We start from the raw sequence: 288,358 nt of genomic DNA on the forward strand, positions 1-288,358 counted from the left end.
TGTAAATATTTTCACAAAATTGAAAATGTTTACTGCCACACATGATGTAATGAATAAATAGTTGATTTACTGATGGTGAAATATTTTCAAATAGAAGAAAGCAATAATTTTATAATGTTATTTGCTCTGAGAGAAAACTGTAGAAGACTCAGCGTCAAGGTTTATTGAGCTTTGCCGCTTCTGGTGAATGAAAGGAGAGCAGCTGCCGCTCTCTTGTTTCTGATCTCCTAGCAGATCGAGGCCAAGGTGTCTCTGCTGTGTTTATTTTTAGATCGACAACAAGGGGAACCATCTCCTGGTGTCTGAAGAAGCCTCAATCAACGTCCCCGCCATCGCCGCCGCCCACGTCACCAAACGCTACACCGCCCAGGCCACAGACGAGCTGACCTTTGAGGTGACCCGTGAAGCCGTTATATAAACAATATAAAAATATACAGACCCCTTACATCAATCACTCCGCTGGGTTTTTTTTTTTTTTTTTGCTGCATGAGCAGATTTTATTTGACCGGAGGGGTTTTCACTTTTTTTTTCTCCAGAGCTCAGCTGTGCTCGGCCTTCATTCTCCTCATGACTCCTTTTATGATTCAGGTGGGAGACATCGTCTCCGTCATCGACATGCCACCCAAAGAAGACACGGGCTGGTGGAGGGGCAAACATGGCTTCCAGGTAAACACCTGCTGCGCAATGCTACTGCTACCTCCAAATGTTCTCAGTATGTATTCCTCCAGATTTTTGAAAAGGAAACTGATGGAACCAAACATGGATCCTTACAACTGAATATTTGAGTGAAAATTCATTTGATGAATGAGGCAAATACTTTTTTGGTATATTTATCTATTTCCAGTAGAAATACTTAGACACTTTTCAAGCTGTATTTCTATACCTGCTGGATTCAGAGCTAAACAATGAGACGATTCTTTCAGAACCTTGCAGGAAGTGAGGAGGAGGAACGAGGAAGGAAAACTTTGAAATTATATTTTTTTGAGATCAGGAGATGACAGAACCACAAGCCAGGACCGGGGATGAACACTTGAGAAAGTCCTTTTTCATGTTATGGACCTTTTAAGTTCAACACGTGTGACAGTTTCATTGTGTATTTAAAGACTTGTACATGCGATTTATCCTCCCTTGAACCCAACGCAGCCCTAAATTCAATCATTCCTATCTGATTTATTGGGCTGAGGGTTGCGTGAAGCTGGAGCTTATCCAAGATGACAGTTGGCCGAAAGATTATACTGTGACAGTTTCACCAGTCGCACACAGAAAGACCGACAATACCGCACAATTATGGTTCACGATCACTAATTAACCTCATCATACCTTAAGATTGTGAAAGGAGGCAGAGGGAACATGCAAACTCCTCACAGAAGGAACATTAGTAATTGACAAACAACTACTTACAAACGGAGTGAAGAACTCCCGATAAAACAGCTTCAAACAGAGAGACGGCGGGACAAAGAGCAGACGCTCGCCCAGCCTGGCGCACAAGCACCAACTAAGCATGTGCTCAGACTGGTGTGTTTTCTCCGTCTCCTCGGGCCTTTTGTCCTCCCACTGCTGTTAAAGCCACTCAATATAACCGACCATCATGGAAAACAAGTGGGAGAAGCCACACAGAAGACACAACAGCCGTGACAATCCTTTTGCATGGTCTGCTGGTGTAGGAGCATTAAATGCATGATAAAAAAAATAAATCAAGCAGAAGGGGGGTGGGGGTGCGCATAAACCAAGAGGGAGCAAAATCCTCCACAGCCCCACTGGCTAAACACACACTGGCTGTTATGTTGTTTACCGAGGTGGGCTGGAAATAGGTTATTCCCTTATTGCCTGTGTCTAATGAAGGGGGTCCTGAAGTGTGGGAGGATGAGCCCCCTCCCCTCCTCCACATTCTCTCGTACAGCACAGTTAGTCTGATGTCAATGCTATGCTCCAATTCTTAATATTCTGAATTATAAGCTGTTAGGATACATATCCAGGCATTAAAAGCGTTAATTAGAAATCTTAGTATATTTATAAATAATCTGCAACCGTTGCACTTGTGGTTTGTTTTCAAGCGCATTTCATATGTTTTATTAGTCTCTGTTATACTGACACTGAAACTCGTATTAAAAAGAAATGCTTTATTGAACTAATAGTTTAAACCAGGGGTGTCAAGCATAAGGCCAACGGGCCACAACCGAGAGGTTCCAATCCGGACAAACCAACAAGGAAATTGTGAAAAAATCTCCAAGAAAACATAGATTTTTTAAAACATATTTCTTAGAAATAGCACACACAACACAACAATGAGACCTGGTAATGCTGCCATGAAAGTACACAAGTTAGTGTCAAAGCCACACTGTTAGGATGAGTGTGTAAAAACCAGAAGATTTCATCAAAATTGGCTTTATGTTGAGATTTTTGCTATTTTTGGTTGTAATATTTGGAAAATGTTTTGACATTTTCATCAGATATACTCATGTAAAAATGAATATTAAGAAAAACCCTCAAATAAAAAGTCACCCGCATGACCCTGAATCATTCCACGGTTCTGATAAAACATAATTCATATAAATGACGTCCTCCAGCTGAACCTTGTTTTGTTTTTGAAGCCAATTTAAAGCTATTTCACTATCGTTGCTGCATGACAGCGATAATGTTTTCACACAGTATTGCAGACGGGCGGGTATTAGCCTGAGGCTCCGCGTACCCCGACGCCTCCTGACCTACTTCTGCACCTCCTCTTCGACAACGCTCTGCCGGAGCATTAAACGGCCCCGTGGGTCTTTTGGACTTTCAAGTGTATCGTCATGTGTGTCTCCACTCCTCAGTCTGCTCTATCTCCCCCCCCCCCCCTCCCAACAGGTTGGGTTCTTCCCCTACGACTGTGTAGAGCTGATAAATGACAAGATTCCCCCCAGTGTTCAAAGCTCGGTGCCGAAACCAGGTACTCCTCAGCGCCTGTGATGACTTATTTAACACTGGCTCCCAGGGTATGAGTCAAATTGATTTAAAGTGGCTGTTATCCATGTGTGCGGCGTCTCTTATCAGTGTGCAAGAAGCACGGGAAGCTGGTGACGTTCCTGAGGTCTTTCATGAAGTCCCGGCCGCCGCCGCAGAAGCTCCGGCAGCGCGGCATCCTCCGGGAGCGAGTGTTCGGCTGCGACCTCGGGGAACATCTTCACAACTCAGGACATGAAGGTAAGAACACTCCGACAATGGATTTCTGTCTTTTTTTTTTCTTTTTTTCTTCCAATGGTGTCCCTGCTAGCAGCTCCTACTGCTCGCGAGGGGGAATTAATTCCTAAAAGAGGGAATAACAGACACAATCTGCAAGCTTTTCTTCACCGATCCCTTTATACTTTTCAGCCATATCCCGTGCCGCTTAATCCAATTTAGCAATTGTGAAGCCGATCCCAGCTGTCTTTAGGTGAAAAGGCAGGTTTTACACCCTGGAGAGGTTCAGTCCAGCGCAGGGACCGACACTCTTCTCTCTATGCTGCATAGAAATAGCTTCTTTATTTCTCACCACACGTGTTTGCATTGTTTATCTACTGCCCATGATTATCATGTTATAAAATGAATGGAATAAATTAATCCCGTCTCTCAGGGGATTTCTCACAACAAAAACAACTGCATTTTACAGGAACCTCCAGGATTTTACACTTTGACCTGAAATCGAAAACGAAATTCAATTCAACACTTCAAGTCAAAAATATCATCGATTACAAGTTTGAATTATCAAGGCAAAGGGAACAGAAGCACTAACTAAGCATATATTTACCATTTTTTAATGCAAAATTGTCAGAAAACTCTCCTTTATCCATCTTTTATTATTTCCTAACAATGTTCAGTGTATGCGTTATATAAATCTTAACCATAATATGACTTTGGTCTCTGCTGGTCGGGGAAGCAGAGATGTGAGATGGTGATTCTTGTGTGGGTCTTGCAGAAATACCTTTGGCTCTGTAGGCAGAGGAAGCTCATCTACGTTTGATTATGTAATCTGCAGATTATTGGATTATGTCACATGGCTTCTCCTCAAAGTATGAGAAGATCCTCAACCTTTTTTGACATCATGTAATGAAATAAATCCCATTTGTGAGCTTATATAAATATGTATCTACTTAATATTTAAGACGTGTATTAATATGGTTGAATCCAATTATCCAAAAGATATTTTAAACCAATGACGGACTCCTTGCTGATCCTCTTTGTCTTTCTGTAGTCCCGCAGGTGGTTAAGAGTTGCGCTGAGTTCATCGAGAAGCACGGCGTGGTGGACGGTATCTACAGGCTCTCAGGGATCTCCTCCAACATCCAGAAACTGAGGTTAGTGCAGTTTCTTCCTGATTTTAACTGGAGCAGCGTCGCTCCTGCTCCGGACCTGGCCTCTGCTCTCTCAACGTTTAGAAACCTTGTCTGAGCCGCAGGGCGCGCTGCACACTGTCAATAATTCATCTCTGGTCTTCAGCTTTAAGCTCTGGGGGGGGGGGGGGGGGGGGCAGCGATGGTTCGGGTAGCAGTTACATGGAAATGTAGTGAAAATGTGGATATGATAGTTGCACGTCTGCTACGAACCGCTGCGGTGAGTTAGATCTTGAAATCCATCCATCCAGAAGCTGTAATGGGAGCTCGTCTGTTTCGTGCTTTGCTGGAGGAAACTGACTCTCACTTTGCTGTGAACTGCCCGTCTCTTCTCTCTTTCCTTTTTTATTGCCAGTAAATGCGTCACTCAGGTCTCAGTTTATCAGCCTTGTGTAAAATATGAAGGCACTGCTCATGCACCTTGAACTGTTTTTCCTCTGGCCTCGTCTATAATTTTACACTGAACACGTGAAACTGGCGTCTCTTTTACTTTGTATGATGTGAGTCGTGCCTCTGTTGTATGTTCGGTGGCGCCGTTGAGTCATGTTGGTCCATCTTTCATCTGGATTGAATGTGTTCTGACTCTTTGGCTGCTCTTTTTCTTTGGTAGAAACAGTGGCCCAGATTTGGTCCGGTGGGTTTGTACCTAATTATCTCATGAGCTCCACAACTGGCCAAGATCTTCAGTCATTGTTGGGCTGCTTATTCCTCCTTCGTCTTCTACTAGAGACTCACTACACCATCTTGTGGTGCAGTCTTGCATTGCACCTTTGAACCGTTACATTGCAAAACTTTGTGCTGACAGCCACATTGGTGTTTTTTCATGTGAAATAAAATTTAATAATTGATGCAAACCTCCATAGATGCAGAACTTTAGACAGGAATAAACTGATTGTTTTGACCATAATCCCCCTGTCAATGGTGCTTCCTGCATTAAAAATCCATTATTTCTGTCTCTGCATGTTTTAAAAAGAAATTAAAGCTGTTTTGCCCTTTTTAAAGTCACTTGATGATCCAGCCTCATCAAGTGAACAGCAAGAACTGCTCAAGCCAATCGGACAAGAGCCAAAACTTCTACTAAGACATATAACCATGTCAACCATGCAAACACCAGTTCTGGTGTTATGTGCTGCTGTTTTACTTACCGAAGTTCACAAGAACTCTAACAAGTCTGAACTACAGACTCACTGAAAGAAGCTGCAGGAGGATGGGTTAATATAACAACGTGTGAAACTTTGGAAAAACTATGGAAGTCAGGATATAGACAGATTGGCATTAAAGTTACTCAATAGCACCACCTATTGTACCAAAGGCATGATCTGAATTTTCTATTCTGTAATTTTCAAAATACAGATTGTAGAATGAAAATTAGATTCTGGTATGGACTGTTGTTGAATAAAATAATATTTAAAAATGTTGAAATTGTGGATTCACACCCTGAAAGTAGACGTGGTTTTGAAAGATCTGTGTAATTGTTCCATTTCGTGGGGACAGATGGGCTGTAGGATGACTCCCACGCTGTTCTTTCTGTCTCTCCTTCTCCGTCCAGGCACGAGTTTGACTCTGAACAGATCCCGGACCTCAGCAGAGACGTCTTCCGGCAGGACATCCACTCGGTCGGCTCCCTCTGCAAGCTGTACTTCAGGGAACTGCCCAACCCTCTTCTCACCTACCAACTCTACGACAGATTCTCAGTAAGGAGCTGAGCCGTATCGGTGACTTAAGATGTGGTGGGAGCAGACATAGCATGTCGGTCGGGGTTTGAGAGGAGGGGGGAAAAGCTGCAGGCGGCTCTGCGATAAGAAGAGAACAGTAGAAATGATTTCAGCCTCTTTTTGAAGTGCTGCTCGTAATGAGGTCATTGCATAGAACTGGGTTTTCTAAGAACAGCAGAGATTGTGCATGTCTAAACGGAATAGCAGATTAAGCCAGCCCAAACAGGGGGTTGGTGTCAACTCCCTCTGCCGTCACTATCAGCTTCGCAGTGAAGTGTGCGTTGTCTTCTCTGTTTCCTCACAGGAGGCCGTGTCTGCTGCCACAGATGAGGAAAGGCTTGTCAAAATCCACAATGTCATCCAGCAGCTGCCTCCTCCACATTACAGGTCAGCCTCGAAGCTCACTGCTGCCTCCTGGTGGCTGGAAGTGTGACTGCGATAACTGCAAACAGGAGCTCAAACAGTCTGTTGTTGTTGCCAGTTGGTTTGGTCGAAGTTAATAAATTGATTACGCGTTATTTTTTCCCCTACAAATAACAGTGTCTTCATGATGTACATTTTATCTGTGTGTTAGAAAATAGACCCAAGTTCACCAGCTGTGACTCCATCTGGTGAAAATACTTTGTATGACAGTTTTATGAGCCTCATTGACAAATTGGGTCTCTGAAGGTAAGATTGAAACATGTATTAAAACCAGAAGATCAAATTGAAGGTGTTTTTGTGTTCTTCTTCAGGACTCTAGAGTTCCTCATGAGACACCTCTCCTGCCTCGCCACCTTCAGCTCCACCACCAGCATGCACACAAAGAACCTGGCCATCGTCTGGGCTCCGAACCTCCTCAGGTGAGTGAGGCCGTCAAAGCCTCGTCTCCTTCCCTTCTGTGACAGGGAACTGGAGCACGTCTCAGCGGTGCGGAGCTGTGAATTAGGCTGCTCCGTGACTGTGTGACAGGTCCAGACAGATCGAGTCGGCCTGCTTCAGCGGCACAGCGGCTTTCATGGAGGTGCGCATCCAGTCAGTGGTGGTGGAGTTTATCCTGAACAACACAGAGACGCTCTTCAGCTCGAAACTCAATGCCATCATCAGGGAGAGCGCTGGTGCGTTACCTTCACTCAAGGAGCAAACTGTTGGAAGAAAAAAAACCAACCCAAATAGGAACAGCGCATATGTGCTTATCTCCAAATTTTGAATTTAGGGAACAACACGTTAGCCAGACCCAAGTCCCTGATGGTCTGCTCGCCATCCACCAAGCTGCTCTCTTTGGAGGAGGCCCAGGCTCGCACTCAGGCCCAGCTGAACTCCCCGGTCACCACGCCCTGCCTCACCCAGAGCGACTACATCGAGGTCGGTGAGGGACCAGAAGCTCTCCTCGGGAAGTTTCATACCGTCATCGAGCTTCCGATGGAGAGGTATGCTTATAAACAGCCAGAGCTGCTCTTATATGAAGTCCTCTGAGTTGTTTTATTTTTTTTATTAATAACAAGATGCAAGTGGAACGAGGTCACGTACAGATATGGCTTTCTTTAAGCAGCACAATATTAAAAGCAGATTACTGATGCATAGAAGTCTTCCAGAAAATGTTTATACAACATAAACTAAATGTAAACAGGTCAACAGAAAAGCCTGTGAAGGAAATACACATAATATCGCTGCTATACAACAGAGCAGGTTAAATCAAGGATGAGGTTCAGCCCTTTTGGTTGGAACTTTCTTATTAATTCAGATTCTGCTGTAATTACCAGTAGGGTGATTATGTACTATTTCCACAAAGAAAATAATTTAAAAAGCTTTGGAGCTAATTATTAAATCTTGATATGAGACACAATATGTTGCAGTTGTCTCTTCTGAAGACTGAAATGATTTCATGTTTAAGTGAGTTTGGCAGATGCTTTTCAGAATGAAGAATTGTCATTGTCGTTCTCGTTCCGCCTTCTTTGTTCAGTTTTTGCAAGAACTCCAGTTTTATCCCACCATAGTTTTGCTGGCCGACTTTAAAGTTGTCCAAAGTTTTGGGAGGGTTTGTCTGATTGTGTCTCCCTCTGGAAACCGTGTGACAACAGGGTCTTTCGCTGACTGTCACCAGTATGGACGAAGTGGGTACAGATATATGAGCTCGTATAGAAACGCAACTGTAGTTGCAGCCCTAACCGGTTGTATTATTTCTCACCGTGTCTCATAACTTCTACTTCAGTTCGACGGAACAAGTGTTGGAAATGATTAGTGTCTATGTTGCAGCGGCAAGCGACCAACTGCCAAGGCGAAGAAGTCTCCTGTGGGGAACTGGCTCTCATTTTTCCACCTGGGCAAGTCGCACTCTATGTCCAAACGTAAACTGAAGCGACACCCCAGCGAGCCTAATGAGATAAAGAGCATCGCACTGCCAGGTCAGCTCACTGCTCCTGTTGCATAACACCGAAACCTGCAGTTCTCAAAGCTTTCAAATTGTTCTACACATTTTTCACAGCGGGACGTGTTGCTGCTTTTGAAATGGTGATTTAAATATTGTGAAAAACAAATCTGTTCAAACACATGCAGGCGGGAGAGGAGACAGCGGGACATTGCGCTCCACCAAAAGTGAAGAATCTCTTACCTCTTTACACAATTTTGAAGGTAAATTTGTTTTGTTGTTGTTTTTTTTTTTTACTTTCTTCAGCGACTTGAGACTCAAGACTCATGATAAATGTATAAATATTATTTGCACTTGTTATTTTCCATCCTAGGGGAACCTCCAAGTTACCGTCCCCTCAGACCTCGTTCAACAAGCGAGGCCATTTCTAGCGTCAGCCGCGACGACCTGCACGGCACCAGAACTAAGGATGGCCGCAGGACGCCACTAATTGAGCGTCAGAACGGCGGGGATCGTTTCCGTACGGCGGCGTGCGTTTCGCCGCCACACCAGGAGGACGAGCTAGACCTGTCACCGCCGGCCGCAGGCATCGCCACGTTAGACTTTGACCCCATGTCATATCAGTGCAGCCCGACCTCGGCGACCCCGGGGCCGCAGCGGAGCAAAGATGAAAGTAAATGGAGGAAGAGTGCGGGATGCTCCAGCGAGTCGGACCCCATCTCGTCGCCGAACAACAACATCAGCTGCTCGCAGTCTCCAGACATCAGCCCGGTTCTTGGTAAAGGTGGGAAGAAGGTTCCCTCCAAGCAAGTCTCTCCTAAACTCAGGAAGAAATCTTTTAAGACACAAGTAGACATGCAGTCTTCTTCTCTCCTGGCGGACAACTGCGAAGGCCCGGCGACAAGACAGTCCTATCCACACTGCAGCCTGATCAGCACAGCGAGCCAGGCGTCAGCCATCACAGACCTCAGTCCGTCTGCACAGAATCTGCCTGATCCAGGTCAGTGACACTCCTTCCTCACCTACAAATATTGACTGTATGTATAGTTAGTTTCTTTATTTGTAATATTAATGCACTCTGTAGTTTCTTATGAAAGCCTTTTGTGTCTTGTCCCATCATGTCTTACCATAGCTTTGTTTGTCCTGTCATACTGTAGCGTTGTTTGTCTTATCCCTCCCCAGGAACAGATAGACTTATGAGTTCAGTGTCTGTTCTCCCTCCTCACCCTCCCCTGACGAGCGCCGCACGCAAGTTGGCCCTGGCTCTGGCGGAATCTGCCCAGCAGGCCAGCGGCGGCTCCCACAGAAGAGGCAACGTCCCGCCGCACCCTCTTCAGAGACAGGAGACGCCTCACAGCCAGGACAGATTACCACGGCCCTCCGTTCTCGACCTCGATATGTATCCTCAGTACTGTCGCCCTCATGGCTCCTCGGCCTCGCAGTTTCCGACATCAGGCCACAGCCCCGCGGAGACCCGCCGCTGCCCCCCTCCCGCTCGCTTTCTACCTTCACGCCTCTGCTCGGACGCGCCACAGGTTACTGACGGACAGGAAAGCCTTAGTAATTTCACTCCTAATGTCAGCCCGCTCGGATCGGGCAGCTTGGATGACGACAGCGCGGAGAGGCGGGAGCGCAGAGAGGAACGGGAGCTCAGAGACGACGCCCGGGCAGAGCACACCTATCAGAGTGTCGGAGTTTCGACACCCACGGAGCCCGTCTGCTCGGCCGACAGCCCGTCCACTTCTCCCGTATACGTCAACACGGACTCCATCAATGTTTTTAATTTCCGTGCCGTTCTGGCAGAGGCCTCCATGCCTGCCTCCATCGAGGAGGTCTTTCCCCGTCCGTTACCGTCTTCCACCGCACACCATTACAGCCCAGAGGAGGAGAGACCCATGGGCATGTTTGACAACTTCTACACCAATCATCATCACCACCATCATCATCATCACCGGCCTTTTCAGGCGGTACGAACGCCTGCACCTCACTGCCCTCGGCCCGACGCCCTGCCGCTTCACCTCTCACCGAGGGGCCTGTACCGGCAGTCCTCTGAAGGCCGCTACAGCTCCTTAGGTTTGAGGCAGCCTCTGTCGCCTCAGTACAGACGCTACCGAAGAGACGACCACCTCGTGAGTGGTTCACACAGACAACACGGCCAGTGGCCGCGGGCGGAAGAGCACCGTGGGGTCGTGCACCCTGCGATCCGAAGGGCTCGCTCTTTTCACGCCCCTCACATCAGCCGCTACGAGTTGACGGAGACAGAGGTCCTGCCTCCTGACACAATGTTTTATGTCGAGCAGACAGCAGGCCAGGAAGCAGCCCCCTATCAGAGGTTGATCCAGACCGGTCTACATCCCGTACGGGCGCAGTTTGAGAACACACAGGTTGACTATCGCTACAACCCTTATTCAGATGTGAATCCAGGAGAGGGCGCACGCTATTATGTCGACCCGAGCTGCCAAGGGGGAATCCGACACAGCCAGTCTTACACTGTACGTTCCCCGAGAGGTGGCGGCGGCGGCCAGTCAGATTACTACAACTACTCTCCACGTCACGTGCGTCCTGTGAACAGAGAGCTCTACATAGAAAGCAGGGACACTGTTGTTTACAAGGCCAGAGATGCTGAGGTGTTTGAGAGACTGGTGTATCAGCCAGTCAAGCATGAAGTCAAGTCCAGACATAAAAACACGTATCCTGTGACATCTCCCTGTGACAGTCCTGCCTCGCCACCTGACGGTAGGAACAGGGACATCATGCACACCAGAAGCAGGTCAGACCCCGGAAACGCCAACCTCCTTTCCACGGACAACATGGAAAGCCAACACGTTGTCGTCACGTCTCCAATCTCGCCAAAGTCCCAGCATGCCGACGTTGGGGTCACTAGGCATGAGTTTGGTCATCGCTCAAGCGCAGACCCGAGGTCGTCCAGGCGGACTCAGACGAAAGAGAGCTCACCGCAGCAGCCGCCGCTTCGCAAGGTCCCGTCTCTCCCGGAAAGGGGCTGCCCCAACCTCAAGAACAGCGAGCACAACGACAGAAGCCATACACGAGGTCACGACCAGCATCGATCGCAGATGACCAACGCTGTCAACAGCTTCTCCGGCGCTGTGAAGCCCAGCATCCTCAGGAGACCCGGGCGGTCACAGAGCACCAGAGAAAACCGCCACTACTATCATTATCACTCCAAATCCCCTTTAGATCCCGAACATCTGGGATCCTTTTCCACTCAGCCCAACAGAAGGGCTCAGAGCACTAAAGTCAGGCCCACACAGTATGACCACATGGAGGGGTATTATGCAGCACACAAACCTAAAGCCACAAGAGCCGGCAAAGCCGGGGCAGGATATTTGCCTAGCCAGGGCTGCATGTCCCCCCGCGGGCACATACTGCTGTCCAAGGCTCTGGGTCAGGAGGCTTTTTACCACGCCGCACTGAGATCAGAGGCCGGAGTCTACGAGTGATTCTGACCACTGCTTTTTATCTGATTCCACTTTGGGGCCAAAGGAGAACTGCACTTTATCCTCAGCCAGACCAACAGACTGTTTTAACCTTCAGGAGGCGCTGCCGCCGGGGGGGGTCGCACGGGCAGCGTTTAACGGTAGTCTCATTAGTCGCAGTGGCTTCTAGGAGGGAGCTGAAAAGGGAAACGCGTGAATCGTATGCAGATATTGTCTTAAGTGTAAATATCTGGAAGTAACTGTAAGAAGCATGTTTGAGAAAAATACTGTTTAAATATTTTTGTTTAACATCGAAACAACATGACAAGGTAAATTAACTGGTTTTAATAATATGATTTTAAAGTTTAGGAATGTGCATAAAATGACATTCATTTCAAATGTATTATATTTGTATTGATAACACAGCTAAAATGTGGCCAATGTACTGTATATTTTGTTTTCTATTCTAGTCTGATCAGACTTCAACAAGCACTTTTGAGGATAACTGTGTGTGAAACACATTGTCTTAACGTGGTGTACATGAAGCCTCTTGATATACAGCCTATATATTTTTTTTCTGTAAGAAGCAGCTTGCTTTGGATCATTGTTTAATGCTAAATTAGCACTTTGGGGGAGGAAACGGACGATGACCTCATGGGTTCTAACATTTTGCAGTGTTCTTGATCACTTAATTGTATAATGCAATCTTAAGATTAAAAAAACGAGTGCTCTGATTTCTGTTAAGATCGAAGCTACCATCATGGCATGGCATAAATGCAAATGAGCTAATTGAGTAAAGTGGTGAAATGTATTTTGTATGGCATTGTGGTTTTTGTCACAAAGATAACTTTTCCTTTCCTCTTTATAAGGAACTTTTAACAATGTGGTGTTTTACCTAAAAAAAAAATGTTTGTTGTTTTAACCATTGAACATTCTATTTCAAATTTAAACCTGTAGATGACAATATTCTGTTAAGACTTGTTAAATGCGTTATTTTAGTGATCAAAAAATAAAGCTATATTATCAATGATTGCAGTTTGTCACATTCTTGTGTAATCGCTGAACTCTAGAGGCAATGCTTTTGTATTTTGCAAAAAGAAATAATAATGCTGCGAATGTATTGCTAACGAACCTGTTTCAATTACATCAACAAAGAAACCCAACCGAACGAAATTTTAATTTCTTTTAAACTTAAATTTGCAGTGGGTCACTGGTTCAGTAGTGTTACTGAGTGCTACTGTCAGCTAATGAAGCCTCTTATTAGATGAGGACCAGATCTGTAGAAAACATGACTAAGTGAAGAACATGAATCTCATTGATAAGCTCAAGTTTTCTTCTATTCAATTAATGATATTTATATAGGGTGGAGGATTTCCAGATCTCTCTCTGGCTCTGCTACACTTCAGATCCAGGTTCGTATACATGAGAGTTTCCATTCAATTTGGGGAAAATTGCAGATGTGTGCAGATGTGTTCCACAATATGTAATCTGTGGCTTCCAGTATCTGAGTTCAGCTGCTTCACACAATGACCAAAATGTGACCGGGTCAACAGCCTTATATTTTAATGAAATATATTTATTTACTCAATCATATATGATCCAAGTACAAATACAACACTTTAGAACAGAGTTTTTGTTATAGATGCAACTTGCGCATCAATCTGTTGATCGATGTGAGAAAATGGTTTCAACAAAATGCTTTTGCGTGCTTCTCATCTGATCCGTTGCCTTATCGGCAAAACGCCAACAAGCTCCTTCTTCACTACATATGAACAACTTGTGAGGTATTTCTCCTCCGTTTGCAACATCAGCACAGTCCGTAGAATCCTTCATGAAATTATGGATTTTATGTATACACTTAAACAGGCTGGCTAGTTTGACTGCTTTTCTTAAATCCTGTGACTTCGACTTGTTCTCAACCCCTGAAACGATTAAAAAAATATCATAAAGGTCATAAAAGTACAATACAGCTTTCTCGCCACCCGACGCTGTTCTGCTAAATTCAATCACGTATTTTTCAACGTGTCACAAAAGTGGACAGTAAATTGGATGTGGATGAAAACATGAACTTGGATCAGGCTTTGGTGAAAGTTGTAATCTTTTGTCTTTGTGGTTTGTAAATACTGACACCTGACATGCTGATGTGTTTAATGACAAACCCCTTGTGCATGAATGGCCAACGCGACAACCTCGTGAAATACTACAATTATGAATATTTCCAGAAAGGTCATTAGTGAGTGAAGCGTTGTCGCTCTGCGGCGCCGAGCTTCTCACCAGATGGCACTGTTGCACTACAGAGAGCTCCAAAGCTTCTTGCTGCATTTATGGGAGATCACAGACTTTGATTCGCTTCGCGGTCATCTCAAATCTGTTCAGAAGCACCGCAGAGGATCCTGACTATTTCATTGTTTGTGTTGCCGTTTGGATTTCTGCCGAGGTTAATATATATAAAAAAATAAAAATAAAATGCTTGCGTTTGTTGTAGAGATGTGTTAAGAGCTCATTTGTTGGTGGTGATCGACCCCCTCCAGTCGGCTTTGACCTCAGCCGTAGACGACACGCTCTTAAAGACAGCGTGAGCCAATTTTTCTCACATACCATAAGCTTGTAGCTATGAAAAAAAAAATAATAATAAAAAAGCCCTTTCAATCATGGTTAAAAGATAGTTGAGTGGCTGGAGGATAATCAGAGGGAATCAGTCAAGGTTGTCCGAAACGCCTTGGGAATTGTTGCTTTGTTAAAAATTATTAAAGTGCCCCCCCACCCACCCCCCCTACCCCCCAGATCAAAACAGCCTCCCATTCACAGCCCAGTGAAAGGCCTGGTCTGTGGCACAGACCATTAAGAGAGCCTGCGGACTCAAAGCAATGTCTCCTGGCAGCTCTGCATTGCTCCTGGAGCAGTGAGCCATTGTTTATTCATCGCCGCATTGGCATTCAAAGTGCATCCTCACTGTTCTCTCTCATAACCAACAAGTTGCAATTTTTATGCATGTGAAGGCTGAAGGCAAATTATTTATGGGAGACTGGACCTGAGGAAAGAGAACGGCCTGTAGCAAAATGGTTTACGTTGAGAGCAATCCTGTTCTATAGGCTATTGAATTCGCTGGATCACAGCAAGATATGCATGTATTATTCAGCTTTTTTTTTTTTTTTTTTTGAATTGCTGCCCTGCGAGACGGCCGTCCGCTTTCTGGACATTGTGATGCATTTGAGACATGCTACCTTTCCAGATCAGGTTAAAGTCTTATTCTTCAGCAGGGGGCAAATGAAAAGAGTGGTGGTGGTGGTGGGTGGGGGGCGGGGGGGGGGGGCTTCCTGGTGTCCCTCCATCTGGGTTTTACCCCTCACCCTCACTGCTGTGAAGGTTTTTAAAAGCAAGGATTTTCTGAGGAGGTATTATGTGCACATGTCTCCGTGTGTCTGAATTGAGACAGGGGGTGGAAAAATGCAGAGGGAGTCAAGGTTCAGCTATGAAGGAAAGGAACTTTCACCTGTGTGGAAAAAAATATTCAGGAACATCTGCTGTGGTCCAGATGCAGAGTCGGGGAAGTGCGAGGCGTGCTGTGCCAAACGCCAGCAGGTGCAAGGTGAAAGGGCCGCCACCCCTCCGGGGGCAGGTGATCTGCAGGATAATAGTTTGCCGTGCGCACTGGTGGAGACGACGCCTCAGACTCCAGCAACAATCGTCACGTAATAGACCCTTTAGAATTTGGTGAGACACTTTCAGACGCGTGATGGTGGTGGTTGTGACGGCAGTGCACAGATCTATTAGTAATATAGCACATGGCAGTAGATGCGTTTCTCTGCTTCATGGCACTTTAGTGGCTCCATAAAGAAGCCTTTTTGGGTTGTTCATTACAGTGTAATGTTCCATCACGAAACATTATTGGAACTTTACGAATGTACACTTCCTCATTGTTTCCTTGATGGATCTTGACTGTGAAGTGCAGCGTGTATTTAAATAGTAAAAATCCCGCAGTAAAGGTTCCTTTGAAAAGAACTGAACAGTGCCGGGGTTCAGTTTTGAATTCAGTCTAAATGTTGGTTGAGTATTTAGCTTTTTCTGCCCCCTGTGAATATGTATAAAGAAGTGTGAAGGCAGTGTGCCTCAGAATAGATGTTTCAGTGAGCCCACGAAGCAGCACCTCGGCTTATTACCAGCCCAAACATCCAATTCTGGTGTTTTCTCTTGTCGAAGTCTGATCCGCACTCTTGCCACGCCGGCTCCGTGCCACATCGTTCCTCGCTGGTGACAATCCTGAGATGAGCTTCACAAGGAGACGGCGCTTTCTACTTTTAGGCACGTTCCTGTTATCTTTTCAACATCTCGCTGATTATAGAGTTGGGCGACGCCGCGGCTTCCTCCGCGCCGCAATCATCGGCGAGTTTCACGTTCGCGTGTTTGTTGGTGGGTGCGCGGTGTCGCACCACAGATACGAGAAAACTTCTCCGAGATCATCTGTGTCTCACTTAATTACCTAGTTAACATGACAATAGATTCCCATTTAATTAAAGCAACCAAGAGAACCTTGTTAGTGCTTCAGATAACCAATTAGGCCTCGGCTATGGGCAGAAATAAATATTTTATTCAAGTGTATCCATGGTTTTTGGGAAATGAAAATCAGCTGCTTTTTCAAAGGAGCAGTTGGCGGCAGGGTGGAGGAGAACAGGGACACAATGCTTAGTGATTGAATAAGTGATTAGACCTCAGGTTTACACAAAGGCTTCTCACTTGCAGTAATGGCTGCTTATTAGGGCTCCGTTCTCCAATGTGACATTCACGTGCATATCACAGTGCCGAAGCAACTCGAAGACGGTGTGCCGGTCCACAACAATGCAAGGCTTGGTTTGTGTTGCAAATAATCCTCTTGACCTTTAGGTGATGAATAGTAGCCTGAGAAACAGATTGTAGTTATCCAAGGCATTACAGTTGGTTCAGAAGGTAACCCACCAGTTGACTAAGTTTTAGCCACGCGAAGCCATTTGGGGTTTTTTACTCGGAAATGGTACATCTGTTATTTTTGCAGATAAACACAGTCGTGCATTTCTGACATTTCAGAAAATTTAGAAACCATAAGGCATCACTAATGAGGGGATGGGAACAAAAGGCGACAACTGAAAGTGTGTTTTATCCACCAATAAGAGAGGAAGACTGTTTATTGTGGGCCCCCATCTGGATCACCGAGTGTAACCATCAGATAAACAGGCCAAAGAAATACGCTCAGCGCTATGGTTATCAATGTTGGCATAACATGATACGTCGCACCAAAATTAGATGTCGAACAAAAAAAAAAAAGCTATAACTTTGCAGAAAAGTAATTATATTCATGCAGTCATTTAGCACATCAGTATGAAGAGCTTTTCTCGCTTCAGGCTCCACCTTCTGTAATTTCACAAGTATTTAATTTATGCATTTAAGACCTGAATTTAATTTCTACATTAAGAAACAAAGCATGCTCAGATATAATTTATCTTTCTGACATGGCCTTTAAAAAAAAAAAAAAAAAAAAAGAGTTGGACTAAATCAAATATGCTTGAGGGTGCAGGCAAAATGTTTTCAGGAGGAAAAAGACCATTTTTGTCAGGTCTTGGCAGCCAGTAAACTACTTACCAAGAACATGCAATGTAAAACTAATGACTTTAAGTGACCCCCCCCCCTTTGCTGTTTATGTTTCCTCGTAATTTGTGTCATTTTAAATAGTTTTGCGGATGAATTCTCTGACAGAGGTCAGCACACAGTTGATCAAGAAAAGCTCCTTTGCTGTTAATTAGATGCGAATGTGGCTGAACTTTGTCACAAAAATTCAGCAAAGAAGCTCGACGCAGCAAGACATGACAAACTATTCAGAATGGAGGTTAAGGACTTAATGATGTGTTTACAGGTGATTTTAAATTTTTGATGTAACTGAAGAGTGCCATTAAAATCGGCGTTTGCCATCGTTACTCAGTTTCCAAACCTCATATTTTTTTTCCTCCTAATTACTTACTGAGTACTGCCTCTACTCCTCAAAATACTAATTAACTGCACTAGAAAAAGAAGTGTGTTCCATCTTGTTTCCATTAACTTGTCGCTTTTGTTCTTTTCTGTACGCATTTTTTCTTCTTTTTTTTTTGTTTCACTTGCTCTGCTCTCTTTGTTCACATCACAATGACTTGGTTAAGAGAGCACTAACACTGGGTACTTATGCATCTCCAGCCCGGGCTTTCCCGTCTTTAACGGTGATGGCAGAAGAATTACGCTTTGGATGGCGGCTTTCCTCTCGTCGCGGTACTTTGTCACGCCGCATGTGTGCCGTCTCCACTGTCTGTAGACGCGTAGCGATGACCAACGCTGGCGAACTGGATAAACAGCTCTTCTCAGCAGTGTGTCGTCAACCACAAACCCAATCCTTTGCACAGCTGAGCAAAGAAAGTGAATACCAAACATCTCTCTGTATTTGTCTGTAAAATCTCCAGATCCAGACTTTTAATCTGTACAGCCAAGCCAAATAACTACTGTTGTTGCCATCTTACCTCACTAGGAAAAAAATGAAGATACTTAAGAGATGCGTCTTCTTTTTTGTTTAGTTTTTTTTTTAATCCGGCATGGAAAAGCGCGAGAATCGCAGAGAGAGACTGGAAACCAGCCAGTTGGATAGATGAACTCGCTTGAGAAAAGAATCTGGATCAATACAAGATCAGTTTAAATAAAGAGTTTTCCTGGTAGCTAACTTAAAGATTACGTAATATTATTTGGAAGTATATTCCTTCAGCAGGATCAGAGCGTCTCTGGGTCGACGATATCAAATTGGATTGAGTGTGGCTACGGCGACGCTCGCAGACGTTACGTTCAGGATATATTATAGAAATTGGGTCGATGATGATTATTTTTGTTTTCATGTGTGGTTTCGTAAGAAGACAATCGTCCGATTTCCGACTTCACTGCTTTTAAAACTGTCCAACGGCTCTGCAGCTCCGACTAGTGGTGGAAAGCTGCATGACAGTTAATCAGCCATATGTATAAATGAAGCACTATCGGGCTCAGTGGCTAATGTTTCTGCTACACACTAAGGATGGGGGTGGGGGGTGGGGGCGGGGGCCGCAAAAGTAGAGGACGCAACATGACATTTCTTTAGTTGACAAATTTTCCCTTCACATAGAAGAAATGAGCGATACTTTCCTGATATACATTTTTTAATTATTATCACAAACATAATTTCTTTTTATTCTGATGTGCTGAATTGTACACTAGAATAATGGACTATTGAGATATTTGCCTCAGACCTATAGAAGGATTTATATAAGTTACTTGGCTTTTAAATTACATGTCAATGAATTTCTGTAATCCCCTGAGTTCAGGGGCCACATTTAGCCCAGTTTCATCTTGAGTGTGCAGGACTGTTAAAAGTATTTCATAATCACCTTTGTATTGAAACTTTAAAGTTTTCCTTTATTGTGGCACAGAGTATGCATGACGAAAATATCTACAGTATAAAAACAAAAAAACAAACAAAAAACAATTACACTTTTGACATGAAGCCAATTTTAATTATAGGTTCTGGTGCAAAATACAGAGAATTGTTTTAAAAGTTATCTTATAGCTGAAACGTTCTGTGTGTTTTTACAAAGTCACCCTGACAAATTGGCACTAATTAGACTAACTAGTTTGCTCATTGTAGGATCTGTATTGCGTTGTTTCTGCTTTACTCTTTAAAAATCTATGTTTTCTTTGGAAGGTTTACAATCTGCTTGTTTGTTTTTGGACCAGAATGGAGCCCCTGCCTCAGAATATTCAAGATCATTCTATTAGGAAGTGACCTTGTTTACAAACAACAGACAAAACAAGGAATGTTGTACGACATATTTATCCGTTGCAGTGAATCAATCTTGGGAAATATGCTCAGAGTTTTGGACAAAAGCATTCTTTGATGTCTCAGTGTGTTTGTCTGGGTTTTCTGGCCTCTTCCCACACACCCAGCGGACATGCTTATAAGGTTAATTGGTGATTTTCAAATGGAAGTCTATTGTCTTCCTGTGCTGTGATGGGCTGGCATCCTGTCCAGGATACACCCTGCAACTCTCCCAGCGTGACCTGGCTCACGCTCCGAGCACGGCGGCCAAAATATAAAGCAGCTATAAGAGAAGGAATTCATGGGCGGAATTTGTTTTTACACTAACTCACATTTTAGTACGAATATCTTCGGAAAACTCATAGAGCAAATGCAACCCAGTGAATTTAATCGTTTTTCACATTCCCAGTTTTGTGAGCCTTCGGCCAAACCACAGGCACCGCCACCAACTCTAAATCCTCCTTTTCATGTTCACATAGCTGCAGTCAATGGACTCTGCGCTCTTCCAAAACACTCCAAAGCACTTTACCTGGACGCCTCCTGTTTAGACACACACACACTCACACACACACAGAATATCTCGCTCCGCTAAATGTGCGACCGTTTCTGCGCTAACGGCACAAGATAACAGTGGCTTTCAGCAAAGCAGTTGTTTATTTTACTCAGATCCTGTGGAGAAACACCGCAAACTCACGCAGCAAACTTCAAAATCAGCCGTTTGTTTGTGGGAGAATAAATTATTGTTGGGCATAACTGTCGATTCAGGTTTTAATGAAGAGATGTATAACCACTTTGTGTGGTTTCATTTCCCACTCTTTCATGATGTCAAACCATGTAAAAGCACAAAGTACAAGTGAATGATCTACCGCTTCACCGATCCAACGTATGTCCGTTTAACGATGATTCAACTGGACAGTCGAGCTGAAAGAATCATGAATACAAACTGTGCCTGTTGTGTTTTCCTGTGTCTCTCAGAAGACCACACAGAGTGAGAAACGTTGGCGTTCTGAAGTTTTATGTAAGAGCCTCCAAACTTTTGCCTCCCTTATTTATTTTTTTCTTTTTTTTTTTTTTTTTTTGTCTCTGAACTTCAATCCACCGCTGCCTGCCTTTGTAAGACAATGCAATGCGTTGCTATCTCCCGCTGCTGTTCATAAAGGGAGAGGCTGAAATGGTTACGGAGCATGAAACAGATAAGTTTTTAACTTATCCACATCTCCCCAAATGGGATTGAATTTAAATTCAAGCTCATTGAAGTTGATCAACTTCATCCCGAGATGCCTTTCTTTCCAGGTGGAGGCCTTGTGTTAGAATTCAATGCCAATTTAATTAAAACATGTAACTTTTAATTACCTAACTAATTAATTTAATAAGTGAAAATAGACTGAGAGTGATAAATTATTGAGGTGGCAATGTTCCTGCAGCAACTCACCAGCTCGCTAAGGCTCCATGTGACTGACTTCAAGGCTTTGTACAGACGTTTTTTTTTTTTTTGTTTGTTTTTTCCCAGACTGTAACAGGCTGTCCCACAAAAATAGAACACTTTCATATGCTGACAGGAGAAATACACACACAAAACATAAGTGAAGGAGGGGAAAGAAAAAAAAAGCCCATAGAGGAGCTGCAGTGTTTCACAAAGAAGCTGGATGACTAAATAAACTTGTAGTGCAACAATAGCGGGTTTTTTTTTTGGGGGGGGGGGGGGTTTCCAAGCTGCCTCAGAAAGATAATCACACATGACTATCTTAGTGTTTCATATTAGGAATGTTGCTTTAAATGAAAATTAATTATGCATTGACAATACTAAATATGATAGAAAGATTACGCGCAGACGCAGCTGAATAAAAGATAAGCGGAGAAGATTGGAAAATGTTTGCCTTTGCTTACTGTGGCCGGGCGGCGGCTATGAAGCGGAACATCAATGTAAATTTGGCGAAATAAAACTTCTCCTTGCCTCCGCCGAGAGGAGTCACCTTGAGATTTGGTTGAGGGAACTTCAGAGGATGCAGCTTGAAGCTTCTGCTCAGCAGATAATTACAGATTTCCTGTCTGAAACACTTAACCTTTTTGTGGGAGTGAAGGGTAAAGAAGACTTTTTTTATTCTTTTTTTTTTTTTTTTCAATATTTATTATTCCACATTAATAACACCTAAAAATTCCACATCAACATCCTGCACATTTCCTCCCTCTGGTAAACATCAATGTCTGATTAAGTATCAGAGTATTAAACATCAAGCGGCAGCATCGCTGACACGGGGGCCCATAGTGCTGTTCGCAGCATCTTTCAGGTTGGGAGTTTAATCGCCTCACAAACACAAGTCTCTTCTCCCTGACACTCTCATGCGGGATTAACAGGCGGGTTGTGTGTGCTGTAATTAATGCAGATTTCTCTGGGTCATACTGTAGCAGTAGCAGATAATTGTGTTGTGGTTATCGCAGGCTCCAGGTGCTTGTCCTTCATCATTGTTTGAAACGACCAGCTCATCGCTTTTATGAAACATGACTTGGCATTTTCACCCCAATATTAAAAAAAAACCAAACGGTGTAAGTGATACTTCTGTTTAAAAAAAGAAATAAAAAATCCTCAACATAAATTAGGTTTGTTACTATTCAGTCAATTGTTTTTTCCCCCTGAATTTTGGAAACACACATCTCTTTTAGCACAAGTACAAAACACGTGGACATCATGAGATAGTGTTTACATTTTGTCATTTGCATTATGATGTCAAGTGATTACATTATTGAATATTAGAAATCACACATGATAGTATTAAAATCATGCAGGATGCAATTATATAAAATTGTTTATTTTTGTAGCACCTATAATTAATCACATTTCAAGAGTCTTGTAAATAAAAGAACAAGTCATAATATGACACATCACTTGACGGATACTGAGACGGTCTGATACCACTGATTGTCTCTCACCTCCAATATTATATTAGATTAAACAATGATACTATAATAGTCAATAACATAATGCCTACCAATGTCATTATTTTGACTTTTTTTTCCTATGTAATGAAGCCCATAACATCATGACTGGCCAATAGTGTATAAACATATTTGATCCTTATCGTAATAGCATGTTGTCAATAATGTAATAAGTTATTTACATGAGTGATGCCGCATTAAAAAGGCCTTTAAAAATTGAATAACTGAAGTCAACACTGCAATAAAACATAAATAAGACTGCATTTCATGGAGATAAAATCTTTTTTTCCCCCAGTTCATTTGCAGTTTGCTTATCAATAGGTGGATGGGAAGTCGGTACATTTACATTACATTTATCAGTCATCACGGTACAGAAAAAAAGCATTTTATCACATTATCGGCTAAGTTATAATGTTATTGGCCAACATTAGTGTCTTTGGTTGTTACAGGAGGTTAAAAATAGTGTATTTCAAATAATGTTTAAGATTTGCTGACTCAAGCTGTTCTTTCTTATATTTTCCTTACATTTTTAACAAACAGAGCAGCTGATGGTGTTTGAGATCCACCATCATTGTTATAAATCTCAGAATCTGACTTCATTTCAGCGTGTCTCTGTGGATTATTTGTGCAGCTGCAGTTCATAGAAGAACTTTTCCCTGTATTAACCCAACTCGGTAACGCAGTCCCGTGTCCTGTTTTTCATGGGCTGTAAGGGAAGGGAGTAAACTCTGGCCCTGGAGAGAAGCTTGGTCTCCCCGGCGTCTCCCCACCTCAGTCTGGAGACCAGAGCAGGAAAAGTTATCACCTACCTGCTCACCAGGGTTGTTTAACAAACATGATCACCTAAAAGTACCACATCTTCATTTTTTATATTTTATATTGCATTTGACCACTTTTAACACCAAAAAGTAACTTGCTCTGACTCGCACTATTTACTTGGAGGTTGCTCGTCTTCCAATTTGTCACTTTTTTTTCTGTCCGACCCCAGTGTAGGCAGCCATATTTTTACTGTGCAAAAGACTCAAAGCAGCAGCTATTGGTGCACCGTCTGAAAACACTTTCACTAAACTATCTAGCCGTTTTGTTTAATCATGATTGTTTTTAATTAAATGCAGCAACGATAAAAGAACAATTGAGAAACAGTCAATCACTGTGACGTTCGAATTTATGTACTTACTCTAGTTATTTTTATGTTATACAACATCAACTGCTGTACTTTACTTGAAACTGAGCTATTTTATTTTTCAGGTAAAATCTTTTTTCTTCCTACACGATATAGACAGTATATAAGAAGATGGACTAAATCGTCTGAAGAAAAACGTAGCGGTACAAAAAGCCTCGAAGCTGTTCTCTGTGCAGAATGAACATGTATTTTAAAAAAGAGGGACTCTATAGGGAATTGTCCTCTTGTCAATAACTGCGTGAAACAATAGCAAAAAATACATATAGGTCTGTGAATACTTGTGCAAAACAGCAGCGATGTGCAGGGAGATAAGCGTGCAGACAGAGCCTGTTTTGTTTGCCTTTGTTCACCCACTATTTAATCCCACATCATTTAATTATACCTCAGCCAAGCCAAGTGCTACATGCCATCAATCTCAATCAATCAATTAGGCAACTAAACAAGCCATGCTCAGACATTCGTTCACTCTCAATTTCCCCATTGTGCTAATTACACTTAAACATGTCATTCCAAATTAAAATTGAACATTTAAATGGGATTAAGTAGCATCTAACTGAAACATCAGCCTCCTCCGTTCACGTCTTGGCGAGGCACTGATGTACAGTCTGCACGGTCAGATGGCGAAAGCGCGTGGCTCCTTTTAATTAAGGCGTTTCAACTTCAGGGAAAAATCTCCGTGCATTCGGACAAATCGGGCATATTGGAGAGAAAAATCAATGAATGGCTATTTAATGCTCTGGGAGAGATGCATTATATTCCAGTGATTGCATGCGTAAGGGAGCAACGTGGCTGGTTTCTAAGGTTAAACTATTCCCATTAAAGTTTGAATAATGTTATTGACCTTTACCTGGAATGGATCACTTAAAGTAATGGGGAATGGTGGCAGTGACAGAATTATGATGACAGAATAGCTTATGGTTATGAATTAGGTCTTGTTCCTCAAAATGCCTATCAATTTGTCAAACCACTGCCATCCACTTGTTGCCCCCCCCCCGAGCCTGGCAGTGTCAGTCACATGCTGGCGGCGCCGGCGTCAGGCACTGACGGGCCCACAGACTGCTGCTGCTCACGCACACATCCAAGCTTCCCGGGTTACCTCGGCTCAAGATAAGGCTCTTCTTGGGGGAAGTTTGACGAGCAGCTCGGCATGAAGTGAGCAGGTTCAAGCCAGATAACGTATTCAACAAGCGGGGAGAATAATAGATTCAGAACAGAACAGGACGGGACAACAACGTGTGAAAAACAAAACAAAAAACAAAGAAGTTTTTTGAGGAAGTCACAGCAGCACACCACTTTAAACATTGAGATCTTTTTATTAAGACAAGTACTCTTCTGATTTTTTTTTTTCTTTTCTTTTGTAAAAATGTTGGTGTGAACCAATACAAAATATGCATGGTCATATGAGAAACATCCTCTTCACTACACAAAAGAAAGAAGAAAAAAAAAAAGTCACCTGGGAACGGAATTTTTAAGATTCAACAACAACAAAAAAACCAAACAAAACAAAAGCGATCATCTTGGGTTTATAAAACAACTACGACCCCCGCCCCACCCCAACGCCGCCCTCCTCCCTCCCCCAAGGCTTGAAACATTAGTTTCATCCAAATATTCAGGACATTACAGATCATTCATAAAACTTCATGTCACAGTAAATACACCGTCTTCATCTAGGAAACGTTATGCTTGAATGCAAAACAGATGCTTGATTGATTGACTGTCTGGTCACATCCTATAATTACTAAATAACCAATACTGCATGAGCAAAGTGTTACAGTGGAAGAAGAACAAGAAGAAGAAGAAGAAGAAGTTTCATGAACATTATTGTGATTTTGTCGACACTGACTGTACATCGTTTGCGTCTGCTTAACAAATCTAGTTTTTCTTTCTTTGTGAACTACGTCTATGCAAAATAATATTTAACGTTTACCGTAACAGTGCACCATATTAAGAACACATAAACATGTACAACTGAGAAAAAAAACATGTACATCTTGTGGTTTTTTTTTTTTAGTTACGTCTTGAATAGCTGTGGTACTACAGTATATACTTGGGGCCTTTAAAACTTTGCATTCTACCTGAGATGCAAAAGAAAAACACAACTATTAACACTCATGAACCTGAGAGAGTGAAAACAAACATACTAAATATCAAATATTTAAAACAACAAAAAAAAAACAAATCAGAAAGCTGGATTAGAACAATGCGTCCAACGACCTCTCAATGTACCTAGATTAAAAGTCGCAGCCACCATCAAAGATAAATATCAAACCCCAGAATAAAATGTCATGCACATAACTGTTCCCATGACACAGAAAACTCTACGATCCAGAAAATAGTTACTTGTATTGTAGCTTACTATAACTTTTAGTACTGTATTCCTCTCTGATAATACTAGTGAGCCTTGTCCTTGAAAATATCCACACAAATAACAAATGAAGAGAAGCTGAGAAAATAATTACGACCGGATTACCTCATCCTGGCACACGACATTCTAGTCAGTGGAGGCTGCCACACCACCGCGATAAACGAACACTTTTTATTCAGCACGTCATGAGTCCCGGCGTTATTCTACCGCGGGCCGTAACAGTGATGCGGGTGTATGGCGCATGAGCACAGACGTGGATGAGCATTGGCCCTGTCAGTCAGGAAGGACAGAAATATACAAGATATGATGTGTGAGGATACCGAACGATACTAACCAGATGCCTCAATATCAGCAGAAGGCACTAAATGAAGTCCTTCAGTCTTTTCCATTATAACGATAAGTATCAAGAGGTGGGTTTAAGGCAGTGGTTATCCTTTTTTTTTTCTTCTTCTTTTTTTTTCTTTCCATAATACATTTTACAGATTTCTTTTCAGGCAATGCAATGGAATCACTGGCTAATTACCAGGCAGGTTTTTATTCTTCTAGCTGTGATGGAGGCGTGAAGCATGGATAGTGTGCACACTGATGATTTGTGTTAATGAACAGTAAAAAAAAAAAAAAAAGAAAGAAAAGCGAGGGATTTGTATCGGTAGATGGCTCCTGTGTGAAGGTTTCAGGCTGCAGGATGACAGTGAGAAAAATGATCTTTCCCAGACCAAGTCTAAAGCTGTACGCAAATCTTTTGATAACTTGTGAGGCCGAGAGCCTTCACAAGTTATCAAAGGCAGCCCAAAGGTAAAATGTCTTTACAGGCAGCAAGGAAGTACAACCGATTCATGTTTGCTGTGATTGAACGTCTTTTTACTGGTGTGTGGGTACGGGCAGGAAAGTATGCCATATGCAAGTATTTCTAAGCCAGGGGGGGAAAAAAAAGCAGTTTTTTTTTTCTTTTCTTCTTTTGTCTTTTTTTTTTTTTTTACTTGGTTTTCACACAGACATACTTTGATACTGTATACACATAACTGAAAGGTAACACTGAGAGCCTGACATTCGTTCCTTTCTTCACACAGGACAATCAAAACAAAAGATAAAATCCTGCAAAAAAATGTATTAATCAAAGTCCTTCTGGGTGAAATCACTGTTTCGTGGTCAATAGATAAAAGGCCAATTTTATAGAGAGGAGAACTCTGTGTCACGTGGGCCACACACGCACGCACACTCGATAAATTCTTAGATTTGGTTCAGGGTTGACCATGTGTGGTATGCAAATGTGAAAAACCTCATGTTTAAAGCAAAAGCACACATAGCGGGCCGTACCAATAACTAACAAATAATACATTTTAATACGTTTTTATGATCAATGCAGCAGGGCCAGTTTTTTTCTTCTTCTTCTTATTTTTTTTAACATTTTTTTTTCTTGGTGTAAGTGGGAAAGTTCCAGCCGACACGCCGCAAACTCTGCTGGGCTTGTTGTCATTATTAGATGAGGGTTGGATGCAACTAGTTCGATTTTGCCCAAAAAGAAACAACAAACAAGCACGAGGAAAGCTCAGGCCAGTCGAGACGCCCTGCTTCTAGGCTAAAGCTAACAAACTGCCGCCGCTTCATGTTTATCACACAGACATGGCAGTGGTGATCCGAGCACAAAAATCAAAACAGAAAAAAAAAAAAAATTTCCCCCACACTGTCAAACTACTTTCTTCTATCGTCCAATCCTGATACAGACATTTCATATTATCTCCATGGGCATTTCACTTGTATTTCAGAGGAATCTCCAACCGAGCCCACCCACACACACACACGCACACACACACACGCACGCATGCACACACACACACACACACACACACGCACTCCAAACTCACTTCATATCTACTAATTATCAGATCTTGTAACCACCGAGGAGTCCTGGCGGTTTTGGCGTGAAACGATGTGTGACGGCACTCCTACTTTATCCCCATAAACAAAATACATTCTATGATGAGCATAATCACCCAGAAAGTGACGGAGACGGCGAGCCTGACCTCCCAACGAATGTGTTTAATCTGAATGTGTTGAATCGAGTCAGAAACCTGCACACGCCCGTGGAAGGTGAGATGAAATTTGCGGGCACTGTTGGATTTGACCCGGCGGGGAGCAACGTGTTGACACTGTGCTCCAATTTTGGAGGATAACTCAAAAAAAAAAAAGACTAGAAAATGCAGATGAGCCGTCTCCTCAGATGTCCGTACACGAGCTAAAAGCTAGCGGCAGCACACACAGACAAACACCAGAATCATTTAATCTCCTCCAAAAGCCAAACGCAACGAAGGATCAGGTGGACTATATGTGGGGGTGGAGGGGGCGGGGGCAATCCAACAAGCATGTGAAGGGAAAACAACAAAACAAATAAAAGCAATAGAACAAGGCACAAAATTGTCTGTAAAATAATTAAACTGTACAGAATCGGCCCCGGCAGTCCAGGGAGGGTCGGACAGGAGCATCAGCCTCGTCTCACCACATGGCCATGCCAGTCCTACTTTCCACTTTTTTTCCTTCTTCTCTTCCACTTTAAATCCCGCCCTCTCAGCCCCCCCCCCCCCCCCCCCCGACACAATGCTCCCACACCACCACCACCAGCACCCCCACCCGTCTCTCCTGGCCTGTCCAGTTTAGATGTAATACTCCTTCTTCTCGTCTGTGTTGTTGTGTCCGCCCTCGGCGTTGATGATGGCCGTGTCCGCGTCGGCCGCATCGTCCGCCCCTTTGGCTTCGTGTGTGAAGTAAGTTCCTGTGAAGAAAAAAAAGACGAATTAGCCACACGGCGACCCCCCCCCCCCCCTCCCCCCAGCCCTGCACCTCCTCACACTCTTCTATCCTATTACACTTGAGTCACAGCAACACACACATACAAAAAAAAACAACACACACTTGAACTCTGGAGATGTGTTCATGATCAAGTATGATTGCACTGCCGGTGCTTTACCTTTGTGTCTGGCAAAGTATCGACCAAGAACAATGAGTGCACAGAGGATGGCAAACATCACCACGGCAACCACTCCTCCGATGACAGCATGGTCAATTTTCTGTGGTGCCCCCTCGCCGGCTCTGGAGTCTAAAAACAGGACAATAACCGTAAATAATTTTCATGATCAGCAAGCCCTCTCAGCGAGGAACAAGACTAATACCTTCACACGGAGGTGGACCGCACCGGAGGCTCTGCCCATTAAATCATTAGGCTGCCAAAATAAGCTAAATCAGTTTGTTTTGTCTCAAAGCATTTGAAGCATGACCTAACCGCCCAGTGGAAACACTTGAGAAGGGCTGCTGAGGAGAATGTCGGCTTACATTGTTAACCAATAGAGAAAAGGAGATGATATCACAGCACAGGGTTTCTAAATGCTGCACGAAGTGTAACTAAACATCTCTCAATAGAGCTTTGGACTATTGAGCTCATACTGATTGACAAACCCTGAGAAATGCTGCCAGCGATCCTGATCCGAATAACCCCAAATTAGGCGTAAGTTTAATTCTTCCTCATTGATTTCCCTTCTCCTTGTAGCATGATCGTCTCATTGCTCATGAAATCCGTTCGACATCACCCAGTATATTCAAATATCACATTGAACGGGAAAGTCGAAAGGGTTGGATTCCCTTTGAAGGAGAAAACTTATACTATTTCAAAACATACAGATTCAGCGTGCGGCGTGTTCGCAGCACCGCTCAGATTAACATCAAAGTCTTCGCCAGGTTTACAGTGACAAAAGCTCAGATTGTCCATGTGAATGTGTTAACGGGCATTTTTGAGCCGCTGGGATTGTTTGTCTTGAGATCAGGTGCGTTGGTGGCAATATTGGAGCGGATCAGAAAGCATTTTACTCTTGCAGTCCAAGCAGCGTTTGCTTTTGTATTTTAATGGCAGAGACTACATGCATTATTTAATAAATCTGCTCCTACAATAGCCACGACCAAGCCGGCTTTTAAACCTGAATGGGGGGGGGGGGGGGGGGGGGGGGTATAAATCAGTTTATCCGCAGTTAAAATAGAGAAAGTGGACATGGAGACACACTGAGCAAATTCAAAATGCCAAACCAGCCCCAGAATTTTGGTTGGATAAGCTGCTGTCACAGGTTTTTTTTTTTTTTTTAAAGTGGACTGTGTCTTTAGGTTATGGAGTCTACATTCGTGGTGTCACACTGCTGAACCTGCCTCATTATATGAAAGTTTGTAGTACTCCCGTCGCTGAGATGGCTGCCCGAACCACTTGAGTGAGCAATGTTGAAAAATGTTTTAAGACAGTTATTTCACCATGAAACAGTAGACACCGTCTGCAATTTCAGCGAGAGTTCACACACTGTAAAATGCACTGTGATTTAAGAGGCCATTTCTGGAAGTTATAGAGCTCAATCATCAGAAATAGACACAAGTCTGGAGATAAATTGGCGCCCGGTGTCCCCATGCAGAGAAATACGCGGCAGCCTCAGGTGTCAGGGAGTATCACTGTCTAGCACTTAGCCAGATTTATCCGTGCGCCGCAGAAGAACAAGGCAAAATCTGAAGCCTTTAAATTTCCAGTCTCAGAATAGTTCAGAGGCATTTATCAATAGTCTATATCTGTGCACATTTGGACTGATGGAGGAGTGGCGGGTGAGGGAATGGCTGCACTGTTCTTTGCTGCATGAGAGAGCAGCTCAATTTTCCATCAATCTCACTAGTCATGCTCTGAACTTGAATGATTTTGATAAAAGACGAGTGGAGGGTGCAGAATTTCTCAGCACTTTGAGGGCATTGCCAAGTGGAGCCGAGACGAAGGGGTCCAATGATGAGCAGCATAAATCGCACATTGCCTTAACCACCCCCCCCCCCCCCCCCCCCCCCAAAAAAAAAAAAACAGCACCATTATTCCATGTTCACATCTTGGAGGTGGACATCTTGGAAGAGGAGCTTCGGCGAAGCTAATTAATGAGAAAAGTTTGGTTTCAGTTGAGTGCGCTCCTTAAAATGGACTTTTCTTCACGGGGCAAAGTGGCTGCCGTGCGTTTGTTTACTGTATCGGGGATGTCAGATAGCACAGCTCATTCCCGGAGGATCGGGGGCGGCCCATGCTCCATGCTAATGAACATGCTCCCACTAAATGGCCTGTGTGGCATCCTGTCCTCCCTCCCCTCCCTCCCTCCCCTCACCCCACACCTTCCTGCCCTCACCTTGCTCCCCGCTGTCGTTCGTTTGACACATCCACGAGGAAACATGCGGGGTCTCGGCCGCCTCTACACACCGAGGGAGAGTTTTATTTAACAGGTAGAAGAAAAAAAAATTTGCCCGGAGTAAGAGCCTGAGACTCCATCACCAAAAAATGTCAGGTAGGAACTAAGAATCCCATAACACCCACAGTATCAACTGTTATGGTTGGTTGCATTCCATGTTGCCTGCATTAAGTACACTACTGAACACTGGTTTTCTGTTTATCAGTTCTGTTTTTACTACACGAGCAGAGCTGTAAAAATACATGGCCTCGCATTCAATATACATGCAATAAATATTGCTGTCGTGCTCATTTCCATCCAAACGTATTGTAAAAGAGCTTCAGAGGCATATAATGCAATCCAAAACAGGGCTAAAGTTTATTGTACGAAGGTTTCAAACATAAAGGTCAGTGTTAGTGAGGAGAAGCACGTACACCTGTGCAAACATATTCAGCATTTCACAAATTAATATTACCTCAAGCAGGGAGGAAACAGATTCGACTTGTTGTATTATTAGGAATGAAAGCAGCAGCATTTAGGGAGCCTGACTCATGCGGGAGGACTAAAATACACACAACAGCAGTATTTTGTGAGCGGAGATTCACACCTAGCTTACATAACAATTATTAGGTCTTTTGCGGGTTCGTCCAGTTAAATTTAGGACTTTTGTTTTACATTTATACGGACCTATTCTTCTACCTGAGTCCAAATTTCGTATCATTCTTTGATATGACAATAAAGAATCCTTGAATCCTTGAATCCTTGAATCCTACATAACAATTTAATCCAAGTTCATTAGACTTTGATAATACTTAAGCGGTGATCGGTTGAATCAAAATAATTGAACATTTTATTCCCTTGATATGTGATATTTGCATTTTTTGTTTCCTCCTGTACCCATAATTCCCTCTTATAACATTACAGCTTTGTCTGGATACTGATCAGTTTCCTGCAGACTTCTTTTGTGTAAAGAGTTTTCAACTTAATAGTTGCAGGTCGTTTCTAAATCAAGAAAAAAGGAAGCTGCACCAAGGTGCCGAATGCTTGCCAAAACATCGGAAACTTGATGAAATGTGACTCAAAAGGCACTATTTTAGAGAAAATGAAGTGAAGCGAGCGTATCCAGAGTTTTGTTCACCCAATCAAGCACCCGTGTCAAACTATTAAAGTTGTTTTGGCTTCAATGTTTTGCTGAAAGACACAGGAACAAGCAGCACAGCCTCGATATGATTGGACAACTTTACCTGCAAAACCTGTCACGTCTGGATGTCCCAGCTGTGCAGACACGCAGTCGTACGTCTGCATGAGCTGTCGTCCTGGACATGTTTTTCTTCGCTCACCTCATTTGGTTAACAGATTTAAAATGGAGATTTAATCTGTATCGGCGCCGATCTGTCTGACCGAGATCTCTGTGTGTTTTCTTGCTGGGTTAGATTTTCATCACCATCGTTCTCCCGACGTGGATTACTTTGTCATTCAGCACCGTACCACACCCGAGATCTGCTCGGTGGCCCTACATGTATTTGCAAAAGCAGAAGGTGTTGTAGTCGGAGGAAAAAAAAAAAAAAAAAAAAAAAAAGGCTCCCAATGACAGACAGTATTATTACAGCAGCCTTTGCGGCCTCTCACTTGAATTAAGTAGAATTTGATTATGTCTGTAATGTGGCTGGTGTCCATTTCGCCGGTGCGGCGCAGCTCTGCTCGTCTCACGGCTCGATCGGGGGAGTGCTGACATACCCACGCCGCCGTCCTGACAGCATGTCCACAGGCGTGGGGATTTATGGGGGAATAAAGAGGATTTGCAACTGATGCCCGTGTCTGCGCAGCGGTGAAAACTGGTCCACTGAACTCCTCGGTACCTTGTGCTTTACAGTTGCGCCTTCGCCATTCTCTACCGGAATGACAAATTGCGGCTCCGGTCAGTAACAGAGCATCCTATCAGGCTGCCGCTGTCGCCGTGACTTCAGAGCTCGTCACCAGCCTCGACTCAAACTCATATTTTTCACTCTTTTTTTTTTTTTCCCCCTCAGCCAAATCACCCACACACGCAACATCCCAAATACATGAACACATGACAATTTATAGCTGTAATTACACAGGTATAATTGAAACAATGATTTTCCCGCATGGATCCAGAAAAACCTCTGCTTGCTGTGAACAGACTCCCACTGACTCTGCAAGGCTTTGCTGCAAAATACACTTAAGGACTGTCAATAGCTGTTCAGCAACATTGAACTGCTAACATCCAGGGCTTCTGCATTTGTTACTTTTCGAAAGGGGAAATGAATGTAATAATATGAGCATACGTGGGCAATCTCCACCAAATCATATTTTGTATTGCTGTTGTCGCAGACCATCAACAGAGAAAAACATTGTCCTCAGCTGAATTCCAATGCCACTGCCTGCTCGCTAAATAGATTCCCCGAGTCCTTTGTAATAACCCAAACAATGATTTGGAAGATGTACAAACACGACACTGACATTTAGCGGCGGAGCCGGGATGCAAGTGAAGGTCTGACTACAGCTAATAAAATGGCAACTGAATGGAAAGTGTGAGGGTGAACTTGAACTCCTCAATGACAGTTCCTTGTATGTTTTGAGATTGGCAAAAACTCCCCGCACAAAAGAGAGGAGCACCCATCGACACTTCATCTTTCCCTTCAGCCCGCCCTCACCCCGGTGGAGATCAAGGCGCGGGAAAAGGTTGACGAAATAATGGAAATCATTGCGCTCTTGCTAAAGTTGCGCGCGGTGTGCCGCGGAGACAGATTGTACGGAGCGATGCTTTATCAGCTGGAAATGAGGAGTTCATTGGCACATTCCATTCAATCTTCAAACCCTAATGTGCTAAGAAGAGCTCTCATAACCATTTACAACATTTCCATGAAAAAAACAAAAAAAACCAACAATATTACGGCAGTGAAATACTCTTCTTAACTTGGGGGTGGGCCAGCATTACCAACCTGCTCCCTGGAGACCAATTAAAATGGACCATTACAATATTTACTTTCTTTAATAACTATTTAAAGAGAGAAAAAAAATATTGCAGGTCAGGGAGGAAAAATAAATCAAGTATTCAGTCAGGGAATCAGAGTAAACAAATGCGAGCTGAAAAAAAAATTAGCATATCCAAATGATTCTTTAATTTTTCCAATGAAATACTTCAAAGAGAAATGATACAAGTGAGGGTTAAAGCGGCATTGGTAAATGTTTAATGACTAATTACGTCGCATACTTAAATGCACTCGTAACACTCTTTGTTGCAGTCAATGGTGCGCACGGAGTTAAGACTTGAATTCCAACACTAAACAGCAGTGGAGACCTGCCAACACCTAGAAAGCACTGGCGTTGGGGGGGAGGAAACGGCAAACAAAACATGTCTGCCAACCTGCCAGAAATGGATTCCTAAAATACCAGCTGGCACCAGATCGCAAGAGTTTCTCACAAGGGAGAAAGAAAGAAATCCCACGTGCTCTGTCAAAACAAACAAACAAACAGACAAAAAGAAACCCCACCACAATACCTCCGAGTCATGTATGTATCCTTTGCACCGCATGCTAGAAAGTCATAAAGATTTACAAATCCCAGACAGCTTAGCCAAGCAAGCAATAAAAAGTGTATTAGTGCGAGTAGCGTTAGCAAAATCTAAAGGGAGACGCGCGGAGGCCATATCCGGGTTGATGTGGAGCGTAATGTTTGCTTTCAAAGCTCTTATTGGCTGTTAACTCACAGGTTCGTTCTGTCCGCAAAACAAATGAGTGCAAACCGTCGACATTTGCCTTCAGCTTATCATGTTTAGCTAATGAATTATGCAGAGATGCAAGTAATTTTGTCAACTCAAATCTGAGGAGCATTTCTAATTTAAATTTTTTTTTTTTTGAAAAGTGTGTGAGAGACACCGAGCCCTTCCGTACGCCCGGCCCGTCGTTTGCCTTTCAATTAATCAGCAAAGGTCTTTTTAAAGCATGCTAAACAACAACTTACCCTGGCAGGCAGATCTGTGAAAACATAGGGCGATTTCAATCAAGTCTACAACATAATTCCTCATTCCCTGTCTTTCCGCTGGCTCCTCTCGACAAGCAGGGGGAGAGGGGGGGGTTTACCGGAGGCTTAGTCAGGATATGATGTCCCTGCCTTGGATCATCTCTGAGCATCTGACGAGCTGGAGCATTATCGCCACAGACTCCCTTTATTCCCTCTGAGCTGAAGATTCTGGATAAATTCCCCCCTCTGTCCAGAAGTACACCCACCGGCAGTGATTTACTGGGGGGGGGTACTGCATTATTTATTTATTTATCTAATGTGTATTTTAAACGCTCAGACTCTCTATCCTGAGGACAATATTCTGCCTCTCTCATAATAAAATGTATGATTTGTTTAATAAAAAAAACAAAAACAACAACAACAACAAAAAAAACAGCTGCACACTGCAGCGCTCGGAGCGATATGTCTGGATCAAGTGTTTAGATCAATGAGAGTGAAGGTCACAGATATCTGCTGCAACTTTTCCCCATACAAGACGGCAACTAAAAGCTTTTAGTCTTAGTGTAAATATTCAATGAGAAACACGCAGAGAGAAACAAGGTCTGAAAACTTTCAAACACATGAAAGAAATATTCTTATGAAACGGTGACTTATCGCTCCCCAGTGGTCCACGCACACGCACACACACACACACACACACACGCACACACACACACGCACACACGCACACACACGCACACACACGCACACACGCACACACACACACACACACGCTCCGTGCATCTTTGAAGACACCGAGAGACCTGACAATATGAACTCCTGTGAAAGTTTCTCAACATGAAACAGCACAGAACACAAACAACTGCGAGTTTCTGTGCTTCGCCGTGGCATTTGCTCCCCTACTGCTCTGAACAGCATTTAGGCTCCGGAGTTCTGAGGCTAGATGGGAAAACAAGAAATAATCATATTAAAAAAACAAAAAAACGGCGCGTAAAGCCACAACATTTCTTTTTCAACATACCCATTATTTTGCACCAATTGTCCTCCACAAAGCACATTCCATGTTTTCCTTTACATTTGGGGAGGAGACTTCGATGGATATTCTATTTCTCTGGATGTATGAGTGACAACAAAGCTAAATGTATTTGTTCATTGACACACTGTTGAAGTAAGATCTCAGTAAAACCCTGTGATCCAGCGCCGTTAACACAAAAGCTATGTGTCTTAAGGCAGTGTGTGAAATGAGAGGATTGATCAATGTGAGCAAAGTAATATTAATCTATCTTAAATGAGCCCAAACTTAAAGCCGATTTTTGAGAGAATATGATTATCTATACCAGGGGTGTCAAACATAAAGGGGCCAGAAAGAGGCTCCAATCGGCCTGCCACACTGTATTCACTGTATTTTTACATTTCATTCAAATGGCCTTATTGTGGCACTATTTTACAATTCCGGCTCAAATCTATTTGACACCCCTGATTGACACAACATGACCTGTGCACCTGTGTACATTCTCCTCTTCTCGTCTGTTTTTTTAGCAAATATCAAGAGTGTAATTCAAACATAAGGCCCATGGGCCAAACCCAACCCACCAACTGGTCAACCCTGCATTGTAAGGTGCACAAATGACTAAAACAGTAATCTACAATTCAATTTATGTAACTTTTCACTGTCCCCTTGTGCATACATGGCTTGATAATGAGATTGAGTGATGCCGTAGTGAATCAAATTATCACCAGTAGTTAATGGAAACCACACTGTGGAGGTGAATTTGTGAAACAATGGCTGCTGAATGCTGCAAAATGAAGGACGTGGCCTTTCAGCATTTTAATGTATTTTACACCAGGATCAATAAAATACATTAATTAAAGTGCTGTGATGTTGCATCAGAAGTTACCTGAATAAATGTTAACGTTTTGCTCACGTATACCTATTTGCACTGAAACACTGGCAACGTCTACAGTTGTCAAAATGTAGACAAGATGATGCTAGCATTTTACCAACGAGGCCAAATTGTGCTGCTGGACTAAAATGACCGTATCACTTGTTGCATCTATACACAAAAACTGAGTATAGAAGAGGTTACCGTTTACAGGATCACTCGTTCATGTCGATACGAGTATTGCGGTGAACAGACTTCCTTCTGCTGCTTCGTTGATGTATGAAAGCACTGCTAAAGTGTGAAAGATGTCTAGGGAGCAACAGGTTGCTGCTGAATGCTGTTTGCAGTGCAACAATATTGATTAATTGGGTCTATGGAGGATTGGTAGCTGTGTATTGAAGAAGTGTTTTGGCTCCTTCCCCTCAAGCCTTCAAGACCACGAGCTCCTCGAGAAAACTGTGGCAGAAGTAGACTAATACACGCGAGCGATGAGGAGGCTTCTAAAAGGTTTCTCTGGAATGTTTTGGGATGATTTGTATTTTCAGTAAGTTCGGTAACTTGGTAAATTGTGGAGACTAATGCCCTGCTTTAATTTTGTTAAACTCTGTCGTTGGAAAATACAATTGGTAAATTGACTTCCAGTCATTCTTGCGTACGCCAATCACTTCACTGTGTTTCCTAAAAACACTCTGACAGGTAGACAGAGCGACACCGGGGCTCGAACCACCAAGGTTTGGAATGGAAGACGACTCACTACCAACTGAGTGACAGTAGTAAGACGTGGCAACACAGATAGGAAGATTGATTTGGGATTTGTGAAAGTCTTACAATTTGATTCATATGTGACAACTTAAATGAACGCCTTGAGAAATGGACAGATTTTACCTTCAGGTTGAGGATCAGATGCTTCGATGACCCCTGACCTCGTTAGCAGATCAGGGATGCTGTTGACAGTTGTTATCGCAACTAACACTGTGCTTATTTTGTGCGAGTGAGACATTTCGCCATATACTTTCCCATTGGCGAGAGAAAAATGCTGTACTGTGGTGGTATGCTGATTAAGGTAGTGCGAAGCAATCTACCGCAAGCCAGCTTAGCATTGCCCCTGTGACAGGGTATTTAGAAGAGTAGTGAACTGCAAGAAAGCTCAATTACATCCTCCCAGCATGTACTGCATAAATCACGTTAAATCCTCTTTCAAGCCTGTCCTTCGGAAATTACTGGAATGCTACGGCGGAAAACACAGACACGGCCGCATCGGGGGAAGAGAAAACTGCAGAGCAATGCACAGCTCTGCAAAGCAAACTTCCTGTTTTGGCTTACGCCACGCCCAGAGAGAGCCAGAGAGCTGAAATGAGGCTGTGAGCATGCAGCACAGTCACTGACAAACAGTACTGCAGATACTCCGGCCCCAGCAGAAGAAATGTTGGTTCGGTGGAGAAATTCCAGGCAACAAGGAAGGGATTTCAGACATGCAACGGAGTTGAGTCGAGTCATTGTGAATTGAGATTTCTCGAGCAGCATTCATAAATATGACCCTGGTTTTAATACTTGAATTAGTGCGGCACATAAATATGACTGAAAGGCAAGTTTTTTCATGGAATTAATGTAAAAATGAGCGCTGAGAGCTGTCACACTGCACGCACTCTCAGTTTGGGTTTCAAACTTATTGTTGGTGCTGTATATTACCACTCCAGATATTTAAGCTGAGTGGTTGTGACAAAAGAGCAAAAATTGCCATATCTCTAAAGCAGCTATTGATAAACTGATCTATTCTTTAAGGATAGTTTTTTTTTTTTGTATTGAAATGTCACATTCTGGCATATCCAAATGTCAACTCCCAAGGTTGCCTCCCCAGCTGTCTAGCCTTGACGGTGCTTTTGAAATAATAGCAGTGGGTTTTTTTTCCTTCTTTAATGGCCAATATTGAAATGAATTTTTATAACAGAAGGGAATCAAAGTATAAAATAGGGTGTACACGAGGTGCCAAAAGGTTGCACTGTCAGAAAACGTGGCAAAATGAACCGCATTTCATTGAGTTCATATGTCTTTGAGAAAATAGTTATTGATGTTTTTCGGCCCGGCAATGACAAAATGTGACTGGCATTTGTAGAGGAGATGTAAAGGGCATTATAATATGATGGATGGGCCGGGTGAGATATAGCTGCAGATGCTGATAAGATAGCAGGGCAGCAAAGCAGAGTCTCTAAATTTTCTCACATCAAACATGTGACTGGAAAAAGGCTGTGACAGGTGTCTCTGACAGGCCTGCACCGCCTGTCCTCATTGTCACCTATCAGCAGCACTATCTGATTAAAACTGGCCATCCACAGTCTCTTTTTGCTGTAGTTACAAGCCCCCCTCCCACCCCCACCCCCCAAACACCTTATCAGACGTGCATGCAAGCTCACACACACACACACACACACACACACACACACACACACACACACACACACACACACACACACACACACACACACACACACACACAGTTGGGGGGCATACAGTACCTTGCGTGTTGACTGGGTTGGTGGTGGGTGTGGGGAGAGTAGTGGGAGCATCTAGATGAAAAGAGTAAAAAATAAATAAATAAAAAAATAAAGAACATGTATAAGAAATAAAGACAAGAGTAAAGAAAGCGACAAAAGTCATAGAAGATGAGAAGCTGCACTACAGAAATCATAACATGCACATGTTTCAGCGACTGTGTGAGCCCATGCTAAAAAAGCTATGGAGCTGAACTTGGAGGGCAGGTTTGCATTTCTAAAAGAAAAAGTCATGGGAGTGTTGAAACAGCGCGTGTTAGGTACGACTCACTATTGTTGCTTTGCAGTGCGTGACACTCAGTGCTGTGACACAATTCTCAGACAAAAAGAAGTGGCTCTGATTGACTCTAACCACTTAACGAAAACTGGAAGATGTTTCTGTGCTACGTCAAGACTGTTAATCTGAAGGAGCAACTCGAGAATAGACGGCATGGCTTCAACAAGCAGACGGTTCAGTTTGGTTTTGTTTTCCTAATGATCAGCTATTCATTGAAATCTGCATGCAAGCACGCTTAACAATGCTAAAATGCTTTTATTCTCCAAATAGTCCACCTTTGACAGTAGTAAGGTCACGTTCTTCTCCAGGGTTTTTATGCACCCCTGTGCGTCGTACAGGTCGTACTGCTGATGTAAGTAGATTTCCTGACAGGGTTTCCATATAAACTGCAGTTTGCGTTGGATGACAGGTCGGTTTCCACTTTTCCCGCTGGAGAAAATGAAGCCAAAGTGTCCTGCTCAGGAAGGCGGCCATTGTGACATCATTTGCAAGACACAACCGGCACAAACCTCAGCCTCTGACAGACGCACAGTACCTACCTGGGCCAGTTGTGAGTCAGTTCTTCTCTGAGAGCAAATGCAATCGGTGCCGTTTCGATAAATGAGTAAATCCTAGTTCATGAGGAAAAAACAAGTGATCAGCATGTATGTCTCGAGGGGAAAGTAAGACTTTCTGGCTTGGGTCATACTGGAGTTTCTAACCGGCAAAGGGCTATCAAGATATTTTGTTTTGTCCATTAATCTGCTTTCAGGGTTATCACAGCTGATCATCTTCGTGCCCTAAGTCTCTTGTATCACCTGCAAGTAAACCTCTTCACTGGCCTTCCTCTCCTCGCCATCCTTTTCTCTACAAATCGATCATTTCCCCTGCATATATAGAATAGAATAGAAAAACTTTATCAAACCCAGAGGGACAGCCTTGTCATATATGACCAAATGATCACCAACCTCATTTTTCATTCCTTATCCAGTCCATTGTGATGATTTCCAGCTGAAACCTCAACAACTTCATTACCGTCCTGTAGCCTGGGCCTTCTATCACAGGCCACTAATGACACTCGTCTCCATCTCCACCTTGCCAATAAGCAATAAGCTCACAATATCAGGATGCCACTTGCCAGGCTCATTTCAATCCATCCAGTAAATGTTAAAGTCTGTAGCTAAGTATCAGAGAATCAGCGACGATATTGCTATGAATCCACAGGGAACCATGAATGGATACATCAGATTATTTCCGTGGAACAGAAAACACCAATCTCATGGTGGCGATTTCAAAACCCCGGAAAAAAAACCAAAAACGTTATAAGATTTCACATTCGTTATTTGGATATCATTAAAGTGCAATAATACCCATGTCAGGGTTGTGTTGTGTTGAGATATTTCATTATCAACCTCAAGTGGCAAAGCAGCCATCCACAGAGTCGTGCCACTCTCACGGCGCAAAGAAAAGCCACATTTTTTCACTTTACTGGGGTTGTATAATATTACATTACGGCAAGTTATTGTATTTCTTTTTCAGATTAATTTTCTAATTATGTATGAATAATAATGTCTGGCAATCACGGAAAGGTATTGCCATTTTCCACAGTCTGGATAATTAAGTCAAACTGCAAATTAAACCACTCCGGTGGTCTCCTGCTGCCGTGCGGCGGAGCCCCGAGCAGCATCCTCTGCCCCGCGCCGCACTGATTAGGCCTGTCACTAACCCCCAAACAAAATAATCAGAAAAACAAAATGGAGGGCAATTCAGGTCCGCAACAGTACTAAGGAGGACTGAAAGCTTCCTCATCAGGGGAATATATGCTGGGCTGTGGCGCCGGGGAAAGATAGCTCGACCCCTTGCTGTGGGAGAGTCACAGCAGGGGAAATTGGCTGGCTGTCTCCATGCCTTTACTGTCTGCACTCCATCAAAAGACAGCAGTAGGGGACCACACACTCCCAAACTAATGATAAAACATCAAGGACAGCATAATGTTGCCGCCGGGGATGGAGTGTATGGCAGAGGTGGTGTTGATGGTGGTAGGGGGGTATCAGGGTATCTGGAAGAGATTCTCCTCTGACAGCATTTGAAGAGTCGGGGTTGGGGGTGGGGGGGGGGGGGGGGGGATTTCTTTCCCTGTGACTGAAGGCAGTATGATAGCTGAAATGTCAGAGTCTGGAAGAGAGAGGGAAATTGGCCATTCAGGGATGAGGGTCTTCACAAAGGCCGGGATAGGATGTGGCACATATAATATCCAGACGAACAAGAATTCTCCACGGGCAATTTCCAGGCTGGATGACTCTGGGCTCCGCATTATAAGGGCTGAAATACGAGTGTATTTTGAAGGGGCCATATTTTCAGGGAGCATTTGTATCAGTGAGGAATTTGATATGAGAAAATTTAACCATAAAGTGAAACAATGTAGGAGAAATTGTTTATCTATGCTTGCTTAAACCTGCCTGCCAACATGACAGCAGGGAAGATATTTTGCTTGTTCTGTTTTTGTCTATTTGTCTCTTGCACAAGAGTTTCTTTTACATGAGGCTTTACAGTTGCATTGCCGTGGCACGGCGTCTCCGCGACGAGTCTAAGAGGAGTCTACGCAGAGGAGGTCATTACAGTTTATCTAATGAATCCCTATTGTGAAAAGTAGTCCACAAGCAGAAGTGTTGAAAATCACTCCACACTGTGTTGAACGCTCGATAGAATCAGTGTGATTCACAAGGACACAGCTTCCTGACAGCCTCTCAAAAGAATAGGGAGCCCCGTGAGTCCTGTCTGCTCGTGTTATGTCAAAACACTGATAAACCCCAAATTTCCAGTGGCTTGTGAATCTTTGGCTCTTTGTCCGAGAAAGATTTATAGGTCGAAAAGTCAACTGCAGGCTGAATGGCTGTGGTGAGGAGGAGCGCAGTTGTCCTGCCAACAGGCAGAATGTGTGAGTTATAGCACCAGGTCACCTCCCAGAAAAGCCTCCGTCTCTCTCTCTCTATTCGTCTCTCTCTCTCGCTCTCTCTCTCTCTCTCTCTCTCTCTCTCTCTGGCCGGCTCCCTCTCACACTACAAGCCAGCCGGGGGGCACAATTCACAGCCCGTTTGCAGGCACACCCTCGTGGCGAGCAGCATGACAAGCCTCTCTCTCAGCCTTTTCGACTGGACACACATAATACAGGCGCCACAATAGAACTTGATTTGACGTGGATTTACATCGGCCTCACACCTGTCTGGGCTGTCGCGCTGTGAAAGGTCATTAGTCTTTTTGAAATAGAAAGAGCCCGAAGGACTAGCGCCAGCAGAGGGTGGCAGCAGGATGAAAAGAGAATTGATGGACAATTCAGCCTTGTTCTATCAATATTTCCCACAAGCAAATATTTACAGAGAACAAAACAGCTCATTAAATAAAACTATTTGTTGCATGCCCTTAGTCTAACAAAAGGCTTCCTCTGACAGCTTTGTGATGGCTTTAACTGGAGCTCACAAATTGCAAAACAAAACAGTTGAAAACGTCAGATAAGAGAACAAAATAGTGATCTCGTTGAAAAATAGGAGTCCAAAGCATGTCGCGTGGATAAGAGGGATGCACTGGTGAGCAGCGAAGGCTGTGTGTTGCTGCTGCAAAGGCTACACCAAAATAGCACAAGGTTATCATGCTTAGACCAATCTATGTTGCAGAAAGCCACTAATTAAGCTTCTGCAGCAAGCATGATTAGTCTGGGACAACAAACCCTCACGTGGACCGCAACATGATTTTGCCAGGCATTAAATCCTCCAGAAAAAGAGGAGTGGGAGTCGCAGATATAATTATATGCAGCTTGAGCACCTTTTTACCAATCTCTCGTGTCTCATTACGGAGAGGTGCAGTCATGGAGCTTCCAACGCTCGCGCACAAGAGAAAAAGCGTCTAATAGAAATTGGTAAAATATGTGGATAGGAAGTTACTAATTGAAAAAAAAAAAAAGTTGTTGCAGGAATTCGCAAACGCTAATAACATGGATAGTGCTGGAGTCTCCTCCCGGCTTTCAGTCAGTCATGCAAGTGCAGCATGAATCAAACGATACATGAATTTAACAGCAGCGGCAGACACACATCGTGCACAAGTTCTTAAAATGGCTTCGGGCCATTCAGTAACAACTTCTGAACCATCAGAATATTACATTAGTACTTTAAAGATCTGTGCAGGAGAATAATAAAACATGCTTTCCCTACTTACTGGGAATGGGAGAGGATTTACTCAAAGTGAGGCTACTTTAAATCTTTCAGAAGAATCCTTATACTGCAATTAGAATTTGTGGTTGTGATAGCTTGACTAAGTCTGCCTTGAGTGAGCTATTTGCCAGCAAATGCTGTCCTTTTGTTTGGGGGTAATCATTATGGGCCCATTGGGAAAAAGCAGATGTCATCATGTGCCTGGCAGAGCACGATGATGAATAACCATGGGGCGGCAGAGTTACGAGAGTCACAGGAAACCTATGTCACAGTGACAAAGTCGCACGTGTCAGCTGTTGAAATAAATACGTAATCGCTCCAAACATCAACCAGCCTATGGAACGGCTGAATGGCAGACATGTGATGATGGGGAAAAAAATAATATATATAAAAAAACTGCACACGTCCCATTAACAGCGTGTTGGGAGGTTTTTTAGTTTGGTTTTTTTCCCCAAGCAACTGAAGATATTTCAGTGAAGACAAACGGGAAGGCCAGTCTTAGCTTTTTTTTTTTTTTTTTGCAGGCTTTGTAGTGCACAGATCTGGATTAGTGATGTCCTGCTGTGTTTTGAGACCCAGTTTATAAGACATTTCTAAATCCCCACATGGTGGTGATTCTCCCCGTGAATTCAAATCACCAATAAATGCAATTCGGGAGGAAGCAATTCCACAAGATTCAAAGTTTCCAGGTGTAGAAATCCAGTCGCAGGTTACTCAAAAAAAAAAAAAAAGACTGCATTAGCTGTCTCACTAAGCGCTCACAGCCTTCCTTGGTGTGAGTTTTTTTTTCCTTTTTTCTTAATTCCTCCTCACTGACAGGTTTTCTCCCGCCTCTGACCAAGACCTTGTCCCTCCATTAAAATCCTCCTCACTGCTTGTTCCACAATTGGTGAAATTGTGTTGCCCTGAAAACCATGACGAATGCGTTTATTTTCACAAATGCACATCTTCATCTTCAAGTGTTTGCTCATCAGCCGGACCAGAAGAAATAAACACCACAATTGCTGATTTTGTTTGACGCAGTTGCCAACATGACCTGGCCAATCAGACCCGAGTAATAATCAAAACAGTGTGAAAACCCCCCGCAAAAGGATGTCACAATAAACAGCCGTTCCTGGTGCAACACTCAGCTGCTCTCATTTTCCGTGTGATCCGGAAGGTTCAATTTCAGCCTGGGTTTCAGACAATAGATAAAGCTTAGGATGAGCGGGATGCAGTGACATTCTTCCTGCCATCGGGGAGCAGGCGTCACATGGTTTCAACAGAACTGTGCAGTGTGTCTTGGGAGATGGAACAATTCATTTAAATAGCATGTAGATGTTTTTTTTTTTGTTGTCGTCGTTTTTTTTCCCTGCCAGCTGAAAGACACAACATTCGGACATTTTAAGAAACCTGAAGAGTAGAAAAACTTTACTATTATTCTAGTTTGGGGCATTTGACACATAGAAGGGCAATCCCTTTATTTACCACTTACAACAATGTTTATACATTAAAAAAAAATCTGTGAACTAAAAAGGAATTAGTAATGAAGGTGTGAATTAAGGCAAGGGGGTTCAGTCTTCCTTAATAATAACTCTACATCAAAAAATGTCCTGTTGTCATGGAAACATGATGCAACAACATGTCAGTTCTCTCAGTGTTGACTTTAATATATGTATTATTTAATATACCTTTTCAGTGTTATTTATTTGGTAAAATATAATTATTTTCTTGAAAATTAATCTCTTTTATTGATATATATTGACATCATTGAATACTGTGACTGTAAATCACCAACATTTCTAAGATCAACTTGTTTGAAATAATTCTTATCTTTTCATTTTTTTTTTTTTTTTTTTACTATAGCTGTAAGAAATGTAGAATCTACAGGAAAAGTGTAAAATGCAATATAATTAAGGTAGACAGACAAAGTCGAGTTCAATCGCAATCGGAAAATCCTTCAGAAAAATTGTTTGTTTTCTTCAATCACCCAGGCCTAAAGTTTGTGTTGACAGTCCATTTTTGTGCAGCTTTGGTTCCAATCAGAGTCAGGTCTTTGTATTTTCTCTTTTGTAGTAATATAAAGTACACTTCCTGCTCTCAACACACATTTGGACATAAAAATGATTCGTGGTTGACATGCTTTGTGTTAAACTAATCCGCAATCCACTGAAATGCAAATAATGTTAATTTAAAAGGCTCAGTCATATTCCACAACACCTCCTTCTTCAGCACAGTCTGTTTTCAAAGTGGCTTCACATCACACTTGTGTTGAATATAACTCTTTTCCTGTCAATGTCACAGAATCCTTCCTGTATGTAGATGCCTGGATTTCATGTGAAACTCTTCATCGTCTGCACACGAATGTGAAAACAGCTTTCTATTGTCAGACTCTGCATGTGGAACGTTTTGCATGGTGGAGCTCAAACGTCTGCCTGAAATGACATTGAACAAAACACACCTCTGACTGAGGTTTGTTTGTTCGTTCATGCAATAGACTCACCATAAGAACCTAACGACACATACGTCTACATGCAGAGATAAGCGAAGTCTAAGGACAACTGGAAACATCCGATTAAGTTTACATACAAACTCAACAGTGTGGCGGATTTTAGGTTAAAATATAGATGCAGGAAGCGATTTCTGTACACGTATTACTGACAAACCTAAACACTAAAATCAACTCTATTGCTGAGTTCGGATATGGTCGCTGTCAGACAATGTTTCTGGCACACAGGCAGAAACAAATTGAAACTTGGGAGTGAAATCCAAAATGCTTCACGAAACAGCGGGGAGCAAACGCTCCGAGGAGAGAAAGCTAAACTCGCCAACAATAGCTGCACCTGCTGAAAGTTTTTTTTATTTCCCCTCATCCCCATCACCCCCGCCAGCCAGCAAAAATGGGAAATTAAGGTCCGAGGTGTGTGTACTTCACCGACTTCACGTTACAAGATGTCTAAATGATGAAGTCCTTGGTGCTTTAAAAACTTCAAACAGTTGCCTCCTGCTGCTTCCCCTTGGGGATCCAAGTGCAAAGATGTCTGGCGTCTTTAAACAGGCGAGTTGTTGGGGAAAGAATAAAAAAAGTTTTCTTCAGATTATGTGCAACTGCATCCAAGTAAATTCACTGGCGGCAGCAATAGTCTTTGTATCTAGACTCTCAGCTTATGTGTTTTGGCTTTTCGTTGTTTTGTTGATAGTGATGTGTGGAAGGGGAGAAAAAAAACCAGAAGGTGCAATTAGTGTGAAATTGCTGACAGTCATGTTAAGGAGAAATGAAAATGAGGCCTCAGTGAGTAGAGGTCAACCAAGAGAGGCAAACTGTCTGTGGCATTTAAAGTCAGGTCCTTGGAGAGTTGGTCCCTCTGTTGCCCTTTCGCTGGTTGGCTGCAGAACATATTGAAATTCCTCCCACTTCAATGTAAGTCAACAGCACCAAGGCCAGTCTTGATCATAAAAAGATGATGTCAACGTAACTGAAAATACAGTCCATCGTTTTCTAATGATTAATGGCCATTTTTGCTTTTTACGATAAGATGATATGTGGTTGACTCAATGTCACCGTGCGGGTCTCGTGCAGAGACTCAGCACGGAGCTGTGTGCTGAGCCAAACTGACTTAAAGTGGACGCAATTGCAGCCTAAATGTCCCATATTATGCACAATCCACTTTATAATAGTTTCTAACAGTAATACGTGTCCCTACAGCCTGTGTACGAGGTCCCAGAAGTGAATAAACTTACTTGCTACACCCTTTCGTGAACGTGCACTCACACGAGCGATACAGAGATTTTCTCTTCATGACATCACCTGGGGGGGAAACAACCCCCTCCCTCCTGGTAGTGGATACTCATTTTGCCCCTCACGCAGGTAGATACAAACTTACATAGATTACTGACATACTTAATAAATTGAGTGTATTGTGAAAAACTGTGAGTCTTCTTCCCCAGAGGAGCGTTCAGTAGGCGTGGACACACACAGGAACAGCCTGTTCTCAGTAGAGGTCAGTGGAGGAGTTAGACTGAAATTCAGGACCAAGTCTAGATTTGGAGAAACGCACATTAAATACAATGTTGTTGGTCCTCTGACCCCGATGTGATATTATTGGAACACTGTATCATATGGCACCTTAAAATGTAAAAAAAAAAAAAAAAAAAAAGAGGAAAAAAAAGTGATGTAATCCTAAAATAAAAGATAAAGGGTGATGTCGTGATACAGATGTATATTCCTGAAAGAAACATGGTGTATTTCAACGATTATAACTGATCTACTGGTGGGACTAAATTGAAATCAGTTGATTTGGATGCCTGTTGTCTATTTAATCAATCACAACTCAATTTTTTATATGAAACAAAAAATGCTGTTTTTGACAAAAACAGATTAGTTGATGACCGGTGTCAGCAGTTGTGCGTTGTTTCAATAAAAGCTCAGCGTGAGCATGGCCATATGTGCTCTTGGCTACATGCTTGGCATTGAGTTGATGCCAAAGATTTTAAGTTCTTTGTTGTGTATTTTGGACACAGCTCTGCTCTCATCCACACTTCAATCCCTAAGTTTTTTATTTTTTTTAAACTATAACTTTCCATCCTCCAGGCCAAGAAACACACTCTCATCCATATCATGCATCACGTCCAGGAGAATGATACTTTTCTTGGCCACTTTCCACCAAACCATTATTCATGGGCCTTATTGTTGCGCTGCTAACTGAAAGGAATTTTCTCAGATGCAACGAGAAACAGTATTTGTTTTTGTTTAAAATGTTTTTAAATCAGAAATGTTGCATGTAATCCCACCTATACATCAAACACTTCGGCGACATTGAACCAGGACATTCTGTGCATTCAATACCAAAATGTAGATTATTTTTTCATTTCAAATGCATGTCTAAACCGCTGCTCATACAAGACCAATACTGTGTGAGATATAGCGAGTGTGTAACGCTCAATCGGTGCTACAGCCTCCTATATGTGGCTACTGAAGGGAAAGGCTGCACAATGAATGGAAGAAGTAGGAGGAAAGGTCAGTGGGGAGGTCAAGTGGGATCATTGAAGTGCTGAGTTTTTTTTCCTCCAGAATGTGTGTTGTGTCAGCGTACAAGTATCCAGGCTCCGAGCTTCATCTGCCTGCTCTCTACGGCTACGCAGCGCGATGCTCACCAGCCCCGGTTTTTGTTTCATATTCCCCTCCTCCTCTGCATGAATATAAACCCATCAAGATAAATCTCTTCTCTCTCCGTTTTCTTACATGCCAGTTCAAAGTTGACAGCCTACTTTCCACCCCGCATGCGTCAGACTCATCGTGCATTAATTGTACAGCGACAGCTCAAATCTTCAACGGTAATAAGAAGCTCGGTGGATTTGTCAACTGCAGCCACCTTCTGTGATTTTAAACCGCCTCATTCTTCCTGATAGAAAAGTGATCGTGTTTGTTGCATGAAAACGATGCAGTAAATCCTTATCGTCCCGCTGCAATTACTTACCTATCAAAGCTCCTGTCGGCCGTTAAGTCTATAAACCTTCAATGCAGACTTTGTTCTGATGTAAGAGACAGATGGGGAGCATGGAGTGCTCCGCAGAGCAATACCCACCATATACATATAGCATGTAGTCGTCGTAGGCGTCTCCCACGGTGTTGGACGCCACGCAGCGATAGGTGCCGTTGTAGGACTTGTTGAGGTTCTCAATGTAAAGATCAGAGCCGGTGACCACGGCGTGGGGCGGCATATCTTCATCTACTCTCAGCCAGTTGATCTGATGGGGACTGGAGAGCACAAATACCACACACATCACTCAAGCGCTGTCTATCCACATCAGAAATCTGAACTAAAGGTCAAATCTGAGATTGTCTGAGGAGGGCCATTGGCAGGCCCTGTCTAATGATGTACTTTATACAGCATGTTAACAACTGCTAACATTTAAATGGTATAATGAAATGTAAAGGTTATAGGGGGCGTTTGGACTGGGGGAAAAAAACGGGAAGGCACTGCGGAGAACCCGCGGAGAATATGAAACTGAATGGCGTGTTTATCCGTGTGAATACTCACTGTGGTTTTCCTTCAGCGATACATGTCAAATCTAGATTGTCACCCTCTCTGGTTAGACCTTCAGGATATGGCACCACAATCTTCACTTCAGGTTTATCTGAAAATAAAGGAGACGGGTGTTTACAATACCGAGGTGTCAAGAAGCTACAGCAAGACGGCCTCTTTTCTCACACCCGCAGCCAAAGTTGAACGATTATTGGATTCTGAAGTAAAGCACCGAGAGAATCAGACCTCTGAAATGAAAGAAAAACAGCCAGGAGTGAAACAGGGGGATAAAATGATTATCATATGTGCTCAGTAGACGTCCGGTAAGTCTGCACTACCTCACAGCAAAACAGATTTTTTTTTTCTTCTTTTCTTTCGTCTCTCTTATCAGGGCTCACCAAAGATTGCCAAAATGTCAAGCGGTTCCAGTCAAGCTTTCTCTTCTTCATTGAAAGGTCAGACAAAACAGTTATCTCTCTGGAAAAAAAAAAATTAATATTCCACCTTCGACCACAGAAAAAAAGGGTAGCCACACCAGTGTTTTTGATGTTCCACGGTGTAAGGTATTATGTCCTCAATCAGCGCAAAGAGCAGCCGGGCATCATTTGACCCCCGAGAAAAACATATTTTATTCCTTCATGGCGCCTGCTTCCTATGGGGTGAGGCAGCAGTGCACCTTCAGATGTAAAGGTCACCTGCATGATCCATGAATACGGTGGAAAAGAAGCCGGGTGATATGATGGTCAGAGGATGAACACGCTCTTCCTATACCGTCGCTTTAAACAGCAACTGCACGCAGTTAATAATCCTGCTGACCGATAGTACTAATACGCCTCTCACAGCCAGCTATAACTACAGTATCTGATCTCGCTTGTGCAGTTATCTTGAGTAGATTTTTCATTTGTCAACATTTCCCTCGTGGTGGGGCTGTCCGCTGGTGTCAAGGTGAGTCATGGTTTGCATAATCTTCCTCTGCGTTTACTACGACAGTCCAAAAACATGTGTTTTGAGGCGAAATGATAACGCTACTCATGCAACTCAATTCATTTGATCTATTTGTTTATTTGGACGCGACAGTGCATGTTAAAGGAACAAATCATCTCTTCATGAAGCCACCGTAAATATGCCGGATTTAGCATCAAAGCTGATAAAAGATGATAAAATGATTCTTTCTAAAAACCCACCATAAAGTTCAACTATTAAAGTCATTAATCTGACAAAGAGCCTGTGTATTTATTGATTTATTTCTATATATATAATAAAGTGCATGATTGTCCTAATGCTCACGTTTGGTTGTTGTCAGTCATATCTTGTACTGTCTTTTTTTTTGTTTTTGTTTTCTTTTAAACCAACAAAGGTGGAGTTTCCTCGGCTAACTGGAGACGTAGCATTCCAGTTTGTGACACCTTTAACAGATAAGGCATTCTGGGAAAAAAAGAGGACTTTCTCATTTTAAATTCACAAACCCCCCTGGTGGTTGACCTGGTCCTCATAAGTGTGGATGTGAGCGTTTGTCATTTCCTTTGTGCAACCTGCCTTCACCCATAATCAACTGAGATCAGCTGCAGCTCTCCAGGACCCTCGATATATCATGAACGAATATGAACAAAAATGGACGAGATTACACAATGAGAATGAATGACAGACAAGATGCAATTCCATCAATGCACAATAAAACAATGGCTCAACACGCAGCATGCATGGTGGCTGTAAATGAGTACATTTCTCAACCTGTAGGGTTTTTAAATTCTACCCGACTATAATAAAGTGCGTTCTCCTCCTTGTATATGTACTTCTGCGTACGTACGTGGTGTTGACCTCTGGTGTTGAGGACTCAGGTTAGAATTCCAGGCGCAGCCTTGTAAAGAGAAAAACTAAGTGGACACTACATTTGTACTTCTACTTAAGTGATAGATCTGTTTAGTTCTGCGACCTCCGCGGTGAGGAAACGGTTTCAATGTTGTCTCTTTAGAAAGCAAAGCCCAGGATATGATAGGCTGTATGTTTCAGACAAATGTGTCTATTGTGAGTCCACAGTTTACTCTAAGTATCTGTTGCAGTGTTGGAGAAAAGTGGAAGTCCATCCGTTTGCTTTTCTCTGTAATAGCTGGATCCTGTTGCTTTTATCTGTGTACTTTCAGTCCAACTTGTTGAAAAGGTGCAGAATTCATGAACAGAAATTCATGGCATCAAAAACTTTTAAAACAAGGTAGAAAAACCCCTCAATGGAAATCCTTGTCATCCTTATTTGTTGTTTTTTTTCTTTGTGTATTTAAAAATGTCTATATTCTTGAGATGCAGCCCGCCACTTGTTCTAGAAGGTTGCAGAGCGTGGCATATTAAACGGAGGATTGCTTTGCCATTTGTCACATTTCATTCCTGGGGCATTAAAATTTGGTCGACCTGCCATCGAGAGCGTTTGGAACGCACTCGGCAACATTACAGTTTACTGATTCATTGTTGTGACGCTTTTATTTTGGTGTTTAATTCACGGTTTTGATTTGGCATAAGTGAAAATGTCAATTATTTCAGCTGGAGTTGTTCAAGGTCCGGGGATGAGGATAAGGAGACTCATTGTGTTTCAACGTTCTCTCGAGTGTCGCTCATCCAAAGAGCCCAAGGTTGTTTATTTTGGCCTGCTGTTTGTGGAGCTGTGAATGAAATTGGGGATGTATTTGAACGGTGGAACATTGAACAAAAAAAACTAAAAAAAATTAATAAAAAATTGCCTTGGGCCCAAAGGGTTAACTTGGTGATTTATTTTATTCAACCTCATGAACAGTGCACAGAGAAGCCCTTCACATTCGCCAGCCTCGCTTGTGAGGGTTTCCTTGGATTTGAATGATCAACTAAATCAAATCGTGTGACCGTAACAAAAAACTCAGACTCCTCAGACTATTTTCACTCTCTTAGAGCGGCGTGAAGGTGCTCCGAGTCACGGTCAACAGCTTCTCTGTGGCGTCTTGTTGATTATTTGGCTGCATACTTTTTTTTCCCTTTTCATTTTCATGTGCCTTCTTTTCAATTATCATTATTGGATGCTCCATTGAAGAAGGAAAAAAAAAAAAAAAAACTAAAGTAAAGTTGCTCGTCTTTTTCTAATACAGCAACTTGAACAAAGTCAATTAGGTTTCAGGGCTTGACGACCTTCGGGGACCAAGATGGGGGGGAAAAGGAAAAACCCAAAACAAATTGGCAGTTTAATTCCCAAGCCGAGGCGCCGTTGGTCGATTTGAAGTTAACTTAAAGCTTGAGAGCAACTCACACAGCACTTCCAAGTGTCTTTGAGCCAGGAGGTCCTTTACAGCTGGGTGGTCAATCATGCAGTCCACTGGCATCCCGTCATCCTCTTTGGTGACAGAAAATCTCACTCGGCTGGTGACAGTAAACATCCTGTCATACATCTCCTCAACTGTTGTTTCACCTGGAAGAAAGAAAGAAAGAAAGGGAGGGGGAAAAAAAGCATCACAAGCGTGAGAGTGGGGGCAATAATGCTCAAAAAACAAGTCTGAAGTCCAGCACCAGCTGCACAAGCTTTAATGAGCAAATAGCCAGAGCTATTATGAGCACATTACCTGTCAACGTAGAGGACTTTCAGGTGGCATTTACATTTAATTTATGATTGGCGTGGGGGTCGGGACGAGACTTTGGAGGATTGAGACGGGCCCCGAGGCCTTCGATTCTGACGAAAACAGCAAAGGGTCATATCAAACCTGATAATGAATGCTTCTTGCAGCTCGAGGCTGGAGCATTGTTGGGGCTAACCCTGCAGTAATCTGCTGCCCACTAGGCCCCAGGCTGTCAGTGGGGCATTCATTTAGAGAGCATTACAATGCCACAGGGGCATCGCATTAGCCGCGGTGCTGAGTGTGATGGTTTACTCGCACTTAATGAAGTGAGGAAATAATTACAGCCCCACACTGACCTGCAGCACACTTTCATTTCAGCCTTGTCACAGGGGAGCCCGGCCGGACTCAGGGAGGGCAAAACACCAGTGTTCCACAGTTGATGATCACCAACACACACACATACACACACACACGTGGCCCTCTTGACGGATATTAACCCCATGTAACACACACCCACACACCCACACACCCAAGACCTGCCTACATAAAATTTAGAGTAGTGGGATCAGTGAGTGGTCAGCGCACTTGAGGCCATTAAAATAGAGCCTGTCTGCCAACTGCGGTGAGAAAACAGGCAGTTTGAAAAACACACTGTCCATTCAGAAGGGTAAGTATCTAATAACACAAATTGTAATAATAACAATAACAGCGGGAATGGAAAATGCAACCGGGTGAAAAAAAAAAAAAAAAAAAAAAGCATTAAAAAAAAATTGCTTTCATTGCAGAAATGTTTTATTATTCAAATGTTTTACTCGGCATGAATTGAGAATACTGTAGTGTGCTTACAAATACAAATATTTACATGAAATATCTTAGAAAGTCTTAACTAAAGAAAAACAGTTTAATGGCAATGCCTCAATAACAGGAAAAAAAAAAAAGAAGAAAAAAGCAAAGTGCTGTGATCAGTGGTAGATTGCAACCCCCCCTCGGCCAAGTGACCACAGAAAATTTGCATTAAAAGCCGGGTTGTACGCGTTCAACGGCAGGACCAGTAGCGCGGCGTGCTAGGTGAGATCTGTGAGGTCAACGAGGGCGTTTTCAAGTTCACCTGCCAGAAGCGGCGGAGAGTTGGGTGAAGTGGAGTGTGAATTGGAGAGATGTGGTGCTCAGTCATTATTCTGCAGCCAGTCACACTAATTACCTCACAACAATCGCTGCATTTACACTGTACACTGTGTGTGTGTGTGTGTGGCTGCTTGGTCACGCTGTGTATGTGTCGAATGAAATCCCAGTTTGCAATCGCACTTTACAATGTCGATTCGAGGGACGCCACATTATGCAGTGAGCTCTGGGTGAAACGTGGCACTTGGGTGTAAATGGAGAGACGCACTGAGGAGAGCAACAAACGCACTTTGGCTGCAGGCTAGAACGACAGGGAAGGTTGTTGTGTTCGAATGATGGCGGTGAAGTTGTGAAAACGGGACCTTGGCAATGGGTCAAAAACAGAAGATCTAAACTGAGTACATGTTAAAGGGATTTCTTCTCCTTGTTCTTTTCACCTCTCATAACATCCACCTTAAATCAAGAACCTATTGACAGAGCATGGCCTTGATAGTTTGAAGTGGTTTTCCAGAACCTGGAGGTTAGAGTGAGTAGTGTCGTTGTGGCGTCTGCCTCGTGTTGACCAGGACGATGTCTGGTATGTTTGTGGGGATGTGGATTGTTTTCTCATCTTGAAATGACGCAGTTTGATGCTCCTAGCAAACATTGAGATTGGTGTAGATTGCTCTCTCGCTGCTGCCTTATAGGAAAGAAATGGCATTTTCTGTGAAGTCTTGGAAAATGTTGGTTTTCTTTGCGGGCTTCTCCAGTATTATAGTACATACTTCTAAATTCAACATAAAATAAACATGCAAGAATGAATAAATTCAACTCACTGATAATGATGATCTCAATCAATAAATTGGTGAATGGGGAAAATAATAGAAAATGAAGAATGTGATTTTTTTTTAATCTTGTTTCGTGGAGTAAATTTGGTGTTTAATTTTAAAGGCTGTAATCAAATTGGCAGAATCCAATCAAAATGAAAGGAACAAAACGATGATATTTATTTAGTTGTACGTCTGGCATGCTATCACCACACTTCCAATTACAAGTTTTTTGTCTCCTGGAAACAGAACCGAGCTGCTTCCATGCCATGTCAAAGAGACGCTCTCTGCCAAATTAGCAGCATCCTGCCTTGTAAACGTCTCATGATGGCGCAGCTGGAGTTTGACCTCTACGTCATACAAGTACCAAACGGATGGGGAAAAAAAAAAAAAAAAAAAAGACAATCCAAGGTCAGGATAAACAACACTTGCTCGCTCTCATCATAGTGCTGCCACAAAAAAAAAAAAAAAAAAAAAAAATCTTCAATTTGATGTCCATTATCAGTTTTCGCTAATGTTTTATACGAGCGGTGATTGGAAAAAACTTCTCAAAGTTCTGAGTCACGTTTTGAAGATCAGACTCGTAAAGGCGGAGCCATCACTGATGTACAGGCCAGTCGACGCTTGTCAATTATCAGTGTCATCCGAGCCCAGATGAGGAAAACAACTGTGGAACGGGTCGCAGAAGGACTCCGATCTGAATGCAGAGGAGATTTGGGAGTAGCAGCAGAGATGTCAAATCAAACGCTCTTGTGAGCATCGAGCACTGATCAATCCCGGCGCAATCAAGCGGAGCCTCTTCTCAGGGTGACATTTTCTTTCAGTCAGTTTCTAACCTCCAGTCTTCTGCCTGCCAACACACCAGTGATCAAGCACTTTCAACATGGCTCAGACAGTAAACTGCTCCGGCGCTGCTGCTGCTGCTGCTGCTGCTGCCATTAGCAAAGCAGGCTGAAATGAGAATAATGTTGGTTTTTGAACTTGCCCCAACCGCTCCATCTTGACGAGATGATACTCGCCCAATCAGCGTGGAGGTTTTAAACTGTGCGACGCGAGCCGTGTGAAGCTGTGGAGGAGCCCAGAAGGCAGCATGAAAGAGCGCGTTTGCTGGCGTGGATTTGGCCAGCGACTCGGGGCTCCTCACCAGCGTGGCCGGAGCGGGCGGGGCCGCTCACGGAGGCTGCCCGAGTGCTTTAAGCTTGTCTCGTCTTCAAATGCCGCAGTTCGCCTAAATTGCTTCTCCTTCTCCGAGATGTGACACATATTTGCAGTGCGACTTGCGCTTTCCAAGGATATCATTTTCTCCAACGTCATTGTGAGTAAACGGCCACAGATCAGCTCAGGAATCACGGAGAAAAAGAGACAATTCATTACTGCAGAAGTCGCCTGCCAATAGACAGGTCTGCTGAAGTTCCTTCAATATTTAAAGAATCTGCAGACGCTTCCCTGTATCGGATGCACAACTGCTTATTTTCTTGTACATTTTAAAGGGAGATAAAAAAAAAAACTTGAACATGTTTAAATGTTCAGGTAAACCAGATGAGCTCAGAGCCAATGAAAATGCAAGTTTTTGGCAACAAGGTGAAACTTTCTGAAAAAGCAATCCTTCTGAAATGCTGCCTCTCCACAGCCATAGTATAAATAGTTCTTCTGCACATGCTCAGTAGATGGATAATAAGAACAATGTTTTCCTCCAGAATGTTGTGACTCCCAGTCCATATTCCCCTGAGACTTTTATTTTGACAGTCACCGTAATAACAATCCTTCTTGGTTGAATGTCCGTGTTCTCCCGTTGTTAATGCTTAAAGCGTATTGTTATCCTCGCCCATGTTTTTGTGGCTTCATTACAAAAACAAACAACAGCGCTCGCATCGTTTTCATGATTTCTGCTGTTTTTGGTGTAAACATGCATGTTTTTCCAAACGTTGGACTGTAAATGCAAAACATTACTGGAACTGAGACGCAAAAACGCAAAGTTTTCACTTGAAACATTGTCGTGTTGTCCGGGCATTAGTTAAAAGGTGATGGAAGGGTAGACTTGTTAACTTATTGAATGGAAATAATAACGTAAAAAGCAATATGCAAGACGATTTAGCAGCCCTGTAACTTGACCAGTATATACGAATCAAATACTAAACCCCTAAAAACATTCATTTACTGACATTTTCTGACTATGATTGTGAATAAATAGCTTTCAAATGAAAATCAACTTGTGCTACTTTGCCACAGTTTTTTTTTTTTAAACTCTGTAGTGTGGCCTTTCTCACAGAATGGGAGATGTTTTGGATGCTGCATTCAGCAAACAGGGAGGAGGAATACGATCGAAAACCCAGAGTAAACCTTGAGTTTGAAAATATTCATTCACAAATATGATTCCCCAAGGTTGAGCGCGAAACTTTACTGGAGCTCTTCAGATGAAAAATAAAAGCAAAGTGTTATTTGATCAGTGGAGCGATTCCAAAATGATTATTTTATTGAATATTGATTGTTGCCATGATTCAACATCTTTCCCATTTAAATAGCGGCTTTAATGACTGTGAGCATTTTTTAACAATTTTTATTTCAATCCCAAAGTCCATTGTAAAATTAAAAAGTAGTAAATAAAATAAAATAAAATAAAGAAAAATAGAACGTGCATAAAGTTTTCAAATTTAAACTTTTCCTCACACGTAGAGATCCGAATGGTAAAAACGGATAATAAATGCAGCTGTTGGATGGAGCAAATCTCTTGCTATACTCTGGCAACAGCAGCAGCTGAGCACCGGGCTTCACTACATTTAAATAATATTGCAGCTGTCATTTATGCTAACAAGCATTTTGCCACCTTGCGAGCCGAGTCTCTCGCAGGCCGCCGCCCGTCAGTCCCGGACCTGCCAGCATGATAAATGGCCGCAAAACCAATTCGGCCAATTTGAAGGCAAAAAAAAAAACAAAAAAGAAAAGAAAAGAAAAAGGGTGCTTAAGTCAGGCGGGGAGTTTCTCCCTCTGTCTTTACGACTTCTCCCGCCTGCAGCCAGACACAGTGGGACCGACACAGTCGCAGAGATCCTATAAAACCAGTGGGATGTGAGCCTCTGAAACTCAACACATGCAGGAGCTAATGAATTGTTTAGCGCGTCCATAATGAGAAGTGATTTGTGTTTCCTGGGGTACAGGAGGACGTGACTTTCTGCCTCTCTTTATGTATCCACTGCCACTATGGATTAGCCCCTCGCTCAGCATGTCGGTGGCATTTCGCTGATCTAACCATCCTGTTGTCTCTCCCTCCCCTACACAACACTCGACAACTCATAAACAGAAATTGACTTCGACTCCTGTAGGGAACACTGGAGGCACAGATGGCATTTAGCTTCAGATTCACTCTTGTCTAAATATTTCATCTCTCAACAAGCCAAATGAATCCTCTCCATTCTAATACATATATAATTTGACAACAAGCTCTGAGACATCCACTCCATGTAAATACGATATGACTGAAATGAATATCCCCCTTGCTGTACAATAAATATATAATGAATAATTGATGACCCCTAATCATAACTGAGAGGCAATAAGGACTTTCCACACATTATGTAGCCCTTCCTGCTGCAGCCTGCAGCTGGCCCAAGGCACTCAAATGAAGATGAAATGTGCAAATATGAGTTCATAACTATGTTTACTATTTATGGGTGGTTTAAAGTAAAAAGAAAAGATTTAGAGTTTACTGGAGTCATAAGAACAGATTCCATCAGATGTAACTGACTTTTGACAGTGATTTATTTTTTTATTTTTTAATTATTATTCAAACATAGATCTTTAAAATGAAAATTACAGCATGCGTGTGCCTGTGAGGCCGATGTTTTCCGAAACAAAATACGAGACGAATGTCCTGATAATTGCACACTGTGGCCGAGCAAGCAGCCCGGGTCTGCTCCAGCACGGGGTCATGTACAGGAAATGCAGACGGGAAAAGAATGCGCCCCCTCCAGCTGGATATGCCAGAAAGGATAATCTTCCCACACGCGTGTCAGTCAACATAATCAGTACAACACACATTAATGTTTTAGAGAAGAAGTACATTCTGTTCAGGGAGGAAAGAGCCTCCACAGAGCAGAGCTCGTAGGGACGTGGACAGGCCCGGAGCGTGTGAAGCAAACTGGGAGAGGCTGTTATTCTACCGACCTGTCAGTTCTTCCTCCCCTTTCATCCATCTGATGGAGGCGGCTGGCTTGCTGCCCATCGCGGTGCAGGTGAGCTCCGTCTCGTTCCCCTCGCTGACCACATCCTCACGGCTCTCGATGATTGGGCTGCCTGGCGGGACTGACCCCGCGGATGTGTTTGGAGAGACGCGGAGAAAAAGAAAATACAAAGAAATTTACAAATAACCACCGGAGCAGAAGTCCCACGACTTTGCGTGAATTGGCAACGTGACGTTTGTTTTCATGTTTGAGATATTAAAAAAAACATATAGTTCCAACGCGTGACTTGAAAAGGTTTTTTTGGGGGGGGGGAAAGAATGAGTTTCTTATGTAGTTTTTTTTGTTTGTGGGTTAGGACGAATAAAAATAGCGAGTAAAGCTTAGTTCTTGGCTGAAGCTTGTCTGAAACACATAATCCTAATTTGACACTGACACACGGAATCCCTCTCGGGAGTTTGCAGCTTTGGTTGGAGTTGCAGCCTTCTAATTGTCCTGGTTTTACCTCGGCGCCTCTCATTCAGATCAGGCAGCAGCCCGGTCGCCAGGCTGATGATGGACGGCTGGCAAGTGTTTGGCACGTTGCATGAAGGGAAGCCGGCTCCTCGCTTAAAGAACAGGCACGCTAACAAGGCTGAGAGTTTGGACATCCTGCCAGCCAGTTGGCAGGTTGGCGATCCGCGCTTGGATCGTTTTCTTACGTGTGCACGACTTTCTTAATTCGATAAGTTGTAGGTGTGTGCTTGTAGCGGAAGGTGTCCAACATGTTCGTTTGCTTCACTTGACGCGCTGCGGAAAAACCGACCTGATCATTAACGGCCTCTCTTCTGACTGAACAACGAGTTTGAGGTGTTGCCCGCTGGAGAACATGGCCGACGAACAGGAAATACTTAAAAGTCAAGCCAAACAGTGAGATTGTAATCTGACAGATGAGGTTTTTCTGTCTGATGCTGCAGTTGACTAATGCAACATACAGTCTGTATTCACAAGCTGTGCAGTTGTTGTTTTTTTCCCTTCAAACAAGTCCTGTTTCATCAGTCGCTCTGTTGTTTTTGACATGACTGTTTCAGTGTTTCATTTTGTGGTTTATGGCAGAAAACAACTTTTGTATATATACATTTTTTACATTCTTATTTATCCATCGACAACACGTCTACGCTGAAACTCGCTTTTGCCTCTGACTTGCACAAACCCTTCAGGTAAACGTGCAAATTGCCTGTTCCTCACCATTAAGAATTTATATGGCGCCAGATGATGTAGTGACAGAGATCTCTCGTGAATGGTGCCGTCCATCAGCTTTTCCTTAGTCAAAGCTCTGCCGGTTCATATTGTCGGAAGGCGAGAGCAGGAAGTCAGTATCGCACTAATGGCTCGGCACCTGAGACCGACACAAATCAGCAGGATAACTCCAGGAATGGCGGCGGTGCTACGTGGGACATAACAAGGAGGCCTGCAGCCCTGCTGTTAGCTCTAACACTTTTGTATTTTCCACTTGCCATTTGTCAGCTGTTACCTGCTGGATGTTGTCGGGAGCCAGATTGCTTGTGGTTGGAAGAAATGCTTGTAAATGCGATACCACGATAACACAAACTGCTGGCTCATCCACCAACGTCGAGATGCTTGCGTCTCGCGTCGAGTTTGATAAAAACACAACAGCGAAGAGCCGGTACTTTACTACTTTAAGAGACCAATTAAAGGCCTACATTTATCTGTATCTGGATTCCAGCGTGATAGAATCTGTGAAATCAACAGCTGCCGTTGAGACAAACAATGTTGTAGCTCCTTTGTCAAACGCTAATGTTAAGAAATTAAATTTACTTTTGTTTTTTTTTTCCTACTCCACAAACTCATATGTAACCTGTAGGATTTCTACACCTCCTGCTCTGGGTTGCAGGATTGCAGTATCTGGTCATGCTGTCCACTCTGCAGACAGATGTGTGTGCAGGTTGAGTGGGAGGGCGAACATGATGTTGCCTCGTGGGATAGGTCAGAGATATTTTATTTTCTATTCCACATTTTCTGGGAGGCTTGCACAGAATAACAACATGTTCTCTGAAAGTACATAAAATGAAATTCTGCCTTTATTTTTTTCTCCACTGAATTCGAGCAGAATCCATAGATAATGAATGACATTTTACAAATATACAAGTAAAGTAGAAATTTTGAGGAAAAGGGATTCACCTTTTCACCTAAATTCAAATTTAGGTGAAAATGTTCATGTTAACGTTCACATTTTTACATTTCCACTTTGATGTCACACTGCAAAATCACAGATTATTAGTCGATTTACCTCATTTTGCCAGTGAAGTGTCTTCACAGTGAACAAACAACTTTGCCTTCTCCTCAATAAACTGCAGTTTTTATTTCCTCAATGAAGCTTGTTGGCTTTCTAGATAGTGATAGAATAACACACTTCCCTGTGCCAGCTGTCTGATGGCAAGATAAAAGTGTGAAAAGTATTCTAAATATAGAGTACACTTAAACTAATATTGATTTTTTTTTCTTTAATTCAGTGGCTGAAATATGTTCAGTTGCTATCTGCAGCAGCGTGTCGCTGATCTGAGCATCTGTTGCAGCTGCAGCTTCACCAACCGAAGACCCAACAAGCCGCATGTCGGCCACAATGACTCTATAAAACTATCCCAACGTCTCAATCAATCAAAGATGTCTCTTTAGGTCAGGGGTTCCCAGTCTGGGACCGCGGAGGGGTTGAGGATTCATCTGGCCTTACTATATTTTCAAAAGTCAAACCACAAGAAGGGTTCATGGGAGTTCGCCCCCAACCTGTCCACATGTGTTTTGTGGATCTGGAGATCCACAAATCAGGATTCATGACGTCCTGTGGGGGGCGCTCCGGGAGTATGGAGTCTGGTCTCTGTACGCCCTGAGCAGGAGTTTGGTTCGTATTGCAGGCAGTAAGTCCCCAGTGCAAGTTGGCCTCCAGCAGGGCTGTCCTTTTGTCACCGGTTCTGTTCATTACTGACATGGACAGAATTTAAGTCTTAATTGTCTTGTGCCTTCTTATCTTACGAATTTACTTTTATCTTTTATAAATTTTTGTTATTAACCTATTTAGCACTTTGTGCTGCATTTTATTGTTGGAAAAGTTTTTGATAATTAAAGTCTGATTCGCTTTGATTTGAAAGTCCTGTCGAGTTGATTTTAGTTGTTCTTTATCTAATTGTTATACTTGTGGAACAAACTTCCCAAACACCTGAAGTCTGCTTAAACTGTCGGCTTATTCAAATCATTGCAGGATTCATTGATACATTACTCCTCATAGTTACTATTCTAAAAGCATTTTTATTAACTCCTTTTTAAATTCTTAACTCTCTATTCTCCTGTTTTATTTGCATGTTGTCTTTTAAATTAGCTTTTTTTTCTTAATATCTTGCTTTATTTCTATGATTTTAATGTGATTATATATATTTCTTTGTCTTTATGACGCACTTTGAATTGACTTGTGCATGAATGGTGCTATACAAATAAACATTGTCTTTATTCAACATTTGTTGCCCAAACCGTGACCGTAGCAGAAAGAAAGAGCGACGGTATGTTTTCTCTCCTTCCTTGTGTTACTCATCTTAACAAACTTGCTGAACTCCAGTTTACTTGAATGCAAGAGCAAAAAAAACAGAAGAAGAAGAGAGAGAGAGAAGTCAGCGGGATGCTTATTTCAAGGACTCTTGAATGCAACCCTTGGTTCAGAAATACTGCAGCTAGGTTTCAATTGTACAACTAGAGTAATTACTTTAAAGTGCTTTTAATTCCTTTCAATCCCCCAGGATGTCTGCATGTATAATAAAGCTTAACTAGAGTAATTTCACTCCAAAGCATCAAAGTGTGGCACAGCTGACTCTCAATAGGGAATCGTTTGGAGCAGCCAAGTCAACATTCACCGGGATTCACAGAGTCAACACAGCTGCCAAAACCAGCGCGGTCTGAGCCATCAGTTTCAGCATCTGCTCCTTTTCGTTATGCTGTTGAGCACCGCGAGAGCCTAATTGGCTGACATTTTGTTTCAGTAGCTAAAGATAACAGGATCAAAGATTACTATTATTTCATATTCGCTATCTATGATGGGGGGGCGAGATGACACAATGGAAAGGCGTGTGTGTGTGGGAGGGTGGGAGTGTGAGACTGTGTGAGGTTCGCCCGTCCTCACACCTACCCAGGACAGAGATGTCTGCGTAGGCTTCCTGAGGAGGATCTGTGTAGAGCTGGCACACATAGCGTCCCTCATCGGAGAGTGACACATTGGACAGAGACACCCGCAGTTCGTTGTCAGAGAAATTCACCAGCTGGAACCGGCTGTCCTTGAGAGCTGTGGGGGAAACATGCGAGACAGAGACAGTCAGGATATGGGGAACAGGGACACAAACACAAGAATCGGGGTGAGAAGGAACATGGGGGGTGGGGAGGTGGGGAGTGGTGAGAATGAAATGGAGGATGGAGGAAGACGAAGGACACTCCAGGAGAAAATGAGAGAGAGAGAGAGAGAGAGAGAGAGAGAGAGAGCGAGAGAGAGAGAGAGAGAGAGAGCCCTGTATTAGTGCTGCCCTTTTGTGGGCTTTCTCCTTAATTGAGTAAAAGAAAAGTGAGTTTCAAAATGATTCATACAAGTTGATTTATAAAGTAGCTTTACAGTCCACAGAGCACTCGCAGAGACAGGGAAGTGTGAAGAGTGCTCATGAGGACTCCTAACAAGCTAGGAACTCTTAGAATGGGCTGCGGCTGGTCATGGATGGATGCATCAAACTCACATATTCCAGAAAAAGGAGAGGCATTCAAACATGCATCATGAATTAAATCACAGTGTGGATGTGGGCAGGCCCGGGTGCCTGAGCCTCCAAATCAAAAGTAGGCAGGAATCTGTGCACTCTATGGATTGGCTGGATTTCCTTATCACGCCATTGAACTAGTTTAGCCGTTGCCCTCTTGAGTTTTCACTCAGTGCTTTTCATGTGGGTCAGCCCTCATCCCTGAGCGCTCTTTTACATAAACAGCTTGGGCTGATTTGATTGGGGTCCTTTTGATGTTTTGACCTGCCTTCTTTATTAAGTCCTCTTTGCATCTGTCGGGCTAACAAACTTCATCGAGCCCTTGTTTGGAGCGCGGGGAGTTTATTATTCCCCTCAGGCGTTACACTTAGCATCATGATCATTACCGAAGGTCTCGGGGCAGTGTCAACATGAACTCTCATCCCCAATATAATTCGAGAGCTCTTTGGAAGTCTCTCCTCAAAGGGGAACAATGACACTGATGCTTGGCGAGAGTCGCAGCACCTGCGAGGGAGGGAAACCCTTCACTCCTCACATGCTGACTACAGTGTGTGTGTGTGTGTGTGTGTGTGTGTGTGTGTGTGTGTGTGTGTGTGTGTGTGTGTGTGTGTGTGTGTGTGGTTGCTTCACAGCCGGCTGACTGCGAACATGAAAGCACGCAGGGTGCACAATGTCTAGTTTTCATTAAAGTGTGCGTATTTTTTACTAAGATACTTCTCATGATTATGTTTTATAAGTTAATCCGTTCATCCCTAAAGCGTCAGAAAAGTCAGCATTCATGATTCCCCAGGAATGAAGAAAACACATTGAAGTATAAAATAGAATAGTTTACAAAAGAGGAAGGGCTTCCAATTCCAACGCAAGTGAGTCTTGGTCTATAAAACCACAACACAATCAGCAAGCGGTCGATTTAATCAGCTACTACTTTCACTTCCTCGTAATTTGGTTTCATTTATACCGCTCACATGAACGATGAGGAATTAAAGAGCATCTGACTCAACTGAAGCCAACAGTTTTCCATCAGCGGACTGTGCATTGTTAACATTATGACCACGTGAAGTTAACAAAAGTGATCCACTCTTCATAGTGGCACCTGTCAGAGGGTGGGATGTATTAGTCAGCAGGTGAATATACTGTTCCCACAGTTTCATGCGTTAGAGGAGTTAATGGATGAGGGTAAAAGTTTGACAAGGGCATAATTGTGATGGCTGGAGGGCCGAGTCAGAGTGTCTCCAAACCGCTGTTGTTGTTTTCACTCTGTAGTGGTCAGTATCGATCTCAAGTGTTCCAGGAAGAGAAGAGCAATGAGTCGGTGACAGGTCATGGGTGGCTCAGGTAACGAGCTCCTATGGAGTCTCTACTGGAGTCCATCATGAGTCAGTGCTGCTTTCTTATTATAGAATGGACATGCACACTACACGTCAACTGGTCCTAATGTAATGGCTGATCGGTTTGTTATGGAACATGGAAGATCGATTTGTTTGTTCATCTTTGAGGGATCCAACCCTTGCCAAGTAAAGGACCTTAATTGTTTTAGTGGTCTTTTATTTGTTCAAAACTTACAATTCAAATGTTTGTTTTAATTATCTCTCCTCAGTGTTTCTACTTGAAAACGATTGCATGCTGTGTCTGAAGACACTGTGAGAGCAGTAAGAGGGAAACGAATGATAAAGTTGTCGCCCGGCGGCTAAACGATGTCTCTGCGAAGCTCCGTAGGGTTAAAGTGGCTCTGCAGATCATGCGAGTCATTTTCTGTGCGTTCACCATTTTTTTTTTCCCTTCTCAGGTGTAATTACTGTCGGTTGATACAAAAATAATGACTTCAGCTGCAATTGAAGCCGACTTGTCAGCCTTTTGGCCGGATATCACTTTATACATGAACCCTTTGTAGCACAAACTCAAGGCAACGTCCACAGGAAAGATGCAGTGAATAAATAATGGCGGTCTGTTGCCACAGCGGCCACAGAGGTCCACCCTCGCTGATAAAGACTCATTTTTTTTTCCACCGGCGCAAATGACACCGCTGCCAAATTGCATGTCATTTCGTGTATATCCGGCAAAAATAAATGTCTCGTTCTAACAAGACGAGCTTCGCTTCTACCTTCGACATAATTCATCTTTATTTGCTGCGAAGGAAATGTGTTTATGTGGCCTCCGCCGGTACCGTGAAGCTGTTATCATTTGTGTGCGTATCTGTTGCCGTGGCTGCTGCCTCCTTCGCTTGTAGCTGCTGTTCTTGCAGCTCCTGGCGTGTCTCTGTGTCACTGCTGTTTACTTCCTTGTATACAAAGATCTGCCACTGTGTCGTGCGGCCCCGTTGACAGGTAACAATGCCACTGGCTGAGGGGGGTCCCAGCAGAACCAGCAGTCCTTCAGGAACAGAGCTGAGAATAGCGCTGCCGTGGGGTTCACTGGACCCCCATTACCAGACACACATACACGCAGCAGCAGACCAATAACACTTTAGCTGCCTGTCAAAAAAAAAAGGCATGTTCCCATCTAATTGTAGACAAACAAAACTATTTGTGGGTTGTATTTTTTTTTTTGTCAGTGACAATAGCGCTGCATTGACTTAGGCGGAGAAAATGACATGTTTACAGGCCCACATGGAGCAGCTCAATAAAGACTGAAGAGGGAAAGGTTGTCTTAACCTCGTGGAGAGATTTCCTTAACTGCGCAGAGCCAATATTGATCGTCCCTCGGATGTAAGACCTAATTATTCATTGTTGCTTTTCTATCTGCTCCTCGGTGTCAGAATAAATATTTTTAAGGTGTCGAACGCGACGTGATCCCTGCTTAGTTCATTCTTCTCTGCCATATTGTCAAGCAGCCCGGGGTATTTTGTACAAATATGACGAAGATGTGTACTCAAACTCCCCTGATGCTCTTCGCAAGTGAGAAAATGGAACACACGTCTCACTACCTAGACTTGTGAAATAACAGCTGGGATGCAATATAGACTGAAATGAAGGGTGTTTCTCGTTCACCTTGAATCTTGGCTCAGATCCCAGATATAAACAAGAAAAAAAAGCAAAGACAAAAAAACTCAGTTCAAAGTAGAAGTGGCCCATATGCTCATGCATAATCATAATGTTCAATATCCTAATCTAAGAGATTATCGTAAAATCGAACAGCGACAAGGACACAAAAGTATTCCCATTATGGTAGCACAGTGAATTATCTCATATTAATCTTGGAGCATTCTGAGCTTAACGACTTGTGTGAAACAGCCCAAAAGTCAAGGACAGATGGAGGCGTGCTTCCACGGGAAATCTCACATAAATCTGTAGACCCAACTTGTAGCACTCGCCGAAACCTACACTGCGAGGCAAAAAGAAGTGCAAACCTCTCCATGTGCAGGATGTGCTGGCAGTTGGGAGCGGCTCCGCTTCTGCAAAACAATTTCAAAGAAGGTGGCGGAAGAAGCACAAAAGTGTGACGTGTGAAGGACATGGCCGTGGGGCAAAATGCAGACCTTCACTCGGCTCCGCGACCGAAAAGTTAAGCCCGAAACTGTTCGTTAATTTACTACCTATCATGGCTATTGTGTGCCGTCACTGCTGACTAATTGTTTGATGAAAAAAAACAAAACCTCAGAAACCAGTGAGATAACCCATGTTTGATTTTAATTTAAAACTAACAAGATGAGCTGTAGATTCACCTTCTTCAGCCGTACTTGAAAATAACATGTTTGAAGAAATGTAGAAAGAAAGAAATGTAGTTTTTTTTTATTTTGATCATGGTTACATTTCTCCCGTTGTGCCCTGTGTATTCATCCTCTTACTGAATTATTTCTTCCACTCGAAAAGACAACATTTATCACATTCCACTAAAATCTACGTAAAGCAGCTGCCTGGACTCACACAGAGAATTGATCTCATACAATCTAAAACTCTTAAAACCTTCACGCCACATATGGGAACTAGTAATCTTAGGTTCCTAATGTTTTAACCATAAAAAAAAAAAAAAAAGATTTTGCTGGACATTTTTCACATTTTTATTGTTTTTCATTCAAATTTTTTTTTAAGCTGAACGTGTATTGATGACGCTCATCATCAATTTGTTTCACAAAATTTGCCTTTTAGTACTAAAATCACATGTATTCATAAAGATAATTTAGTTTTTCTCTTTCAACTTTCGAATTAACAAACATTGCACGCATGCAAAAAAAAAAACGAGCTTATTCCTACAATGTAAGTGATTGTATAATCTATTACTCTTGTGGGATCATGTCTTTACAGGCGACACTTTATATTAGCATTGTGGAGGATAGTTGGCATCATACATTTAGCAGTGATTCCGTGCTTCTTCTTACATCAGGCATGTTAAACTCATTCCAGTTGAAGTGTGTAAAAATAAAAATAAATTGAATCACTTTTAAACACCAATTAAAGCTGTTGTGTAAAGACAATCTTTTACACAACAAGCAGAAACTTGGACAGATAATACTAAAGTATACTCATTCTAATGTGAAATACATCGGAACATCCAAAATCCCTGTCCTCCATTTTTGATTTGAATATTTTGTGGCATTTTAAAAACACTAAAAGCAAAACATGACTTGACAAATGTTCATCTGTGCTCGATGCTATGATATAAGTTAGATAACAGTAGTTCCCTGTGGTGTGTTTCCTCAAAGCTGCTATTAATACAATGTGCTGAACCCAAGCCAGGCAATTATAACAGCAGTTGTTCTAACAGAAAAGTTAATCGTTGTTTTTATTGTGTGCGTGTGTGTGTGTGTGTGTGTGTGTGTGTGTGTGTGTGTGTGTGTGTGTGTGTGTGTGTGTGTGTGTGTGTGTGTGTGTAATATTAACACTATGTAAGGTTATCCTAAAGGTCAGACTGGACCCACGATCCAGCTGACTTTGGCCCATCGTCCACATATTCATCATCTATAGTATATATCTATAGTTCTATAGTTTCAACTACTCTTCTGTAAGAGCAACCTGTAGTTGTTGTACACTGTGATTTATAAGTGTAAGAGTGAGAGGAAACTGTAATGTGAGGTTTTGTCGGAGTCAGATTCCTCTGAAATAACTAGTATTAGAAGAGGCAGGGTTATGTTACCAACACCAAAAACTATGAATGCAAGAACACATTTGTAATGACTAGTTCAAGAATCCTCGGAATTCAGATCCAAGCAGCCTGTCAGAGCCGAACCAACCTGGAAATCACTGTTTCCCCTCTATTTGCTGTGAAAACCTACATTTGCCTCAGCTGCTGCACAGGGATCTATCATTTGCACGTCAAGGACTTTGTACTTAAACTTTCAGGGGATCCGCTTCTAATGTTCGGTGTGCTGGATTCGGGAACTCACGTCGGACATCTTTGAAGTAGATGGTCTGTCTGTTGGGGTTAAGCAGCTGGATAACGGAGTCGTCGTTGTTCTTCACCCTGCAGCTGATGGTGGCCGTCTCCCCCTCGATCACCGACACGTTGTCGGTCGCCAGGTTCTGACCTTCAACTTGACGGGGCAGAAAACACAGGAGAAGGCAGTGAAGATTCAGGTGAGAACGCGGAGTTCCCGTCTGGATCACAGCCTATTAAATATTCATATTTCTTCCGGCAGGCGTGCCATGTCGACACGTGCACAGTGCAAAGATACGCGAATGGGCCGTGTAGATTGTCTGTTTGCAGCCATGTCTGATCCTTTTAATATAAGAGCCATGTGCAGTGTTTGTCACTATTGATCTCCCCCAGCTCAGAGTGGGCCCTGTGAGTCAGTGCCAGATGGGCTGTAAGCTCTGCTGCCCACGAAGGTGGAGAGAAAGAGGAGAGGGTAGGAAGAAAGAAAAAAAGAAGAGAGACAAAGAACGAGTGTAAGAAAGTGCCAAGTAGTAGACATGGGTGGAGGAGGTGAGGAAGATAGGGTGAGTTAAACCGAGCGGGAGAGAACAGAGAGAGAGAGAGAGAGAGAGAGAGCAGAGATAGATGAGGCGTGCTGTTTATGGCTAAGCTTTATCAGAGCCCTCCATCTGAGGTTCCATGTGACCAATGTGTGCTCAGTGTGTTCGGCGGTTCTGTTCTGTATCTCCAGGAATGAAAGTGCTGTAAGTATCTGAGTCACTCTCTTTACACTGGCATTGTTGCCACTGGCAGACCCCGGACCTTGTCGTCGTAACTTACACCTCGCACTAGAACCCCCCCCCCCCCCAACGCACCGTCGTCTTCAAGAGAGGAAGAGGGAGAGAATCAAAAGTCACCTTGTGCTATATTTATCTGGCAGGAGCCAAAAAAGCATAAGGAGAATGGAGAATACGATTTTAATGCCTCAGATTCCCACCAGCGGAGGAACAACACTTTCAGCCACAGCCCCAACAAAACATCAAAAGCACATTTGCATGCCCGGGTTGTCAGACACCTCTATTGCATTCTGACATTTACAAAGTGGTGGTGGTGGTGGGGGGCGTCTGCATTTTCAGATAGTGATAATGGGAATAGACAGCCAAACTAACATGATTCAAAATGAACTCTGCGAATGTGGAAAGCAATAAGAAATTAACCTCCTGTGGAGAAAAGCTCCTCAGACCTGTCTGATGCAATGAACCACCCATTTCATTCCACTCTGTTGCCGGGGCTCAGGTTGAGGACAAAGAGGAGGTAACAACAGACACGCATTACCGTCGAAATGTTTCCGCAATCAAATGTTTAGAGTCAATCTTTAAGCTTATGTGCCACTCGTGATACTGCTAAATCACAACATGATGAAAGGATGTTGAATTGTGCAGAAACAGACGCCGCGTTGGAAGCGACGGATTCTGCTCATGCCTCGCCGCCGCCGCCAGAGGCAGGTACGGCGACATGAAGCAAGCATGTAAATGAGAGGGTTTGTAAGTGAATGCCACAGCTTCCAGGTTCACAACGACAGCCAGGGAAGAGGGTTGATGTTTGAATTTTAACAATATCACACTTTCAGTTTTATTTTTTTGACTTCCTATGAGATCACGGTCTCACACCTCTCGAATGTTGTCGTTTTCAGCCACAAGAGAAACACTGAACATAAAGATTCTTGACTTCAATTCTTCCCTTACAAGCATGCTAATGCTGAACGAATTCAGCGAGGTGCTGGAGCCGATCCAAGCTGACCATGTGGGAAAATTCAGATTAATTGTGGACAGGTGACCACTACATCACAGGGCAAACACAGAGCCACGCAAGCAGTCTCTCACACACACACACACACACACACACGCACACACGCACACACGCACACACGCACACACGCACACAAGTGCAAGACTTACTTGTAGCTTAATTTTCACATAATACTGTAGCATCTGAGGTGCAAATGAATCCTATGTAAATTCAATTTAAAAGTGGTTTGATAATGTAGCTTTCATTGAAGATTGTCAAGGTTGTCAAGGGCAGGTGTTAATGCTGGGGTAATAATAGCTCGTCGTTATCGCTGGAAAGATGATGATCTGCTGCTTGAACGTTGGCAACAACTTTGAGTGACGCGCTCGGTAATAGCTGACGCGAGTTCAGCTGGATAGATTGGATTGCGTGCGAAATCGAAAAAAGAAAAAAAAAGAATAATCTTGCACATTGACTCAATATAATCTTCATGTGGAGAGATGAAATGTGTAACGGGTGTAATAATATCAAGAGGAGCTCCTCTGTACATGCGCTAAGCGACGGCAGAAGATGAGGCAGAAGCAATGTGAAGTGTTTTGATGTCTATTTTATTTCATTGCTGTAAAAGTAATATATTTGGCAGTCAAAACAGCAACATAGAGCAGCCTCAAAGCAAGGTTATTCTGCTCCCAATCTGTTGGACTGAGAGAAAGGGAATGCAAAAGATAAATTCTCCATAAGGTTTAGCAGCCCCAAGCAAGGTTGGTTCCCCTCCAATATCCCAGCCTAGGCTCATCTCCAATTCAAAACACACATAAATAACGTCGCTGTGATTAGCAATCCCATCAAAGTGAAAACAGGCCACTTTGTGGAACATGGAGGGTTTTTGCAATTGAAGTAAACATTTTCAATTGCCTCGGCATCCTGGTCATGATTGGGTGCAAATGAGGAGAGGCAGTCATTAATTCTGGGTGGTGGGTGGGGATGGAGGGGGGAGTGGGCAGTGGCATGGCACAGATGACTGGCTGATAAATTCACACTCATTCCAGCAGCTGTCTGAGAGAGTAAAGTGCCTGTATCTCTACACATGGCTGCCCTCCTGTTCCCGCATCACAACATACTGAATGAAACAGTCAAGAGAGAAATACAGACCTTCAAAAGTCTGCGTGCTCCCTCCGAGGGGACGTACAATCTGGCTTGAAGTGCCCGGCATGGACGCTCGGCTCATCAGCCATACTCAAAATGCAAAACGGCAGCGACTCCGACCAATTTGAGCAAAAGTTGACGAAATCAGAAAACATTAGTGGACCGGCTCCTCCATCAGAAGTTCGGAGACAGGCACCTTTTGAATCAAGCTGGCTCTTTCTTTGAACTCGGCTCTCTTGTTTTCACATCAAAAGACATGAAAGGGGCAGCAAAAAGCAGGACAGCCAGCCCCCCCAATTCCTCTCTCTCCCCCTCTCTCTCTCTCCTGAGTCACTGCTGTCTGCAGCAGTCGCGTCCTTTCAAGGAACAACCAGGACTATACACGGTCATTAACAATAAAAGTTTCTCCCTCTTTCTCTCTCTGATGCTGCCTCTTCACTCTTTATCCCTCTCAGTCATTAAATCCCGATCCTCATGATGAAATACTGTTTTAAGGGTGTTCACAAGTACGAAGGTTTGTGTCTCAGGGTATAATTAGCACCGTGCTATTTCTCCTAGACCCTTTGCATGGGAAGTTTTCTAAAAATTTCATACCCACTAATTCGAGCATCTTTTTTTTTTTTCTTTTAAAGATAAGCTCTCTTAGAAGTTTGGTGTATTCGTGTGTGTAATGATGCTGCAACACAACCAGAAAATAAGGACGTTTCAGCCCGAGGAAACATCTTTCACCCTCCGAAATATTAAAAGGTGATGCGTTTCTGATGTAAATGAATCAATGCTAGTTCATAGGAGTTTATAAATCACAACTCACAAACTTTATTAAGGGCTTCATAGATCCTCTTCGAGAAACAACGTTGTTGTAAAGCGCTATATTAACAATGTTGAAAAAGAACTAATTAATATGGTTAAATAAGATTCCCAACCATCTATAAATAACCTTTTAAATGATGTCCCCTTTTTATTAACAACTAATTAAGCATTTGTCAACATATTCTGCAATTTTTATACGAAGTTTAAACCATAATTACCTTCTGCATTTTACTCATTGTTTTAAATTGCTTCATCAGGGAAATAACAAATTACGAGTCAGAATTCATCAGTAAAAAAAAAAATCACAAGCAATATTACAGGAGTAAGGAGACAACAGGATATTGCTGATATGTAACTTTATATTTAACTTTATAACACTAGTCCTTTTAATGGTCCGTATTGTGTACTTCCAAATTATAAAGTTCCCCAGAGGATGTATTGGATTGGGTAATTATTTCAAGAGAGATCCATTGTTTTTTAAATTAGTCTAATTAAAATGATTGCTTAGTCAACGGAGAAATTAAATGCCAAAAGGTAATTAAGTTTCATATACTTCATACTGTATATTTTCCTAAAAAGAAATGTTTGGCAGGAACTGTTCTGTTTTTTTTTTTTGTTTGTTTTGTTTTTTTAATGAAGTGAATTGTTGACCTGAAATATTTAACAGTAAACATATTTTAAAAGCATATTTCACACAGATTAGAATAAGGTATTGATAATTGTCTGGACTTTTTGACAGAAAAATGTGGCTAAGTTCTTTGGATTATGACTTCCAGTCATCCACAGTGAGTCACATGCTGCTGTTACAGGGACAATGAAGTATCTGACACTTGACACTCTTGTTTGTGACCTGTTGTGTCCTGTGAGGTCAGACAGTACAAGAGTCTGAAAGTTCAGGAAGAAAGCTGACGGTTGTTTGGAGCCGAGGAAACGTCGTATTATTTACTGCCAGAGATGGTTTGAGTCGATGTGAAAGTTTAATCAACTCGGTCCAGATATAAGTGCAATGTTCAAGCCTTATGCAAGAAGCTCATCCATTTGTTTTGGCGGCTTTTTCACCGTTACTGATCAACAATAAACAGCCTATAAGCAAGCAGATTTGTACATTTAAAGAATAATAGGTGGGAAATGATTTCATGAGGATTACTCATTTTATTTGTTAGAAGCGGAGTTGCTCTTAACAGATTTAACATTTCAAGTCAAGGTGTGACTATTAAATTATTATATTAATTATTATTAGGCTCCATTGCAATTAAAAAGTCTGTTGTGAATTTTTGTGTCCTTGAGGTTTATTATTTTAACTTGTAAATCTGCAATATGAATCAATTGCCACATTGTCTTGTCTTGTGGACTAAGCTTTGTGAGTTCTAAGCCTGTTCTTGATGTGATTTGTGGGTCTCAGTACTCAGTTTAGTGGTTGTGCATTGCTATCGTTAAAGGAATCGAATCAAAACTTTTGACACAGCTGAAGTGTTGGACAGATTCAACTAACTGCTGCTCTGCGCCTGTTTTCTCACTGAAAAACCATGTGAGCACTTATTGATGAAACGTCCAGAACAGAACAGAAAGATCCTCATACAGCATGTCTTCAATTCACAATCCTACATCCTGTGTAGAGTCTTCTTCTTCTTCTGAGGTTGACAGCAGTTTGCATTCATAAACTTGCATTAGCGCCATCTGCTGGTTCTATCTATCTCCATCGCTTCCCACTGCTCTTGACGTCCCTGATGACTGTTTCCTTCTCTCTCTTATCAGTAGCCGATTCGTCCCTGATGAAGCGGTCATCTTGTACATTTGTTTCATAAGATCCAATCAAATCCGGACCAACTTTTATCATAAATCACATTTAAAGATGCTACAGTGGACCAAAGTGCTGTACAAAGAATATATATATGGTGTAAAAGTGCACATTCAATAGATAAAAGATACCGATAATAAAATAAAACTAATTAAAAAGGATGAAAACATGGGTGATATAAAAGACATTGAGTGAAAATTGTATAGTCAAGGGCCAAAGAGAACAGGTGGGTTTTTTTAGAAACAGAGAGGGAAGGGGCCCGTCCGACTGATGGGCAAGACAATCCACATGTTAGAGGCAATAACTGCAAACACGCAGTTTCTCCTGAGCTGACGCTTAGTTTTCGGAACTTTCAAGATGATCAGCTGACCAAAGAGAGCAAGTGGGGGTGTTAGCTCAGGTAGCTAAAAGATTTAAAAGCAAATTAAATTATTTTGAAATGGGTCGACACCATGTTAGGTTTTTTTGGTTGATTCTAACCAATTTCCAAAACTTTGTAAAGAGTCTATTTCATATCAGACAACACAGTAAGAGTAAACGGTGCATTTCAAGGTCGCACTCGAGATCGCCGCGTGAGCAAGCGTTCTAAACCCATTCACGACTATAACAGACAAGTTTAAGAATCATTTTTAGCAAATTATCAGAAATATGGATTTGTACAATTGATCTTGACCTTTTGTTGTTTAGATGTTCTGCAGTATCGTATTATTATTATTATTATGGTTTTCTCTTGACTTTGCAAATGCAATTTTGGCACCCTAAGAGCAGGCATAGATGGCCCCTCCTAAAGGACCCTGGACCCCAGATTGGGAACTACTGTTTTTGTTTATTCAGTACTCTCTTGCTTTGGTGTGTCTGCTTTTATGAAAATGCCAGAAAGAAGGAGGACATTAGGAAACTGTCAACTCTTAGGAGTATAAATGTGTCAAAAACTTTAGACAAATTGAAATAGGAATGAAATGGCTCGAGCAAATTTCGAAATCTGCCGTTACATGTGGTGAAATGTTGATTTGTGAATCACAAATAAAAACAGCGGATCAGCGCTGTGGGCGCAAGGCTATCTCCTCCTTCCTGAAAAGAAATACCAACATAACCAGCCATTCATGTAAATATGCACAGATGAACAGACCGCGATGGACAGCCAATCAACAGACACAGACAGAAGCAAGCGCTTCCAAATGAACAGCAGGTAGCAAAAAGAAAGAGTACCTGTCACGGTTTCAGCAGCTCCTGTTGCAGCGCAGGCGAGGACGAGAGCAGAGGAAGAGAAAGAGAAAAAAAAAAAACAGACAGGTTGTGAGCAGACAGGAAGCAAGCAAAGAGCCATATTCCACTGGTTACAAAAAACGTATTCATAATTTCTAAATAGGCGTGTTAGAATTCATTAAATTCAAGCTCCATATGCTATTTGTTTTCCACCAATTAAGACAAATACAAAAGCCATCATAATGAGTCATTTTTTCAATCCAGTCATTTGATTCTTCCACAGGTGTGTGCCATCCGGACATAATGAGCCATTTTTCTCCCTTCGTCATTTTCTGAGCGTGACATTAATACGGAGGAACAGGGGGGAATGTGCAGACTTTGTTTTCTTGCCCCTCGTGTCCCTGATTGAGATTCCAGCCAGCCCTGCCGTGGCGCAGCCACTGCCTGGAGACGCTCCCCCGGGACCCGCAGTGTATCCTGGAGAAGAGAGCACCCATTCGGAACGGTGCCCACCCAAACTGGCATCTCACAGGGCATGGGAGACTGGCGTGTTCCCAAGTCCCTGCAGCATTGCTCAGGGCCTGTACCCTCGGGAGAGCTTCCATCATTCATTGTCTGCTATTCATAAACAACCCCTCCCCCCCCCCCACAACCCCACCCCATCCCCCCCGTTCACTCACACCTCCTCCCCTGCCCTCTGCCGTTCAGCTCCATCTACATTTTTATATTTCACACACCATCTTTTATTGTATTGACATTTCACACAGACTTTGGGGTTTTCTTTACCCTGGCTGTGAGCAATGGGAGCTTCAGTGCCAAGCGTGCACTGTGTTGAAGTGACTGCCTGTCTCACTTGTCATTGCCGGTGTAATAAGGGTGTAAGGTGTGACACATGTCCTTGTTATGCTCCTTTGTGCATTTTCGACGTGTCAGCAATTCCGCCGGGACATAAAAAAAAAAAAAAAAAGTGTGAGTGACAAATCACACACGATGGGAAACAAATTTTAAACATTGTCCAGGCGCCCGCTTCGATATCTCTCCGGCTGCAAGGTGGCGGTGGCGGTGGTGGCGGCGCTTCTTTTTTAAAAAAAACCACGGTGTGCCAGTCAAGACTTGATCTGTTATTATGTGATAATTCAACATAATGAGGCGTCCGGGTGATTTGAACCAACAGAAACCAGGAGTGATCGAGGTTGCTAGTCAGACTCGAGCTTGAGTGAGCACACCGTATGTGTCCCAGTCCGACCAGCCCTCAGGACAGCCCATAATGAGGCTTTTGAGCTACTTTAATTGCCAGGTAATTATAATGTTGTAGCAACATTATGTAAATGACTCATTATCATCTTGTATGTGTAGTATATCTGCCCTGGTTTTTATGTTACTCTGTCAGCAGTGTAACCCAGAAAAATGTATCACCCGGATACTGGGGCATTTCAGTGTTTAATCTTGTCAACAGGCACCTATATCCAAACACCAAGACTTGTGATATAGTGCAGTGACACCTTTCCTAACCCTTCACTATGATCCACTTCCTGCTGGTGGCCTCTGAAGAGGCTATAAATAGTGTGGTGGAGGCACCGGATGGCGTCTCTCCGTGCTCCCCTTTCTCTCCTCTGTACCTGCAGCACATTAGGTAGAAGTTATGAGGTGCCAGCTCGCCTGTGATTAGATGTCATGGCTGTCGCTCTGCTTAGACAGCGCTGATAGACAGATTTCTGGGGGAAATGCATGTGATGGCATTCGCGCGAGTGGACCCATTGCACCAATCTGTCAATCACTCAGGATAAGAGCAGGCAGGCCGCCCGTCCTCCAAATAATGTCTGTCCTTGTCTCCTCACCTCCCTTTTTTCCTTTTCATCCAAATCTCATTCTATTCTATGGCACAATGTGCGGCATTGTGTTTGCAAGGTGAAAAGTGGAATGTTTCTCGATCTCCACCTGCAGTGGAACTACATTTCCTTCTTCGCAACTGGCTCATCCAGAGCATTTGAAAAGGGAATATTACGTTTGCTATACGAAGTGAAGCTCTGGCATTCAGAGATCAGTGTTGAGCCCTTTTTCACACCAATGAATCTATAATAGCGTGCACTGTTTTTTTAGTCAGTGAGGTAAACTCGGATCTCTGGAGACAAGATGTCTGAATGGTAAGAGTGGCACACAGCCTCTCTCGCTTCCTCTCTGCCGCTCAGTAAAAGCAGTGGGGTAACACTAATGAGGCAACATTTCGTCTCAGTACTAGTATGATGCCTTTGAATTAATGTTCCTCCTTTCAGGTAAAACATTCCCTTGCTTATTTATGCTCATGATCTGCGGCGTGTTGCATGTCATCCTCGTGTGTGATCGCACTGCATAAGAGCACACAACAGAGTCGGATGCTGGAGCTCTGTGTAGTTCCCCATAGAGACACCCACATTGGTTACCTTCGTGGCTCTGTGTGAGCGCGAGTCTTTGTGTCGGTGTGTGTGTGTGTGTGTGTGTGTGTGTGTGTGTGTGTGTGTGTTTGAGAACTGTGGGTAGCCCACTGTGTTTTCATTTAATTAGAAGGATCAGAGGTGGGCTTCAAACTTTTTCTCTTCAAGGAAATCGGATGGAGAAGCGAGCTCCTGCGGAGAGGACCCAATAAACACAAGACGACTTTTGAGGTCAGGATTTTTCACAAAAGAAACCGATCAAAGAGTTCCAGCTCCTCTCAAAAAGAGGAGAGAAAAAAACCGTGTCCGACAATTCACGCTTTCTGTCTTTGTTGTCAGGCATAATTATTGCCAAATCCACATTAAAGAATAGACATATATTTCCAATACAAATACTATCTAAATGGGCTTTGCGGTGTCTCAAACCACAGTCACGGTTCGCCAAACAGCATTTCACGAAGCTTTCAGGCACAGTTTTTGCAGTAAAGGTTGTTTTGTGGAATACATTGCCTTACTGGCTGACCAATCAGTGGAAAATGTGAAGCAAATTTGTTTTATTATTTAATGTCTTTCAAGTTCCTGATTCGATTCAGTGATGTGGAAGCGTCTCATAACATCAGCTATCAAAAGAAGCTAAAAATAAAGGCAAAAATATTCGGTAACTTCACAAGTTCCAAGGGCATTTTCGTACTCGACAGGGTGGTGCAGATAAAATAAACCCGGCCCAATTGCGTCGCTGAAGCGGTTCATTGCGGAAATGTGAACACCACCATCTGAATACACGAAGGAGGCAGACAGAGGTGTATTCCATTTCCAAAAGAACTGTGGTGCACTTTGATTGCTCTGTAAACACAGCACAGGCCGATGTGTGATAAACAGACCAATGTGACAGACATCCAAACTGCCATGTCTGCTCCACACACCAGTCACTGTGTGAGTTTTCAAGTAAGTGAAAATATCCCCGCAATAATACCACAAATGCATTCAGCTCAGAAGCAATCGCTGGACTGGAAGTTAGGGAGTTATAAAAGTGTCCCCATCATCCCAACAAAACTCTACAATGAAGCCAAACTCCTACAGACACACAAAGTCTCACTCAAACTCAGTTTCCTAACAGTGAGTCAAACGGAAGCAGTTTGAGCGATGTATTCACGTGGATAAATTGAGTCACAGCAAACAGCAGCGAAGATTGCATAATACGTCTGTAAGCTCTGGAAAAAACTAGTGGGTGGACCTTTTTTTTTTTTCCCTGTAAACAACTTTTGAAGTTGTCATGCCCTCATTACCCCCCCCAAAAAAACAAATCATTGTATTCTGCCATTTAAAAAAAAAGAAATAAAGTTAATTGAGGAGTATTTTATTCACACACTAAACCGCGATTATCAGCCGTCTGATACAGCGTAATCCAGCCCATCCATCCCTCTATACGTCCATCCAGCCAGTGAGATATCAGGAAAATGCTTGCCTCCAAACCCAACTGGGAATATTCAGATTACCTCTCCCCAGGGTGAACTCAGACATGATAATCAGGTGGGCTTACAGGAGATGCAAACCATGTTTCTGCTTGATACACTGCAACAAAAAGGAGGTTTTGCAAATATTCCTGCAGAGGTGAGTAATTGCTCAGTGTTAATGGGATCTGCTTTATACAGGTCTGCTGAATGGTGTGAATGTGAGTGCGAGCCACGGAGACATGTAGCTGAGGAGAGCTTTTCACGTTGGGAGATTACAGGGTAATCCTTTGGAAATGCTGGCAGATTAAAAGCAGATATATTGAATTTGGTGACCTGTCTCCTTTCAGTAAAGTGCTTCGGAGCATCCAGTACTGCACGTAAATGACAAAAGACGGGTGTTTGTGTGAATGAAAGGCTAAAATTAAGACGTGTTGGGCTCTAAATTACCTTTGAAAACAAATAAAAGGAGGCATGCAATCGCATTGGTGTACCTGACTGCCTCCTGTCATTCATAATACTCATAAAAAATGTTTCTGCAGCTGGAAATAAAAAGAAGAAGAAAAAAGAGAGAAAAGCAAACGGCAACCAGCCGCTTTAATGACAACTTTGCACCGCTCAGGTAGTGTTTGTCTCTCGCAGTTGTGTCAAGGGAAAAAAAAGCGAGCGTTAACACATTTGTGACGACTGTAGATGCCAGGCGGCTGCTCAACACACAGCTTCTCATGATAGGCAGCAGACTTTCCCACTTACACAAATAAAACAGCCCAAATAAAAGTGAAATAAAAGGAAAAGACGGCGGCTGTTTAAGATTATGGTGACACGTCTATCAAATGGTAATTTGACAAGAAAACAACACCGTTCTACAAGGCAGGACTTCTCAAATCAACATAATATGAGGCAGGAAGAGTGTTATAGCAACACACTATTAAGTCATGCTGATTGTGACAAATGCTTTAACTATAAAGGTCTATAAATCACAAGGCAAACCGCTTTCGCTGGGAGGTACAATGACTTTGCTTTCCCTAGCAGGCACAATGATCCACTCTGTTATGTTAACAAGACGGGTTGACTGAGCATGGACTTAAGTGCAAGCAGCATCAGCAGCAGTGTGCTCTGCACCCAGAACCAGGCAGCGGCAGCAGCAGCAGCAGCAGCAGCAGAGGAGGAGATTCCCGCTTAAAGCAGAGAAGGCTTAACCTCTGGCGATGTGACACATCACATCTCATTCAGATTGTCTACTTCGGGTGATGCTGCAACTTCTCTCTCCTCTGAGACAGCAGGCGCTGTGAAAACCTCTTTCCAGCCCGGTCTCCAGTTTTTCTTTTGGTGTTTTTTTTTGTTTTGTTTCATTTTTTATTTTTTTGAAAGGAAAGTTGCGACGGGAGTTCCGTGTTTGTTACCACAGGAGAGAAGCCGGCGCTCTGATTCAACCCAGATCAAACAGCACACACAATGTTATGAACCAAAGCCCTCCAAAAAGTCTTCAGGGAGGAATTTTCTCTTGCTTTTCTGGTGACACTATGGTGCCTCACCTATAGTGTGGTCTCTTGCCAGAAGAATTCACAAGAGGAGTGTTCATAGATGCCCCCCCCCCAGCCTTTCTGCCAGCCTATCAGCTTACTCAGTAGGGATGGGTGTACACTTTTATCAGTATGTCTTTATGTATATGTGTGAGGGGTAATTAGGACATTAGGAGAAGCCTCTGACAGGCTTGTCATGGCCACAGCCTGCCCAGTGGAAAGGAGGTGGTCAGAGGGGGTAAGTGGGGGTCCGGCAGGGTCAAGAGACAGCTGCTACACCACCACTCACTGTCTGCAAGCTCTCAGAGAATATTAAAACCACCGGGGCCTCGGCCAAGAAGCTCCCTCATTTGTGAAAAACATAAAGCCTTCCCATGAGGAGGTCGCGGCTAATTTATCCCACCGGAATAAAAAATTGCTATGGTTTTTTTGTTTTTTTTCCCTTTAAAGACCAAAAAAAATGACAATGGCATCAAGGTAATTGAGGTTATTTTGTAAATCAGGGAAGTTGGAACGTGATGACAGTTTTTACACTCGTACTCATTTTTTTTCTTCCCCATGATGATGAATCTATGTGATCTCACACCTCCTGCGTATCTGTCTCCAGCAGCGAGAAGCCCTATTATCACAATATGAGACATATTAAATACATCCCCTAAGGCTGATGACCTTGGCGATGGCATGCCATTAATTGTATAGATGGATTATTATCATCACAACAATAACATGCCTGCTTTCCTGCTCCACTCTCCCAAACACCTGTGCCCATCCGCTGGCTGCCTGTGCTCATACGCTCATAATCACTTCTATCAGACCAAAACGCTAACTGCATCCGGGGACGCTAAACACGTCCATTTGTTTGCAGTTGTAATGTCTTTTGTGAGCCTCAATCAGGCACCTGTCAGACACACACCTGCTGCCATGGAGGTAAGAGAAAAGGCAGAGGGAAGGCCCTTTGTTTCCTCACAGAGTTTATAATCAGCACGTTGTTTCCAATCTTCTTGCACCATTTTTCAATTTCCCATTTCCCTTTTCGCAGTCAAATCACTGCTATCAATCAGGTACGTGTTTGAGAGCGGGAGAGAGAGAGAGAGAGAGCGAGAGAGAGAGAGAGACAGAGAGAGAGAGAGAGAGGAGAGAGAGAGAGAGAGAAGCGAGGGGGAAGTTCCTTGATGGAACCATCTCCAGCCCCAGGCCTCATTAGTCAGACACTGCAGGAAGAAATGTGTGGTGACTGTGAGCAGTGTGTGTGTGTGTGTGTGGGTATGATAAAAATGAATACTGCTGGAGTGTGTCTGTCAATATGAGGCCATTTAGCATTTTCTATTCCATCCAAATGATGCACCGTGGACATTATGCTCTCTATTGGAGTTCCTCTAAATGGATACTCAAACCCAGTAAGTTATATTATATTTTTGCCCTTTTTCCTCCTCTGTGCTCACTGATATCATGGCAGAAAGATGACCTATAACGTCTCAAAACAATTTCTGTGCAACCATGACAACATCTTCTTGGTATCAGAGCAGCGGCGTGCGGCGAAAAACATCTCAGAAATGAATGCCGCTGAGTGATGTGGCAGTCGATACGAGTCAAACCATAACAGCTGCATAGGCACAAGCTGTATTGATCCCGCGCGACGAGTGGAGCTCGAAGTGCATCGACATCCTTGAAGAGAGTCAACTTAGTTGCTTTGATTACACTGAATACACTGACTGTTATAACAGAAAACAGCACAAAGGCCCCTGTTAACATTCATGAGGCACAAATTAGGCAACAAAACAAACAGTAAATAAAGGATGAGCAAACACAACCAGCCTGGTTTTTTTCTCTTCTTTTTGCCAACATGGCAATATGTTCGATGTTTCACTGAGTGTATTGATTATAAACGAGATCTATTTGAAGTGGCCGAGACAAAATGGCAACTACAGTAAATTCACAATGGCAGCGTAATATACGGCTTCGCTGCTTTCATTTATTCACAGCTTGACATTTCCTCCCTTCCGCAGAGTGTGCTCTAACTGTGTGCCAATGGCCACATCATTTAGACTGGACCCGCATGAATATTTAACATTAGTGCCTGGCTCGTAGCTCGCAGAAAATGAATTATTTTTAGTGGGCTTTGCAGAGGCACCGTGAAAAACCCTCACTCTGGTGATGAATCGCCGGAGAGTTTATGTTGTATTAAGCAGGCAAAACAAATGGCTATCAATCATTCGACGCTTTCCAAGCTTGCCAGCTACGGGTCTTCTGCTATACTCCCCTCCTATTGCTCTCTTCAGAGGATCGGCTACCAGCCTTCGGAGTGCAGGAAAGGGTCAACATCCAGTTCAATAGGGTTTGTCGTCAAGGAAGAGCGAGGCGGACTTAATTCAATTTAAATACAGTATTGGATCCATGAAGCGAGCTTTAACAAAAACTCACTTTGCATTATTTCGATGTCTCTTTTACTTTCATTCCCAGGTCTTATTTTAAGCTTTTTCAATCCTTATATATATATATATATATATATTATTTTTTTTTTACTTTACATTATTCTAGAGCTCAATTCATTGACAATCCATGGACAAAAAATACCTTCAAAATGACACATATAATATCCATTTCACTGTGTGACATATAATGAACTGGAATGGCTCTCACTGCACGGTATGCCGGAGACCTTTCGCGATAACAGCTGTGATAATGAAGCGTTTTCAGGCAACAGCGGAAAAACTGAGGTCAAATACTCACTGAGAGTAATTAGTCTTGCACAGACTCCAGTGCATTCTGCAAGCGCAGTTATTCTCCATTATGATTGTTTAAAGTCTGGAAAATATCGACTGGAAGATGGAGGAAGATCAACCGGATTTTTGTCTCGCCGACGATCAAACCACGTTTGAAGTGTGAACTTTCTAACCTCCCAAATCCCACCGTCCGACTGTTGGAACGGCGAGTAAAAGCTACTTCAGCAAAACACAGACGATGTGGGGATTCCAACATTTCTGAAGATACTCTACCAGATATGCACATTCAGAATGCAGATTTTTTTTTACATTTACATTTTTTTTTTAAACAAAATATATCCCCTCGTGCACCGCGGGGGCATCGCGTTACACTAATTATAGAGTTTTGCAGCTCTTTGCAGGCTGATGGTTCAATTTTTATACAATTGATTTATCACTGTGACTACACTCCGTTTGAATCTCTCTTTATCTTTACTTTTTGTTTCTCAAAATGTTCACTTTGTATTTGTGGTATGACGACAATAAAATGCAGATTTGTTCATGAATGACATTGATGAAGTTTTATCTAATCTGATTTTATTAACAGGAAATATGGAGAAACCATGCAAACAAGTCCAAATATGGAGAAAATAACGTGATTATTCTTGTAGTTTTGTAGAATCAACATGATTTAAACCAACAAAAATTCCGTACATGTTCGTCTTCAAGGTCTCTGAAGAGAGCCTCAGGGTACAACAGAAGGAAATACTGACTTCTGAGGGTCAGGGGATTTTAAAATGAAGTGATAATAAAAAGAAATAAGTTGGAGATTAAATATTTATAATACTGAATAGACTCAAAACAGATTTTCACAGCAGAACTATTTCACAAATGAAAAAGATTAAATAAGCTTCAGCACAAAGCTACAATGTATAATGAGACTATATCTGAAGATTTGCCTGATATTTCAAAATAAAAGCGTCTAACTGGCACAAGAAGAGCTCAAGTTCTCATTTTTTAATCATCTATGTATTTAAAGATCCAGTAACTCTATCTAATATTGTGGAAAACGTTAGGAAGTGTGTCATTAATCCAGTGAGTCACGAGTTGGTCGATGTTTTCTGAGGTGGTCTGACCTTGTCACGTTTAGAAAAGCCCTGAGATATACTGCTAAACATGATGAAATAACAGCATGTTTATAACTACCCAGATGAGATTTCAAAGAAATGTTAAAGTTGCTCCAGCAGGTGTGAATGTTATCTGATGACAGAATCTGAACAAGCATGATTTAGCAGCTGCGTGACCAATTTTGTTTTTAATCTCAAGTGTATCTGATGAAGAATTTGGTTCAGCTTTTAGTTGGAATTTGTTTACAGAGAAGCTGCACTTGTTTTTGGAATAGAGAGTGAGGGTGCGGCTGCTGTTTAAGTGAACCATCATTTGTCCAAGTGATTTAAAATTATGTCTGTATCAAGGAAAAGCTTACTGAGTCCCGTCTGAGCACAACCAAGGTCGCTTGTACAATACTGGAAATAAATAAAAATCCCTTGTACAAATAAAACCAGGGGAGAAATAAAAGGAGGGGAAAAAAACAACCTCTTGCAAGATTAGGAGGGCGAGGAGATCAAACCTGAGAGCGTATAAAAGAGCAGTTCTTATAGATGATTAAATCAGCTCTTCATGCCTCCCCTACCTGCTTTGAGTTCTATTTGATTGGCTACGCAATTACCCTAACATTGGTTAATTGCTAGTTAATTCACCTCTCACAGCAATCACATCACCCTCTAGTCTGCCAATCAGTAATGTAAAAATTCATGTGCAAAAAGAACCAGTCCGCACAAGCGAGCCCCCAACCCCTCCCCCCCCAAAAAAAACAAAAAAAACCCAACCCACCAGCATGACACTCTGGGTTTACAGATTCTCAGATTACTTGACAGTTTCATTAAGACAGATTACCCTGACCCTGAAGTTTTAATCTCCCAGATAAAGTGAAGCTGTTTTTACACCCCCTCCTCAAGGATGCACTTCATTTCCAACATCCAGTCCGAGATGAGATTTGGCCTCCTTCAAATACAATCTGAATTGCTTCAATTGATTAAACAGAATCTGGCAGGCTGAGCGGAGCGGAGCCGAGTACAAAACCCGTCCACGCAGCCACTGGCAACTGTGGACACAAGATTGAGGGTAAGATATCCGTGAGCGGCCTGGCACCTGAGTCAGAGAGATAGTCCTGGGGGGGGGGGGGGGGTCAGACTACAGACCACAGACTGGGTGGCTTTGCCTGTGTTTCTCCCCCATCAGGTTCATATTTTATGGATGTGCGATACAGTTCAGAAGACAGTCTGAGATGACTAACAGTTGGCGTGCAGGCGGCAAGAGTTCAGCGATTTATCAAAAGGGAAGGGAGTGTGGCAAGTGGAGAGTGAGACTCAATGTGAGGAATGTGTTGTAGTGGCTGTTAATTCGAGGACTTCTCAAAACGGCTTTGGGCTCCGATGTGCATGCGTGACTATCGAGAGATGAGTTGTTGTTTTTTTTTTTACCCATTAACAAAAGAAAAAAGAAAAAGAAAAAGACAGGAAGGAGACATCGGCAGTACAGATGTGTCTCTCAAAGAGCCCAACATGAAACGCAGGAAACGGCCCCTTTGATCATTACCTACCTGTCAGTCTGCCCTCCACAGGGACCGCCTGTTACGGCTGCTGATGCTTCTCACTGACACACAGAAACACACACGCAAACTGAAACGCCTTGAAAGAAAAAAAAAAAAAATACACAAACGAAAGACAGAATCAGAGCCGCTATGAGTTTGACTGGTGTTGGCGTTCAGACTCGTCCCCAAGGATGTATAACCATGGCGACCAGCATTGTGGGCAAAACGCAGGTTGATTATTCTATATTTGGATCCCAATTAGCCTCGCTGCTCGGGTCCAAATTCGTACATTCGTACAATTCAGGCTCCAGTCCCCGTGATTGTTGCATTAGTCGACTGTGGGAGGGGAAAAAGACGCAGCGGGCGATCAAAGGGAGAGCGAGTCGATAGAAAACAAACTCGTCTAAGTTCGTTTGTTTGACTTACTGTCTCTACGACGTTGCGACCTGCTGAGAATATCTGTAGACAAAGAAGGAGACACGCAGCTGGTGTCACGATCGGGAGGAGAACGCCAGTCCGTCCTCACGTGGATCTTCATCTTATCGTCTCCACATGAAATCTGGTCAACTGCGTGGTATCTTCTTCTTTCTTCACGCGACAATGATGATCATTGAAACTGATATTTCTTTTAAAGGCCTCACAGCGGCCCTAAAGAGTGGGTTTAACTAAATTACCGTGGATCTGTCGGGATTTAAAGTGTCTACAATTGGTACTTCTGCCACTGACATTTCTCATGTTCACTGATAAAATGTGAGTCTATAAAACAACTGGAAGGATTGGGGAAGCGCCTCGGTTACGGCACATAAACTGCAGTGAATACTCGTGATATGTTCACACGAAATATACCAAAAAATGATGTCATTTAAATATATTTTGAATGTTGCACTAAAGAAGATACAGCAATAAATTCATCTATCTCCTATATCAAAGTCATGGGTATGATCCCAGCTGACTGGAAATGTAAAATATTTCTTAGTAGTTAATTGTTATTCCTCGAAAAACTTTATTTATAGTGAAACGCTTCAGCGTAACGGATCCTGACTGCGTGGCGGTCTCATCAGCCTCATCACGCCGCACTATATGTGGTGTTAGTTGTTGTTTTGTACCTTGTCCTTTTCTCTCTTTACTGTTCCTGAGCTAACTGTGTGGAGGCAGGTGGCCGCCACCGCTGAGTCTCAACCTGCTGGAGGTTTAAAACCAGCCTTTCCTTTCCCTCATCAGGGATGCCTGTTCATGTGGGAATTGTACCTTTTTTTCCCTTCTTTTTTTTTTATCGTTTGTTTCATAGTCGACAAGTTTTCTTGTCAGTTTAACTTTGATTTTGTTTAGCACTCTGAGAAAATTGTGATGTAGTTGGTGCTTTATATATCATTAAATGTGGGTGGCTGGCAACGTGTTAATGCGTAATAAAATAAAGATGAAAGAATTAAGTGAAATAAAAAATTAAATAACGTAAAAGAAATAATGAAAAAAATTAGGAAAAATAGAGAGAAAAACTCGAGAAAAATAAAAAAAAAATATTTTAAAGAATATCTGTGATTTAATGGTGACAAAATTAATAAAAGAAGAAACATATAAAGCATCTTTAGAGATTTAAAATGAGCTTTACAAGTGCAGAAGTGGTCATTTTCTGTTCTGACTGTTGGTTCGCCCTGTCCACCTCTCTTTTGGTAAGACATTGTCACGTTGAGGGTCTGATACACAAAGATTCTAAAAATATGCTGTAAATTGCTTCAATAGATGGTTTCAATTTGCTTGCGTTTCGCAGGTGAATGACTACAATTAACATGAGCGATGTCACACACAAAGAAGGACAATTTCAATGAAATTTGAATTCAGTCTCCACATAAATGTGGAGTTAAATGTGTATGAAGGAAATCAACCATCAGGAGATGATCTCATACAAAGTACTTCATCTACAACACTATACAAGTGCTTATGAAATAAATCAGCAACCAGAAAACAAGGAAATGCTTCTCATCACAAGAAAAGTAGCATTGGGTGAGTTTACACAATTGTCAAATCACATTACACAGAGATTAATCAATTACAGGACCATAAACTAATCCCAATAATTTGCATTATCAACACAACCAAAGTTGAGATTCCTGATTCAATATGAAAAAAAATGTCAAAAATGATAATTTGCATGTGAGACATCATCATCAGTAAGTTACGTGAGTAGATCAGCTTCCACGTGTACGTGCATGCAGATTCATTTTAATACGTCCAGACCATTGAGCTGATCAGGACCTTGAATGTGACACAAACGGGAAAAATCAGTGAAGTCCATTTCGTTGTTTTCATGCTGTGGAAAGCAAACAGTGACATTTTGATTAATTATTGAGGATACTACGCCACAATATCTAAATGTACTATATAAGAATCAAAAACCAGACCCTTATCATCTGGATGTTTTTCCACGAGACGATATATTTTGCAGAAATATAAAACTGCAACTGTTATATTTCCTTTCTGTGAGATTTGCTATAAAAAATTCTATCGCCCTCCTCTGAACTTGACTGAAAGCGCACATTTCAAAGTCGGATGCGAGATAAAATTTTAGTAACCTGACCCTTTAAGGCTGTACGACTGCTGCGGAGACACCTGCGGTAAACCTGGCGGCACACTGTGCAGGGACCTGCAGGCTTTGACCAAAATAAACTTTGTTAACCAACTGCCAAAGTGAAGCCATCTCAAAGTGTGAGCACTGTATCTCTATTGCTTGTATTTTCTGTCACTGTGGCTAAACAACTGTCGGTCATCACTTTGAATGGAAATTCTTCGGAGGCTTGGTTTGCTGAGCTTGTTAGGGGAATATCAGCATCTTTATGATCAGCTGCAATTGTTTCTAAATCCCGGTGCCCTCTGCTGCATTTGTGGCTCTTCCTCTGTGATCTCTCCGCCACCACCGTTTCCAGCTTCTAAAGGTTAAAGCTACCTCTTTAATCTTCGCGTGACCCCCGCTGGCACTGAGCGTAAACAATATAATGCAGCAGCATAAACTAATTTATATGCAGAGTCGTGTTTGCCTGTCTTTCTATTTTAGGCGAGTATGACTTGGTTGTTAACGCACCACCCACATGACTCGCGGTGGTCACATTTGGTTGCAGCAATTTACACAGTTTAAGTTGTAATGGCCTTTCAGCGTCTCTCGCAGAAGCAGCCGCGACACCTGTGTAACTACTCGGGGAATACATCGCGCGGCCACGGCTCCAAACACCATTAGCATGCATTGTACTGTCAATTTAGAGGGAACGTTTGAAGCTTATTCAAATGGGAATGAGTCCATTTGTTCTGAGGATGAGAATAGGACGTGTAGGACAGTGGAAACATGTGGCTGTGATGTTGTGCGGATTCCAGCAACAACAACAAAAAACAGCGTTATATACGCCGAATCTCCTGGTGCAGCTTCGTGTAATGTCATCTCTGCCATGCTCCAGATCAGAGCGCGAGATCCCGCAGCACAACATCAAAGACTCGTCACCAATCAGGCGCACGCCAAACCAGCCAGCGTCCAACCGAGTGACACATCCACAGCAGCTCAGCGCATCTGCACAGGTAGACGGCGCGCCTATTCAATCATCTCACACAACATTTACTCATCACAGCCTCCGCCGCGAAAATCACACAACGGAGATGTATACTTTACCGTGTTTACTTAAAGCATAATTGCAGATACATTATGCAGAATAAGTCATTCGTCTTACGATGTGCACACCTGTGAATGGAACTATATTTAGGTCCGCCTATAGCAACTGTAACAACACACAGTGTTTTTCCACAGAGACAAGATGACCTAATGGTATTTCTTTATGCTGAAGTTGAATTGGTAAACCTGAGGTCTGATTTCAAAGCAACAGTTATATTACATATTCATAAATCAAGTTGTTAATCACCATACATATGGAAAAACAGAAATGTTTTGTGTACAAAAGCATGCTTTTGCAATGAATTAGTCCATAAAAGTGAGAGAAAAACTGAAGTTGATCGTAAAAGTCTGTGGAAATCCATCAAAAACATATGTATTTTGCCCAGACAAAGCATCTGTTATCCAGTTTTTGATCATTCAAAAAGACCATGAAAGAATGAAAGAGGACCCTACCTACTGAGACTTATCATCTGAATCTGCTTTTCAGAGCTTTTATATTGTCGTGACTGCTCAATTTAATGTCATAGCTTCAGTTCAGTCCCACTGCTCCTGTTGTAACATGTTTTTTTGTTTTTTTTTGTAAAAAAGCTCTAAAACACCTCTGTACATGACCTGCCTGGCAGCAAACGAGAGGCAGACAAAGTCAGAGACGACTCGGTGAATATAGTCGAGCATTTCGCAGCTTAAGAGCCAAAGCTTTTTTTTTGTCTTAATTCTGGAATTTGTGGAAAAACAGCCAAGCTAAAGGGAGCGTGAATATTCATCAGGTCGCTTGAAACTCGACTCCAAAAGAATTCTGCTGTTGCTTTCTGTTTGCTGGATGTGCAAATAACCAACTGTTTACTGGTGAGTTTGCCAAAACAGCTTCAAAGGACACGCGTGATGGATTTAGTGAGATCGAGTAGGATGCTACACTCTTTCAGAGCAGTAAGGAGAACCTGCAGTCGCCATGAAAGTTATAGTAAACATATAGTCATGAACATCACATTAAAACATCATATTTTCTTTTCCCACATTTCTGCCATGTTGACACTTTTTTGGATATTAGGGGAGTCTTGTACAGTTTTAAAATACGCTCTATGAATAACGCCAAAAAAACTAAAAAAGATAAAAGTTTTCTTTTCATCTCAGATTATGGTGAAGTTTTAAAACATTGACTATGAGATTCAGAATCTTTTTTGTCATTGGATTAAATGAATAATCAAATTGTGTGCAATCCCAGTCAGCGCAAAAAAAAAAAAAAGACAAATGAATTTGAGTAAAAGAAAGTGATGAAGATTAGAATGAATAAACTATACAAATAAAACAAGGAATCTGCAGGGAATGTACAGCAATCTAATGTGTTTCTTTTGTTCAGTTGACCATTAAAAAAAAAATAAAGGATACAGATTGTACTCAGTCTACTTGTTATGCCTTTAATTGGTTTGACTTAAAATGCTTAAAAGTTTTGCATCTAATGTAATAGAACAGGATTGAAGTCTGGGGGAAAGTATTGAAGTATTTCATGACAAAATGATCATTTGATTGTCAGGTGCATTCAGTGTGGTTCCCAGCTTGTGACTGTCCGATACACTGGAAGAGTGTTCCGGTTCACAAACCAGCTGATGCTGGAAGTCCCAAGAGCCGGGCATAACCACTGGGGAGGTCGGGCATTCTCAGTGGCTGCCCCCACTCGGAACACACTATTACCAAGTTTGGCTTCTTCAAATCCAGGGCTCAAAAGCTATTTATTCACACTGGCTTTTAATACTCAGTAATATGGGGATTTTTATTTTATTTTATTTTATTTAAATTTAATTTAATTAAATAACATTTTATTTGACCTTATTTTATTTAGATGTATTTTAATTTTATCTCATTTTGTTTGATTTGATTTTGCTCTATTGTTGATATAGTGTATGTTTTTACTCTCCTTCCCTCTCATTTTTACTGCCTGATATTATTGGAAAGCACTTTGGTCACCTTGAGTGTTGTAAAGGTCTTTATAAATTGCGTAAATTGTGATCCTTTAGATTTTTCACACAGAAACCATGCAGAAGTCATTGTTGTGACAGCTTTAACATCCAGCGGCTATTTCTACTACTACTACTACTACTACTACTACATCTAATAATACTAAAATGTGACAGAGCACAGTCCTTGCCCAGAGGAGGCAATAAACACAGAGGGGATGATGATTATTGAAGGAATAAAAGCAAAAAAAAAAAGAAAGCAAAAATCAGCTAATCTATGACACAACAGTGCTGACATCTCATGAGATTAGCCATGCCTCTCAGTCTAAATCAGTCGTCTATCTGCATGCTCGGTGCCATTACTGGCTTTGTGGGGTTCTTTCCTCAGGGGTGAACGTTGCCCACACGTTGCTGGATGCCAAGCGGCAGAGCAGCGACACACTGAAACCAACATGTTCGCTCTCACAGTCTTGCGTGCTGCGCGAGATAGAGATGAATTGGATACGATGATTAACCAGGAAAATTCAGGGAAATCTTTGTGCGAGGCTGTCTTGGGGGCTGGTGGCACAGTCACAGTGGTGGAAACGCCCCGGCAGCTGTGAATCACTACTCAGGAGTTTTTCTTTGAAATTTAAATGAAACTTTATATATATATATATATTAAGTTCAGCCATAATGCTGATGCAGCAGCACCGACTGCTGGAGCTTTGATGAGCAGGAAAACGTGGTATTTTACTGTCGGTACTTTGTTTTTTCTCCAAAACACAGTGTCGGGAGTGTTTTCTATGACGATCGGGGTATGCATAGAAGGGTTTGGGTTGTTTTGGGCAGAGGAGGGACTGCCGCTGCAATGCCAGAGTAAATACTCGACTTTGTCAGCTCTCTTTGCGGATGTTTGGGATCCAGAGCAACTGCAGGATCAGCGTCGGGAGAACATTGTCATCCTTCAGCTTACAAACCTCCTGAACTGCAGCTCCACATCCTCTCCCTGGCCTTACTGCTCTTTGCTGTGAGCCTGCCCTACTCCTTGAAAAAGATGGAAAAAAAAAGAAAAAGAAACGCTGCACCTCGTGTTGGATTTGAGCACCAGGTGGAAGGAGGCACAGTTCATTGGCACACACAGCTGGGGAGTGCTATCTTTTCTTGCAATATGAAGTATTAATAAGAGAGTATTTTGCAGCTTGTTGTTGAAAGCAATAAAATAAAATGACAAAACCAGGGATGAGAAAAAAAAGTTCATCCTGCAAACAAAATGAAAACAGTGAAAGATATTTCAGCTTTCGGTTCATATTTGCACCTAAACACTACGTATTTAAGAAAAGAGGTGCAGGGTGGCACACTTGATTCTTTCTTTTTTTTTATTTTAATTTAATTACTAGAGTCAGTTTCAACAATACAGAATGACTCACATACAAGCTGGCGCTAACATGGGCCTGTATAATAAGGTAAAATAAAGGCTAAATGAATCCAAATCAGAGGAGCCATGGGACTGGGGGAACGTGCACCGCAAACAATTAGCCAACTCATCCTGCATACGAATCAGCTCCTGGCACATTACGCACATACTGTAAAGCTCATTACTGCTGCAAAACACACAATCACTCGATCAAATTCAGTGGAAGAGCGGCGAGCGAGTGAGCGAGCTCTGTCAGGATCCGTCTGTCATTCAACTCTTTAACCCGCCGCCGCACCCCAATCACCCCGCGCAGCCACAACAACAGCCTCATGTTGTGTTTTTAACAAGTCATGCTTCGTTGTGTGCAGGACTTTTCCCAGACTTTTTTGGCGCTCTTTGATGGATGCTGACTGTTGTGATGCTTTCATCTCCTCTCTCAAAAAAAAAAAGAGGGAGAGAGAGAGAGAGAGAGAGAGAGAGAGAGAGAGAAATTCTCGAACGCAAACACCCATGGTTAAACATAAAACGGCTGAGATATTTTAAAACTGACATCACTTCAAAGGGAGTGAGCACGTTCAAAGGGTATCACAGGAAGGAGCATCAAACGCCTGCGAGTCACCTGTAATCCACTGCTAATACTCGGTCCCCACAACCACACATTAACAGTCTTGGGGCTCTCACTCACGTACACACACACACTCACACACACATGCCCGGGCGACGTATAGATGCCAACGGGTCATCAATATTCACCCGGCCAGATGTACAGCCGCGAGGATTTCGCACGTAGATATCGTGGAGTTACTTTGTCCGTATCGATTTGGCGTGCCAGAAGGAGATCTATACACGTATACAAGGATTACCGTGTGAATACATCAGTGTCATTACGCATCAGCGGCTGCGTTATGGCGACAACGATCCCGTATAAGCCGGGCGTCTGCCTCGCCCTCCCCGCCGCTCGTCTCGGTGTCTCACTCTTTCATCACTCCGGCTCTTTGTCTCTGCCTCCACACTCTTTGAATCCGGGGGTTCGCCGTGTTGAAAGGTGTAGTTGTAAAAAAAAGGGGAGCCAGCTCACTTCTAAACAAACCACGGAAGGAACTGTACCTTCAAAAGCCCTTTTCATTTCCTTTCTCTTAGCACGGATGAGAAGCCAAAAAGTTTTATTGAAACTTTAAGAAAACAGCTCCTAATCCTTGATGCTGCACAAACAGGTATTTAACAAAAAGTGTTTGTGATCACTGTCGCGGGTGAAGGTTCACTTTGAAACTCAGACTAAGACGTGCGCGCTGTATTTCATGCGATTTATGGCAAATAATTGGCACCATGCAGGTGCAGGCCTTGTAAGTTAAAGAAAGCTCAATTTATTTTGTAAATAGATTTTTTTTTTACTGATACTTTGGAGCAGATCTAGTCGTTGTGTTAAAAGCTCTCTTCCTCGTGTTGATGTTTTCTATTTGGTAAAAACAAGTAATTAATGTCAGTCATTGTGTTATAAATACCCATATTTTTTTTTTTACTGAATAAAAAAGCATCAAAAAGAATCTAATGAATCATAGAAGCATTTCCCGGTATCATGTCTGCAGTTGTAAATGTTTTCAAGGTTTAAACAATGGTGTAGCGGGGGTGGGGGTCATAAAGGGCATCTGGGTATGGCGGATGCCTTTTCCTGGAATTATTTATTTCTATAACGGTGAAAAGAAACAGGTGGATGTAATATTACTCACTGTATTATTACAGATTTTAGGCCCAGTTCAGTGAAAATGCATCAAAATAAAGTCGTTAGCATGTTGGGCCACGGGCTGGGCTGTTGGTTGTTTTTCTATTTAAACGACGTGTGTAGAGAACAATACTCTATAAGCAATAACAATGGGAGTAAACAGACATTCCTATGGACAGGCGGCCAAGTTAGATTGTTATCACGGTGACTGTCAAAATAAAACTACCAAGTCCCAGGAGAATTATGGACTGGGAGGAATCGTTGTTTATATTGTTCATCTCGTCAAGCATGTGCAGAAGAACTATTTAATACGACTGTAGTGCGCATGTGCAGTAGAAGCATTTTAAAAAAGTTAAATTTTTCCGTTTATATGGTGGAGGAGTCGGGTAGTTTCAAAAAGTTGTGTTTTCAGTAGCTCTGAGCTCAAAGGTTTTCAGTTTTCACTTAAAAACGTTGTGTATATTGACAACAATGATCAAAAGAACAGGCTTAATATTAACATACATAATAATTATTATTATATTATTACTATTTTAAAAATATATTAAAAAGACATGAAATTCAACATTTGTGACTAATCTTTTATAAAACACTGGTAACAGGATGTGGCGAGTGCCTTTACTTGCTCATAGAGCCCATCAGATATTATTCACAGAAATATCATATAGAGTAAAACAAAAACAAGAGGAAGTGCGGCATTAAGTAGAACATTACGATGTAAAGCGAGACAAAGGGTTTGAAGTGTGGGGCACGAAGCAGTTTAAGCTCTGAGAGGGTCTAATGCTCCCACACTCAGGAAACCATTATCTATATTATCACACCGGTTCAATTTGAAAGTATCCAGGCCGGTGCACAGTTTTTGTAAATCAAGCAGTTGCACCCGCCGCACATGGGTTTGGAAAGAGAACGCCGGTCAAGGTTTGAGTGTGTTCCCTCCGTGATTATCGTCAGGTCCTCCGCACCTTCTGCCCCGTTCCTGTTAACAACACTTGTTTGTCTGGTGTCCACCCACATTCACTAAACAAAGCAGCCATTGTCTTTGTTCTATAGTTCATATTTGCGTCTGCCATTGCACATCGACCGTTTCAGTCAGGGTGTGATTTCTGGGAAAAAATAATCGGGGGGGGGGGGGTGCTTTTGAAATGTTTGAATTATGAAACAAATGGCCGACCAGTCAGTCTGGAACTTAAACAGTGAATTCATTGCCTGTCAAGCTCTTCTTTGGGATTTTAATACAACTAATCCCTCCATTAATTCTATTCCGTCAGGAATCTTTCTGTGACCTTTTTCCCCCTCACAGGGTCGTCCATTTGAGTAAATGGAACTAAATCTGGAACAACACCAAGCGCGAACCGACAAGTCCAGACAATCTCCAGTCTCACATTTAAGCAAAGCGTCAGCTTGTGTCTTAGCAACTGACATAAATCAAGTCAACTGAAGAGTTGCAAACAGTAAACTTTAGTCAATCTATTGACTTAAATATAGTAAGCACAACAAAGAATTTTGTTTTCTGAGGTTTTTTTTTTTTTTACATCCATCTGGTATCAAAAGGACACGTCATCCACAAGCTTCTGATGAAGACAAAGAAGAGCGTCAAAACATGTCAAAGGTATATTCTAAAAATCGACTTTCTGGGAAAAATACTTATATGTGGTATTACATTTTGTTTGTTTTCATTAAATCAGCCCATGGTGAGGACAAGAATTAATGCTGACCAAACTCTCAATTCAATGCTCTTGTTTGCTTGTGACATCACTCCTGGTCTTTGTCTTATTTTTGCTGAATTTATTTGCAACATATTGGTAAATTATTCCCAGTGAAATCCTCTACAGTCGAACCAGGATCATTTTAGACTCGTGGCCTCTTGTCTGGTTATGTAATCTCCGAAGTACAAACAGAAATCAATTTCTATTTATGGTTGTTCCGATTTCTCAAGTAGCAGCTCTTCAGATACATGTTATATGTAGTTCTTCATTTTTATTTCTTTATTTTTTTTTCTCTCTTATTTTGGTCAACCAGCATTTGTTCAGAAGCAGAACTAAATTGCAACTGTGCCTAGTTTCTAATAAAAGCTGCACACGTCCTTTTTTTTCCTGACATGAAGTCAAAAATATGTTCAAGTTTCTCTTCTGGCAATCAAAACAAACAAACTCCTCATAAGCCATCTTTGTTCCGCAAAATGACATGTTTAGAGCTTTATGCCCAGAAAAAAGATAAAACATTCCCTGGTGCCTTCTTGTGGCTTAGATGTGGATGTACTTCATTCAGTACAAACAGATTTATGAATAATCAAACAGTCCCTGCTTTTATCTCCATCCACCCCTCCTCTGCTCGCCTGCAGCACCCGCTCACCTGATGTTCACCTGCAAGTGGATGCACCAGAATGGTAATAAATTGTAATGTCTCCACCTCGACACATTATTCTACTGCAGAGCAGCAGCATGCAGCTCCAATACATGTTGCCCCACAGGTTCATTCGTCGCCTCCTTTGCTACACTGGAAGATGCAGCTCACACACAACGGATGTTTGTTATAACACGGAATGTCTTTTGAAGATGGAAAACACACCACATGGACTTTGTTCACAAACACACTGTGTTTTAAGGTTTTCTAAAACCAGCCGGATAAAAAGAGCTAAAGATAGCTGCCATGTCCTCTTTTCTCTGTTTTTCGCTCTCTCTTTTTACATTTTTTTTTATTTTTTACAAGAGGAAAATCTGGTAATGAGAAGTTTGGTCAAGTTAAGGCAATTTAAAGAAAGTGTGGCTTCAGCTGTTGCACTATAAACTAACCAAACCACAAATACAAATTAGGACAAACACATTGTGATCCACTGTTTAAACTTGTTCTCTCTGCCTTTGATTCTCAAGATGTTGCTTGTTATTCAACCTTGTGAACATGAATCGTATAACTTATTGTGAATGGGAGTTGAAGCCGATCAACAGGTAACACAGAGCAACACACAATCACACTTACATGCAGCTTAGAGCCACCATTCGTCCTCATACACACACAGAAGGGCCCCAAACTTAGAGTCGAGGTTTCGTCGCGGTGAACGTCGACCGTTAGCCGACACGACGCCTGCAGCATAACTTAGGATTGACAGACAAGTATTTACCCGCTGCATGAAATAAAGTAACGGCTCCTTTGACCTCATCCACGGCTCCATATCAGATCGTGGGACAATCGTGGGAAAAAAAATCTGCTGTTGGTCCTGAAATTGGCCGGGATTTGTGACACACTTTTGAGACGGCCGAGCGATCGGTCGGGAGCCTGCGACCATTAACAGATTGAGTCTGATATTTGAGGAGTCATATCGGTGAATCCACACAGGCCATCTTAAAACAAACCAACAGAAATGCAGTATGACATGACGCAGACTGACAAATAGTGAACATGGGCTTCAATGGCGATGAGAACGATGCGGGACACCGAAGAAGAATTGCTTGTCAACGTGTTGAATTTGTCTGCAATAATAAGAATAACCACCAGGGTGGACTTTCTGTCCATGTTTAGTGCCCTTGTTTTTCCTGAATGGATGGCACAGGCGTATGTTGTTTCATTCTTGGCCATGTCGACCGACGCTATTGCGTAATCACGACAATGTACAGTCTGCCAAAACCATTTTAAGATCCGTCTGGTACAGTTGTGAACAATTTGAAGGCTTTCATGACCTCGGCGGCCGATAGTGGCGCAGTTTGTGGAAGCCTTGAGTTTGACTAAAGGTAGTTTGTGTAGGATTTAAACTACAATTAATATCCTGCATAATTTTACCTTCATGAACATGTAGGCAGGCGAGGGTGTCTTCTTTGTAATTATGTGTATTTATTAAACTTTTTAGGTGTAGCGAATTATGCAGAAAACAGGATTGTTTATTGCTCGTGGACTTTTCCTTTCCTGGGGTTTCCATGTTCTTCCTGTAAGGTTTTTCTCAAGGTAATCCTGTTTCCACCCCTCGGGTTCCCTCTCCACGAACAACATGCATTTGAGTTTAGTTAGTGACTCTATGGTCCTATTTACAAGTGAAAATGGAAAACTTTAGTTGTGATTTGAGACTCTGTTTATACGACAACAGTGCCGAAAACTCCAGATGAACAGCAAGAAGAATGTTTCCTCCAGGGTGTCATGACTCCCAGTCCATATTCTCCTGGACTTTTATAGTTGACGGTCACCGTAATAACAATCAAACTGTCGTCTGTCTATACGAATGTCTATTTTGCCAATGTTGATGTATATAACTTCATTGTTTTCTGTGTACCTGCATAATTAAGACAAAAGTAGTAGTTCACTGTGTGAGTTGACAAAGATTGGTTCTTTGCTGGAGAAAAAAAACCCAGCACTGGGATGTTTACAAAAAAGAATTGAATGTTTAATGAAATTACTTAATAAATGTGGATAAAACCGTCAAACTTGTACATGTACTGTAAACGACGACACATTAAAAAAAAGTAGTGCAACACAGTGTTTGGATGCACAGCAAAGCAACAGTCTCACAATTGTGCTGTAAAGTAATCCCAGGCACAGAAAAAAAGTGTAAACAATGTATAACAGAAGGAGGCTGTGAACATCAGCCAGTATACCCTCGGTGCCGCAGCCGTGAAAAAAAAGCACAATCACACAATTTGGCAGAACACTCGCAAGCTCTTAAGGGAAAAATGAGCTTCATCTTTAAGCTGCTCAAATTTCCATTTCCATTTGATTGCTCTCTCAAACTGCTGCGTATTAGTTTGGCACAGCGGGCAGATAGAGTCCACTCTATAAAACAAATCTTTAAACCATTTTGTTTCTGGGCATCTTCACTTCCACACAAGAATCAGCCGATTGTGGGAACAGACGAATGAAGCCAGCAGAGGAAATTAAAAAAAAAATAATGTTCCTTCATGGATCAGATACAGGAAATGAATAAATAAATAAATAAATACTATATTTGGGATTTCAGCCTCCTACAATCTAATGCGCTTTTACTTTTTCATTTACCTTGCTCATTAATTGTACAAAATGTGAAAGGTGCCTCCAGGCTGCAGATTGGTATTCTCTTCAAGAGTGCTGTTAAAAGAAAAATGCTCCTTACATCACTTTAAATTTTGATTTTCTAAGAGTATTACACTCGATTCCGTCCATGAAATATCCCCACGCAGTCTCCACTTTGAGCAAATGACTGGTGACGGATCGGAGGTGACAAATGAGAAAGTTGTCGCAAAAGCATGCGAGCTTAAGAGCGACCGCCCTGCAGGTGAAGCTGCGGCACCTTCGCCGCCGCTGATGATGATGTATGTCTTTGTGGGATGTAAAAAAATACAAAAAAATAAAATAAAAATAAAGCTGAGAACTCCTAATCTCTCCACTCTGATTATTGCTGTCACTTTAGATTTATCCATTGTATGTGTGCAGTTTTGGCAGTGAATTTCAGAGCCTTAAACACAATCTCCCTGGGAAACGCGAAGGTCAAGAGGGATCCATAAATAATCTCTAAGCCTGCGACTCCTCCACTAAGCGTTATTCAAAGAGGATCGATAGGATGCTGTGATTCAAACGCAAAAAACCTATTCTTTTGCTTATCAGCAAAGCTCTCTTCCAGCACTTTGGGGTGATCAATTATTAAAATCAACTTCACATGGCGCCCACGTGTCAACAGAACGAGGAAGTCAGATTTATTCTATAGGCTAAGACTTTTGAGAGGTAATTTTTCATCTGAGTGGCCTTTAGCATTTCTTATTAAAATACATTATTGTTCTTGTAGATTTATTTATTCAATGTGATAGCTCATTAGTCAGATTAATGTAATGTACTCGCTTCTCCCTCCAAATGGTATGCCGGCGGAAGCGGTCCGTGTTGCTGTATAAATAAATGACAAGAGGTAAAGTTCAAGTGTTCTGCTTTTTTTGCTGAAACACCGGCTTTCATTACGCATCTATTTTTAAGGATGCAGGGATGCTAAATTTAACTTTAAGTACCACAGCCGAGCAGCAACTTGCAGCTGCAACGTGCAAAACTGACTGGAAATCTCACGAGAGGGGAGCTTTTGTAATGACAACGCTGGTTGAGACGAGGCGGATTCCAAGGTAGGACTTTAAATATTGTAATTTCGCCAGGGTGACGTGCGGCGTCACATCACGTCATTCTTTATACATATATATATATATATATATATATATATATAGCAACAAATACATTGTCACCAGCATTCTACCGTCATTCATCTCGTCGTGAGAGACTCATTTATTTAAATACACGCTGAGAGCACGTTGCTACTTATGTTGTCACCCAGCGATCGTTTCCCTGCACTTCGTGTGAAAGAGACGATAAACCCTCTTTATATTAAATAACTCATTTGCAAGAAAAGCCTCTGCAATTGAGCTTGCCGTCAAAACAATGCTTGGCAACTGGATTAAACCAGGGGTTTCCGACACGAGGGACTTGAATTTGGCCAAAACACTAAACAAATGGTAAAGATTTAATAGGAAAGATATTTTGTTTTTAGAGCAACTGTTAAGTAACTGTGCCAAATAGATTAAACAGCTAAAATGACTGAAACCACTGCCCCACTGTTCTTTACTCGAGCCTCAGCATTATTCTATGTTCACTCATTAATAGTCAAAAGTTACTTTGTGTGAAGAATTTATAGTTTCCTAACTTACACCTTTAAAGGTCATTCCACAGAATTTCCTGGATCATTTATTGATCCTTCTCGAGTACAACTTCTCTGTATTAAACCCGTCCTGTCTCTCGGAGCGGTGGGCTGCCACAGGCAGTGGCCATGGAGCTCCTGGTGGGTCAAGGGTGTTCCTCAGGGACCCTCAGCAGTGACCTGTGAATTGTGAGATTCGAACCATGAACTTCAGATCGCATGTCTGCTGGGATGGAGCTGTATGTACTTTATGAGCTGACGAGGAGGTAGAAACGATGCCTCATATGATATTTGTAGGAAAAAAACACTTTAAAACTGTTCAATCATGTGTTTTTATGTTATTGTTTTTTGTGGCTCTTTAGAGAAATCTAAGGAAACCTAGAAGAGTAATTCTAGCTTGATGACAGCTATTTTTCTTTTTTTTATTTTAAAGTTGATTAATTAAGTGAGAACCTAACTGGTTCACTTGAACAATATATTTATCTCCTCAGGGATCAAATGTGAGATTAGTTTTTCATTTTACATCGACAAAAATGGATAATTGTTAGTTTTTATTACTACTATTGTGATGTAGCCATCAAATCCTTGAAGAGGCAGCACAAATATTACACATTGATGCAAAAAATATCCTCAATCTAAGACAATATCAAGTCCCATTAAATATTTCCACAAATCATCAATATTTCAACCAACCGTATGTGGAGCCAAGAACTAGCCCTTTGCTTGGGAAGATCATCGAAAATAAGTGAGGGTTTGTTATTTCTTTCACTTTTTCCAACTTGAAACCAACAGCATTTTAAATCACTCAGTAAAAATCTTTTGGCCTGGAGTCAGAAGTCAAAAGACAAAGCGGCGTGTGGGAGTCTGGAGAGTTCAGCAAATAACACTCTGATTCATTCAAAATTGAGCTTGTCTACATAATTAAACTGTAAAAAAAAAAAAAAAGTCCAGCTGTTCATGAGTCCTGACATAACCTGGCTCTGACTCTGGATTCCATGCAGACGATGATCACGTGGTTTATTCGGGAGCTTGTCAGAAAGCAAGAGCTGTATTTTGCACGAGTTAAGGTACATTTTATTGGATAAATATAGTCATTAAACGAAAGAACATGAGTGTGCCAGCAATTCAATTAGATCCATATCAGACTGTAAACACTGCCCTTTTAAAACTCATTTAATAAACTGCGAACACAATAATATTCGACCCAAAGCAGATCTGGACAGGAGCCCGACGGCAGACGAGTTTTAAACTTGATCAGCATGAATATGATATTTTTATATATTTTTTTTATTGATTTGCAAAATGATGCTTTAAAAGGTGTTTATCCACTCCTGGCACTTGTTTAAGGGTAAAGAAAGGTTGTTGTCTTGGTTAAATACTGAAATGATTTAGCCCATTTACTCCTAATCACACGCACTTAACATCAAAGCTAATCGCTGTGCGAGCCACGCAGCTTTCTCCTCCAGCCTTTTTTCATCACACTTCCAGGAAAACATCGATTTCCATTCCCCACCATTCACTTTCACCCCTCTAGCGTTGTTATGAAGTGATGCAGAGTGTACCTGACACGTGTTATGCCATGAAAACACGACAATGAGGAAAACTAAAGCAGGCTTGATGTTCACTCAGATGAATTACGCAACTCAAGCTGCAGGAGTTTACTCATTGATTTTCATACAGTGCAGAAAAGAATGGAAAAACAAGGGGCTGCCTGCGACTGAAAGGAAACCAGTAATGTGAAAATGGAAAGAGGAGATGAAATGGAGCCGAGTGTCAAACTCACATTAGTGCAGGGGCCGTACCAGTAAAATAATAACATAATAATGGAGAAAATGCCAACAGCTTTCACATTTTCTCCCACTTTTACTGCAAATGTTCGTGTGTGTTTTTCTTTTTTTTTTTTTTTCAAACAAACTTTTTTTATGGACTATTATGTGGTTGTCTTGAAGTGGAGCTATAACAATTATTAATTATTACACTATTTGTATGTATTTGTAGTTTTGTATTTCATTTCTGTTTTATTCTTCGGATTTGTGCTTTGAATAACTGCAGGTAACCAGAAAAGATTTCAACCTTTTATAGGGCCACATAGTGACCATAATGTCAGGAGTTTGTCCCTTTGCTTCAAAACGTAAAATGGAAACTCAATGACAAATAATTAAAGGCACATTTAAATTGTTGTCTCAGCCATTAAGATGGTTGTTGTTTTGGGGTGTTTGGTGTTAATACTGCATTGCCACATCAGCATCAGTAACAATAATGCGATTGACACTTTGCTTGAATAGTTTGATGCCCTCACCTTGGAAAGATTAAACAATATATCAATGTTAGCTGCTTAGATGCACATAAAACTGGACCATGTCAAGGTTTGCCTCGAATAAGTCTGATTTAAGGCACTTGTTTGGCCAGGTGGGGTATTATTCTGCATGCAATGCATTTACCTTTTTCTCCCCCACCACTAGAAATGTTGAAACGGAGGTGAATTTGGTCAGTTTTACTGATTTGAGAACAAGTAAATAGTGTATGATTGTGGTTATTTGCACTGACTGTGAAAAGAATTGCAGGTTAAAATGTTGATTTGAAGTAACAAGCAACAATCAAACTTTATGACACTTTATGAATCCTGTATTCACTGATTCAAGGAAAGTTATGTTCCTTCTGATTATAGTACTATAATTTATTCACAAAAGGCCATTTAACCTGCCTGACTGCACACAGCGATAAGCGTCAATCGGGATTAAAATAAGCTTTCAAATTGCCAAATGATCAGTTAGGACAAATTTACCCCGATTGAACGCCACGATGCCCCAAAGGATAAAAAAAAAAAAAGAAGTAAAATCACGTTGCTTCTCAGAAAATATGATTTCTACATGCATTGAGGTGTTGCTGTGATGCTTATGAAATTACCATCGTTCACTCGCCATGAACACTACATACTGACCTCTTAGCTAGTTTCACACTCTGCATCCCGCCGGCCTGGTGAGACCCTCTTATGTCCCGGTTTTAGCCCACGGGCCACATGTTTGACAGCCCCTGATATACAGTCAAAATGTGCAAACGCACTGGTACGCTCCTCGATGTCCACCTGGATCACCTCCCTATAAATTCTGTACAGTACAAAGACGCAACACTTCCTGGACTGAAAGTGTTGTTTTGTGCCAGTAAACATAACCCGGTTTACCAATGTGTTAGTTTTCACAAGTGAAATGACTGGGAGAACGCACAGGTTTGAAACATGGCAGGCCGGCGCATGTCTGCTGTTTACACTGCGGGTCTCTGGGAGTCAACCAACATTCTGGCACAGCATGAAGATTTAATTTAAAAAATAAATAAAAAAAATTATAAAAAAGAGGAATTGCATGAAAGCATTCTGAATATATATTCCTGGGTAAAAATAAATCGCATGCTATTTCTACAACTTCTGTTTTCAAAACTTCTTGATTGAAAACTTGATGCAACTGTGTGTATTTCCTAAGTATGAATGCAAAGTGTGACTCTGAAATCTTAAGTGGCAACCACTGCAATGCATTTCAGTTCTCAAAAACAACAATGTAGAGAGTTACATTATTTTCCTATGCCATTGTTCCCTCGGAAAATACAAGAAGAGTCGAGCCTCGGGGTTGAAGTGGCTGCAGAATGTAGAATGTTTACCTTCTGGAGAAACACACAAAATCCATCATCTCTCTCCCTGGCATGTTGACATTTTTATAAAAGTGTGTTACTCCAACCAGCCAATCGAGAATCAAACCTCTCATAGTGTCATCAGAGGTTTAGCCAATCCAAATCGAGGTGGACCCTCCTTTTGGGGCGGAGCTTGTCCAGCTCACACAGACACAGCAGATTCTGAATGCAGCTCCTATGATCCAATATTCAAATGGAGGAGAATCAAAGGAAACGCTGGATTTGAAGTAATAAACTTTCAATACAATAATTGGCCAACAAGGCCCATGTGAAAGTGTTGAAAAGCTGAATAATATGACCCCTTTAAGATATCTATTGTCCAAATTCTGTCTGAGATGGACTTGTGTGTAGCCGTCTTCCGTGGGCAAACTCCCAAACGTCTGTACTGCACTGAAAATCAAAGCATTTAAATGTCGTCTGTTAATTCCTCATGAGAAGTCGCGTACACCTTCACTCTGGGGAAACACTGCCAATCTCTACGGCTATTTGACCAACTAAAAACTCCCAGAGGTCTGATTTCTAAAGTCAACAGTATTTGTATATACAACTTGTCCTCTCTAAATGCCAACCTCCACTCAAGGTAAAAAAAAAAAAAAAAAAGTAAGGTGATGTCTATTTCTTTTTACCATCAAAAAAAAAAAAAAAAATGACTGCGATTACAGATAAACACTGTTTACAAAATGTTCTAATGCTGGCTGTTTGAGATGATGTGATTCCAGTGTTTGATCACAGTCCTGAGGCAATTTTTCAAATCTATCTGCACTACAAAACAGTCTGATGGAAAACGCATTTGCTGTGCTCTGATTACAGATTATTACAACCCAATGAACAAACATTTGTCTTGTCAACATCTCCAGTATGAACTACTTCCTCCCGAATGTGATCCTATTTGTATTTCACCACATGTCATTTCTCATGTCAAAAAAAGTCACTCGGGGTGCTATTGCTCATCAAATGAGAGGAGACGTCGCTCTCAGGGCATCCGGGTCCGAGGCAGACACCGTTTAGCCGCCACGTCGCTGGTTTCCTAAATCCGGCCGGCTGAGGACCATTTCTGCATGTCATCCCTCCTCCTCTCTCCCCATTTGTCCCGTCATCCTTCACCTCACACAGCCTGGACTGCACACACACACACACACACACACACACACACACACACACACACACACACACACACACACACACACACACACACACACACACACACACACACACACACACACACACACACACGCCAAGAATGGACCTCGCATCTTGTGACGCACAGCAATGAAAGTACAAATATTGAAGTTGACCCATACAGCCCGTCATGGAACTTTTGCCTCGAGCCACAAAGTCTATTTTTAGCTCCTTGTTATCGTGGCTTGGTGGAGGAAAAATAAAGGGGGACAGTTAAATCAAAATATAGTGTTTATAAGTGTTTCTCAGGTTGTTGACTTGCTGTTGGTGCAAGTCAGCTATTGTGATCCGCACGTTTGAAATCTAATGTTCCAAAAAATGCTGACATAATATTCAGTGTATTATAATTAGGAAACAATGGATATCATTGTAATGGAAAACATTACTTTACTGAGAATTTGCATGTTCTCTATGGACACACAATTATATATTTAATTCCAATTTTAATAAATCAATGACATGTTTAATTAATTCTTTAATGGTATAGATATTTATTTATTTAATTTTGGCGCAATCAGTCCTCCATACCATACCATCTACTAAACTGCACAAAATGAGCCAAAACACACTTTTTTTAAAAGTCCTATTCATGTATTAGTCTGGAAATTATGGACAATTGTACGGTATAGAGGATGAATATAGAAATACAATCAAATTGCTGAGTTGTCGCTGATATTTTTAGGAAGGTACCTTAATTACTCTTAACCAGTTTGAAGCAAAACAGGATTGAGTGTCCTCTAAAGTTGATGGCGTAGTCTGCCTTTAAAATTGACCATTAAATGTTACAAGTATTCACGACAAATCCTAAAATATTCATGATATCGTGTGAGTTTCAATAGATTTGAGTGTTGATGCACTAACATGATGACTTCTTAACGTGAGCCAGGTGACACGTCCATCCTTTTTCGATGTCGGGGTAAAAAGCTTGTCGCCTGGCGAGCGGGTTTTGTGTGGAAGGACTCGACTGGCCTGTACAGAGCTGTGACTTCAACGCTTCGGGATAAACCGGGAGGACGAGTGCAAGCCAGACCGTATTGCCTGACATCAGTGGCTGACCTCGCTAATGCTCTCCGAGCTGAATTGGAGCAAATCCCCGCAGCCTGTTTCCAAAATGTTGCGGGGAAGCTTTCATAGAAGACTGCAGGCTGTTACAGCGGGCAGATTAAAGCCCACAGTTTTTGGAATGAGGTGCTTAATAACCACTCATTCTTGGCTATTTCTTACAGTTTATTGAGTTCCGGGTATAATAATCGGTCCCAAATGCCCTCACCTGGAGACTTGACAGGACGTCGGCGCGATCTTCTTTTCCTTGGCTTTGAAACCTTCTGTGATTTGCACAGATTGCACCATCTGAATTTTGGTACGGCTTCAGACTAATAGCTCACACTTTCCAAAAGCTCCGCAGGGCATTTGGTGAAGTTTGGCACAAAGCGTCACCGTCGACTACCTCCAGGCCGATATCGCGCTTTCCTTTGTTGCCCCTTCTGTGACATTCTCTTGTGAGTTCATAAATAATTTCCACGAGTCAGGTGTGGGTAAAACAGCAACACATAGGAAGTCACAACATTACACAACATTATCATAGTACAAAAACAATAATCTGGTGGCGAGATTAGACAGCGGCGTCTGGAAGAGAACGTGTGCAAAACAATACATCCCACAGGATTCGTGACACACAGACCTAACGGAGGCATTGAACTCACAAAGACAAATTAATTTCTGAACTTTAAGGTTTTCCTGCAGGCGGCATCAACATCAGATGAGCTTGAGGCTGGGTCGCCCGAGCTGAAGAAATGAACCGTGAACTCCACTGACCTCCCCTCTGTTGTCCTAATAAGAAAAGAGGCGCCTCCTCAATAATTAAAAGCCTTTCCACCTCACTGTGGGTTTCATTTATTCATTGCCAGCCTTTGTTAAATGATTAACTAAAACATGTTTACAATCCAGTGGTCAGGATGAATAATTCAAGTAAATAAAATGTAAAGACGCCACAATAATGGAGCTGTAGAGGAGTAACCACATTGTGTTTTCTATGGAGTTTTATACTGGAAGCTCCCTTTTAAATTAATTTTTCACATATAGAGGACACAGGCCTATTTTTCAGCAAAAGATAGCAGATCAACCAATCAATCGACCAAATGCAAAACACATACATGCATTACAAATATCCAGATAAGTTAATTAAAGTAAAGTCAGTTTATTTTTAAAAAAAAGCAGCAAAAGGTGGACAAATTATAAACCGCATTGAAAGAAAATAACACATATCAAATCACTGAGAGGAAAAGTAAAACTTGTCTGAGTCAAACAAGCCAACAGGAAGGAGGAGAGCGTTTAAACTCCACGCAGAAAAGCTACCAAACTAAAGATCAAGCATCAGACGGACCCGTCACAATAACATAAAAAAAGAATAAATATCAGGGTTATTTTATAATACCGTTACTGAAATCTGATGTGAAAAGGTCCAACATTGAATGAGTCAAGGATCAAGCTGTATAGATTAACAGGATTAACAGGAAGGAACTTGTTTTTGGTAAAAACGTGACAAATGCATCATTGTAATTTCAATGGATTCATCCAAATATGATACCAGTTCAAATTGACAGATCTTTTAAGTCACATGACTAATAAAAGTTATGAGTCTGATGAAAATCTATAAAAAAAAAAAAAAAAAGGTGTTTTCCTTTAGTGCCATCAGATATTTTAACACTTTCAGGCAATTCTCAACCCATTGATCAACTACAGATTCCACTGTGGTCCACGACTGGTGACTGTGTGAAGAGCTGGCAGAGTGCGGAAATGTCACATAAATGTCTTTATGTCATTCTATATGACTCGGTTCTAAATATGCATGACACCTGATGGATGACCAGGATGCGGCTCAGGATTCGGGTGCTTCATTAAAGCAAGGACATAATTATATACAGTAACATCGAGTCTGAAGGATTAAATGCTCGGATGGCCACAGGCAGACTGAAACTTTACTGATCAGTAATACTTCCCTGCCCGGCTTAACTTGAAAGACGCAACAGATGGCCAACGTTAATCATTTTTTGGTGACTTTTGACTTATCGAGATAGATTTTCGCGTCCGTACATCGAGGATATGTTCGACTATGTCCATAACCCACGTCGTTGGTTGGGTGGAGGGAGGATTCATGTGAAAGTGAAGGCATTAATTCTTCCTGGTGCACTGAACTGCTTCAGTCTGTTTGGAGGGCCACAGAGAGGAAGCGTGTTCAACCTCAGCCAGCGGCCTCACATTCCCACCGCTCCACTCGCGTTCGGCCGTATGCAAATACGCTCTCAAACACGTTCGTCAGAACTCCTCGGCGGCGCCCGAACCCGGGCCCTCCGCCCGCGGGCTGCCGGTGTGGCGTTCCCTCGCCGAGGCCACCTTATTAAGCTGAATGACAAACACTTGACGACGAAGTGGAGCCCAGCTGCCAGGGGAGGAGGAGGAGGAGGAGGAGGAGGAGGAGGAGGAGGAGGAGGAGGAGGAAGAAAAGGAAGAGGGTGTTTTCCCACATTTCACTCACTTGTTACTTTTCTGGATTACTTTATTTTTCCTCAGTAACTTTTTTTAACATCAATAACTTGACTGAATATTTTACAAGCACATGTAGTGGTTGTAAATCTATAGATGATATCAATAGATCTCGATCGATAGATCGATAGATCGAGAGATACTTTATTAATCCTGAGGTAAATTTAAGATAATAACTAGACTGCTATAATAATTGGATTGACATTCACTCTTTTATCATTTGCTGTTTTTTTTAAATACATTTATCATCGTTTCTTATTCATATATATGAACGTTGTATCGCTCTCTCTCTCTCTCTGTGTGTGTGTGTGTGTGTGTGTGTCTTACATCGCTCTCCTTCCATCTTGCAAAACACACTGAGTTGGTGCCATAAAAGAGACATTCTTTGATTGATTGAAGAGCTAAAGTTATGATTGTTCTCCATGCAAAACATGTAATTACTCAATAAAGTATTCAACTTAAAATAAATACAATTAAGTATTCAAGCTTCCAGAACACAGCAAGGATTATTTAATACTTGGAATATACACACACGCACACTATTTTTCATTTCTATATATTTGAAAGACCATTGGGTCCTCTTGTTCTTATGTTTATGTTTGGTCATACTGAAAAAAATTCAAAATTATATATATATATATATATATATATATATATATATATATATATATATATATATATATATATATATATATATAAATACAAGAAAAGAAATTGTTGCCGACAGAATAAATGCTTACAATTATGAAAATACCGTACTAAACATTTTATGGTTTGTTAATTCTTTTTTTTTGAGTCATTTGGGTTTTGATTGTTTGTGGCAATGTGTGAATAATGTTCCATATTCTGACAAATGGAAAATACTCTCATTCTTGTAATTAAGTAAAATTGAATTAAAAGACAAAAAAAAAAAAAAGAATGCACATAGCAGCTGTTACGTTTATAACTTAAGTTTGTTTCACTGCAAATCTTTATTCAAACATGTTACAGATTTCACAGCACAATCAGCATTAATGTGAGACCAATATTTATTCTTTTTTTGCTCTGTCTTTGTTCTCTAGCGTCTCCTTTGGGAATATCTGGCTGTTTAGCTGCTAAATGCTCCGCTGTGTTCACCAGCTAGTAGCTAATTGTGTCTATCTGCTGTTTGGTACAGTAGTTCCTTTCTGTCTTCTTTTATTTTTTCTCCCTTTGAAAAAGGCTTCCTGCTGTGTCCAGAACCAGAAGTTTGGGAGTAGATAGAGTAAACCACAGTAGTGAGGTTGATGTGAAGTACAAACAACGAACTGGAAGTTTGTGTGAGGCTCCAGAGATTCCATCCGGAGCTGCAGAACGAGATGATTGCTCTGTATATTCGTCCCCATGAGCGCGACACTTTTTCTTTTTTTTTATACACACGATTGTGATCATTCATTTTTTTTTTTTATAGAAAAATACTGAATTTCACAAGTCGAAATAAAACTTTGAATGTGCGCCTTGTGTTTGTAGCGGAGTAGTTTCTTGCAGGGTGAAGCTCGTCTGACCGGAGCAGGCAACCGACCGCACAATGTCAGTCCGAGAAAAACTTGGTGACACCACAAAATCAATAACAAATTTGAGAGGTTGGCTAAACAGTCAACTCAATACTGCTATTTAAATGCACTCTCCCTGGAAATAAACTGCACCTTTACGTGACGGGGCAGGTCCAGACTGACAGGGCTGGAGACGCTGGAGGCTCCGCTCACACAGAAACACACTTTAATACTTGCTTTTTCTCCGGCACCAAGATATTTCCCCCACTGGCTTTCTAATTCAATGTATGACCTCTCGCCAGAGAGTTTTAAAAGTCTTCAGGCAACGATCCAGCAGCTTTAGGTCTGGCCAATGACAGATGAGCTGCAGAGGCAGGAGCAAGACAGCTTGCCCTGGGCAAACCACGGAGCTTTGGTCAGCCTGCAGGGGTGAACTTTTTCTGCAGTGAGGGGAAGGAAAAGGCTCACGTAAAATGATTTTTCATTCCGCGATATGGCACTGTCCTTTCAAAAGCAGCCACCAAACACAGCGTGTATTATATGCAGCCAAACGGCAGGAGACGGCTCTAATACAGGCGATCAAAACACACGCCGCAGACCCGAGCCGGAACCTGGAAAGCGAAAGGGGACTATTTTCATCAGCGAGAATCAACGGTGGAGAACTCCGGCGTGCAGATCGCCCTGCGTTGGAATGGAGGCGCGTTCAAATTTAACTAGATGATCAACACAGATCACAGTCCACAGAATCCGTGGTTAATGACACCAAAGGGAGACATTATGAGAGCAACAAGACAAGCCATGCAACCCTCTGGTGTTACTAATTGCTACCACAAGAAGTTTTTTTTGGGGGGGGGAGTTGCTGGAATGAGGCAAAGCTCATTTAGTAATTGGATATGCAAGCAAGAAAGTGAATAATAGATCTCAAGGAGTACAAGGGCTGTTTTGCATATGAGGGAAAGCTACTATTTTGCATATTGCGAGTTGTACACTTGAGCATGCTGGTCATTTCGTTTTCCCATTGATGAATGAGCTTTTACGCCTGCATGATGGATGACAGGCACCGGGACACCTGTTTCATGATTAAAAGACACAGTTTCAACTGCTCTTGTTTTGATTTTATGTTAAAAGGATTGCCTTATGCTTCCTATTAACAGTTCATGCACCATCTTCTTTTCTACTGCGGCGTGTCGCTCCACGGATTTATTGCACGAGACACAAAAGACTGAGACGAGAACAGTCGTACCTGAGACGCCTTTCAAAATCAAACTTTGACCATTCGGGGCTGATCAGCTGCTCCTCCGTCACATCGTGTTTGCGTGGGTTTGGCATTCCCGCGCCTCTGTTTCCCTTTGACTCATGCATACTGTAGATCTTTGCTGAGCACGCAGGGCGCCATTGTAGTCCCGCGCTGGAGGGAGCCTGCCCTGCAGTTATGCCGTTATCAGACAGTTGATAGAATGTTAACAAAGGAGACATTAGAAAGCGAACGGGGGAGACAGCTGGGGCAATCTTAGCAGAGCAGAGCAGCAGTGGAGATGTCAGACAGTCATTCTGAGTCGCTGCCAAAAGCCACAATATGGTCACTGGAATTGCACTGCATGGACAATTTGCTTTCCCGTACAAGTGGGAAAAAGACGGCTCTTGAAAACTTAGCATACGAAATCATAAGAGGAAGAATACCCCATTACTTCAGCCACAATCCATTCAAGTCAGAGAAAGGAAACATCTATTTCACCACAAAATATATTAAAAAAAAATCCCCCAAATTCTGAAAACATTCTTTTTGTCTTTTCTTCTTCACAGTGTTGTAACACGAACCTCAGAGCAGAAGCGTGTTTCTGTGAAATTCACATACAACTACCTTGAACCTGTGAATGAGGTGTTTGAATACTCAAAAGGTCTCACCCTCAAGAGTTGAGCCTGAAAAGAAACCCTTGTTTTGACGACCCTTGCACGATCGCAGTGTTACTGTGAGCGCGAGCTGCAGCCCTGAGCAAATGTTTAGAAGAGCCACTCTGTGCTACACGTGTTCAAACCTGACATTAAAAAAATAAAAAAAAAGTCCACGAGTTAGAAGTAAACTCCTCCGGCTTTGCAGTAAAAGTATCACCTGGCAGGAAGAGGAGATCTTGTATAAATACAGTCCGTAGCCTCGGCTCGCTACACCTACACGGGAGGGAGGGGCGGAATGAAACAACTGAGGAGTCCCTCGTTTGATCGCGGGTGGCTAAAGATAACATAGCTCAAAGTCAATTATTGACAATAATGGATCATGTGGACAAAAACAACTTTTACGATCCGATGTTACGCTTGAAAATCTTTCAGAGTCATCCGCCGCCCAGAGGGGGTGAGGTTGCAGAAAAGCTTAATCAATTGTGAACGACTCTCTCGGTCCTGTTGCTTGTTTCTTTGAGTTTATCTTTGCAGCCAGCAGGACCAATTTTCTGGCCTGGCCTGCAGCAGACAGCGGCGAGTGCCGGCGGTGCAGACTGCACATTTGTCATAATTGTCTGCAGGCGGGCGCACAAAAATAGCAGTTACAGTTGTTGTGCTGTAAACGTACTGTGGGCAAACACAACGGGGTGGGTGGGGTAGTCGGATGCTCACGGTTGGGGTCTCTGAATTAGAACTGTGGATTTCTCTTTTCTTTCTTTGTCTGCATTATATGCAAACACCGGACACATTCAGGGATATTCCGTGGACCTTGTTCACGGCTCAGTTTATTCAAAATTGAGCAACACATTCAAACATTAAACAAAGGAACATTGAAATTGACCATAAAATGAATATGAATAGCACAGCTAATTTGCTGCTATTATCTTTATCTTGTGTGTAATTATTGCAGGTCTGTGTTAAATACTGATCCACAAAGGTGGTTAAATGGTTGTTTGCAATCTAAATGTACGTCACAATGCACATCATGCACATATTGAGGGAAACACTCGCCGCCATGCAAGTTATTCGCACACCAATAGGAGCTACTTCCAACACACGCGAACAGTGAGAGATGGGGATTATGGAAAAACCAACTTTATGAAGATAAGTGTCTTTAACAACTGAGTATCTGCAACCATGAGTCCCTTCATCTACGACTGCTACTGTATACCCATTGTAACAAACGGTATACATACACCACTTTATTGAAATGCTACTGAAGCTCTCCCAAAAACTACTCAGTCTATCGGTTCTCACTGAATTGCATTGACTGGTGTCACACATAATGTCTATTTGTAAAGCATGCTTCTGCAGCAAACTGTGAGGCGTATAAAGGTGGCAGTTCAAGAGGTCAACAAATGATATAAAGCAGATATTTCCTTTTGTTTCGCAACAAATATGCAGATGAAGTGTTTGAGGTCACCAATTACCCCCACCTTAAAATTGTAAATAGTCGCAAACTATGCGTATAAATACCCAATAATGATAAATTAATTTCACTTCTTATTTCTACCACTTGAGCAGTCGCCAAAGCGTTTCACATTGTCGATCACATTCAACCATTCACACACACATTCACACACCAATGGTGCATTGCAAGGCAGTCAGTCCACCCACTGGGAGCAGTTTGGGGGTTCGGTGTCTTGCTCAAGGACACTTGTCAGTGTGAAGGGATAGGGAATCGAACCAGCAATGTTCTGACTGAGAGACAAGCCACACACGCTGTGCGGCTGCTTGTAGTTTAGTATTATTTATTAGTGGTCGCTCCGTCTTCATTACCTCCCACTGAGTTTTCAGAGACGTGCTGATGTTCACATTAAGAATGTGTAACGGCTAAAGAGCCGCCGAGGTCGAGCCAAAGGGCACTAAAAAGCAGGCACGCCTCAGTGTGTTGTCATGTTTGCGCAGCTCCAGTGTTGGGGTGCGAGGGCAGAGATGTATAATATCTTTTGTTGCATCATACAGACTGTCATTCATCAAATCCGTCTGACCTCTGGCCGGTGCCCTCAGCCACATCCACAGAGTCGAGCTATGATGGATGCCTTATTAGAGTCCTTTATTAGTGTACTTTAGCCGGGAGATAAACTTTGTAATTAATGTTCTCAGTTTGAGAATATCTCATTTATTTCAATCGGCTAAAGGTGACTCTTCCAGCCGACCGGAGAACAATGGCCATCCGAGGAGACAGCAGCTTGGCAGCCGAGCGGCGCCCAGGAACGCTGAAAAACAATCCCTTCATCCATCATGGTATGTAAGGAGTCGGCAGACTGTGCTCGTCCTGAGGAGAAGCTCCAAGGAGCGGTGCGCAGCCATGAGGAATGGCACGACTGAAAACGGCCTTCTCTCCCTCTCCCTCTCTCTCTCCCTCTCTCTGTATCCATCCTCCAAAATGGGACTTCTTTCGGCAACACAACAGCAGGAAGTTCAATTACAATTAAAAGCGTTTTAGCTGCCAGGGGTGTGAATATGTACCGCTGGCACAGCGTTAATGTATAGTTCGATATTACGCAGGCGTCATTAAAATGCCGGTTGATGAATGACATAATGATGAGAGCGGCCGGAGCTCGGCTCAGCAACGATCTGTGATGACGGCAGCAGTAATTTTCCTGTTAGGATGGCCCCTCCTGTTTACTTAACCTTTCCGCAGTCCTCATTAACTCACCAACACCAGCAACTACGTTGGGTTGCCAAGGGCAAACACAATGGGCAGATGGAGCTGAACGGAGACCATCACTTAACGGGGCCGAGGTCACTCCGCCACCCTGCTGCTTCCAACTCTTCACTCTGAATCTTAACATGTCATTACATTATTCCCGCTGCTGGCCACGCTACCACCAATAAACTGCTTTTCACAAGCGTTGATTTACATTTAAGGATAAGACGAGGCGAGAATCAGCAGGGTGGTGAGGGTGAGAAATCTCCCTTCCTTCTACTGTGTGTGTTGTTTTTTCATTCCCTCTCGAAATACCCTTCAGTTTAGCTCCAAGAGAGGACAAAATGCAAACCCAGCACTGGGGGGTAATGGGATATGCAGTCATTCATTCTGCTGCTGGTTCATACTCTTTGGCCAAATGACATCTTGGAGCAGAGCCACACCGATACAGTCGCACCTCGTGAGGCTATTATTAATCCAGAGAAGGGCAGCAGTCGGATTTTTACGCAGTCATAAAAGGCACAAAAACGCAGTGAGGGCTAGCTGGACCCGCCTACAAAGAAACACTCAATACTGCATTGAAACTGTGTGGCAATTAAACTTCCAATTAAACTCCAAAATAGAATTAAAAAAACAAAACAAAAAAACCCCCAAACACATCTTAAAGCTGCAATATGTTACTAGAACATCACTGAGCTGCCTGTTTTTGGTGAAAAGTAGCTTATGAAGTCTTAATTTACTTGGAAGCTCGATATCGACTTGGACCTGAAGAAAGAATACTAATACAAGAAAAAAAAGAAACATCCCTTTCACCACGAAACAAAAAAAAAAAAAAGAAAAAATTTCTGATATTTTTGGGGAAATAACTTCTTCACAATGTTGTTACACGCACCTCAGAGCGGATATGTGTTTCTGTGAAATTCACATACAACTACCTTGAACCTGTGAATGAGGTGTTTGAACACCCAAAAGGTCTCACCCCAAGAGCTGAAAACAGAAACACATCTTTCACCACGAAATATGAAAAAAAAAAATGTTAGATATTTTTTGGGGAGAGAACTCTCCGCTGCATACCTACAAACCTGCTCAATTTGACACACTACACTTTTTTAAAAAAAATGTTCAGGACTGTTCTCTTGTGTGTAATATTTATAACTTTAATTTATTCTGTGCAATTATAACATCATCAATGGTCTGCTTCCAATCACTAGAAGATGCAAACATGTAAAATAATATCATCGTTTTTTTCCTACTGTTTTTGTTTTAATGTTAATTTTCTTTTCCAATGACTATTTTATTAATGTCTACGTGCTGCTGCAACAATTCAAATTTCTGGATTGTGGGACAAATAAAAAACGATGGTATCGTATCATATCGTTTTGTTTCATATTTTATCTTATCTTACTACATCACAACAATCGCAGGGAAAACGGAGAGAGAGACAAACCATCCTACACACGCTCATTCAGTTCTGTAGGTATTGTTGATTTTTTTTATTTTGGGAGGAAACTGAAGTAGCCAGAGTCGCCACGACAAGAAGCCCAATAGTCCGGACTGAAACTATTGATATTTTCACTGTGAGGTGAATGTTCTCGCCCCGACATCACCACATGGCCCCTATGGACAGGACGCACCATGCTAATCAGCCTTTCCTCTATCCTATGTCCTACACCCAAAGAGAGAAAAACGGGGCTTACCGCTGCCCTGATGTGTGGCTTTACACCGAAAGCATGCTCTGCTTGTTGCCGGTGTGACGATTAACACAGCAACAGCGTGAAGTCCTGCACAGAGCCGCGGAGAGAGGCTTCCTCCAGACCTCCGCTACCGCCATGCTGGCTTTCACACAGACACCATTTCAGCACGGTCCCCACCGCTACTGCTGCCTCAGAGGCAAAACAACAATTACTCCCCAGCCTGCCTTTTATACAAAACAGCAAGGCACGAGAGAAGCACCTGCCGCGAGCAGGCTGCCTGTGTCATGCTCGTGAACTGTCGCTAATGTGTAAAATTTTGCTGACGGTCGATACAGAATTAGAGAAAACTTTCAGGTTAACCCATTAACACGCGCAGAAACGTGCAGCAGGCAAATCAAACACTCCGATATCGGGGCCAGCCGGACAGAACATGTGAAGAACGCTCAAATAGTTTTGCTTCCAACTCCAGAAGGAGGAACACACAAGTTGTTGCAGACAGTTGTGAAACGTATGAACAGATGTAAACGCCGCCCCGGAGTTCAGCGGTTTTAATGTAATGGTTAATGGACTTCGCTTATGTGGCGCATTTTTATCGCTTCAACAGACTAAACACTTAACCACTTCAACAGTCACATTAACCCACACAAACACACACACACTTAAACACATATTCCATAAACGAGGTGTGCACACGAGCGGGAGCAACTTGGGGTTAGATGTCCCTTCAACACGTACAGATAGGAGACAACCAACCACCAACATCTTTTAAAGGTTTAAACAAAGTGAACATGCAGAATCGCTTTGGTGTTTTGGTTTCAAAATGCTGTCTGTCGACACAGAAACGGCTGAAAACAATGTAGTTTTCATGTTTTCATCTATAATTCCTCATTGAACTTGTGTGAACACGTGACCAAGGCTCAGTTCTGCTCCGACACGTCCTGAAGACTTTAAGAATCAACACACAGATTAATAAATTAGATCATACTGTTAGAAAAAATGTCTAAATGAATCACGTTTGTAATCAATGTTTTTATGATGTGTGTTAGATCGACAATGTGGGGGTGCAGTGGTTGGTACTTTCACCTCACAGTGAGAGGATCCTGAGTTACAAGAACTATTCAACCAGGAGATCGCAGTATAAAAATATTGCATAATAATCAGGATAATAAGGGAAAAAAAGGATATCTCAACAAATAAAAAATAAACTGGTCTTCTATTAAAACTTTTAACAGTTTCATGATGAATTCAGGTTAAATTTTGAACTCAAATGTTTCACCAATTTTTGTTCATGTTGCACTGTAATAATGTCCCATGACATGATGTGATAATGAACCAGGACATCTAAATTAGTTACTGATGAGTTTCTAAGAGGTTCCTGCTCTGGCTTCATCATTCTTCTGTAAACTGTCTAAGATTTAGAAGAGTAAAAAAATAAAAAAAATAAAAAAAAAAAAAGGAATGAAATGACATGAAACACAATATTCTAAATGATTTTTTTTTTTTCACGACGAAAGCAGTCAAGATCACAAACAATAATGACCTTTGTATTTCACAAACATCCAATATTTTCTAAACCAATTATTCCCCAAAGAAGGAACACAATGTTGGGAATATTTTTTTTGTTGTTGTTTTTTTTACAGTTCTGCATGTAAAAAAACTAGTGATGAAAATTCACAAAACATTTTAACTGTCGACATTGTTAATAAGAGATATTTTAATGATGTCCAGAAGGGCTAAAAATTGTAAAAAAAAAAAAAAAAAAAAAAATGTTTTTGTTTTTCTGAAGCAAAGCCCTCATGAGTGAGAGTAAAGAAGCGAGGACTGCCTGCACAGTCTGGAGTGCCAGCGTCTGTGCCGGGCCTCCCAGTCGCACAGTCAAAGCAGATGGCCAGTAATGTCAGCAGGAACTTCCCCTCCCAAGCCCAACTTTATTCTCCGTCAGGTCCCCCTGGTTATCTGAAATGCTCACCAAAGGTCACGTCTGCCATGCCGGAGTAAACAAGCGGCCGGTCCCAGGCTCCGTGACGCTCTCGGTGGGACGGTTTTGTTTAAGTGGGCCTGCCTCCAATCGGTTAAATCAACGGCAGCCGGTTGGAACTGGAGCCCGGAGTGACAGGTGAACTGTGCCTCTGTCTGCTCTGCTTCCTCCCGTTATCAGGCTGGGTGAATGGCGGGACTTGAGCCACGCTCCCGTCGACGGTGAAACGACCCACCGGGACACACACGGGAAATCCATTAGCCCGGTGCCGCTGTTTGACATGCTCCGGGTGAACCGCACCTATCCCGACACGCCGCCATCCGAGGCGGTGCCGTGGCTGGATTGCACCGGGCCGCGGCGCACCGGAATGAGAAAAATATTAAAGTCATACCGGTGAACTGTTCAAAGGTTTCACTCAAAAACTAGATTTACTGCTGGTGTCTCCTCACGCTCACGCAAATACACATGAACCCGTGTCCAAGTTTCAACTAAACACCGTGAAAAAATGTTCCAGAGAATTTCTCTGAAAAAAAGAAAAAAGAATCTAAAGCTTAAAATACACTAACAGTTGTTTCGATTATTCTTTCAGAAGGAAATAATTCAATAATTAGATCTGCAGAGTCGATGTGTTGCAAGGGTTAAGTGTGAAAATCCAACCTGATTACCGCTACTGCAATTAAATAAAGAATTCTATAGCCTGTTGTTTGCATGGAGAGAGTACAACATGAAAGAGAGAAACAACTTTGTTTTTCACACCAGAAAGCTAAATATAATTTTTCCTGCATTTACCGGTCATTTAAAAAAAAAAAAACATAATACATAATATATAGCTCAGGTTGTACAGTGAATTGTCTTCTTGTTGAATGCTTGGTGGTTTGACACACACACACACACACACACACACACACACACACACACACACACACACACACACACACACACACACACACACACACACACACACACACACACACTTTTAGTGGTGAAATGTGTTATTGAATAAAATCGATATTAGAATTACATTGGGAGCTTATTTTAGAAATATTAACAAACCAACATCCAACACAATAAAGACACTCAACCTCCAAATCACCGACATGCTGGTGTGGTGTTTATTATTCTTGTTCTTATTAGCAAAGGGCCAAAAAGTTACATGAGTAAAATAGTTCAAATGCACTTTGTTTACACTAACTTGTCAACATTATATATTGATATATTATCATATTAATTAGTTGTCTCAGTTCGTTCTGTCATACATATTGAGTTTGTTGCAACCCCGATGATAAGTTGTATGTACAAATACTGCAGGTGATAGTGTTTTTTGTCAATGATTTTTAGTCATAACTCTGACTAGTGATATTATTATCTAGGTTTTGCCGTATTTAGAGTAAACATTTCAATTAGATGAGTCAATTTTCTTGTATTCAGCAAGCAAGACTCATTTACCGTATTTTCTGCCCTATAAGGCGCACCGGGTTATAAGGCGCACCTACATTGATTGACATAATTTACAACTTCATTCATATATAAGGCGCACCGCCCTATAAGGCGCATGGAATAGACCAGTGGTCAGCAACATTTATAGCTCAAAGCCATTAGGTTACATTTTCCACCGATTCTAACACCCAGAGAGGTGCAAGGTAATTGAGAGCTATCACCATCAACAGTTTTAGATTTGTCTGATGAATTCAAGTTGTGACATATCTCACATGTCCATTTTAAACAGAGGTGAATTAACACATTAGAAAAAGCTGATTATAAGAGATATCTAACAATCAATCTGCAGTACTGAATATCTAAAAGGATGCCATGTTGAAATGTAATAGGTTTAAAAAGCATAATACATACAATATACATTCTAAAAATGGTTATTTATCTCTTTAAGCTCAGTCAGGAGAGAAGATATTTTTGTAACATCCATCTATAAGGTCTTTAATTTACAAGTGTTGTGGAGCCGTGTTTGGCGGCTATTTTATAGCCCGGGTGTGTTGCTATTTAGCTGCATCAACACTTCCCGACACTTTCACACCAGAAAGTAAAAACAGCCTGCACTAAACAGGCTCCCGGTTTGTCAGAGGTAAAGGCTGGTGACTTTCATGCCATCTGGTGACCTCGTCAAAGCAACGCCGAGACGCATCTCCAGTGGCAGCCAGGCAATATAGCACCTCTGACTGTATTATTGGTTATCTCTCTGCAGGTGTCCTTCAGCCGCATTCAGGTCACTCCCTCCACTGTGTTATACAAATAAAATTACGCACAGATTGCAATTCAACTGCTATTTCACCACTTGGCAAATTGCTATGAGGCCAGGAGAAATTGAAAATGCTGGCAAGGTCTCAGCTACCTGACAGTGACTGTGACTATGATGAAGTATCCTCCTGTTACCGCTGTTGACTTTGCCAAATATCGGAGATCTCCACAGTCTCCACTGCATGCTCTGGGCCCGCCAGCTTCATAAACAGAGAGGAACCGGTGCCAATATTTCAATGAGTAACACCAGCAGAACCAGCCTCCAGGATCGTGGCTTTCCAGATACCTCGCAGAGAGGTTACTCTGACTTCCTGTTCTGCTTCCTCCTCCTCCTCCTCCTCCTCGCTTGATTTTAAGATTTGGGAGTGCGTATCACTTCCTGGCCTCAGAGACTTGGAGCACAGGGAGATTGGAAAGCTAACCTGGTCTCGCACACACGAAATAGAATTTGTGAATCCAAAACAATCGGTGACAACTATAAGTGTTAAAAAAAACAAAAAAACAGTGCCAGTTCAAAAGTGAGTCACAGAAAAACAGGGACCAATGAAGCGACAGTTATGCATGCAGCATGTTGCGTTTTAAATCATGCATATTGTCCCTCGTTCAAGTCCAAGTGGGTGTGTCCCATTTGCATGTTCTTCCTGTCCTACTCATGTGTTTCAGGGTTTTTAGACTGTAAACCTGACGGTAATGGATTGTCTACCATGTACCCTGCCTTTCCACAGTCAGCTCAGATCAGCTGCAGCTTCCAGGAACCTCAAGCTGGAAAAAAAACAGGAATAGACTAAAAGATGGCAGCAACTTACATGCAGCAAATTTGCTAAAGAAACTGTTAAAGCTCTTTGTGCTCCTACAAGGGACCATGTTTTCTGAATATATTGTGAACAATTTATATGAAGACCTGCCCACCTTGAGAAATAGGCAGGATTCCAATCATGCATTTTTTAAATGATTATTATTACCTATAGATGACAAGAACTGCTAACAATGTTTATTATTGACATTGATTGTAAAGTAAAGCAACAACCAAAGAGATTATACATCGACTTTCACTCTGGATGAAGGAATCTCTTCTTGAGTTTTAAAACAGAATTCTGAATGGTGTCGTTTCACAAGCAGCTTCAGCCTCTGTGTGAGACAGAACAACAAGGTTCAGTCAACAACACAAAAGAGCTGCACGATGTTAGTTAAACATGCGAGATGTGATGATTGTTGACGACTGCAGTACTCACATGACATACAATGCAGTCATGTCAATGGATTAAAGTAACGTCTTTGTCATGGAGCAGCGTTCTACCAGGTGACAGAGCTGCTCTTACACCAGCTGCGAGAAGGTGAATTTTGCGATTTTTGACTTTTTGATCATTCTTCTTTTTTTGATGCTTCTGGTCACCAGGTTCAAATTAATTAGGGCTGTCAACTGGTTAAATGTTTATAATAGTTAATCATATATTTTCTGTGAATTTGCCTTGACCTTACTTGCAGAAATATAATTTACACGATGCATGAAAAGAAGATTTATCACAGCTCATTCAGTTTTTTGCAATTGCTATCTTTTATGGGTTTTCAGCATTTTAACTTTGTTGGACATTCAGGTTAAAGCTGATTTTCCCGCAGATGTTTATTCCACCGCTGGTTCCCAGATGATAAACCCAGTAGATACGACATTTCTGAACCTGATTTGTAGGAACTGTGCACGATGCAAATGGTCTTCAAATGTATTCATTCAAATATGCAGAACTTGAATTGGATGTCTCCTGTGCATATTATAATATTTACAGATTATAGAGCTCTAAAACAAACTCCCAGGTGAGAGTGCACCGCTGCAGATGCAGATTTATCTCCTCGCGCTCATGTTTCAAGCACTGCCATGGAAAATATGCGCTTTCTATACATAAACCTTTCCATGTTTAATGTCAACAAAGGTGAAAAACAGAAAAACATAGTTGGTGTATAATTATAATATATGTGAGGTTGCAAGGATTCTGACTGGATTTTCTTCAAGTTTTTATGTAGCTTAGATTAGATTTTTAATCAGAACTGGAATTTCTTTATCATGTAGATGTTGAAAACAACCGGAGTGTATGCAAGACAAACAACGCAGCACAGACTCCCACACGCACGCACAATCGCAAGAGCTGAACTCAGAGGAAGAGACAGGTTATGACAGGAGTAAAGTGGTTATCTCAGATAAGAAATGTCTATCCTTTACCCGAAAATCATATTTCTCACTCCACATTTTATCTGTGGCTAACACCTGTTGCAATAACAACAAGTCAAATGGATACAGACACATGAGGGGTATTCACTTGCCAATATCTTTTCAGATCCTGGGCAGGAAAATGAAGTCCCACTGTACTGTATATAGGCGAGCGTTGGGGGGGGGGGGGCAACCTACATTTTGATGTGCAAATTTGTAGGAAATCACACATTGACTGAAAACAGTCTGCAGCTCTGTAAACACCTGTACTGAACTGCTTCCTCCTTCGAAACCTGAACAACCACAGGCAGCAATTTAATCTAATCCCACAATCACACATTCTCAACTCTCATCAGAAACATTCATCCCCAGCGAGCCAGGGCAGAGAGAATCTTCAGGTCAGCGTGGCGACTCCATGGTAATGTCCCCTCCGCTGTCCATCGATCACGTCAAACCCGCTCCTTTTAGCTTGGGGACGTTTTGTATTTTGACAAGCCTCACTAGACCGAGCACCCGGTGTTTAAGGCCGAAAGCCTATGTTTACGTGGCTGCTGGCAGACGAGGCCCCGGACTACATGTGGCGTGGAAACCTGATCCATTTATCTTTTGGATTGTGAAGATGCATCTGACCTTGCCGCCCTGAGGAAATGTAGATAAAGCTTTCTGCCTCCAAATCACGGTTGATCGCATTAACTTTGCTCTGGAGCTTTTGTGTTACACATCGCCTAACATAAGCAGACCATAGAGAGCGGAGTGGGATGCTATCGTACAATGTGCGATGGCTTGAAATTGGGTATTACTCGACTGTGTTTCCTGCCTATATAATGTAACTATAATCTAAGGTTTTGTGGGAGTCCATAAGGACGCTGAAGGGAGCAGCACATGTGCTGGTTTCTGTGATTTTTGCATTATCCTGGAAACTTCACCTCAGCTGTTTGGATCAAAGAGTAATCCCTGGCATCCATATATATATATATATATATATATATATATATATATATATATATATATATATATATATATATATATATATATATATATACACATATATATCCTTGAAAAAAAAAAGGGAACATGATAAATTGGGTCACACATAACAAGTGTGAAGGCTGTGGCTCCGTCTCCTACTCTTTGTGGCCCCTGATTTCTCCCGGTGCCCTACAGACCCGGGGAAAGAGCAACCTGTTAAATTCCTCCAGTGCATTCAGCTCTCACCCGTGTCGCCTGCCCCCCATTATCTCCTCCTGTAGGTCCCTGCTTATTCAAACTCCGGCTCTCCAGTCAGTTGTCACCCCGCCGCTCTGATGCTGGCAGAAATGCACTGCAACTGTTTGCATTCACTTACAAGCAGCGTGCAGTTTTTTTTTTTTTTTTTTGGCCACATTCGGTGTCAAATAATCAGAAAGTATTTCATGAATAGTGTGAGTTGTTTATGTTTTGATACTTTAAGAGTCCGCGCTTTGTATAACTTCTAACCTGCTGTGATTTTTCAACATTTTGCACAATTACGAGCATCCATTTCATCTTGTTTATTTTCTCTGCCTACTGGGAAAGCTCCGGCCACACAGTGTTTGACAAATAGTAATGATTAGTACCGCTCCATTGTGTGCAATACTAATTATTACTGTGAGGTGATATTCCACACCAAAGTCAATCCTGCAACCACCAATTACTCTTATATTTGACAAATTGTCAAACGGTACAAGAAAAGGCTCATTTATGCTCCAAGTATGCATGAAAACAGATACAGGCACTTTAAATGTTGTAAAACGACACTCCTGTTACCTCCATGTTTTGAATGGATTGGAATTAAATAGATCCAGCAGAGGGCGCTGCATTCAATTAATGTTCTGGACATACACATAATAGAAGAGTCAAATTGTTTCGAAAGAAGAATGTTGATTTGGTAAACCTCAAATGCATGTTTTTGGACTGTTGACTGAACAAAGCCAACAGAAGCACATGGGGAACTTCACACTGGAAAAAAAAAAATTGAACCAAGGACATTTAACTACTACAACACTATGAGACGTTTGTGGGAAAACTTGAATAATTCTTTTTGGATCATCTGCTGAAATGGTAGCGATTGAGGACCTGCAATGCAACCGGCCAACTCATGACCTGTTTGGAGCTCCGTGTTTTCTAAATGAAGCTGCTTTAGATTTAGGCTGCAGAATGTATCCAGGACACTGAACCTGCTCCTCTCTTTAAGCATTTATATAGTCAATTTCCATGACATATCTCTAACTTTGTGTCACTCTGCTGTAGTGTTCTCTCTCTCTCCCTCTCTCTCTCTCTAGTGATCGAGGTCGGAAATCTTGTTCTACTGGAAGTTTCTTCATGTCGTAGGATTTTTACTTCTTTGCCTTTGTTGGAATTTCCTTTCTTTTTTTTTTTTTTAGAAATAAATTACAATGCTGTAATTGTCACCATATAAATAATGTAGTATCTACTCAGGAACCTTGTCGCTGGTATCTTCATGTCCTTTTTCACAAAGCACAGATTTATGATTCTATATTACATTTATGCTGGACTATATTAGCAGGATGATAATTCGCTCTTGAATCTACCACAATTATCTGACAGCAGGGTGTAATCCTTCCATTCTGTAGTACCATTGATTAAAGGTCACATACTCCCACAGCTATAGTTCAAATCATGTTGCCTGCTTAAGTTGAAGCTGAGCAGAGCTCCGTTGGGATTTGCACGTGTTTGCCAATAAGAATGATAACGTTACCTTGCCTCGCAACATAATAACACAAGAGCCCTCGGAGTCCTGAAATAGTATTGGTTTTGCTCTTGTTTTACAAAGCAAACAAAAGAACAATGTATGCACACACACACACACACACACACACATACACACAAAAAAATTATCTTGTGTATAAGTTGTAGTAGTACACTGGTGTGAGGATATCTAATTTGAGAGGACTCAGATAGCTTGAGGTGGATCGTGTCCATATAGAAAGAGGTTTCAGTTCTCATCTCAACAAAGCGCAGCACTGTGGTGTAGTGGTTAGCCGACTTGTCCAACAGCGAGAATCTTCCTGGTTCCAGTTGTCTCTCGGTGAGGAGTTTGCATGTTCTCCCAGCTCGGTGTGACTACGTCTCTGTCTGTCCTGCGATGGACTGGTGGTCTCTCCAGGGTATACGCTGCTAATCATAGTCAACTAGAATGGAGCCCTAAAAAAGCTATATACCTTTACATGTAGAAATGAAAAGCGATACTACCACCATCCCTCATAACATTGACTTTGCAGAAACTACAAACTGTTGTCAGGATTCATCAGGACACTGCTCAGTGTAAAAAAAAGTTCCACACAGCAGATCCTGTCCTTCGCTCCATGACAAATGACGTAACTTGCGCCACAATAGATCTAAAGGGAATAGATGAGCTCAGGTATAGGTTGTACTTTCTGATCCCCGATCCATCCGTTTTGATGATATCAGGCAAATATTTGATCCACATATCTGATTGATGCATCCCTAAACTATAAACTGTACATGTGGCTGTACGTTTGAGTAACTTATTTATACCTGGTGAGGGGGCACCTTGCCATTTAGCAATAATGAGTTGGGACAACCTCAAGCTCTCCATGACCCTACGTTAAACATAGATATGTATAGACAACAGGTGGCTGGATTGTACTGCTTTGCATTGTTCTTGGAGTTGGGGACTAATCGAGATTGGAGTCCATTGAAGATTCACCAGCAGCTGTTCTGGACAAACGAGGAAACGCTGCATGAAAAGGAAGGAACCAACCTCTGCTGGATTCTGATGGAAGTTTCTATCTGGTAATTTTCCTTAATTGCCACCATTGTGTTTGATCGCACATGTGAGCCTGTTCCTTCATTTCACTGGAAGTCGAGTGCTGTGACATGACAATGCTGTAAATGGCTCCATTTAAACAATACAACATGTTGGCGATAGGGGGCTTTCTTTTAAGTACGTACACAACTTCACATATTTTGGATTGATTTGAGTGTTTTGATATTGTGCGCAGTATGTACAGAGTTCCAGAAGCCTTTATTTTAGATTGCTCTTGGGGCCGCCAATAACCCACATCGACACGGTGGAAAAACTACATCCTGGTCCCGAAGTTCTGCCACCAGCTGTCCTGGGCAAGTGGGAGCTCCTTGGAAAGGAGACAACTCCGTGGAAGACGGTGACCAAACACTTTAAAAAATGGATATGGGTCATAAAAGATGCACCATCCAGCATTCTACACACTCGCAGATGGTCATTCTCCTTCTCCAGTCGCCTCTGTTGTCATGCTGGGACCCAACATACCGAGCCTCTGTCTTGTCAGTTCTGCTCCGTCGCCAGCAATCCGATGTCACCGTCTCTGCCTCCAAACTGTGACAGCTGTCACACTTAGAAGATCATGTAATTTGGTGAGAAATCCTGACCCTGGCAATAATCCTGCCAACCACACTTCCCAGACTCCAGTCCTCCAGTGGAGACGATCTTCAATTCTCATCTATTGTCCTTTTGCTCACTCTGAATTTCTCGCTCTGAGGCTTGTGACGGCCTCCCCTCATGACAGGCACGGCGGCGCTTGTTCCACCTGCCCTGCCAAGCTCCATCTGTTGGCCTCTGCCTGTGTTCACACATCTCTGTAGGGTTTGCTACCTGCCTGTCCCCTCCTGATAGGAGAATAGCGATACCTTTGGCCCTGATTTGGACTCCAGCAATGTGTGCCTCACTGCAGGCTCCTAAGCATCGTCTGAAACAAACCCTCGAGAAAGAAATGGGCAAACAAAGACGTGGATCTCAGGGCTTCCCCCTCATGATCAAACTGTAACTGATCTCTGATCTCAGTCATAACTTTGCTCCCACTCAGCTTTTGCATTTCCCCCCACACCCTGCCTCCTTCAATAAGTCACCTCCTCCCCTTCCTGTCTCTCCGATGACTCTGGCGCTAGCGCACCTCCATCCTCCGCACAAAAATGAACAGATTAGTCAAATTGCCAAAAGTAACATATGTTTGGTTTGAAGTGACAAAGTGACTCTTGTCCGTCAGGAGGCGTAATGATGAAGCCCCAAAGGCTGCAGGGAGAGTAGGTCAGAGTGATTAACCAGGTGATTATTTAACTCCCACCACAGAGGTTAAGCCAACCTTTACACGGTTATATTTTAACCCAATTACAATGTTTGCAACAACCTTCATTGAGACTGTTTTGGCCTCCAGCAAGGTACACTGTGTGGTTTTAAACACTGATAAATGGTGCTGTGTAAATGTGGGCATTGAATCAGAAAGATCATTTATCTCTTTTGTGAAATTAGTATTAAAATGATTGTAGCTTGAATATAATTTTAACATATTCAGAGAACAGACAAGACAAAATGTGTTTCACCAAAGACTCTAGCAGGGGCGATGACATTAATCGTTATCGTGCGATAAGATTTTTCCACTAGTTTTGGGACCGTTGCACAAAATTACCTCAACAAAAGATAATATACTTGGATATATTGTTCACAAACATGTTATTTGTAAAAACAAATAATTCTACTTAAATTATTTTTGAGGCTCACATTTAATCCCCTGAGGCAGAAAGGACTAATCTCAGGGTGCAATCACAAAAGCACAACCACAGTCATATGACTTCAACTTGTAAATTGTTTTTACATGCCTTTTACAAAGGTCCTCACTGTTACAGTGACCTTAAAGATTCTATGAGCTGCAAATCCGCAAGGTGAAAGTTTTAAAACTACATGGTAAAACCACAAGTATAAACAAAATATTGCACTCGTCATATTCGGCTTGATGTATCATCACTCACAGTAGCTGTGTAAATAGTTAAGTTAATGTGTTTTAAATTGTAGAAAAACACACCAAAGTCTTATGACCTTGTGTCAAACACTGATTATATTTCCGTTGCTTAATCAAAAGTTCCTTTAAAAAAAAAAGAAAAAAAAAAGACTTAAGACTGAGGAAATTGGCAGTTAAAAGTTTGCTAACCCATTTTAGATTTCAGTTCTGCAGCAATACTCTCTTCCGAGCAAATTTAGATTGAATTTAATTGGTTTAGAATTCAGTTCATTCAACATTTTAAGACATGTTTGCATTTCACTTCAATTGTGTGAAAAGAAGGCACAATGAAAGGGAATAAATTCTAAAATTCGACCATTAAACATTGTTTAAGCATTATGGTTTTCCAGATGATTTTGTTGAGACACACCCAATGAGTCCCCTGAATATAATAACAATCCTTCAGCCTGCATTCTTCATCTTATTGTCAGAGAAATCATGATTTTGGATTCATTTTGTGCAGAGCCTTATGGATGAGAGCTTCACCTGCTCCTGCAGTGATCACTTTACACCGGATATTTTTACTTTAATCACTGAGAGCAGAGGCTAGACGCACTCCTGAACCAGGCTCGGACTGAAATCCCTCCCAAATACTCTTCATACATTATTGCTTTTAAGGCCAAATCATTTTGTTAATCACTGTCCGAAACGACTAGTTTTTAGTTTTGATATGTTGCATTTTCTCCTTTGGTTGTTGGTGAAAACACTCACTGATCATCAGACACAGATGAGTCATTAGCCATACCTGGAAATGTCACTCCGGAAGTCTGTCATCTCGTTCTCTGACTTGCATAATGTTTTCTAAAGCGTGTGCTCCAACGACCGAGTGGCAAAGCAAACCCTGGTTATAGTCACTGTTTTTAGCCAACCCCAATCCAGGTAGACCTTCCGTTTGACCCGCCCACAACCAGGCAGCTCTGTTTTTTCCACCATGCTACGGCTGGATTTAAACAAACGTGGCGAAGATCCAAACCAAAACATGGCAGATGCACAGGAGGGGCTTTTTACTGCCTTTGTCTGAGCCTGTGAGCACCCAGTGGATTCATTTTTATTTTTAATGGGAATCTACAACAAGACTTCCCAAAGTTTTATATGTCGCCCACAGCACTTCACAGAGGAGTGTTTTCGTAACATCGGCCAGAACGACACCGGATTCGCTGCAAAACTTGTAATAAAGCAAATGTGGGGACTTTAAGTATTATGATTATCAGTGATCAGGGAGTCCAGTAATGACGGCGGCGTTCCCTCCCCGTTTGGACTGGAGATGAGCTCAGTGGCTGAGCGGGGAGCCGGGAACCAGCATTATTAGCACCACGCAGAGCGGCGGCGCTCTGATTTACGGTTCCCAGGACCCGTGATTGAGGAGAGCATTACGTCACAGCTGATAGATCAGAGAGTCTTACAGCAGAGTGGAGCTCCATCAACTGCTGCTGACAGTAGCGTTAGTGCTGACAACCTGCAAAAAGTGGATTTATGAAAGAAAAAAAAAAGAAAACCCACACACATGCACTATGCACTGACACAAAATAGAGAGAGACGCTCGCAGGCACACAAACACACACGCTTACATGCTAACTCAATACTGCACAGGCCCATAACTCCTGAGCACAGATGCACACTCTCAATATAATACATGAAGATGTTGCTGCAGAAAAGCAAGATTTGCACGAGGCGGACACTCCATTAAAAGTCTTTCTGGCACAGTATGAACAAAATAAATATGTAGTGGTGTGCAGGAACACTTTAACACGAGTTCTGTTTGGGTTATTGTGTCTATTAGTAATGTTTTGTGCCTGGATGTTGCAGCCATCTAACACATCCAACAGTCTGCCGAGTGTCAGACTATGGAAAGTGAAGTCTTTAAATGTGTTCTTAATCCACTTCATGGCTGGACAGTGTTCCAGTAGCTCCGATTGTGTTTTCACTTTAAGAGGAAGTACACATTATCATGTGCGGCTTTATGTGCTAAATATTAAATTGTGTACATTTATTTTAAATAGTGTTTTTTCTATCATTCAGCTTTACATCTCACATACAAGGCATGATGACTTAAAAAAAAAAAATTTATATATTCAGTAGTCTTCTTTATTCTTTATCAAATGTGATTGTTATAAAAGCTTAAGATGGATGTCTGCCTTTGTGTTGCAGAAGTGGACAAAAGGCTTGTTTTTAATTGCTTAAAATGTGTGCGCTGGTCACATAGCGTCTCCCCTGCTGCGAGCAGCGCTGTCGGCCAAACTGTCGCTCACGCTGGATGCCTGGTGGACGAGGTCGGACCAGAGGCTGGTTCAAACGCAGTTTAGCCAGCTCGGAGCTGAACAGGAACAGCAGGCCCTTCTCTTCTACACCCCCCCCCCCCCCCCCCCCCCCAAGTCTTCATTTCATTGCTGTTTTGAAATAAGATCTGGTTTGTAAAGGTTCACAGTTGAACCATGTACACTGATGCAGATCTTTTTTTTTTTAAAAGGATGTTTGTTAATTCGCAACTTTTCAATGTAAAAAAACAACATTCAAAGCATTTTATCTGCTTTGCGATTTAGACTTGAGCTCATTCTGGTTCAGTCAATCAAATATTCTCTTTTTTATTTCTTAAAAAAGGTTGAAGGGGAGACTTCATGCACGTTTTGTGAGCATGTTTTATGTTTTATGATATTTTCATCATAATAAAGGGAATAAGTGGAGTGTAAGACACATATTTTAAATGGTAAATGGATTTCACTTATATAACGCTTTTCACACACCAGTGGCAGCGGCTGCAATGCAGCGAGCTTAGTCCACCTACTGGGAGCAATTTGGGATTCATTGTCTTCCTCAAGGACACTTTGACGGTGTGGACAGATAGGGAATCAAACCTGCAGTCAATGGGAACACAAACCAAGCCACAGCTGCCCACAATTTAAAAATAAAGGTAATGAGGGCAAAATGTAAATATTAAATAAACCCTAATTCATGGGTGTCAAATGTACAGCTTGCGGGTCGACAACGGTCCTTCACCGTGTAATTCGGTCCCACTGCAATACATTTATTTGACACAAGGGGCGCACTTTAATCTGTATTATGTGCTGAATCAGGATTACTCCACAGATGAAGGAATATGTCAACATTAAAGATAATTTGTAGATTTTCAGAAGTCTGTGAAGATGTAAATAGTTTGATAAAAATCCACTGAGATCTGTAAGTTGTAGAGCACATGAGGTGAACTGAGGCATGGTATTGTTGAAATGACAGTTCTTTTATTCAAATATCAGGTTGAATGTCATGTGCTGTTATTTCTTTATTTGTTTGTTTGTTTATGGACTTGAGCAAAACAAATGAAAGAAGAAACAAGAGAAGCAAACAAAATGAATAAAAACAGAAAAGAGACACTCATTCAAATGAGTAATCCAGAGATCAATTGACACAATCCAATTTTAGAATATGTGCATCACATGTTTGAAATGTGAACGTTTTGTTGACTTTGTTAAACTAAAAACACAAAGAGAGATTTAGAGTTCTAGTTATTTATAGATTACAATGCCATTATTGACAGTCACGCCCACTTGAGATCAAATTGTGCTGTATGTGACCCCGAATAGAACAAAACTTCATCTCACGCCAAAAGGACCGAAAAATGAGGAAGTCCAGCATGCAGCCCAAAATTAGAAACAAACTCACCCTGAACCATTTCTCTCTGCCGATGCTACTTTGCTTGGATCTTAAAGTACATTAAATTGAAGTTTTCTATGCTGTCTGTAGCTTGAGTCACAAGTAGGGAAGATACATTTTTATTCCGCTCCTGTGATTTACATCATCAGACAGGAATGAAAATATAAACCAGAGGGTTGGTTGTTAGTCTTCTGTATATCTTTGAGAGTCTATGATCTGCTGAAAACACGTCCTTGGATGGACTCTGGCTTCCTTTGCTGGGTCTAATGTACAGAAAATGGAAGAAACGAAGGATGCATATTTCATCCTGACGCAGTAACACATAGTCAGGATGCCGTGGAGACGTTTTGATGTATCCTGACTTAATCAGTCACATGGACTTGGAAAAGTTTGCAAAAGGTATTTAGATGGCTTATTTAAAATGTACCTCAACATCTGAAACTTTGATTTTACAGCAGACACATAATGACTCTGTGAATTGAATAAATGTATGCTTTGGCTCCAGTTATTAAGAAAAATGGCAGGTTTTTTTTAGATTCTGTATCAACTCTAATGGACTTACGGAACTAAAAGGCCTTTCTATTAGGTCGCTGATCATGGACATGTAACGTCTCGGGTGTAGAGCTGAATGCTTAATGAATCACACAGTCTGCATGCACAGCTTGGGCTTATGAATTCTAATTTAATTTACAGCATCTTATAGTATAAGCCCATTAACCAACAGGAGCCAATTTTCCTGTAATTTACAATGTGTTTTTTTGCCCTGAAACCGACCATCTCACCCGGCAACAACGGCGGCGACGAGAGCGCCATAGGACCTGCATACCAACTGCTTATCAACACAAATGCTAATGTGACCTTTATTATTAGAAACAAAATTATGAATGAGATTCAAATTCAATAGCTGGCAGACATTAAGCGTATCCGCCACGTCCATGAAGGGAGCCTACAGCGTCCACTCCGGTGGAGGTTAATGGAAGTTAGCCTTATTGGGGAATACGGACAAAGAACAAAGACGGACGCAGGCGAGCGACGAGACCAGTTCGCTGGACGACACGCAGGAGATGAGATGTTTCAAGGATCCTTCCGCAGGATAATTCATGTGATCGTCTGCAAAGCTTCACTATTCATGAGAAATGGCATTCATGGCGCAGACGGGCTCAAAGAAGGCGAAGAAATGGGATTTAAACAGACGTTTGCAGCACGCTGGTGGGCGACCTTGTTACCGTTATCCAGAAAGATCTTACAGCAGTTAAATAATGTCCATTTAATACAAACAAACTATATATAATTTTTAACAAATATCATATTTCCGTCAGTAGAACTGCGTTATTTCATGAATTCCAATTTTTTATTTATTCCTTTTATGTGTTCTTCTAAACTAATAATGGCATATTGGGGGGGGGGGGGGGCTCTACGCTTTGAGGAAAATAGGAATGGTAATTAATAAGATATGGTTATTTTTCTTGTATTTGTCATCGCCGTGTCCCCCCCGGTGGTGCATCCAGCTGAGTCTACTGTTGCAGTGAGTTACTGCGGTGACCTCTGTAAACGAAAGCAGCCGAATAAGACACTTGTTATTATGATGCCATAAACACAGTGTTTGGCCTTTCCCCGATTCCAACCTGATTGATGCATTTATCTTATCGGTATGAAATAAATGTGGAAAAACTGCGCATTCATCAGGGCTGTGGACAGAAAAATATGGAAAGTGACAGTATCTTGTTTCAAATGTGCAGCCAAGTTATATTAAATGTACTTTGCAGCAAAAAAACAAAAAGAGCAACGGCTTTGTAAAAGTACTCAATAATGTTCAAGAGAAAGAGAGACAGCAGCTCTGCAGCTCCTCTTTTTTTTTAATGATTTACTTGCTTTGACATGATCAATAAACAATGTGCAGAGAGCTTCATCACAACTCTCCACCTCCAAACATTCGCAGGAGAATCTGGGATATTTTTACAGGCGGCCTCACGACTCCATAAACCGCTGGCTGGTTTAAACTCCAACAATGCATCAAATTTTATGAGCTCATCAAACGTTTCGCCTGTGAAATCTCATTCTGCATAGTTTCTGGTTACTGGCAGGACAACAGTGTCTCCACATAAAAGAGGGACATCACATAAAGCACAATACCTGTGAAGTGTAGTGAAGTAAAAGATCACGGTTTATGAAATGTCAGAGCTAAGTGCTGGAAAAGCAGACATTTGCTGCAACTCTGATGGCGCTCAATGTGATCAGTGATAATTTAGGAAACAAATGGGTTCATTCTGGAAGTTGGGTTTTTTTTTGTGAGGTATATATTCTCAAATAAACACATTTAACATAAGCTGGCTGTGAGGCTTAACATAACCACACTCTCTACTAACTAAAGGGTAATTGACTCCATGTTCCCACTATGAATTACTTTGGAAGTGATTAGGTAAAAGCAACTGAAGAAAAAGCCAAAAGACGAGTGAAGTAAGCCGGGAGAAAAGGTCAAGCACCGTTTGTTTGCACACAGAAGGCCACTGTGTTCATCAGATCAGCATAAAAAAAACTAAATTTTCCGTCTTCCAAATGAAAAACTTGTGACTGAGAACAGAAGGCGCGCAGGCAGACGCGGAAAGATCAGCGGGAGATAGGAGGAAGAGGAGCCGCATAATTGTGAGTAAAGCAAGGAGGCACAGGCGAGGAGGAGCGGCGAGTCTCCCTTCAGAGGTCAACCAGAGTGATCAGATACAACTCAATCCGCCGGCCACTGGAAACCAGAGCGGGTAGCAGAGGGAGAGTGATGCAGCGGAAAACATTCATGAACTCGGGAGAATGAGACTGCAAAAGGATTACATTTGCATAAAACCACAGTGAAAGAGAGCGGGGAGGCGGGGAGGCGGGGAGGCGGGGAGGAGGGGAGGAGGGGAGGCGGCAGCTTTTGGAGACAAGTTTTATTTTTAGACGAGTCCAAATTCAGCCTACATATATCTGATAGTAGAGAGATTTGTGAGGAGGAAGCCGAGGGAATATCTGCACCCAGACTGCACTCACATGGGGGGGAAGAGGGGTCTGGTTTTTTATTATAAAGGTGAAGTCAGAGGTTTTGTGAAGACTTGCAGAAAGGCTGCCGACCCTCTCAACCGATCTCTGATAGGATAAAACATTAAAGCGAAGCCAAACACTGGCCGACACACAAACTCTCAGCAATATACCAAACCAAGGTGCCTTTTAATGAAATATCTGACGATATTCCTCCGAATGTGCGACTCTCATTATGAGGACTTAAGACAGCGGTGTTTAAACTGCGACCGTTTTCAGTTGATGCAACTATTTCTAACGACGAATCTAAATATGTCACAAACATGAAAGTGGCACTTCTGAGTCCTAACTCCAGCTGAAGCTCACGTAAGTTAACTCCTCAACAATATAAAAGTCTTCACAGGAAAAAAAAAAAAAATGTTGCTGCTGGCAGAATTCAACAAACACAAGATTGTGCAAGTGAGTGCAGAAAATCTCAATGATATAGCTCAGTTCTGCTGAAAGGCCCCGTTTTTATTCTATTTTTTTCATTATGTGGCGCTTTGGACCTAAGACAACCCTCAGCGGCGCCGTGCTTAGCGTGACAATGGATTTGGGAGTCAGGTAAAAACTAAACTTCCAACGTGTGACATTTTGAAAAATCACTGCGCTCCCTGAACAGACAAAATGCAACTTTTCTGAAATGCACTGTGGCGCACAAGCGGTCGAGAGATTTTTGCGAATCGATCGCCTGGAATGATTAGCGATTGGGGGGACCCAAACAGGACCGTTTGCGTTTGCTCTTTTGAATTGAACATTACTTCCTCCAATGAGGTCCACATTTGCCGTTTCGCCGACTGGATGGGATCTGGAGACAAAAACTTTACGTTCAGCAGAAGCCGAGTGGGCCAATAACAAAGAGGACTGACCTCGTTTGCACTGTTCTCTGCAGGCCTGCATGAGGGTATTACAATTTTTTTTTTTTTTTTAAATTGCACAAAACCACAGCATTGATTGAATTCCCATATATACTGTGACCCCAAACAGTGAAGATGGATTGATGGACGGAGGCTGAAAGCCTTCACTCTGCCTCACACCACAGACCAGGAACCACTTGTGCTCATTGACGAGCAGAAAGTTTCGATGCAAACTTGCATAAAATCAGCACCAAACAAAGCCCCCTGACTTGAGCGACAGAGGAGAATCTTACAGTGGGGAAGCACACCGGCTGTCTGCTGAAAGGATGTTTGGCCCAGGAGGAAGTGTGAGTGGTAGAAAGGCCTTCCCAGCACCCTGACCTAAATCCCACGGAGCACCTATGGGACGCTATGGAGAATGAAAATGTCAGCTCATTGATGCTCTGCTGTGGATGAACTAAAAAAAAAAGAAAAAAAAAATCGCTGGCTCAAGCATGGAGGGAATTTTCGTCCCGGCTATTAAAGAGAGAGGCTGAATGCATGTCTAGACGTCAAGTGGGTCTGAAAGCTCAAGGATGGGAAAAAAAAAAAAGGATAAAATAAAAAAAAAAATCTGTCTCACCATAAATCTTTGGAGAATTCACGACACCGTGTTCAAATACGGTCTGGAACTTTTTTTTTGTATTTCTTTCAATGAAATATGATTTTCATTTAACATTTTCCATCTCAAATGTGAGACCCAACACTTTGCTTTTGTGCACCGACTGAAGAAAACTGTAATTTATATTAAAATACATTCCAGACTTCCTCCCATCGCTCAGTACCAACATCATCCGCCCCCCCCCCCCCTCCTTTTTTTTTGTAGACTTCCTATCAATTTCTTAGAGAGAAACACAGGCACATATGCTGCAGCGTGAAGCACTCGCATATATTCTCAGCTAAAGACGTCTATGGTGCCAAATGTACAAAATGTAATTGAGATATGTTTTAGAGGGGCTGGTCACATTTCCAATTAGCTGCACAGCTGCAGAGCAGCAGAGATAAAGGAGTCCCTTCAATTTTCTTTAATCAGATGTTACAACACAAAGCCTGCCTGATAAGGATTATTTCTAAGACGTTTCAATGATGACAGGCTGTGGGGACTGTGTATTTGCAGCGTGTGTATGTGCTTATTAACAGTAATCTATAGACTTCCTGAGGGCATTAGAATAGGATGTCATTCAAACATATGGCACCCTGAAAAAAACACCCTCTGATGGGGGGGGGGGGGTACTTTACTCACAAATACCAATCACCCTTCTCCCACAGCTCACAGTTACATAAAGAGATAATCTTTTCACTTTTACATACACACACAAAAATACATTTCACAAACGCCTCTCTCTCAAGGTTGCTGCCTCTTGTTTCTTTTCTCTTTTCAATTTTTTTTTTTTTTCCTTTTGCCTTGAGCGAACTTGTTTCCATCCCATCCAGGCGGCGAGTGACGAGCCCTGCTTTTCCAGATTGAGGTGAGCGAGGGGTTGGTCTCCTGCCTCCGGCGCCATCTGCTCCAAAAGGCCACTTTTAGACATGCTGAATAGACAATACCGCTCTGGCAAACTCAGGTGGAGATTATCAGAGCCATGACATCATCAACACAGACGAGGCAGAAGGATACTTAACCCCGTAAGAGATGACTGGCTAAACCTGGATTAAATACTTAAAGTGTGTCCCGTCCACAGCGTGGATTCATGTGGGGGCAAACACAGAGCTGCAGGGCCGGGGCATCGTCTAAAACCACGAGTTTGATAAGATAAATAAGATAATTACACCATAATGCATTTACGGTGCAGATAAAAGTTTTATTTCAGGTAAATCTTTCTTTTTCTGGGAGGATTTTGAATTTGGGGAAAATGTTAAATCAAAGGTAATCAACTGATGGTTGACAGTTTAATTTTAAAATATAAGAAAGAAAAATGAACATGATATGATGAGCTGTATATCTATACAGGTTTTCCATTTTTTATTTGAATTTCCCGTGTGTTATTTTGATTTTAATGTGATCGAAAACAGCCAATGACAAAAAAAACAATAATTTCCTATAAATCTATTAGAAAATGAAGCACTTATTAAAAACAATACAAATAAAAATCTAACTTAATGTGACATAAAAGCTGGTTTGACTAGAGCGAAGCATGTAATAAAGAGTGCAACACTCAGATAATGATATATTCCAGTCAACGATTTCCAAAACGGTTCTGTACAGTCTGTACTTTACATCACAGTTGGATTTATCTCTGAGGTCAAGTGTATATCTTTTGTTATCCCAACACAAACAAGGTGGAGCAAAGGTTTTTTTTTTTTGTTTTTTTTTTACCGACTTCTTCTCTGGAAGAATTTACAAAGTACCTTTGAGCCGCACAAAACATGGAAACACCCGATGTTCAAAGCAAATTGAATTTAGTTTTGATTCCACAAACATGTGGTACGATCAGATTGGATCCACTAGATTTAACTAAAAAGAAAACATCACAATAAAGGATCGTCTCTGTTTCTCGCAAAGTATCGAAACTTCACAATGTAAACTTATGGACTGTGATGAATATCGTCAGATTCTTGCAGATGTTTCATGAACAAACACAGTGCATAAATGCAGTAGAGTGCCTGTTTACCTCGAAGAAGGAATGCAAACCTATTTTTTGATCTCTGATTCACCAGAATCTCACATTGAAGCTATATGCAGGCTGGCACACAAGCGGAAGGAAGACGCCTTAAAGAAGAAGCAGTAGTGAGTTCCCCAGGTCTGTTCTGCAGTCCAAACACTGCTTTATTGTGAGATTTTCTCTTATATGTGCAGATGCAGTCTATACACAAAAGCCTCGGCTCCAACTATAAGGTCCATTACATCTATTCTCGTCTGCTTTTTCTGACCTGGAGTGTCTCATATTTCAAAAGATATACATCATCACGAAAAGAACTTTGAGAGACGCAGACATAGACTGAATCAGAAAACCGACAAATCCTATTTGACCCATTTATTATCTTGTATCCGTCGAGCACTCAGAGGCATGACAAGAGGTCATTGTTACAGGAACTGTGTTAATGAGGACAGTGTACTAAATCGCATTTAATAGCACAGCCATGATAGAAGTAGGTGAATCGTGTCTCTGGTATTTGTGGAGAGGAGCCCAGTTAATGAGCATACTTCAAATTCATACAACAGTTTTACACCTTGTGTGGTGCCCCGCAGAGTTCAAAACCCGGTCCTCGACTTTCTATTTTTATTTATTTATTTATTTATTTTCATTTCACAAGCTGCACAGCAACACATTATACTGTGTACATTTCTACAGCTATACCAACAGCACAGTGATAGAATGTGCTGCATAATCGTAGAAAAACAATTCATTTTGAGAGCTGCTATTTAACTTTTAGGCTGCAAGGCTCTAATTACCATCAGTTGTGGTGATTCAAAATAGCATAACAGGACGTACAATTCAAACTAAAGCAGTAGGACTTGGAAGAAGGAGGAAAAAAATTGCATCATTATAGGCAATGATTAACACTTCAACTATCAGTATCCCTTTGAGAAAGTCTGAAAAATGCGGCAAAGCTTTAGAAAAAAAAACAATTATAATAATAATCAAAAGCCTATTTCAACACTTCCTGATGGCCCGGGAGTTAACTGCAACTTTCATTTACACCCACGTCGAGCTGCGATTGGAATGTAGTGCCTTCGTTTTCACATTCAAACCATAAGATGTGTGACTGCTTGAATAGCTAGAAACCCTTTACAACACGGTCACACCATATTTTACAAACTAGTTCTGGGGCGAGGCAGAACTTGACCCTTCATTGGTACATTGGCTCCGTCAATAAGTCTGCAATTCCCTCTGCAAAAAAAAAAAAAAAACACAAAAAAATTCCCCATCCTGCTTCTGTTTGATGCAAATAAATTGATTCTTAAATTGGTTCTCCATCATCTGCAGCAGTGAAATGCTATTGTAGTTGAATTATTCCCCCAGAAAATGGGTGAGTATGCTTCGTCTTGTACAAGATGCAGCAGCCAAAAGAAGCTTATTACCCACTTTCCTGCACGCTTGCATTGGACTTCTGTATCTGGAAGAAGTTTACAAAGCTCTGAATGTTTTAGTGTCTCAGGTTAAAAATAGCTTATTAAATGTTGCAGCAGCAAAGTCAAAACACAAGGAAGCACGACAAAAATGCACATTTTACAAATTGTATATTTCATCTCATGACTGTATAATTGTACTGCATGTATTTGATGATACTGTGTGACAACTTGGAGAGTCCTTTCTGTGTGTTGGCGGTCATATTTTAAGTCCCGGGGGGGGTTGAATGAAATGATTTGCCTATTTTCACAAAGCCCTATCTCTCTGCATTCTGCTAGTTTTCATAATTTTCCAGATATCATGAACGGAGTCATGAGAAATATACATGTCAAACCCTCTCAGCTGTGCCAGAGGAGGAATTGTGGTTGAGTTGTCGTTATTTTCTAGTATGAGTATTTCACAGGTTCTGGTGGAAAACAAGCGTTGTTTTGGATGTTTTCACAGATTTTTCCAAGAGGCATTACATGTGAATCTCTTTCAACATTACAACACAATGAGGCATTAAATACTCAAAGCGTTTTAAATAGTCCCTCCCTCACAGCAGTTTTAGCTGGAAACAACCGCGCCTGGAGAGAGAGAAATTGCTTCGGAGCTATTAGATCAGAGCGGCGGCCCGACCTTTGAACCTGGGAACGAGAGTGAGCCGGCCTCGGAGGGTTGGGGATGGGGGGGGGGGGGGGGGTGTATGGCAGGGAGAGGAGAGGTAGGGCTGCAGTAAGTGGGAGCTGAGGTGGGAGCTTCTGTGTCAGCGGGCTCATCTTACAGGCTCCCTGATGGACGCCGGTGACGTCCCCCAGGGTCCAGATGGGATTCAGTGGTCAGCTCGGTGACAGCTGGTGAAGGCTGGTCAGACCTCATGCATAATGGAGACTCGGCAGACCTTGCCACAACCTGACTGCTGCACTGATGTGGAAGTAGTCCCATCTCAGTGTCAATACTGCAGGAATAACAACATGCGGTTGAAGGTTTAAACGCCGCCGCCACCACGGGGCTGCGTTCCGCTACAATTTTGTTTTGACATTTTGCAAAAGTCAAAGGAGTGTTTCAATCAAAGTGCTGATTGATATTTGACTTTTTTTTTGTTTTTGTTTGTTTGTGCGGTTTGTTTCTCATATTTGTTGCATGGCCTGTCACTTTTGTCTGTTGAGACAATATTGCGCGGGGCTCAGAAGCTCCTGAAGTCTGCAGACACGACGCTATCGCAACAACAAAGAAGATCGGGGCGAGAAGCAGGAGCAGTCAGATGATCAAACAGGTTGTAAACAACCCAACTGTTTATCCAGCTTATCAAATCCACTTGTTTGAAAACAGACACCAAAGTTAAGAAAAAAAAAAAGAAAGAAAGAAAGCCTGAACCTCCAAAAATGTCTCACAGCACAAAATAAAATATATAAACTACGGGAACAGCTGGACAGAAATCTGCAAATATGAAGGGCACTTTTAAGTTGACATGGAAAAGTTGTTGGCGAACCGTTGCTATTTACACGAGAGAAACATTACCATCCACTGTGAGGTATTTGTTCAACGTGCACTCTCTTCCCTCCCCCCGCCCCCTCCACCCAACCCTTCTCTCGACATGCGACTGTTTGGCCGCTAAATACTTCACTTGATTTGTCAGAAACCTGCTAACGCTGTCTCTCTTGCCATCTGGTGCTGAGCAGGTAATGTGAAGTGCATCTATCAGAGCTCTTAACTGAAAACTGCTGCCTGCTGCTGCTGCGCGAAACAACGCTGATGAGCCAAACCTGTAAAGTTACTGTCATAAAAACCAAAACAAGGAGCTGAAAGATCATAAAATGGTTTGTAGAGCTGAAGGGGTGGGGGGGTGGGGGGGGGACTGCAGAGTCAAGTGGATTCCTCACTGGAAGTGGTCTGATAGATGGACGAGGCACACAGGAAACATGACAATATAGTTTAGAAGAGGGTGAGGAACCTCCCCACACACACACACACACACACACACACACACACACAGCACGGACTATGTTGTACCCCCCCCAACACACCGCAATGTATTCACATTACTAAATACCTCTGCTGATGAACCATCTACAACTAGTTATTTACTTTTAATTCGTGAAATGTTGAGTCTTTAATGTTAAATATATTGTAGTTGTTCTTATTTTTATCATAATATCTTCACGCTGCTCTACCCACCCTGAAGCTTCCCACCAAACACTTTGAACCCGACGCACATATGAATTTGCTCTAAACTGGTTTCTTTGAAAGACAAAGGGTGAAGTGTGACATTTATTTCTATTTACTGCTATTTCACGGAATGTATTTGTCATATTTTCACGTCAGTGAGCGTTCTCAGATTGACCTGACAGTCAGATGAAGTTCAACCCTTCAGCAGGCTGGTAAATTCTCAGTTCTCCACATCTAAAAATGCAAACTTAATGATATTCACAGATTTACACAAAGTAGTTGTTTAGATTCTATCAGAATGGTTTTGCTTTTCTACAGTTTGTAAAAGACGTGAAGATTTATGGCACTTCTGCTTTGCACTTCTCGTGATAATATGAAGACTGTCACTTTGCTCTCTGAAAACCAGACTGATGCGCTTACTTTAAAATACTTCAACAAAATATACAACAACTAGTTCTGTTATGTAGAGAACATAGAAACCTTGTACAAGTACAGTGTGTCTACTTTAAACATAAATCCGGTGTGTCTACTAAGTCTTTGTTGGGGGTATTCTTTAAAAAAGAACATATTAATGGAAACAAGCACAAGAGTGTGAACATTATTATTATTATAAAATGTACTGGGAGAAATGCATTCCATCTACATAATTGTAAAAGTCCAGACGTGCTATATGTGTGACTTAAGTGAGGTTTAATTTAATAGATGAAATTATACAAAAATCAAATATAGCGTTTTTATTTATTTTGAGACAACTACCGAGGATGGACTCCAGAGAATGAGATAGATAGATAGATAGATAGATAGATAGATAGATAGATAGATAGATAGATAGATAGATAGATAGATAGATAGATAGAACTAGAGATGAGCGAGAGCTATCTAGAGAGCTGGAGAGCGAGATAGATAGAGAGATAGAGCGATAGATAGACAGATAGAGAGTCAGATAGACAGAGAGCTAGACAAACACAGAGAGAGAGAGCGATAGAGAGAGAGAGCGATAGAGAGAGAGAGCGATAGAGAGAGAGCGATAGAGAGAGAGAGCGATAGATAGACAGATAGAGAGACAGATAGATAGAGAGCTAGACAGACAGACAGACAGACAGACAGACAGACAGACAGACAGATAGACAGATAGACAGATAGATAGATAGATAGATAGATAGATAGAGAGAAGGCCCTGAGTCCCAGGGTGATGTTGTGTTCAGGAATCGGAGCTCCGAGCTATTCTGTTGTCAAAGGACACACCGCAGTACGTCACCTCCATCAGTCACCACAGCCCTCATAGGCGGCAGCCGCCTCGACCGGCGACCCGACCCCCATCCCCAACACAGCGCCGAGAAAGTGCTTACCTAGGAGGAAAAGACAGAAAGGACATTAAATCAGTGAGCATAATATTCCGGCGAGCACCCGACTCGCTTTCACAGATTAGCCAATCTCTCCTCTGCACAGTGCACTGCCACGGCGTTTTAACCCTCTCCAGCGTCGATTGAAATGGAGAGAGGGGAGATTATCCTGTGTACGCCGGTGCTCAGCAGTTTATAATGTGACCAAAAAGCATGCGGCAACCAAGGTCGATAGATGTGCGTGAGCGTGTGTTTCTCAGCGAGAGCAAATTAAAAAGAAAAAAGAAAAAAAAACAAGTCCTAAGCCAAGAGGGTGAGTGTGCTATCGTGTGTTTCTGGCTATTCACAGAGCAAAAAGGACCAAGCAGAGAGCCGGAGATGAAAAAGAAGAAGCAGGTTGTGGGGATTTAGTGTTTTAGCCTGGGAGGGATTGAGCCCTGCATTCAGTCCGCAGCCCTGTGTGAAGTGTTTTTCACTCGGCTCGATCAAAAGACAAGGATGTCTTCCAATGCCGGATGTTACATCACACAGCTCGATTCTTCACTCTCTCTTATCCATTTCTCTGCTTATTTGTACCCATTTAAGTCCGGGGATCTCACAACCTCTCCGCCAAGCCAAGTCGACGCACAAACACGGCTAATGAACAATCAGAGGGAAGGATGCTGCGAAACTACTGAGAGGAAATAAATGGGAGATGCTCGTTGCCTGTGAAGGACTTCGGTGAATGGGATCTTGATCAATCAAGTACCTGCTGTTGACATACTGTAGTGGGAGAAAAAAACAAAAAACAAAAAAAACCCAAACCTCAAGTGGTTGTTATGCTAAAGAGACGCCGAAAATATGGAAAGCAAATTGGCCTTTTTGAAGCCATCAATTATGCAAAACATGAACATAAGGGGCAACCGTTTACTTTAGCCCTCCTATTTAGCTTTCCCAGGCAAAGTCAGAGAAAATAAAACACACCATAGGGTAAATATTTCCAGATAACATCCAACTTCTGGATGTGCTTTTACAGACTGGTGCTAAATGTATCCAGGGAGCTGCAGCCAATCACGGAGCAGTTACACCTGGACGGGTCATCGTTACATCACAGGGCAAATGTGGAGACTCAAACCCTCAAGCAGACGCCTGCATGGAATATGTATCTTTTATATATACTCCATTTATTGATGAGTCGATGGCTATATTTGGCTTTATAACTGTGTTTTGTTGTATTGGAGCTACGTAGCACAGCTGTTCAGGCTGAACACTGAAGCTATAAAGTTAGTTTGTTCGTTCGTGTATTTTATTTTGTACATAATATATCAAAATAATGAATACAGTGAAATGAAAAATTTAACATGCTCAAAAAGACGTAGGAGGAAGCAAAAGCTTATTAAATCCTACCCCCTCTCCACTCAGACTGCATCCTGTGTTTTCTTTTGTATTTTTTAAAAATTTCACATTTAAACTTTCAAAAACTTAAATAACCACAGTCAATCAGTCAACATGAAGATGGGTATGAAACCCGGGCTACACTAGGAACCACTGGAGGCACAGTCATGCCATTGGAGGCCACTTCAGTGCTCCAGGAGCACAGACACAGCCGTTTCTGAAATATACTTGTTTGTTTTTAAACCAAGGATTTCATCTTATAAATTGCACATGAAATTGTAATAAGTGAATAAATAAAAGCCAGCAAAATTGCATTATATGTTTTGGCATTAAAGCGCAGGCCATATCAGGTTCATTACTCCACTTAGTTTCATTGTGTCACCAACGGTCTTTGTACAGTAACAGCTTCTTGTCCCTGTGAATAATAGAAAGCCAAGTCTGAACTAAACCTCAGTCAAATGTTGTTTGAGGAAAGAAAATATCATTGGATGACAATGAAAATGTAGAAAAATTACTGGTACTGGGCTCATGCATTGAGACAACTTTGCTTTTCTTTGCCTTCACCGAAAGTTGATAACAGTGAAAATTGTGTTCCCTTGTCTCTTGTGAATAAAGTGGACCGTGATTATCAAGGATGATGTTTAAGTTAATTAATTACATTTTAAAGGCTGATCAGGCATAGTCTGATAAATGTTAGTTACAGCAGCAGAATACAGTTCATCCTGGCAAACGTTGAGCAAGCCACCCTCTTCAGGTCACCAGTCCCGCAGTGTGCAAACACACAGAGGCACACTCATCAGCACAAAAACTGTACATTCAGTTCAGACAACCATGTAATCCAACAAGCATCTCTTTGAATGGAAGAGACCCCCCCCCCCCGTCCCCCAGCCAAGAGGACACGCAAACTTCACACAGAAAAGGAATGTCTCATTTGAGACAATAATACAATCCACTCCGGTTTTCTTTGCAGATATACTAAAAAAGCTGAAAAAAGCAACTTGTGCAAAAATGATCATTAGTTCAAGTTCAATTAACTACTAATGATTACAGAGCATTTATATTAATAGCTTATTAATGCCAAATTGTGTGGTTTGAATGATGTTGAGAGTGTTAAAAAAAAAAAAAAAAAAAGGATAAACAGGTGAAAAAAGCAGGAGTAGGTTTCGAGAGCAGTGCTGTGCAGAAGGAGTGACAGTAAATCATTGCCGTTATCTTTGTACTGAGTCAAGACGGAGCCCTGTTGGCTGATCCGGTATCATCGTTAAAAAAGGTCTCCACCCTTCTTTCTATTGGACTGCGGGCCCCAGGTGCTTCGGATCTGCTTTTCTTTTTCTTTTTTCTTTTTTTTAAATTGGCCGAGCTGTGACAGCCAATGGAGCAGGACAAAGATCGACTCACACAGACAGGCTATAGCCCACACAAAGCCTGGGAGACAGCAGGCCAAAGCACACTGTCTAGACTGCTACTGATAATCAGTCAAAATGCATCGGTGGGTCAATGGTTCGGAGGAGTTCAAGGTTGTCCACCTGAGTGGGTCTCCTCTCGAAGGGAGCCGGCTCCGGCCCATTCAATAGAATTAGCATCAGCCTTCTGTGAGGCCTGAAAAAGGCACAGACGATCTCCAGAGAGACGCAGCGTTTCACGTTTTATTTACCCTTAAACAAGGAGATATCCATCCACTGATTTCCCCCAGAAGAAGAAGAAGAAGAAGAAAAAAAAACCAAACAAACAACTAAGTTAGTTAACTGCACGGAGATAAGAGGAAGTTCATCCAGCTGCAGTTTTACTGCTTGGCGAAGCCGCTCCAGGACTGTTGTTCTGCGGCCTTGGTGCAACAACGGAGGAAGACGCGTGCCAATTTTTTCAGCCCTGAGAAACGTTCGGAGCAAAAATCAGTTTGGAGCTTTTACAAAGAGCTCGGCGCTCAGGTGCTGAGCAAGGTCACAGTGTAACACAAACGTAGTTAGAGAGGTTATCCAATACTGCCTGCTGTGACTGCGTGCTACATTTGTGAGACGAGATTGAGCATGTTCCAAAAGAGCCGCATGATATCATAAAATATGAATACCAGGCTCGATGCAACTGGAAAGTAACGCTGCAGGACGTTTTTACCTCCATGTGACATGTTCATTCACACGACAACATTTCAAGTGAAAACATTACATGACAATCGTAGAAACACTGATATAGTTAGTATGTTGGGCCACTAGTGGGTGCTGTTGTTTGTTTTTGTAATGAGACACACCGATCTGCCTTTTTGTCTTCAGCGAGTTACCATGAATCCCATAAAGCTAAACCTGAGTCAAGAAACAAAGTCCCAGAGCAGCATTTCAAACACATCATGACAAACTGTATTTAATGGCAAAATATGTTTGACTTACTAAATTATCACCTCAACCCTTTTCCCCGTCATCATAAGAATGTACTCTTGACTCATCTGTAACTGCATCACCAATGAGAAATCTCTTGCGTCCGTCATACATCAACCTAAGCCCAGAGTTAATTAGTTGTCAAAGGTGAGTAGTTAAAATGATCAAAGTCCGTATAAATGAGGAGTCCCTGACTTCTGTGGCAGAGTTTCCATTCGTACATAAATTATGTTCAGTAAATCTTGGTGTTTTAAGCAGCAAAGAACATGAATATTTGCTTCCTGTATTGACAGCCAAAGACCAAGGTGATGTACGTGAAGGTGGCACAGATATGTGAATAATTTCATCTTCGGTGAAAGTAGGCAACACAGCAAATGACGATTCAATTAAAGAGGAAGATTTTGTCAGCTCAGACCATTGATTAACAATAAATCAGCTGATTAAATAATTAACCTGGAGCCTAAAGTAATTACTGGATCACTCCGGGTGAAATCTCTAGCCGCGCTGTGTTTATGCTGCTTTTAAAGCCACGGATTTACAATTAAATCAACACGACGCGCAGAATACTGTGAGTGAATGCGGAGCTGCAGATCTGCCGAGGAGCTGCATCCACCTCAAGTGAAAGAGAAAAAGAGCTTGTTTGGATATTTCCTCCGGCAGTGTTATGCAAAACAAGCCTCTGAACCCTATCGATACTGCCCTCTCGTTTTGAACCGGAGACTTTGAGCCGGCTCGGGGTTGTCAATCTGCAGCTCACACTTACAATTTGCTCCGGTGTCGAAAAACAAATACACGAGGAGAAAACAACAATCCAAAAGATGCATAATTTCACTGGGAGACAAGGGCACGGAGGCAGCGCCGCGCGGCACGGGCGGCAAGGATGGCACTGGTGGGCACCGCGCGGCATTTTAAACCACAGAAGCGGGTTCATTATTTTTGGAGAGTTTCCTCCGGAGAGCCGCAGCCTCCCCGCGGATCACGTCAAGTGTCAAGTCATCATTGGCGACGGCAAGCTGCCGCTGCTGAGGTTCGGCAGGACGCACCTCCGGTAAACACGCGGCGATGACAAGCTGCCCCGTGGTTTTTATAACTAAAAAATTCAACATCTTCTCACAATGAAGTTAGAATGCATCAATTATCAATTACACTTTAATGCCGGGGGAGAAATTGAATTAAAACAGAGTCAAGCCTGACCACAGGATACGAAGAGATATTGTTCTTGGCAACCGCATTCTATTCATTCATCATTGACGTAAAGGTAATAGGACTTCAGAGCTGTACTAATGACCAACGACAGCCTCTCTGTAAAATAGATGAAAGGTGTGCCATTATGGGGTGGACTCATGAGAGGAGAGGCCATGCGGCTAATGACTCATTAGAGACATCTATAGCCAGACAGGCTGGGAGCCAAAAGGCCAGGAGTCCTTTTTAAAGACTCAATACCCCAGCTGACACTAATTGTAGCCGTCAGGATAGCATGGATTTTCATCGGAGATAATAACAGTCTGCTCCCCTGACACATCTTGGCCTGTTCCCCACAACTGGCAGTGCCCAGGTCCGCTCAGCGCCCCCCCCCCCCCCTCCCCCCCCCACCCCCCCCATCCCGGAGAGGTGGCGCAGAACAGAGGCGCCATAAAACAGCCAGCGCTCGGCGCGGTAATGACGGCTTTAAGTCTGATAAGATGGTAAATGTGAACCATTGGAGAATGAGATGCGGCGGGCGGCGAGGCTAGCCTAAAAGAAGCGCCAGAGAGAGAGAGAGAGAGAGAGCGAGAGAGAGAGAGAGAGTAATTTTCAATATTCCCGTTGCATCACTCAGCTCCTGCAAGCACCTGCAGTGTTGAGCAGACACATCTCTCATTTGGACAGAGGCAAAGCGGGATGTTTTATGGTCTAGTCATACTCCCTGTCACCGCGCTAATGTGATTCAGTTCCAAAACAGTCAGAGGAAATGAGAAAAGCTACTCTTTCCCACCCTTGCAGCACTCAGACATGATACACATGGGGCTTTGCGATGCCAGCAGGAAGGGGGGGGAGTGAAAAAATTATGAAAACCTTTCATGATACATTGACATAAGGGGAGGAGGGAGACACTTAACGCCGGCTACATCAGCGGCAGCCTGATGTTCTTGATGCTCGATTTGAATGTCGGAGTAGAGACGGTGGAGGAGAGATTGGTGGCAGTTTATTACACTTCAAAACTGGAAAAGACTGGCAGTGACTCTCCCCTGGGCCGGGCACGGAACAAGAGCCGGAGTGCTGCATTTCACAGACGACAGACTATCGAACGTGTCGAGCGGTCAAAATACTAATCAGAAAAACATTTGTAAAAAAAAAAAAAAAAAAAAAAGACCCATGTTTTTGTTTTTCTTTAAGGTTCCCATCATAGGTTTTACAGAAAGCAGCGGGAATATCAATTGACCACAGCGCCTGCAGTGTTCACAATTAACTGCTAAATAAATAACTGCGGTCCATTCAAGTGCAGGGAAATGCTGGAAGTGGGAATGAGAGAGGGAGTCGGATGGGGACTCAGTGTAAACCTCGACTGTGCAGTACGTATGTTTGGACTGCTCATTTTTAACATAGTTTCCATTAACCTCCACTGCGGAGAGAGCCAGGCCTCCGGGCGGTTTGAAATAAGCTGCTATAAAGGACAGATGATGATTTCTAATTCCACCTGTTGTGTAAGTATGTTCGGTCATATTTGAGAAAATGTTTTCGCCTGCCCCCTCATTTGCTGCCTCTTTAATTTGCTGGTGATTTGAAACAACAAATCTCCACCATATTTAAATGTGGTGGCTAATTTCGCCGGCACCACAATTGCTGCGCTCATCAGTCTGCCGCTCTGCTGGATATGCAGCTCGTTGAGAGCTGAAACAATTACAGTAGTCCTTAATGAATTATGTCACCAATAGGTAAATAATGTACAATCCAAAGAAGTCAGAGGGAGTGGATCCCAACCTTTAATTTCTACGGTACCACACCACGTCGCCTCCAACAAAAACCTATAGTGAAGCCAAACGGAGGGGTTTGTTTTTTTTCCCCGTGACACAAGAGCGTCAAACATAAGGCCCGTCGGCTAAAACCAGGCCGCCAAACCACCAAGCTACACGAGAAACTCTTTAGAACTCACTATCATCACTAAAATTGGCTTCATGTTGAGATTGTACTCATTTTCCACAGTAATTGTTTGGTTTTGGCGAAGAATATAGACATTTTTATCATATATAAGTCACAAGAAAACCTTAAAAGTTTCAATCCAATGGTTATTAGGACACTATTTTACTGGTCCGCCCACCCAAGATGAAATTGGGCGTCATGTGGACCCTAAATTAAAGTGTGTTTGACACCCCTGCTCGGGAGGCTAACATGCAATCACACTATAAGGACTCGAGCGGTGTTGTCATGACCTGATCCTGGAGAGCCACAGACTGCCGTGGCGGCATTTTCACCCACAGCGAACAGAAACAGCACCGCCTACTCCCTCCACAGTCAAACTAAAGACCCATTTGCCTAATGTGTTTCCATACCAAGATTTGATCTGCTCTTATTCAATAACGATTTCCTATTTTCTAAACAATGACCACTGGGCGTATTGTTGTTTACTTCTTCCATTCCGCTTCCACCTGAACACCCTGCAGAGTCCTCACCGGAAAATCACATCGATGATCACATATGATGATGGCGAGTCTCTCATTGAGGGCTCAGTTGGTGGTTCGATTTCAAATCGTGCTCCTATATGCAAGACTCTAAAGGCACATTTGCCCCCGATGGTGGAGTGAGAGCATGTGACTGATCGAATACATCATGATGGCACTGTTAATATGCTGCATTCTGAAGTACATTCACATTTACAATTACCACACACACACACACACACACATAAATCTCATTCAAGTAGTCCTGAGCAAGTTTTTAATTCATATGAAAAGCAGGACATGTCGTTGGTCAGAGTGAATAAAACAAAACATAAACATAAAAGTGAGTAATGAGAGTTCTCCAGTTTGAGGAGAAGAAACTCGGAGCAGCAGACGTGACTCCATTGTTGTACCGATGAAATTGGCACCCTGGAAGTGGACATTATGCTGAACGTGCCTATTACACTAATTTTCATCTCTTTTGTTCCAGCTATTTTTTGAGATTTTGCCAAGTGGTATTCTACTTGTAGAATTCAGGATATATGAGCCAGATCGGATAATGTGAGACCTGCAAGACCAGCTAACAATGTCAAAACAACAAAGTCCAACCGGGACAGAATGGAGCAAAACTCATCAGGCAAAATATACATTTGGTCTTTTTTAACATCTTCTACCCAATAAGCCTGGATTTATCTTCTGTTAACTTTAACTCTACGATACTTATATATAATAATTATCTGCCTGAGTACACTGCTTTTAAATATTTATATATCTAAATTAGAAGATCAAAAGTAAAAATATGTTTGGGCTGAAATAGCAAATGCACCCAAAATTGACTGATTGATAAATACATAAATAAATAAATACATGCAAGCAACTATACCTATTTGGCGTAGCACCATCTCTAAATAATTTAAATGAACAAACAAAGAATTAGTCAATAGTAATTGGGGAAAATGAGGGTTTAAATTTGAAAACATGTAAGTGAAGCTACAGTTGCCACAAATCTTGGCTAAAATGCAAACCATGCTTTTAAAAGTCATCGGATTTCTTAGCGCAGGACTAAACATCGAGGGCTCGATGTGCAATGTGACAAAACCACAACAATACTTTATGCAAATACAGTTTCCAAACTGAACGTTTTTACTTTCATCTTTCTTTTTACTAGAATTGAAACTCATGGGATCCTCTTCATGGAGAAAAAAGTGATGAAACATCGTAGAGAACTTGGAAAACGCCACACAGAATTGGCTTCAACCAGGAACTCTAATGTCGTGAAAAGATCCTCCCAATGGTCAATGACGATGAAATGTAAGTAAACAGAGCTCGAATCGCTAAGATAATGAAAAAAAGATATTCATACTATGATTTCCAAACAATGTCAAAACCAGGTAGTAAACAGTTTGAATCAAGATTTCAGTTTGATGAACCCGAAGAAAACTGTTGGCTGCAGACGGAGGGCTGCTTCACCCAGAGGATGAGCCTCTCGGTTGAATATCAGCTGATTACAGCACCGCTGTGTACTCGCCTCTTCCCTGAATTACGGTCTCAAAGCAGAGGAAGTGTCTGAGTGTATGATTTGTTTATTTATTTATTTTTGTGTAAAGGGTTTCCAACAGTGAATTAAAACCGTGCCACCTCGGTCGACCATCTCAATGAGAGGAAACAAATCCATAACCACTGGCTTTAAAAGGCCACAGGACCAACAAACCTTTTAAAAGACCAAAAGAGGTGTAAGCTGAGAAACAAAGGTCAATCTAATATGGACTTCTTTAACGATTGTTTCGCTCTTTGGCTAATTCCCAGAGGCAAAAAGAGAAAGAAAGACAGACGGGCGAGGGGGGGGGGGGGGGGGGGGGTGGGAGGAAACAGCCAGTTAGCGTCACAGTCTGCTTTCTCTGCCTCTCTTTGGCTGCGGAGAATATGCGTCGTGCCCCGGAGATCACCGGGAATTTAACCAAGGTGAGACGTGCCTCCGTCTATAAAGTGCTCTCCATCTAACCTTAAAGTGACTCTTTAAGATAATGTTCAGGATTTTCATAAATATTTCAAGATATGCCACTGTAATGATAACGGGGGCGAGGCTCGTCCTGCCTCGTGTCTGCTATTACGAGGCTAATCTAACCTCCCCATGAGAATTTTCTAGATTTAATTTAGGCATTTGGGGATGATGCTTGGCGGCGACAAGGCCCATCCATCTTCCCTTAACAGTCTTAATCTTTATAGAGGCTCCAGACTTCAGGTAGTGCTTGTGATGGATAGCACCTCTGTCTGAGGACAGTCCATTAGGAGGAAGAAGAGAAAACCAGCAAGCCACGGCCCAGTTGCACCGTGTGAAGAGGTGGAGGCAGCCGCTGTGCTGCATTAACAAAGAAAATACTATGTTTTGGAAGAAACGTCCTCTCAGGTTGAGATGACTGAACTCCAGTTTACCTTCGACTGGCACAGTCACGTTTAATCGAGCGCTTATAGCGGGTGACAGGATTAATGATGGGACCATTTTGTTATTCATTTAAAATTTGAAATGTGTTCCGCGAGTGGGAGGTTGTATTGTACTCTGAATTTTTCTCATTTAAACATTAAATTTTTGCCTTTCTGCTTCTGCAGAGAACATTTGATTCTCAGCCGCTAAACTACACTTCAATGTATAGTGTATATTTTTTTTTATCTTTATCTATAAATTGTGAAATATCATGCTCAGTTTTACACTTTCCAACTGATTTTTTTTTTTTTTTTATTACTTGAAAATAACTTTTAAAAGTCGCAGGCTTTCAAATAATCTCTAAAAGCACCCGAGTGTGTAAATCCTCCATTTACAAGTAATTCAATGCGTGCCCCGTAAAGGGTCAAAGGGTTGGAAGGTCTCAAATAGTAAAAAAAAAAAAAAAATTTATAAAAAAAAATTATAATTCTTGAAGCACCTCAGTGAATGGTTGCCCCTTGAAGGGTTGAAAACATGCAGTTCCTGCAGCAGTGAGAGAAATATTCTGATACGGGGCAACAGACAGAATAAGAGGCAACTCGAGGCGACGAGAGTGCATCCACTCTGTACTTGGTTTTGAAGCTTCAATCACTGAAAATCTAAGACGTGTTCAATAGTTTAGCCCTGAAATGGCAAAATAAACCTCCTCAGCTGTGAGTGACAGAGCTCTTGATACGGTACGCTGATTGACAGTTTGTGACAGCTCAGTCGGTTTTTGATATCAGTCGAAGTTAAGGGTTGTTTTTTTTTTTTTGTTTTTTTTTCATGAAGACATTCTGAATCTCGGTCTATACTTTGGATTTCAGAGGGCTGTGTAGGCGGAGGAGTGGGGGGAGAGGGGGGAGTGGAAAAAAATCATATTCTCTGCCTTGAGGACCTAACCTTGAAGCTTTAAGATGTATACAGCTTCTTTTTGTATGTGTTTTTAAAGTACTCAAGCGTTAAATCATGCTCAACTTTGAATTTATCACTGATGCTAATTTGTGTATCCAGAAATCGCAGTGACCTTGTGCAGCACGCCATCGCTGGGGTGATGTTACATAAACAGCAAATAAACAGAAAAGCAAAACTTTACTTGTTAACCATTTCAAGCGAAGATGAGCCCCCCCCCCCCCCCTCCCTCAATGATGGCCAATTAAGAGTTATGTTTATGACTGGAGATCTTTTTACAGGTACCTACACGACGGCTGCCGCCGCTGCTTGCCACCATTTTTATCTGCACAGACAGCAAGACACCAGTTCAAAACAAAAACATGGATTATGTATAAAGTAAGTTGGGGGGGGGGCTCATACATATTTGCAAAGACTTGTTTGTTAAATCATTCTGAGCAAACACAAACACACTGTTTATCACACTTTCATTTGGCATTATAGCAAGCTTCAGTGCATTTCGACTGGGTAAATAAAGGGAAGATAAAATGCAGTAATCCATCACAAATCATCTCAGGCCTCCTGTCATCTCACACAGCATGCTAGCCTGCCTTGGCTTTAATTAAGTTATTCTGGAACTGCTGACAACAAAATAAATAAAGAAATGGAGGGAAAATAGAGAAGAGTGTGAAGTGTGGGGAGTTTCTATGGAGACCTGAAGCATCTGGCTTGATCCCAATAATTTGTTCTCTGCCGTCTTCATCTCTCTCTCTCTCTCTCTCTCTCTCTCTCTTTCTCTCTCACTCACTCACAAGTTCCTCCACACATGAACTCTCTTTCCTCACGCACATATCCCCGAGTCGGCACCGAAGTTATAACTTTGATTATAATCACTGTCATTCTTTAAACATCGCAGCGTTTCATCTCATCCAGGGCAAATTTGTTCCCTTAAAAACTGCAATTTTGGCCTGTTTTCTTCAAACCCAGACGACGTGTTCGGGGGTTCGCGCAGACGGCTCATTTTCAACATGTAACGTAGTGTAGATCCACCACTTTGATACATGAACCGAGCTCGGTTCTACGGGGACGAGATCGCCAGTGTCAGTTTGGACAAAGATCGTTGCGCCGGGCGACACACCGTGCCAAATCACGTGGGTCACATGAGCCGCTGTGACAGCCAAAAAGGCAATGAATGAGATACTTTTAAATTTTACATTAAGTAAAAATAACTGCCTTCCGATACCCTTGATAAATATTGTCTCAATATTGTAGCTATTTTATCTGCTAAACTAAAAACATTTTTAATCTTATTTTATTCACCAAGATCTATTGAGGCAGATCATGAATTCTTATTGAAAAAAAAGAGTCAATATCTTCTTTACAACTGGACCATTTTGAAATCCCAGACTTTTTCATACATTCCTACATTTTAAGTTGCACATGCAGTCGTGAAGCGCATCAGAAACCCGACCACGGCCACTGCGGCTAAAACACAAGGTTTAAAAGTCACACAAAATGTCCATTTAATACTTCGAAATGCCCGATAATGCTGAGAAGCTTGACAACCGACAGCGGTGACACTGTTGTCATCCAATGCAACAAGAGGTCAGATAAATTCAGCAGAGCCAAAGACAGGAGGGGGAGAAAAAAAAAACCTGAGCTCTCTCGACTTGCCATCTCTGCCATGGCGCTAACAGGTATTTCAACCCATACAGTGTACAGCAGGATAACTAATGGTGTAGAGTGCTTAACTGTGCCACTCAACCACAGCGTTTAGTCTCGGTTTGGACGGTGAGAGAGCGTCACCTCTGAAAGCCCGCGGCTCGTTTCAGAGCAGTGATGGAGGAGGTCGTAACAGCCTCTCCACGGCTGATTTTAGGGAGCGAAAGACAAGCGATGATGGATGAATGAAGTTGATGTTTGACCCGAAGCAACTCTGAGCACAATGTAAACGGTGCGCTCGAACGGGCTGATGGGGAATTCATAACGTAGCGGGGACTAAAGCCGGGTTCTCCGGCGGTTTGCGGCTCCGGTGGCGGAGCGGTTCGTCCACCGTCGCCCCGGCCGGCGGCTTGAGCGCCGGCTCCGCCGCGGGCAGGACACGCGCAACTCAAAATTGCCGCCGTAGGAGCACGAGCACTTCGCATGGCGGCTCTGTCGCCGTGACGCGTTAGTGGGTGGAATGTGACAACGGCGGGACGCATTTTGCGACAGCAAGAAGAAAAGATCTGCTGCTTTTTTCAGTAAAGTCCATTCATCATGTTGAGGGTGAGGTCGTGCCCATGTTGAGGTTTTTTTGGAAAAATTTGGAGTGGAGTTGTACCTTTTTTATTGCTGCGGATCTTCAACAAAAATCTCAGGGTTTAGATTATATTTGCCCAAAAACGTTTCCCATTTCCCCGTTAAAATGGTTTCAACTCTTGCACGTGCAGTTAAAGGCAGGCGGGTCTCGCCGAGCGCGTTGCAGAACTTCTCTCTCTCTCTCTCTCTCTCTCTCTCCGTCTCTCTCTCGCTCTCCCTCTCTCTCTCCATGTAATCCCAGACCAGCTCAGTGATGTTGAGATCAGGCCTCTGTGGAGAACACACCATCTGCTGCAGGAATCCTCCTCCTTCTCCAGGCTGCAGATCGCTCCTCGTGACCCTGGCTGCGTGTTCGGGCTCGTTGTTTTGCTCCAGAATGACTGGATGCCTTCCTGATGGTTTTGCACGATGGAGGTTTTTTTTTTTGTTGGTATTTTTCCAAAAAAACTTGAACAACAACTCAAGGCAACGGCATTTCACTGAGAGCTCTTGTGGCTGCGGAGTGCTGCAACCATATTCAGAGTGCTTCAAATACAAGAAACATACAAGAATCCATGTTGACACACTGAATGGAACAAATATTTAATATAAAAGACGGGAAGTCATTATTGTTCAATTACTGTTTGGTTTGTCATGCTAAATTAGGTCAAATTTGGGTTTCATCAATGTTACCACCTCGACATTTTTTGCTCTACTTCACTCTTTACCAGGAGAAAAACAACGAGATGGGAGGAAGAGATTGTTGTGCTGCAACACTAACTGGATAAATGTCAGTGAATCATTCAAAATGAAGGCAGGTTCGTCCAATTTGCCCAGCAAAAAGTTCAAATCTGGCATTTGCGTAAGAAAAGTAAGTGTGAAATGCTTCCTTATATGACTATGTGTGGGACACTTTGGCAGATTAGATTTTTTTGAAATGAGACAAAGCAGAACGAAGGATTTCCTCATGGGAGGAGAAACCTTGGCTCGCAACTCCATCCATTGTCTCCTCGCCTTTTATTTTGCTCTACTTCAACAGAGGGATAATCTGCTTCAAATGACACCATATTGTTGATAGCAGAGAGGCTTATTGTCCTCCTTTCATGTCTCTGATAAAAGACACAGAGAGCTACTGTTCCAGCCACCGGGATTGAGAAGAGAGCACCATTACACTTCCTCATCTCCATAAAGCCTCCATTCATCCATTTACCTCTCAGGACTGTGGGCCGCGGCAGCCTGAAGGAAGAAGCAGTCGAGTGCAGAAAGCTGCTTGGCGTTGCTCTGCTCAGGATGGTGTGGCATCCAAGCAGGCTGATGTGCTGAGTAGTGACAGTCAGCAGATTTGCTTTGTTGTGCACTTTCATTTAGGCAACAAGGGGCTGCTTTCGTTAAGTGCAGCTCACTGGGATGAAAGAATTAGAGCTGGCGAAGGCAGGCAACGTTAGTTTTACTCCATCACTTTGAAATCCCAGCTACAACCATCTGTCTAACTCACTCCAGAAACTGGAGCCAGCAGAACCAGGGACACATTTGTCTTTGCAGCTCCAGCAGTAGTCGACGAGGCTCTGGTGACAAGACTGGACAAATTAACGCTAATATTCCTTAATTATCGTTCGGGGGAGAAATTGGGTGCAAACAATGCTGATGGGAGCGCTCGACTCGCTGGACCACTTTGCCGGGCACTTTAAACATCTCGTCGCTAATGTGCAAGGAGCTCCAAGGAAGAAGAAGGAAGCCGCACTTACAGTCGGGGGGAGAGAGCGTTCGCAGATGCATGCATTCAAGTCTCGCACACACTTACTTTCTCTCTCACATGAAAAACGCCTGGAATGATCTGGAAAACCGTTTGAAGGGATTCCAGAACCTCCTCCCTGCACCACAAGCCAGATGGCCGAGCGTCAGCAGGAGAAGTTGCAGTCCGAAACCTGACAGTCATTCAATTCACACATTCACTGACCTGGCCGCCCACCTCAACCACAGCCCTCCACCCCCCTCCACACACACACACACAGAAGTAATATGTGTTTACAAAACAGAGCCCTCGAGGAACATAATGGCCAGCAAAAGCTTTTGTGAGCTCTGAAGTGAGGGGTGACTGACCCTCACTTGGCCATCTTCATTAAAGCCTCAGAGAGAGCAAAGCCAGCTACAGGCCAACGCTGCAGTACAGCAAGGCTAACCAGCACTCCCACACACATGATATATGGAGCTGCCGACACACACACACACACACACACACACACGCACGCACACGCACACGCACACACACACACACACACACACACACACACAGCGCCATTTGTGTATCAGAAAACCATGATCAGACATGCACAGGCTGCCAAAGTCTATTCTCACACCATAAAGGTCATATTCACAGGTGCAAGCATTGCTTAATTACACATTTCATACAATCCCCAGCTCCTGAATGGATGAAAACTGCAAAGGCATTTCTGAAGATAAAAAACCAATAAGAGGCCACAATATTATGTTTCTCCCCAACATACTTTGGCGGAATCATTGGCATTCAAATTACGCCTTATATTTTCCAGCTGATATACTTTAAACAAGATAATCATCAGCAGAGGGAAGTGGGCTAGAAATTTCTTTGAGCAAACAATGATTATTTTATTCAAAATCCAGGGGGGGTGGGGAGGGGTATCAGATGAGATGATTTGAGGCACACACAACCAACCCCCTCCACCCCTGCATCCCCCCCCCCACGACCGGAAATAAAAGGCAGACATTGTCCTCAGATCAATAAGAAGAGCAGTGAGATAGAAAGTACATACAGAGCGGGACAATATGTTAATATCAGTTTTTTTTATCATCTCCCCATGTTCCCATTACATGAAAACATCCCCCAACGGACATACGCATATCTCACACTTTCCACATTTGCATGAATGTACATCGACATATTTAGCCACATCTGTCACAGTGTGAGCTCCTAAAGTCTCCATAACATCCTGTTTACGCATATTATTTTCTTTTTACATCCTCCTGTTTGAAGCAAGTGTCCCCTACATGACTCATAGTCGCACCCCGTGGCTCAGAAAGCACAGTTCTGATTCCACAAAGGTTATGTGTGAAATGAATGAATGAATGAATTGAAAGATGGGGAAAAAAACAAAAAAACAGACTCACTCATTAAATTTACAGAAGAGCATAAACAATGGATCAGATGCTGAAGGGATTTGGAATTTTATGTCAGCTTTAATTTGATGACAAGAAAACAAGTGTCAATGAAGCTGGAAGAGTGAAAATAATACTGGAAACTAAATCGAGCATTTTGGAACTTCTTTGAAATGTGTCTGGTCACAAAACAACAAGAAATGTAGATTGAAAGGGTTTATTATTAAAGTTGGAAATGGTCAAATATATGGCGCATGATAACACGCGATTTACAGAATGTGTAGGAATTTAACAAGAAATATTCATATACTGCAGTGGATTTATGCAAGATTAGACTTTTAAAACACTGAAAGTACTGATTCAACAGCTTTACCTAAGATATACACACGCACACACACACACACACACACACACACAATCACCATTGCAGTTAATTATCAAAAATGACGCAAAGACAAACTTGTATCACACATTTGAGTCAAGAACAATAAAACATTAAATACAAAGTGTTTCATTGTCTGCTCTTATTTTAAAACGGCAATCAACTCTCAGCATCGAACCTTAAATTATAAACCTCCAACACTCTTGTTTTCGTCGACTTCTACAGCTTCACTGTGATTTACTTGTAGCTCAGGGACAATTTGAAATAAAAACACCACGAGCCCAGTTTGTGGAACAAACAACAAATCAAGTGAAATGCACCTAAAGAAGAAGCAAATGTGAGCATCATCTCTGTGATCACACAGTGTTGTGGTCAGATAAATCAAAATGTGACATTTTGTCTGAACGCACAGATGTGGAGTCCTGGAGGAGAAGCTTGTTTTGCAGCTCTATACCGTCTCTGGTAATATGGGGGCGACATCAGTGCCAACGACGTGGGCAGCTTACACATCTGGAAGTGCAGTAACCACGCTGAATGGTTTGAGAGGAACATCTGCTCCCGTCCACAATATCTTTTCATGGGAAGCCTGCATACATATATATATATATATATATATATATATATATATATACACACACACATCAGTTAGAAGGAGATATTTAGAGTGTAGGGTGCATCCACCAGAGCAGCAGGGGAAAGCAGTCCAGTCCTTTCACCAACACCAAACATTTGGTGCTTCGCGAGACCAAAACATTTGAGCTGAGCAGACCCAGAACTGCAGAGCAGCTCGACTCTTATGTCAGATGAAAATTGTCAGACACTTCTTTGATTCCCTCAAGTTGCAGCTGGTTGAAGTTATAAGAGACGTTAAGACGCCAACGATCAAATCCCATCAAATCCAAATGGACTACAATGAAATATGTGAGTTACGTATGATGTTTAAATGGAGCTATCTATCTAGATATCCAGACACCAATATATTTATGATTAGGTGGGCCCATGTTTTTGTTTCTCTTCAAAACCAACGTATTATTTTTGATATATTCAATAAACAGAATGGAATGTGCTTTCAGAATTCTATTATAATTTCATTTCATTATAATGTTTATAATATATATGGTAAAATCTCATTACTGAAAAGGGTCCAGATTGTTTCATCTGTTTGTGTATTCATCTCCACAAAGTCTTTAATATTGAAAATTATAAAAGCCCAGTATTGTGTAGAAATGTGTTTATTTTTGAATAAAACGTATATTTAGAATTATATAGTTGTTCATAAAAAATTGTCTACTCTTAATGTTCCTCATTACTGTAATCTTATTACTTTAATGTATCTGAACTGCGCTTTTTAAAGTGATGGACCACTCCCATGATGCATCACTCCCAGCAGAACATCTGAAATGTTTTTTGTTGTGGTTTTTGTTTGGGGTTCAATGACTTGCTCAAGGACACTTCCACATACGGACACGTTGGGAATCGACCCCGCACTGAGCCACCCTAAATATTTATACCAAAAAAGTGCAAAGATTTCAGGGAGAAATGACATAAATGACACTGTGAAAGTGGTGCAATGATTTCCCTTTTAAACATTGTCCCAACCTTTTTTTGTAAATGGAGTTTTTGTACGATGGTATAAATATAAAAATGCATTCACAACTCACTGTAAATTCAAAAGAAGTCAAGTATTAAAAAAAAAAATATGATGAATGCCCTGCATGTACCATAGACATGAAGTCATTTGTGGCAGAACCCGGGAGTGACATGAAATGATGACTTCAGTCGCAGATTTATTCTCAGACATTAAACCTAAGCAGATCGCTCTCCGAGGAAAAGCTCAGCTGTTACTAATAACTTTTAACAATCTCGAGCAGAAGCTCCACAATTACGTCCGTTAGGGGAAATGTATCCCGTGGCACGAGAGCTTAGCGAAGCCCAGTAACAGGTTTTATTGTAGCGTAGCTGGAGGAGCCCACGTAGGCCAGAGACGACTGAGTGGCTTAAACTCGTGACTCACCAGTGTGCTGCTTCCCAAAGTACGACTGCCAGAGTGAAACAAGGCCCAAAGCAAAACCTGGCAGGCTTTTTATTTTTCTGGCTTACAAACAAGGTGCAACATCTTAGAGAGGGCATGGGTATTAGCAAACAGGATATAAAGGATTACTGGGGTGACGAGGCTCTTTCTCTGTTGTTTTTCCTGGTTTTTTGGGTTGTTGTTTTTTTTTTTCATCTGTATGATCTGTATTTTTTGGTCGAAAATCTCATAAAAATAAATAGAAACCAAACGGACAAAAAGTGTGTGATCTACCGAAATGACAGCACGAAAGCGAGCTGACACCCTGAAAGTGAAGCCGGCGAGCAGGATTCACTCCTCGGTAATTTCATTATTTCCACTTGTGCTTTCTCCTGCTGTGACGTGTCACAGAGTCTCTTGTGTCTCCTGCCTGTAATCTGTTATCTCCACAGACATCTGCTCATAAAATGTTTCATCCCGTGTTTTCAAATATTACCGGATGAATTGGAAAATATTGGCAAAATGAGTATTTGATCCTGCGCGCCACCACAAGCTGCATGAAGAGACGTCGTCTGCCTGGTTCCAGGACTCACTTCCTCGCCGGGGAGTTTATTCTGACTGCAGACACATTTCTAATAAGTCGCTGACACGTTTGAATTGCAGCCCATTCGCCGTCAGCATCTGCACATTTCAGGGCATTGTTTTGGCATTTTGCCTGCATTCGGACTGTTGAGGGAACTGCTACTTATGTACATATCCATACATATTTGTTTTTATTTGTATATGTGTGTGTTTCATGTTCTTTGTGAATTCCCACTGCTACTGTCAGACATTGCCAACAGATTGTCATTGTATTTTATGGACATTGACAGTAAAAGCATATGATACAATCTAATCTGATCTAAAAATGCTAAATAAAAAAATTAAAAAAAGCTGATTGGTGGACCATATATACCCTTTAACATTATAACCACCGACAACTATAGATGTGACCATTTTTTTTTTCTTAATCAAAATAGTGTGTAAATTGAAAACTTTCAATTATTCAAGGATTTTTATTGTCAAGAAATGACATGATTGCATGAAATTCTGTTCCAAAGTCCCAATATGATAAATAACATAGAATTAAGCAGATGAAAGTGGAAGTAAAATGTAAAATAGAATAGAATTGTAATAGAAAATAGGCTGTATGTAGGATAGGATAACAATAAAAACAGTATTGACACTGTCATAGTAAACAGAGGACAAATAAATAAATAGATAAATAAATATGTCCACTCGGGTGAAATTGAGGGCACCGCAACTTCACCTTCGAGAACCATACAGTTAATAACATAAGGATTTTATTGACGACCATTTATCTAACAGAGCCACTCTATTCTCGATTCTTTATCGCAGACACAGGTCCATACATGTATACCGTATATTAAAAAAAAAACATGCAAGTGCAAAACGAGAGATGAAAGAAAAGAAAAATAATGAAAGAACATATTAAACTGTGCATATTAAAAAAATACATTTTAAATATTGTAATTTTTTTAATTACTGCAACTATTATAGAAACATCATGCAAAACCGCATGTTAAAATGTATACATGCTATTGCACTAATGCTGTCTCAGTTTTGGAGGTAAATCTAAATGTTTGTGGTTCTCAGACTCGTCCAGTCGACACATAAAGCACCAGTGTCACTCTTAAAACTGAAACAATCAGCCAATAAGCTGGTTGACAGCAACTTATTTCAACTGATGAAAAATAATAAAATGTCAATGAGAACTGCATCTCAAATATAAACATCAATTGGGTCAAGCTCAATTCAGGCTCTTTTTTGATGTTATCACTGATTGACCGCATTAAATAACGCTTCACTTCTTCATTTCACTTCATGTCTTTATTTCTCCCCGTTTCTTCCAAAGTAGCGATAATGAGTTAATGAATGTCATAAAAGACTTTAAATATACATTTTGCGACACCTTGAAGTAGGAACAGCTGCTTATGTAGGAAAACAATGACACTTCTTCTTTAAATCAGTCATATCTTGACATAAAACCGACGTGTTTTTGTCCTATTGCTTTTGAATGTCACCTATAGTGATCAAATGTAAAGAACGGTGACACTATATTCAATCGCAGTGACAAATTGCAGGCGTGTTCATTACTATTGTAAATGATTCATCACATTGTGGGATTGAATGAGAGTTTATAATCTCTTAAAGAAACACGGTGAAAATAGTTCCTTTGTAGACACACTTTATCGATATAAACCAGGAAATGTGAAGCCAGTTTTATGCTTTTTGTCCCACACATAAATTATGATAAACAAATTGTGCATTGTGATGTTAATTCGGTTATTAGATTTTAAAAAGTGTCGCCTCGAACCTGACCAATGTTATACTCTTTAAAAATGTTGTGGCGAGTGCCTGAAAGGGTTAGGACATTTCAATGTAAAATATTTACAAGAGTTTATACACAAAGCCATAAAAACAATCAATTATTAGAATACTTGCCAGAATATGAAAAGATTAGGTTCTGCTATGAAGAAAAGCCTCTGCTGTGAGCAACAGCGTATTACTTACGGCACGTTTATTCACTGTACAAGACATAAATATCGATGCGAAGAACATAATGTTGGTAATTTGAAACCAGGCTTAACCAATATCGGTTGACTAGAACTATAGAAAAATCTTGATTCGGTTAAATACTAATGAAGACGACTACTGTGGCACACAGTAAAGTCAGCGTATGTATCATCTGTGCACAATATGAAAGTACGAAGGGAAACCTACTCATGGAAGGCAGAAACTCGTGCTTGTCTGAAATAGATGAAAGGTAAAGTGACGGACAGATGCATGCACCCACTTCTGTGTCAGATGCGTGTGTTGTTGTTATGACAACAGATGATTAAAGAGACCAAATGCAAATCAGCATCTGGTCATAATGCAGATGCTCTTTGGCTTAAAGATCAAACTTCGGTGTGGAGGGAGAAAAAGAAAAGAAAAAAGAAGCCTATTAGGTGGAGTGCGTCTCACAGGATGTCGCTTGAGGAAAAAAATCAACAACATAAAAACAACAACAAAAGACACTGTTCTTTTGGGGAATTTATGTGCAGCCTGTGAATGCCTTTAAGTGTACCATTTGAAATGATAGCAGCGGCTCAGCGTGATGCTCGGCGTGATGGGCGAGGTGTGAAGTGAGTGTGAATTGATCTTTAGTTCTTCTTAGAATTAAAGATGTCAAAAAATATGGCTGAACTATGTCTGAGTCTCTGACAGCTGTGAACTGCAGCCGCAAGTGTGAATGAAAAGCTTCTGTGCAAAAAAAAAAAAAACTTCCTTTCTTATGAGCAGCAACGAGTCCCGGTGATTTCCGGAGACGCGAGAAGGTCAGAGACGTTTTCCCCCCCTTCAAAGTGTCGGGAGTTAAAAACGCTTAATAAATGCAAACAGGGAGACGTTTCCGAGTGCAAAAACAAAGCGAGACGGTGAGAAATGTGAAGCGACTTCAACCTCGTCAAGTCTCCGCCGCTTGATTGTGAAGCGCAGCTCCAGCGCGATGACCCGTCGGGGCAGGCCTATCTTTGGAAGACCCCTGGTGGGCGGAGCCGAGCTGTCGCCCAGAAACACCTCACCTCATCTGGCTCCACTCCACCAGCCCGTACGTTTCATGCCCTCCGCAAAATCTCACCGGCGGGTTGAATTTGTTTTGCGCGAAAAAGGAACGCCGGCAACACACCGCACGACTTTGAAAAGACATTTTGAAACGCCGCCTCTCTTTCACAGTGTCGGGGGCGTTTTTAATGACTGAGCGACGACCTGTTGTCTCACGAGGCCTTGCGGGGGCTGGAGCGAGGGTCCTTTAAGGTGACTTCCAGTAAATTTCAAAGAAGACAAGGAGCTGAAGGAAAGGCTTCCCTTTGGTCAGAGCTGCAACTCCCTCAGGGTTCCCTTCTTTGTCCAAAAAAGAAGGCGGATAGATGGGCCGTAACTGTGAAATCTAAAAGTCTTTAAGCGAGAGAGGGTTGTCTTTCAATCTGAAGGTTGCAGGTTCGATCCCCCGTCTCGCCCTCTTCCTATATCTTAACCGAACCCCTTAATGGAGGGTCCATCACCATTATGTCTGTCAAATGTGACTAACAATAGAAAGCACTTTGGCACCGTGGAAGTGGTGAAACAGTGCTTTCTAAGTGGAGCCCATTAATTCCGAGTCCAGTTAAATTTATAGTCCTGTCTTCCAAAATATACATACTGTTGGCTACGAATCCAACTTTCACTTGGAAATTTAAGAGCGCTCTCAAAGTTACTTTGCACCGAAATGAATCATTGGCAACTGAAGAGCATCAACAGACTGCGGGATTATTGAATTGCAGCTATTTAACAATACTTTACCAATTTAAACTGACCATGAAGTAATTTGAAACAAGTGTCCACTTTGAATCCAAGGATACAGTCATGTGTGTTCATTTCAAACAAGGACAAACAAATTTGCACTTGCAGCAATGTTCGCCCTGGAAAGACTTTATTCGCTCTAGGCTAAAACGGTCCCAGACTATCGGCGCTGCGTCAGTATTGATCACACTTGGTCGTTGCTGAATCAGACCGTAGAAGTCAAGGTGGAGACAGTGAAGCAGATGTCTGTCGCTTCACTCCAACAAACATCTGCTGTCAGTTGTTGACGTTTTCCTGATGACACGAGTTCTCCGGACTGCATTGCCATGTGAGACGGCCATGAGAAACACTCTCAACCAATTGTGTACTTAGAAATAACCCGTGCGTTCGCATTCTCCGGTTCAGATGCCCAGTTTGCCTTTACTGTGGTCTCCGCCACAGCTGACTCCACCCTCCAGCTTAAATTAGACACCCCCGGGCCCCCTTCGATCGGCAGGAAGTCATTGACCACGTCCCTCACAAAACTGTCGAGGAAATGGCACGGGAACACAAAATACTCTCCAGACTCTTCACAGCAGTGAGGATGTGAATTAGTGGGGAAAAAAAACAACAACTTTCAATCAAAGGTCTGAATGAATTCATGCAGGCTCACCCTCCAAAAAAAACCCTCCACAGATTCAACATCGTTCGAGGCTCTCCTCCTTAAGTGCATCCCACTTTTACCAGTGAGAAGGAAGGAAGACAGGAGTTTGATGTTCTCCTGCAGTGTGAGTCTTCCACAACCAGACCTCAGCAAATCGCACAGCACATTTCAGTGTCGAGGACTCTGCTGGGAACGCCATGTTTGAGGAGGCAGAAGCACAATCAACAGGCCCGTCAGTGTTGTTGTGACGACACGTCTGTTCCCAGTGACTGTTTAAAAATCCCTGTTCGTGGGGCGGAGGCTCAGAAAGGCAAAGTTTCTCTTGAAAAAAATTCAACAGTTCGCAGTGCAGGCAGCTGGAGTGCTCACTGGATGTGAAGGTTGATGAAGGAAGAGCCTTCATGTATAAACCGAGGCACTAAAGGCTCTTCACACGACCAATGACTGAAATGTAAAAATTTTTTACGATCAAAACCATCCCAGTAAAAAACTGCCAGGCCACGAGTTGGTGCTGTGCTTTTGAAAATATTATTTTGGCTGTTACTGTTCATTATATAAACCCACTCAGAGTCTGGTGGAGTAAATATCGCTATTCTAGTCGATATACTAATACTAAGAAAATAAAATGATTTTGTGCATGTGCTTTTAAACAAAAGCCGCATTGTTTTTTCTGTTCACACAGACGTTCTGGAGAACGAACAGTCAAAATGCTTCAGAAATGTAGTTTTCACTTGAAAACGGTGCATGAACACTGCCTGAAGGACGTCCTTCCACACGCCATAAAATATAAACCACAATCCTGAATCCAAAGTTTCAAACGATCTCATTATTTTATGAATTGAGAATGACGACGAAAATGTAGGTGTCAGTGGGAATAAGAAAGCGAAGACGTTGACAGGTTCCGTTAACATGCTGATTACCATGTAGAAGAGCAGAGTTTACTGTGTTGGAATAATAACAATTAGTGCCCAGCTGAGGCTCAGAGGAGGATCTCTGCTTGAGACGGCGGTGGCGGCACAGGAAGTCACAGATCCATCGAGCAGTCGTCAAGAAGCTGAATTCATAAGTGTCACCGTGTACTATTAATTCTCTCGCTGGTGAGATATTCCCTTCCACACCGACGTGATGAACCAACCAAAACTACCATCCTCGGATCTGTGCTACAAGTGTGTCCAAATTTGTAAAAAAAATTTAACACTACATGAGAAAGTGAGAACTGTAAAGTGGCGAGAAAATGACCTGCATTGCAGTTTGTTTGTTTTTTTTTCTTCCTCCTCTCTCTATCTCTTCTGGTTTCCTGCTCACAAAGTGGAAGCGCGTCGCGCCGCCGTCAGTGTTGATGTTGTCTCACTGCGAGAGTCTGTTTCGCGTCTAGTTTTGGATCGACACGCATTATTTTCTTGTTCTTTGCGGGGCCCGGGCTTGGCTGTCTCTGGGTCAGTGCAGGTGCAAAGGAAACCTGGCCCGGTAATAATCCTCCTACCCCCCAAACGCTGGTAAGTGTTGGATCAAGCAATCGGAAGAAATCGGACCTGGATCTGGAAGATCACTTCTCCAGAAATAAATTCCTGTAAAATTACAGAAGTCAACGGAGCTTGTGTGTCTCTAATGTCTAATCCTCTTTTATGTTCTGCTTCTGTTAAGGAACGGGTTCGGCTATCTTTGGGTCATTGGAGAATTATTGTGTTTTTGTTAGTAAAAAAAAAAAGAAGATATTTCAGGTATGTCATTCCAGTAACTTTTACCAAGGTTAGCAGCTTGTGATTCTGGATGTTTTGCAGGTTTTCTCGAAGATTACTTAAGCTTTCTTACTTACCGCACTCTTGTGTTTGTTTTCACTGTTGTGTTTATTTATACTCCAACTTATATTTCTTAGCCTGTATACTTTGTAGCTTATTCTAGCGTGGAATCGAGGGTGTGAGAGAAATGCCATTTCAGTTCTCGATGTGGAGCAGGACCGACAACAAAGAAAAACTTTGAACTTTGAACATTTACATTAAACACAAAGTCGCCATTTAGCCGCCGAACCGCAAGGTCACACATATATATTGAGCAATTAAAATGAAATGCAAATTAATTCATGCTTGTCAAACTCTGGAAGGTGAAACTTTCTATAATCTGATCCAGTTAAAATCCTCCAACCAGATTGTGATTCTTAATGTTACATCTTGATTTGTTTGAGGTTTTCCAGATTATTAACGCACATTCAGAATAGGGTTGCAACTACCGATTATTTTAATAATGAATGGAATTAATTATTTTTTCGATTAATCAACGAATCGGATAAAAAAACAAAAACAATTAAAATTGTAGGACCAGTTGATATTGAACAAACCAAACATCAAATGTGTTATGATTACTTAAAAGCAAATAGCTGAACCAATACAAAGATGTGTACAATATATCTACATATATGTATATAAGATGTATACAAGATAATTATCAGATGAGATTTAATTTACTTCAGGGACCACATACAGTCCAGTTACATCCAGACTGGTGGGTATGTGAGGAAATTGTTTATATTTTTACAAGATCAAACAGTTGGTACTGAAAATGATTACAATCTCAACATAAAGTCAATTTTAATGAAACATTCTGGTACAAAATACAATGAAATGTCAAAATAAATCTTGGAGGTTTTTTTGTTGTTGTTTTTTTAAACTTTATTTCAGTCTGCTAGCATTGACAAAGCTCCGAGGGTGAAGCAAACAACTCCCAACATGGCAAGTGGCGTATACATTGCACGACACAACGAATCAAGAAAGAAATTCTGTGCCAACACTTTTAATAATCAAATCTTATCGATGTTATCGTTTTGTTGTTGCAGCCCAAATTCAGAATGGCACTTGTTTTTCCCAACTAAATACAAATCACTGAAATCAATGGAGCAGCCAAACAAGACTGTGTTCCTTCTTATCATGGATCAACTGTCACTATTTTCTCTTTCCTTTCAGGAAAACATTTCCCTCCCATTGCATCGATGCCAAATGAAGTCCTTTTGTTTGAGGTCAAACTTAGGAAGCCAAAGCTTTGTACAATCAGGTAATATTGGCTTTAGCTTTGGATGACGCCACGAAGAAAACGACTACCTTCGCCCTGGTTTAGCAGATCTTCCTTCCTTCATCTTATTTTAGCTTTTCCAGATCATTAACACTTATTTACACCAACAACAAAGCCATCATTTGAGCTGCCCAACTGCAAAATCACAAAAATCAATGAAGCAGCTTAATGTCAGAGTTTGTATCGGTTTGAACATGAAGACGCGCAGAGATTAAATGCACTGTGGCTATTGAGGATAGATTTGTATGAAACCGAGGGAGACAGTGAGCTTTAAAGAATTGCTCAGAAAGAGCCAACAAGTCATTAAATCCAAACTACTTAAAAAGGAAAAGAAAAAAATTAATCGAAGCGGAAAGAAGAGAAAATCACTTATAAATCATCCTGGCAAGAATCACCGACAAATCACTGCCTGCATCTCGTCACCTCCGACCACCCAAAATACTCTCATCAACAAATAAAAAAAATATTCTCAAACACATTCGGAGTCTGCAGAGAGAGAAAAAAAAGAAAGAAAAAAAAATCTAAGTGGCCACACGAGGAAAAGCAGCTTCCATTTTGTGAAAGGTACGTGCCTGGAGACGGCTCGGCATCCCGATGACTGCTTCATCACAACTGAAACCGGCAAATAAAACAGACTTGTAAATCATACAGGAGTCCCTCACCGGCGTCAACATTTCCTTAGGAGGCTGCTTCATTTATTTTTCAGCCATGCATATTTAACAGTTGCTCTCACTTGGGGGGGGGGGGGGGGGGCAGGCCACTTCAGGGGAACTCGTTCCAGGAATTCATCAGCACTGTCAGAGAACATGACAGCCAAATATTTCTATGTCAGAGACACACAAGCCAAAGAGAAATCTGTAAGGAGGGAAAAGCGACGCGCTGATGATCAACTGCGCTCGAGACTCCGTCAAACAGAAAAATGAACAATCCTTAGAAAGCAAATCGGTCAGTTTTGCACGACCGTTCAGACGTCTGCTGATTCCAAAAGTAATACACTAAAAGACAACAACACAAACAAATCCCTTCACCGGCTCCTCTCTGCCTCAGACGGCGTCGTCTCTTTGCTCTGTCACGTTATATTAACGGGCGTTCCGACTCTCTTCATACATCCCAAGATTAAAGCAGAGAAATTGAGATAACGAAGAATAAACCCTGTTGTTTCTGAGTGCATTACAATTCTCTGCATTGCGCCGGAATTCGTGGAATTTAATCCCATCTACAAATCCTAAAAAAAAAAACAACTCACAGATCCTAATCAGTGAAAAGTAAGAGCAGCACGCTCGCAATAATGCGCTCCCAAACCTCTATCTACACGTCCCTCGTTTGTGACAACTGCTAAATTTCGGGGGGGGGGGGGGGGGAAAAGAGGCCACACAAACAATAAGGAAAAGAAAAGAAATATTTGGTAGGCGACCATGAAAGCCCGAGTTCAAAAGAAATATGGACTTGCGGTGAGTTGCATCATGTGGGGGCACGGCGCCGAGTCATCTGCCACTGAGCTCGCTTCTGACAAAACCTGCAGCCGAGCGCGAGCAACAAAACACAACACATCCATCCACTTTCTTATTCCGTTTTTAATGCCTCCGTCGCCTCTGTTTAAACAATGCGTGATATTTATGGGACATAAATAAGGAGTGGACAAATCTAATCTATTTCAGGGTCACGTCCATCAGCCTCCGGTGTCAGAACAGTCGATGGCACTGCCAACGCGGCTTCGCTTGAAGCCGGGGGGGGGGGGGCACGAAACAAAGACGAGCAAAAAGACACAAAAAAAAAATCTCCATAAGTGCCATTGTGCGATTTGGGAGGATCTATGTGGCCGCATCATAAAGGTCTTATTTAGCCTGTTTTTCTAAGCGGGAGCTGCATAAACACACCCACTGATTGCCAGATGACCTCCGCAAAGAAGTAAAATACAGGGTGTTTTCCCTCGGCGCAGCCATAATGATACAGTGCTATTTATGTTCCGGCAGCTGGTGGGCGGCTGTGGAGAAAAGTCACTCAGTCTGCCTCCTTTATTTGCCCCCTGAATCTTGTAAGGCACGACGAGGTTCAGTTTTATATGAATGCTTCTGTTAATTAAGATGTAAATTCCCTCCGTACGAGCCGAGCGACGCCGCGCAGTGCTTCTGAGCCGTGAATATCAAAATTCCTCATCGTGCAAGACGACTTCTCGCGATTGTTTTGTGCACTTCCGCGTGTTAAATGTTGATTGTGGGCAGCGAGACTATCGGCAGTTGTGTCAACACTCACGGGGAGGTGGGGAGCGAGGATAACCCCCGCTTGAGTCTGGGCTTGACGGGCCTTTCGTTTCCATGTTGTTTCTGGGTTTGTGTTTTAAGTAAATTGTGGCGGATAGATGTAGCTACTAACCGACTTTTAACTAGATTTATTTAGATTTAATAGCCCAAGAAATGTTTAAAATAAAAGTACAAATGAGTAATCGTGTGGCTTCCCCCCCCCCCCCCCCAAAAAAAAACTATTCTATGCTTGCCAGTTATTCAATGTCTTTTGACAATGGTTGCTATGATACCACACTTATCACAATATCAGTAAAATTGTGTTGCTCCTTGTTTCCCCTCTACCCAATCAACAGACAGAACTCAAGCATTACCGACGCGATATCAAACCAAAGTCAGACGCATGCAAACAGAGACAAAACAAACAATGCCGGCAGTTTTGCATTATTGTAAGTGCAGCTGCGTTCTGCGGCTTTGTATAACTCCGGTATACGTTGCTGTAAAATAAGTTTCAAATGGAAATGTGGACGTGGTCCAGCATTGTGCCTGCCGAAAAAGTCTGCTGAATATTACAGAGTCCCTTTGATGACTTGGTGTGGCTTTACATTGGACGGTTGGCAACTGGTGGAAACGCTCCCCATGCGCTGCATGGTGAGACGTCGGTCCGGACGTCTGCCGGAAGATGACAAGACCGTCCAGCAGCCGTCACGCTGTGCAGCGTGAGACGACAGATCAAACATGATTCTTGCTGCTGGACTCAGCCTTTATGTTTCCGTGTATGAAACCCATAATAGATGTTTCCGTATCATACGTATCAAGTATAAAAGACAATATCTCCGGAGTATTAAAGAGGAAAAGACCCGTCTTCTGATATCGCTGTGATAACTACTGTACTACCGTGATGACTCGTATGCAGGTATAAACCTTTATTTCCCCGACTTCTCATCGCGTCAGAATTTTAAAGGTAATCACGGACAATCTAAAATCTCTCCGTTTTTGGCTATGAGAAGCACGCATGTCTAACCCCGTCAGCAGCGACAGGCTGGGAATAAAAGGGTTAAGAGCAAAGGAGAAAAGAAAGCTGTAATTATTCAGTGATTGACACACAATTAGCTTCAATCAGTCTCTTCAGACATTTTATTTCAGTGAAAATGCCAAACAGCAGGTTCCAGTTCTTCTATTTGCTGCTTTGTCAAGAGTTACACTTGTTTTGTTTTTCGGGTGGTTTTTGTGTTTTTCCATCACATTTTTGAAGAAGTCACATTGGAATCTGGGAGAATTTGGTTTATTTATTTCTAACTCACCTTGTGATTCCACCCCCCCACCCCCCATTTTTACCCTAAACATTTAAGAACTTTATCCTTGTCTTTACTTAAGAATAAGAGAGGTCTGCCGATCTCTCCGACTTTGTTTATTGGAGATCAACTTCTAAACACGGTGGGTCACCCCGTTCTCCCACCTGCAGCGGGTTCACTTTTATACCACCGCTTTTCTTAATTAGGGTGTAAATTCCTTTTTTACAAGCAGTGTGTTCTGAGCAGTGAATACCAAAATCTCCATCGTACAGATGGCTCCTCCATTTGTTTTGTGCAGTTTTGCATGTTAAAGGTGGAATGTGGACAGTGGGACAATTGGTTACTGATGCCAATGTTCAGGGCAAAGGAGAAAAAGAGAGCTGTAATGATTCCTTGATTACCATACAATTGGCTTCAATCAGTCTTTTCCTACGTTTCATTTCAAGTGAAAAGGCCAAACAGCAGGTTCCAGTTTCGCTATTTGCTCCTTTGTCATGAGTTATAGTCAGAAGTGGCACATTGTGGGTTTTTTTTTTAGATTCTATTAAAAGTACAGACGTAACTGAATCATCTGAGAAAAATTGTAAAATAAATAATCATAAATGTTGCTCACTAAAGAATTCTTAAATTCATATAAATGTTTTTGGACTACTAACAATTGGGATGTATTTGTTTGGACAACTGTAATATCATTAAAAGTGGACAGTGAAATCATAATATGACAGTATTCACATGTTTTCAGAAACTTTTAAGAAAATCTTTAATCTTATTTGTGTCTTATTGACTATAATCTAAATGTGTTAACAAAAATCCCCCATGAAGTTCCCTAGAAACTTGAAAACTAAGTTTTAAAACAACGTACTTTATTTTGAAATGCATGATGTTCATTCATGTCATCGATGGTGTTTTTATGTTAAACTCTGTTTCATCCCATTTTTCATCATTTGATTCTAAACAAAATCCAACCCTTTAATGTGTCATCTGGCTTCATTCTGGTTGTTTGACTACCTCAATATTTAAGCTTGTATTTGATACGTATAAAATTATACATTGATAAATTGAAACCTTGTTTTAATGTCACATCTAATATCAACCGAATCAACTCAGTTAACTGGAAAGAGAGAAAGAAAGAGAGAAAGAAAGAAAGAAAAAAAGCAAGCCCATTTTAATAAAAAACGACTCAGAATGACTTAAAAGGATTTTAAAAAAGTGCACTTAGTTGCATTAAAGTCATTTAAAACAAAAAATACATTTTTGGTATAGTACCTCTACTGAATTCAATACACACGACAAAGTTTACAACGTTATCAAAACTAAATTGCTATAATTAGTGAAATAAAATGCGTGAGTTCAACATGTCGTGTCATAATAGTGACACGCAAATATATTAAAATTGGCATAACTTGATTCCATTGAGTCATTTGATCCCATTTCTGATAAGTTCAAACAACTGTGAGTGCAGATTAGATTCAGGTTTCGTTGACTTGAAAGAATTTTGTGAGAAAATTAAGTCGTTGCAAAAACAAACACTAAAGTTCAGACTGAATCATTACTGACGTTTAAATTGTTCAAGTCAATAAACATCAATCACTGAAAGGAATCGGTCTCCCCGAACAGTTTAAGTTGAACCAAGACCACGCTTACACGTACCTGGGTCTTTATAAAAACAGATAGTTTCCCCCCTCTACATGTTCCCCACATATACACAGGTACGACGAGCAAGCCAAACCTGTAGGGGGCAGTGTAACGAGAACCCTGAAGCCATGATAGCCAATCAGAACCCTGGAAAAAAAAACCCAAAACAAACTATAAAAATAAATGGATCAAATATCCTACAGCCAACCTCCAAATGTGCACTCAAGACGAACTAAAACAAACCTCGGAAAATAAGAATAACAACCCTTAAATCCAATCAACTCATTCAAAAGCAATCAATACAGGAAAGATCAACAGGTAGATCGTAAATTACTGAATTATTTTAGATTTAACTACATTCTCCCCTCAGCAAAAATATTAAAAGGAGATGTTTGCAGACATTTCCTGTCTTTATTTATTTAAAAACAATGGAGGCTCTGTGGTTTGCCGAGGGCAGGGCGAGCGCGCCGGGCACACGATGAGGAGGCAGATATGCTTTCTTTAGGCATTAAATACCGCACGCAATCAGAGGTGAAATTAGCACTTTCTGGTTTATTAAATCCCACGGAGGGAGTCATTTGATTATTCTGCTCCTGCACTTGTGCTTCTTACCACTGTCACACCTCAAACTACAAATTAATTGGGTTAAAATGCAAAAAAAAATAAAAGGTTGCACCTCATTTTCCTACTGAATTTTTTTTTCCCCTGTTTTTTTTGTTCTCAGACAGGCATGAAAAGAAACAGAAAAAGCTCCCAGTCCTGCAAAGCCACAATTATCACTTGATTTAGTCTCCCACCCCAGTCCAGTCCTGCTAATGTCAGTATTTATATGTATAGGAGTAGTTTTCTCCTGCAGCCAAGCAGCAGAATCATGACACTTCTGCACATATAATTAATTGTGGTGTATAGCTTGAGAGAGGCGGCAGCGAGTACGAATCTCCAGGTGTGAAGGTATTTTCTTTTTTGGTTCATAACAATAAATATCACAGAAAATAAGACATCTGAGGGCTCACACAGGCTCTGTTTTCTGCAGCGGAGCAGCAGCAGATTAAATACAAAAGGCTGAATAATGTGATTATATATTATTCTGTGGTTTCAGACCCACATAAAGAATTGTTTTCCTTTTAAAACAGAAAATGCACATCTTCTTATGTTAAGCGCAACTCCCCGGAGAGTACAAAAACACAATGACGGCACGGTTTGAAAAAAAAATAATAATAATAATAATATTTGTAAACATAAGAGCTCAGAAAAAGAAAAATCTACCTCCATTTAGCACTTTTAGCAGGAGGTAGACAGTTAAATCTTCAGTGTTTTCCACCTCCTTCTGCCAGTGAGAGTAATTACGAAAACACTGTTGACAAGTCGTACGCCGCTCCACTTTAGCCCACTCTGTCGCCTCCGCCGTAAATCGGCGGTAAACGTTTGTAAGAAGTTGAGGTAGTCGGGCGGGTAACGATGTGGGCGTGGGGGGGGAGGTGTGTGTGTGTGTGTGTGTGTGGAGGGGGGGTTAGTCTACAAAAGCGGTGCAATTTGATTATTTCAGCCCCGCTCAAGAAGAAGCCAAGTCTCTGCTAACTGAACACTCCCACTGTTCTCAGCGGGATATTTCAACGTACACGTTTAAAACTGTGATCAGAGCCGTCACGTGAGTCCCTCGCATAAAATGAGAACGGAAATAGACTAGGTGATCTGCAATACATTTCCTGTAAATAATATGAAGAACGGTTTTCCCCAAGACCCCCCTCAACCTCCGTCGAGAAACATGGTAATATGGCAAATATCCTTAATCGCAGCTGTTTTAATGTAATCAATTTTATGTATTTGAATCTTTCCATTTTTTTTAACACACCTGCACATGTTAATAAGTTGATTATTTAGTTCGAGTTTTGAATCGCATTGATTAACAATATACATCTTGATCTGGTTTCTTATTCGCAAATGCTATAATTACAATACAATGTCATCAGTGAAAGGAACTTTAAGAGGTGATACATACATGAATAACCAGAGTAGAGCACAAACCTTCACCAAAGCCACGTTTGTCTCCATGGAAACCAGTGGAATACAACATGATCCAGCACACTACTCTTTGTTTTAATTGGTTGTTTGAATTTTCATGGTCTGTGAAACCCCCCCAACCTTTGACCCCAGGTGTCATTGGCGAAAGTTAACATAGAGAGTAGACAGTGTCCATATATAAACAAAATTTTAAACAATGAACGGCTCAACTTAAAAGTGAATTGTGGTCCATTTGGGGAATTATTCTGATCCACTCCTAATAATTATTCTCATTATCAACAAAGCTGGCAATTATGTGTTTAGCTAAAAAAAAAAAGGGGAAAAAAAATCAAAAATAATAAACAAAAGCTGCAGAAATTGCTTTTTTTTTTTACACTTAAAACAATCTAAATCAAAGGGTTTTCCAAGGTTTTTTTTTGTTTTTTGTTTTTTTATGAAAGATTTTCATACAATTAAAGGAAATAAAAGAGTTAAATCCTCACATGGAGAAACATGAATGGCGGAAAAAAAAACAACAACCCCAAAACAATTCCTTGATTTTCAGTACAGCTGTTAATCTGCTGTCAGATTATAACTGAAACTTGAAATCCCACTGAGGCCTCAGAAGTTTCTGAAAGAAGCGGCTCGGCCAGTGATTTCCACACACTGAACGCCAGATAAGCCTCTGTCAAACATTATCAGGGTACAGTAAACAGCTTGTCTGGGTTCAATATTGATTTCCAGGTAGTGCAGTCGGCCGTCTGAGTGAATCTCATCTGCCTGCAGTTTGCATGTGAACAGTCTCTCTCTCTCTCTTTCTTTCTCTCTCTCTCTCTCACACACACACACACACACACACACACACACACACACCACACACACACACACACACACACACACACCGTCCAGTCCTGGCCCGGCCCACACGCCTCAGCTAATGGACAAGGTACAAACCAGTGCTATACAAAAACAACTAAAGCCAGAAGAAGAAAAAGAAGAAGATGTAGAAAAAAAAAAAAAGTTTCTGAGTCGTTTTCATCTGCAAATTAGCCATTGACAAGATCCAAATGGGTAACCTTAATTAACCAACGCTGCTGCGCTGCGAAGTCTGAACCACCTGGCTGTCAAAGAGGGAGCGCTGCAGCTGGTCATCCATGTGTGGTCAGTGTGTGTGTCTCCTATTCATTACAATATTCTTATTAACAGAAATAATTGATATCATCTGTATGGACTGGTAAGCATGTACCGGCCTAAAAGGCGACATCTCCCTCTTTCATTAGCGGTCATAATTAAACAGACAAGGAATGAAAAATTGGCTTCGACACCAGGATGAAGCTGGTATTTAAACCTGTTTCAATTACCAGGTTATGAAGAAATACGGTTAAAGATACGTGCATCCTACATTATTGCGGCATGAGCTGGGGTTGCACGCTATAGTCACAAAACGTCTTGCAACATCAATGTTTGTTGCCAAAGGATGTTTTTCATTATATTATTTCAATACTGTGCCATTCCTGTTGGCAACTGGAAAAACAACAGATTTCAAAACAAGAAAAAGCGAACAACTCGTTTGCTCCCGAGACTCTTGGTGTGAAGTGCAGACACATGCAGTATGTGCTCCAAATGTGGCGGTTATGTCTGGATTAAATTGTGTCCAAGAAGACAAAGAGGATTTGGTATGAATTCCAAAGTGAAAAGACAAAAATGTACTTGAATGTTTATTTATTGTAAATCAGATAATGATCAACAATGTCAGTGCGTGTTCCTCTAATATTGTGGAGCTTAGTTGTTTGATTTTTTTTTTTTTAAGTATGACACACTGTGAAACAACAAAAACCACAGGATTAACATCATTATCAACATAAACAGAAAAAAAAAAAAAAAAATTAACATCGCAAAGAGGTTTTAAAGTGTGTGACGGGGTCTGGCAGAGGCTGTTTCTCATGATGATTCTTAGAGTTCTCAAAAAGAAAAAAAGAAAAACAAAAAAAATATTTATTTATTTATTTATTTATTTTTATTTTTGTTTTAAATCAATTTGCAAAGTGCAATTAGTGCATATAAAAAACAAATGTTAAAGACTTTTTTTGGGTGGTTTGGGCTCATCCTCCCAAACCTTAAAAAGAACACGAGCTGAAGATGTGAAGAGTAATTTCTATATCTTAGATTTTTAGCTCCAGGGTGCAGAATACCAAGAAAGGAGCTATATATATATATTAAAAAAAAATATATGGATCTGACAGAAAAGAATAAACCACCTACACTCTATCCAGTGACTCCCACCTCCAATAATTACTGGCTCCTCAAGAACTCTGGACGCCACACTGGCAAAACCCACCGCAAAGAAAATACATGGCGGACCACGTGCTTCCTGACGCCGCTGTGAATATGTGACGCTGGATATCGTTTCAAAGAGGAGGAGTGCTTGTGACACAATAAAAAAAAAACCTCACCATATATTAAACAATGTGGGGGGGGGAAAAAGTACCTGAATATTAAACGTTCTTCAAAGTAACCTTGTCGTGATGGGACCATTAAAGCAGATAATAAACTTGGTTTTCTTTCATTTGTCTGATAATTATATTCAGATCCCAGTCTTAGTTCAGTTCCTCAAACCCTCTCCAAACTTTGTGGCAGCCCAGTAAAAATGTCCTACTTATTAGCATATGGCGTCTTTGAGAGGAGACGAGAGGGATGGGGGGGATGAGGGGGGGGGGGGGGGGGGGGGGGTGAAAAGGAGGGCACTGGCTTGTAATTTTAAAAGCCCTGCCTCGTCCTCAGGTTCCATCACACGCTGCAAAAGCAGCTTAAAGAACTGCCAAGATATCGTTTAAGTTTTTAAAGGTCACGCGGTTTGATCATTCACGCTGCACAACCTGGTGACAGATGTGATCAGGTCGCGTACTTTGCTGGCGCTTACGTCTGACCCAGAAAATTGGACTGAGAATATTCATGTCGGAGTCCTTGGAGATTTCCAGCGGCGCTCCCTCTCCCTCTTTCTCTCCGTCGCTTTTGCATGACCGTCCTACGACCCGTCCTGTAGCACACATGGGCAAACCGCCCGCACCATACTGTAAAAATGCTACCAGATGGCCTCCATATCCTCCTCACCGCCCGACTCTGTGGTTACGGGTTAACCGGGGTGACGCCCACTCCCGAGTATTTCCACTGTGATTGTGGACGTTGCCGTTTGGGGACGACACACAAAGCCCAGCTCACAATCAGCTCCCGAATTACAGCAGCAGGAAATAAGTCTTCCACTGTATTTTCTTTAGGAAAATAAGCGGCGGACGTTGTGCAAGTCAGCACTGGGCCGGGAGTCAGCCACACAGGAGTTCCATCTGATACTTATTTGCAGCTCCTTGCGCTCCTTCATTGATTTGGTTACATCACCACGAGCTGCACTTTTACTTCCCCCCACCCCCAAAACTACTCCAAAGTATTAGTTGCTTTTTTAACACCGTCAATGGTTAAGGCCTTTCGATTCACTCCACATTGAAGAAAAATAAACATTTCCAACAAAAAAACTGATAAAAATATTTGTATAACGCTTGAAATTGTTGGCTTACACAACTACAAAGGAGATTGTATGTTTTAAATTGTACTCGAGTATCAGTACAGAAGGCCGCAGGTCTAAAGTGACAAACATTTATCACTGCTGGGAAGTTGAAAAGTCTAAACATTTATCACTGCTGGGAAGTTGAAAAGTCTCCATCAATCATCTGGGTGAAAAAGTATCCCGTCTGCTGCACAAACACAAACAAACACAAATAAAGTAACCTCCTGCCTTTGGTATTGATGACATGATGGGTTTTCAGGTGTGAAGAACACGATTGTCTTATGTGGGCCAACGATAAAAACCTCTTCAACTATTTTATTGTTCTTTGATTTGAATATTTACACTATTACATGTGGGTTTATAAAGGTCGGGTTTTTCTCTTTTCTCTGTTAAAACCACCTGGAAATGTTGGCAGTTAGTTAACCAACAATCCAAAGAGAAAGTTTCCAGGCGTCCAACTGGTCAGTGGAGGAGAGAAAATCCACATTAATCTGAAGCGTTAGTCACTGCAATCGCTCATCGAAAGGCTGAGAGAAAGAAGTTCCATTCGTCATGTTTAAACAGATGATTATTTTTTTAAATATTGCTCCGAGCTGCTCTCCGTCCTCCACTGTGGTTTGTAGATTTTTTTATGTTTGTTATATTTATCTTAATGTTGCAACTTTTGCATTTAAAGCAGCAATTTTGGTTTCAGTCACAACTTTATTCCTCATCTGTACATAGAAAATGTTAGTAATCGCAAGATTCAATAACATTGTTTTATGCTTAATGTGCCGAAATGTAATTTTCTATATCAAATCGGTAATACGATCGAAGAAATGTTGCTATTTTAAGCCTCGTCAATCCTTCATCCCGAGGATTGCGAAGGTCTGGAGTCGGACTGGATTCCATTGATGTCCAGCAATGTGAGGAAGCAACCCGGCAACTGCCGTCACATTTCAATTCATAATTTTCTGAAGGCTGATTGGTGGACTGAACGTGACATCACCTTCACCCGCGTGAGGCTCCTCCCACTTCAAAAAAGAGAAGGGAAAAAAAAAAAAAAAGAAGAAATGTCTCCCTCTCTGGAAAGATAAAAATGTGTTTGTGCAGAAGCTCGCCCTCCTTCATCCCTGCGATGTGAATGCAACAGTAATAATAATTATATTGCGCAATCAAGTCCTACACATTTTATTTTAATCAAGCTAAAGCAGTTATTGAGCTGCGTCTCTCTCTCTCTCTCTCTCTCTCTCTCTCTCTCTCTCTCTCTCTCTCTCTCTCTCTCTCTCTCTCTCTCTCTCTCTCTCTCTCTCTCTCTCTCTCTCTCTCTCTCTCTCTCTCTCTCTCTCTCTCTCTCTCTCTCTCTCTCTCTCTCTCTCTCTCTCTCTCTCTCTCTCTCTCTCTCTCTCTCTCTCTCTCTCTGTGTGTGTGCATTTCACAGAAAGAGGAGGCGATTTGCCACATTTTCAAGAATGCACTTAGTGCTGCGTTTCAGAGCCGGAGCGAGGGGACGGATGTCAGAATAAACAAAACAAATCAGGCCTAATTGTGTCTAAAATTAGATAACTCCAAGACAGGGGGGTTTGTAAGAGTGAGGGAGGCAGAGGATGAAAGCACAAATCAAGTCAAGATCATTGAGAGGTGAGTAACAAAGCCCTGCCAAGCTTTAGTGTTTTAGAAGAAGACATTTCTTCACCTCAAGGTTACAAGCGGCCAAGCTATGTGCAGCAAATGAAATACTCAAGGAAGACATAAGTCTCATTAAGGCCCATAAAGGACATCCCTAATAAAATCCTCAGCCTGACATGCAAGAGCTCTCCAGTGATGGCTGATTAATTGCTGGTGCAAATGAAAGCATGAGGAAGAGGCGGGTGCTCTGTGGCTGTAATTTATCCTCTGCTGTCCTGTCTCGTCCTCGCAGCCCGGGGAGATCGCCCAGGAAGACAAGAGATGGAGAGGAGTGGGCGGCCGCCTGGAGACGGGGTGGAGGAGGGGGTTTACACTGGAGGAGGGCTGGCGGGGGGGGGGCATGTTTAGGTGGCCGGTGAGATCATGTGTTTCTATTGTTTCGGTTGTAACGGGCTGCATGTGTTGACATCTATGTGTTTTAATGGGGGGGGGGGTTGATGTCCCCCGGCAGGTCAGACTGATAATAATGACTGCAACATGCTCCGAGAAGAAATATGGTGGCAGCAAAGATGACCCAAAATATATTCTCAGCAGTCGTACATCAAGACCGGCGCGGGCCACTTGGTGACAGCTCGCTCTGTAATCCATCAATAATATAATCTCTGTGATTCTCAGTCAGGATATATATTTCATCATTTCATCATCCCCCTTTTTGTCAAAAATGTGTTTATGATTTATCGAGAGGTTTCCGATGCCAGGAGGGCGCACTTGTCAAACATGAGGCTAATGAGTGAGTAATTATTACCGTTAAAAAAAAAAAACAAAAAAAAAATCCTCTGATGCTCTGCCTTTGATCGCTTCTGAATCAGAATAAAGCGGATTAATCGGCGACGGGTGATGTGCTTCAAGAATAGCCGGTGATATATGGAGGCTGCTGCGGCCGAGGTCACAGAACAGACACGGGGGTCCAAGGACAATCTGGGCCTGGAAAATGCCCAGCTGAGGCCACACACACACACACACACACACACACACACACACACACACACACACACACACACACCTGCCCTCCAACTGTAATAAGAGGCTGTGGCACATAAAGAGGAAAGAAAAGAAAGAGAAACAGGGAGGAGGAGGGTAAACAAACAGGCACTTCAGACACTTCAACATGAACTGACGCCGCTGCGTTCCTCGTCCTGGTTTATCACGTTAAGCCTTTTGTCTTGATAAATTCTCACTCCATGTATATGAGAAATGATTAGCAGTTTTGAGCACCAAAAAATAAAAGGAAGAAAAAAAATAAAAATCTGGCACTTGTTTAGTTTTTTGTGTTTTTGGTGTTACTACCAGGACCCACTGTTACTACTGAAATCTCCATTTTCTCTGCCGTCTGTTCGGAGCTTGGCAGCGGCACTTTTCATGGCTATTTTTTGTTTCTGCCTTTTCCCCAACCGGTAGGTAGCTTGTGAAGTCTTTAATCAGACCACCTAGAGTAGAAATAAATATCCTGTTAATTGGTTTATTTTGCAATTACACTGAGCGGCGTCAAGATAACAAGGGTTCATGTAAACAGCTCGATCGGAATAACACCTCAAACTATGGAGCTGGCAGCAGGCTCCGTTTTTTTTTTTTTCTTTTTTCTTATAAAGACACTGGCTTCACACTCCTTCACATTTAATTTATTGGCTCCATCTCTGTATCTTGGTGGTCTGGAAGACGCGATCATGTGATTGTAACATCCAAGGGGACCTTTCATTGCATGTCATCCCCCCCCACCCTGCCTCGCTATCTCTCCACCAACAACAAAAGACAAAAATGGCACCTAATTTCCCTATGAATCCTCCTGTACGGTGCGTCGAGCAGTGTCATTATGTCAACAATTAACCGTGTCGGGAGCAATTCTATCACCATCAGCAACAACAGCTTTGCTTTCATGGACAAAATTGCATGAGTAAAAAAAAAAAAACATTTCCTTCAGCCTGGCTATGACCAACAGCCGGCTGTGTAAATGTAGAGACAGCTGAGCTTCAGATGAGCGACATTTGGACGGACAGCAGCATCACAGCACTGTCAAAATCTTCAGTCTAACAAGCTGCTTCAAGCTGATTGAAGCCATGAAAAATTCAACCGGCCACATCACTGAAACAACAAGTCGGATTGAAAATCTAAAATAAAAATGAAAAAAAAAAGAAAGAAGGGGTGGGGGTGAAGGGAATAAAAAAAAATCCCCTGAACCTATACTGGCAGTTTAACTGATGCTTAACTCAACAGCATGGAAGCGATTGCTTAATAACAGGAAACAGAAGCGTCAAGCAAGCGCGGTGGCTGAAATGCGCAAAGGCAGACTCGTTGTCACTGTCTGCTGGTGGTGCGTATGCCGCGGCTCGAACAGGTGATATATCATGCGAACTATCATGCGGCCGGCCGGAGTGATGATGATTTAAAAGGCTGGCTGAGAGGAGACAGCTTGTCTGAAAGCCTTGTTTCACTGTGTCCGCGCTCTGACGCGACGCATCCCAGAGTCACCTTCAAACGCAAGCTCCTCTTGACGGAAGGCTTGATGGGCCTCATAAATACCCGTCGTAATTACGATCCGGCCGCAAACAAACCTCCATTTTTCAGGCCATTCTGACAAGCGTGAGGGTAAACCAAGTAGGCCTCGCTGGCATTTTGCATATCTCGTCTGACTGATGTGTCATTGTGACGGTTTAATACTCCATAATTATGCCATTGTGTGGATGCCTGATGGCCGAGCTGGTCTGGGCTGGCAATGCCAGGCCGCGGAGTGAAGAGTGAGGTGCTTTTCTGCAAACTGCGTGGGTGCCGATGACATAAGAGGTGATGAATATTCGAAAGTGACCTACTCAAAGGCAAGAGCGACGGCCGGAGACAAAAGCAAGCATGCAGCCGCGTCATCTGACACGCTTGCGCGCTGTGCAAAACACTAAATGTAATTATGCATCATCATCGGGTTGTTTCTTATGAATATATATTTCCAAGTTCGCGTGTTGAATAAGCACGACGTGACAGCGTTTTGCTCATATTGTCGCTTACAGTTATGATGTATGGTTGACAGACAGGTGCTCCCCGGAGGGCTCACCACACTGTCTTGCAACAGTTCATCAGCCATGGGCTCAATGTGTCATCGGAGTCGCCGTCCCACTTCCCTCCGCTCGGTTCTACCTGCTCGTCAACAAGTAATGAAGTCAAAGCTTCAGCACATTCTGCAGAAATGGTGTTTACCTTATGCACAAATGCCTTAAACAGAAACAATCCCTTCCTACTTTTGTTTTGAAATCTTCCAGCCTCCAGCCCGCTTTTTGCACAAGTTGAGCCACTGATTTTGAAGTTTGCACAATTTCTTTTCCAATACTGTCATTCTTTGTTGGATCTTACCTCGTCGCTGTCACAATGGATAATTAAATCCTCTCCCGCATGGTCATCGAGAAATACAATATATTAAGCTTGGTGTAAACCAATGTAGGCCACAACACGCGCAGGTCTTGTCTTGTTAGTTTCAGAACAATGCAACTGTTATTTTCCTCACCGAACCGGCATATAGTGGTGTGTTAGACTCCATTTACATGATTTTATCAAGAAAATAAATGCTACACTTTTGCCGTTTTCCGGTGCTCGGAACCCTTGAGAAAATCTTTTTGGAAAACGTCTGAAAACGCTGGGGCATGCACACCACGACAGTAGTAAATCCTTCTTGTGAATGGACAATAAGAAACAATGCTTTTCCTCCAGGCCATATTCTCCTGGGGCTTGGTAGTTTTAAAGTTCACAGTCACCATAGTAACAATCCAACTTAGTCGTCTGTCTATACAAATGGCCGTGTGCGCTCATTCTTAATGTTTATAGCGTGTTGTTCAGTTCATTAGAAAAACAAACGACAGGGGCCACTCGTGGCTCAAAACGAAAACTGCGTTGTTTTCAGCGTCTCTGCCATTTCTGTGTGAACGGACATCATTTTGAAAACTTTGGCGTTGAAAGAGAAAGCTTTCCTGGACCCAACAAGCATTTTAACAAGAAACATTGTCTTGCGACAAAAGATAGTTATTGACGAATTAAAAACATTCTTCGATCCGAGCGCCTCCAGATTAGCAGTTGAAAAGACTGCGGACCCGACCTTCAGTCTGTGACTCGCCGCTATGCTGAGCGACACACCCGCACTCACCAACACACAAAAGCAGGAGCCTTCAAAAATACAGAAATCAAGAGACTTTTTTTATTGTGTTTTCTATGGTGGCCTTCTTCGACATCCTGGACTACAGGACCAAAGCCGCTGCTTCAGTCGAAGGTTAACTGTTAAAAGTTGAAGCTGTTTATAGTTTTTTTTTTTAGTTTACCTGAGTTTAGTTTATAAAATATCTGCAGCCTGGTCTCAAAGGCCTCCAAAGTAGAAAACAAATAAGCCAACTAAAGCCTATTATTCACAGCAGTTTGTATAAATACAATTATAGTAACAATGTATAAAACATTTTTTAATTCATTTACCACCTTTAAAAACTGTTCCCATAATGCTTCCATGACCCCAAATTAAAAGCAGAAATCACAAGCCACAGCTGAGTATTAGTTGAAAGAAATACCTGCAGCAGGATCTCTGCATGCATCTGAATAGTGAAGCAGAGAGCATCTCTGCATGAGGCGGTGGTCACGTTAATATTCAGCGTACCCCCAACAAGAGGGAGGAGCGGCTCAGGGTCTGTCAACAAATCAAGCTGTGATTTGTGCGGAATATATATCAAAGTGCACGATTCACCAAATGAAGCATAAGCGGTGAAGCAAAACAGGAAGAAGAAAAAAAATGTTTCCTGTGGTTTGAGGAGCTGCCAGCAAGTGAGAATTAATTCCAAAGAGGTAATAACGGTGTGACTCCGCAGGCTTTTTCAACCCAATCAATTTACACTTCTGCATGCAGATGTCCGTCCATCCATCTCCTTTACTGTTTGATTAGACCGTAGAGTCGTGGCGGCTGGATTCAATCCCAGAATACTTTTGGGCAAAGGCAGAGCGTTGACCTCTGAATATGTCTCCAGTCCATCGGAGAGACAAACTCTCACACCTACGTGCAACTACGCGCAAATGCAGGCTTATGAATATCAGACGGACCTGGAGAAAACCCAGCTGCTGCTAATTCTGCACAGAAAGCCTCGCAAACAAACTTTTACAGAGAATGTTCTTGCTGCGAGGCGAGAGCACAAACCGCTACGCCACCATGCAGTCTGTTCTAACAGCAATGATTCATATTTAGATTTGGTTGCATTTGTTAAACGTGTACCCTGGTCTGCACAAACAGATGTGAAAGCACCTTCACACAAACACTCCTACTTTCTATTCAGAATGGATAAATGCTCTGTAACTTTGATCTGCAACAATACAAAAAAAAAAAAAAAAAAAAACTGCTTAACTTGTAGATGCCTGGCTATAAACTAAAAGCTTTGTCAGCTTCATTAAGTACAGGGTATGAGGATGACTTCTGTTCAAGTCTCCGTTTCAATGAAAACACAAGGTTGCAAATATCTGGTAATTACTTCTGAGCCAAAGCCATTGAAGACTAATTTAATCACCAAAATTCCATTCTGATCCATAAAACGCCACAAAAATGTGTCAGAGACAAAAGGCTGGAGTTTTGACCTCAGCTGAAGAGCGGCAAAATGCTGCTTAATTAATTTTTTTTACACATGCGTCCCTCGCCGCGCTCGTTCCAACCTTGAGATTGGACACAGGAATAGAAGACACAGCAGCCTGCCAGCTTTGAGAAAGGTTCTGGTGTGTGTGTGTGTGTGTGTGTGTGTGTGTGTGTGTGTGTGTGCGCAACACTTCTAACTTTAATTTGAACCACAACCTTGACAGAAGTGACTGAAAGGGGAGCTTTTCAAAGAACATCTGCTTTGTTCCCATGGGTGTTCACGCCAACACACTGCAACAAACGGAGAGTGGACGCAATGATTTTTACACTTGATGGCACAACTACGGATTCAAAATCATGCCTTTCATTGACTGTACTCAAAGCCTGGCATGAAGGACAGGATTGCTGCTTTTTATCTGCAGCAGCTGACAGAATCTCCAGCTGGTATTTCACAGTTCCATGTAGTAAAGATTGTAAAAAAGTTCCAACATTGTTTCCTTGACTGTAAAGCACAACATCTCTGGGGTTGCGTTTGAAGACAAAGCAGCTGCGAAGATCAATCCGAAGCAACAAAAAAAGAAATAAAATAAAATAAAATAAATACCGTGCATGAAAGGAAAAGCTTGTTTCAAAGGAAAAAAGTGTATACATTCACACACTCGGCTTGGCGTAGACATGTAAATTCACCAAGACGGGGAAAATTACCTGTTTACGACTCGTAAAGGTCAGTGCCATGCTTCTCTTTTTGTAGGAAAACATGACATAACATAATGTATATTCATTTATTTCAAACACATCCATCATGTGTGCCGCTTTATCCATGACCTACAGAGGCGTGGCTCACCGCGGGCCTGATGCGCTGCAGCTTTGTCCAAATGTGATTATTGCACGTGCAAACATGTAGAAGCTGGTCCAATAAGGCACTGAGGACACAGAAAGTATGGAGCAAAATAAGGAGCGCCATTAATACTAATAGATTACTGTGATTTACGATGTCTGAAAACGAAGCAGATTAACCCCAACATTAACCCACCGCCAACTTCACGTCAAGCTCCACAGTTTTGTGCTCCATCCACTCCCCTCCACGCTGATTGTTCTTGTGTAAAGAGGCCTAATGCTCATAAAGCCACCCCCACCCACCCACCTGAATATTCCTGTTCGGACATGATGTCACTCATGGTGATATTGTTTGTAAATCACCTTCAAAATGCGCCATCTACTTGCATGAGTGTGCAATCTAGCATGCTTTATGCCTTTTATGGGTGACAGCACTGTCCAGGTCACCAATCCATCACAGGACAAACAGACAGTCTCTCTCTCTCTCACACACACACACATGCTCACATTCTCCTTATATTTTCTGAATATGGGACTAAAACACACACAAACGCGCACACACACGCAGGAAGGACACGTAACCTCTGCACAAATCACTCCCCCATTCAGTCAGACGACAGACAAACAGGGGCCAGATCGATTGGCGCAGGATTCACATGTTGTATGGAACTCTGGTGAGAATCATGTTGGTAAACGTCGGTTGAGTCTAATGTTTATTATTAGAAGTATTTGTCTTGCACCATTTCAGAAAAACCGGATGATTTAGTGAAATTTACTAGTGTTCAGACTTCAATAAAAAAAAATCAAGCATCGTCATTTAAAACGTGAAATTCAAGGTGACTGTTTCCAGTGTTTGACTGAGATTCGCTTGTTTGAGGCAGAAACTGTAAACCCTGACACGAAATCACATATTTATCACATAATTATCATTAAATGTAATAAGCCAGATATGGCAAACAAGCAAGCTTTCTTTCAACCCCCCCCCAAAAAAAAAGAAAAGAAAAAAAACATTCATTGAACTTTCTCAATACTGCCCCTAATAATGACCTATACCTTCTTCTATTTCACACTCGCACCTGGTATGAAATACATTATTTATCGTACTTGGCTGCAAGAGAGAGGGAGAAAAAAAAAAGAGGGTAGCATTGAAAAACGGGGAGACAAGGTCAAGTTGAGAGAAAAGGCCTCAGAGTGGCTGCGGTTTAAGTCGTTTCACGCTGCGTGTATATGTGTGTGTGTGGGAAGAGGCATCCTGGAGTTTCTCTCTTGTGTGGATTAAAAACTTTCAGCGGCTTCCAGCCTAATGTACAGGACGCCGGCTTCACCACCAGCAAGGCTGCTCTCTGATCATTCCAATAATTCCGGCCTTTCTCTTCAGATGGAACGTTTTGATGGATTATGCAGTGTCAACCTTCACCGCGCCGGAACACATTTGAATAAATGTAGATTTCAGATTTACTGAGAGAAGAGGCCAACATGTCAAAGTGATACACAACTGCATGCAAATGCTCCATGCTTTGAAGCTCCAGCTTTTCCCAAAAAATGAAGAAAAGATAGAAAGAAAAAAAAAAAAACAGAATGTACCCTGGACTTTTACAAACTTTTATGCAGGAAAATGTTTTTTCATTGGTAATTTATTTCATTCGGGTTGTTGTCACGCCGCATATCGCGCCAAGTCAAACACACGGTGCCGACGGGCATTAATGAAACTAATGTTGATTCCCCCGAGTGCTCTGGCGTCTATCGCACCGCCTGTTTTGTCCACCATCACGTCATTAGAAATTCAATGAATAAAAAATAAATTTAAATGTGAAGAGGTCCTGCTAAATTGGCCCGAACGTACAATATGAAAAGGCAGGGGGAATAAAACAGCAATTTGTGCACACAGTGAGAAACAATCAGCGTAAACCGTCGAAGATGTGACATTCGGGTACAAGTGACAAAATGAAATCATGTACAACAATCCTATTACACATGTATGCCATTTGACAACCCTTAAGTCTACTGATATTTGAACCAGAATAATCCACGTTGCGCAGGTCCGGCCTATTTATTCATGCACAGATTGTGATTCTCTCAGGCTTGGGAAATCAGCTTTTGCTTCAACACCGCCTTTGTCGCACACATACTTCCCTGCCTGCGCTAACTACACTATCTCCCTGCCTGTTCAAGCAAAACTTTATGCTAAGTAAATCATTTACATCTCCCAAGCAGCCTATCTACATTTTCCAATAAAACCCTAAATTGATGGATGTCATCTTAGTGCTCACAGGCAATAACTCCTGCTGCTTCGAAATAACAATATGTTTTGGTTTTATGAGGTCTAGACATGCCATTCTTTTTAATGACATCCCTAGGCCAGTGCTGTTTACATTTATTGATATCTGTTTTTAGACTGGAGCGGCTCGGTCCTTCCTCAGAGGTTTTCTATCCAGAGCTAAGTTTGACTTCTGCTGACGGAACAAAACTTTTCATTCTGCAAGTTTTGACCACACAATCAAGATGTAAAAATATGTTGGTTTTTTTGTTTTTTTTTCCTTCTCCACTCACATGAATACTGCAGAGATTCGCAACAACACATCTATCATGTCTGGAAATTCATGAAAAGACCAAATTTACGGCGGCGATGAAGTGAGCCTGACGTCCCGTTGGAGGTGGTGGGAAAACACCGACTCGTTCTAAAAATGGATTTATTTGTTCTATAAAAGTTAATTTGGCATACGTTAAACAAACTGTACAGAGTGAATAGAGTGTAAATACACTTAAACTTAATCGCCCACGTCGCGTTGAAAAGCTAAATCCAATTATGTTTCTATGGAGGTTCTTCTCTGCCAAAATGCAAAGGATCCTGAAAACACAGCCTGTCATCCTGAGCCACCGGGTCCTGCTGAACGCCGAATCTTCCATCTGAGTTTGGAACGGTTTGTAGTCATTTCGGCTGTCAGATCTCCGCCGGTGTCATTTCTCTCCCTGCTTCCCTAAAGTGGGAAGGACTCGCCCATGGAGCAGATGAAAACAGGGTGGAATTAGACGAAAGCTATTATCATACATTATCAGTGAGAGTGTCGGGAGCCGCTAACAATCAGGGTCAATCATGTGAGCTTCTCTCATCTCTGTTAAAAGCATGGCTCTACCCCACAGAAATGTACAATTTGGCATTAGGAGGAGAGTCCGGAGCAGTTTCTCCCAAGAGGGGCTTCATCCCGGGTGTGAAGGAGTTGCAAGTGAAAACATACAGGGAGCTAAATAATCTGCCAAAGCCAATACCGCCTGCATACTGACGGGCCAAATGTCAAAGACGGACGAGATAGTTATTTTCTTTAAAAAAAAAATAAAAAAAAAACTCAAACAGCTCCCATAAAGACAAACCTTAACTTGTGCAGTTCGTGTTTCCAGTTAAATAGTTATTAATGGGCTTTCAATTAGAGTTGCTTGAATCGACATGCAACAAAGTCCCTGCTGCCAAACTGGAAACGAAACCGTGTTTATGGCCGCATTAAAAACTCCACAGTCCCAGTAATGATTCTGATTACGACTCACAAATAATGATCCTGTTTAGAAAGCCGACTTCGCTTCCAGACAAAATGAGACCGCAAAGTTTTGTGTCACAAATTCAAACGGAGCCGCAGCGAGTTCAGAGGAAGGAGCTGGCAGCGCCTCGGCAGCCGTCAGGAGAGAGGCGGCAAGAACGAGGCGTACCGAGGGGAGGGGGGGTGGAGGGGGGGAGGTAGAACCTATATGTGGGTCACACACAACTGCAGGGACAGAGCAAAGTTCAGTTTGTGTGTCCACCACTGACTTTACTGTAAACAGAAATGTCACTGCGAGCTCCGCTTTGATGTGCTTCGCCAGTGAGACGCATTGGAAGCAGTTTTTTTTCTTTCTTTTTGCTCTGTTAAGATTTATTTCACTTTATTTTAACAGCAGGCATGTTGACATAAAGAGGTGGCAGCTATCAAAAAAAAAAAATAAAACAAATAAAACCTAGAAAATATGTCCCACGAAAATGCAAAGTAATGAATAATCAGACACATAAAACTGTGAAAAGCAGAAACCCTTCAGCATTTAATAATCAGTTTGGGGAATAAGGGATTCTATTCCACTGAAACGTAAAATTAGTTATGCAGCTACAATAACTGAAGTTGAATGAGCTCAGTTGGAGGGCTCGTAAATCTTCCGATAGATTCACAATATCTTCGTCCAAATATGTGATGTCGCTCCCGCTGAATCAAATACGTCATATGTGCCGCATTGTAAAGCGGCATGTAGTAAATGTAATGAAGTACCGACGACGGGAAGAGCGCGGCCGCTGGCTTAAAAAGTTTAAAGGGATAAAAGCAGCAAGGTGATTTGGAGGTTTACCTAGTGTTTCTTTGTAGACACAAATATAGCGGTGCTAATGAGTGCTGGCATGTGTTCTGCCTCAGTGGATAACAGAAACCTTGTTCAAACTGCTTTTAAGAGAGGCCACAGACTTAACAATGACCAATTAAATTCATGAACTGTCAAAACTAAAGAGACAGGCATGGAGAACTTAAAGTACTACTTTTGTTATTTAAATTTTTTTTTTTTTTTTTTGCTCCGGCTTGTGTGCACAGTTATGTATGGATGCGAGCTACGACGCCATGCACGCCAGAGACAAAGGTCCTTGTTGCTCAAGAGCTTTGATGAAGGTGGGAGGTGCGGTCCTGCCGGGCTGCAGCTGAGCCGTTCAGCCGCAGGCCACATGCATCCTCCTCTCTGATGGAAGAGCTCCCACATTAATTCACACGTTCATCTGGGATCACCTTCCAGTCCAAGGATTGCTGGTTCCAACCTCAAAGTGTCTGTGAGCCAGACAATGAACCCCGGTGGAGGTCAAGGTAGCATGGAAGCCATCCAAGTGGACCTTTGGCTAATACCCCCCCTAGTTACTGTTGCTACCTCGGACAAGTGGATGAATTTAACCCCGTTTGTTCTTTCGTCATGCCTCGTTTTGCTGTTAAACTCGCCCCAGCCACATCGTTTGACCAGTTTTGCATCTTAGATTACTTGAATAGCCCAGAAAACAACAAAAGTGCCGCCGCCTCTAATGCTTCTCTATGGAGCTGAGAATGTTTGTCCGAGTTGGTAGTTGAATGTTATTGGGTCATTTGTATTTTTTTTTTTTTTGGGGGGGGGGGGCTCCATTGTGTGTGTGTGCATATGCATGAAGGTGACTGTTGATTTTCCTGACTATAAGTCCCACAGGTGTATAACGCACATTTATTTGTCCATGTCTTCCTTGTTACCGTCATCCCTGTTAACGGTTTCTGCAGTTTTCACCAGTTTCGCACACTTAGGTTTTCTGGCTGCTTAATTCATAATTTCTCCAATTCAGTCATGCGAGATAGTTTTTTTTTTTGCACTGTAGCATCATTCTGTTGTCTAACAGTGACTTCTAGGACATTTGGGTATATTTTGACACATAAGTCACTTCTCAATAGAGGCCAAACAACTAACAAAAACTCTGACTTGTATTTTGGAAAATATGGTAAATAAAGTCTATTTACCATTGTTGGGTGACCAGCTGATTTTTTTTGGGTAAAGTCATTGGATAGAGGGGCAACAATCAGGCCAATGACGCTGAAGAAAACCGGACAGTATTCTTAAAAAGCTGAAAACCAAACGATTGTCAAAATCTTGCCATAAAGATGTGAAAAAGAATCATTAAAAACACAAAAAAATATTCCAATTAAACACAGGATAAACTATAGGAGCTAAAAAAATAAAATAAATGGAATACAACAGATGAAGATACAATGCAGCTCTTGCTTTACCGAGACAAGAGAAAGCTTGTCCGCATTGTTTTCAGGAGCTGGAGAAGTTTTCTGGCAGCCTGCTCCAAATATCTGCTGCAGAAAAAAAAGAACCGAAAACAGATTTGATCCGGACAACCTGAACAGTCTGGACACTGAATAATATATATATATTTTTTTTTTTTAAACACCAGAGATTCATTATGTTCTTAAACCATTTAGACTTTCATCTACCGGCGGTAGTATTTTGAAGTCAGTTCTCCGAGGGACGAGAAGTCAATGTAAATACCTGAGGGCAGACCCAACGTACACTTTGTTAAGACCATTAAATGCAGCACTGCAACAGTCGAGCCGACTGAAGGTGAACGTGTGGATCAGTTCACTGCGGGCATTTCTGTATGCAGCTTGGCAAGCATGCAAATTGAAAGCCACTCAGCACACACAGACGGAAAAATATGGCCGTCGACTTAAATAAGAGGTTCGAACGTGCGATTGGTTTGAAAATATCATCTTCATTGGGATGTTGAATGCCTTCAGCTCAGCTTTAGCTCCATACAATATGATGTACTGAGAAACACAGGCACTGTTAATACATCAAAGCAAATGTAAACATCTTCTTATAGAGGCATTTTTTCACAATTAGCAGGAGACAGCGTGTCGATGGGTGTGGCCTCTCACAAAACAAAAAGGCTGCAAAACTTCAGAGCGGATTGACAAAACAGCATTAAAAATAGTGCGCTTTTGAGTATATTTATATATGCAAATATCACTGCTCTTCCATTTTCTCCAGAATTGGTACACTGGTGGAACAAAGACTAAAGAAGAGATGAAAGAATTAACTTGAGTGAAAATCTGACATGTGGAATCGGCTTATCTTGACAAATGAATAGCATTAATGGAGGTTTTTTTTGCTACTGCGATCCATCTACAGTCAGTACTTCTGGCAGTCCAACTTTCATACGCTTTTAATAGGAAAGTTAGAAAGTGCTTTAAAGTAGAAGAGGCTCAACAAAAACAAACATCAACACTTAATGATAAAGGGAAAACGTGCATCGTTGACTCCATTAGGGCCCTCAGCTCATTAAGGAAGATCCAACATCCATGTTCGACCCCACAGGGCAAAGAAAAAAGAGGGAGGTGGGGAAAAAAACAGAGTTATTAGTTAAATGGATAAAAATGTGTTCAAGGAAACTTTGCAATTAAATTTCTTCAAATGTTTTAAGATGCTTTGGTTGCAACTGTGTGTGGTTAGGCTTTTTTGCCTAATGAAGGATCACCAGATACTAAGCTACAAACAAAATACAGAGGACGGAAGTGAGAGAGGATCCTAAAAGAAATGTTTGTTTAAAAGATAATTATTTCTCTATTAGACCATCAATAGCCAATCCATCAGTAGGAAAAGCGAAGAGGCTTACAGTAGGTATTCTGACAGGGAGAGTTGTTGTATTTTCTTTAAACTATTCACACACTATTAATAAATATATACAGCTATTCGTATGACAATACAACCGTGTCTTCTCTTCATAGGAATATTAGTGTATTTGTCATTGTTACTGTTTATAGTGTGTTGTTCTCTGTGACTGTGGATGCGTGGTTTCATCCCCCCTCCCCCCAAAAAAAACCCCACAGCGCCAACTTGTGGCCTGGCATGCTAATTCCCTTCAGCATTTCTGCCATTTCCCTACAGACAAACATCGTTTTCAAAACTTTCATGAAACAAAAAGTCACAAATGACGCATTTTCCCATTTAGACGACGCGTAAACATTGTCGTCATAGTCTGTGCAATATGAATCAAGTGTATAAAATCACAAAACAAACTTTAATGCTTTATTAATCACAGTAAATAAAATAATTTAAGCTTCTGTGATACTTTCCTTTATTTTGAGCTAATTAAAGAACTTTTTCATTAACTCAACCCATTGGGAAATAAGTTCCTTTATTTAATTTTTAGCTTTGGTGACTTATAAGGATTAACAATATGATGCAGATTAAGTCTTATATGACTGACACAAAGACGTAACAGACCCCCGAGTGCTTCAGATGTGCTTCGAGCCAATTACTGGAAATGAAAGGAAAAAAAATACTAATAATTCCTTTGCCCCTGAAATATTGTGAGATATATATATATATACAAACAATAAAGGCTTGAAATATCTAATGTCACACATAAGTCTGCATTTATTGTGTTTCATATGATCTTCTGGTCAAAAAGAAGAGCAGCGGGAGAGAAATTACATCCAGATTTACAAATATTTGTTGAGCAACAGTCCACTTTCAAGGTAACTTTCCAATCACATCTTACCGTTTTGAATCAATTTTTTTTTTGCTTTCTTCAAGGGAAAGGTTTGTATTTTGCTGTGTTATGAACTGGAGCAGTGACTTCATCACTTCATGGTCATTAATAATGTCACACAAACAGTCTTTCTTCAGTCCAGCCACATTTTGTTTGGGAGAAATTTCCCCAGCATGTCTAGATTCCGAGCAGCGTGCTGATTTTAATCAAGCCTCGAGTCTTTTTCGAGGGTGCGGCCATTAGAGACCCCTCTCTCGCAATGAAATGGCCAAGGAGAACTGAAAGTAGAAAAAAAAAAAAAAAAAGAAGAAAAGTGCGAAAGAGCTTGGAGTCCTCCTTTGAAAACAGAAATATTATCTTCAATTTCTGGACCCAGATTTGATGCAGAAATAGAAAAGCTGTCGAGCAGTAAGCTCGCCATCTGAACCGCGAGGCGGACGACTTTTTAGCGGCTCGAGTGTCTACTTTCCTCGTTAGCTACAGAAAGACTGCCATTTGGGAGCCAATGGATCAAGCCCATATTTCCTTTCAAATACATTCACCTGTCATCTTAGATGTAAACAATGTGACTTTGAGTTCCCCCCCCCCCCCTTCCATTAGCTCTATTGCCTCCCATGTGTCTCCGTGGCGCGACGACTCCACCACGAGAAATAATCGATAGGCTTGTGGTTTGGGTGGATGAGTCTCGGTGCCGGGTTTGCACAGTCTTGATCAGCCTGACAATGACAGATTATGGCGCTGTGTCTGAAAGTAATTAAGATGGGTCTATCGTCACGCTGATAGCTCAAGAGCACGATGCCCCCCCCCCCACCCCAGAGGCAGCCCACACCAACCTGTCAGAAACCCGCTCGCTTCTGAGGCAACCGCATCAAAATGTCTGGTGATTCACCTTGAGAGGGGACCGCGTCAAATCCATATCGCTTGTGAACTCTCACTCAACAGGTTCACCTCCACGTCACAGTGAGAGCCTTGTTAACTCTCATGGTGACGAGACGCCCCCCCCCCCCCCCCAGCTGCTATACAATGTGATGGAATATAATCCAAAATGTAATATAACTGGTCGATAATGTAACTGAAGTGCCGAGCCTGAAATGTCATTTAAAAATGTTTAATATTACATTATAGGGCAGCCAAGATATTTTTCGAATAATTTAATTACATTATAAAGTGAGTCAATGATTTATGGTTGGGACTTGAGCTTGAACTGCTTCAATTTGAATAACAGTGAAAGAATTAGTTCTAAAAGTTTGGACCCTATATCTATACGTATGTCTATATACAGTCTGTGGTATTTATGCAGATTTGCTGTTCCCAAAGTTATTTAACATCTTCTGTTCTCTATAATCTGTCATTTATTTCTCCACTCATCAGTACAAAATAATGTATAAGCAATAAACATATTAAGATCATATTTAAATTATTGTTAAATCTTTTTACATTATTGACCAGTGTTTTATTACATTATATTTTAGAACAATTCATGTTCTTTTTACATTTTGGGTCATTGTTAACAAGTCTGTATAAATATAGAAAAAGCCTCACCTCCAAGTATATCTTTATAACTATGCCTGACAAATGTCTCACAGTTTCTTTTTTTCACACCCGTAAATTATATTGTATGCAACACAAACAATTTCAAAACAGCCGATACTGTGAAAAGCAATGAACTCTTGAGCGACTTGCAGGCTGCGGTTTCATTCATTTCGGTCATTTAGTCAAAAACCAGGCGAAACCTTTTGAAAAATATCTTCAACTGGGTCATCTAACAACAAACTAAATACTCCTGATTTGATATATAAAATATTTTTCCAGTATGAGCCAGCTTGATAACAGCTCATCTGTACGGGCTTTTGAAATCCTCATTGTCTGCTTCTGCTTTGCATAGTTTGGCACTTAAGCTCATTTCAGAACTGTAATTTGTCTCCATTACAAATACAACAAATCCAATGTGCGTTGTAACCGAATAGTTAATAGCTTCACTTTTATCATGAAAAGAAACCTGCTGGCAGAAGGTTTCACTCAGATTTTTCTCCTGCTGGTGAGAAAACATCACATGGTCGAGTCTTAATCAGGGACAAAGGAATTATTTTATTCCCAAAAAATAAAAAAAATTTTTAAATGATCAAGCACAAGAACATATCTTAGTAGGAACCTGCTGCTTTCCTCAATTCTGACCTGGTTGCTCAATACTTGTTCTTGTCAGGTGACAGACTGTGGAACCATGTGAACAAACAAAAAAAAACACTTCAGATTTGAACCCACACGTCTCAACTGCTTCAAGCTGATTCCTCAGGTCAGTGCAGAATGAGTGACTTCCCTCGATTTCAGGATGAACTCGAATGGGCACTCGAATGGGGAGATCGCATACCTTTGACAATTTGCACATTTGTCACCATGGAAACCAATGAATTAAAAGGTTATTTAATCTACTACACCACTCCTTTTGTCATGGTCGTTTAAATTGCTTCCTGTTGTTGCAATGTTAAGGTCAAATTATGCTCTGTTGGGTCCCATTCTGGGTCACCATGAGCTGGCATGTGATTGGCTGAGAGTGGAGAAGGGGGCGGAGTTAGCAGTGTTGCGAGCAGACAGCGAACGGCATATTCAGCCCTCATGGAGAAGTTGGTTAAAATCATGCAAAACAATAAATGAATAAATACAATCGGACAAAAATATGACCTTCCCCTCAATTTTCATTGGTGAAGGTAATCATCAGATATATGACTGTTTTAAGAAAAAGATGGATTGATTTCTTTTTTTTAATAATTTGCCACAGCTCAAGTGATAAATGAACAATGAGCTCCAAGACACAAGACAAAAAGTGGCTACATGCATTTTCCATATCATGCAGTCGTGGATTTAATTTTTGTCTGGATTAAACAAACATACATGAGGATTTGTAAACGTCAGCGCAGCAGTCCAAGCATTTTCTTTTGCATTTAGATGGTGTGTTTTCTAGCCTCTACGCTTAGTTACCCAAACAAATTCGACCTTTTTGTGGGAAGAAATGAGACTCGCATTGATCTTGTACTCCAATCCTGGGCAGGAAAACACATAACTGCATTATTTATAAAGTTAATCAATTCTTTTGACGACTCGGATCGTGAGCCGGCCCAACGAAGTTAACGCAAAGTCTTTACGCCTGCATGATTAGAAATGGGGCAAACAAAGAGTGCAAACATTTATCAATGCAATGCGGCAACATCTCAAGAGTTGAACAAACACGAGTCAGCAGACAAAACATCTAAAGTAAATTAGAAATGCTGCAATAAACAGTCACTCACTGGTCAACTTCACTGGAACGGATGAGTTCCTCCTTCATTATGTTTCGAGGTGAATTATACAAGTGATATTTTAGGGTTTTGAAGTGAGTTTGATCAAAACTGACCCTTTTAAGAAATGTAGAATTTACTGTATTTCTGGGCATGAATCGTATGGGAGTTTCTATTTTTCCGGCAGCTTTACCATTCTCCACATTGTTTGTTCGCTCCAGCTGGCCTCCCTCTGTGTATTGTTCAAATAAAATTAGAGCAGCATTAGGGTGCAATGGGGGCACAGCTGAAAAAGAAAAGAGAAACTTGGAAGGGCCGGGCAATTCTAATGTTGTCCCCAAGTCTGGCTGCATCCTGCTGTGTAAGGGAATAATATTTCATTCAGTCTGCATAAATGCATTTGCAAACAGCTCTCCGACCAGAGAAGGAGTGCCTGATTCCAGGGGAGAGTGTAAAGCAAGAATAGAGGCTGTTCTGATAACTCACTATATATAAACAAGATATGAATCCAGGAAAATTAGATTTTTTTTTTTTTTTACCTCTCTCGCATTTTCACTCTTATCAGGGTAAAAGTATGGCAGCTGGAGCAAATTGCCTTTATATTAGCAGAGTAAGACGTATTGATTAGTGCGGTGTTTGCTTTCTGGTGCCACTCACTGCTGAGGGATACTTGTAATTTTGGTTTTTGTACGGCGGCGATGCATTACCCTCACCTGCGGGCGGCTGTTTGCACAGGAGGGTACACAGTGATTACGCTATCGGGGGCTGGGATCGGCCCAAACAAGCCCAGAGAGCAGACAAAGAGGTGCTGCTGCTCGTCTGCTGCCGCTGTCTGGGACGCCAAGGCGCCAGCCCGAGAACAGCTCCTCGGCCTCTGGAACTCCTCCGTAAGTGAGTCACCTGCCATCCGGCCACAGTGCACACAGGAGATAAAACGCAACGGGGCGAACGGGGTAAAACTCTGTACCTCCACATGAGACCGAAGCAAGCAGCCGCTGCAGCAATAAGCCTCCTCTTGGCTTTCAAAAAGGAGATTTTTGTCTGGTCTGCCGGGGGAAATGACCCAAACACTGCGGCTGCTGATTAGAGCACCAAAACCTTTTTTTTTTTTCCTTTTCCATTCCAATTCGAGCAGTGGATTAGCCGGAGCTCAATAACTGAATTTATTGATTCGTGGGATTCCGTCTTCTTTCTTAGCAGTCCTTTCCTTTCCACATAGATCAGTTGGTACTTGGTCTTACCTCGTCCACTCTCCAGGTTGTCAAAACCCGGTTGTAAAAAAATGCTATTTGACATATTTTACTCTGGAAGTCTGGAAACATATCTGTTGCATCAAATCAACATCTGTGAAAGATTTCCAAGAGACCTGCTGGGGTTAAAGGAAATACTGACCTTTGTGATTAGAAATTAGACGTTGGTTACAGTTCAGCAGCTGGTTGGTTGTTTGGCTCTGGAATTACTTCAGAAGTTGCTGCAATAAAAACTAAGCAAGTCATTTGGAGACATTGAATCGTCTCTATTTTTCTTTATACGTGCGTCGCTGTATTATTGTAATGCTGAGACACATTAGCTGAGCAGTCAGCACTGAGTGGATCACTCAGCTGAAGTTACACACTTTCATAAAGGGGCTCTATTATCAGGATGTTCGCGGTTCTTGAAAGAAAAAAGCATTTCTGACTGAATGACAGCACGAGGAAGCAGCAACAAGCCAGCTCAGATCGTCTATCGAAATGCAAACGGCTCTTAGAAGAGGGGAGGTAATGTTTATTTAACGTTGCTAATTCATCACCGGTCCCTTGGATACAGGCCGACGTTAATGATACTTTTATGTGGCCATCAGGAGGACGGCGTTAGCTCCGGATTAATGAGGTGCTGTTTCACCGTTCAACAGGGCTTTGGTGAAATAGTAACAGTTTGGGCGAAGCTAAAGCTGAGGGGCCGTCCACACCTTGAAAACGGTTCACCTAAACGTGCTGTTTCTGGCCTGTCGTCCACATGAGGCGGTTTTAGAAGCGTGAAAACAGGTTGGGGTTTTTTTAACAGGTCTCAGAGTGGGGAAATTTTAAAACCCCGGCTTGTGCCATCCAACCCCCCCCCCCCCAGGGTGTGGACGGCAAAGTCGGCAAAAACAATTGTCTGTGGAAAAAAGATGACGTAATCGCACCCCTCTTCCCACCATGGTCCGTGATGTCATCAAGTAACCACAACAATCAGGGACGACAAGCGCCGGTCGAGCTGCAGAAGCTACATGACGCTAACAGCAGGAAGAGCAAAGATCTACTTCGAAAGTATGATTTGTCTTGTTCTGCGTTTTTTGGTGCATTTGGTGAGTCACAGCGCCCCTAAAGGCCTGGCATGTGTACTACATGTGTTCATAGCGACGTGTGGACGGAGGTTTTTTTGGAGAAGGCAGGGGAGAAAACAGATTGTTTTGGTCGTGGTGTGGTTGTACCCTTAGTGAGCCGGACGGAGGCGGCGGCTCTGCAGCTTCACCAGCGACTTCACAAAACACAAAAGCAACACACCAACGGGAACCGACTGATATTACTATTGTAAGCGGTCACTAATACTATATACAGTGATGACGCAAGCGCACATGTATCTGCCATTATTATTGCTGACTTGATAGAGACTCACGATCCCATTAAACAAACAGTGAATGAACAAAATGTGTAGATTCCATTTTTAAAAAGTCAGTGTCTGTCTCTCCCAGAGCTTCGACAGCTGAACCCAACCAGCCCACAGTTCTGCAGCAGAGGTGGCGTTACAGTCGCACGTCTTTCGATGAGCGATTCCCCCCAAAAGATTGTAAAGCTGGCAGACACTCTGGCTTTCACAGTTTTGTTCAGGCAGAAATAAACATGCCACTTGTTTTTTTTGCTTGTTTTTTTTTAAATCTCACTCCAATGATGAGGACGAGGAGATTTATTATATTTCAAAAAACCTCTCAAGTGCTTCTTATCCACCAAGGTTCTTCATTTTGACCTTACATTTCAGAGGCAGGATTTGGCTGATGTTTTTCAGGTGAAAGAAATAAATAAACAACCCCAAAAGAAAAAGAAAAAAAAAAAACACAGCCAGTTAAGGGCTTAAGGGGCTAAGTACTTGGGGTCCTTCTCTAAAAAAAAAATAAAAACTAAAAAGCAGGACCACGGTAAATAGAGGATTAAGTCAGTCAGGACAGTCACGAGAAGGAAACATTCTCTGTCTATTTTTAGACTGTAATTGTTCTTCCTCCCCCTAAACATTTTGGAGGCTTCAATGCTCTGATGAAATGAGAATCAAATCTCAGATATTGCACACGACACATGGATGAGTGAACACATTTGGCAGAGTGGCCCTTTGGGCTGATCAGCGTCACTTTTTGGGGGGGATAATGTGAGACGAATCCCTAAACTTCTGTCAAAATCAAACAGGTGGACACACATGGAGGCGGCCTCTCTTCGCCCGGTGGATCAAACTTTTAATATGCTGCCATTTTGTAATGGATTTATGGGCCACGAGGCCCCCGTTTAGTTTAATTATCTATGAAGAACCGCCTTGTTGAAATTAACCCTGTGTGGTCTCGTGGTTTATGTGATTCACAAGGAAGCCTGCAAGTTTAAATCTACTAATCAATTCATAATTATTATTCTATCTTAAACCTTTTGAAACCTACATGGATTTTGCTTTTTGAACATTCAATTGGTTGATGTGGGAGTTTTAATATTAAACTATCGATACTGCCATGCTTGTGTATTTTTTATTTTTTTTATTTCACATTGCACTTTCTATTTTTAGATTTAAAAAAATCCCCTTATATATTAAAGTTGAAAGTAATTGTGCTCTTTGGGCTGCACATGCTGGAGCCGATCCAGTCAGAAGCTGCAATATGTTTAAATGATGGTTGATCAAAAACAAGTTCATAGTTAAGGTAAAGAATACGGTTTGCCCTGGTGTCCTTTTAATATAATGTCTTTTTGGTCAAGGACACTGGAGATGAAATTGGAACTGCATGAACAAAAACATGTTTGACGCCCATGAAACCCGGCTTTAGTACAATCAATACTTGATTAATCAGATCAGAAAGGACATCAGTTGACTTGATCCTTCGCTGTTCTACAAATGTAAAAAAGGGTTCTCCTGTTTAAACTGAGAGAAGCATCACTACATTTTTGTGCATTGTTCTATGCCATTTGCAGCAGAGTTTTCGCTCTGGACTTCAATTGGGGGGGGGGGGGGGTCCTTGGGATTTAAAGGGTTAAAGTGGCGTGAGTTCTGACGCACTGCTAAAGGGAAAGCCATTGCCAAGCTCTGCAGAATAAACATGGGCTTCAATTGATATAATTTACTCATATGGTTGAACCTTCACTGGCTTACAGTGGGTTTACCTCCATTATCAAGCAAAAAAAAAAAAATGGAGTGCATTGTTCCCCCTCGTTCTGAGATAAATCCGCCACAACGCCACACAGGAGTCAGAGGCACTTAGAGAAATCCTGGCGAACATCGCAAAGCATGAAGCAGCCGAGGAGCCGAGCATTTCCCTCGGGAGGAGGTATGGAGACCAAACTGGAGAGGAAAGAGAGCGAATGACTGACTTTAGATTCATCATGTGGACACGAGTTTGAATTCAAATGAGGGAAAATGTCACTGCAGGAGGTTAAAAAAAGAAAAAGTTGGGATATCCAGAGGGAGCTGACAACTTTTTTTCTTACGACTGAAACAAATGGACTGAATAAATGAAGGGAGAGAAACAAAATGAATGTTGTCATGGATAATATTGCCTATAGAAACAAAAACACAAAACACTTGCAGAATCTAAAGTCTGCTTAATCAGCTTAGTTGTGCGTCCAAGTTTTGGTGGAAAGATTTCACAAAAACATGTTGGTATCATGTGTTCTGTCCATTTTGATGCATGTATTTATTTACTCCACGATGCTTTGCTATTTATCTGATACTGAAGAACTTGTGCATCCGCGCGCGGGAAAGCCAGAAAATTTGGAATTTGCATAAATCACGGCTGCCAAAGATGGAAGAAGCTTCAAATGTACATCTTACAAAGAGCGGCGCATGTTTGCAACTGTTCCTGGAGAACAGACGAGCCGCACTCGGGACGGAATGCAGTCACGTGACTGCTGAATCACTGAGCTTTAATTAGTGGTGTTTTCAATATTGCATTAAAGCGTTATTCTTAAAATGCACAGCGACATCTTAAAGTCACACACCCATTATAGGAGGTTTTTGTCAGTAATGTTTCTCCCACAGTGATAATTAGAAATCTGGCAATGCAGCGTTATGTGGTTGAATTTATAATGAACATTGGTTCGGAAGAAAAGAGGTGACTGTCTGTGACTCTGCAGAAAATACATTTTGAACTGGGGCTGAACTATTCCACCATTCTACCTTCCCTGTGGGTTCCCTGGTGCATTTTTGCTTCAACCTGGTTAAAGACGGGGCCTCATTTACTTTTAATTTTGGGATTGTTTATATGTATTTTAATTCTGGGACAATCTGAGGACAATCAAAGCAATAAAGTTGGACTTTGGGCAATATATCTGGTGCCTTTTATGTGCATTGAGGAAAGAAAATATCGAAAATCGAATGGAAACTTACATTTTTCTTTCGAAAATGTTTTTTTTTTTTTAGGCCAAATCGCCCAGTCCCATTCAAAATACACAAGGTCATATTTTAGTAATCTAATTTAAAAAAAAGAACTGTAATCAAACCACTTAACTTCATTTCTGTATGTTTGAGGCAGAATGCATTGATTCTTTGATTATATTTTTAGTATCTCAGCTTTAAATTTGGGATTTTGTGTCCAGCTTCACTGCTGTCCGTTATTTGGAAAGTAGAAACTGAAGTAGATTTTGAGTTTTAGTACTGAAAAGTGGCGAAGGTGAGTCTCTAGGTCTTCGTAGGGTTAAACATATGTTTGATTATGGTGTTATCAACGACACGTGACCTCCAGGAGGAGAGATTCATATTCAGTAGAAGGACGAGGAGAAAGGTCTCACGTCCTGTTGGAGGGGGGGGGGGCATAGTCCTACACTTCTTAACATACATTATTCATGATATTGTAGCAAGGCATTTTCTTTAAACAAACCTAATTAGAAATAAACCAATATGTCAGCATGCACATGCACCGGGGTCAGTTCTGTTTCATTACTGTCGTATTCTAATGACTTCTAAAGTACTATACATATATTTACCTGCATGTTTGAATACATCTGTGAATGGGTTCCTTGTTTGTGTGAATACATCATTTCATCCTGAGAGTATAAATATAATCCTACACAATCTTCCGCCATTATCTCCCCGCCGCACGTCTTTATTTGAGTATTCAAACATATTGCAGAGCTCGAAGCCTCCAGACATCAAATCAGCAGACTTCTTTAATGCTTCTTTAAGATAAGACCTATTTTTAACTTCAGCGCTGACTCGTCGTCTCACACATTTCAATGAATTTATTCATATGATTTCATATTTTTCAACTGCATTTACATTGGTTCTAAAATATCTATGTTGACTATTGGACTCAGGTTGGGATGTTTACGTGTAAATGTGTTTTGTTTGTGAATATGAGCTGTGTGTTTATGGAAACAAAGATGACATTGGAGTTAATGTATTTAAAGATTTGTTGGAATAATGGCTTGTACCTTTATTCTAGACAAACCGTTTGTTTTCTGTCATTTGCAGTGCTGTGAGAATTTGTGGTTGTATTTTCAATTTTTTTTTAACACATCTGATTTGTTATGATTTGGATTGGGATTTGGAGCATGTTTCCTTCGTTTTCACTCTTTTTTTTTTCTTAAATCCACAGTATTTTTGTTTGTCATCCCGTTAATTAAAATCAATAAATAAAAATGTGAAAGAAAACGTGTCAGAGACTGTATCCACACGAGAACCTTGGCTGCTTGGCGTCTGTGATGTTTTGTGAAGGACAAATTGCCGGTCAAATCACACCGGCACCTCAAAGAAAACGAAACACATCAGTGGAGAAAGACGAGAGCAATTAAAAAAAAAAAAAAAAGTATCTTGAACCTGAGTCTTTGTTTGCTAATTTTATTTCATTATCATCGGCCAGTACGAAGGTACAAAGACTTTCCACCCAGCGATGGGGAGTTCGTCATTTAGAAAGTGCTGTGCTTTGACTGATCCGCGGTTTTAATGGCGGCTTGTAATTGCTCCATCAACCATACTAATGCGCACTCCGTGTCCCTTTCAAAACAAAAATCACTGCATTTCCATTTTTTTGTTGTCGTCGTGGACCCGACTGTCACCGTCTCCGCGCCGCAGCCAATGGAGTGAGGTCCCTCAGATCCGGGGAACAGAGAGGGGGGAACAATGTCATATTCATAAGCGGAGACATCGGCTCTCCTCCTCATTACCACGGCGCTGTGAATGGGAGCTTCTGTCCCCACAATCATGAAAGAACCTGTCATCTGTCTGTTTCTCCTAATTGACTGTTTACTACATTTCAACGCAGTCAGACAGACACATTTTTGATCGTCCTCAGTTTGTCATTCAGTTTGACACTGCACCACAAATTCCTTACACACAAATGTCCCTTTTCGTTTCTTTTCTTCTTTTTTCTTAATATTAACTACACGACTCACAGTGACGAGACGTGGACGGTAACATTGACGTGACCTTGACGCCACAAGCGCGCGAGTGCTTCCTCTGAGGTCGGAGGTGCGGTGGACAAACCACCCCTGCAGCAGCTGACGTCCAGAAGATTGGAGGCTTTCAGGAAATTGACCAGAACTCAAAGGCAAAGGGCAGAAAGACGTCTCCCAATCCTTTCCAACCTGGACCTTTAGGACCTCTTTCTTTCTGTGTGTAAATTGATTGACTTGCTCGAGTGTCGCACTCAAAGTGACGGGACACCGGGGCGAAATACGCAATACGCAAATACGACTGCTTTAAAACACGTTCCGAGTTTCCTGACCGGACGCGAGCCTCGCTGTAGCGTCAGCAGCAAAACCCTGCATGACATCCTTTGTTGCAGCTGCTAAAAAAGAGGGCCGAAAATTCCTGGCGTGCATCAGCTGCCAATTCTCTGCCAGCACTTTTGCTTCCCAACAGTAGGACTGGCTGCCACCGCATAAAGTAGTGCCATGCATTATCCAGCAATTAGAGTGGGGCTTATTAAGCAGAGTTTAATGTAAATTTAATGAGCAATAAATTCCATTTCTTTAAATAGAAGAGTATATTATTGTTACAAATGATGTACTGTGGTGATCTCACCGTACGGGCGATGAAATACTTCACATGCGGGCACATATCAATGGGCCATTAAGTGCTGTATTAAATTTATCCCGAAAGACTTAACTGTAACCATGAGTGCTATTTTATACACACACTAAAAAGAGAGCCGCCGCAGTTTACACCATAAATAGCACTAATGTACTGAGATCGGACGCCATCACTCAATTCATTGATTAAGTAATTTGACAGGAAATGAATCAGCAGGTTTTTGGGGGTTTTTTTGCCACTTAATTGTGTGAGTCAGAAGGAATGATGGAAATTGTCTGGAGTTCCTTAATGGTAAAATTGAAAATTATTGTCTTTTTTTTTTTTATGACTGTAAAAGTTTAAAACGTTTTTAATAAACACAACACAAAGCTTGAACGCATCACCTTGGACGTTCACGGTACAATTTTATCTATATGGTCAAAATGGCGGGTACGCGTAAGAAAAGGAAAACCTTTGGAGAATCTCGACTTTCACCTTTGCGTCGTCAACATCACGTGTTGACGACGGTGGGCGTTTGACAAACACCGAGGGCTCTCGGGAACCTTTTTAATGACGCTCACGGAAAAATGTTCACTTTTGCACCGAGGTGCTCGAAACGTATCGGGGATCGTTTTTAACCGCGGGAAACGACTCCGTGGGACAAAACTGTGAAAGACTGAAGACCGGTTGAAAACTTTTGTTGCATTCCGGGTGTCCGTTTACACGACGACGACGCTCGAAGCCACTGAAAATGTCATTTTTTTAAAAAATGCTTAAGGTCCATCTCGGTGTAGTCGCAGGAAATGCTGCTCCTGCGTGTATGCGCACCACGTAGTAACACGTAGTAACTGGTTCTTCTAACATGTGCGAGTAGATGAACAATAACAATAATGTTATGACCTTGTAGGTTTGTAGTGGAGTCACTGGTCCATGTTCTCCCATTGCTAATGTTTATAGCGTATTGTCTGTGCGAATGTGTGTGTGTGTGTGTGTGTGTGTGTGTGTGTGTGTGGTTTCATTACAAAGACAAGAAACGGCCCAAATTGAAAATGACTGTTTTCAGAGTTTCTGAGTTTCCATGGAAATGCAAAACATTTCTGAAACAAACAAAACAACAATGCTTTTTCAACGAGGCCCTGAAATAAATGTTGCACCAGCAGCTGTGCTTCTGGTGACTTTTTTTTTTATTTTATTTTTTTTAATTGTTAACACATCAAGAACATCTCCTTTGAAAAAAAAAAAAAAAAAAAAAAACATAATTTTGATCCGGAAAAAGGAAAACTGTGAAAACAAATTAACCTCCATACCAGCTGGATTGCATTTTTGATACACGAGAAGTGCGTTTTGCTGTTTTACAGCCAGAGACGTTCATTAAGTAAAATCTCAGACTTGATTTGTTCCGAGTGTTGCATGGCCACTCACTCACTCACTCTGAATATTTGTGCTGCGCGAAGTTATGAGCTCTTTCAAATGACCTTAATTTTCACTACTCAACAGAAATATGCATGCCTGAGTTTCCTGTGCACCCCCGCCTGCAGCCCCGGCGGAGGATAATGAAGGAAACACGGAGAGAGGATCAACACTTGGTGTGATAAGCGAGGAAATAAAAGGAGTGCCACTACCCGGAATGCAAACTCAAATTGAGGGGGGGCCGACGCCGCACACCGAGAGGAGCTTCCCAGCAGAATCGAAGCTAAACCTCCGACCAGAAGCGTTGAGGAAACGTCTTCAATCACTCGCAGGGTCACATGCCAACTGGCAACCGGGGGGCAGCGCAACAACTGCCCGCGTTTCCTTTTGTTTCACCAAGACCCTGTCCTTCAGCGGTGCCTTCAGGGTCCGTGACAGCTCGTATTGATCCACTTCACCGTCGCTCAGTCCTGACGAATGACTGTAAAACGGGCAATAAGTGGGATCATGCAACGCTCTGAAATCCGAGCATCTGATACGCCACAACAGGCCGAAGCCCCCGGAGACACGCCGCTAAAAACACATTCTTAGTTAGGATACAGAGTCTTGGTGTTTCTTTGCAGGACGCCGACGCTTCCGAGTTTTGTCGTTGCCAATGAAAGAACAAGTTTCGGCACGCGGCCTCCGTCTCGTCCTCACTTTCATTAACCCCTGAGCTGTCGACTGTGATTGTGATGACGAGCGACATCCAGTTAGCAAAATTGTGTTTTTCTCTCACCAGATGTACAAGACAAAGTTCAAATTCGCCGTTTCTTGATCACTAACTGAAGGCGAATCTGCCGAAAAGCAGAAAGTCATCGCTTTAGAGCGTGTTTGAGTTCTACACACACACACACACACACACCCACACACTTCACCTGAGGTCAGATATGTACCGTTTCAAGCTGAGAGATTTCACCTGGACCTCGGGACGACGTCCATCTCCCGCGGCTGCAGCGCCGGCTGCGTTCGGCTCAAGGAAGGGTTTTGCACATTCGTGACGCGTCGCGTCATTCAACTGAGACGTTAATTAATGTGGCAAGGAGACGCTCCACAATGCTGTAAATGTCATTCAGCTGCTATTCAACGCAGACCGTAGTGCATTCAACAACTGCAACAAAAAAAAAAGGTAAGCTGCAAACTACTGGAGGGAGAAAAAAAAAAAAAAACCTTTTTAAGAGGGAAGTCGGCACTCACTCATCCATCCAATGTCTATCGAGTTTCATCCAAATTAGGGTGGAGCCCAGGTGAGTGTGCCTGGACGGGTCAATAGAGAGACGGAAAACCACACACACACTCATTAGTTGTGTCTGTTTTCGAGGCGCCGGTTCATCTCAAGCGCTGGTTTTTGGAGCCGTGAGACAAAAGTGGAGCACAAAGTGGGGAACATGCAAACTCTGCAGTTTCCAAGCCCTGACCTGAACCCAGGACACACACACACACACACACACACACACACACACATTGATGGGTGATGGAGATGTTGGGACTGTGTGTTGCTGCAAATGACGACATTATAGGAACAATAAATAAAGAAGGAACCCACAGGGTCGAGTAGAGTTCAGGTGTGAATCTGTCAATGCAACTGTTGCCATTTTAACAGGACCGACAACCTCACAACTCGTCCATCCTTCCTCTGGGAGGGATTTAAAGCGGACGCACGCTGACATTTTAAACCGCTCCACATATGCGTCACACTGTCAACAGACACGTTTTCCAATAATAAAGAAGGATTTAAGGTAAACAATTACTCACTCACTCTTCCACAGACACACACGTTGACGCATGCAACTCTGACGCCACCGCGGCGGAATAGCGGAGGGAGGAAAGGGGGGGGGGGGGGGGGGGGGAGGGGGTATATCGGATTACTGGGGGGGACCGCAATGGTCGTGCACATGTTTTGTGCGCCTCTGGTTCATGAAGCCACGGCAGCGACATGGCAGATTTACATTTCCACGCTCTCTGACAGGAGGAGAAGTGAGGAGGACTGCGGTCAGAGGACACGGAGAGACGAGAGCTGCAATGCGTGTTTTTTTTTTTTCTTCCCTCCTCCAAAGCGCACCTTGAAGCGCAGACTTGGAGAGATGTGTGGGACGAGTTGTGACTGTGGAGGGTTTATGCGGTAAAGGGATACAACCGATGCTTTCCTCATTTACTGTCATAGGACACGAGCTCCTCTCACACGAGCTCCTCTCACAATTGACTTTTACTTGCCCCTAAAGTGTTAAAGCGCCGCGCGTTCACTTCCCTGCTCCGCACTTTATCTGCGCGTTCTGCAGCGCGAACATTACTTTCTTTTTTTCTTTCTTTCTTTCTTTCTTTACAAGCGGTCGTCCGCAGCGCGTCGCAGTCAAAGAAATCCCTCCAAATCAGCAGATAAGTAGCGAGACGACGGCGGAATCGGAGCAGGGGAAAGTGATGCTGAGATTTTTTTTTGTGCGCATCCAGCGCGCAAAACGCGCCACAACTTCTCCCCGGCGCTCCGCTGGCTGCTGCTGTGTGTGTGGAGGGATGGGGGGGGGGGGGGGGGTGGGTGGATGGATGGATGGGGCCAATTCTGCATCACATACACACAAGAAGAGGAATTAAAAAAAAAAAAACAACTTACCTTTCGGAAGAAACGCCGCTGAAATCACGAAAACAGAGAAGGAGATAGCGAGAGATCCGCTCCCCGTGATCGCCATGTTGGACACCTGCTTGAGACTGGCGGCGCTAAATCACCTAGAGACGGCCATGGGATGGAAATGTAGACACATGAGAGGGAGGGAGGGAGGGAGAGAGGGAGGGAGTGAGGGAGGGAGGGGAGGGCTCAAGCAGGGAGCCACATTGGGCTGCGTTATGTTGCAATGACACCCAGGCCTATAAAACACTCCAGGAATATGACGGCGGCTCCGTCGGAGCTTTTACATGGTGCAAACTGGACTGTTTTCTACATGGACAGTCAGAAACACGCTTTAATCTCCGACGCGAACACTGGGGAGAAATATTACGCGAGGTAAATCCACCGCAGACACTTTATAGGAGCATTATAGTAATTTTCTTTTATGGTTATAGTGTGTTAGTTCATGCGGGTGAGGGCACTCAGCTGGCTGCACTTTACTTTATAGCTGTGGCACACATACTGTAATTCTCGTATAAAACAGCATTTAGTTCATATCTGCTAATGTACAGGAGTCGGGCCAGTAGAAGTTTAAGATGCTCGAAGTGAAAGAGACTTTGTGCGCATTTCTGAGACGGCAGTTGTTTTAACCTGGTTTTGGAACAGCCTGAGATTTTTATGTTTATTTTTAGCATCTGTAATGCAACTTATCTGTGCTTCAGCACACGAATATTACGAGAAACCACATTGAAGCTCGTTATATTAAAGGGATAATTAGGACAGTTTAACTCTTGGCTCTCAAGTCACGTTAGTCATTGAATACTCAAATAGCGCCCCCTTTTCTTTAACCGTGGTATCACACCTCATAGCTGAGGCTGGAGCTCCTCAGACTGGAGTAAGAATCATGTTAATCTAACACGGTGAGATTATCCTGAATGAAAATGAAATATTGCAGATTATTAATAAGTGTGACTGAACTGAAGTCAGTCTCTCTGTACATTATTACATCTCACAGTATCATTTCCCTCAACTTATTCTCACCTGGAACATGGTACATGTAAGACTATCTTATGGGAATCGCAGAGCCGCAGAGAACCGAGCATGACAACGTTGAATCTCATTTCCCTCTTCTATTGTGTCAAAACAGCACAAAGGCTGCTAATTGCACAATCTATTCTCTGAGACTGCGTGTCAGTCCTCATTCCATGGATGAGTAGATAGCATTTAGAACTTCACTCTAATGCCGCAGCCGTCCCTATCACTACAGATTGAATTCCACACATCAAATTTATTTCAGATGTTATTATCTGTGGCAGCTTGCCAGTTCTGCCTGCCACTCACACAATGTCTCCACAAGGTGTTTTCTCCTCCCGGCTCCGGCCAGCCTGCTTTATTTTCTGTCAGCATAGCGGCGGTGGACAGCAGCCTGCTGGAGAGACTCTCACTGAGTCACACAGTCACTTTTATGTTTCTCTTTAAGGCGATTTTCCGGCCGCCCCGGAGGAAAGGTGACGATCGTGAGAGAATGTCCTTTGGTCTTGGTTGTAAATCGGTCGTCCGACGTCTCACGGTGAGACCGGCTCAAGGACGGACGTTGTCGTGGTCTCGCGAGAAACACGGTGGGGATGAATTGGTCACACGAAACTCAAACAGACGCGTTACTGCTACGATGGCAAAACGCTTAAAAAAAAAAAAAAAGTGTGTTGGATGTAAACAAAAACTTTTGGAGGGATTTCTCTCCAAACGCATGAATGCCACGAGGTTGCCGCTGAGCAAAGAGTCGTCCGAATCACGTCTTTAAGACTTTATTTCCATACGTCCAGAAGGCGCCATAATGAAAGGGGCTTTATTTTTTTGTACGTCTTTCCTGGACATTACATGGACGACCTGTCTGGGCGTCATTTGAGCCTCCAAACAAGACCTCTGGATGACATAATGAAAAAATAAACTAAATGTGACCCCAGCTGGAATTGAACCCAAAACCCTTGCATGGCAGTCATGACTTCTATTCGCTCCAGCAACAGCACACACCAGATTACACTAATTCTTACAATCATTTTCCAAGCGAGTCACATACATGACAAACTTTTAAAAGTATTATATGGATCGATGTAATGCAGGATATGCTGTTGGTCTAGACCAGTGTTTTTCAACCTCTGTGCCGCGGCACACTGGTGTTTCCACGAGATCTAGTCAGGTGAGCCGTGGGAAATTATGCAATTTCACATTTTTTCAAAAAAAAATATTCGCTCTCAAAGCCGACAGTGTGTTGCAGAGTAATCATGTATGAATATTCTTCACCACTCGATGGCAGCACAGAACTTTGCCGGTGAAATGTAAAGTGACAGACGTCAGTGTGGTTAATCTCCACCTCCTGCTACCATCTTGTATCAAAGTACTGTGTCAGTGACAGTGATGGAGACGTTTTTGAAAAGGAAGAATGTGAACCAGGATCTCAGCTCTTCATCCATCAGGTCCAGGTTTCACACTGAGGGAGTCAAAATTAAAATGAGAAATTGGGAAATACTTTTTTCTGTATTTATTTGATTCCTGTTGATAAAACTTTGATGAGAATGACTTTATATTGTTAATAGAGGCTACAGAGTTTAACATTTTAACATTTTCGGGTGGTGGTGTGCCTCCAGATTTTTCCAAAGACAAACGTGTGCCTTGGCTCAAAAAAGGTTGAAAAACACTGGTATAGACACAATAGTTCTTTAAGCTTTTCATATACAAGTGACATTCTTACCGTAGCGGAACCTATTTGAAGTGCTGCTCTGGTGGACGGGTAACTTGATCAGGGTCCAATGCGCCGTTTGTCCTTGGACATGTCCATGCATTTATTGGCATTCAGTTTCCAGCAGTCGGACGGCTGATGCCTATCATCTTTGTTCTTCAGCCCAATACTGAGTTCCTAAATTAATATTTTCCAACAAACACCAAATAAACATTATCAGCCAACCTGACACGTCTCCCTGACACAGTACAAAACCTGTCTGCTGCCCTGTCCTGCACACCTGGCCTCAATCACCTGGAGGCTTTGTTTGCGCCTCACCATGCCCAAGCGCCCCCCAGTGGATGGATGTAGTACTTGCACACGAGGCAGGTCGACAGGGGAACACAGAAACATGAAGAAGCAAAGAATAAAACACATAATGGCTCCTACACTTACAAAATGAGTGTAAGAATTGATCGTGATTGTCTTGTTGGTCTAGTGGAGAGGAGTCTCGCGTTGGATTCGAGGTGAAGTCACAATTGTATTTTTTTTCTCCTCATTGCGTCACGTCATCCAGAGGAACGTCCAGACAGGACGTCCATGTAATGTCCAGGAAAGACGTACATTCTGGCTTCCCCGAAGACTCTTTGCCCAGTGGGTTTTAGGGCTCTATTTACTACTTTCTTTTTCATGACCGGACGGCGGACGATTCTGACGTTCCGTTCCTGCGTACGTCGTCGCGCTGCGATTCGGCTCGTTTTCATCTTTTGCACTCTGCACACAGCAAGCGTCATGCTTTGCTGGGAACTTTGTCGGATTGTTAAAATGTGGGACGGCTTCACACGCCTGGCTTCTGTTTGAGGGACTTGTAATAATTTGAATCCTCCTGATGGCTCATTTCGCTTCTTGTGGCCCCCCCCCCCTCTCTCTACCCCCTCTCTCTCTCTCTCTCTTTCTCCCTCTCACTCGTTTGCCGTCTCGGTGATTCACCCGACCACCGCGTGGCATTTCCTCTGCTCACGAGAATAGATGGGGTTCCTGGGTCTCTCAGCGAGAAGAGAAGCCCGGCGCTTCTGTCTCCCCGAGCAGGATGAATAATGGATGGGAATGGATCAGATGACTGAACTGCTTCATCTGGATTCTCTGTGGTAATGGCCGGCCATAGATTCTCTGTGTGTGCGTCGTTGTGAGCTTGCGCTCGCCCCTTGTGTAAAACGCAAGAAAACGGCCTTGCTGCTTTCAAACAGTCGAGCTCGGCGCTTTTTTTTTTTTTTTTTTTTTTTTTTTTTGGTGGATCTCACATATGAGCCAGTGACGCACCGGGGAAGTGGCGTTGCCATTTTAATGGGGCAGCCATCAGCATTTTCTATTTAAATTAGTGGAGAAAGTCGTAATAAAAGATTTTTCACCCAGGCCTCTTTCTCTGTTAATGTTTGATTAGAAATGCAATGGTTTTAAATTAAGATTTCTTTTCCCTTTGGTATGAAATCAATCAAATTAACGGAAATTGAATTATTTGAGATGGTAATCTATTTAGGCAAACCATTCACCATGAAAATGTTTTCCTCCTGTTGTGAAAGGAAGAATAATTGAATCAGACCCTTGTAAGTGACCCACAATCGCCGTGCCAGAACAAGGCTTATTGAAATGAAATGTAGATTTTTTTTTTTTCCCTCATGCTCAGACGACATAAGTGAACACGCCAGGGTATGTAAAATTCAATTTTCCTCACACAGTATGTACATAGGCTCACGTGCGCACGATATGTAACGCGGCCAGGTTGTACCGGGGAATAATAATGGGAGGCAATCATGTGTATGAGAGTGTGTTTGCGAGCCTCCATTCGGTTCAATTATCCCCATCCAAAGTCACATTCCCATGTTTTAAACCTTTTTTAGCACAACAGCATGTAGAAAGGGGAATGGTATTATTGCAAATTTCCGCCTTTCTCTCTTTTTTTCCCCCCTCCCCCATATCAAATTATTACAGGAAATGATACTCCAAATATATCACCACAGGTCATCAATTCCTAATGCCTGGGAGGGATGAAGCAGGCACACTCCACTGGGTTCCTCAACCTTCTTTTTTTTTTCTTTTTCTTTTTTTGTCACACTTGCATACATGAGAAAAGCACTTGGAAAATCACATTATATGCATGTTTTTGAGACAATAATTGCTTCAGTAAAATGTTGAAAAAGAGCTCTATTTTCATGTCAGTTGATCATTTCTGTGATGCAGTGATGCATGTAAGTGGATAGTTTGTTGGAGGAGAACTTTTCATTCTAATCCTTATGAACCATTTATTTAAATTGACCATATTTGGCTTTTTTTTTTTTTTGTGTTGATGTATTTTTGAAATTGCACATGACAATCGTAGAATAAATGTTACACGGGTATGCTTGGCCTCCTTTGTTCCCTCAACGCAACTTTTTCCTTGCTTTTCATTCGCCAGACTTTAAATGGCAACAGGAACTTGTTATGCAATTACAGTAAAACAGGCTTGAGTAAAGGATTGAAGACAAGTTTTAAAATATAAAGCCCCTTAAGCACTAAATTGCATTTGGTAAATCATTTTACCAAATTCCAGTGAGAAATGCTTCCAATTTAGACACTCCAATTTTAACATGTTGTATTATTTCTAAATGACACATTAAAGACTTTTATTGAATTAAAAGTTACAGAAGGGTGTTTTTCTTTGCTTTGTGCAATACATACAAACATGGCTGGAGGTCCAATTTAAAGCAGGGTTGTCAAAGAAAATGGCACGTGAGCCGAAACCGGAACACCAGAGTGCAAAATCCAGCCTGCACTGCAACGAGTAACAATAATAAAGAGAAACATGTATTTTTTTTACTCCTTCCATGAGACGTTTGATTAACAGACACCACACTGAGACCTTGAACTCCACAGTTGACTGCATCGTGCTGCAGTTAAAGCTCGCCGCTTTTTAAAAAAGAAAATTCCAGGTTGCTCATGTTCGGCCTTACATTTGACGCAATGATGTGGAATTGATTAAAATTGTCATTTGTCTGGTTTTATAGGTTATAAATAACCAATTCACTGGTTCAGCCCATCAAATTCCATCGTGTTTAATCCTCTTTGAAGGAAAAGTGTGAATATTACAACCGTTTCACCAACTGGAATCGAACCCGGTTCCCCTCACCGTGAGGCAAAAGGTGCCAACCACCACACATCTCTAATTGTGACCTGTGTACAGTAATGATCGTCATCACTCTCCCCCGGCGGAAAACGAAGGAAACGCCTAATTGTTACACACTTTATCAGGCAGCTGCACACACACACACACACACACACACACACACACACACACACACACACACACACACACACACACGCTGGCAGTTTTGCATCTGCAGATAACTCAGGAGTCACGTGGAACCTCGCAGGGGCTTAATAGTAATAAATTTGTCAGACGACAGCGTGTATGAAGTCGGCCTTCCCTGCCCCGGTGTGTGTGCGCGGAAGACAAATATGGTCGGGGTCCTCCCTGTTCCATCGATCCCGACTCTGAAAGACTGCGGCAGCTTCTTTGTTTGGTTACTTAAATCCTCTTCAGGGCTCAAACTGATCCACTGACCCGGGTAGTTTTCTCATGCAATGCATTTACCTTCACCTTCACTTCCAAGCTTGGTTTTTTTTTTTTTTGGTTTTCCTTATGAATTCACAAACAACAAGATTAGATTCACTCGTCTTTTTTTTTTTTTTTACACATTTTATTGTTTTTATCCACACCAAGCATACAACACAAAAACAAAGCCGAGCCCCCCCCCCCCCCCAACCCATCAGAGAGCAAGTTATCCGTTTAAACAAGAAAAGCAAAATATAATCCAATTCACCAGAACAGTAAGATAGCAAAATCATAATCATCATCATAATCATAATACTAATCAAATAAGGGTGTGGTTTCCTCCCACAGTCCAAAAACATGTCTGAGGTTAATTGTTGACTCTAAATTGACTGTAGGAGTGAACACCCCCACACACCCCCATCATGAACCCTGCCTTCACCCACGCTCAGCCAGGATCGTCTCCAGCCTCCCAGGAAGTCTGTACAAGATGTGATAATGAGTTTAAATGTTCGTCTTTATACCATATAAAGTTCAGATTTGAACTTTATTCGTCGTTTGCAAAGTCATTTCCACGTCAGGAAATCAAAAAGTCTGAGGCTGTTCCTTCCGACTCATTGTGTGCGTCTCTCGCCCTCTCTTTTTTTAATCAATTTGTAATTTCTCTTTCTCTAAATTAACAATGCTATTGGATCTTTCCATTTACCTGCCGGTAATTGTGGAAGCGTCCCTGGAGGTGCAGTGCAGCCCCGGTGGAGAAACAGCCTGAGGGAGCCAGCTTATATCTCACAGAGCCGTTTGAAGGCGTTTCACTGGAGATTGGATTTCAGACCTTAAAATTAATTATTTACCCTTTGCACAGATCGTTAATATTACAATCAGTCTTATCGGGATTTTTTTAGATTTTTTTTTTTTGAGCCGCAGACACGACTCACGAGTAATTATCAAAACAGGCACAAATGTATGTGTGCTCGAAAAGAAAACAAGAAAGCGAGGAGGCGCTCCGGTTTGGCGTTGTCATGGTGACGGGTGATATATTGCTAGCTACGCTTTGCTGGAATTATTAGCACAGCTGGAACGCTTGACTGAAAATATCCACATACAGTAGACTGAGCAGCGTAATGCAGATCTGGGATCATTAGCATCAAACTGTCCGTGTCTGTTTCTGCTGGGAGGCAAATGGCTGGCGGCTACCTGCTGTTAATAAAGAAATACCATGCTTTTAATATCCCACGTTAAAGTCAAAGTCAAATCGATGATATAATACCAGTAATAATCACATTATTACTGACATATGTGGGGCATTTACCCGGCAACAGAGGCAGTGTGAAACTCCGTTTAAGCCTTCAAAGTTCCTAAAAACCCGGGAATTGAGTCACATTTGGATTAGGACACATTAACCTCATAATTAGACCCAATATCTCAAGCTCCAGATCGACTGTTTTTGTGTGTCGGCGATCACCACCCCGAGGTGGAGCTCAGACGGCTGTTCATTATGTGCTGCTTTGCACCATTCCAAGCGGACGCTAAGCCAATATTTTCCCCAGGTCTGTGCGTCGGATCCAATGATTACGCCGCAAAAGACACAGCAAAGACCAGCCGAGCAGGAATCAGACCTCAGAAAATCCAATAAAATGCTTTAACCTTGACAGAGCATGTAGCAAGTCGGTAATCCTATTGGACACAAAAATTAGTCTCTTAAGACGGCGCTCTCGCACATCAGAATAATTTCATTTTTCAATTACGTGAAATCAAGGAGACAATATTGTGCCTTGGAAAACATCCAAGCACTTTTATTTTCAAGAGTTTCCATTGCACATGTTTTGGTCGGAGAGAAAAAAGGTGATATTTCAACTTTTCCATTGAAAAAGGAAGTAGCGGGAGCAGAGACTAACCTCTCAGGGAGGCCGCTGGAGTCAAGATATTAACCTTTTACAGTTCACTCATTCAAACGTTTCTCAATGAGTGTTTTCACCTTTGGATGTTGCTGGAAGTGTTTTCAAGGCTCAAGTTACTTTTACTTTTCTTGGTGAAGTTTTAAAGTTAGTGCAGTTAAATATTAGAATATGTGATGACTTTGACTTGGAGTTTGCAAAAAAAAAAAAAAATAGAACGGGATGTTTTGTAAAAGCTTTCTTCCTCTTATTGTTTCTTTCTCTACTTACTAATCAACTAATTTTTGAACTGAAATATGTGTTATTTTGGGAAAAGTCACATGCTTGCATTTACTATTGAATGAATTAACACATGCCTGGATGGATGGATGATTTCATTATCACATCAAACTGTGAAATCAAAAAAGACATAATGAAAAATGCACGTGAAATTTTTATTTTAATAGGAAGATGTATAAACTTGTACAAACTTACCACTTTGTCTAGCGCTAGCACATCAATAAACATTAATATATACTAATATTCCATAGATTGCAGGTACAAAAGATACACACACACACAATACAAATATATAAATTAACATGCCTATCTTCTATTAAGAAAACACCTTTTCATAATTATTACTGGTCACTTTGAAAGAAACAGAGGAAACATTTGAAAAATTGTTTGTAAACAGACTGGACCTAAGACTATGCTTAATGATTAAAAAAAAGAAATATTTGTTATGGTTTGTGTTTTTGAAGGCTCCAGGACCAGGCAGAAAACGGTCTTTGGTGACAATCAGTTAAAAACAATCTTCTTAAAATCAGGCAACAAATGTAAAATAAATAAATAAAACCAGTGACCAAGGGAAATGTGAGGGAAAAGACCAGGGGGAAACAGCAGGTAAGAAGAGCACTAAGCTAAGCTGAGATGAATGGATGAACCAAAACACATAAATACAGGCACAGGGAGGCGCAGCTGACAACGTTCAAGGGTAATCAAGGTGAGAGCAACAAAAACCTCCACGCATCGCAGCCAGGAACCTAAAATCAATGACGGAACGTCTCTTTTGTTGTCACCAGGGCCGTGACGGCGGCGTCATATTTTGCCACTTGCGTGATGAATCGGCCAAGAAAATATTGCTTAAAAGTGCTATTCTTTCCATCCGATGAGACACATTTTGAGCGTCGGACACATGGAGTGACAATAGACTTTAAACTGTATTTACCGAGTAAAGATCTTATCCGGAGTTTTATCTACGCCACGAGCGCTTTCTATAGATTTCATTGACTGCTGTTGGAGCGATGACCGTTTGACCCCAGATTACATGAGAGTGTCGATTGAACTGAGAACCCCCCCCCCCCCCGCATCCCCCTAAGGGTTCCACAGTCTTGATTAGAGATGAAGGTGATGCTGCACACATAAAGATCCGCTATGTTCAGACTTCAAATTCAATTATTTAAGCAAAAACTCTATTTTGCCCAATAAGCCTTATGGAAACACAAGTCCGAGTTATTATTTCAGCTTTAATTTGATGGTTTAATTAGATAGTTAGTGGCCTGTAAACTATTAAAGGAGCTTTATAGTATCCCAATTTGTATGTAAATTTCTTAGGTTGTGATAATACTATAGCACAGTGTCTTGTGTTGTCTCTGTTGTGCTGAGCAGGCCTGAAGGGAGACACAATTACAACTTCAGCTTTCTGGAGACGTAGAATTACAGCTTAAGCTTTATTTTACTAGATTCTTTTTCAGGGGTGGTAATTAGATTGCATCTTGAGGTTTAAGGACGGGAGTATTTTATTGATTCATTGGTTCGACGATGTTATTTATGATGTTGTGATGAAATTAATGCGATGTAAAAAATAAAAAGTTGCACTGGAGCCTCATCTATTAAATATAGTTTTATTATCGTAGCTCATGCCACTATTCTGGATGTGGATATGCCTTTTACAGTTTTATACATTTATTCACTGCTCATTTATATGTACATTTTGAGTTTGTATATGTATATATTTGAGTCTTTATCTCAACAGTTGCACCAGTATGCTTGTTACAGATCACCTTGCTTTCAAGACAAAAGAGAGAAAGAGCACAAATAGAAACAAACAAAATTAAGTTGTTGTTATTATTAATAATAATAATAATAATAATAATAATAATATTCCATTTTCCTTATAACACATTTTACATTTAAAACAATCTCCAAAGTGCCACATGAAAAATTTAAAAGGCAAGTTTAAAGAAAAGTTCAAAGTAACAATGGCACATTGCAATAGCGGCACATAAATCAAACATCTCCAATTTTCAGAATAGAATGTAAAAGTACAGTTTGAAATTCAAAGAAAAGTATAAAAACTGTAACTTAAAAAAAAAAAAAATGAGCTTAAAGCAAATGAACATCCAAAAATCTGAATTCCCACAATGATGTGACGACAGTCAGAAATTTCTTTAATATGCACATTTTAAAACATTGGCACTCAAAACCTTTAGAATGCTGCAATTATTTTATATGTTTACTTAAATGCATGCAGCTCAATGTCTTGTTGTTTTCTGAGATGAAAGTATAAAACATCTAAACTACTGAAGTTAAACTAAATATATTAATCATCAAAGTAGCCAGATATAACTGCTGAACACAAGCATGTCATTCTGGCTACAATGAATGAAGTTTTTATTTGATTTAACTTTTATTCAACCAGAGAAAGATTATAAATGAAGAGTCTCCTGGCCAAGACAGGCAGCACCACATTAAAAATGTCTCAGACAAAACAGGCACGTAAAGCATTTAAGAAAATGTCAACATTTTAAACAACACAGGATCAAGGAGAGACATTTTTAGACAAGCAATCATTCTGAACACCTGCAGACAGAAGCATCTGTGTCCTGTGGGAGTGGAAGGCAACGAGAGGGTGGAGTAGCAGACCTGGGAGACGACCTTTGACCTCCATCAGCTGCCCAGAGCACCGTCATGCGCCTGCCCACCACATGAGACTAAATGAGAGGGGTGACTGCAGGAAAAGGAGTTTCCCCAAGGGGATTGATAAAAAAAAAAAACCTCAATCTTCGGGTTCTCTTGTGGCTTCCAGACCTCCTGTTGAACGAAACTTTATTCATCATATCGTTCAGGAGTATACAACAAAAATACGCACTCGGCCTACGTGGGGACACATCAAATGGAGAAGGGAATGGAAATGTAAAGTGTGAAGTAGGCTTGGTCATTGTGTGGCTGTGTCGTCATCCTTACCTGTGCTCGATGAAGAAGTCCTGAATTACTTGACGAATACCATCCAACTGCTTTACAACTGCTTGTTATTTTGAAAGTGGCAGGCAGAGCTGGCCCCTCGGCAGGATTTTGTATGTCCCACCCCCAACGGCAATTTACATACAGTACACATTCAAAAGAATTCAAATAGCACGGATTTGTACCATTGTCTTTCATTTCTAAGCCAACATCTCATCCAATTTATATGCTTAAAATAACACAAAAACATCAACATAACAGGATGTTTACCAGAAAAAAGAAAAATCTAATAGATACTTGTTGTGTACAATGCATCTATACTACGTAATACATTTAATATATGTCTTTGTAATATGCATATTAGATTACATATGCTATTGTCATTATAGTAAAATGTGAATTTGCAGATACTATCTTGTAAAACACGCAAATAAATATAAAAGAATAGCTGGAACAGTAGATATCAGAACAATATTTTCACATTGAGCTGAAATTCATAAAAACTAAGAACTTTTAATGTGGCCCCTTTGGCAGAAGCTATGACCAACACTTGGTGTAGATTATAGCGGAAGCTGTTGTGTGGATGAAGCCTTTGTCTGAGTGGACCCCCAGGAAAGTGTTGCACCCGCCAAAATAATAGCAGAATCATATATGGCAGGACTATCTGTATTATGGAGGCTTAATAACAGAGACACAGGTTCCTTATATTGTGACCGGGAAAGCAGCTGTGACAGAATACTCACAATATGTGATATAAAACAGTGTTATTCTAGTCTCTTATCATTCTTTACTGTCTTATTCTGTATTGTTTTGTCAAATAAGCCAACCGACGAATTATGAAAATGCATAATAATGATAACAATTTACATAACAGAGATACCAATTATTCAACTTTTTATTCCAGTTTAGTACAGGAGCCTCAGCTCATGGAGCATCAGACCGAATATCGCTGATTACATCTCCTCCCCAGTGTTTAAAAAAATTCTCTTTTTTAATAAATTACTGGGAAATGTGTTATGAGAGCCTTTATGAAAACAGACAGGAATTCATCAGGTGTGAAAAGCAGTGTTTTAGCCGGGCTTAATCAGGTCTCGTATTTTTATTTCTGCCCCTCGTTCCCCCTCGGCCTGCTGGCATGAAGAGTTCAGAAAGCCACTTCAGAGGATTCGAGAGGAATTAAAAGTTCCTCAAAACTTGCTGCTGTCAGGTATCAGCATCTGTTCACTTCTAACTTTTGTATTTATTGTAGAGCTACCGCTTAAGAAAAAAAGGAGGTTGAAACTTCACAACCAAGGTTTGGGTCATTCCTGTGTTGTTGGGTTTGCATGTTCTCCCTGTATGTGTGTGTGTCTGTGTGTGTGTGTCTGTGGGGGGGGGGGGGGGGGGGGGGGGGGGTTTCTTCAGAAAATAGAAAACATAATTTCCCACTCCCATGCAGTCAGGTGGGATTGGCTCCGATTACCAACCCCATGTGGGATAAAGCAAAGTATGAATGGATGAATAAAATCATCACGTGTCAAAAAAAATTTTTAATCAAGTTTATTCATATTGTTAATCTCAGACTGACCAGTATCTTGTAATCCACAACGGTTTCAATAAAACACGTTCTTATTACAGAGAAATATAATTTTTAATTCCCATCTTTTAAATCTTGCAGAACTCTTTCACTTTCACTCAGTTCGTTAGCGGACATTTCTGCCAAAGTCACACTGAGGTGTCATATTGGTTTTGACTCAGTCTGTAAATTAAAGCACCTGAAGCCCCACTGACAGACTTTTAATGCATCAGTAATGAGGAATATATCTACAACTTCATCTGGTTACAATTTGCTATTCCCACAATAACTCAAACATCAGGGAGAATTAATACACACGTCCACATCTCGGAATATGAGCTCCAAGCCGACCGCAGAGCGGCCGGATTTCTAACCCGACGTGAAAAATGTAGCTGCAGGTTCATCCATCAAACACGTGTGTGAATTCAGTGTGAACCGTAATGGCAGCGGTAACTGGAGAAAGAGAAAAGGGAGATGCATAAACCAACTCAACAAATGACTCCTTGGACAGAATGTGATGCCAAGAATCATATTGAAACACTTAGAACCAGTCGAGTACCTTTTCTTGTAATATTCATGGCAGGTGAAATGTATAAATGATCCTTTTAAAATGTGTTTTTTGAGCATTGCAACAGGAGAAAATGACTCCAGCTGAAGGCTACGAAATACGAGTTTGTCTGAGAGTAAAGTCGAGTTTCCTCCAGAAAGGCATCGACGACGTATAAGAGACGTACATCAACACTGGGCCTTAAATGTTAAATGTTTCCCGTGTGGATTCTGCTCAAGGGACTTTAAGCCAAATTAGTTGTAGTTAGTTTGTACAAAAACAACATTAAGAAGAAGACCTGGGATAAATGTTCCTTCATGATATTATGGATATCCATATAGAACTCTGCTTTGTTTGCAGCACAGTTTCTCAGTCTAAATGATGAGAAGAGTCGGTTCTTTTCTCAAGAACAAGTAATGATTGGGTCAAAAGTGTTACAATTAGATAATATTCAATTAACGTACTGAAAATCCGATTGGAACTCAAGAGGATGAATGTCATTAATACAATTACTGTTATTTTCTTAAGTTTTAAAATATACATGAACAGTCAACTTCTACAGAACGATAGTGCAGTTTTAATAAAAAGAAGTGAATAACAACAATAATAACAATTAATAACAATTTATAAGTAATAGTTGTGCTGTCTGTTTGATCCAGAATCTCCAAATTATGTTGGGTTTTTTTTAAATACCTTTTTATATTCCAAAATTCGGGGACTCTAACAATATGTCTGATTAAGAGAAAAGGGCAATCTCATTGGTCGATCTCATTCTTTCTCAGCCAATCACTGATCCGTTTACTAATCTTTTGAATCCTGTCTAATTCATTTCCTGTTGCTCGGGAGGCAGTAACGGAACACTTGGTTTACAATTAAACGCCATTCTTCTAATCTTATCCTTGATGATCGCAATAAAATGTGGGTAGGTACCTCTATGGAAACGTTTTACGAAAATGAGCAATTTGAATTTCAAATCGGCGCAAATCCGCAGAATTTGGAGAAATGTTTAAGCTAATAATCGTCTAGGATGTGTGTGATATTCCTCCAGTATCCCACTCTCTAATTGATTGTATTATTAATTCATTAAATTTCCCAGTATTTGAGTGAGTATGAATGTTTGGCAGCACTTTGAAGTCCTCTACGCGGTTGCAAATCATTCCGTATGTCAAGAAATATAAGAAATACACAGGTTATTATCAGCCACAGGTATTTGTTGTTTCTTGTTGTCATTTCTACAAGGTGGCTAAATCGCAGACCCACCAACTCCTCTGTTTGTGGTTTTCTAATCAGCAGATGGCATCTTACTCACTAAGGACACATATTTCTGTGGAATTTTTTCATATCGACACCATTTTTAAAGTAAAAAAAAAAAAAAAAAAAAGGATTCCACCGACAAAAGTGTGTTTTTTGTAAGATTTTCGCCACAATGTCACATCTTGACAACTTTCCCTTCTAAAGTTGAATCGCAGTAAACTTAAGGAGCCGTGTCGCCTCTTGTCTGTGAACATACATGTGCCGACGCCGGAGAATGTGGCAGTTTATATGAACGACCTTCACCTCGTGACATAGCAGCGGCACGAGCCCACAATGCGCCATGTTTAAATACGAGCAACAAGGCCGCCAAGTGCTGCGGTCGCTCCGCTTCTGACGTCCTTGTGGGGAAAAAAATTAAAAGAAGCTCCAAGCGGAGGCGGGGGCACTGAGGCCACGTTAAAACGTGGAGAAAAAAAGAAGAAGAGATATTTGTCTGCGTTTGGACCGAGCATTCACAAATAAATGCAGCTACGACTGTACGACGTTTATATATATATATATATATATATAAGTGTAACCTCTGAGAGACTCGCCAAATAGCTTCCCATAAGTCGTCGGGCCTGGAACGCTTTGCAGAGGCAGGGGAAGCAGAGGATCTACATCGAAGACAAAAGAGGAAAGAAAAAGCGATGTAGACGGATGAAGAAAAGAGAGCAATGGACAGACGTATAGAGCAATCAGAGGAATGAATGATAGATAGAAACACATAGAATGATAGACATATAGGAGGCATACAGGAAGGAATGAATCAATGGAAGGATGGACAGAATGATAGCGAGACAGAAATATATATCTGCATAAAGAGACAAAGACAGGAATTAATGGACAGGTAAAGCCGGTATTGAATGGGGAGAAAAATGATGTAGCCATGAATGAATAATAGAAGAAAGATTGATCTGTACAGAGGCATAAAGACAGCCGTCACACAGACGGATAGGAATGAATGGATGGATGGATCATCTTAATTCTCTCTCCGATGATAACTAAACTCCCTTTTTACAAGAACACTTAATAATCTCCAGTGAGAATTAGGCTTTTTTAACAAACTCAATAAGTTATTAGGGAGCAAATCGTACCCTTGCCGTGCTGAGAGCGAAGGACAGGCCTGCTCAGTGTTCTCATACATACATATTGTTTGTAGTACCACAGGTGAACGGGTTCGATTTAATATGTAAAGTATGTAAAAACTCACCGCACGGACCGAGAGCTGTCCGGAAGACAGGAATTACAACAACTCTGCGAAATAGAAAACTGCAACCTTGCCTTCCTCATAATCGCCCACAGTGCAACGATCCAGACAGCAAGTCATTGTAAATTAAGAGGGGGCTACATTTGAAATAAATTACATCGTGATGAGGCAATGCCGTCGGTTTCATCAACTAATTTACGCAGTGAATTATTCAAATCACAAGCAGGGGAGAATGATGGCTTGAGTTCTACGTACACAACTCACACACGCACGCGGTGGCCCTAATTATCAGAATACTTCATTAGCGCCGTGCGCTGTCCTGGTACGTTGGCCTGGCGGTGTTTGTAAGTACTTGTGACGTCCGTCAGAGTGATATCTGTGTAATGCTCCTGTGTCAATACACATTCACGTTTGTTTGCAGTACTTCAGGTAACAAAGCTAACAACTTGATCAATGCTATAGACCAGGGGTGCCCACACTTTTTCAGCATGCGAGCTACTTATAAAACGACCAAGTCAAAGTGATCTACCCACTACAAAAATGCAAAACATATATTTATTTTCAAATATATTGAGGATTCTTTATATGTACAATGTATAATGATGTACCTTGCAAAACCGTATAAGCCAGTATTGTGCAACACAACATAATTAACTATGAACCATTTCTGTAATTACCTGAGTTTACTCTGACGACCCTTCTTTGGTTTTGCGATGGTCGACTGGCAGACGAGAAAAACGCACTTCGACAATGACATCGTGAAAAAAATGTCCACCTCCCATTCCTCATGAGAGTGACACGTTTTCGTCTTCTTACTTGGTCCCGCTCCCCCCCACTCATTTTTAATGACCAAGCTTTCTCTAGTTAGTAACTCGCTGACTAGCTTGTTAGCTTTGCCACACTTAGCGTCGTTGTTTGCGCATGTGCGGTGACCTGAAGGTCAGAAAAATGTAGCCGTCATCTGATGCTGCGTTCGATTGTACTCGTAATTCGGAAAGGTAAATTAGTTTCATTACACCAGCGTCTATTTTTTTTCTAATGTCATGCGATCTACTATTACTACCTTTGCGATCGACTGGTAGATCGCGATCGACGTATTGAGCACCTCTGCTATAGAGGTTTAAATTGTCTTGAGATGAAGCAATGGTCTTACTCTGTTGTCAACAGTTAGCAGGAAGTGTCCGTAGCGACAGAGTCGAAACAAAAGTCCACTCCAGAAACGTTTATTACACTTAGAATTAATCACTAATCACTTGCCCTCATCACAAGAAGGTCAGAAACCTGTTGGCTCCCATAGCTCTCAAGCCCTGTCTGCCCATTTCCAAAAATCAGCAGGACATCTCATGCGCATATGTGGTCTTAAAGGACAAGTACCCTCTTTTAGCAACGTGTGCCAAATCATATAAAAACGTGAATTCTTGTGTGCTTTTTAACATTTTCAACCATCATATGAACTTCTAAATTAAATTTGGTGTCTTTTTAACACATTTTAATCTTGTTAACTGTATTCATCACTATGAGCCGTTCTTACGCCTCTACAAATGCTTTCATCAAATTTCAATAAGAAATCAATCTTTCCCGCTGAGTTTATTAAGTCCAAAAGGAGGAAAATTGGCTCCGAGAGGCGTTTCAAATCATGCGAATCTCGACTTTTGTTTGGTTTGTTTTCTTTCATCCTCTGCAGAGTTTTAGCTTTCAACGACTAACCTGTTTCCCCAAAATATTTTACGTGAGGAAGAAAAAAAAAAGAAAAGAAAAGAGAAACTGGCCATCTGCATTTAGATGGCGAACCGCTCTGGGCTCTGCCTTGTTTCCACCAACGCTCTGACTGGCCTCCAGATCCTGCTTGACTCATCCTCTGACCTTTGTTTTCACGTCTTGCATCTGCAAGTCCACCGGCAGATGAAGCCGGAGGTTCGTTAAACCAGACTTGTGCTGCGTAAACCGTTCTTCTCCCGATGTCTTATTTCCCCGGTATGACGGTGCTTCGTGCAATTACTCCATTCAACAGCCCTCCAGTGTGACTAAGCTTGATGAAACAGGCGCACTTAAGTAGATTTATAGCGCCGATGAAGGCCAGAGACACACTGCTCCACTGTGCTGCAGAGAAAAAGCTGATCGAAATGGCCGGCTTTCACAAATACTCCAGATCCCGGAGAGCCGGGGCGCACTGAAAAATCTCACCACTGTGCGACGACGACAAGCTACGGCAACAAACATTTAATAGAAGCGAAGCAGACGATCATGTGATCGTCAAAGCGAATGCGGCACAATATCTGTCATCCCCGAGCACGTTGAATTTGGATCAAATTGTCTGTAATTGTCAAAATAAATACGCAGTACAGCCGCTAATATTTTACGAGACGACTGAAACCTGTTCACATGTGCACAGAGGACATCCTCTAGTCAAGTTTAATGCACACAAAAGATTTATGAATCTTTGTTTCTCCCTGCAGCAGCAGGAAAACCACACAACCACAATACAGATTTAGTTTTTTATGTCTATTTCATATTCAAAAAGTGTTTGATTTGTGTTGAATCTGCCACTCCAAACGTGATAAAGGCACACATGGAACGTGGAGCTTCTATAACGAATGAATTTTGTCATTTAGGACCCAAAATTGTTTGTGTGAAGTTTGTATTTTGGGCCCCTCCGTCCTGTAAAAGCTGCTATGATTCTTGAATAATTCAGCTCTCCAGCCCTGCTGGTGGCACGACAGGTTTGCAGCTCACCAGTCGTTTTGGGTTCATCTTATGACGACCACAGATCTCTGCAAAGCAACTCACAGCAGCTGAGTGGTGAACCAGTCAACAGGACAATAAACTATTGTCATTAGTGAGGCTCCAGCTGTGGCACGCTAATAATGCTTCAGGTATTCTTCATTTTTCCAACAGTTTTGCCTTTTTCAGGTCCACATCCATTTACATATTAAGAGTCTTCCACATGAAAGTACTTTGAAAAATAAATAAATAAATAAATAAATGTAAAAACTCTGAGAATATGTCACCAACAACAGGCCAGTAATGTGTATGGGTATGTATAGGACAAAGGGAAAATGAGCTAACCCACTGTAATCTACACTAAGTCAGAAAATGGAATTGAATTTAATATGCTCTTCTCTCTGGAGTGGAACTTAATAAAAACCCATCACTGCAGCTCGCGCGCCATCATGAACGTCGGCTGGGGATGCATTCTGCTTTATATTTCCTCTGTGCGAGATAACAGGTCACCGGGAGAAACGGTGATGAAACATGACCGTATTATCCTCCGCAGAAACGGCGATGACGGATGTGCCAATTACAATTCCACGTTAAATACCGCGGTGCATAACCGCTCAATGACCAGCAGGTGAGAGATCCAGGTCTGAATGGGCAGAGCGACAGTTAGTTTCCAACAATATCCATAACGCCAAAGTACATTACTTACTTAATTACTGTCCTGAAATGGTTTCCATCCATCCCCCGACACCCCGCCAAAGGTTCCATGCTCTCATTAGTACTCTTCATCCCTTCAGTGTGTTCAAACTTACCACAAATTACTTACAGTCGAGGCCGTTGTTGGTCTGTTTCTTTCCTTGTCAGAGAAAATAAAAACGGAACGACCGAGGAGGAAAACACCTCTTTGGGTGGACCACCCAGGCAATAACCTGTGATGAAAGACCCAGAGTCAACACCAAATTGCTTTGTTTTAAAGGAATAGTTTAGCTGCTTTCTTGGTGATTTATCTCGATCTTTCAAGGCCTGTATACACAGTGAATATGAAGCCACTGCCAGCAGCTGGAGAGATTTTACTCGACGAAAACACAACAAGCAGAAAGGACATTGCTTGAAATGAATGGAGACAAGGTGCACAACCCCTAACCTGCAAGTTGCGCAGGCGTGTAGCTCTGCATTATGTAATAATGCAATATTAACAATATTTCATAATGTAATTAATGTTCAACTCATTATGTAAAAATGCCGCATTTTGCAATAAGGCATTTTGTAGGAAACTTTGCTGCATTTTGTTACATATTGGAACAGTTATTACAAAATGTGGACTCAATGATTTAATGCACTCAGTGACACTAACAATCTGGTCTCATTTTTATTTAGAAAAAAGAAACACTAATTGCCTTGTAACTTCAACCTGATTTAGATCCTGCGCTCTCCCATCGCTATGTTGGCGGGAAGTGAGCGAAAGCAAAGAGTGACATTTAATTCTAGTCCAACTGAATCTTTCTTTATTTCCTCATTATTAAACATACAACCATGTTTTACAGAAAAAGGGCAACATTTATTACATAATGCACTAAATAATACATTTTCGGAAGAAAAAAACACCCACATGTGGCAGATCATTACAAAATGCAGCGTTATTACATAATGAGTTGAAGATGTATTACATATTGCACCATTATTACATAATGCTGCACTGCAATGTGTTAAATGGATGACTGATATCCCCCTTTGATCAGACACAGATTAGTGCTAACAACACAATAGATATTGATGACACTAACTTGATTATGATCATGTATTACATCTTTGTAAAGTAATGGATTTACTGTATTTTAGTATTTTTTTACGTACTTCAGTCTAATGCTGCTGTGACACATTAGCTGAGCTGAGCTCCGTATAGCTGGTTTAAATTAATATGATATTGAGACAATTTGCTTTAAGAAAGATGCTTTTTAATCGGGATGCAGTGAAGCCAGAGACAGATTTGGAAAGAAATTTGAGTAGCATGACGTGCAATAGCACAGATTCTCCTTCCGATCCGATACCATTTAATTTAGTATGAAAGCTGGTATCGCAACTACCTGTACTTTGCAACAAACATTTCCTATTAGTAGGAAGGTGCACCACAGGAATGGATCAAAATGATTGAGCAACAATCCGTGGTGAGTTTAGAAACCGGAGGAGCGGCACAATGTGGAAGTGTCATTTCTGAGACGAATTTCTGTGCGTAAGACAGAATAGACAGGAACTGTTTGGTACGCTTTGTAAATACAAAAGAGCCTGAGGCATTAATGGAGATATATGCATAGACCTTGAACCGATTTCAAACTCATATGACGATTCAAGATCAGCGAATTAACCCCTCTGCCCCTTTAAGTGTTAATGGTCAACCATAACTATAACCGAACATGCTTGTCATCTGCGGTGGATTAAAAAAAAAAAAAAAAAAAAGACCTGAAGGTTTTGCTCGATGTATGGGAAACACTACCCGGGTCAATAGAGCCAGCAATTAATAACTCTTGAAACATAAAAATAAATAAAATGCACTTTTATAGCATAGTTAAATTTTAACTGCCGTCATTAAATTTAAAACGGTTGTAAATCTCGTCTCGGTGATAAATGGCGACACTGTACTCCACTTTAATCAGATAACAACTCAATCTCTCCACAAAAGTTGCGGCTGGTGAACATATTGCTCATAACTCTGAGGAAACCCGGCGCAACGACGAGCACAAACGTTTGCGTTGAGAGCAAAAGGCAAGATAGATGAATAAAGTAGATGACTTGAATCCCTACGGTTGTGAACAATTTAAATATTGTGGGGAAGACATATTCCATGAAAAATCAAAAAGGTCAGACAAGGTCATTAACAAACAGCTGAGACGTGTCAAGCTCACTTTATTTCAGGAGCCACATGCAAATGGGCCAAACCAGTAAATAATAGCATAACGATTAATTAATAAATAACGACAACTCTCAATATCAGAATTAATACATCATTTAAATGAACTATCCTCATGACGAACATGACATTTTAATAAAAGAAATGCAAACTCAACAATATGATGGGGTTTTTTTTTAACATGCAGAGTTAAATAAAGTCAAAATACCCTTAACACAGAGGCCGGCGACCTTTATGACCAAACAAGCCATTTTCGCAATTTTCCACCAATATGAAATTTGTCCGGAGTCACAAAACATATAAATGTTCTGAAATGAAGAAAAAAAAACATCTTTGAAAACAAACTTGCTAAACAAACAAAAAGGTTTCGTTCATAAAGTGTTAAAGTTTCATAAAGTTTTGATGTTTCATTTTTAGCTCTTGGAGCCATTTTTGGAGATTACCGGTATTCCTTTTTTTGTTTTAAATAGATTTTCCCGTTTTAGTCTATTTTAAGCATCTTGACTATTTTAGTTATTCCTCAACTTTTTTTTCCTTCAATTTTCCTTCCATTTCCTGTTTTTCTTCTTTTATTTTCTTGATTACAAAAAATAATCAAACTACTACAAATTTTTATTATTTTGTTTTTACCTTTTCTACTAATTGTGTTATTTATACGGTTTGAAATATTTTATCTATACACATATATGTATATATCTATACATATAAATATACACACACACACACACACACACACACACACACACACACACACACACACACACACATATATATATATACCAGAAATTCCATCTGTTTTCATGGTTTCACTTTATTTATCTGATTTTAGCCTGAAGATTCGACCGGGAGCAGTGGGGAAGAAAATCAGTGTGGTATTCCAATAAAATAAGAATTTAAGCAAAATGTTAATAAATAATGTTCTTAAACTGTCCTGGAGCCGCTGCAGAGGAGCTAAAGAGCCACGTGTGGCTCCAGAGCTGCAGGTTGCAGACCCCTGGTTTAACACCAGCAGTTCCTCAATTTTCAGTTCAGCGAGACTGTCTGCTGCCTGATATCTACTATGATATGACAGTGATGCGATGGTCTTATTTATCTGTTGCCAAATAAATAGCAGATTATTCATTTTGCAAGGGGGGGGTCACCAGAGAAAAATGGATGTTGGTGCCGGGATGTTCTTTAGATGGTGAACACTGATGATCTGGGTATGGCTCCGGGGATTTGTGCTGAATTTGATAATCTGTGTTGACGGATGCGCGATGGCGGCCTGCCCACTGCCGCAGAGAGCCGGCATCGTCTCGTCACAGCGAGGACCTCCGGCAAAACACCGTACGGCCGTGATGGATCACATCCATCGACAAGAGGAACCTGACCATGACGCGTAATTAGCGCCATTGGGGTCGTGTCATAACGGATCGTAAAAGAAAGGCACGAGGAGTACATGTGAACTGCTCCGTGATTTCAAGGCTGCGTTGATGGAGCTCGACTTGAATTACGTATAGCGTCTTATGTGAAACGAGCGGCTTGCTGCTCAGTCCTCACAAAATTGCTTCACAAGCGACTGCTGGTGTTAACGCTCGATCTGAATAGCTGAATATATGTTATCGTTATTAAAACACGTCCAGGTCTGCGATCCAACACCGGCCTATTCAACAGTCACATGCTGTTCATTAAATCTGCCTCTTTGTGTGTGTGTGTGTGTGTGTCTGTCAGTCATATCTCACCCTGGCCATAGCTCAGCTGGAGACACGAGCGATAAGAGCACCGCCATGGCTCTTTTCAATTAGTTCTCCAGATGAAAAACATAATCCTCATCCTTCATGCCAGGATGCATCTCCAGATTACAACGCAATCTGTATTAATCATTAAATTTATGAACAAGAAGTCTGTGCTGGGTATAAGTGCTGCCAGTCACATTGTCTGGCTCTGGGCATTGAAAACTACTCATGCACAAGCATAACAAAGACAATTAGAGGCTTGAAGTGTGTATTTATGCTCTTCTTGTTATGGTCTTTTATTCCAAACAATAAATACCAAAAAAAAAAAAACGTGATTTATAGCACTTAAGGCCCTGGGGCTGCTGGCTAAATATTTGCATGAAATAAGATGTTGTTTTGGTGTTTGTTTAAGTGCTGATTAATATTCACATCATGCAGCTTAAGTTAAAGTAACTTTGAATATTGCAAAGATTCTCCCCGCTGCGGGCTGAATAATTTGAATTGCGGAGGGTCGGCCATATTCATTTCAAGACGTCGACTCAGCCAGCTGTGCAGGAATGTTTTGCTTCGCTCGCGCAGAACACACCTGCCTATAATCCCATCGGAAGGTGAACGCAGACAGTTTTTTGGGTTTGGTTTTTTTTCCAATCCCAGACTGAGAATAAGATTGCACAAGTAGAAGTCGTCCTTTACGATCGCGATATCGACACGCGTTGAAAGCCTCGGATCAAACGGCTGAGCCGTGATGCTGTGATGAAGATATAGATTCCAAATATAATTGATATCTTTTGATGGGATATTGTTTCCAGAGGTCAGCTGATCCATAAAGAGCCACGCAGTGTTGGAGTGGGGAGCACTTAAGTGTGGAGACGGGAGAGCTTTACTGTGTACGCTTCACATGTTCACTCTGATTTCTCAATACCGTCCATAATAACACGCATTCGAAGGCTATTAGAGATTCCAAAGTGCCGACTGTGCGACCAGGTTGCATAAAGTGGAAAATGGATGTACTTTCAAAGACGGCTGATGTACAGCACAGACAGTGTTTTGGAAATTGCAATGTTATGTGACGCAAGAGGCATTCTGGGATTTTCCTGCCGGTATATTTGGAAATTCCTCAATAAGAGGCGAGAGAGGTTGGTTGATTAAAGGAGACTGAGGCGAGAAGCAGCCGCACTGCAGGTACAGGTGTTAATGTTTTTCTCACATTCTCATGAAATTGCTCATGAATCCGCAGGTTGTGAAAACAGTCGCTGAATCAGGGGTAAATCAGCCCAGCACTCAGGAGTCCACGTGAAATATGTGCTACAAATGAATGCTGAAGTTCCAGAGGTGTATGAGTAGAAGTATGGACACCGGGGTTAAAAGAGACTGTAATGGAAGGTAAACTCAAGAAAATAAAAACACCGTCAGGATGGTGTACTACCCCGCTTTCCAACAAAACCAACATGTTTTTAAATGTCATGACTGTAAAGTTATATTTATAAATTACATTTTTAAATCTCTAATTTACCGTTTGAAAGGAGACATTTGACTGAAAAGCTGCAGGTGAGGTTCAACTTTCTCCAGTATAGAGATTTCTAAATGCACACAAACAGAAATGTGTTGAGAATTTTGCAAATGTGTCGGCTTGTTCACGTTCAAAAATGTTTAGATATGCACATTTTTATGAATGACTGAAAATCGAAGGGATTAAAAAAAAGTCCAGGTTAATTCTTTTTTGAGGTTTCTTCCAAAGAATTCTAAAATTAATTGAAAGATGGATTGATGTGTTGTTTGAAAATATACCGGATATACCTTTTGTTTTCCTAAAACTCAGACTAACTGTCATTTCCAGTAAAAGACATTCGTTTTGTAAAAAGGACTTATTAAGCATATGCTTGTGTTTTGTTCATTTATGTCGAGTTTATTTAAATAACATTTTCGCAGTAACTTCAGTGTGAACTTTTAAACAATGTCCAAACCAACATGACCACCTCTGATTTTAACGCTTCAAAACAAATTGTGTTTCCTCTCTTCCAGTAAATATATTACAGATATATGAAACCGTTGATTTTAATCATGGTGTTAAAGTAAATAAGTATCTCGCAGAATAACCTGCCAGGGTCCAAAGACACAACTTAAGACAACATCTGATCCCAGAAGAACAGTGAGTATATCGTTTCTCAACTCATTTTCAGTCTCTTTTTCAAGGTTTGAAGTGTCTTTTATTCAACTGGAGTTAAAAGAAACAACTGTACTTCATAGTAATGAAGATTCTGAACGTAATTCCTCAAGGTTGCCAACAAAACCGCCTTGCCTAAGTCCCATACTCCTCTTGATTAAATTGTACAAAGTGGCTGAGCAAACATTGCATCACGACTCCCGCACCCCACTGGTGGCAAGCGTCTGAATGTCTGACGCCATAATGCGATGACATACTGAAATGAAGTGTTGTTGTCGGTCCCTGTTAGACACCCAGATATCTTGTAAATCCTTTTGTTCCACTTATTTGTGGAAATAAACGAGGCGCTTGTTTTGTAACAGATTTACGGGGCTTTTCGCCGAGTGACACATGTAGAATATTAAAAAACAAACAAACAAAAAAACCCCGATAAGTTCAAATGAACCTGAAGGTGAGGAGCGGGTTTAGAAGTCGTTTCCCTGAATTCTCCAACATGCAGCTCATTTTATTATGATAAAAGAGCTCGGAGGGATCGCAGACTGATTTTTTTTTTTTTTTTCTTTTTTAATAAGTCTGAGTACTTTAATGGGCATCACTGTTTGTCAAAATGGCTGTGAAAATTATCCACCCCGTCAGGAGGGGGCAATTACCCAACAGAGATTTCTCAGGGGTCCACCAGACGTGCAGTCAAATGTGCGAAACATACAAAATACACATAGTTGTCATTAGTTTATTGTAATAATTGAAAGATTCACAACACCGGGGCTGGACCACCCAGAAACTGCTGAGAAAGATCGTTTCACAACTCAGGCAGTTTAGAATCGCCGACTGAATTCACGCTTTTGGGGGCCGCGGGAGGAAGCCGAGTTAACTGATACTTGTTCAGGAAGAAGATGCAGATTCCACACAGCCTGGAGCACTCCACCCACTGTCGGTGTTGGCACAGTTCAGTCTCGACATGAACAAGTTCAAAGCTCAGTTCACAGCTCGTCTGCGTCGATGTGTGCGTTTGTGTTTGCCCTGTGATGGACTGGCCGCCGTCCAGGATGGATTCACACTCCTGTTACCTAAACAAGATGAAAGAACCCATAAACAGAACAAGTATCTCAAACGCAGGCGATTCTGATCGCACATTTTGTTCAGGTGAGGGGGAAGCTGCCGGTACGATTTCTTCCACGTTAAACGGAGACGTCGGCGAGCGACGGGCAGCATCGCCCTCCGCGAAACGCAGCTGCGTCATGTGGGCTATTTTTGATGTGACGCACGTCACATCAGCCTTTGTTCTGCCGCGTATTCACCACGATTCAAATGTGACGATCAGACAAAGGGCTCCGAACGTGATACTTCTGCCTCTTCCCTCCCGTGATGAATTGAATCAGACAGAAGCGACATGCATATGAACGATGTCTGAGCTCGGGCAGAAATTAGAGGCGAGCCAGTAATTTCCACACGCGCCATTGTCAAACGAGTTTACCGACAGAGCTCTGTATTGACGAGCCATTGCAAGGGTCATTTCATTTTTGAGGATTTTTTATTTTTTTTTCCCCCTTTCATTTCAAAGTTAATTTAATAGCTTAATGAGGGCAATCAATTTCAAGGATTGTCAGCACAATGAATTGAGAAGTATACGTCCTAACTGTAATAATTGTGGAAACGGTGTAAAAGTGAGGAGAGAGAAGAAGAAAAAAAAATCTGCTCTCTGAAATGAAAGTTAATGGGCCAGGTGGATACATACGAACAGCCAAACCATCAGGCAGTGTAATTAATTAGCACACATGGCGTTTGCATTCACATCTCCTTCTCCCTCCCTCTCATATTTTCTTTTTTTTGGGGGGGGGGGGGGGGGGGGGGGGGGGGGGGACCAGGACATGAGGACGTTTTGCTCTGTGAAACGACTACAAAGACATATAATATCAAACCAGAAGGCGAGCAACGTTATGCAATGTTTGTCTTCACGGAAGCTTTTTTTTTTTTTATCGACTTATCACCAAAACCAACCTCCCCCCCCCCTTCACTGTACATCCAAGATATGCTCAAGATCTCAGGACGTGGCGCCGCTCAAATATGGAAATGTAATTTGAAGACTGTGATCTTACACAATATGTGCGGATAACGTGGTAATTAGTGAGCTCTGGAGGTGCTGGTAGGTGGATTTTGTTACCTTTTGGACAAAGCCCGGCTGTCTGTTCCCCCGGTTCCAGTCTTAATATTAAGCTTACCAGCTGCCGGCTGCAGCTTCATATTTGGCACACGGACATGAGAGAGGTATCAAGCTTCTTATCTAACTCTCGGCAAGAAAGCAAATGAGCAGACTCTCCCCAAGTTTTCTTGAAATAGAGGGAAAAGTATCTCCTTTGTTTTTACCTGCTTGCGGGTTCATCATTTTTAACGTTAACCCTAATTTTCCTATTCTGGGAGCGAGCGAACGGAGACGACCCCTACTTTTTGACCCCACTCTGTTTTTGTACGGTGCGGCCCATTTATTTAACCCAATCTCACTGCACAATATCACAAAGCTATGGGAGGATGATTTATATCACAAAAATAGCAAAGGGAGTTGGGAGCGATTCAGGTTCACCCCTTTCCCATTTCTGCTCCGTGCACGCTGATAAAATATAAGATGCTTCATCTCTATCACTTAACTGAGGTCAGACTGACTGGCTGAGACAGATGCCATCTCTCTCTTCTTATCTGTGTTTTAAAACAATTCTGGATTTAATGTATTTAGTAGGATTTATCAAATTAAGTGGGTTTCTTTCTGGTCAAAATATTATGAATTACTGTGACACGCCTGTAGTATCCTACCCTCCAGGATTTGTTTCTACCTGTGAAATTGACTGAAAATAAGCACATCCTTTAAAAGCCATAGATCAGGAGTGTCAAACAGGAGGCCTGTGGGCCAAAACTTTCCCGCAAGAGGCTTCAGTCGCCCAAACCAGCAATGGTAAATATTTAAAAGAAAAAAAATTGATTTTCTCTCTCTTTTTTCAAAACACATTTCTGGAGTATTGGACAGAACGCAACGCTGAGACCTGAGCTGAGATATCAAGATGCTGCCATGAAAGCTAACAGACTAGCATTTTCCTAAAAGCCACGCTGTCAAGGTGAGTTTGTAAAAACACCTATAATGAAACAGTGAGAGGGGAAGTTTTATGGATACTCCTCTGTATTACTATAAAATTGGCTTTATGGTGAGATTGTAGACATTTTCTGTAGTAATCATTTGGTTTTTGTCACAGTATAGAAATTGTACCCGTGCATGTTCTGCACCACAACAAAGAAAAACTTGAACATTTTCAATGTTCACCACTCTCGTCCATTCAAGATTAAAACATAACTGGCCCCCTGAACTTAAATGTGTTTGTCACTCCTGCTATAGATGTTATTTGCTAATTACTCAAAAGATAATGTGGGAAACAACCATAACACACTTTTTTTTCCTTTTTTTTTTTAATGATCTCACACTTGGGATATTCTAAGATTGTGCTCTTTTAGTGTTGCAGTAATGCCTCAGCTGAGCTGTGAGCACCGCGTGGATCAGTCCGACAACTTTACGGTCATTAAATTCACCAAAAGACACATCAGTCATTAGTTAATTGGAGGTAGAAGCTCTGGATGTAGGCGTTCTAATATATAGTGGGATTTGGGATGAGAGCAGAAGAGGGGGTGTTTTTCAAGGGAGGTTAAAAATGAAAAGCAGACATCAGAGATTTACTGTAGCTTTTGCTTTAAAGTAAGTCTCCCATCAACGGAATGCAAAGTAAGCACTTGCCTATGACTCAGACCTGGAAGGGGGCCGCGGAGAGAAATCGGCCATTATCAACTTATTTAACACCGTCTGCAACAATGGCAACAAGTTGTATAATTTGAGGATCACAGGGAATCCGTAATTTAACATAAATACAAAACAAATAATAATCCGGGTCCGGGCTTGAGCACCAGTTTAAAATTAATCTGTGAGTTTCACTCGTGAGAGGCGACAAGCTCTGCTTTATTTAGACTTAAAATACATTGATTTCATGTGGTTCGTCCTGTCTGCTGCTGAAGTAGTTTTTAATCACTGTGAGGGGAAGATAATTCTTTTCCCTCCCTGCAGTAAAAGTAATTAACCTGAAGAGGGGATACATACAGAGGAGGGGGAGGGAGGTTCTATCCCTCCCACACCCTGGATTTATCAAATAATGACCATGAGAAAAAGAAAAAACAGCAGCAAAAAAAATGTTCAAGACAAAGTTTTTCCTACAATCTCTCACCTCGTCTAACCTACTAGAATAGATGCTCTGCTAATACGCAAACTACTAACGTGTAGACAGCAGCTTGTAGAAATAAACTTTTTTGTAACGCTGCTAATTCGTCCCAGTTGGAAGAGATACAGTCTGATATATAAAGTTGCTCTCAGGAGTTAGTAAAAGGTTAATGTGTCACTATTTCCCTGCTAAAAACAGTTTCTGCAGCACGTTTAATGTTGTGGTACAGGTTTGAACCACAAGGTGGTGTATTGAGTTGCTCAAAAGAGCAGGATAAAGGCTTAAGATGTTGCTACAGTCTCCATCACAGATACCAACATTGAACTCGTTCCACCAGTCTGGAGCAAACCAAACCGAGCTCAACACTGCCACCTGCTGTACAACTGACACATCAATTAAAATTGACGTAATGTCCTTCCAAGGACATTTCACTTGGAAACCACAAAATTATTTCGTTTTTATGCCGGGCCACTAGTGGGCGCTGTTGGTGGTTTTTGTGATGAAACCACACACACATATGGACATTTGTATGAACCGACCAAGTTGGGTTGTCATGATGGTGACTGTAAACTATAAAACTTTTTCACTTTGTGTGAAGACATGAGCAACGTCGGCCAGTTCAGTGAGCAGGACAGAGTTTTATCATGTACAACTAAACTAACGCCGACATAAACTTCAGTTGTAACCGTTTTTGTACTTTCAAATTAATCAGCTTGAATTGCATCAAGGCCAAATGTATTAATGTCTCGTTGGGTGGAAATCAGCTCCTCTTGCATATAACTCAGGAGACAAGCTCCTGTCTGGTAAATACACAGAAAATGCAACTTGAAAATGAATTACTTTTTGTAAATCAGCCAATTTAAGCTAATGATTTAGTATTCATACATTGTAAGACCACTCCAGTTTTGTCTCTGCTTTTATTTCATATCTGGGTTAAACTCTTACACTTGGTGGTTCAATGAAACAAAAGGAGTCTAATTAAAGTTGATAGGTTCAATAGCACACGCACGCACATTCGTCTGGGAGAACTGAACGTAATCCACAAACAAATGTATGCTCGTGAGGCTGTGCCTCAGTGACAGCCGGCTCCTGGAGGAAAGTATAACATGAAATGATACCGTAAAGGCGTTTGATAACTCCGCAGCCACACAATTTAATAAAGGATGGCAAAAAAAAAAAAAACCAGCTCACAGAAGAGAGCATATGCTTTTCTTACACGAGTTGAAACAGAATGGGGAGCTGTAGTTTATATCGGCCTCTTAAAACAAATCGCTCTCGTGGGATTTGAGTCATTTTAACTGAAAAAACCTTGTTGTGGTCACTGTAAATACTTTATTTCGCGGATACTTCAGGCTGCACAGTTGAGTGAAAGGGATTCTGCGACACGGTGCGTGCAGGTGAAACTCTAACAGCGTGTTTGGATGTTGAACAAAATGCCGCGACGCGTCTGGAGCAAAGTTAGGGAGCAAAGTTGGCGAGGTTACATTGAGATGACGAGCGAAGACGAGACGACATGATTGAAAGGGGTGTGAATGGTGAGTGGGGTCAGAGGAAATTACAAAAGCAACAGGTAAAAGTTCTTTCTTCTTATCTTTCTTGTGCAATCGATGGAAGTGAGGGGGCGGGTGTTGAACACCTTCACTTCAGAGTCCGGCCTATTCTGTTTGAAGTCTGCATTGTACTTCAAAATGCGTGTAGTGCCAGAGGTACTGCTGCGCTCCCTCCGCGTAACCTAGTATTGTATCAGGGAACACGGAGGAGTTTCCTTTTGAAATATAAAGAAAACACTGTATCCCCAGGTCGGAAGAGGTTTACATTGAATCGTGGCCAACGATAATCAAAAAAACACACTGTTTGCCTGTGATATTAAATAATTATTCACCAGGTAAAATAAAAACCATTTTAAAAGCTGCTTTGAATGGGAAAGTGGTGTACGTTGCTTTGGAGCGTGGAGGTCGTACAGACGAGGCGCAAAACACATCAACACACACATTATTACAGTCGCAGATATCAGCCAATTGTGCAGAAAGGTGCTGAGCGAATGAGCAGTCACTGTTTTGTGCTTTAAATTCCGGAGTTATATGCGATTTCAGTTCATTATCTCTCAAAAGTAACATTACAATAGCAACAATTCAAAATTGCTTGTACATTAAAAAAAAATCTCATTAGAGGACAGGAAAATTCAACATCATAACAAAAAAAAGGGGTATTTTCTGGAAAATGGTTAAAAATAATAACCAAAAAGATGAAAATTGAAACTGTGCTTCATTCAATTGCCAATTAATATGGCGCTATGGACACCTGATTATGTTAAGGTAGCTCATTTCTTGGCTTGGTGCAATCAAGCTTGAAATCTTCACCAGTTGCCTGGCAACGCTCCAAGCTGACAGACCTTTCCGAAGAGTGACAATGTTCATTTAACTCCAGTTTTCATAGTGATTAAACAGATGTGGTATTTCACGTTTTCTAGTGCGCTTTGGGAAATCTCGCTTGGTTGACCTGTTTTTTTTTAAAATTACCAGCTGGACAAATGGAGGAAAAAAACAACAAAAAAACGTTTCAATCATCAAAATGAGGGTTTTTTAGTTCGGATCATTAAGGTCAGTTTAATTTAATTAGCCAGAAATTTGCACGGCCAAGGTGTAATACATTAATTATGACAGCTACTCTAATTGCATCGTGTTTGTAAAGAGCGCCCGCGTCGAAGTCAGGTTTAATCTGCGGTAAACGTTTTCATCAAAATTGTTTTGAGAAATATTAACTGGATCCAATTAGACTCGCGGTTTCTGTCCATTTCCACGATTTAAGCTGATATTAGAAAAGTTACTTGTGTAGGTTGTGTCGGGGGCTGGTTCAGATTACCAATTGAAACTATCTCTGATAACTGGGCAGGTTAAACTGACGGCCAAAGGACAATTAAAGGGCTATTGCACATTATCTGCAACTTCTCAATTACCCGAGTTTAATCATTTTTAAACGTAATATTAAGTTTTTCTATAACAAGTTTTGATTTTCTGCAAGTGTAAGACGTACAATTCAATATGTTATGTAAATGCAAAACTTTTCACGAGTATCAGGCTAGTCGACTAATTTTCCACTAGTTGGGTAATTTAATTAGCAGGATTTTTCTACTATTTAAAGTCAAGTTAACAAAATAATACAGTTTTATAACTATTCAGCTGATGTTTATGGCTTCTGTCTTTGTTGTACAGAGATAAGTTAATGTATATTTTGCCATCATGGGACTGATTAATGCCTACTGACTGTAACAAAATGGATTTATGATGTGTCGTAGTGACATTGCCATATAGCGCACCGAGTTAACCCCCACTAACTTTGACAGCAGTAAAAATATGTCAGAAGAATATTTTTTCCATTTTTTTTTGCAGAAATATGATAATCAACCTCAGGCCTGATCAAAACCACCAAAAATGTATTTTAATTAATTCTTTAAATGCCAATTTAGAAGATGAGTTCACTGATTTTGGGAGGTGAAAAACATGAAATTACCCATTTTCAATATAATAAATGATCAGAGACAAGAAATGTATCACATGTTATCACAGTCTTGGATATGTGAAAGATTAGTTATGTAATTGACTTTGAAGCATATTTAGTTTTTGTGCAGCATCAGATTTAAAAACAAAACAAAAACAACAACAAAAACTCCCTTTAGTGACGTTAGTGGCTGTTTTCATCCACTAACTTTACAGCAGTATAAATATACAGGTAAATATTTTTTTTCAAATCTTTTGCCATAAATCTGCGAACATTTTGAAATTGTATGTAAAAGTAAGCTTCCTCGGCAAAAATCATGCTATTTGAGCCAATACAGTGACAGTTGTGGTCAAATTCAGAGGAAAAAGTGACCCCTAGTGGACATTTTTGCCCCGAGTGCCCCACGAGGGTTAATACCACGTTGTCTTACTCCATAAGCATTCTTTCAATAAAGTCAATATTTGATCTTCATCGCTTTGATTTGAATTTTGTTCAATAACAATCGGAATGACTTGTCTTCTAGTCAATGACTTAATGGCACCCGACAAGTCGACGAATAATTTTCCGAACCCTCGTCGTCAACGGCGCAACTCAGACTCACCATTTTGGCTCAAGTGCGTGTTATTTTGGACCAAGGTTTCACCGTGCCCGGAGAAAACCCCACGCAAGCTTAGAGAGAACGTGCAAACTCCCAAACAGAAAGACACCCGAGCTGTAATTGAACCGTATAACACAAACCACTTCCCCACCGTCACGCCACAGCGCAGCATCACATTATTAACTATTAAATTTAAATCACACTCTTTCCATTTTCCTCTGCACCTCCAGATTTGTTTCTTCTTCTTTTTTTTTTTTTCCTGAATCTGCTTCATGAAATTGAAATTCTCCTTGCACGGTGCTGCTGCTGCTGCTGCTGCTGTCGAGCGCTACTGTGTTGAATTGAACCGAGTTGGACTTCTCGCCGCCGTCTACCTGTGTTTAACACACACCTTTATTTTCTGCATCAGTCTAAAGGCACATTCAAACGTCATAGCGGAGACTGGAGCCGACGAACCGTGGCAGAGCTAAACTTCCAGGTTGGCTTGTGGGATAACAGCCTCGCCGGAGTGGCTTGTGGGCGACGGACGTCGCCTTATTCACACGAAACACTTCTTGTTAAAATGAGACTAAATGAACAAACAAAGGGAACACGGTGGCTCCTAAACAGCTTCTGTAGGTGGCACCACAACGAACACAACATATTGCTTTTCGGGGTACGGCAGTGAAAACGCGGCGCACAAGCAATACAACCGACCTATTTTCAACTTGAAGTCAACCTGCCCAGCGAGACTCATGCATACATTTCCCACAGTTTCTGTCAAGTACATGGCCATTTTTTATCATGTGCCATATATGCAAACTATGATTGAGTGACTCTTTTCATCAATCTCACACTTCATGTATCTCATCTTTTCACCCACATGTTCTTTGGTGTTTCAGCATTGCAGAGAGCATCTTGAAGGCGGTTTGATGACTGAGAGCAGAGATCTGCATAGCCCGGGGTTTTGAAATGGGGTTTGAGTGTGTTTGAGGCTTGTCATACATCTTGAGTGAAATCCAAAATGACAGGCTTCTTGAAAGACCGAAGATCTGATACGAACTGTCACTGCATATTACAGAAGCTGGTGCACGCTAAGCTCGGTTTACAGGATGCTCCCGTCGTCTGGAGAGAAAGTCTTAGAATCAGCCTGTTACTCTAATCATTAATACGTTTTATGAGTGACGACAAGTGCATTTGGAAATGAGGCTGTTTGCTTGTGTTGCGGTGGATTTTTCTTTCTTTCTTTTTTTTTTTTTATAACAACAGCCAGCTCTCTGCCACCTGTTCTGATGGAACATCTGTGTTGAACCCGTTTTGACTCGCTGTCAGATTGTAATTTTGGTTTTTATTTTAGGACTCCATTACAATAATTTGTCATTTCATTGTGCGATGGTAGTGACACGGTGACTCAGAGACGGCGCTTAAAATACAGAGTGTTTGGTGTAATTGTTTTAACCAGTTTGGATTGATTTCAGGTTGGGGAAGAAAAAACAAACAAAAAAAAAGAAGACATGAGCAAAATGACTGGATCAGCACACAGAACCGCAAGACTGAGACACAATGTCTACTTTGATTTGATCCAGTGCAGAAATACCCACGATCTATTGACGTGCGCAGTCTGGTGTGGCACCGCCGCCACTTTATATTTAATTAGATGTATCTTCACAGTGGGAAGACTGAGAGATGTGTGAGAAATAGTGTGAAAATATCACAAAATAAACACAGGGGGGAAAACGTGGAGGTAATTTGCTGAGCTGTGCAGATGAGACTGCTTTTTTTTTTCTTTTTTAAAGGGGCAAAAAACATAACAGAGGGAGAACATTTGCTTGGAATTAATATGAAAAACGCACACTGTGTGTATGTGTGTGGTGCTGGGTCAGCTCAAGACGAACCACCATTAGTTACCATCCATACTTAATCGTCTGTGTATAATACAATCCAAGGCTGAATTACACAATAACTGGGAAAGACATGAACTCAGGAGGAGGAGATTGTAAAGTGGTGCGATGCTGCCCCCACACGTCTGACAGGCCTCATTGCAGCGTCCAGGCTTCCGTAGCTCTTCACCATGCTGTGTTTCTGCGTCAAACACTAGATGGAAGCAGATACCTGAGGTTATTTTCACAGTCGCAGGTTTGTGGATTCGGTTTTGAATCAAGCTTCTCCACATCATGTACAGCATTGTTTTTCAACCTTTTTTGAGCCAAGGCACACTTTTTTCTTTGGAAAAATCTGGAGGCACACCACCACCACCTGAAAATGTCCAAATGTTCAACTCTGTCGCCTCTATTAACAATATAAAGTCATTTTCATCAATGCTTTATCAACAGGAATCAAATAAATACAGAAAAAAGTATTGCCCAATTTCTTTTTTTTATTTTTACTCACTCAGTGTGAAACCTGGACCTGATTGGATGAACACAGAACTGAGATCCTGGCAGAAATAGAAGACAGACAAACACCAACATGTCTAGTTCAGAGTTCAAATCCTCCCTTTTCAAAAACTTCTCCATCACTGTCACTGACACAGTACTTTGATACAAGATGGTAGCAGCCGCAGGTGGTGGTGATTAACCAGACTGACGTCTTTCAGTTTCCATTTCACTGGCGCACCCTAACGTCTTGTCTCAAAGTTCTGTGCTGCCATCTATTGGCGAAGAGTATTTATACATGATTACTCTGCAACACACTGTGAGAGCAAATGTTTTTTTAGAAAAAAATGTGAAATTGGATAATTTCCCACGGCACACCTGACTATATCTCACGGAAACACCAGTGTGCCGAGGCACAGTGGTTGAAAAACACTGATGTACAGGCGCATCACACAATAAGAACATGACTGAAAACGTAACTGTCATGAAGGATGTTTTCATACCCATGTCGCTTTTGAAGTGGAATTTATCAAGAATAACACCTAAAACGGCTTGAGTGTCCATGGATACATATCCTCGTCCACGTTATTGATCTTGGCTAATTATGGGCGAAAGGCTGGGTGCGTCACAACGATTACGATGTATCCGGAGAACTTTCTTCACTTTTGGGGGGGGGGGGGGGGGTCTGTTTACACGGCACCAGTGTGCGGATTTACTGTATCCGCAAAGTTTTCAATCCGGCTCCCAAGGTGGAAAGTTTCTTTCACGGCTGCTATTCCCTCCTGCAGTTACTGCTGGCAACGGAGCCGGTTACTGGGCATGCGCATCTCTCCCCCTCCCGTCCCCTTCCATCCGTTGTAAACAAATATGGCGACCCGCGGTGGTCGCCATATTTGTAATTATATAGTAACGGTAATTATTCTAGTTTGATCAGCCATATCAGTAGTTTTGTAGTCGAGACTCACCCCGGATAGCATCCGATGCGTCATCAGTCCATGCTGATGTCAGGTTCTCTCCATTTTCGCGTATTCTTCTCTGCACACGTCTGTGTGGTTTCATTACAAAATCAAGGAGCAGCGCCCTCGCGAGGCCCGGCATACTAACTACATCGGTGTCAACATTACCAAAACAAAGGAGGTAATTGTTTTATTTATGGAACATTTTTTTATGAACAATATGGACCGACAGTGTGAAATATAACGGTGTAAATTAAAAAAAAGGAAGTTAACATAGTCACATCTGAATGTAACCCCCCCACCCCCACCACCACCCACCTACTGCCAGGCCAAACACTTAAGAAAATAAATAAATAAATGGGGAGTTCAACCGTCCAGCTCAGAGAAAAAGATCCAGAGAAGAGTAGGAGGTCCTTGTTGACCTCCACAGGACCAGAATACCTCAATTCAGTGGAGACACTGTGGAGATGGCGCCGTCCTTCAGTTTCCTGAGTCCACATCTCAGAGGCAGTGATGGTGCAAGTCCAGCAGAGGTTACACTTCCTGAGGGTTTTCAGGAAGACCATACTGGAGACCTTCCACTGATCCACCACTGAGTGCTCACGTAGCGCACCACAGCTTGGAACAGCTGGACAGGAAGGCCCTGTAGAGGGTCGTAAACACAGCCCAGAGGGGCGGCGGCTGCCCTCTGCTCTCTCCGGAGGAGGTCGGCAGCTCTGGATGACTGAGGAGGACCACTGCCGCCCTAGAGGAGCCCCTCCCACCCAGCTCATCACCTCCAACTGATGCCTTCTGCCAAGAAGCAGGTCGATGAAGCTCCGCACAGCCAGACGTTTGAACAGATTTTATCCTTCAGCCATCTGATCTTTAAAGAACAGCTGACCTGGATATTAGGGTTTTAATCTCCTCACTGCAGTCCTGCTCATGATCGTTTCATCAATGGTTCACCTCTTTGCACTTGTACAATTTCTATTCATATATTTGTACTATGAGTGCTTTCATATTATATGTACTTTTTATATTACGTGTACTTTGGTACACTTTTTTAACAGTGCAAAAGGGAACATTATATGACACATTTAATGACAAATGAAGCTATTCTATTCTATTCTATTCTATTCTATTCTATTCTATTCTATTCTATCCTATTCTATTCTATTCTGTTTGTTCACCACAGCAAGAAAAAGTCAGTGTTTTTATCGGTCTGGCCCCCTCAAGATGAAATTAGGCTGTATGTGCCCCCATCAACTTAAAAGTGTTTGACACCTTTGTTTTAAACTGATTAATGAGGAAACATTTGCTTTTCAGTTTGATTTGTATTGATGGACCTACACACTGTTTCCAGCACGTACAGCAAATTACTAAAGCTATAAATCCCAGGGAGGGATAAAAAGGATTGGATCTTCTCACTGGAAAAACAATATATAGAGTGTAAATATGTGATTTAAAGACCCCCTTTAAAAATCTTGTCAACCTCAAAATTGACAGGGACTTTCCACTCAAGGACACAAGCGAGCACAATCTAAACATTGTGTTTACATATTTAGTTGTTGTTTATGGGTTTTCTTTCTTGTGTTGACTTGAAGTATATTGTTTGGTTTTTACATCAGCTTCAGTTTTTCATCAGTTTAATCACAGAGCAGTTTCTGGAGAAAGTGTGTGGTTGGTACCAGATTGCAGTCATTGAGGCGCAGAAGTTCTTAAAATAATTTCATTTGGAAAAAAAAAAAAATCACAATTGAGTCGAGAAGTCGCTTGAATCCTTTGTGTTGATTTTTCTCAGCCAGTTGACGTGCGGCTGCGGAGCTGTCCTCTGGTGTTCCGGGTTATGCTGATGAGGCAGAGGTGAACCATTGGTGGTGAATAAAAGAAACACCCGGATGATAATGAAACAAGCCTTCATTGTCGCTGGAGACGATGAAAGTCGGCTGAAGCTTCGCGGTGACGTCTGGCTGTGACACTTCGCGTCTGCGACGGTGACAACAGCCTGTAAATCATCTTTGGAAGAATGAAAGCTTTATGATGGAAGAGCTGCATGGTGCTGCACACTGCATCCTGTCTCTCTGTGTTCCGTCCCCTCTTACGTAATGAATATGCATATGTCCGAGCCCGTGTGTCTCTGTGTGTGCCCATGTGTGTGGTTGTATGTGAGCTTAGTCAGACTCCTCCAGATCTCTGCCCACGCAGATTCATATCTGCGGCTCACAAAGGAGTCCTGTGTGCCTTGTGGGACAGACTCTCAGGACAATGAGTCCACTGTGTGACAACGCCACCTCTCACTCAAGCTTAACCGATACGCACCCCTTAGTCCAGAGATTGTATACGCGGGAGCACAGTCTTTCTGCACTAAAGGTGATAACTGACTGAACAAAGTGTTTGGAGTTCTCAAAAGCTTCTCACAGAACCTTCGGGATCCTCTGACGCCGGCGCGTCCACTTCCTGCGTCGTAACAATGAAAGCAGCTCCACTGAAGCACCAGACCTGCGTGTTTGTTTGTCGTTTTTTTTTTTTTTTTCAAATAAATCGCATATGATGCATCGAGAGGTCTCAGCAAACCAAAGCTGAGGAGACAACAAAGCATGACTGAAATCTGCTGTTTGGTTTTTTTTTTTCACAGTCTGTCTCCAGCCTGCTGATCCACTCTGTCTTTCTGTGGTGTGATTTTGTTTTGTGTGAACTGGACAGTCATTTATTATGTAACACACGCCGCAAAGAGTCGGCAGCCGCGGAGCAAGAGGGTGCTTGCAAAAAACAACAACAAAGGCCATATCCAGTCACCGTGGCGTTTGTGACTCTGGCACCCACCGAACACATCGTGTGGGCAACTGACCTCAGCCTCCCTGTCGTGACCCACAAACCCACGTTCATATCGGTGCGGCACGACGCCTTCTCTTACTGTAGTGGGGGAGGGAATAAAAAGCTATTTTAAAGCCTCCTGCAGTGGAGGATGGAAATATGGAAGAATATAGAAGAATATGCAAGCTGGAAAGAGACAGAGAGACAGAGGTATATAGTGATTTTGTTAATGATTTATTCATAATAACTAAAATACTTAGATAGATAGATAGATAGATAGATAGATAGATAGATAGATCATTATTAGATGGCCAATGAGAGTATGTGTGTATATATGATAGAGAGAGAGAGCAAGAGAGAGAGCACAAGAGAGAGAGAAAATGATAAATATAGATGAAGAGATAGAAGGAGATGTGAAGCACTGCACGTGTGCAAGTACATGTAGGCGTGACCTCAGGAGAGTACGCATGTGTGGTTCTAATGGGTGAAAGAGGGATGAGCAGAGAGAGAGAGAGAGAGAGAGAGAGAAGGATACACAGAACACTGCCTGATGTGTGGTGTTTGTGCTTTGAGTTACGATAATATAATGATATATTGGTTATTGTTTGTGCATGTTTCGTGACACATTTATATATATTGAACTGAAAACAGCTAAAAGTCTACCGCCACCATCTCCACAAATAAACTCCTCCTGCGTGCGTCCGAGCATAAAGGAATATGGCAAATACATCTTGGCATGTTTTTTTGAAAGGCATTCTGGGTAATTTGACTAGATGAAAGAGCATGTTATGTGTGCTTTAGTGCAAATGGGCAGGATATTCCGCTTTTAATACAAATGGAGTTGATCGCTGAAAGGGGATGCAGCGCGGGCAAAGGGTTTCCTTCTACAAGATATTTTATTTTTACGAAGAGGATAAGGGCATGTGGCAGGTCATGCGACGCTGCCACACAGGAGATGAAAGTCATATAAACCAGACTCCCAAAGAGTTCCGAGCACCACACTGTGCTCCCGTAGGAATTGAGCAGCTTTGTACAGGAAAATTGGACAGGATGTTTCCAGTTTAGCTATTTTATTAATTAACACCAAAGGATGTCGCTGAACGGACCTGGTTAATCCCACAACTGTAAATAATTACTCAAGTGGTGAATTGCACTTATTAGAATTGTCATCATTTTCAAAAGGAAACCGCGTGGAAATTCCAGGGAAACTCAAAGGCAAGAGGAACCATCGCATTCATGAGATGACCTAAGAATAAAAGCATGCTACATCAGCTTTTTCAACTTTCAACGCACGCTGAATAAAACACTACTGAATACTTGGAGGGCATTTGTACGTGTGAGTCATCGGCTGAGTCATACGTTCTTATCTAATGCCGAAACACAAACGCAGGTCAACCCCCCCTCCCCTACAGAGCTTGAGACTCTCAGTAACCCCGTTCATTCTCCTCCTACCCCCAGTGCTTTCTCTAGTTACTTCTCAGTTGATTGGTAGTTGGACGAGGGAATAAAGAGCTTGAGTGTCTGTGGGTCGACACTCACTGTGGTAGTGTTTTGAGAGGGAGATGCTTTGAAAAGCCAGGGTTTGATGCAAAAAAATAAGTAGAGTTTCCAGCCCACCCATTGATTTGAGTTGATTAAATATGAGCTCGTCGCCTCGCTTTGCCGGCCAGCAGTGCAAATAGAAAGCAAACATCCTCTCAGGGTGCGCGACGCAATGGCTTATCCCTGCTGTGCAAACTAACAACAACAACAACCCCCCCCTACACACACACACATACACACACACCTTTCTTCTCTGTTCTAGCAGGTGCCATTCACTTTGACTAAAACGGTGCAGCAGGTGAGGCTCCCTGTGGGTGAGGGAGGGTCAGAACAGTCATTCAAAGTGTGCAGAGGTTGTGGTTTAACATTCAAACATTTGTGACATTTAGCAATCAATGTTTAGTCCAGTTTTTATACAGCTGCACAGTGTAAAAATACACATTTTTCATTGAGGCTAGGGATTTGAAATTGAAATTTATTTATTTTTTTTTTTTTTATAAAGACCAAGGACACGCAATATTGAGACCAGTATTTGTGTTCTTCCACAGTGTGATGGGCGGGTCAGCAGCAGAGATCCCACAGGAGACTGAGGCTTTGAAGTTAATAAAATCAGATTTATACATTCAAAGAAAACCATAATAAGACACTTTCTAGAATCTAGAGCAGACACGAGAACCTCCACATTGTGAGTGGGTGCATCCGCCGGTGTTTGGCTTCACTGGAATGCTTTTTTTGGCAAATAAGACATCGGAAAGACAGTTCATAACTCTGTTAGAGATCGAATATAAAATACAACATGAAGGGATTAGAAAATGATTCTTAACAAAAAAAAACCTGATTTTAACTTTGTTGTTATTTTTATGAAAGTAAAAATGCTGCTGTCATTAGAGTGAATCATAATTTATTCCAGAAAATAAATTCATTCACAGTGTTTGAGGGCAAAAAAAAATGACTTGGAAAGGATTAGAAAAACAGTCAAAAAGCTTTATCAATTTAATATTAAAGGATGATATGTCATATCAGCAATTTAAATGTTATATCTGTCAGTTTCATGTGCTGTGTCACAGGCCCAGATTAATGCACTTACAGAAAAAAAATCTGAAAGTTAACTTTACTTTGTAGAAGTCATGCTGTCATTGGGGCTATGAGGACATACATCATTTACTTTCTGGGGATGTGAGCTTCTTTAATCAACTCCAGATTAGTTTTCATTCTATGGACAGAATAAATAGATGTATTTCATATTTCTACCACAGAATTATAGTCCTGTCAGTTTGATCAGAGCCTTAAAGCTGCCGTTGAACTGCCAAACTGAAAGATAGAATTTTGAGAAAACCACAACTGATCAGTTAAGTGAACCAATAAATGCAGAAAAGTAATGAGAAAATGCCACTGTCTCCTTTTGATATGCACTCAAAGTACAATACGGTTTGTCAGATTTTAATAAGGCCTTTGGTGTAGGCAGTGACTCTCTTTTACTAAAAATTAGTAATTTGAGCTTCATACACCAGGAATTTGGGGTTTGCAGGTTGTGAAATATTTTCCTCTTCATTCAAGGTTCATCCACCGTTATTATCACTGAATACGGACATGGAAATGGATGAAAAGATACCAATCAGGTAAACAGGTAAAAACCGACATGAATGTCGTGTTTTTAGCTGCAACAAATGATTCAAAGTTGACAATCATATTTAGTCGATGTCATCCATCCCAGGAAAAACACTTTATCCAACTTCAGTTTGGATCATGTGTGACTCCGTCCATCACGGGAAAAACACACATTTACATTTTAGAATTCACTTCAAACACAGATTGGGAGGAAATTAAAGAAAATCCACGAGCGCACCGAGAGAACATGCGTCTTTCAAGCTCAGACTCTAACTAGGGAATGCTAACCACTAAACCAAGACTGGATACTACTAGAACGGGTCATCGGTAGAGGGCATACCGTCGTCAATGGCACCTTGAAATGTTAAGATTCAATGATCATGGTCTGTTGGTTCCAATTCTCTTGAATGTATCATCAGAATGAGTTGGCATGTGATTGGCTGAGAGTGGAGAAGGGGGGCGGGTCGCGGAGTTAGCAGTGTGCTAGCGGATAGCTAATGGCAGCTACAGCCCTCCACTCCGCCTCCATGGCAACAGACGCTGATCTCCTTTGAGTTCCTTTGACATTTTTTCCACAGTTTTTTCGGGATCATGTTTTTTGTTTTAATGCAATTCAAGTTATGGTAATAGTTTTCATGAACAGTTGTTAAAATGCATACATACATAAACACATACATACATACATACATACATACATACATACATACATACATACATAGATACATACATACAAACCACGAGATACACAAAGACAAAAACATAACCTTTCCTCAACTTTCATTTGTGAAGGGAAAGAAGCATAAAAAGAAAGAAGAAGCATTTTGTTGTTCACTGAGGCAGTATATGTTGTAACAGGTTGACTGATCAATTAAATTAATGTGAAAATAGGACGATGAAACTATTATTGGTTCTTCTTGAAGTCTTACTAGACACAGGATGCATAAAACAAATCGAGGCAAACCAAAAGAAATCAAAACATTGTATGAAACATGCCCATATTTCACATTGCAGTATTTAATCTGGTTTAAACTGAAGGAAAGTAACTTTCACACAGACACACATACACAGAAACACAGAAACACACAGAGGTAAGATGGGTCTCCATGCATCCTGCCCTCTTTCCATCCATCCATCCTCCATGCCCAGAGGGACGACTGCCTCCCGGAGCTGACACTGGGCGAGAGGCAGCGGGTCGCCTGTCCATCAGAGAGCTAACTCAGAGAGACAGTCAGTCTCTCACACACACAGCAACCATTCTGACAGAGATCCCTTTGGATTGTGGCAGGAAGCTGGAGAAGCAGATGCAGGCACAAGCCAAACTCCGCACAGAACGGCTGTGGCTGGGATTCAATGCCAAACTCACTCGTCGTAATGCGACAATGCCAACCACTGAATCGCTGCTCGGCCAGTTCTTTCTCCCCCCCATCATTAAATACTATGCAAATCACTGAAAATAACAATTGCAGCAACAAGTCACAACATATAAAACATTCACTTTCATCTTGTGCACTTCACGCCCGAACTGGTGTTTTCATTCATTGGTTGTTTTTATTTCATTTGTGTTTAACTGTCAAATGTAGTGGAAGTCCTTTGAAAAACTAAACAGCAGTGCACACACATGAAATTATCTTAATAAGGCATTTAAAACTATATTCACTGTTGTATTATCATGCAAGGGGGTGTTCACAATGGGAAATAACCATGCACTGCTTGGTAAGTCTCTAACAGCAAACCTACGATGTTTCAAATAAGTAGATTATCTCACTGATTCATTAATAGGTTGATAAATATATCAAAGCAATGGTGTGTGTTACAACCAGACACGTTGTATTCAAGCCCGACTATAAATACATATGATTTCATGACATTCTCTCGAATGAGACACCAAACACCAGAGTGGAACTTTTTAGTTCAAATCACTGCAATCAAAATTAAAAATGTGTAAAAACTTTGAAATTTGTATTCAGGACTTAATTCTGAATAAAACATGTGTTTATGAGATTTGCAATTCAAAACATCTGAATTTCTAAATTCAAGTCTTACAAACTTCCCAAACATTTTTGGAAATGGAGTTGTCGGAGTCCATCTGTAGTTAACTTTGCACGTATTTGCATTTAATCTGGATAAAATCTATGAATAATTAAATAAGAAAGGGGGTGAAGCATATGGCCTGCGAGCCAAACAACATCACCAGAAGGGGAGCTTGTTTGACCTACTCTGGTCTGCTGGGTGACTTTTTAAACTGTGACTATTACAATATTTACTGATTTTTATGACAGTTCTGTTAAGAGTAGTGGAAACAGCACAATGGTGACGGATCAGTAATGCTGAAAATCTGGCAAAAGGCTGTGGAAGTTGTGCAGCCTTCGAAGTGACAAGGTCTTTTTAGAGTGTTCGGATACTGAAATAAAGCATAAAGTCCAGAGTCGGCATGCCCTTGGCGAGATTTTATATGGTTGCAACTTCCAAAAAAATCGAACAGCATCAGTTTTAGCATTATCTTCAGTTTATAAAGTAACGTTTCACCCAATTTACATGCTTAATAGATTACAAATAAATCCAAAAATACAATACAATATACACCCTTACCACAAAAATACATGTCCTTTAAGTAAGCAAAAAATATTCATTATAGCAATAAATTATGAATACAAAACATCACCAATTTAAATAAGCACACAGTTTGCACAAAAAACTCAACACATAATCTACATTTAAAACAATATATCTGCAACAATTACATACAAAAGCTATATAAAATGCCGATATACAACTATATGCAGAGAAGTGGTTTGCATTTTTCCAATCCTTTCATCCTTCCCTGTTCAATTTGTCATTTTGCTGCAGAAGCAGTGCCAGCTATCATTCTTTTTACAGTACATGAGCCAGCTTCTCCTCATCCCCCCCAACTGGATTAAAAACCTGGTCAAATATTTATGTTAACACCTCCATCCGTTCTTTTGGGCCAGACTTCTTTGGTATTGTCGTTTGTAGTAATATTCATCGGGCATTGCTTTGCATTTGAATCAATGTGGGCTTTTTCATTTTCATTTTCATTTCAAGAGTCAATAGTAATAACTAGTTTTAATATAATTATATTGAAGGTGACTTTTGTCCCCATTTGCCTATATTGACTAATGGACAAGCTGGCTCTGATAAATCCAGGTCTTATTTTCTTTCTTTCTTTCTTTTTTTGCATGTTTGAATGCAACCAAATTCAAAGAGACAATGTGACTTATAAATGGAGTTTGTGACATGGTTTTGAGGCATTTCTCTGAGTAATTTCTGACTAAATGACAAACTAACAAAACTCTATCAGAAACGTGAAGGCAGAGGACTGAAGACAACATGGGTATTTGCTACTGCTACTTGCTTAAAATAGGAGCCAATACTTTTTTTTTAGCCAAACATTTTTATGATATATGTACATCTAAACATCACAAGTTAAAGTAAAAATCAGCAGGTGTCAGTGCTATTAAGTTATTATTGGGTTAGGTGAATTATCTAATAAATTGCTTCTCTAGCTTACGAATATACCCAATCATTGTATCAGCCGTAGGACAGCAGCACCCAGAGAAAGCATGCGAACTCCACACAGAAATGATTAGTGCAAGTGCAAACCCACAAAATTCTCAGTATGATGGAAGAGCAACACCACCTATACCACTATGTGTGTATGTTACATGTGCAAGATGTTATATAGACATTTTAAGTAAAATACAATATTACATAGATGCAAAAGAAAATCCAAACAATATTTACCAGGGATGTCAAACACATTTTAGTTCCGGGGTCACATGCAGCCCAGTTTCCTCCTGAATGAGCCAAATTGCTAAAATAGTGCAATAACCTTTGAATTTACATTTAATTTTGAACACGCTACACATTTTTGAAAAAATCAGTATTTTCCACAAATCTGAATAGTAAGTACCATTAATCACTTTACGCTCAGCATCAAATAAAAAAAATCAAACATCTAAAACGGTTGCATCTTACAGCCTTGGTGCATGTTTGTTTCTTGTTTTTTTTTTGTGTGTTTTTTTATAACAAACTCACACTGACAGTTTGGCTTTGAGACTAATGTTTTACTGGCAGCAACACAGATGTTTGTGTATCAGTTGCGCTGTGTTCTCAGGGTACTGATAGCCAACATGTTTTTCAAGACTTTCCCCCAGGATTAAAAAGGTATTTCTATTCTATCTGTTCTATTATACTCCATTTAAAATTCTTTCCTTTCTTTGCGATTTTTTAAATTTGCTTGCAGCCTCTTGTGGACCTGTTTTTGGCCGTGGGCCTTATGTTTCACACCCAGGCCCGCCCCTCCTTACACGCAGAACATGCGCTGTGCGTAGGGCCCCGCGATCCATGGGGGGCCCCATTTTGCACAAGTGAATTCAATTTCCCCCAGGATCAATAAAGTATCATCATTCTCTGCAAATTCGCAAAGGATGCGCGTGCATTTTGCCGAGAGGCGCGTAGAGCACCGCCACCAAGTCAGCCCGAGGCAGGAGAGAGAGGGAGAGAAAAAAAGAGACGCAATGATTGAAAGTGCGAAGCGTCACCATCTGACCAATCAGCGGTCAGATGGGCCGGCAGGCAGTTGTTTCCAGGTAGAGAGTAGCGAGAGAGAGACGGCTTCCAAACGTCAATACGATTTGGGAGCTAGCAAAAGAATGAAAAAGTCCAAACAAGAAGAGGCTCATGCTTCACTTGAAGGTGGGGATGTTGTTGAAATAAAAAAGAAAAAACTTTGTGGCATAAACTGTTTATTCAGACGTGTGCATCTGTAAAGTTATTGTTCCACTGTTGATCTACAAAGTTCTTGTTCCACTGTTGATAGAGGCTGTTCATTTGATTCGTTAGTAATTGTAATTTATTATTATTATTATTATTATTATTATTATTATTATTATTATTATTATTATTATTATTATTATTATTATTATTATTATTATTATGTTATTGGAAGGGGGCCCCCAAAACAAAATCCTGCTTAGGGCCCCCACTTGGCCAGGGGCGGCCCTGCTCACACCCCTGATATGCAGGTTTTAGAGATAAATGAGATAAATAACCAAAGGCGTCACAAGCCATGTAAAACATTAATGTACTACTTCAACTCTGCTGCTTGAGTGTGTGATTTTTATTCCTGAAGGAGAGCGTATGTATTTCATTAATGTTGTTTTTTTTTTGCCGTTACTGGCTCTCCTTTGAGAAATGGGCACTATTTGACGGGCGGTCCTTCATTCCCGGCCGTGCGGAGTGATCTGGCTGTGTGAGCAGGCTCCGCTTGTCAGTCAGACTTTGAACTGTGCACTGGCGCTCATCATCGCTGCTAATCTCCGACCGCTGCCTGTCATCCCGACGCCGCTGCCGCCGCCGACACTCATCACCGACCAGCTCCGACACTTAGATCAGGATGAACACTTGCTGAGGGAGCCGAGGGAACACCCCCAAAGGGCGACACCGCAAAGGGAGAGACGGACATTTAAGCGTTCGCCGCGCCGTTCAACGTCCACGTTACTCGGAGAGTTGCGATGGTCCAGCTACGGGATATACTCTTAGCCTCGCTCCTTGTGGGCTGCGCAGGTAAGGAGGAATACGTGAATAAAAAAAGCACCCTTGTGTTTAACTCTTAACTCTTTAACGCTGTGTCGTGGACATCCCGTGTGTGTCCTCTGTGCTTGAACTGGACCGCAGGCATCCTTCTTCTCCTCCTCCTCCTCCTCCTCCTCCTTCATCCGCCGCCCGCGGGCTGTTTAGCAGGTGCGACTGTAAACGCCGCTGCGCTGCTGTAATTAGCTTACTGTGTTGTTGTTGTTTTACTCGCGGACGCGTTAACGCACTATTTCCCGACACTCAACGGAGCATTGAGAGGCTCCCCCTTTTTTTTTTTTTTTTTTTTAATTCAATGTACGAGTCCGTGCGCTGACTAAACACTATTGCACGTTAAATAAAACATGAGCTAAAAAAAAAAAAAAAAAAATGTAATCACGCGGAGGAGGACATTTTTTTTTCTCGTCTAGTGCAGCTTTCGTGTCGGCGCGGGCCGCGGGTCGAGCTGCCTGCCTGCCTGCACGGGACGTGTTGTTGATGGGTAGTGATGCTGACACACACACACACACACACACACACACACACACACACACACACACACACACACACACACACACACACACACACACACACACACACACACACACACACACACACACACACACACACAGCCTCCTGGGTTTAGTCACCGTCTCAGTTTGTGTGTATATGATGCAGGGGAAAAAACAGCGTATCTTCCCAGCACCTGTCCGTGTTTACAGGTGTGAGGGTTGCACTGAGGAGGAGGAGGAGGAGGAGGAGGAGGAGGAGGAGGAGGAGGAGATGTTGACAATGAATGCTCGCGTCGGGGGGAGCTGCCGGTTTATTTCTCTGCGAGCAACAACTTCTACTCTGAATCATCTGTTATGTAATCCGATGCCACGATAAAGGCTTTGAAACGAGATCCTCTAAGTTGGTATAATGTGTCGTTACGTAAGTCTAATTGGAGGAGTTTTGTGCTAAATTCCTTTTTTTTCCTTTTTTCTCCAGTAACATCTCGTGCCATTTCATTATCGTGCCAGGTTTTTAGGTTTGGAGTGGTTATACTCTCAGCTTGGTCGTGGGATAGCCTTTTAATCCTGTATGTACAATCTGATGGGTACAGGGGTGTTCCTCAGGCAAGGAGGCAGAGGGAGTGCAGCCCTCAGCCCTCCCTCACTGCAGCCAGCTCCCCGGCGTTTAATGGGAGATATCTTACAGTGGCCAGTCTTCATTTACCGGACAGGAGAGACTGTAAACTGTATGGTGTTGCTCAACTGTTTTCCCCACACATTTTACTCATCGAGATACACGGATCGAATAAATAACAGCCTCTAAATGAACAACTGGATTGATGAAAGCATCACATGAGGTCTACAAAAAAAAAAAAAAATGCTTCAGGCTGTAGAAATATTCTATTCCGTTTTGCAATTGATCGCGTTTTGAAGTTCGTGTGCTCTTGATAATCCCGTTTGAATGTCTGCAGCTATTAGAAATATGTGATTAGAGTTGCACCAGATTGAGTATGTTGTTATTGTGGTTGTACAAAAAAAAGCTGAAGAAATCAAATATGTCAGCTCTGCCAGTATTGATTTTGCTATACAAACAACATTCAAAATGAGCCATTAAATGGCTTGTGTAGAATTTATAAAAAAAAAAAAAAAATCCTAATTGAGCATCTTGGGAATGGGATGTTTTGTGCTGAAAAATTTACTTGTCAGATTTTGTAAATGTGCTACCAAGATGCTCTCATCATTTCTGTGAAGTGTTTGCAGATTGGGTTAATATATTAATCAGTTCTCAGCTGATTTAAAGGTTTCTTTCCATTTCCATTATACGCGTGCCAGATGGTTTGCCTGAATCATGTTGAAGACAGTGGCCTACATACTGCACTGTACGCGTGAATTCAACATTTTTTGGCTTTTGTTTTTGGGCTCGTGGCTAACATGGTCTTGATCTGAGGCGAGGTATTTACCTTTAAAGTGGATTACCTTCATTCAGAGCTGGATTATTACCTTCTGTATTGCGCACTGTACGCCTGGTAGTTTTACTAACTCTGATTAGAGAGGACAACCATTCATGTGCCAGCTGAATGGTGCTGAAGCCTATAAGATCATTGTCAATATGTAATGACAATTTTTCAATGTCCCATTGTCCGGCGATTATTACCATGACTACTACAGTGGAGCAGCAGTGAACTGAGAAAAACCCCACAACAGAATTTCCAGCCAGTCTACTCGTCGTTTCGTTGACGGTTTATTTGAAGAAAGCAAGAGATGAACATGCTGAGGTTTTCGCATTGCAACTAGTACATCACTGTGCTGGTTTGTTTGCTGGTCTGGCGCGAACTGTGTTCCCTGCCTCTCTCTGTCACCCGTACCCTCTACATTTACAACCTGCGTCTAATTACCACCACCGAATGCAACAAAAAAATATCTAAGCCTGCCAAGAATAAGCGTAAAATGGCTCAGTTACTGCCTCAAAAATAAGATAAGTCAAACAAGAATCAAGCTGTTATTCGCGAGTGTGTGTGGAGGAATAAAGGCCAGGCGTAGGGGAGGCTGGACAATGTGGGCGTGGTCCTTCGTTTTTATCTACGATCTGCACCCTGTGATTTGGGTATAGCGCCGGTATCGGCTCGATCGTTGCACCATTTCCTCCAACAATCCCATTGGGAAGCTTGTAGCAGCAGTCACACACGCCGAGGTGGAGCAGGACGTTAATCTCCGACTCTGTCAGGAGATGATCGCACCCGATCTGTTTCTGCAAGATTGTCACAAACGCTCTGACTTAAGACTTCACTTTTTATGCCACGACGAGAGACATTGTCACAATTGCTCATCTTTTGACTGGGGCCGACCGAAATTGAAGCGCCTGTGACCGCCTTTGATAACTAAATTCTTTTATTCATTCAATTTTTTGGCTTGATGGCTGATAACAATTTTCTGTGGTGTGTCCAATTTGGATCACACGCAAGAAATGCTAATGCATTCGGAAAAAAAAAAAAAAAGTGTTAGATAATTGTGCTTCAGGTTGGTTTAACAGGTCTTTATCAGTTGTGCGCTCACCTCTTTGGGGTCGTGGACTGGCTACTCGGCTATGCCGAGCATGACCATGCCCCTGGAAGCTGGAGGATGTTAGTGGCCTTCTGGGTCCAATAAAGTCAAATAAAGCTGCTAAATTTAGCATTCACTCTTGAGCTCTGAGTTGTTGACATTTCAGTGAGGCTGCACTTTGGCATAGCAGGGCGTTATTTCAGCGCCACTGGAGGACACGCCCACACACACACACACAGGTATGAAATCTGCCGTTATGGCAGGGATTACTTACAGTCTGTATTTAGCAACGTGTTGAACAAGCAGTTAATTTTCTGATTTGGTGTATCTGTGTTTTCTCGGCTGCAGTTTACCTTTAATAACCGGATGACACATAACAGTTTCACCACCAGTCTATGTAACATAAAAAAGGTTTTTATATTCCTGTAATTGAAATGTCTTTTGTAGCATTTGAACTACTCCATACAATGGATATTACAGTATATTAAATGGCATTCATATGATCTTTCCCAGTTTAATGTGTATTAAAAAAAAAATCCTAATCTTTTTTTTTTTTTTTTAACAGATGATTATAAGGCACAGTTGCAGTATAAATGATTGTACTGAGATTGAGAAAGGATTAACCCTCTTTCTCTTCCCTCTCCCAGTTCTGGTGGCTGCATGTTTGGCAGGCCTGTTGAGACTCTTGACATCATTATTAATTGGTTCTCTTTGAACTGATAGCTGGAGTATGGAATAATTTCAGGAAATGAAATATAGCCTGCAGAAATCCAAGTAAAAGAAATTAAACAAAACTCTGAACGATTGGAGATGAGGCACAGACAACTAGACTGATTAATGACGTGCAGCCCTGCAACTTATCTCACATGGAGCTGTTTCAAACAGGGGGGATGTTTCTCTCCACTTTACAGCAGGATTGTTTTATTTAGCCGGCGTTACATCATCACTCAGATCACGTGGAAATGATGACGTTGTCCCACGCTGCTCCGTTTACAAAGATGGAAGCATGTCTGACAGCAGGACGACTTATTTGAGCTCATACATATTTACTCACAACTTGGTGTTATTTATTTATTTGTTTTATTTGTATTTTTTTTCTTAGGATGGAAATCAACACAGCCAAAAGCAACAGCTACACATCCAACAGCTCCACAGCTCGATAAAGCGTTTTATTTCCGAGGAGTGTGTTCACATTGTGTGCTGGCAGCGGCGCTTCTCACATTGAGAATTTGTTTAGGAGGCCGACCAAAATATATTCCTTTCACCCAAAACACACACACAGTGTCTTTTAAGAACTGCTGATTGCTCTTCAGCTGGCTACAAGAGTACAACCAATCGTGTTGTGCAATTACATAACCCAAGCTAGTACAGAGGCCTTTACAGCTTGTCCCTGGCCGAATGGGACTCGTAGTGCTTAAGCTCAATATGGTCATACCTCACAATGAAGCGTCAGTAGAAAAACACACCATTGTGTTATTTTTTTTTTCAATCAGAGTCACTGATTTATATTAGGATTTTTTTTTTTTTTCTGGCACTGGAAACATACAAAAATCACACAATTTGAAATTGGAACTACGCGTTTCTTTCCAGGTCGATGCCGGAGTAGCGCAAACATACTGAGAGTGTTTCCCATGGTGTCATGAGCTGCACGATTAGCAGACCTGCTGCAGTAGTGGGTTCTGCTTCTGTGTGTTTACAGAGGATGCCCTCAGGTCCAATGTTGAGTGCAGGTCACTTGCATTTCCGCAGAGTCCTTAGAGCCTGATACACAAAGACTGCAGTTAGTCATGTAAAAAAAATAGACCTGCAAGAAAAAGAAAAAAAATCCTTGAGATAATTCATTCAGGGAACCGGAGAATCAACAAAATCAAGCAACTATTATGAGTCAGAATAACAGCTATTCTGAAAATTCATTGAATTTCAAATATTGTCTCCCTGACTTGTTGAGATTGTGTTCACTCACCATATTATTTTAGACATTTTGTGATGATGAAATGTTCTTCTGGCGAGAAACACTGACGTTCCCAAGTAGATGAAAACAGATTTCAAAAGCCCAACGTTACTACTTTCCCATTTGCACAAACAGAAACAATCATCAAATAATTAATTTGACAATCTGAAACCATGTCTGAGTTTAGTCAGTTGTTTCATCTTGGCCTGGCTCTACATCTGCTTTGGGCGCTTGGTAGTGTTGCGCTGGTCTACACATTTCATCATCCTCCTGAAAAACACCCCAAATATCAAGACGTGTACAACGAGGATTCTTCTGTTAAATGGTTCAGTGGGTTTCTTTGAACCGTTGACGTGCGGAGTCAAGCCCTGCTTTACCGAATTGCATTAAAATGTACATTTTCAGGAAACGTACGGCAAAAATGCTGCAAAAGTGAGTAAAAGTTTCATCTCGTTGACTCTCAACTACTATTTCTGTTATTTTTGTTTTGTCTTATCAAATAACTAAACCTGCCAGACTGAGAGCGTCTCTTGACAAGCCGCCGCTAAGCTGTGCAGAATGCTTATTGAACCAGAATCAGTCTCAGAATGTAACAGATGATGGAGACAAACAGCTGTTGCAGTGGGAGACAATTTCGAGAAAACAACTGTCAGCGCTTCATGTTTGAAGTATTCCAGTATTTTATCTATTCAGACCACAGGTTTGGAAAAAAAAAAAAAAAAAAAACCCCAAAAAAACCTCCTGCTAACTTTGTCACGGTTAACATAACGAATAAATCAAGCCGCGGCCCCTGTGGCTCTCCCGTGTCTCACAGTTGATTTTCAACAATCGCGCAAAGTCCAGGGTTTTCATCCGGAATTAGGAGGGGGAAGCGGGAGAGCTGCTGTGGTTTTGTTCTCGTCAGGATTATTTGACTCGTCGGTGACGGGGAGCGGATGAGACAGATCCAGGTCTGAGAGGGTTGAGAGGAGATTCATTGCCCAAGGACGCTAAAAAGACGACATTACACGTGCACGTGACCTGCAGAGGCTCTGCGAGGAGCATAAACATCCTTTCCTGGGGGTTCAACTCTCTGAAGCTGGCTGTGGGCTTAGCAGTTGTTTTTTTTTTCCAGTGATTAGCTTCTGCTGTGATTGCATACTTACGCCTTATCCCTGCGAGGTTTGACTTATTATAGCTGGGATTTATATTAATCGGGTTTAATTTAGGAGTATAAAACAGGTTAAACATAGCAGTGAGCAGTGGCGCCTGGGAGACGGGCATCTTGTGTATCTTGTTTCAACCATAATTGAACACTGAAAGCCTACTGTTGACCTCCCTCAGAGCTTGAAGCACATTGTGCACATCCCCCCAATTCTCTCGGGGCACATTGCTTTGTGTCACAGTAGGGATTTTTGTTATCGTGCTGGCCTTCATAGTGGTTGTTTTTTTTTTTGTTTTTCTTCAGATTTCAAGATAATATTGGGATTTATGGGATCCATAGGCAAGACAAAGCACAACGGTTGAAATGCTAGTCCGGTGCTTTTATTTTGCTTGCAACCGTCTGAACTGTTTCACACTAAAAATGATTGTTTGGTTAAGCTTTCAAACACTTATTCCTTTTTCACGATGTCTCTCTAAATATTAAAATAGAAATATGAATGCTGGGAAAAGGCACGACCCAAACCCTCTAATCTCCTCTCCCGCTGCAGTGCACCGCTGAATCGCTCCGTCGTCCCTTAGAGGTTATCGGCTGATCTAGCCACTCTAGGATGTGGGTCTCATCCTAGTAGTTTTCCCAGATTACAATTGCTTTTTGTTAAATGACAAACATGTTTCGGTTCCGAGAGTGTCAGGAAATTAGAGCAGGGCGTCCTTGTCATTCATCAAATTAAAAATAGAGGCCAGTACTGTGAACAGAGAAATCCCAATGGACTTGTAGCCCTATACTGATGAGCGTTTAGGCATTAAAGCCAATAAACTCATCTTTGAAGCTGATCCTTTGTGTGACAAAAAAGAAACGGCTGCTTCAGATCGTCCACACTTTTGTTGATTTTCAATTTCTTTGCTGTGACAGGGAAACGGCTTAACACTAATGGTATTGTTATAAGCGCACAAGTGGTGCATTCAGCTAAATATGCTTATGGAAATCTATTTGTAAACGGTTTGACTTCACTCGAAATGATAATGATGAAAACGACTTTGAGCTTTGCCAGTGTCGTAGTTTCAATTTTCATTGCAAGTCCGCTAAACGTTTGACCAGTCCCCTTCCACCGTGTTAGCAATTGGTGCACTTGCAAAATGTTACCGGTCTTCTCTTCAGGCTATTGGCTTGTAAATAAAGGAAGATTTCTTCTTCTGCTTAGGCTGTGTAGCACTCCGAGCACCTCCCGGCTCCCTTTGGCCTTTCTGTGTCTTATTTGGCAGTGAGAGAAGCCGGAAAGGACAGGACTCCTGTGACCCAAACTAAGTCTTCACAGTCTCGTATGTGGCCCCTGTGGCCCCGTGGAAGAGGAGATGAGTTTATAATCATGTCATTGCAACGCTAGAAGGAACTGTGTCCCACTTTAGACACACTGGAGTCTTCTCAACTCGAGCTCACTGGGTCTTTTTGAGCTTACAGTATGTCTGATTTAAGAAAATGAGTGGCTAATCTCACGGAAATAAAGCAACATGCTGTTGGCGAGGATTTAGCTCCCCTCTTCTTTTGTGTGGCGTGGAGGGAAGCAGTGTGTGCGACTCCTCATGCATACATGCACATCATGGTGCATTCATTGCGGAAACACTAACGGATGCAGCATGCACGGAGCAGTGGAAGTCTGAATTGCTCTGCCTTGCCTCGGGCGTTATTTCCATGCAGCCACCGCAGTGTGTCACCCACTAACATTATACTTCTCTGCAGGCTTCGTCACCACCAGGCAACTCCGGCACACTTGTAACATGTAATATTCTAAAATAAATCCATCACAGAGGACCCAGTAGTAATGTCTAATGGATGTGCTAAATCGGAAAGGGTGTCTGATTAGGATGTATTAAAGATGTTCTAGTTAGGGTGATTTAAGAAAAAAAACCCAACAAAATGTTGTTACAGGCCCTTCAAATCAAACAAAGCAGCTGCTACTTTAACCAGGACAGGGCTCTACACAGTGTGGGCGTGATGAATAAATGACAGAGACAACGCTATTTTGTTTCACAATGATTTATATTAGCAGTGATGTTCGAATTTGCAATAAACATTTGATAAAAGGTTCAGATATATTTACGCTAGCTGAAAAACCAAACATCCGCCCCACAAAAAAAACAAACAAAAAGAGTCACCATTATCCAAAACGAACATCATTGCTTTTCAGCGTAGAGTAGATTTTGGTCTAGTTCAGTATATACGGTAAAGAAAGAGATGTTGGAGGGTCATTGTACATCACACAGGATGTGACTCATTCCAGGGTTCAGGGTAGTTTTAAAACCTCTCATGTGGCATGACATCTGTACAGACAGCTTTATTGGTTGATGCACTGAGACTCTGACTTCCTCCCACACCAATTCTTTCATTTTCTATACCAATTTATTCAACTTAGGGTTATGAGGTGCTGGAGCCGATCCCAACTGACACTGGGTGAAAACGCAGGTTACACAATGGACAAGTCGATAACGGGGCAAACTAAAGAGACACACAGTCACATCTAGTCAACTTCAAGCCACCAATTGACCTTAAATACATGTTTTTACACTGTGGAAGGAGTGTCTTTGAAAAACCCCACAGATTGACAGCGAGCACATACAAACTCCACACAGAGATACCAAACAGAAACTGGGGATATTCTTGCTACGGGGAGAGCGTGTTAACGACTACAACGCCACGCGGCTCACTTCATTGCACAAAATTGCATAATATTGCCATTATGCCATTAGGACATGCCATTCTCCATTGTGCTCTGTATGTAAATAGTCGTGAAAACAACGCACAGTCAAAATAGGTTGACTTATGCGATGAAAAAGGCTTGAAGCCAACAAGACTGATTCCGAATGCAAACCACAGGACATGTTGGAAAGCTGCAGAGTGAGTCATTAAAGTCCAAGTTGGTCTTGCTGGAGACGGAACGTCACGGAGTAATTGCACCAGGAGCTGAAGCTGAAGTGGATATGTGCAAGTCGCAACTGTTGCTCACAAATAGGGCTTTCCATTGTGCCTGCCGCGCTCCACACCAGCACTTTAGTTTCCAACACGGCCCCCATCCTTCATACTTCAGCAAGCACATCTTGTACCCGGCTCCCCGGCCAAAAGACGAAGGAACGCCAACAATCCCATTTAAACAAAAGAAAATCACAGTGCAAAAGAAATACTGAAACTTTCATGTGGGAAAGAGAGGTTGAACTGGCAACCCGGCTGGTGTCTTGCTGCAGCACAGTGCAGATTTAAAGAAGAAGAAGACAGAGACTTCCAGGTCAAGTTGGGGCACGTAGGATTTGATTCACACCGGAGAACACTTCTCAATCCATTGTGAAAGACACTGATCTTTCAATTACTTTGCTTTTTTGTGACTTCACTACTGAGGGACTTGTTTTGACCTCATTCTGTGGCTTTGTATCTATTATATGCAAGACTGGACCGGCCTGGACCGGCCTGGACCAGCCTGGACCTTCCCCCAGTGTTTGAGAGCCAACGACAGTATTTCAAACCAACAGTTGTAGAAGCTTAGAAAACATGAATAATATGGCCGGTCCTTCGTGTCTCTGATTGTCAGGTGAGTAATCCATCTGAAGTGGGAGGATGAAAAGCTGCCCACCCATACAGAGTGGATCTGAGATCTATTGCTGATGAACTCTAAAGAGGATCCAGCCACTAATTTCATAATTGCCTGCCTGGCAGTGTTTTATCATGCATGTTGACAACTGCAAATTAGATCTTTCATTCTGAGTGTGACAAGTGCCGGGATGAATAATGCTGAAACGTGCTGCGAAAGAGTTAATATTTAATGTCGTCCATGCATCTTATATAAACGCGCTGTCACCAAGGTGGCCTCGCAGGGAATTGATGTCTCTTAACTTTATTTTTCTCACGCATTCATTTGGTACATATTATTTAACACGTATCATTGATCATTTTGTTATTGAATATGGAGGTCCTTATTAACTAATTTCCCTGTTCACTAAATGAACATCTTAATTGAGACGAGTCTGCTGGTATAAAAAAAGGCCCGGCTAGCGGAGGACAGCTGCGTGGCGGTGAACTGAACAACCTTGTACCTGGATGAAACAATAAATGGTCGATACAATATAAATAGCAAACAACATTTGTGTGTGTGTGTACAAAGTGACCGAATCAAAGTCTGTCCCTAAATTGGTGCAGTGACACTCATGCAGTGAAAAACGGGGTTATTTAAAATCTCTAATTAGATCACTCTAAGACGGCACCATCTCCTGGGAAGCATTAGCAGCTATGGCTCTTTCTCATCCATTGAACAAGCGCAAGCCTCTTCTGAAGTGATGGCAGTGAATCCCGCCGACACGCCATACCAGGCCAGCCCGTTCTCGTCCCTCTAACAGGCACCGTTCAGCACATTTGTGGATTTGTGTCATGCAACGTTCACCAATTTAAAGCAGCGAATGAAGAGTATCTTTTCACGTCATACACGAATGACTCGCGGTTTGCATAAAAATCACTAACTCCTGATTCTTATTCATGGGAAATGTGCCTACTCACCATAAGATAACCAAGATTTTTTTTTTTTTCTTTGGTTGTAGATTTATTAGCCTCGAGCTACAGGGATGAGTCACATGTCACATCATTATCAAGTCGATAGTGTTTTATGGCTAAATGTTTTAGCGTTAGGGCTTCTAGAGCACTCGAAGGAGAAGAAGAATTTAGAAAGAGATATCACAGCGGCTGGGAATTAACCTCATTTCATTCTTCTTCACTCACAGTAATCGAAAAATTATGTAATGAACATGTCCAACATATTCCCAGCAAAACTCCTTGTTGCACTTGCAATGTCAGACCAATCAGCGTTAGCGACTATTACCACAATCTGCGTACATTTTGGGTTTATTTTTACACTTTTTTTTCGTATGATTTGTTTGCTACTACTGTGTGTAGAGACTTCCACGAGTATATGACTGAAAGTCTGGGTTGTCCTGGAGATTTCTCACATTCAAATTACATTTTCCAGAGTAATAATCCTGACACGCAGCTCAGTCTGAGATCTAAGCCTCCACTTTGACCTTTTTTATCTGGACAGCACATGCAGGCCTGCGGTGATTGATCTCAATGAATAATGAATGAGTGATATGAAGGAAATTACACCGTCCCCTCTGCATTATCCTTATTACTGCTTGGACTTTTGCAACAGGAGTGTTTTCCCCTATTTTGATTGGGCACTTCACTTTAAATTAAGGTGTTTGCAACTACTCCCAGAAAAGTATTTGGCTGTTTTCTCTCTCTCTCTCTCTCTCTCTCTCTCTCTCTCTCTCTCTCTCTCTCTCTCTCTCTCTCTCTCGCTCTCTCTCGCTCTCACACACACAAACAGCCTTGTTTTTCCCCTGAAGAGGTACCATCAGCGAGGAAGGTGCAACACATAAAGAGATTCACTCTATCTACCGGAGACCTTCTATGCACAGGTGTCGAAGCCAATTAGCTGTAACTGCTGGTGTTTAGGCGTTGAAGTAATTTTCAGAGGCTGTGAAGCATCAGTTGAAGGTGTTTTTTTTTTTTTTTTTTAATCTGGAAGACTGGATTCCCAACATTAACCATCAATATCATTAAAAGCTGAAGGCAGGACTCTCCTCCTTGGCTGGAAAATTCAGTGATCTATTTCCGAGTCGGGAGACTGCATGGAGGAGTCCAGTTACGTCCTCAGTGGCAGAATACAGATGATGGATGGGACGTCCTCTGGAGTGCTGAGGGCTGTTTGGATGTGGCCGGGCTTGGTAGCAGCTCTCCTGAACCACTGCACTACTGCTTCTTTCTTTCTTTCTTTCTTTCTTTCTTTCTTCGTTCAGCGGGACTGCAGCTAATGCTGTTTTTCTCATTATCACAAGGTCCGCTGGTGGTTTTCTCATTTGATTGATTAGCCTTTAATTTTTGCAATGTCAGAGAAGGGTTGAAAAGTTAAAATGCATCCAAAACCCTGGATTGCCATGGCCAGCAAACCAAAGACAAAATATATCCCGTGTGATCTTATTATGGAGGACGAAAGGAATATTTGTTGAGCTGAAATCATGAAAAACATGACATAAAAAGAAAATCTGATTTTTCATTGCTGACTAATTCTGCCAGTTATCAACTTGAGTGATGGTTGCAGCCCAGATTTATTTACTTAAATTCTAATGCGATGAAAATGACCTTGTGCCCGAACCTCAGGTTTAACTGTGTGGAAGAGTGGTTCTCCTTTAACCCACCGGAAGGGTCCATGGGAGTGTCTCTCATGTGAAATGGACCTGATGCGTCACACTGACCTCATGAGAAGTTGATGATCTGTGGTGTTGACATGTAACCTCTGGTTGCTACTACTGGCTGTGGTATATATGAAACGTTGTGGTGCTGATGGGGTCATTCCCCCTGCAGTGTACTCAACTGTTCCCAGGAGAGTGTCAGAAATTCTTTTCACTCTTTAATTTTATTTCCTCTGCGACGGCAGATCGTCACGTGTCAGGCTTCAGAAGTTTCGCGGGGTAAACCGAGCAAACCAAAGATTTGTGGTTGAAAACCGACGTCTATTAGCAGACGTGAAAGTTCTTGAGTTTAAAGCTACAAAGAATCCACTCACTCTCTTGGAGATTGTCGATACAGTAACTCCTTCTTCATTCACGAAAGAAAATATTTGATGTCGTGAACACTTTATCTACTCCCCTGTCAAACTACCAAACAATATGGTGTTGTTTGTTCCCGAAGAGTCTTGTTTTCTTTCCAGAGTGGTAAAACACCGTCAGCATGTTGTTCCCCCCCCCCCCCCCCCCCCCCCCCCCTCTTCATGTGGCTCAGGTGCTGTGTTAAAAACAGTCGGGCAGGACGCCAAAGTCTTCCACTAGTAGGTAAAACCCTGCACGTATCATATCCTGCCAGGAATCACACATCAGTCTGTGTCCTCCAGGCTCTGCCAGTGTGAAGCATATTGGACATTTTTGACATGTTCTTCATAAAAATGAAGGTCCAATTACATGAATCACCAGGATGGCAGACTTTTGGCAGACTCTCAGTTGGATTGTTCTCACTGTCAGAGGGTAAATTTAGAGTTGATTCTTTATTCAGCTATGCAGTGCGACGTGCGTCAAACCACCAAATCCTGAATTCAACTGGGTCAACAATCGGGATGACATTTCATGTTTCATGCTTCTTTATTCGCACAAACCTCAGAACTTTACAGATTCACCCTCGCATGAGTGGTAACATTTAAACTTGTACGATGCGATCAAACGGCAAAATTCCAGTCACTGTCATTCACTGTGTAAACTATATCCCACCAGTATTTCTAATGCTCCATGACTTGCTTTCTGTCTATTCTTAATTAACTATATCCAATCTCTTTATCTATATTTGTATAAAAATTGGCCCCAAGTATGTTTGCCCCATTTTGAACATTTCTTATGAAAGCAGTAAAGTGTAAAGTGTCTGAACATTAGCTCTTCTTAGGCATTTCTCATTTCATGGCGGAGTAGTATTCAAAAAATAAAGCACCGCCATTACGACAAAATTGATCCTGATTATTAAATATTGTGATAATGGTTATTAATTGCAGTAATACCTGTGAAAGCCATTAACCTTCATTCTTTTCCTTCACATAATCTAAATTAATCATGAATTAGCAGCTGTTGATAAAAAGTAGCAGATGAGTTGAGGAACAATTCTTCACCCCTGAGACAAGTGATATGACAAATCCATTTTATAATTGAATAGGCGGGTCTCAGTCTGATATAAAAATGATCTTTACAGATGAGTAACTGGCACAGTACTTTCCGTCTTTCAATCTCCAAGTCCGCTTGGTTGTACTGTTCTGGAAAGCAGTGCCATGTCTGAATGTTCGTTCTAAAACCTAATAATAACGGTTTATAGTTTAAATAGTCAATGGCAAAATGAGGAGATAAAAGAGATGGGAAAAATGAGAGAAACTGTGCAAGGCCACATATCTGTCTGACACATTCAAATGATTGGTTGTATTTTTTTTGTACCACTTTTTTGATCTGAGCCTGTTTTGTTTTTTTTGTGTTTTTTTTTGTTGAAAGGAACAGACTGAACATGTAATTTGCAAACAATAAATTCAGTGCCATCTTTTTAAACTCAACGTGTTTTTTTTTTTTTTTTTTGTTTTTTTGGAGTGTATGCTGTGCATTTGGGCTCGTGGCTGCTTGTCTGTCTCGGCCTGTTTTACCATGTCTCTCACGCTCCTCCCTGAAGGATCTCCTCTCAGTATGACTCATTGACTTCCACTGCCTGAAAGCCGTCTTGCTCTCTTTGCCAGCAGAAGCCGGATGTGTCATGAACCCCATCGCACATCTTTTGCATCGATGCCATCGAGCGCAAAAGCAGTCGACAAGCCCCCAGAAGCAAACAAAACTATCTCCCATCACCAGTCCCAGTGACCAGCTTTGGGTTGAGGTGCTCTACGCAGCTTGAAAATAGGAAAACCACATCTGGAAGAATCTATGAGTAAAAAAATGCCAAATGGAAATTGACGACGTCTCTTGCAGGTTTAGTTTGATGGAAATGAGCTCCCATGTGGTGAGTCCGTTAATGCAGTTCACTGGTGGAAGATAAGGCGTCACTATCAAATCCTGGCGGGCGCAAAATAACCACGGCTTAGCCAGGCTCAAGTGTGAAACCGATCAAAAAAGGAAACCAGAATCAAAGGGCATCAGTCCGCTTGCTGCACGTCGACTTCTGTGACCGTTTCATGCATTTTATAGGCTCTCCGTGAACTCTCACTGGGTCTTCAAATCACCCCAGTAATTCCACAGTTGTATTAAGTACAGCTTTGTGAGATCATTTCATCATGTAATATAACATATGCCCTTATTCCTTATTAGGCTTCCTTGTGCTAAAAGACAATTCCAGGCAAAGGCAGGCTGTGTGAAAAGGAACACACGATGCTAAGCATTTTAATGAACGACTATTTGGATAAATGTTGCTCTAAAAAAAAACAAAAAACCCATGCTGCTTGTCAGCTGTTAGCAAACACTAATCATCCACTGTGTTTTCAATGGCACGCTGGCAATTTCTGTATCGACTCCCACTGGAGATTCCTGTACAACAACCAGCATTAGTGTAGAAGGAGCCTGTGAAGGACTGTCCCCCACCTTGTGACAGCACGGCTGCTTTCTCCGCCTCAGTGGACGCAGCGGCACGCTGCTAAAACACATTTTGACTGAACAGGGTCAGGGCGCGGTTTCACTACTGGATCTAAGTTACTGTGCTGAAGCATTGAAGAGGTCTGACATCAGCCACGCTGGCATTCAGAGCATCAGCCAGTCTGTAGCATATTGGAAAATATGTTCATGCAGGGTTACTGCTATATTGATGCAATGGGGAGGCTGCGTCACAGAGATAAGCAACTATCTCTGTCATTTTTTGCCTGGGATTGACTTTGAGTGTTATATTGCAATATGTATATGATTCAGAACTGTTTATTACATCCCTGTCTGCCAGCTAATGTAGTCGCAGGCTGCTGGCCTTCACATTTCTTCTTTGGATAAAGTGGCTCTGTCGTGTTCGGTCGTGAACATATTATCTCATTTAATTTGAAAACATGTTTAAATTATGGAACATGTGTTAAACACGTGTCAATATGTAACACATCCACAATAATATTATTCGTGGGCCTGTATTATCTGCTTCAATCGTTGAAATATGATGTCCCGCTGTTGTTTCTACGCTAATTTTGTCATGGAAATTCATTAGGAAATTAGCTCAGAGGAAGGTTCTGTTGAAATCCTGTGGCAACATGTGACATTGCGACGGCAGCGCTGCGGTATCGCCTTGGGCTGTGGCTATTTATTCAACGATAAGATGACATGTTTTCCAACCGTTCCAGCGCGCGCCGAGCCGCGACAACTGCGGCTAGTTGGTTAGTGTCTCAAAGAGATCACAGTTAAACAAGCGGAGGATGGTTGCTGTCTGGAACAAGTAGCAGGCGCGCAGGAGTTCGATGCACGCTGTGTTTACTGGCACAAAATAATTGGGCTCAGGTCCCCTCGAGTTAATCTGTTCACGTGTACATCTGATCGGCTGCGACTGTGTGTCTCAGTGCCATCGGCAGACTAGCACCTGCAGGTTACTGCTCACAGAGCGGTGCAGTCAGCACACTGGCCACTCACTCGCCTTGACGACACCCCTGGTCGGAGATTTGCTGCTTTACACACGACAATGGAGCGAGTAATGAAATTCAGTTTTCTCAGAATCGCACAAAGAGATTGTTTATGTACAGTATTTGACCTTGCATCGTTTCATCCAGGAGACGAGCAGAAGGTGATGCTTTGGTTGAACAAGGGCTGCTCAGAAATTACTTGTTTTTCTTGCAGGTTTGATAATACAGTAGATACTTGTACTGGAGTGCTCTCCCCTAACGAGGTTGAACCACAGTGCAGACTGATTCTTTAATCCCACGAATGTTCAGGGTTTTCTGCTAAAAGTTGAACTCCAGGGAACGAAAAGTTTCTCCTAATTTCTATTTTTTTAAAAACATCAGCAAGGTAAAATACTTGGTGATGAACAGGTGGACACAAATCATTGATTATATGTGTTCTACGGTATAATAATCATTTACTTACATGCATAACTCATTTGGTTTCCTGATGTCATTGTACCTGCTGCTTCCACCGTCATGTTTAGTGAACTTTGCATTTAAAAAGCCATTTTGAGACATTCAGCCTATAGTACATATATTTGAGTCCATCACCAGGGTTTCTGGTGTTTTACTCTCCAGCTTCTTTGTTTTGGTTGGTTAAGTAGTTGCAGTTGGTAAATAATATACACCTGCTTCCCATGCAGACCACACCACTGTGTAGCAGCCAAGAACTCCTGGTGTTGTTGTTTTTTCAATTCCTTTAGATTCTGACATTTGTTTTGTGAAACTCGCTGAACGAGATACCAGCAGCCCATCGCAATGTTACCTTTGCAACGTCGTCAAGCTTAATTCATTCATACTGAACCAAAATATTACATATTGTACACTTAAGACCTTGTGAAAAGATGACAGCCGTACATGGAAACAACAGCTGAACACGTTGTCCTTCGAAAAATAACTTCAATTTTTTTTACTTGTGAGTTTTACTGGGCTTTTTATTCCCGACAGCATTATTCCAGTAGTGCAGTTCACAGGATTTGTAAAAGAACATGCGGCAGACTGAGGCTGAAACGTGCAGCGTATATTATGTTGGCTCTACCCCAGACTGAGCTTACAGGATTTAGCAGGAAGCGATGCACAGCTATTACCTTCGAACGAAGAATCGCTGTAATCACAAGGTCAGATTAATAACATATGTTGCAAATGGAGCAATCATCTCCAGTTGGTTTTACATTTTATCATGTTCCTGACTTCACAAAAGGTAAACATGACCCTGACATCCGTGCATGTCCACTGATAATTCAATTAGTTCACACCACTTAACTGAAACTGGCTCCTAGTGTGAGCGCTGAGACTTGTATCATGAGTGGGCATGAAGGCAGAATAAAAGTATTACCCCTGTCTAATTTATCACAAACCTGTTTTCTTATGGCCTGGAGTAATGGCAATAGCTGTCCTCCCTCTCTGTCGATGTCTCGAGAGAGTTTCGCCCCAAGAAACAGAGTAGTCAACTCTCCAGAGCCTAGTCCTGTCCCAGTGTCTATTTTTACAGATCACCCTCTCATTGGCCAATAAGGTGTGTGTGTGTATGTGTGTGTGTGTTGTGTCATAAGGTGCCTCTGTGCCATCTGTCGTCCTCAGTGGAGCTGTATTGAAGACCGACCACGCCTTGCCAGTCTGTCTCAAAGAATGCAAAACGCAACCTTGGGCTTTCCTTGCTCTTGTCGCTCGGACAGCGACCGCAGGAAGACGAGGGGAAGGCTTGTAATGAAACCAAGTGAATGAAAACAGTCTTTTCGAGAGAAAAAACATACCCCCTTTGTTGTCTGTTCACTGTGGATAGAGGACAGCATACAGCTAATTATTGTGGAACCCATGTGGATGTGACGTAGTGCAATTGATATGCTGATAAATGAGAAGCTGATGTTGCACGCTAACGGTAAATATGAAGGGATTTGCTTGGCAGGTGTAGTAACAGGTTGTCCATGAGTTACTGCCTGTCTAGTCTATGATTGGATTATGATGTTGTTGTTGTGCTAGAAGTGCAAAATGACTAAATCACAACATTTGTGTTCCATCCCTGACAGGCTGAAGGAGTTTATCATGTTAACTGACCACCATGTGTCATAACTGCCACTGAGCTCACGCCGAAGCCTCCCCCTTCACAAGCTTACCCAAAACATTTGCTTGTGTTTCTCAATGTCATAATCACTCTTGATGATATTGTCTCAGTTTATAGTTAGAAAACAAAGCATTTATGGAGGTAACAGCATAATGTTTTTAGCTGCTATGATTGCTAAAAATCACAGTTTTGAGCCCGGGGTCAGAATATTTAGTGGTTGTTTAAAGAGCAAGGCGAGGTTAACACTGGGCTGTGGTTTCAGTGAATACTTTTGCATTTATAAAGAACTGCATTTTAAATGAGGGCCTGATCAGGGTCTGATGAGGCCTGATTTCTGACTCACGTTTGTGTCTTCTCCTGCCACGACCCTCACTGTCAGCTACATTCAATCACGCCCTGCTCACACAGCTGCTCTCTCTCTTCATCGCCTGCAATCGCAATAAAACTTTAAACAACCGCAGAAGAAAAACTTTATTTAACCCTATTTTGTTTAACTTGCAATTAGCTTGCAGATCACACGTGTGTCGAAGCGCTGGGTGGAATCTGTACAGATCGCGGATCGAAATGTGATTCGTTCCACATCTGTGATGCAATGTTTTAACAGCAAAACAAACACGAGTGAGTGAAAGAGCGAGAGAAGGGACGAAGCTTCGGATTCCCTTGTGCTCACATGGACTACAAACGTCTCCCATCAGGTGAAGAAGGCTCAGCATAGAGGGCTGTACTCCTCTCTCTGACATCTCATCCCCTGCTGAATCATTTCTGTTCAGCGACTTGATGAACAGGAGGAGCTACAGCTGCACTTTGCGGCTCTCCATCTGCAAAGACATGAACGGGAAGGACCTGCAGCAAACCGATATTTCATCTCAGAGACATTTAAAGAAGGCCCGGTGCGTTTTGACTCGACCCACGACAGACATCGTCTGTTCTCCCTGGAAAGAGATAGAAATTCTTAAAAACCACAGAAAAACTCCACAAAAAACACACTAGAAAAGACCAGCCAAACTAATCTCCCTCAAAACACACACCCTCTGTTTAGGATTTGAGCTACAGTGACACTCCAATCCCTTGGTTTTCATTTGCATTCTTCATTAGTTTTTGTTCAATTCTGTAATGCTAGCAAGAGCTACAAAACACATTATTACTTGTTTTCTTAACCAGGGATGATGATTTCTGCTCTGATTCCTAAATCAGCTTTTTATTTCCCACTATGCAAATTGCAAATATTAATATTTGCAATTTGCAAACCAAGGACTATTTTCCGACTATCTGAAGGCAATTAGTTTCTGCTGAGATAAAACAGATATGTGTCTACACTTTTCAGTCATATCAACAATAATATTCAGACCTCAGGTTTAGAGATTCTTCACACAAAAACACATTGAAAGGCCATCATATTCTTTCAGATAAATATCACCCAATCCCAGGTGTTATCAGTTGTCACCCATCTTGTCTGCAGGGTCTAATTAGTCCGCAAACGGGAAATAGTTTGGTCAATGTGGTATTGTTGCTCGGGAATGGAAATGGCACGCTGTTGTGGCTTAGCACAATTAGATGTGGCATGGATTATTACAGGACATCAGGCCTTGGATAATAGAAACGGGCACCTGGATTACCAAGCGTGTCCTTTTCTGAGGGACTCAAGGCCCTTTTCAATCATTAGACAAGAATACAGTAAATGTGAGGCAAGAGCTCATGGCACGACCCTGGATGGAATTACTACGAGCATGTGGTTAAACATATTATGCGAGTGCTTCAATCGCACACATTTTCTAAGGCCAAAAGAATATTTTAATTCACATTGCTCCAATGTGAATATAGCTATCACTGTAGTCTCATAGTTAAAACGCTATCCCCACATGCTCCAGTTCCCAAGCCCTCAGACCTTCACATTAGTTATTCAGATTTGGCTGACTAACGTGCCGGCCCCAGAACTGCAGTCAGTCCCACGGCAGTGCGACGTGGTCGCACAGTCCTTCTAGTTCGTTCAGACGGGTCACATTCAGTGGACGAATCTCCTAAAGGGAGCGTATGCAGTATGTGTAGCATTAAATGGCATGAAACAAATGAGCTTCTTTGCAGGGCACAGATGACTCCCGCATCGTGATCAGAGGGCTTTGTTCTGATATCGTTAGCAAGAGGCCAATTTCTCAGCGGTGTAATGCATGGCACGTACACATCAGAAAGATGAATGAACTGAAGGCGTTTCAGGGAGCTGTCTGGTTAGTGAGATAGAGAGAGGTCTCGTGCATATAGATTTTATGAGAGCACAAAACAGGTGGCAGGAAAAGCATATTTCTCAGTAAGTACGTGAGGGTGAACAAGGAGGTAAATCGTCTTTGGAAACTGGTCAGGAATACTGGTTTTTGAGCTGGGTATTTCAAATATAAATATCAGTTACTCAGAGTCAATTAGGGCTATAAATATATGCATTTTGCCACAAGGTGGCCAGTACGAGCCAACTATAACGCCACAATATTTTCCAATATTCAATTCATATCTACAGTCAGTTAAACCTTTTCTCAAGTTGAGCTTGTTTGTCTTTTTTCCCTCATTTCTCTCTGTGAAGGTTCAAGCCCATCTTGGATCGTCCATTCTTATGGTGAATTAACAGATTAACAGATGCATTCAAGTCCAGTGGTTTCTGCCTTTATTCAAGGATTCAAGGATTCAAGGATATTCTTTATTGTCATATCAAAGAATGATACGAAATTTGGACTCAGGTCCCGGTGAGCCAGTAATAAAATATATAGTAATAAAATATATAGAGCGTAAAATATATACAAATATACAAGAGCAGAATGTAAGTGTGAAGTGTTTGTAGTGCAGGAAGATGGGAGTCTACTATTCACCCTCATATTCCCACAAATTGTCCAGAGGAAAGGCTGTGGATCCTGTTCTGATCTCCAACTTACTGCAGCACTGTCAGACACACCCACTCGCATTCACACATGATCGCAATACAAGCAATGGGCAGTTTTCCAGGTTTTCACTTCAGTTTAGAAAGTAGGTTATTATGGTTTTGTTTGACACGGCGATGTCATTTTAACACCACTAAGGCAGGAAACTGTGTGGCCTCTGGTGCGACCTCAGGGGGTCCAGGACCACAGTTTGGGTAACCTTCGATGGAACACATCAAAAGTTTATTGCTTCTCCTGCGTCACAGGACAGTCTGATGTTGTCTTTACTTTTAACTTTATTCGTTTTTTGGGGGGGAAAATGTAACTGACCAGAGGTTTATTTCTTGGTTTTAGAACTTGTTTGTTTTTTTCCTATTTTGTTTGTCAGTTTTTCATAGCTGATTGTATCTTGTTGCGTCCCGAGCCATGGATGACCGACACGCAGAGCTGTCCTTGAATGCCTCTTCAGCTGTCAGAGTGTTGCTGCCGCTTAACAAGCTGTTCATGCTGGATGACAGCAAAAACAAGAGGGATACTCTCAGCAGAGGACTCTGGGGCACAGTGAGGGGAAGAAAAAAAAATCTATTTTTCATTGTCAGATCCAGTGATATGAGGAACACTGTTTCACACCATCATAAAGTCGTGTTATGTCAACAAACCCAGCAGATTACGTAATGCAGGATTTGAATATATAGGGATATTATGGACAATGCTATTATGGACGACACGATTAGGCACATGCCTTCAACTGTTCAATCAGATTCCACCAACACTTTACTTGTTTGAACAGGCAGTAACGGAGTAAACATAAACAGATATACCATTACTTAGCTGAGTGGGACTATTTAGTTTGTTTGAGTAAAAGCCTTCAATAGAGCTGTGTACTCCATAGTTAATATTGCTGCTTTCTTTTTTCTTTTCTTTTTTTTTTACATAGATGTGGCATTTACAGGACTTGTTTTCCACGATGGCTTGTAATATTAGATCTGTAGCACCAAATATGGGCACAGATATGTCTTCACGTGTCCAAAATGGGTGTTTTAATGCCTGATCCATGTTTTTGGCTTTATTCACGTTTATGTAGAATGTTTCTGTAACCATGGTACTATTTATTTGTGTATGTTGCTATTTTTCTGTATTTGTTTCCTGCTTTGTTTACTTTCTCTCTCAGTGCGGAACAAATTCACAGCCTCTGCGAATGAAATATGCATTTGGTGTCCTGTCAGATTTTCAGTCCAAAACTGGTCTCAATTATAAGTAGAGCCTGGTTGCTTCCTTTGTTCAATACAGTAGAGTGATGGTCATGGTTATCAACTAGTGCAAAGATGTGCAGTGAAACTCAGCTTCTGCTTCCTTTCTATCAGAAAACATAGTTCAGTGTACATCTTAGTAAATGTGCACAAAATAAACAAGTCAATTGTTTGTCTAAGAAGGGATGAGATGAAGCAGAGAGCTTATCTAATCCGGTCCCATCCTTACGACATACACACTTTTACAGAAAAAAAGAAAAGAAAGTAAGAAAAAGGATTTTATCTTAATCCCTCAAATGTGGTTGACTTTTCTTCGTCTGACGTTATCTGAAAAATATCTGGATAAATGTTGCACTTACAAAGAGAAATGTGTTTTCATGATGTCCGGTGTGCTTGTTCCTGAATATAGCTAATTATTAGGCTAACTGGATCAAATGCACATCAAATACAAATTGAGTGTGTGAGTTTCAGGAGGTTTTCTTTCTTCTTTTCTTTTTTTGCTTTAGTAGTCAGCACCCTTGCCTCATACTGTCAAGGCCCCAGGTTAGAGTTTGGTTTTGGCTTTGGCGCCTTTCTGTGTGGAGTTTCTCCTGAGCTGCTGCTGATTGATGACTTTAGATTGGCCCGAGATGAAAAAGAAGGGTGGATCGATGAATAAAAGTTTGAGAAAAGTGTTCTTTTCTGCAATAAACCTGTTTTTGTTTAGTTTTGTATGATCCTCTTGATGTAGCTGAGCTGTGACACAAACATTTTCATGTTCGGTATAAAGTCGGGAACGTTCTAAAAAAAAAAAAAAAAGAAAAATGGCAACGCAGAGATGAGCAGATGGAGGCTTTGATTTCAAACTTGGTCACTCGGTTATGCGGCACATCTTTTTGTCATTCCCTTTTGACGTGCCGCACCAGCCTTTTTTTTTTTGTTGTTTTTTGTTTTTTTGTGGTTATCTATAAGCTTGTGCTTGGCTGTGAAATCATTTAGTCAACTGGGAAATAACAGCTTGGGAGCTTTTTGTCGAGCCAGCAAAAGAGAGAGCTAATCAGAAACCTGTTTGATACTGAGCCAGTGTTTATGCTTTGGTTTGATTGGCTTATGGACACACAAAGTGTATAGCTGGGTCAGCAGGGACATAATCTGAAGACAGGAAAAGACCAGCTGAGGCTTCAGCGCCTTGGCCACTGTGGGGGCTGACCCCTTGTTTATGTACTGGCAAAGACAAATTTTTTTCCGGCATTTGATAGTTGGCAGGTGTTAGAGACTCTGTTAGTATGGGAGGCGGGACATCAACGTGTGATTGACTGCTGGTGGGTGATGCCCAAATGCTCAGCTGCAGCCAACTGTTTCCATGCCAGCAGGCGGGGAGGAAGAGATGGCCATAGTGAACATTGTCCAATAATTATGTGGTCAACAGAAGAGGGTCGATCTCCCGGGGATCGCTTGTCTGTGCCCGCGACACGCTCGCCCTCCTCAGCTCTGTCACCTTGATAAAGACACGCTTGTGCCGCTTTTTGTTTTCATTAGCGCTTTAATCCAATTACTGTGTGGTCTGCCCTAATCTGTGAGAGGTTTGCGTCGTCCTCCTCCCCCCCCCCCCATTCAGAGATGACTCCAGAAGTGGCTGCACACGCTGTGTCATCCTACACAACATAATGAGTACTC

General features: G+C 41.8%; 3 protein-coding genes across 3 annotated transcripts in view; 2 read left to right on the forward strand and 1 right to left on the reverse strand.

Annotated features, from left to right (window-relative positions):
• Positions 1 to 12,829, forward strand: part of arhgap32a (Rho GTPase activating protein 32a) — a 36,475-nt gene extending 23,646 nt beyond the window's left edge. The window contains exons 9-22 of the mRNA XM_080512338.1: positions 272 to 394; positions 589 to 666; positions 2,845 to 2,926; positions 3,031 to 3,180; positions 4,208 to 4,310; positions 5,896 to 6,040; positions 6,366 to 6,448; positions 6,796 to 6,903; positions 7,013 to 7,158; positions 7,257 to 7,470; positions 8,297 to 8,445; positions 8,597 to 8,671; positions 8,782 to 9,408; positions 9,591 to 12,829. Coding sequence (XP_080368464.1) covers positions 272 to 394; positions 589 to 666; positions 2,845 to 2,926; positions 3,031 to 3,180; positions 4,208 to 4,310; positions 5,896 to 6,040; positions 6,366 to 6,448; positions 6,796 to 6,903; positions 7,013 to 7,158; positions 7,257 to 7,470; positions 8,297 to 8,445; positions 8,597 to 8,671; positions 8,782 to 9,408; positions 9,591 to 11,869 — 4,362 coding nt within the window. The 3' untranslated portion in view covers positions 11,870 to 12,829. The remainder of the gene's footprint in view (positions 1 to 271; positions 395 to 588; positions 667 to 2,844; positions 2,927 to 3,030; positions 3,181 to 4,207; positions 4,311 to 5,895; positions 6,041 to 6,365; positions 6,449 to 6,795; positions 6,904 to 7,012; positions 7,159 to 7,256; positions 7,471 to 8,296; positions 8,446 to 8,596; positions 8,672 to 8,781; positions 9,409 to 9,590) is intronic.
• Positions 12,830 to 28,794: 15,965 nt separating this feature from the next.
• Positions 28,795 to 215,557, reverse strand: cadm1b (cell adhesion molecule 1b; the record flags this gene model as incomplete). The annotated part of the gene is made up of 10 exons (XM_080511032.1): positions 28,795 to 28,928; positions 29,124 to 29,252; positions 39,761 to 39,811; positions 49,822 to 49,994; positions 50,278 to 50,374; positions 53,528 to 53,686; positions 59,921 to 60,058; positions 64,106 to 64,258; positions 70,036 to 70,182; positions 215,482 to 215,557. The coding sequence occupies 10 exons, from the start codon at positions 215,555 to 215,557 to the stop codon at positions 28,810 to 28,812; spliced, it is 1,242 nt and encodes a 413-aa protein (XP_080367158.1). The 3' UTR covers positions 28,795 to 28,809.
• Positions 215,558 to 264,134: 48,577 nt separating this feature from the next.
• ncam1b (neural cell adhesion molecule 1b) overlaps positions 264,135 to 288,358 on the forward strand; it is a gene marked incomplete at both ends in the record, with an annotated part of 88,643 nt that continues 64,419 nt past the window's right edge. Inside the window, one exon of the mRNA XM_080509518.1 lies at positions 264,135 to 264,186. Within this exon, the coding sequence (XP_080365644.1) occupies positions 264,135 to 264,186 (52 nt within the window). The remainder of the gene's footprint in view (positions 264,187 to 288,358) is intronic.

This window comes from Blennius ocellaris (assembly GCF_963422515.1).
Source record: "Blennius ocellaris genome assembly, chromosome: 2".
Lineage (NCBI taxonomy): Eukaryota > Metazoa > Chordata > Actinopteri > Blenniiformes > Blenniidae > Blennius > Blennius ocellaris.